The 288,358-nt window shown below is 40.1% G+C and overlaps 2 long non-coding RNA genes across 3 annotated transcripts; one reads left to right on the top strand and one right to left on the bottom strand.

Annotated features, from left to right (window-relative positions):
* Positions 1-101,932: 101,932 nt before the first annotated feature.
* Positions 101,933-156,628, bottom strand: LOC129460072 (uncharacterized). The gene is made up of 3 exons (XR_008650155.2): positions 155,289-156,628; positions 109,143-109,267; positions 101,933-102,566 (listed from the first exon to the last, which is right to left on the bottom strand). It is a non-coding gene; the product is annotated as an uncharacterized lncRNA (long non-coding RNA).
* Positions 156,556-220,280, top strand: LOC134732218 (uncharacterized). 2 transcript variants are annotated; one of them, XR_010115166.1, is made up of 4 exons: positions 156,556-156,728; positions 184,719-184,918; positions 209,196-209,290; positions 218,960-220,280. It is a non-coding gene; the product is annotated as an uncharacterized lncRNA (long non-coding RNA). The 2 variants fall into 2 exon arrangements; XR_010115167.1 differs by lacking the exon at positions 218,960-220,280 and adding an exon at positions 213,459-214,386 and having other exon boundaries at positions 156,594-156,728.
* Positions 220,281-288,358: the final 68,078 nt, after the last annotated feature.

The raw sequence follows: 288,358 nt of genomic DNA, 5'->3' as shown, positions 1-288,358 counted from the left end.
AGTGAAGCCGCAGACCTTCGCGGTGAGTGTTACAGCTCATAAAAGCAGTGCGGACCCAAAGAGTGAGCAGTAGCAAGATTTATTGCAAAGAGTGAAAGAACAAAGCTTCCACAGTGTGGAAGGGGACCCCAGCCGGTTGCCACTGCTGGCTCGGGCAGCCTGCTTTTATTCTCTTATCTGGCCCCACCCACGTCCTGCTGATTGGTAGAGCTGAGTGGTCTGTTTTGACAGGGCGCTGATTGGTGCGTTTACAATCCCTGAGCTAGACATAAAGGTTTTCCAAGGCCGCACCAGAGTAGCTAGATACAGAGTGTCAATTGGTGCATTCACAGACCCTGAGCTAGACACAGGGTGCTGATTGGTGTATTTACAATCCCTGAGCTAGACATAAAGGTTCTCCACATCTCCACCAGACTCAGGAGCCCAGCTGGCTTCATCCAGTGGATCCCGCACCTAGGCTGCAGGTGGAGCTGCCTGCCAGTCCCACGCTGTGTGCTCGCACTCCTCAGCCCTTGGGTGGTCCATGGGACTGGGCACCGTGGAGCAGGGGGTGGCGCTCGTCGGGGAGGCTCGGGCTGCACAGGAGCCCACGGAGGGGGTGGGAGGCTCAGGCAAGGCGGGTTGCAGGTCCCGAGCCCTGCCCAGCAGGAAGGCAGCTAAGGTCCAGTGAGAAATCGAGCACAGCGCCAGTGAGCTGGCACTGCTGGGGGACCCAGTACACCTTCCGCAGCCGCTGGCCTGGGTGCTAAGTCCCTCATTGCCCTGGGGCCGGCAGGGCCGGCCGGCTGCTCTGAGTGCAGGGCCCGCCAAGCCCACGCCCACCCGGAACTCCAGCTGGCCCACAAGCGCCGCACGCAGCCCCGGTTCTCACTCGCACCTCTCCCTCCACACCTCCCTGCAAGCTGAGGGAGTGGGCTCCGGCCATGGCCAGCCCAGAAAGGGGCTCCCACAGTGCAGCATTGGGCTGAAGGGCTCCTCAAGTGCCGCCAAAGTGGGAGCCCAGGCAGAGGAGGCGCTGAGAGCGAGCGAGGGCTGTGAGGACTGCCAGCACGCTGTCACCTCTCAATAGGTAGAATGGTCCCATCTCCTCCTCAAAGATGTCCACATCTTCATCTCTGGAACCTGTTGCACGTTACCTTACATGGTAAAAGGGATCTGTCTATGTGAGTAAAGTTAAGAACGTTCCTCACATCTGTAATCCCAGCACTCTGAGAGGCCAAGGAGGGTGGATCATTTGAGGTCAGGAGTTTGAGACCACCCAGGCCAACATGGTGAAACCCTATCTCTACTAAAAAAAAAAGTACCAAAAATTAGCCAGGCATAGGGGTGGGCACTGTAATCCCAACTACTGTGGAGGCTGAGGGAGGAGAATTGCTTGAACCCCAGGAGGTGGAGGTTGCAGTGAGCCCGGATTTTGCCACTGCACGTCAGCCTGGGTGACAGCAAGACTCTGTCTCCAAAAACAAACAAACAAAAAACTTCAAATTGAGAGGTTATCCCTGATTATCTGGGTGGGACAAATCTAATCAGATAAATCCCTAAAACTGGAGAAACTTTCTACAATGTAGACAAAGCCGTGACTATAGATGTAAGATAACAAGGAGATGCAGCACTGTTCCCTTAGAAGAGAGAAGAGGGCAATGAGCCAGGGAATGCATGTACCTCTGGAAGCTGAAGAAGGAAAAGAAAATGCGTCCACCCTGGAGCCTCCAAGAAAGAGTACAACCCTGACGACTCTTTGATTTCGGCCCTGTGAATAGATCCACAGTGGGCTTCTATTCTACAGAACTGCTTCCTTCTGTCTCCTGAGGTGGTGCTGACTTCAGGGGCCAGCTAAAATCCTGCAGATCCATCTCTCAGGACAGTTGATTGGGAAGGCGGTGCCCTCTCTTTCTGCACAGATAAGCCCAAAGCACCTTGACCACTCAAAAGCAGATTGGACAGAATTCTGCTTCTCAATCCCACAGCAATGAATGGAAGACACCCCATGATATGGTTTGGCCCTGTGTCCACACCCAAATCTCACCTTGAATTGTAATAATCTCCACTTGTCAAGGGGGAGACCAGATGGAGATAATTGAATCTTGGGGTGGTTTCCACCATGCTGTTCTCATGATAGTGAGTGAGTTCTCACCAGATCTGATGGTTTTATAAGGGACTTCCTCCTTCGCTGGGCACTCATTCTGCCTCCTGCCGCTCTGTAAAGAGGTGCCTTCTGCCATGAAATTGTAAGTTCCCTGAGGCATCCCCAATCATGCAGAACTGTGAGTCAATTAAACCTCTTTTCATTATGAATTACCCGTTCTTGGGTATTTCTTGATAGCAGCATGAGAATAGACTAATACACCCCACTCTAAGGGGGTAATTAAGCACAGCTGCACAGTCCTTGGGGCTGTTAAACTCAGAGATACCTGTGGACACTGGTCCAAAGACTCAGGCGGCCCTTCTCAGAGTCCACTGGTCCCCGTACCGTATTTACTCATTGATCCCTGTAACAGTACTCACTCAGAAACTAATATATTTTATGAACTCAATTTTCATTAGGCACAAACCCTTGTCTGTCTTGGAAATGCTGCCCATTTCAAATGAATAGACTATTGAACACCACAGCTTTTGAAAGTAAACATTTAGCCTGGTTGAGAATGAGCAGTTTGGAAAATTGCCTGCTGAGCGATGGTAATACTGCTATGTTTGTTTTCAATAAGGATATTATTTCCAAGGCCTGAAGAATTAATTGGGAATTTATCCAGTGGCTTCTGAACACGAAAAAGGATCTTAAAAGTGCAATGCTCTTTGATTCAGATATTGCCACTCTAAACTATTTTCTGCCTAGCACTATGGAGCTTTGAGTTACTGAATAACAATGTTTCTCCACAGAAAATATCCTAGCTGTCAACACTCCATCTTCTAAAGAGAATTGTTGGTTTTAGTGTCACTCTTTTAACAAGGAAGAACTTATTGTCGTCTCTGAGGCTTAAATAATTTGTTTTCCTTTGAGTTCACAAGACTGTCAAATATTTTTGAAGATATTTTCTCATCCCTTGGAAGAAGTTAAAAGCTCCACCTGGGGTGGCATATATGGCCTTCCTCACCATTGAGCACATCCCCAAATTCTCTACATACCATGCAGTGCTCAATTAATAACCTCTTGTGTTGTAAAGAAAGGACTGATGTCTACATATCCCTATTTATTCTAAACCCACACCAGAAATTTATGGTACCCAAAATTCCCAGAGCTTTCAATTTACCAAGCCAAACATCTGAAGTAAATTTTAATTTTTGACAAGAAAAGTTATTCTAGGTCACATACCACCAACAATCATAAAATGTAAGCTAACATCTTTTTGCTGAAATAAGCAATGGGAATTCTCCTGTTACTCAAACCCATATTGTTGTTTCTGTAAACGTTGCTTTTCTTTTCCCTAAAATACCTTTAAGGAGTTTCTGGCAATGCTTGCCTTTGGAGAACACCTGTTTTTAGAGGAAAGTGTGTGTGTGTATGTGTGTGTGTGTGTATGTGTGTATGTTTGTGTGGTCAACAAACTGCCATTTTACAAAATCAAATACCTGTCACATTTGAAGGACAGAGTAGTTATGAATTATGGATGATTTGCAAGAAAAGATACAAAATTGGCTCCTGGGCCTGTTTCCAAAGTTGGAGTGAATTTATAACTAAATATTGATCGATGATTTATGATGTCTTGAATTTGTCGGCACAGCCTATCAGTGAGGATTTGTTAGGTGAAATAAAGTAAGTTGTAATGAAATAGATTGTGTCTTTATGAAACATTAAAATGCATGAGATACGGTAATTGAAAGGCAAAATTTGAAATCTCCACTTTATGAATACTGTATTTCAAATTGTGCATGTAAACATGCCAAACCCCAAAGCTAAAAGGGCCACTAAACATGATCAGCACCAAACTCAGGATGGTGAGTATCTTAAAGTGAGAGGGAGACAAAAGTATCCCAGAGGCTTCAACTGTATTTGTAAGATTTTATTCCTGAAGTCACTCTGGCATACATGGGTGTTGCTACATTATTCTTGCATTTATAATAAAATATAATAAGGGGCCAAGTTGATGGTTCAACAAAACAATATTGAGGTTAAGAACCCTCGTTTTTCAACGTGAAGTGCTAAACTAACATTGTAAAGATGGTGACTACATATATTGAGGCCACAAGAAGAGTGAAGTTCCAAGAGGCTAAGCAGTGCATGGGGATTTCTTTGGAGAAAGATGTCAAAATGTTATAACCCCCATTCCTCCCTGAGCTAGCAAGGGGGGCACTTTACTTTTACCTTAAGCTTGGAGTGAGATGGGCTTTTCCTTAATTTCCATTCTTCAAAATAAAAATCTGAGACAAGAATTTAAATACAAGTTCTTTATGCAGAAAGTGTGTCCCAGAAATATTGGTGGAGACCAGTGAGACAGAAAAGAAAGAGAAGCCAATAAAGGGTGTTTTTTTTTTTTTTCTTTTTAAATTTGAGATAAAATCCACATATCGTGAAATTCGCTATTTAAAGCACACAATACACTTTTTAAAGTATAGTCATGGGTTTGTGTAACCATCACCGCTATTTAATTCCAGAACATTTCATCACCTTCAAAAGAAACCCTGTACCCATTAACAACCTCTCTCCCTTCTCCTCACCACTCCTGGTACCCACTAATCTGCTTTCTATACCTATGAATGTGCATATTCTGAAGATTTCATATAAATTGAATCACTTTTGTTACCAGCATCTTTGGCTTAACATATGGTTTTCAAGTTTCATCAATGTTATTAATTTTTATGGTTGAATCAGGTTCTACTGTATGGACATACGACCATTTTGTTCTCTGTAAGTTGATGGATATTTGGATTGCTTCCAATATTTGGACAATATGAGTAATGCTACCATGGACATTGTGTAACAGTATTGTTTAGACATACATTTTCTATTATCTTGGGTAAATACCTAAAGATTTCTGAGTCACCTGGTAACTCCATGTTTAACTTGTTGAGAATCTTCCATTTTATTCTGAAGTGGCTGTAGCATTTTGTATTTCCATCATCAGTTTTTCCACATTCTCACCAACACTTAATTTCCATCTTTTTAATTATAACCATCTTAATGAATGGGAAATTGTATCTTATTGTGGTTTTGATTTGCATTTCCCTAATGACTAATATTGTTGATCATTTTTCCGTGTGCTCATTGACTATTCGAATAGCTTCCTTAGACAAATGTCTATTCAAAGGATTTGCCTATTTTATAAATGGATCATTTTCTTTGTTTTCTTCAGTTGTCAGATTCCTTTATATATTCTGAATACTAGACTCTTATGAGCTAAATCATTTGCAAATATTTCTCCAATTCTATGAGTTTTCTTTTTATTTTCTGGATAGTGTCCTTTGATGCACTATTTAAAAATTTTTTGAGGTCTAATTTCCCTTTTTTTTTTCTTTTTTGCTTGTACTTTTGATAGCATAACTAAGAAACTATCAACTAATCCAACACCAGGAAGATTTATGACCATATTGCCTTGTAGAAATTTTATGTCTTGGCCGGGCGTGGTGGATCACGCTTGTATTCCCAGGACTTTGGGAAGCAGAAGCGGACAGATCACCTGAGGTCATGAGTTCGAGACCAGCCTGACCAATATGGAGAAACACTCTCTCCACTAGAAATACAAAATTAGCCGGGTGTGGTGGTGCATTCCTGTAATCACAGCTACTCAGGAGGCTGAGACAGGAGAATCGCTTGAATCCGGGAGGCAGAGGTTGAGGTGAGCCAAGATTGTACCATTGCACTACAGCCTGGGCAACAAGAGCGGAACTCCATCTCAAAAAAAAAAAAAAAAAAAAGAAAATTTATGTCTTACATTTAGGTCTTTCATCCATTTTGAGTTAATTTTTGCGTGGGTTGTGATGTAAGGTCCAATTTCATTCTTTTGTATTTGGATATCTATGCAACACCACATTTTGAAAAATAAAATTATTTTCTCCACTGACTGGTCTTGATAAAAGGATAAATTCCACAAGAAAACATCACAATCCTGAGATGTATTCACTCACAATATAGCTGTAAAATATATAAAGCAAAAATTGTGAGCACAGGAAACAAAAATGGAGAAATTCATAAATGAACTTAGAAGCTTCAACACCTCACTAAATAATTGACAAGTAATTACTATATTAGACAGGAAATCAGCAAGTATAAAGAAATCCAGAAAAACATAACCCAACCTGATCTATTTGAGATTTATAGAACATATCCCCTATCAGCAGAATATACATTATTTCTAGGCACACATGGGACATTTATCAATGTAGACTATATTCTAGGATATAAAACAAACCTTAAAAAACTAAAATAATTTAGATGATATAAGGTATAATTTCTTATAATTAAATAAGCAAATTAAAATTAGCAACACAATTTTTGGAAAATCACCAAGTATTTGAAAATTAAACAACACACTTCTAAATAACCCATGGATTATAAAAGAAGTCTAATGACACATCCAAAAATATTTTTACTTAAATTAAAATTAAAAGACAACATATCAAAATTTGTAGGAAAGGGATAACACCTTGATAGAAGTTTATATCATTAAATGTACACATTAGAAAAGAAACAATGTTCAAATTAATAATCTAACTTTTTCCCAAAAGAAACCAGAAAAATAAGAACAACTTAAACACATATCTAGGAGAAAAAAGACAATAATAAAGATAGAGACACAAATTAATGAAATTCAAAACAGAACTAAAGAACAAAGTGAACTAGGCAGTTTCCTTAATTGCAGAATGCTTGAACTGTTAGCTTATTAGATATTTTATCTTTATTTTATTTGTAATTTATAGATTATCTAAGGCATTTTATTTGACTTTTTCTTAATGTAAATCAATTTAGTCTCCAACTCCTAAAGTTAAAGTGTATTTAGTGCATATATGAGGGCATATGTGGGTATATAGATGTATATTGAGTCTATTTAACATTGCTGCAGACAGTACCAGTGGCTTTATGTTATCTGTTTGTCAGATCTCTTCCAATAACACATCAGATCAGCTTAGGTGTAAAAGGTAATTTAGTGCCTCGTGTATTGGAAAGTTCCAGGCAGGCTGGCTCAAACATGGCTTCATCAAGTTTTTTAGCAGTTATCATGAAGCGAACTAGCAATTAACACTCCAAGGTGAACCACTTTAAAAACATCATCTTCATAACAAGCAATCTTACAAAAAAAGAAAGTAAAATTCTCTCTCCCAGGATTCAGATCAATAATTGCCATAAACTGGGTTCACCGTGTAAGAATCCACATGACAACCCTGAACCACTCACTGATTCCAGAAAGTGGAGTCATCCGATGGGCCAGTCTGAGTCACATGTTCATCACACTATAGGATTTAAGACCAGAGACAGTCTAACAATCTCTATGTAAATTCCAACTCTGTCACTTACTAGCTGTATGATTTTCATTAAGACACTAAATTTACCCATGCCTCTATTTTCTCACCTGTTAAATGAGGTAAACAGTGGAATTCACCACATAAGCTTATTGTGTTAAATGAATTAATATTTTAAAAGAATTTAGAACAATCCCTCGAAGAAGTAAGAGCTATGTGGTTTTTACTAATTAAGGGAGCCACACATTTCACAACTTCATCAGAATCCCATGGAGTTGGTAGAAGCAGCACCTAAAAGGAAAAGGTACAGAAAATAATAATTATCCCAACTCTCCTGTTTTATTACTTAAGCATCATAGAAGTTCGATGATGTAAGTGCTTCATTTTAACAGTGGAAGAATGTGAGGTTCAGTAAGTTTAAGCTATTTGCCCAAAACCACAAATTTAACAAGCAGCAGAGCTTGAACCCAAGTAATAAATAAACCAAAATCTGTGTTCCATCTACACTAAACATCCCTAATGACACCTGTGCCCCACAAGACTTTCAGCATAATGGGATTAAGACAAAAGCCCTAATGAAAGCAGCAGCTTGAAATGTGTCTCAGATGTCAACAGAAATGACTCCCTCCCTCCAGAGATACAAGTAAATCTTGTACTACCTGTGAGCACAGATGGATCTTTCCTGTTCACATTGTCCAGGTACAGCAAAAATCCAGTAAGTCTCTGCAGAAGTTTCAGCTTGGAGAAAGCCAGCCTTCCCTGAAGATAGAGATAAACCAATGGAGTCCCAAGGAGTCCATCTTCATTTTGTATGTGGTCCAACATTCCTCTCTAATCCTTTATAAAAACATGGTGGAGGGGAAAGTGAGGGTTAATTTTAATAGTTAACATGACTGGATTAAGGAATATAGAGAGAACTGGTAAAGTATCACTGATGAGTGTGTCTGTGAGGGTGTTTCTGGAGGAGACTGGTTTGTGAGTCAGTGGATCATGTGGGGAATACCCACCCTCAATGTGGGAGAGCATCATTCAAGCAGCTGTGGACTAGGATAAAACAAAAATAGTGAGAAAAGGGTTCCCTCTTGTTCTCTCCTGAAGCTGGGACACTCTTCATCTCCTGAACTTTGGACATTAGAATTCCAGTCTCCCTGGCCTTGAGACTCTGAGACTTACACAAGCAGCCCCCCCAGGTTCTCAGGCCTTCGGACTCAGATTGAGAATTACACCATCAGCTTCCCTGGTTCTGAGTCTTTAGAACTTGGACTGAGCCACGCTACTGTCATCCCAGGGTCTCCAGCTTACAAGTGTCCCGCCACGGGACTTCTCAGCCTCCATAATCATGTAAGTCAATTTCCTTAATATGTCTCCTCATACATCTTTCTATATCTGTCTATGTATCTACCCTATTGGTTCTGTTTCTCCTTACTAATACAGACGGGCACACAAGGGACTAGAATATTCTTAAAATATCCTCATCTCTATTTTCTGCACTTCCACACAGAGCGTTGTTTTATTATGGAACTATCATGCAAGTAAAATAAACAGTCAAGGGTCAAAATGCTCTCAATTTATTTAAAATGTATTTAGAAGTATGCCTTTATAATACTGCTCAAAATGGAATTTCTGTAACCAACTGGTAAAATTCTCTTAGAATGAAATTTGAAATTAGCCGCTTCGTATTCTAAGTTTGAAAAATCTGAATCCCAGAGGATTCCATGCAAGGTACTAAATGTAGAAATATTTGAAAATTGTACTCAAAAAGAGGCAGGCAGATCACGAGGTCAGGAGTTTGAGACCAGCCCGGCCAACATGGTGAAACTCAGTCTCTACTAAAAATACAAAAATTAGCTGGGTGTGGCGGCAGGTGCCTATAATCTCAGCTACTCAGGAGGCTGTGGCAGGAGAATCATTTGAACCTGGGAGGCGGAGGTTGCAGTGAGCCGAGATCGCACCATTGCACTCCAGCCTGGGCTACAGGGTGAGACTCCATCTTAAAAAAAAAAAAAAGAAAAAAAACAGTATTATTACTCATGGCTTAATTATCTCTAATTTGGGTTTGTATGGTCCCAGTTGTGCATATATATGTATGTATATATAATTTCAAGTTGATAATAGTTGGTTAAGAGTTATTATTGTTTAGGATAAAGCACAGCCTGAACCCAAGTCCATACATAAACCAAAACCTGTGTTCCATCTACCACTAAACATCCCTAATGATGCCTGTGCCCCACGAGGTTTTCAGCATAATGGGATTAAGACAAAAGCCCTAATTAAAGCAACAGCTTTAAATGTGACTTAAATGTCAATAAAAACACCTCCCTTCCTCTATAGCTACAAGTAAATCGTGTACTGCCTGTGAGCACAGGTGGAACTTGCCCGTTCACAAGGTATAAAGTCAGAACCTGGTCTTCAGAAAATTAGCAGTGTTCTGTGTCTTCAATCTTGTACTTATTAATTTAGTTCTTTACCTGGCCCAATAGCCAGACGTTGATTACTGAGCTATTGATGTTTGCTGAGTTCATTTTATGAAAGACCAATGGAACCATCTTCTTGAATAATCAAAAAAAGGTACAAAATTCTCAATTTTAATGACCGAACTTTATCAGAAATCCCGTTTGTATGCTGTCTCTTCCGCTTCCCAGAATGCCACGTTTTAACCTGCATCAACAGCTGTCAGGGAAGGTTTAGAGAGCTCCGTGCAGTCAACATGAGGGTTTTTCTCCTGTTCGGCTCACTGTGTGTATATTGAGAACCAACAGCATGAGCTTCTGCCAATCCTGCCATGCTAGAACTCCTCCTCGTTCACTTAAAAAAATTACAAAAGGTAACTCAATTCATGGCAGACATAAAATCTAACCAAGAGACCCGGCTTCCAAGATGAGGCAGGGTCAGTGTTTTTCTCAGCTTCCCTATAGCTTGTTGAAGGGAAACGCATTTATTTTTTTTCTCAACTGTCACATTGAAGAAAAGTTGGGCTATGCCACAGCTGGATTGGGACCAAATGCATGTTGACAGAGATACAGTCCTTAACTATAAATAAAGCAAGTGCTTCACGATAAGGAAAGTTGAAGCCTTCCTATGTGGTTTCGGCTTGTGTCCCTGACCAAATCTCGTGTCGAACTGTAGTCCCCAGTGATGAAGGAGGGGCCTGGTGGGAGGTGACGGCATCCTGGGGGTAGATATTCCCCCTTGTTGCTGTTCTTGTGATAGATTTCTCACGAGATCTGGTTATTTAAAAGTGTTTAGCACTTTCCCCCACCCTCTCTCTCTCTTCCTCCTGCTCCAGCCATGTAAGATGTGCCTGCTTCCCCTTCACCTTCTGCCATGATTGAAAGTTTCCTGAGGTTTCCCAGCCATGCTTTCTGTACAGCCTGTGGAATAATGAACCAACTAAGCCTCTTTCCTTTATAAATTACCCAGTCTCAGGTAGTTATTTATAGCAGTGCGAAAACAGGCTAATATATCATCTGTGTGGTATTTCTCCAGTTGCAAGGGGTAAGCAATAGCAGTGCCTGTCTGTGCAGGAGGGATGGTGGGGAAGAATGCTTTATGACCAGCAATATTGCTTGAATCTGAGATTTTTACTTGCTACTCAGGAGTTTAAAGCCCTCTTCAACACTGACGGATTATCTCACCATCTCCTACCATTAAATCCCCTGCCAGCTAGAATGAAATACGGGTTCTCACAGGAAATGTGCCTTTGTTTGCTTTTAACACTATATTGTCTATCCCTGTCACCACCCTGTCAGGAATCTCCATTGGTAAATCCCACTTCCCATTCTGATGTCACCAGGAACTGTCTGTGTATTTCAGCCCCTTGACTGCCAGCCTCCATAGCTTTCACGAAGGGATAACGATGTTTGTTTTACCTGGTGTGTAAGTGATGGTTGTTTGTACTTATATCTGGAAACATGAGGCATTCAGGAAGAAATGGTCATAAGAGGGCATTTTCTGTTTTGTCATTTACCCATCCCTAGGATGTTTTTATTATCAAAATGTTTCAAGATGATGCATCTCCACATCCTATGACAGTGAGTGAGAAGAGGGGCATGAAGAAGAGACTCTGTTCTTTAAAAAAAAAATAGCTATGGCCCATAAGAGGCATACATTGTTTTTCCATATCCTACTTGCCAGAACTTAATCATGTGACTATATTTAGCTGCAAGAGAGGCAGGAAAATGCAGTGTTTATTCTGCATAGCTAGCTCAGACTGAGGACTTTGTTAGTGGAAAATAGAGAAAATGAAGTTGTATGTGCTGGGGTGGCAGTTGCAACTAGTGACTGTCACAGCTACAGACCATGGGGTGTAGGTGATTCCTTAATAAATATATGCTGAATGAGATTAATAATAATAATTATTATTATTAACATTAATATCTGACTCTGGTAGATATTCTCTGATCATAAATGAATAGAAAACATTTTTCAAACCACCCATTATGATTGCTCACATCTGCTGTACATACAAAAGTGAATTTCATTGCTTAAGAAGTTATTTTGTACATACCGAGAAAGCCAATTTCTGAAATATCTCTTTCAAACATAGCCAAAGGTTTCCAGAGATTAAAGATAGTTTTCCAGATCATAGTTAATAGAACTCAGAAAATTTAACTGTGAGCTTATATGATAGAAATTTCAAAACCATTTCCAATTGCCCTATTATTTTCATACACTATCAGCATGGGCACCACTGTGCCATTCAAGAAGGGATAGAATTTGGGGAACCAGGTGAATAACACTGAACCTCATGATTAGGGATGCTTTTATCAATGGTAAAATTGCAAGAAAGCAGGAAGCTAAACACGGGAGATTATGCGTAATGGAACAATTGGACCAAATGTGTGCTTTCTTAATGTATGTTTAGATACAAACTCTGTGTCAACTCTCCCATCTTAAAAAAGAACAGGCCAGGCGTGGTGGCTTATGCCTGTAATCCCAGCACTTTGGGAGGCCGAGGCAGGTGGATCACCTGAGGTCAGGAGTTCGAGACCAGCCTGACCAACATAGAGAAAACCCATCTCTACTAAAAATACAAAATTTAGCTGAGTGTGGTGGTGCATGCCCATAGTCCCAGCTACTGGGAGGCTGAGTCAGGAGACTTGCTTGAACCAGGGAGGCGGAGGTTGAGGTGAGCTGATATCACGCCATTGCACTCCAGCCTGGGCAACAAGAGTGAAACTTCGTCTCAAAAAAAAAAAAAAAGAACAAAAATATAAAGCCTATGTTTAGCCAATATTTACATTCTTGTAGAGAGTCCTCCTTTTCTCCTTTGAGTATAAATGCCAGTTTTAATTTGCATGCCAAATTAAAATTTATTTCTATGCATTTAGAAAATATCATTAAAATTTTTAAAAGATAAGTGTAAAGAGGATTTTAACATCATTAAACTGTGGAAATAAATTACTACATAGGAATTACTTCTCTGATAAGCACATGATGATATTTAAAATATAAAAATACAAAGTAGCTACTTTGCTTAATCTAATTTACTTTGTAGTTGATCAGATTAATATTTTGATAGTCTGCTTGTTGCTTAAAAGCAAAGCAAACTAATTTGTGCAATTGTTGCCTTGGCGTTGGATTGACAAGTTTTTCCTATTAGTTATCTAGAAATGTGGCTTTCATATATGAACAACTGTGAATAACATTGGTAATCTTGTTAGCATTAAAAATTGGTATAGAATAAGAAATATTTCATTAACTTCTCAAAATATGCATCATTCGGGAAGTAACAGTGATAACGTCAATGCTATTAGTTCTAGAAATGCCATCATAGTATTCTAAACTTGAGTTAAAATTTAATAATACAGTGCTCCTGTTTATCCAGCTGATGGCCCTGACAGGCACTCTGAAGCAATTGTACCACTGTTTGAGGTCAAATGTGCTCTCAGAATCCCTCTCCTTCTCTTGCCCCAGGATGCCACAACAAGGAGATAAGACTATGCAGGGAGCTCACCTGATATGTGCTTCTGATCTCAGACAGTCCTGCACAGATGGCTTGCTCTATGTTAGACAACTCGGTGTGAAAGCTATAAAATCTGGCCAGGCATAGTGTGGAGCTCACTTAGGCCTAGGAGGTCGAGGCTGCAGTGAGCCATGACCATGCCACTGTATTCCAGCCTGGCTGACAGACCCCATCTCTAAAAGACAAAATAAAAATTAAAAAGATGTAAAATTTCCCAAATAGGAGGCTCAGAACACGTTACGGTAAAACAGTTCCTTTAGTATAATTTCTCTTAAAAATGCAATAGTAATATATTGTTATTTAAAAATACCAACAAAAATTATTTGGTGCATTTAATCCCATAGTAAACCTACTGCTGCCAGCTTAGAGTCCTTTCTCCCAGTTGGGGTATAGGGGCTAACAAGGTGCAAGCTGTCTGCTGCTATGTAGCTGGTCCTCCTGTGGGAGGGGTCAGCCATGGCCAAGTAAATACATAAAAAGAATGGTACCAGAGAATATAAACACACACACACAAACACACATGCACACACATATGCCAATACATATGCCATGTGCATGTATATAAACTTTTATAAACTTGCTAATTTTCTCTGACGGTTGTAAACTTTTGGTATCTTATTACCTTCAGATACTTTCAGAAGTAAGGTTGAAGAGAACCTGGGTATCTTTCCAAGTCAAGGTTGATTTAAAAAGTTGTGTGTAAATTTTTCAAGTGCTGGACATTCGGCTGGCTAAAATTTTTCTTGCTGTTTTCTAATTTATATTCACGGATGAGGAAACTGAGTCTATGGGATGATAGCAGCTAAGGACACATTGGAGAGGGTTCTAGTGATTCTCATTCGAACAACTTCTGTGGTTGATGATGGTTATCATACAATATAAACATACAAAAAGATGAAATAGTTTTATAATGTATTGTATGGGAGGTGTTCAACAGCAATCCAATGCTGTGGAAAAGAAACATAAATGCTCACTTAGAGAAATGTATTTTGAGTATGGAGTGCAAGTGTGCTAAGTTATGCTGTTCATTGACTGCATCAATCATCTAGGCATCTCATTTAATTTCTATCAGTCGTTCTCACCAGTCTTAATTTCCTCGGAGGAAGAGGCTGTCTTGTTCTTTCTGTGTCAATCACATCTAAGATAGTGTCTAGTAGGTGGATATGCTACATTAGTAAGGATGGGCTAGGTTATGCCCTTGTAACAAACAGCTCCACAATCTCAGCACCATAAAATATAAACAACATCACAAGAGATTATTTCGTGTTTCTGCCACATATCCAACCTGGATTTTTTGTTATTTAGAGGGAGGCATCCTTACTGTAGGGACCCACATTGACCAGAGGCTCAATCTCACCATGAGATCCAGTGTGTACAGAGTTAGGGAAGAGTAGGGTAGAGAGTCAAGCCCCAGAACTGGTTTGTATGTGTGTTAATTCTCACATTTCATTGGCCAGAGACAGTTTCATGGCCATGAGTAAAGTGTTTTTAGGCAGCCAGCATTTGCCTCCACAAATAAGTGTGATATCAGCTGCTGCCCTGTTCTAGGAACCATGCTGGGTTCTGGGGAGGAAAGAGGGTGACATGAGCCCCACATAAGAGAAATTTACAGTAATTTGAGTAGTTAACAATCATTATTGGCCAGGCACAGTGGCTCACACCTATAATCCCAGTGCTTTGGGAGGCCGAGGCGGAAGGAGCACTTGAGCCCAGGAGTTCAACACCAGCCTGGGCAATATGGTGTCTCTGTCTCTACAAAAAATACAAAAAGTAATGAAATGGTTTGGCTGTGCCACCCATATCTCATCTTGAATCCCATAATCTGCATGTGTTGTAGGAGGGACCTGGTGGGAGATAATTGAATCCTGAGGGTGGGTTTTTTCTATGTCATTCTCATGATAGTGAATAAGTCTCATGAGATCTAATGGTTTCATAAAGGGCAGTTCCCCTATACACGGTCTCTTACTTGCCACCATGTAAGATGTAACTTTGCTCCTCCTTCACCTTCCACCGTGATAGTGAGGCCTCCCCTGCCATGTGGAACTGTGAGTCCATTAAACCTCTTTTTCTTTATAAATTACCCAGTCTTGAGTATGTTTTTATTAGCAGTATGAGAATGGACTAATACAATTATCCAGGTGTGGTGGGTACATTTGTACTCCCAGCTACTTGGGAGGCTGAAGCAGGAGAATCACTGCCAGAATTTTGAGGCTACAGTGAGCCATGATTGCAACACTACACTCAAGCCTGGGTGACAGAGCGAGACCCTGTCTCTTGAAAAACATAAAAAATAAAACAGTAATTCTTGAGACAACTTATAGTTACTGCAAAACATTCACCATCCCACAAATATTTGTGAGGTTCACTTTCTACTAATTAGTCATTGGGAATACAGTTGTGTATGAGGGGCAAGATCTCTGCTGATATGGAGCTGATATTCTGTGGGAGTGCTCAACTGGGCATGGGTAAATGAAAAAATAAGATGGCTTCAGAGGGTTAAAAAAAACCTAGGCAGGTGCAGTTGCTCACCCCTGTAATCCCAGCACCTTGGGAGGCCGAGGTGGGTGGATCACCTGAGGTCAGGTGTTCAAGACCAGCCTGGTCAATGTGGTGAAATCCTGTCTCTACTAAAAATATGAAAATCAGCCAGGTGTGGTGGCTGGCCCCTATAATCCCAGCTACTTGGGAGGCTGAAGCAGGAGAATCGCTTGAACTTGGGAGGCAGAGGTTGCAGTGAACCGAGATTGTGCCATTGCACTCCAGCCTGGGTGACAGAGTAAGACTCCATCTCAAAAACAAGCAAACAAACAAACAACAACAACAAAAAAACAGGAGACAATAATTGGAGAACTTTACTCCAATTATTTCCATCACTTTACTCCAATTATGAAGTATGAAGTAAAAAAATCACTTTTTACTTCATAACATCACTTTTGACTTCATAAAGTGAAGTTATGGTGCTGCTTTAATAGAAAGTCTTCCAAGAAGGGCTCTCTGAAGAATGGACATGTAACAGAGACCAGGAGGATGTAAAAGCCAGATGTGCTAACCTAAAGGAAAAATGATTCCAGAAACAGGGAACAGGAAATGCAAAGGCACTGCCTGGAGTGTTTCAGAAAGGTGAAGAAACCCATTTTTTGGAAGGTGAAAGAGATGAAGATGGATGGAGTAGATTGGAGAGGCTGACTATAGTTGATGGTGTTATATGCATTGAGAAACTCATGGGTAGGTTTGTATGCAAGAGAGTGAGGTAATGTAGTTTAAAAAGTCGCCATAAATCCTGTGTGGATAATGGATTGCCAGGACAAGGGTAGACTTGTGGTGAACTTGAGAAGCTACTGTAATAGTCCAAGCATAAGAATAGGTGAGCGAGGAGTAGGGTGATGGAAATTAGGTGGAGAGAGGAGGGCATTTTAGTGGCTGGAATAATAAAACTTGTTCCAGCATTGGATATGAGGGTAAGGAAATTGCAAGACTGAAGGATGACACACAGACAAACTAGCAAGTGGCAGAATAAAACCAAAGGGAACTTCAAGACGTGCTGTGGATGCACAGAGGAAGGGGTGTGGAGGAATTCCATGCCACAAAATTCTAAGGACTCCCAGACCTCAGGACTGTGACTGAAGTTGGAAGAATGGCCAGTAGAACGACTGACAAGCCCAGCACAACACAAATGATGTCCCCATTTTGCCCTCAGCAGGCACTAGTCAGAGAAGAGGACAAGGTAGGAAAATCCATGGAGAAAAGATAGAAAGACCCTTGTCCCCTTGGCCACATTGTCAGCTCCTCAGAGGTCCCCTGGCAGGCTGCCCTGTCCTCTCCTCTCTTCTTTGGGCCCCTGGCTCTTCTCGTTGTGCTTAGGATGGATGGCAGCTTGTTTGCAGGCACTAGCTGAGAATCTGCATTAAGAGTCTGGGAGAGATTGTGGGATGAGACTTTAGGAAGTAATGAAGCTCACAGGAGAGATATCAGGGCAGAAGAGTAGAACAAGTTCCAAATAAACACCAACAGCCACCAGAGAGGAGACTTAAATTACTTAGGTGAGACAGGTGGATGACAGGAGTAGCGACTGTGGTGTCAGCAGAGCAGATCCTTTGGCTGGCTGGAGCAGCTGCACACACAGCTCAGACTGCGAACATGAGCCTGGAGTTACTACATGTTTCTTCTTTTTAAGAGAAAGTGAAATATACTTTTTTTTTTTTTTTGAGACGGAGTCTCGCTCTGTCACCCAGGCTGGAGTGCAATGCTGCGATCTCGGCTCACTGCAATCTCTGCCTCTGGGGTTCAAGCTATTCTCCTGGCTCAGCCTCCTGGGTAGCTAGGACTACAGGCACGTGCCACCATGCCTGGCTAATGTTTTGTATTTTTAGTAGAGATGGGGTTTCACCATGTTAGCCAGGATGGTCTCCATCTCCTGACTTCATGATCCACCCGCCTCGGCCTCCCAAAATGCTAGGATTACAGGCGTGAGCCACCACGCCCAGCCTGCAATATACATTTTTAAATGTTAAATACAGGGGTTTTTAAAAAACATTTCTATTTTTATTTTTTAAACTTTTAATTTAGATTCAGATAGTATACATGCAGGTTTGTTACCTGGGTATATTGTGTGATGTCGAGGTCTGGGGTACAAATCTCATCACTTAGGTAGTGAGCATAGTACCCAATAATAAGTTTTTCAACCTCTACCCGTCTCCCTCCCTTCCCCCAATGTCTATTGTTGCCATCTTTATGTCTGTGTGTACCTAATGCTTAACTCCCACTTATCATTGAGAACATGTGGTATTTGGTTTTCTATTCTTGTGTTAATTTGCTTAGGATCATGGCTTCCAGCTACATCCATGTTGCCACAAGGGACATGATTTCATTCTTTTTTATGGCTGTTTAGTATTCCATGATGTATATGTACATTTTCTTTATCTAATCCACCAATTAGGGGCACATAGGTTGATTCCATGTCTTTGCTATTGTGAATAGTGCTGAGATGAACCTACAAATGCATGTGTCTTTTGATAAAATGATTTATATTATTTTGGGTATGTACCCAGTAATGGAATTGCTGAGTTGAATGGTAGTTCTGTTTTTAGTTATGTGAGAAATATCCAAACTGCTTTTCACAGTGGCTGAAGTCATTTACATTCCCACCAACAGTCTATAAGCATCCCCTTCCTTTTCTCTGGAGCCTTACCAGCATCAGTTGTTTTTTGACTTTTTAATAATCACCAGTTTGACTGGTGTGAGATGATATCTCATTGTGGTTTTGATTTGCATTTCTCTGATGACTAGTGATGTGGAGCATTTTTTCACATGTTTGTTATTCACTTGTATATCTTCTTTTGAGAAGTGTCTGTTCGTGTTCTTTGCCCATTTCTAAATGGGGTTATTTGTTTTTGGCTGTTGATTTTTTAAGTGCCCTCCAAATTCTGGGTATTAGACTTTTGTTGGATGTATAGTTTCAAATATCTTCTCCCAGTCTGCAAGTTCTCTCTTTGCTCCCTTGATGGTTTCTTTTGCGGCACAGAAGCTCATTAGTTTAATTAGGTTCCAGTTGTCAATTTCTGTTTTTGTTGCAATTGCTTTTGAAAGAGTTAGTCATAAATTCTTTCTTAAGGCCAATGCCCAGAATGTTGTTTCATATGTTTTCTTCTGGGATTCTTATAGCTTCAAGACTTACGTCTAAATATTTAATCCATCTTGAGTTAATTTTTGTATATGATGAAGGGTAGGGGTCCAGATTCATTCTTCTGCATATTGCTGGCCAGCTATCCCAGAACTATTTATTGAATAGGAGTCTTTTCCCCATTGCTTATTTTTGTTGGCTTTATCAAAGATCAGACGGCTCCAGGTGTGCAGATTTGTTTCTGGGTTCTCTATTCTATTCCATTGCTCTACGTGTCTATTTTTCTATGAGTACCATGCTGTTTTGACTACTGTAAACTTATAGTATGGTCAGGTAATGTGATGCCTTCAGTTTTGTTCTTTTCTCTTAGAATTGCTTTGGCTCTTCAGGCTCTTGTTTGGTTCCATATGAACTTTAGAATACTTTTTTTTAGTTCTGTGAAAAATGATGTTGGTAGTTTGATATGAATGGCATTGAATCTGTACATTGCTTTAAGCAGTATGGCCACTTTAAGGATGCTAATTCTTCCCATCCCTGAGCATGGAGGTTTTTCCATTTGTTTGTGTCATCTATAATTTCTTTTAGCAGTGTTTTGTAGTTCTCCCTGTAAAGATTTTTTGTCTTCTTGGTTAGATGTATTCCTAGGGATTTTTTTTTTTTTGGTGGCTATTGTAAATGAAACTGTGTTGTTGATTTGCCTCTCAGCTTGAATATTATTGGTGTGTAGAAATGCTACTGGCTTTTGTACATTGATTTTATATCCTAAAACTTTACTGAAGTTGTTTATCAGATCCAGGAGGCTTTTGGCAGGATCTCTAGAGTTTCTAGGTGTAGAATCATATTGTCCACAAAAAGAGATAATTTGACTTCTTCTTTTCCTTTTTGGATGCCTTTTGTTTCATTTTCTTCCCTTGTTGCTTTGGCTAGAGCTTCCAGTACTATATTGAATTGGAATAGTGAATGTCAGCATCCTTATCTTGTTCCAGTTCTAAAGGGGAATGCTTCCAGTTTTTGCCCATTCAGTACAATGTTGGTTGTGGATTTGTCATAGATGGCTCTTAATATTTTGAGGTGAATCTCTTTTAATGCCTAGTTTCTCAAGGGTTTTTATTATGAGATGATATTGGGTTATATCAAAAGCTTTTTATTCATTTATTGAGATGATCATATGGTTTTTGTTTTTAACTCTGTTTATGTGGTGAATCACATTTATTAATTTGCAAATATTGAACCAACCTTGCCTCCCAGGAATGGAGCCTACTTGATCATGGTGAATTAACTTTTTGCTGTGCTGTTGGATTCAGTTTGCTAGTATTTTGTTGAGGATTTTTGCATCTAGGTTCATCAGGGATATTGACCTGAAGTTTTCTTTTTTCATTATGTCTTTACCACGATTTGGTATCAAGATGATGCCAGCTTCACAGAAAGTTCGGGAGGAGTCCCTCTCCTCTTTTTTGGAATAATTTCAGAAGATTGGTAGCAGCGCTTTTTCATGTCCAGTAGAATTTGGCTGTGAATTCATCTATTGTGGGGCTTTCTTTTGGTTGATAGGGCTTTTTTAAAAATTACTGCTTCAATTTTGAAACTCGATATTGGTCTGTTCAGGGTTTCTATGTTTTCCTGATTCAATATTGGGAGTCTGCATGTTTCCAGGAATTTACCCATTTCCTCTAAATTTTCTATTTTGTATGCATAGAGATGTTCATAATAGTCTCTGAGGCTCTTTTGTATTTCTGTGGGATTGGTTGTAATTTCACCATTGTCATTTCTGATTGTGCTTACTTGGACCTTCTCTCAATTTTTCTTTGTTAATTTAGTTAGTGGTTTATCAATCTTGTTTATCTTCAAATTTTGGCTTTCTTGACTCTTTGTAAGGATTTTGGGGGAAATTGGTCCACCTCACTTTAGCACACACACTATTAACATCTGAGAATCCACAGAGTAGTCTCTTTTCTGCAGAAAATGTCATTGTCACCAGGGGATTCTATGGCCTGGCCAATTTGCAATCACTGTCTTGCTATAGTTATTAACTATAGTCCTTTCATTTTCAAAGGCATCCCAGTTTGAATGATAAAGTGTTTGGTCATCTTAATTTTAAAGTTCTTTTACAGTCCACCTTTCTCAATGGATTTAACATATCACTTGACTAACAGGCTATTCAGACACAGGTAGTCTAATGAATAAGGCTGGGGCAGCTGCCCTTAACTCATGGCCCAGGCTTTGACCTTGAGTAGGGTGGGGTGTGCAAAAGGAAGAGGCATTAGGGCCAGAATGCCTGAAAGCCCTGGGCAGCAGGAGTTTGCTTCTGCAGTGCTCAGAGGGGCTGAACTGCAGGCTTCGGGCTGGACAGGCCACTGGGCTTTAGGTCCGGGAGAGCTGTACAATACAAGGGCCAATATTCACCAAGAGGGTAATGTTTTTAAAAAGAGAACAAAGATCCAGCTTTTCCTTAAAACCTAGCCTGGCCTTCTATTCTCTCGACAAGGTAATTAGCAGTTTCAGGCATCCAGTGTGTGGTTTCTCCTAAGTGCTTAGCCAAGGGTACCTTAGCTGAGCTGGAGACAGGGGGAAGGAGGGAAGGTGGGGGGAGGGAGAGAGAGAATATGTGCGCATGCCCATAGAAGTCAGGCATGCAAGTGCCCTGAGCTCTTTCCGTTACTTGGGGGGTAAGAGCAGCCAATCAAAGCCACAAGCCGGAAATGGAAGTATGAAGCCTTTAATCACTTACTGCCAGGGTATAAGCAAAAGTCTAAAACCAAAGAAAATGCCTGCTCCCTCTGTGTCATTTTCCCCCATGGAACTCCAGAGTAGAGTGCAGGAAGACTACATATCCCTGTTGACGGAGCCCCCCACGAAAGGCTCCTGAAGTGTTATGGACCCTGGGGCCTGGAGAGGTGGAGGAGGTATAGGAGTGGGAAACTGCTGGGCACTGAGTCAGAATGGAAGCATCTCACCATTTCCCTGTCTCTCTGACCCTCATAAGGAGGACCAGGAAGAGGCCTCTGAAGAAGACCTGGGCCCAATGCCTCAGATCGAGACCTAAACATGGAGTCACTCGGGCTGGGAATGGAACCATGAAAGGGCATGGCGAGCCAGGGAGGTCTGAGGACTTGAATGCAGCTCCCTTCAGAGTCTGCAATGCACTAGCTATGCCCTAAAGCTGGTTTGAGGAGAGCAGCTTCCCTCACCCCAGTGAGGCCTAGCAGGGGAAGCCTTTATAATCGTCTTGTAATTGTCTGTGGTCAAGACTTAACTTACTGTTCCAAGTTGTTGTAACGTAAGGAATCACAACGCCCCCTGTTAAAACTCTCACTTGATAATGTGGTTATCTACAGCAGCAAGTCTCAACCTGAGGCCATTTGCTCCCCAGGGAACATTTGGCAATACCTGGCAACATTTTTTATTGTCCAAGCTTAGGAGAAGGCATGACTGTCATCTAGTTAGCAGAGGCCAGGGATGCTGTATTCTACAATGCACAGCACAGCTCCCTGCTATAAAGAATTATCCAACCCTAAATAGCAACAGTGCCAAGGTTGAGAAACCCCACCTGTAAGGTATGACCTTATTGAAATGACAAACAGGCATCTCCAGGTGGAAGGAACTGACAGATTAGCTACTCCAGAATCCTGAATACAGAGATGGAGGCACAAGGAGTGGGGTGACCTCCCTAATGCCCTGTAGACACTTGGTGGTAAGCAGGGTTCAGACCGAAAGGCAGGAGCAGAGAAGTCTTGCACGCAGCAGTTGAGACTCTTCTCCAACAGTAGAAGAACAGTGTGGCTAGATACAGCTGAGGGGAAGCACACTTGGAGGACTATATTCATGCTGGGGTCAGTGTTACCTCTGCAGATGTGCTGGCTTAGGCGGGCAGCTGCGTGAAATCTGAGAAAGGAGTGATGACTGTGCTGGGGTGCTGTAAATATTTTTTCAAGATTCTTCCTTGAAAATATAAGCTTCACAAAGATGTCCCACCTGCATGAGGGTGGGAGAGGTGTCCATTCCTGCTGTCCTCGGAAGTATAGGCAAAGCAGCTAATTCTGTTCTCATCTTGCCATTACTTTTGCGAACACTAACTTAGGTTCTTCAATATCTCCTGAAGAGGAGAAGATGTGATAAAGTTACTGGGCAATGGGAGATCACATCCTCTTTTCTCATTATTCAGTGTGATCTATGGATCTAAGTTTCCATTAACTTTTTGCATTAGCTACTATCTGCCACCATCTTGCACTGTTTAGAAATTTCGAAATTTCATTTTGGTTTTTCAAAAAAAAAAAAGAATTTTGATTATAATGATAGCTCAGGGCCTGGCAGGAAAACATTGCACAACTCCACAATGTGGAATCATAATCGGTCCTTATTCATAATTTTCCACAAGTGATCTATTTAGATATACATTTTAAAAGAGGAAATACATTGATTATTTTGCTCATTTGGTTTCTGGTAGATAGTGCTTACATTTTTGATTTAAACTTTCCATGATGAAAGCAGAGAAGGAAATGGACATAGAAGAAAAAAAAAAAACAAGAAGGATAAATACTTGTACATTAGAAGTTTTGTTAAAAAGCTGTCTGTAAGGATTAAAAAAAATAAAAGCAGCAGGGGAAAACTTAACAAATATAAATTGCAGCCACCTGCTTGCCTATTTCCAAAGGAAATGATTTTGTGAAGTATAAATCAATTTCTTCGAATAAGCATTGTTGCAGTCTTTGCTGCTCAAGTTTAGCTAGTGTTTCTTACCACTAGCCTTGCCCAGCCATGTTCTGTGTGAACAGCAGGAGGTCACCTGCAAGTGGTCAGCTTTCAGGGGCAAAATGTGTCCAGCTGAGACCATTTAAAGTAACAACACCATTGGCCAGATTTAGAGAAAGCTGGAGAATCCATTGTGCTAATGGATTATTGATTTCAATCCAGCGGCACATTTATAAGTTGTTGATTTGGCCTGTGACTAATTACAGAATAGTGTGTAGTGCTGAATTAGAGAGGAACAGAGCTATAGTGAGTCCTAAGCTTTAAAGTTATATCTATAGGGTTGTGGTTGAGCTCACATCAAAGGCATCAGTCTGTAAAATATATGTTTATCACATCAACTCAGGAGTAGGACCAATCATCAGGAAAGCAGAGAAACCACATGTGATTATTTTGTATTTTTTATATATTTTGGAAATGCTATTTGTAAAGAATATTATTTCCCTGGATGGTAGAAATTTCATCACTTTCCATTTTTAATCTCATCTGTATTTTCTACTTTTTATTTAAAAATATCTATGTATTAAAATATTTTCAAATGAATAAAAATGTTTTGCAAAAGAATAGTGCTCACTAATTTGCAGAGGAGAAGCTGAAATTCCACCAGCAAGTAACATAATTGCTCGCATATCAAACCTCTGGCTTATTGGAATGGAAGCTGATGGAAAAGCCTGCTCTTCACTGCTGTAATTAGTTTGTGTCCATTTCTATCCATCCTTATTGGCTCATGCCTCACATGACATCATATTTTTTATTCTCCTAAAAGTTGCAAATGCATGAATCATTGCTGAGCAGCTTCACATATGCAGCAGAAAAGTCTGAATGAGTTTGATTATTATTTCCTGATGTCTCTCATCAGAGATTCAGCTATTAATGTAAACAAAATGAGCTCATCTAGGCTTGATTGCACATGAGCAAATTCCACATCATGTCTGAGTCATCCATGATAAATGAATGCAGTTTTTGCAAAGTTAGTACCACTACAATGCATGGGTTTTGCATATCATTGTTAAGGATCTATTTGACTTGATTGTGAAATTTTTAATTGTGGCTGCACTTCAGTGAACCACCCCAATCAATTTAAATGACTACAAAAAATGATTTGTCACTAAATGATTGATTTAATCTGGAAAACTCAACAGAGATGGTAGAAAAATTACATTTGCTTTTGCTTTTTTTGTTTTCAATGTAAAAGAAAATTTCCTCCTTCTACCTAAAACTGCCTTCCAGGTTCTTGATTTGCTCAGGGGATCTTGAAAGAATTCTATTTGCCCATACTTTGAAATTAAAGTTTATTAAAAAATATTCTTATCATTTCACTTCTGAAAATCTCCCTTTGGCAGCTAACAGAGCAATGTGGCATTATGGTAGTCATGTTTAATACAAAGAGCCCATTTTTGGGTTAGAGGTGACCAGAAGGTGAATCTCTGGGAAATCTCAAGTTTAGATTAAGAAAGTAGCTAATTTTCACCTGTATTGCTTTTCTCTGTAAGGGAAAAAGGATAACCGCAGTAATTTTAAAAACAATTCATTGGTGCTCATTAATAGGACCTTTTCACAGTCAAAACTCCCAAACAAGCACTTTCTTCATTATCTCCCACCCAGCAGAAAACTAACTTTGTGCCCAAAGCTGTTATCCTCCTTTGGCCAACACCCAGCAGCCATTCTCACTGTCTCCCAGTTTCCTAAACCTGATGTTATTGGGCCAGTCGTGTTCCCAACCCAGAGGATCTAACAAGACTGGTCTCATCGTTACTGCAGTGCTGTTGCCAGTGACTGTGGGGCCACATCTGACTTATTTCTGGACAATGGGACATAAGTCAGAACTGGGAGCTCGGGAGGAAAATCCTTCACTTCTTTTTTTTAATGCATAGGCTGTCTTTTTCTCCTGTCTCACATTCAGTACTGCATTGTATGCTGTCTGTGATGATGTGATGCCTGGAACTGAGGCAACCCCTTTGGGACTGTGAGGCATTGAGCATTAGAGAGGAAATAACAAGGTGAGCATGTTAGAGTGAAACAGTGGAAGGAGCCTGCATTTCTAATAACATCTTTTAGTTATTACTAAGCCAACCATGAAGTTGCCACTACTGGACATTTCATTAAGTGAAGAACAGATGTCTTTTTGTTTTAAATCACTCTGACTTAGGTTTTCTGTTGTTTATAGTCAAACACAGCATAGAAGATATACCTCGTCTGTCATAGACGACATTCTACCAATTGCATTCCTCTTTTATCTGAATCCCCAGACAAAAGGGTGGCTGCTCCAGCCAGGAACTCATGAACCCAACTCAACCTGATGCTCATCCTTCACCACTCATTTTGTTCTTCCCCTAAATAAAGCAGGTCTGCTGTGGAATCTATGGGTCCATGGAACACAGTGTGACAACTACTTATCTATATTAAAATATAACAGAAGCATTGTGGTAAACTCTTCATACTGATGATTGCAGCCTGGGGCCTTATGAGGCTTCACATTTGAATAAAACCGATCCTAAAAACTATCTTTGCTATAATGACATTATCGTGCAGGCATAAAAAGTGTTAGAGCAGAAGTTCAAGCTGTGTCTGGTTCTATCAGTGTTACCAGTAATGTTTAATAGGATGGTGTGGCATTTTAAAACTCCACACCATTAATGGTTCATGATTAGTTTAGTGCACATAGTATTAAATTACGTTAAAATGTTGGTGACCCAAATTAATAAGATAGTTCCCTTATTATCTCATTTAATCTTTATAAGAAAACTATATTTTTAGGTATTTTAGTTGCCATTTAATGTTAACACATATGATGACTTATTTTTAATGATTATGTTTCCCAGATCTGGATATAAAAACTCATGCCATGGTAATGAATCCCCAGCTACCCGTAGCCCCTTATTAAATTTGATATGTATTTGGTATGAGCTAAGCTTGTCTTTGTGTGAGATACATATTTAATAGACAATAAATATTGACTAGGACCACAACATTAAGTTAAAGTGATGAGACAAGATAAAGAACAGAGATGGGTCATCTTCAAAAGAAGGCATATATTCAATGGTTTTCATGGTCTTACAAAACGCTGTTGGCTATCTAGTTCAAATAACCCTTTCCTTAAGATAACTTATAAAAATGTCTTTTATCTTTTTCTTTCATATATACATACATATATGAATGAATGTATGAATGGTGTATATATACGTAAATATAATTAGAAAATACATGTTTATATATTTTATGTGATATATGTATAATTAGAAAAAAGGGCACATTTTTCATTATTCTTTTATGATATTTAGCAACATATTCTAGAGCATAGATGCATCTCCTTAGGCATTGCATAAAATCAGGAATTATTTACTTTTTTAATTTGTTTCTAAAACTTTTTTAATGTATTCCACTAAAGGGTAATATTAAAGTAAAATATACTCATATGTGTTCTGGTGCTAATTAATTAACTAATGAAACCTTTTTTTTTAATATGTAATGGGCACAAGGGGGCACAGCGTGGAATAAGGAAGCTGGTCCCTGCCTCTGTGCGTGCACAGGCTAGGGGAGACAGAGAATCCCATAACCATAAGGAAAATTGCAGCATCTACAAGTCCATGCAGAAGAGGAACATGAAATGGTGGAATTGACACACTCCAGGATGTTGGGATGTGTCCTCAGGATGGCTTCTGAGGACTTCACATTTGACTTGAGCCTGAAGGATAAAGAAGCATTTACCAGGGGAAAGCAGGAGGCGAGGGTGCAGAGCAGAGGGAGCAGCTTATGCCAACGTCCTGGGAAAGGAAAGAGCATAGTGAGTATGAAAGAAAAGGCAAGGCCAGCAGTGCACAGCGGTGAGTGTGAATGGGAACTTGGGGACCTTAACCAGAGAGAAAAGTGGGAATTGGGCTGTATGGATTTTTGTCAGCTATATCAAAGAGCTTTGTCTTTTTCCTAAGTCAGCGGGAAGCCATGGAACCACTGCCTGTTTTGTTCAATGTTGGCTTTTGAAATAATCTCTCTAGAATTTGTCTGTACATTTTCTGAACTTAATTTGCCAAACTCTTGCTAAAGCTGCCAAATACAAGGTTCTGGGTAGGTATGGGAGAATGAGGTTTAGATCCTGTTTTCGAGAGCTTCCAGAATGCCCTCAGCGACAGATTCATAGACCAGTGACAATGAGGCTACAGGACAGTTGAACACACATTGCCATAGATGCCTTTTCAAATGATCAATAAATTAGAAAAGGCAGGTGATCACGGAAAGTAAAAGCTAGATATAAATCTGAACACTGTCTTGATGGATAACAACTAGAATTCGTAACACTCATTGGGATAGGATTACAGGAATTGACCATGAAGTGACTTCATTACTTCATCACTATAACAATCCTAGAAGGATGAAACAGCATTCATACCCATTTCATAGACGTCAGGAAAGAGGGCCCAGAGAAGAATAATGATCTGTCTAGATTCACTAAACCTGTAAGAGGCAGAACAAGGATTCACTCAAACCCAGGCCACTGCTGCCCCACACTGTCCACCCATGCCCAATGGAAGTGGTCAAGGGAAACCCCACGATATAATTGGGGTATGAAAGGTGTCATGCCTTGGATTGTATCTGGAAAAAAAAAAAAACTGTTAAAGTCCTAGATCCAGTACCCCAGAATGTGACTTTATTTGGAAATAGAGTCCTTTTACATATAATTGGTTCTGATGTCACACTGGAGGAGGAGGAGCCCTAATCCAATATGCCTGGTGTCCTTCATGAGAAGACAGTTGTGGGAAGACCCAGAGAGAAGGTCTGGTGAAGATGAAAGCAGAGATTGGAGTGACGCATCTCCAAGGCAAGGAAGGTCAAGGGTCTCCAGCACTCAGCGGAGGCTACAACAGACCTAGAGAAGGTTCCCAGCACAGCCTCAGCAGGAACAACACTGATTTCAGAGTTTTGGCCTCAAGAACTGTGAGAAAATGAAGATCTGTTCTTTTAAGCCACTTTATTTGTGGTATGTTGTTAAGGCAGCCCTTGGAGTCTAACGGAAGATGAAAGGGTATAGACCAGGAAGACCAGAGTGAGGCCTTCAGAGGCCCATTGGGGCTCATTTCTGGAAAGCCTTGATTAATTCTCAGGTTCCCAGGAGCAGGCAAGATCTGGAATCAGAGGAGGCAAGTGACAAGCTGTGTTCACTCTGGCAGGCGCCACAGAGGAGGCTGGTTCTGTGTGTGTTTCACGTGCTGTACAGAATTTATGCATCTTTTGTCAGGTTTATTCCTCTCTTACACATATTTTTATGCCATTTTAAATGCTATCCATTTCTTAACTTTGAATTTGAATTGTCTGTTGCTAATAGAAATACAATGGATTTTCAAAATATTGAATACGGCAACATTTTAAAACTCACTGAGGAGTTCCAGGATATCTTTCGTGAAATAAAGCCATATTTTCAAGTCTTTCACTTCTGTTTTCTTGCCTTATTTCTCTGAGTAGAATCTCCTGGACAATGTTGAATAAACTATTAGTCAGAGCTGGCATCATTGACTTGCTCACCACCTTGAGGGTCTTTTATCTCTGAGTAAAAACTACCGCTAAGTAAAACTGTCTTTTACCTCTAAGGATGATGTTAGCTGGAGTATTTCTGTAAATATTCTTTACCCACTTGGGAAATTATTTATTTCCTATTACAAGTTTACTGAGTATTTCTTGTTTGTTCATTTGTTTTTTAACAGAAATAGATGTTGGATTTTGCCAAATGCAATTCCTACTTTTTAAAAAAATACTTATATTTATTTCTCTTTTTCAGTCTGTTAATAAATTTATCCCTGATTGATATTCAGAAGTTAAAAAAAACCTTGTATTACTGGAGTAAACCATACTAGGCCATGATAAATTATATATTGCTTATATATATAATTGAATTACATTTTCTTCAGAACTTTTGCATCTATATTAAGGATATGAATCGACAGCTGTCATTCTTATTTTATCTATGGCAGATTTTGGTATAAAAATAATGCTGCTCTCATAGAATTTATTGGCCAGTAAATGTCCTCTCCTCTTCAGTTTTCTGGAAGACATTAAGTAGAATTGCTATTATTTATTTGTATATTTATTTATTCTTAACATTCTTAACATATGGTAGAATTCACCAGTGGAGCCATCTGGCTGTTTTGTGGGAAGGTTTATCTTAAATTTCTTTAATAAACTCAGATATTAATTTTATATATTTATTTCTTATTATTATTATCTGAGACAAAGTCTCACTCTGTCACCCAGGCTGGAGTGCAGTGGCACAATCTTAGCTCACTGCAAACTTCACCTCCCGAGTTCAAGTGATTCTCCTGCCTCAGCTTCCCAAGTAACTGGGATTACAGGCATGCACCACCATGGCCTGCTGATTTTTGTATTTTTATAGAGATGGGGTTTCACCATGTTGGCCAGGCTGGTCTTGAACTCCTGACCTCAGGTTATCCACCCTTCTCGGCCTCCCAAAGGGCTGGGATTACAGGCGTGAGCCACCACACCTGGCTTTATACATTTATTTTTGAGTGTGCTTTGGTAGTTTGTCTTTCAAAGAATTTATGTATTACAACTAAGTGGGTGCATTTATAGGCTTAGGGCTCATCATGTTTTGTTTTTATTATTTTACCGTTCTGTAGAATCTGCACTGAGATGACCTCTCTAGTCCTGCACATTGCCAATTTCTGTCTTTCTCTCTCTCTCTCTCTCTCTCTCTCTGTCTCCCTCTCTCTCTTTGCTTCTTGGTAAATCTGACTGAGGGCTTTCAATTTTTCTTAAAGAACTAGTTTTTTTTTCATTAATTTTTCTCTGTTGCTTTTCTCTTCAATTTTATTGGTTTTCACTCTGATCTTTTTTCTTTCTTTTATTCTGCTTACTTTGGGTTTTATTTGCCCTTCATTCTCATTTCCCTTTCTCTGTTTGGGATTGTTTCCGAAGGCAAAAGTTTAGGTTATTAATTTGCGGCCGGCCCTACTTCTTTTCTAACACAGACTTTTTTTTCCAGTAAACTGCCCAGGTACTGCAACAGCTCATGCCTATAATCCCAGCATTTTGGGAGACTGAGGCAGGAGAATCGCTTGAGGCCAAGAGTTGGAGATCAGCCTAGGCAACATATCAAGACCTTGTTCCTTCAGAAATAAAAATTCAAAAAATAGCTGTGCATGGTGGCACATGCTTGTGGTCCCAGCTACTCTGGAGGCTGAAGTGGGAGGATCACTTGAGCCCAGGAATTTGAGGCTGCAGTGAGCCGTGATCGTGCCACTGCATTCCAGCCTGGGAAGCAGACCAAGATCCTATCTCAAAAAAAAAAAAAAAAACTTTTCTTAAGTATTATTTTAGCAGCGTCACACAAATTTTCATGAAAATCTTTTCCCAAGTAATATTTTAGCCATGTCACACAAATATTGATATGTTGCATTCATTTCCATTTAATTGCATTTAATTCAAAATGCTTTCCAGTTTCTGGTTTAAGTTTCTTAAAATTGTGCTGTTTGATTTCCAAATATCTGGAAGTTTTTCGTAGGTCTTTCTGTTACTGATTTCTAATTTATGTCCATGTTGGTCAGATAATAAAATTTATATTATTCAAATCCTTTTAAATTTCTTGAAGCTTTATTACGGGCCAGAATATGTTCTATATTGGGAAATGATTCATGAGTACTTGAGAAGAATATGTACGCTGATCTTGTTAGGTGGAGGGTCCAATAAGGATCATTTGAGTCCAATTTAATTGAGTTGTTCAAGTTTTTTATACTTTTGTTTATTTTCTGTCTATTTGTATCAATAATTGAGAGAGTGTCATTAAACTAACTCTTCCCCTCTCCCTTCTGATGCTAATTCACAGATAGATGATACTAAAGTGACCAATGAGTTTAAAACTCTTTTTGTGCAGTAGGAATGACACCACAAAGATTTCTCATGATGGAGCCCAGACTAGATGGACCCAAATCTCCAGACTCCCAGCTCTTCTGTAAACCCCATCCTGATTCTCTGAGTCTCTGAATCTTTTCTCCTCATTTTCTTCCCAACTGTCCATAATGTAGAATTTAAATAAAAGATTAAATGTAATCTTTATAACTTATTATTATATTATTGAACAGTTTCAGGTTTCTTGTTCTTATTTACAAAAAACTAATAAGTAGAAATTTTATACTTCTCTGAGCATAAAAACTATACAAAATTAAAATTATATAAAATTAATTCAATTTTTACTTATGAGGTCTATAATTATTCCCTTCATGGTTAATTATCCTCAGTAGGAAACAAATGGTTTCCTACCTTCTTACTAAGTTGCAAAACTCTCATGTATTAATAATCATTTATATTAATAATAATTACTAAATTGAATATGCCAGCTCTTACCAGATTTATGCTAGACTTCAATAAGTCTATCTCTTCCCAGAAGCGGGAACAAAGTTGGGATGCATCAAATGAGATAAATGTAATCTAATTTTCCTTATTGAGACTGGTTCTTAGGACCCTTCTTTCATACTCTGGAAACTGGGACACACTTGTAAATATTAAGTGGTTGTAAACAGATGGCCTGTGACACGCCTGCAATCCCAGCACTTCGGGAGGCCAAGGCGGGCAGATCACCTGAGGTCAGGAATTAGAGACCAGCCTGGCCAACATGTTGAAACCATGTCTCTACTAAAAATACAAAAATTAGCCGGGCATGGTGGAGGGTACCTGTAATCCCAGCTACTCGGAAGCTGAGGCAGGAGAATCGCTTGAACCCAGGAGGCAGAGGTTGCAGTGAGCCGACATCACGCCACTGCACTCCAGCCTGATGACAGATGGCGACTCTGTCCCTCCCTCTTTCCCCCAAAAAAGAGATGGCTGTGAGTGGTGGGTCCTTGCATTTGCTCTTGTCCTCACTTTGAAGTGCCTACCTACACTCTTGATGCTCAGCTGAAGCTTCCATTTGTAGCACCCTGTATCATACATATCATTGTTTAGCGTCAGGCTCACTTTCCTTGAATAGAAAGACTCATAGGTGAAGTCTCCTTAACGTACTGAAGCCACTTCTGCACTTAGCAGATGGTGGGCTTGAGTTTGGTATATGTATCTCCTTCCCATGGGTGTGACATCTTTCACCAGATGTCAGCCTCCACATCAGAACTTAATTCAGCAGCCGAGTTCTGAAAAAGGCAGAGTGCCTTCTCTGAACCATCAAAGAATGAGTCTTCCCAATAGCTACAAATAACTACAAGTCACTGATAGCTTATATCTGTCTGCTCTTTCTTGAAGAATATTTATATTCAATTCTCAGATTAGAAATAAAAAATCGAATCAGATATTTCTGCCTCTATATACATACAGAGGTGCTAATCAGATATTAGCACCTCTGTATAGAGAGAGACAGAAAATATACAGTCCTCACAAAAGTTCCAGGCATTCCAAAAGCAAATGCCTACTGGTACCAAGCGCGTAACACAAGTGACTGCAAGTGCATGATGAGGTGGCAAGCTTTGCAGTGCCTGAAGAGCATGGGCTCTCTTCGTGAAGACATTAAACATGAATTGGGCCAGACAAAGCTCTCTGTGGTCACATTAGTCCAGGTTATGGTCCCTGTGTGCCATCGTAATGTGAAACTGTGATTAAGGCAAGAACACTTACCACAGTGTCTGATGGTGAATTGTGAGTGTGAACTTGATTGGACTGAAGGATGCAAAGTATTGTTCCTGGGTGTGTCTGTGAGGGTGTCACCAAAAGAGGCTGACATTTGAGTCAGTGGACTGGGAGAGGCAGACCCACCCTCAATCTGGATGGACACCATCCAATCAGCTGCCAGTGTGGCTAGAATACAGCAGGCGGAAAAAGTTGGAAGGACTTGACTTGCTGAGTCTTCCAGCCTCCATCTTTCTCCCATGCTGAATGCTTCCTGCCCTTGAACATCAGACTCCAAGTTCTTCAGCTTTTGGACTCTTGGACTTAACACCAGTGGTTTGCCAGGGGCTGTCAGGCCTTTGGCCACAGACTGAAGGCTGCACTGTCGGCTTCCCAGCTTTTGAGGTTTTGGGACTTGGACTGGCTTCCTGGCTTCTCAGCTTGCAGATGGCCTATGGTGGGACTTCACCTCGTGATCGTGTGAGTCAATATTCCTTAATAAACTCCCCTTCATATATACATCTATCCTATTAGGCAACCGTGATTAATACACAGTGTTTTCATGTGTGTTTTTTATCCTTCAATCAAGATTATTACCTTATCATGATACCTGATACCTTCCCTCATGAAGGATTGAGTTTAGGTTTAAAATTGGAAGGCAAAGCAGCATTTATGAGGATGCAGGTCTATAAGGCATTCTGAAATTCCAGAACTGCAAGCATCGCTATCTGCTTCTGTTTCCTTAGGGATGCTTGGTCTTGAGGAGTTAAAGAAAAGTAAGTATATTACTTGCCCATTAAAAGGCAGAATTGTAGCACAGAATCTTTCCAGTAAAGTGAGTAAAAGAAGGTACTTAATGGGCTGGGCGTGGTGGCTCACGCCTGCAATCCCAGCACTTTGAAAGGCCAAGGTGGATGGATCACCTGAGGTTGGGAGTCCGAGACCAGCCTGACTAACATGGAGAAACCCCGTCTCTACTAAAAATACAAAAACTAGCTGGGCATGGTGGTGGGTGCTTGTAATCCCAGCTACTCCGGAGGCTGAGACAGGGGAATCGCTTGAACCCGGGAGGTGGAGGTTGCTGTGAGCTGAGATGGCACCATTGCACTCCAGCCTGGGCAACAAGAGGGAAACTCCGTCTCAAAAAAACAAACAAACAAAAAAAAAAACAAAAAGAAGAAGACAGAAGAAGAAGAAGAAGAGGAAGAGGAAGAGGAGGAAGAAGAAGAAGGAGAAGGAGAAGGAGAAGGAGAAGGAGAAGGAGAAGGAGAAGGAGAAGGAGAAGAAGAAGAAGAAGAAGAAGAAGAAGAAGAAGAAGAAGAAGAAGAAGAAGAAGAAGAAGAAGAAACTTAACAAATAAGTGAAAAGAGCCAAGGATGTTCCTGAAAAGAGATGTTGGTATTGATTTAGCCTATAGGCACCATAAATATAGCTGAGGAAGGCTCACTGCAAGCCACTGGCTTCTCCCATTTCTAAATTCTGGGACATGTTCACGGTTTTTGGAGCCTTATGTTGGATCAGGGAAAGTCTCAGCACTCCGCAAGTTATCCTTTCACCCAAATGCTTCTTAAGGACATTTTTTTAGAATTTCCCCACATCCTAGATTTATACTCAAGCTCTGATATTCACTCCCTGTGTAGCCACTTGAGATTTCACTTCCCTTGGACTCAGTTTCCCCATAGAATAAGGATTCTAGTGGTAACTTCCTCCTGGGACTATGATGAGGTTGGATTAAGTGAAAAAGGAAGGAAAGCCCTTAGCTTAGGTCTTAACAGAAACACTCCTGATAATTATCTTCTCCAATTGTTCTGTTCAAATTAAACTCTATAGACAAAGCATGTTGTTTGGATATTATTTTTAAATCATCATAATCTTTTGAAACATGACATACATAACTAAATAAATGTATAAATATATATGAGGCAGTGTCTGTACAATGACTGATATGGATAGGTGCCATTCATGGTGATGAGAATCTGGGATAAATTCCCCATGACTGGTGCATGGGGTAGTTTGGAAAACAGGGGCAGTGGGGGTTCCCTGAGGGCTGAACTGGCTAGAGTGGGCTGGGCCAAGTTTTAATTGGGGGTTGGGCAGGAGCTGGATGTCGGGTAGGATGTCATGCAGACTGCTGTGAGCACAGGTGTGGGCTCGAGAGATTCAAAAATTGTGGGATTTCACTTTTAGGTTCCAGGATTTTCTCCAAAAGTGAGAAAATGTGGCTACGTCTTATCCATCTTTGGATGCAGTAAAAACTAGAGAGAGAAATGAATAGGCAGTGCACAGAGGATTTTTAGGACAGTGAAAGTAGTCTGTATGATACTACACTGGTGGATACACTATAAATTTCTCCAAACCCACAGAATGGACACCACCAGGAGTGAACCCTAATGGCAGTTATGGAGGTTGGGAAATAATGACTTGTTAATATAAGTTTATCCATTGTAACAAGTAGACTGCTGAGAGATGCTGAGAATGAGGGAGGCTGTGCCTGTGCGGGGAGAGGAGGGATATGGGAAATCTCTGTACCTTCCACTCAATTTTGCTGTGAATAGTTGGCCACGCACGGTGGCTCATGCCTGTGATCCCAGAACTTTGAGAGGCCATTGGGGGAGGATTGCTTGAGCCTAGGACTTTGAGACCAGCCTGGGCAACATGGTGAGACCACGTCTCTACAAAAACTTTTTTAAAATTACCCAGGTATGGGCTGGGAGTGGTGGCTCTTGCCTGTAATCCCAGCACTTTGGGAGGCTGAGACATGTGGATCTTGAGGTCAGGAGAGCAAGACTATCCTGGCCGACATGGCGAAACTCATCTCTACTAAAAAAAAAAAAAAAAAAAAATTAGCTGGGGATGGTGGCACATACCTGTAATCCCAGCTACTTGGGAGGCTGAGGCAGGAGAATCGCTTGAACCAGGGAGTTGGAGGTTGCAGTGAGGCAAGATCATGCCACTGCACTCCAGCCTGGTGACAGAGCAAGACTCCATCTCAAAAGAAAAAAAAAAATTACCCAAGTATGGTGGCACATGCCTGTAGTCCCAGCTACTCGGGAGGCGGCGGTAGGAGGATCACTTGATCCCAAGACGTTGAGGCTGCATTGAGCAATAATTGTGCCACTGGACTCCAGTCTGGGTGACAGAGGGATACCTTGTCTCAAAAAAAAGTTTTATTAAAATAAAAATAAAATAATTAAATACATGCATAAATTCATAATTGGTGAGCAAAAATAAATAAAGTTTATTTTTAAAAAATGAGTGTAGGTGAGTAGCAATTTGTGAATTTAAGTTGTCTTCATGGCCTGGAAGCCAAACGGATTTGTAACTCTTTGGCAAGAGACTATGGCATAGAGTGTGTCTATGTATGAGAGAGACTGGGAAGATGGGAGATGAGTAAAACGGCTTCAGGCTTGGGGATGAAGTCAATTCCCTAATGAAATGATCAGGCAGTGGAAACAGTTCATTTTCTGGTCTCACGTTGTCCATGTTTGTCTGTTTAATTTCCTCCACCTCTGTGTTCTCTATTGTGTTTTGTCAAAGCAGGAGCCTGCACCAGATACTCTCGTGAACTTTCTCCTAATAAAAGGAATCCCTTATCTTTGACAGGATATCATGGCAAACTTTTTTATTTTTATTTTTTTTTTGAGTCAGAGTTTTGCTCTTGTTGCCCAGGTTGGAGTGCAATGGCACAATCTCAGCTCACTGCAACCTCTGCCTCTCAGGTTGAAGTTATTCTCCTGCCTCAGCCTCCAGAGTAGCTGGGATTACTGGTGCGTGCCACCACACAAGGCTAATTTTGTGTTTTCAGTAGAGACAGGCTTTCTCCATGTTGGTCAGGCTGGTCTCGAACTCCTGACCTCAGGTGATCTGCCCTCATGGCAAACTTAAACAATCAAGTGAGGAGGGAAATAATCATTGTGAGACTACTGACTATTGTTACACTCCGTTAAATTTAGCAACACGGTCATTCCCATAAACGATTTAATACAAAGGGTCACGAAACGTGGATGTTTAGATCTCAATCTCCTCATCCCATAAGCTTTTTGCAGCTTCATTGCCTTGGCTGCTGTACAGGTTCCATTTTAATGCCCTGATAGAGGAGTATGGCACTTGACAGATAGCCAATGTGTTTCCTGAAGTTAGCGCACATTAAATGTCTTGTCACTCTGCAAAAAAAAATGATAGTTGTGCAGGCTTCACTTTGGCAGGGGTAACAGAGGCTTGCCATAGGATCGGATGTATGTCTGTTTTCAGTTACATTAGCTATATGCTGCTTTGCATGTTCTGTTTAGTCATTGATTAAAATTAGTACCTGTTTTCTGTCAGATACCATAAGATTCTCTCTCAATAGATGCCACATGTATAGCATATACACAGGGCATGCTTTAGACTAAAAATACATTCATTGTTTGTGTGAAATTCAGATTTAGGTGTCTATGTGAATCTGGCAGCCCTAGCCCTCAGTCGGTATGTAGTCTGGCGGAAACACCACCACATTCACAGACAGTCACAATGCAGTGCACTCAGGGCTGTGAGGGAGAGACAGCAGTGAGTGCTTGAGACACTACAGCAGTGGCAGCTAAGCCAGGATGCTGGAGGCCAGAGAAGTCTGCCCTCAGGAGTCAACACACAAAATGAGGCACAAAAGACAATAAAAAACAGGCCAGGCAAAGGAGCTGAAGATGGGTCTTGAGAGAGAGGGGACGGAAGGTATATCAGATATTCCCAGTGGGCCACCCTATCTATAGCTTTTGAAACATTCCATGTGAATATTCCACTTTACCATGAACTTATAACTTCTCATACATGTGCTTCTGTGCCTTACGTCTCCCCCTCCTACCCACAACTGTGAAAAAGTCAACTATCTGACTGTTGGGTGGGTGGGACATCTGAAGAATAATAGGAACCCGTCCCTAGGAGCAGCCCCTCATGAATCACTCTTAGTGGGTGGAGTATAAGTACCCCAGGTCCCTCACACCTCAGATGGGAAAATTCTGAGACAAGTCTGCAATTTTTCCCAACACTTCCTCACCCAAAGATCTGGTGATCCCTGTGGTTGCTGGCCAGAGAGAGCACCCTCTGGCATCTCTTTCTCTTATTCTGCCAGGTTCCCACTTCTTGTCCAGTCTTTCCTGAACTTCTCAAATAAACACTCTTCACTTGAACCTGTGCCTCAGGGTTTGTTTCTGGAAGAACCAAAGCTAAGAGGTGAACACTGAGATAAGTAGCAGACACTGCCTGTGTAAGAACAACAACATACCCGCTTACAGCTGGGATGTGGGGTGTGGACGGTGAGTGCCCAGAGGTCAGGCTGGGCTTCAGATACAGTAGGATATTTGGATTTATTCTTAAAATGGTAGGAAAATGTTTTATGGCAATAATCAGATGAGCAATATGATTAGATTAGTGTCTTACACGTGGTTTTCTGCTGGGGATTTGGTGGAGGAGTTGAAAGGAGGTAAAATGGAAGTCCAGGAAAGCAAGTAGGAGCTGCTTGCAGCAGCCATGCAAGGGGGCAGAGGAAGTTATGGGGTGCAGAAGTAGGCCCATGACACACCAGCAGCACCATGTGGACTAGGAGGATATGGAGACGATGGAGAGAAACAATGGAAACACTGGTTCCTGCTTGCATGCTTGAGGAGACAGCATCTCTTAAGCTAAACCAAAGGCCATGCAGGTCTCCATTTGATGGGAAAATGTTGGAATTAACTGCTTATTCTTTGGTGCCGCAAGGAAGAATGAGCATTCAGACAAAAAGTTTCCTCAGCAAGGCAATTTTACTTTTGGCAGAAAGGGTGCTACCATCTGCAATCCTGCTTCCTAACCACAGTGCAATTATCAAGATCAGGAAGCCGGACATTGATCAAATACTGTTAACAAATTATCAAGTGCTTTTTACACTAATGTAATGGTGTTATGGTGGAGAAGCATTTGTCATATACCTCACCTCACTTCTCTACCTGACCAATGGGGAGCCAGCTAGTGGGGGAGGGGTGGTTGACTCTCAGGGTCTCAGCTTCCACCTGCGTATCCTCTGCAGCCTGTGTCTTGTGCTCTATCACAGGCGATTACCCTCAAGAATGCATCTTTGCCCCATGAATTATCTCCCATTCCTTCGTTGGAGAAAGAAGGGACTCTGCAACCCAAAAGATAGAAGTATTTATTTATCTATTTATCTACTGAGACAAGGCCTTACTCTGTCACCCAGGCTGGAGTGCAGTGGTATAATCACAGCTTACTGCAGCCTTGAACTTCTAGGCTCAAGCGATCTTCCCACCTCAGTCTGCAGAGTAACTGAGGCTATAGGCATGAACCACCTTGTCCAGCTAATTTTGCTATTTTTTTTTTTTTTTTGAGATGGGGTCTTGTTATGTTGCCCATGCTGGTCTCAAATTCCTGGCCTCAAGTGATTCTCCTAACTTGGCCTCCCAAAATATTGGGAATACAGGTGTGAACTACTGCACTTGACCAGTAGAAACACTTACGTAAGTCTTGGGGTGGGTGCCACTTTGACCAAGAAATCTGTGATGATAGGTGCAATGTCCACTGACCTGAAGCAATGAGTTTTTACTCGTCCAATGAAATATACCCACTTAAATTCATATCTCTTCCTCTTTATGTTTTTTCTATATTCTATTCTAAAGTGTTCAGATTAAAATATAAAAAATATGGCCAGGTGCAGTGGGTCACGCCTGTAATCCCAGCACCTTGGGAGGCTGACGCAGGCAGATCACTTGAGCCTAGGAGTTCAAGACCAGTCTGGGCAACATGGTGAAACCACATCTCTATTAAAAACACAAAAAAATTATCTGGGCATGGTGGTGCACAACTATAGTCCCAGCTACTCTGGAGGCTGAGGCACATGAATCACTTGAACTCTGGAGACAGAGAGTGCAGTCAGCCAAAATTGCACCACTGCACTCCAGCCTGGGTGACGAGCAAGACTCTGTTTCAAAATTATATATATATATATATATATATATATATATAAATAATAATTCTCTTCATATGTTCCTCACAATAATTAAGCTCCATGAATGCAAGCACTACATTTGCTTTATTCTTAGTGTCTGTTAGCTAATCAATGCTTGTTAGATATTTGTCAATTGACAAAATCAATGAATAACTAATGCAAAACCAAGTACCTAAAGAGTTTCTTTAGATTCATGCCTTGGCAGAGGACAAAAGAGAAAAGGACGAGGCTGTTGCTGAACATTATTTGGTGCTTCTCATGTTAATAAACCCAGCAGATGGGAGGTGACAAGTGTTGGAAATTGTTCCTGGCCATGGTGTGAGTCACAGGGGGCCCTGTCTATGATCCTTTACACGATTAAGAGTTTACTAAGCAGAGGATAAATTGGGTTTTATAGCATAGGAGGAATAGGTGAAGAGGAAAAAAAAGAGAATTGGCCCATAAAGTGAGTTTCTTCATCTGTTTATAATTCATGTCTTGGCAGCAGATGCTCCCCTGCCCTGACGTTTGGAGAAAAGACAAACACCAAGACGAAGTGGCAAGAGTTTCTTTTATCCTTCCCCCGTGCCCACTGCTTAATCAATATCAAAGTCTTGCTGCCAAGAGTGATGAATGGCTCAGCAGCGTCACAGCTTGGTGGCTCCTAGTGCCATGTGAGCTGGCAGCTGCCACCACCGTCCCACCTGTGACCCACGTGTGTCTTTCTGAGATGGCCAAAAACTTTCTCTTCAAATGTTGCTTTTTACCCAATGTTGATCAACAAAGTTAATCAGCCATTAACCTCTGGGTATTCAGTTAGGTTTTTAGGCTTTATTAGATGGAGGTACCCTAAAACTAAATTCCCTTTTTTGAAAGATAAAAGTTGCTTTATAGCCAGTGATGGACACCAGGGTGGCTGGCGCACAGGGAGGAAGAGAAAGGACCATGAGAGGAAGGTGCATGAGCTGGGGTCATACCACGCAGACCCTCTTCAACCATTCTTGAGAGAGATGAGAGAGAGAGAGAGAGAGAGATTTAAATTCTAAGTGTAATGAGATGGAACTGAAAGCTCCGAAGAGACAGAGTGTCATGATACAGTTTAATCTTTAAAAGGATCTTTCTGGCCTAGGGCAGAAAGAACATCCTAGAGACATATTAGGAAATTGTGATAAACATCCAGGAAAGGGTAGATCATGGTATGTGATATGGTTTGGATATGTGTCCCTGCCCAAATCTCACGTTAAGTTGTAATCCTCAGTGTTGGAGGAGGGGCCTGGTGGGAGGTGATTGGGTCATGAGGGTGGATTTCCTTTTTGCTGTTCTCATGATAGTGAGTAAGTTCTCAGGAGATCTGGTTGTTTAAAAGTATGTAGCACATCCCCCTTCACTCTCTTCCTCCTTCTCTGACCATGTAAGACGTGCCTGCTTCCCCTTCACCTTCCACCATGATTGTAAGTTTCCTGAGGTCTCCCCAGTCATGCTTTCTGTACAGCCTGCAGAACTGCGAGTCAATTAAACTCCTTTAATTTATAAATTACCCAGTCTCGGGTAGTTCTTTATAGCAATATGAGAATGGACTAATTCAGTCAGGAATAGGAAGCCGGCAGTGGAAATAGAGATGTGTGGACTAATTTGCAATCTATCTTTGATGATTTTAATATCTTATTATATGTAAGGGAAGATTTAAAGCCTATTTATAGTTTACAAATTTAGATACAATTAATAACTTACTGCTTTGATATCACATGACATTATTGGGCTTTGGAACGTGAGCAGAGGCTGCCTGGTGACCTGCCTGCTGGGTAACCCATTGGTTTTGGTGGCACACAGCTGCAGAATGAAACCTGAACATCTGCAACCCTTAACAACCTCCATACTACCATCTCAGGTCCTGCAAAGTCTGCTCCTGGAGAGATTGCTGGGAGGAGCCCTCCTGAAGGTGTCAGCCACTTAAACACTAATGGTCATGCCAAAGATGTTTTCTTATGATGTTCCTCAGCCGTGGACCACTGGGGTGCCAGAGTAGAACTGGGGATCCCTGCAGAGACAGAGTTAGAAGCACTGGCCCCTCCCCACTCTAACCACAGTCACATCTGGGGTCCCTGGCAGCCAGTTCATCTCAGTTGATGGCATTTCTGTCCTTCCAGGTCAAAGCCTCTAACTCACTTTTGCCCCATTCATTTCTATCAAATCTGCCTATCCAATCTGTCAGGAAATCCTCTTGCCACCTCCTCCAAATATACACAGATTCTATCCACTTCTCACCACTGCCATGCTGCTCCCAGTTCTCATCCACCATGGCCTTTCCCCTGGATTCTGCAGTGCACCCATGATGGTCTCCCTGCTTCAACCCTTGACTTCTTGATGAGTCAGGGTACTCCAGAGAAGCAGCACATATAAGACAGGCCTAGATGCATCAAAGGAGATTTATTATGGGGATTAGCTCACAGTATTATGGAGGCTGAGAAGTCCCATGATCTGTGAGCTGAAGAATGAAGAAAGCAGATGCTGTGATTTAGTCTGAGAATGAAAGTCTGAGAACCAGGAGAGCTCTGTTGTATTCCAGAGGCCAGAAGTCTGAAAGCCCAAAAACCAGGAACTCTGACATCCCAGCACAGGAGAAGATGGATATCCCAGCTCAAAAAGAGAGAGAAGAGAACTCACTCTTCCTCTGCTATTTTGGTTTTCTTTAGGCTTTCAAAAGATTAGATGATGTTCACCCACATTGCTGAGGGTAAATCCTCTTAACTCAGCCTACCAACTCAAATACTAATGTCTTCCGGAAACATCCTCCAGACACATCCAGAAATAATGTTTACCAGCTATCTGGGCACCCCTGAGCCCAGTCAGGTTGACAGATATAAATAACATATCATCCCCCATCCCCCCATGCACACTCAAGGGTGTGGCAGCAGCCAGGGGGCCCCTCCTAGAAGATGAGGCAGTGCCATCCCATTACACTCAGAGCAAAACTCTGTCATTTTACAGTGAGCCCTCCATACCCACAGGTTTTGCATCTCAGATTCAAAAACGGTATTTGCTGGATGCAAAGATTGTAAATTTGGAGAGTGGATGTGAGCATCCCCAGATGTCAGTATCTGCTGGAGTTCCTGGAAGCAAGCTCTAGTAGATCCCAAGAGACTGTATCAATCTTTTTTTTTTTTTTTTGAGACGGAGTCTCACTCTGTCGCCGAGGCTGGAGTGCAGTGGTGCGATCTTGGCTCCATATCTCTTTTAATATATTTCAAAGCTACACATGATCTCCTCCCAGGCCTTTTTGAGCATCTCTCCTCCTACTCTCTTCCTGACTGTGTTCTGCCCACACTGAATTCCTGGCCTGGTCTTTCTGGGAACATACTGGGCCTGCTCCCCATTCAGGGCCTGGGCAGTGCCCATTCCCTCTGCCAGGCACATGGTCTAGCTCAACAAGTCATTGCTCAAAAGTCACATCTGGCTGGGCGCCATGGCTCACGCCTGTGATCCCAGCTCTTAGGGAGGCCAAGGTGGGTGGATCACCTGAGGTCAGGTGTCCAAGACCAGCCTGGCCAACATAGCGAAACCCCATCTCTCCTAAAAATACAAACATTAGCCAGGCATGGTGACGGGCACCTGTAATCCTAGCTACTCAGGAGGCTGAGGCAGGAGAATCGTTTGAATGCAGGAGGTGGAGGTTCAGTGAGCTGAGATTGCAACACTGCACTCCACTCTGGGTGACAAGAGTGAAACTCCGTCAAAAAAAAAAAAAAAGTCACATGTCCCATGGTTTACCCTCACAGCATGGTTTAAAATTGAAGCCACAGCCCTGCCCAGCCTGCATGCATTCTCAGTCGCCTTATTCTACTCTTTCCTTTGCTCCACAGTACGCATCTCTATAACAAGCCATATGATTATCTTCTCCTTTGTTTCTGTTCTCCCTTTCTCCAGTCCTCAGAATCGAAACCCTACAAGTAGAGGAACTTTTATGTGTTTGGTCCCTGCCCTCTCGGAACTAACATTGCTGGAGAGAGAGAGATCTCTCTCTCTCTCTCACACACACACACACACACATCTGTCACACGTGTATCACTTACAAGATGAGTAGAAAGGATGGGATGTTTTTCTGGGGTTTAAGGCATATTATTTTCAATAGGATGGTTAGAGAAGATGTCACTGGGAGGGGACATTTGAGCAGACACCTGCAGTTAAAGGGGAGGCTCTTTCAGATGTGAGGGAAGAACATTTCTGGCAGAGGCAATGGCAGGTGTGAGATGGGAACTTGTGCTGTCACAGTTATCGCTAGTGCCCTGCCCCACAGCTGCTGAGCCCACTTTCAAATCCATCCAGAGCTGTGGAGATTTGAATCCATCCATAGCCATGGAGGGCAGTTTCTTTGCACTCTGGAAGCTTCCTGGACCCTTGTACACCTTTGCCTGGGAGCTTTCTCCAGCCTTGCAGAAGATGCTCAGCCTGGTGTGAGATAGCCTGGAAATGCTGCCAAAAGCAACTCTCAGCCAAAGGGAGGGACGAGTCCTGGACAGACAGCCCAGTGTCCCTGTCCCACAGAGGGTCTTTTCTGAGGCACACCATGCATCATTCCTTAGAAGGTTCCCAGTGGAATGTGGGCCCCAGTGACATAGGAGCAAACACCCTTTGACACATGTCTATTGACTTTCTCTCTCCCCATCTCACTTCCCCCATTCTCTCACTTGTGATTTCTTGGATCCACTTTCACCTCAACCTAAGTCCCTGTGTCAGTGTCTGCTTTGGGGATAATTCCAACTAGGACATATGCTAAGAATGAAGTAGCAACAACTGACTGCTCACCACAGATTGGAAAACAAAATAGAGTTGCCTAATCTCTTTTCTGCTTGTCTTGGCTGGTGGTGGGGGGAGCTGCATTTGGGCAAAAAGGACCCAGAGACCAGACACCTGGGGACAGGACAGGAACCAAGGGAGTCCCAGCAGGAGGAATTGAGGGGCAGTGCCGGCCAGTGGGTGTCTGTGTGGTCCCTGCGTGGCATCACAGCCTTGATGTTCAGACTGAGGTTCAGACCTGGGAGGAGAGAATGAGGGGCTGAGAAGAAGCCTAGACCTAGGGAAGCTGAAAGGGCAGGCAAGGAGCCCCTGGTCGAAGATGGTCAGAGGACCAGGGGACGGGGCTTGGCTGCAGGAAACAAGGCAGACATTCATCACAGCAACCACGGGGCAAAGTCAGAGATTATCTCATGAACCTATTGATCTGATGCAAATGCATCCAACTCATCTAAGGCATGGGGCTAACAGTGTACTTTGCAAACTCTGGATACATGTTTGCTAGGTGAATACATAACTATAGAGCAACCAGGACAAGCCACATTCAATGCTTTGCAGTTGTTGAAAGCACAATTTATCATCTCATCACTCCACTCTTGTTATCTTTTTTTTTTTTTTTTCCAGAACTAGCAATAGCCAAGGCTCTGGTAATGCAAATTGGTATTAACTTTTTATTTCCTCAATATGTCAGACATTTAAGTAACTGCCATTCTTGTGTACTTATACAGGGGCTTAGGTGCATGTATTATTCATCAGGAGAAGATTTCTCTCTGTGTTCTGTGTCTACAGCTCCACATTCCTAAATGGAATTCAGTTGGAGACAACTTAAGATCCATGCCTGCCCACGGGAATTTCAATGTATTCCGCTAGAGTGTCAGTATTTTTTTTTTTTTTTTTTTTTTTTTGAGATGGAGTTTTGCTCTTGTTGCCCAGGCTGCAGTGTAATGGCACAATCTCAGCTCACCGCAACATCCACCTCCCGGGTTCAAGCAATTCTCCTGCCTCAGCCTCCCAAATAGCTGGGATTACAGGCGTGCACCACCACGCCCTGCTAATTTCGTATTTTTGGTACAGACGGGCTTTCTCCATGTTGGTCAGGCTAGTCTTGAACTCCCAACCTCAGGTGATCCGCCCGCCTCTGCCTCCCAAAGTTTTGGGGCGATTCAGCATTTTAAACATCCTCATTGGCTGATGTTTGGCTCTATGTGGAATAGTGTGCAAGTGTTTGTGCAGATGTGGGTGGAGTCTGAGTGTTACTCTGGCCTTCTCAGGCAGATATGCCTTTGTTCTCGGAGCAGGAAACGCCCATGGAAATTGAAGAAGCATTATCATCTCATGTGCTTTCCTCTCTCCCGCTCCCACTACTCACCAACTGAACATAGGATGAGGAAGGCGTGAAAGTGTTAGAAAAACACTGTTTGGTTAAAAAGATCTTGACGTCTGAAGGGGCATATCAACTTCAACTTCCATCTCCTGAGATGGTACCAAAAAAAAGATGAAACACAACTATTAAAACAAAGAACTTCAGATGGTCGCTTTTTACCGAAGTTGTCAGGAAATATAGCACTATCCGGACCATATTTCTCATTACCATATTTGTGACTGTTCCTAAAATTTCCACCAACACAGTCTCCCTTATGTTCCCAAAAAGCTCCCATTAAAATGGAAACTGACATCTGAATTTGGTAAATCTGCTAACAATTATTGAACATATTATTGCAAATCAGTTTTTCCATTATGGAGCTTTTATCTTGGAAATGGCAGAGAGGGGTATTGAGGAAGTGACACACTGAATGGATATGTTTTGAGGTGGAAACGGGTAAAAAAAAAAAAAAAAGAAATCCAAAGTATCTTAACTCGTTTCTTTTGAAGTTTTCATTATTTTGACTTTCTAGTAAAATTTTCCTTGGTTAATATTAAAGTATGCATGTTCATACACAGCATTTTAGAAATAAAGGGAGGCGGACTGGTACTGGAAGGACATTGCCTGAGATTTCTTCTGTTTAAAGCGATGAATCCTAACATATGACTGAAACTCAGAGTGTCTGCCATTGTGGTGGGCAGAACCTACCACTTCTGTTTCCACATTAGACTAAATATTGCACAGAACACAGTGGCAATGAGAGTGCTATCTTGCAAACATAGCTAAGATTGGAATTTTGGCTTTCCCTGTGGAAGAATTCTGTGTGTGACTATGTTTTTATATTTGAAAACGAGGAAAGAAATCTCTTTCATTTGATGATGAATTTTGTTTCTTACATGGGCCTTCAGCAAAGTTCAAAAATTACAAGATGCCCTTCATGGAGCAACTGCTGGAATGCACTTCATAGCAGCTGTTGAGATACGGAATTCACTGATAATAGGTTCCAGGAGCATTCCTGAAACTGCCCACCAAGTTGGATAATGGTATAATGGTGCAAAGCAAAGAGATAATATGATTATTTATTCCCATTCACCCTTGCTGGTTATAATAAAAACGAGACTCAGGATCTATTTCCTAATCTTTTGTGTGTGTGTGTGTGTTTTCTGTTTGTTTTTGTTTTTTTTTTTTTTAGATGGAGTCTCACTCTGTCACTCTGGCTACAGTTCAGTGGCATGATCTTGGCTCAGTGCAACCTCTGCCTCCCAGGGTCATGTGATTCTCATGCCTCAGCCTCCTGAGTAGCTGGGATTACAGGCACCCGCCACCACACCCAGCTAATTTTTTATTTTTAGTAGAGACAGGTTTTCACCATATTGGCCAGGCTGGTCTTGAACTCCTGACCTCATGTGATCTGCCTGGGATTACAGGCATGAGTCACCGCACCTGGCTCTATTTCCTAATCTATAAGTCAACCATGAACAACTGTACAGAGGAACAATGTATCTTTGTAGCTTTAATTCTTTGGTAGAAGTTAGTACCATTTTGGTTTTACAAGAAATTTATCCCTCTGTACTCAAGGTTCATTTCATTTTTAAAAATTGGCATCTGTACTGTAGAAATCACCCAATCTGAGGCTCAGTCATGCCATTTAAGATCCACAGCCAATTACGGAGTGGAGCAGAGAGAAAGCAGGAAGAAGACACATTAGATGCAGGTTTCTAACTGACCCACAGCCACAGATAAATGTATTTGGTAATATTTTGAAAGACAGTTATACTTGCATGCACCTATCAGAAATAAGAATCTTTTTGATGGAAGCATTTAAAGTATAACACATTGTACATTTTTTTTTTCCATTTCTCAATAAATTAAGATGGCTGAGCATGTGGGCTTGGACTGGGTCTCTCCCAGCCTCTGAGAGATGATGCCAAACTCCATCTCTGGATGTCTCTCCCCTTCCTTCTTCCACCCTATCCCACAGTGGGCTGCATAATTCTACAGGGGCCTCCACTGACATTATCTCACAACAGAGGTATTGCAAGGCCACTCATTTATTATAGGGTAACTCTTTGCTGCCTGTCACTTCCCTTAGGTTTCAACGTCAGTCAATGCAGGCACCATATCTGCTTTCCTGAGTGCCCTCCTGCTATGTAGCAAGTGTCTAACACTCACCATATATTTGCAAGTAAATTTATGAGGTCAAACCTAGTTATATTTGCCTGGCATTGTGGCTCACACCTGTAATCCCAGCCCTTTGGGAGGCCAAGCCAGGCGGATCACTTGAGGTCAGGAGTTCAAGACCAGCCTGACCAACATGGTGAAACCCTAGCTCTACTAAAAATACAAAAAATTAGTCAGGCTTGGTGGCGGGTGCCTGTAATCCCAGCTACTTGGGAGGCTGAGGCAGGAGAATCGCTTGAATCCAGGAGGCAGAGGTTGCAGTGAGCTGAGACTGTGCCACTGCACTCCTGCCTAGATAACAGAGTGAGATCCTGTCTCAAACCAAACAAATAACAAACAAAATTCTCCAGGTGTGGTGGTGGGTGCCTGTAGTCCCAGCTCTTCAGGAGGCTGAGGTGAGTGGATTGCTTAAGCCGGGGAGAAGGAGGTTACAGTGAGCCTAGATCACACTGCTGCACTCCAGCCTGGGTGACAGAGGGAGACTCCGTCTCAAAAAACAAAACTAAACAAAAAAAGATAATTGGAAGCTTTGACATGGTTGTATCTTAGAATATGTGCAAGTAAAAATGCAAATAAAAAATGTGTACCAACTCACTGAGGCATTTTGTTGAGGTGATTTATCATTTTCCTCATTGCCAGCAGGTGACACAAGAAGAGTTTAAAACAACAGTGGCCTTTAATTGCTTACAGAGCTTTCTCAATTAAAAGTCTAGTGTTGTGACTGCTTAAAAAATCAGATCCCCATGGCTGACAGATGCTTTAAGGTATTGACCCCATCCCTCCAGGCTCAGCTGCTTCCTCCATTTTCTCCTCCTCCAGGAAGCCTTCCCTGACCACGGCAGACCATGATGGTCCTTCCTTTCTCTCACTTCCACGTTCTGACCCCACAGTTGGGGTAAGCACTAGCTTATCCCAAAGCTAAGGAGCTCTGGGGCCTCTACAGAAAATAGAAAAATTTCTTAACATTACCCTAATAAGTTGTAACAAATGTAGTGGCTAAAAACAATATAAATTTATTATATTACAGTTCTTTTTTTTTTCTTTTCTTGATATAGAGTCTCACTCTGTTACCCAGACTGGACTGTAATGGGACGATCTCGGTTCACTGAAACCTCCGGCTCCCAGGTTCAGGCAATTCTCCCACCTCAGCCTCCCGAGTAGCTGGTATTACACGCACCTGCCATCATACCTGGCTAATTTTTGTATTTTTGTAGAAACGGGGTTTCACCATGTTGGCCAGGCTGATCCTGAACTCCTGACCTCAAGTGATCCGTCCGCCTTGGCTTCTCAAAGTGCTGAGATTACAGGTGTGAGCCATCACGCCTGGCCAATATTACAGTTCCGAAAGTCGGAATGGTAACATGGTAATCTAGTAAGCTCAAAACGTTACTCGTTTTGGCTGTTTTGTGTGTTACAAAGCATTGCCAATCTCTTTTTTTTTTTTTTTAATCCTCAGATTGTCACTCCTTTATCCAGAGGGATGGCCTTTGGTCAGATCCCTGTATCTTCTCTGACTAAATTGCATTAATAGTTGACAGTGTCCTTGCTTTCAATTATAACAAGATATACAGGTTCATTTTGTACCTTTTCAGACCAATATTTGGAATCAGCCATTTCCTTTTGGGGCGCTGGTTCTCTTTACCGGTCAATAGCATTTAGAGATCACAGTCTGGGTCCTGGGATTAGCCATCTCTTCCTTAGTGCAGCAATGTCTTGATTACTATCAATTAATAGTAAGTCTTAAAATTGAGTACTGCTTCTTCCAACCATGTTTTTGATTTTTGCCATTGTTTTGTTCTTCTAATTCATTTTCTTTTCCATAAATATTATAGAATTAGCATATCTATAACTATAAAAATCCTGGTGGGATTTTAACTAGTATTGCATTAAATTTAAAGATCCGTTTGGGGAAAAGTAACATCTTTACTATGTTGACATGAATTAGTTCTCATTTTATGTAGGTATTCACTGATTCTGTTATCAGCATTTGTAATTTCCAACATACCAACCTTTACATGTCTTGTTAAATCTATATCAATGTATTTCACTTTAGGGGAGCTATTCTACATAGCAATGGGGTGTGTGTGTGTTTTAATTTGGGTTTCTAATTGTACACTGGTAAGATATAGAAATATGATAGATTTGGGGGTGTTAACCTTGTATTCTGAGACCTTGCTAAATTCACCCATTAATTCTAGAAGGTTCTTGGAGATTACTTAGGATTTTCAGGCTACTCATTCACCTCAGAAGGCTGCTCCACAATCACACTGCTTGTCCTGACCTCTGAGCCAGACTTACTAGGCATTGCCTTTCTGGAAGAATGTCAGCTGTCATGGCAAAGAGAGACAAACAAGTAAGATGAAGCATGCAAGCCTCTTATATCTTATACCTGGAAGTGACCCACATGATTTCTGCTCACATTTAATTGGCCAAAAGAAGACACGTGGCCACTTCTCAGTCAATAATTTTGTGAAGTGCTTTCTTAGTGTATGCCTGGAGAGAGACAGAAAACAACATCTTTTCCAAGCACCCTACTATGGCACAACAGAAGATGTTCAAATCTGTTAGGATTCCTTTCTGTACATGGGCCAATCCTGGGAAATTAAAGGCCTTTGTGCTCTGGCTTTCTGTGAGGTGCAGAGAATATGTTAATATTGCATCTTTAATTGGCTGAAATGGTAGTGTGTGTTTTAAGGTAGTGGTTGTCAAACTTGCAGAGCTTTGTAAAAAAAAAAAAAAAAATGAATTCCCCAGGTGACTACTGCTAGATCTTCAGACCTCTAAATCTGGGATAGGACTTAGGAATCTTTGTTTTGGAACGTTCCTTAAGTGTTTTCATTATTAGAGCTGGGAACCACTCTATGAGGGATAGAAAGAGACCTGGGCCCCAGGTGGTAATGAAGTGAGCTGACCTGCTTGCCAGACCCCAGTGACTTCCTCTTCAGGAGAAGCCCTGTCTCTTCCTGTAGGTGACTCCCAGGCTGTCTCAGGGTCTCTCCCTGTTCCCCTCACTAACAGCAGCATTGGGGTAAACACAGAAGAGGTGGATGTGTGCAGGATTTCAATGCCAGGAAACATTTTCTGCTGGATGTCTGTATCTCAATATTTCCTTCAGACACAAGCACATTGAAGTAAAGGGCATACAAAACCTCTTCAAAATTATGGTATATTAAGGCAGAAAGAGACTAAAAGGTAGATTCATAACTATCTGCCTTCTTTTTTTGCAGCTACCTGGATGCTGAACATTCCCTGAAGCAACAGGACTGCATGAGCTTGGTGTGGCTGAGCCCATCTCCTAATGAAGATCCAGAAAAGAAAGACACTCAGAAAGCCAGGGAAGTGGAAGAATATTTGTTTTTTCAGCCAGCCAGGCACCTGACAGTAATCAAAATCTGTAAAGAACAGGATGTGGAGCCTCCTCTGCTTGTTCAGCACGAACATTCTGTGGTTGGTGCTGCAAACAAAGATCTCAGACACAGTCTCCACCCCAGGTCACCCGTAGTCCAGTGCAGTAGACCAAAGCTGTGAACGCTAAAGGGCACATCATTGGCCCATCCAGGGAGAGTGGTAGAAGAGGGAGCATTTATTTGAATAGCTGTGATGCTACCAGTCTGAAAAAAGGGGAAGGTATCTTGAGAATAAGAAACAATGTTTTCGAAACACAGAGGCAGAATGGATAGAATGGGGTGAACACAGTAAGGTGCAGAGTGTGTGATGAGCGTACTTGACAGGTCTCAGATGAAAGTGACCAAGACCTAGCTCCACTGTGATTAAGCCTGTAAAGAAAGACATACATGAACATACAAATAAGGCAATGCATTTTCTTATGCAGCTGAAAGGTACAAGAGAGGACCAGGTTATCAAAAATGTCTTCAGGTAATGGGATTTTCATATTTGGCTCTATTTTATTCTGTAATTTTCAGGTAGATGCTTCCCAAATAACACAAGATAAACACCTGCAGCTCCAAGCTATTCATCTATCAGCAGAGAAAACTGATGGAAGAAGGGGCAACTTCCCTCAGTATTCTCAGCAAAGCCCCAGGAAGAGATCTCATTGGCCATCAAGCCTGCCCTTTAAATACCCTCTAAGAGGTGTGACACCCTGATTGGTCAGGCCTGGGTTAGGTGACTTCCCTGCATCTTGAGGTTGAAGTCAGCCCCATATGAAGGAGACGCATGGAGCTGCAGGGATGGAGGGTGAGAAGGGAGAAGGCGAATCTACAAAAAAAAAAAAAAAAAAAAAAATCAAGTGCTAATTTCAAAAGGGGGATTAATTGTGGTAAGAGAGAAAATAGAAACAAAACAAAAACAAGCAAGTCACAGTTGCCTACAGCAAGCAGGCAGTCACTAAGTAATTTTTTGCTATCTTGTGTTTATATGCAATGAAATTTTTCCCAATTTGAGGCATTGAGTCAGATAGAAATCTGCAGAAATGCACGTTCTAGAGGGAAAATGTAGGATGAATGCAGGGCAGGTAAATAGTTCTGCACAGGGCATGTGTGTTTGTTTTCATTTTGTTTTATTTTACTCTGATTTGTTTTCTCTGTAATGCAAATAAAACATTGAAGCATTCACCGAAACGATGCCTTCTTGGAGGAGAACACTAGCTGGTTCAGAAAACTGTTTCATTGCCCACCCATTGTTTACAACATTGTAAGTGTAGAAGAGGTTCAGAAAATATAAGGGTGCTCTTAAAATAACATTTGAAATATTTTGTAATGTTTATAAATGGTATACAAATTTTTCACTGCTGAGGACTCAACTCCACATTTGAAGAGAAAAAAAAGATAAATACTGGATGTCTTGGCCTGTTGGTTTGTTTATCTGTTTGTGGAAAGGCTGATATAACCACCCAACCTGTTCTTCCTGCCTGCTGCACAAACAAAATCAATTCACAGAGAGCACGGCATTGCAGCAAAGAAAATGTAATTGACATGAGGCCAGCCACACCACATGGGAGAGAGTTATTACTTAAATCAATCTCATCAAAGGCTGGTAGACTGGGGGTTTTTCAAAGCTCATTTTGAGGCAGGAAAATAGGGTCTGGAGGCAGAGAACATAAGGCTGATTCACACTTCAGCTATAACAGGAAATATCCTCTCCATAGGGCGTATGCGGTAAATGACTTTGTAACTTTACTTCATCCTCCCCATTTATATAGGGCGTACCCAAAGCAACCAATGGAACAAAGAATTGGACAAAACGCACAAACAAAGCAAGGAAGAAATGAAGGGTTTTATTGAAAATGAAAGTACACTCCACAGTGTGGGAGTGGGCCTGAGCAGAGGGGCTCAAAGGCCCCATTATAGAATTTTTGGGACTTTAAATACCCCCAAGAACCTGGACACCCTCCACTGTTAACATATTTTGGTGACCCGGGAAGGAGGAAGAGGTAAGCCCAAAATTTGGGATTTATTCTTCTCCCTTCTCCTTTTCTTTTCTGCTCCATACAGGGCAATCTCTTTCTCTCTCCTTTCCTTTCCAACCCAGGACCCTTGGTGGGCAGCATCTAAACATGGAAGCAACTTCACGTTTCTGGCCATGGTCAGTGAAACTAAGGGGTTTCCATGTGGAGAAGCCTGACCCCCACCACCCGGTTCACTTAAGGAATGTGGATCTCTTTCATTTTTTTTCCTCTTTCATTTTCAGTCTTTCAATGGCTGTCTCCTAGTAGCTCCTTGGAAATTGAGGGCAATTGGCTGGGGTCACTCCCTGGTATTGCCTGAAGACCTAAGAATGAATGGGAATAATCGGCCTGCCCTGAAGGGGGAAGGATCTTTTTAATGTATTTTTGGTGTGTGGTCCCTGATCCCTATATGTGGCACAGCTCAGAGCAGACTCGCACATGTTTCAGGTGACTTAAACCTTCTTTTCCTATGCTAAATTCTTCCCTTCCCCTATTCAACTGGCTAAAGGTGAAGGAAACCCACCCAGCCTCCAGTTCCTATCATTAAAGTTCATGGAATGAGAAGCATGGAAAAGCATGACCTTATCAAATTATAAGGATGCTAAAAGTTGGGGATTACACCCAGGTACCAAAGGAAAGCTCATAGTAGGCTCTGGAGGGAATGCATGCAAAGCGGCACCAGTGCCCACCTAAGGCCAGAGACGTCTGGAGCTCTAAGATTAGACCCCACAAGTGGACACTTCTGGGGATCCTCCAGACCTCAAACTCTCCAAAGAGGATGCTCCTGGCACAGGTTCTGAGGTCTAGTAATAAGCCCTCTTTGGAATTTTCTCTCACAGTTGCAATGCTCCTTGGCCCCAAAATTGCTTAGAATCTGAAGTTTACTGTCGAATTGGAAAGTGGGATGGCATTGCATGTATTCAGGCTTTTGTGCTGCTGTTCTAAGCAGGGAGCCTGGTTAACGTGTGACGCCCTCCTTTGGTACTGTTTGGCCCCAGTGCTCCTTGGTCTGGGGAGGTTTAGCCTTTAAAAATCAAACTGCCATGGAGACTGATTTACCCAAAATTTTGGTTCACAGCCTTCCTTGGATTATCTATTGGGGCAAAGTAAAACTGGCAAGCTTGTATTGCTATCTCACGGCCAAGGTTCCAAGCTATTGGATCTTTGTTTATGTGTGTGTATACATGTCTAGATGTGGTTATTTGTATATACACTTATTGTTATATATTGTGTCTTCCAAATTGGTTATAAGTAAAAGAATGCTCATAAATTAAGTAAATAAGTCTGAGCAATTTTCAAGTTCACGACTTAAGTATAACTTTATTAAACAAGCTGGCTTTACAATTATTGGTGGAATAAAAAGAGAAATGCCATCAGGATTGTCAGCATACATTTTGTATAAATTTTATGTTTGCCTTTGCTAGATATTTAAAAATGTTAGTGTTAGTCCAAGCTGGGAGCTGCTAGGGGCGAGCCTGCCTCCCATTCTATTCAAAGTCTCACTGAGATAAATGCATATATGATGGCCTCCTTTGAAAAGGCTAATCAGAAAGTCAAAGGAATACAACCATTTGTCTCCCACCCATGATCTGAAAGCCCCAAGCCCCTCCTCTCCTTGAGTTGTCCCACCTTTCCAGACCAAACCAATGTTCATTTGACATATGTTGATTGATGTCTCCCTTGTTAAAAGTAAAAAATTGAGTATGGTGAAGAGGATAATTATTTTAAGTAAACTTTTTGTGTAAATTAAAATCTTAAAGTTATTTTTAATGCTCATTTGATATCTGGGTCATTTCCAATTAAAAACGGGTTGTAATATGGAGAAGCATGTTGCTAAAATTGTGAAATTATTCCTGTCTATAAATGCCCATATCTAATAGTTCAGGCTTTGCTTTTTAGGGTTTCACTAAAGTTTTAGGTTACTAAAAATAAAATTCTAGTTAGTACATAATTCTGTATACAAAATGTGCCAGAAAGGCTTATTGGTGGAAAAAAGAATAATTTTGTCTAATTCAGAAGTTGTATAAAAGTTAGTTCAAGTTACAGATTTGAAAAGGTTATTTATGAATCAGTGTAGTAAAGAATCATTAAGTAGGGGAGAAAGGAGTGGAAAAAGTTTAAATAATAAAATATTCCTCAAAACCTGATAAAGAATTGGAAACATTTGGCTAATTAACATTTTCATAGTTAAAACTCTTAGTGTTGATTAAGTTAAGAAGTATTGTAAAAATACATCGGCAGTTTCGCAATTCTTGTTTTACTATAGTTAAGCATGAAGCTGAATTTAGCGTAAAACCAATGCTCAAAAACATGCTTGCATCGCTTCACTCTGTTTACCATTTTCCGTGAATAGTGCTGGAGTACTTATTGGTCATGTGTCTAAAGTGGATTTCTTGATTGCACAGAACGTCTAATGATATTGGTGAACTTAAGGATATTGAATTGTATATCAGGAATAAAATGTTCATTATGTGGGTTTTGGGGGGCGCTAGGTAACATTGTAGTTTCCAGGGTAAGTTGAGTATGAAAATTTAGGTTTGTTTTTTGGTTTATTTGTTTTTGCTTCTAGTTTTCATTGGTTTGCTGTTATTCTCCTTCGGTTTGCTTGCGTGTCTCTCTATATAATATAAACCCATGCTAGTGGAAGGCTTTCATTTGGTTCTGTGAATAGTTATTTTGTTTCCTATGCATTTCTAGCAAGTCGTCATTCATTCCATTTATCTGGAATTCCTAAAGCTACCTTTGTTGGGCTACCGGAATTAATGGAGCACACCAGCTTTTTATCTTTAAACAAACTTTGGATTTTAGGCTTCCTGATACTTTGTGTTGAGTATACTCTCACAAATAGAATTTGAGTCATATTTATCTCTCTCTCTGCCTAATTTCTTCAAAATTTGTAAAGTGTTTGTGAATATTCTTGATTCATGGCAATGTGTTTGTTTGCATACGGTCAGGCGGGGTCACCAGGGCTTCTCGGACAGAGAGAACCCAGAAACCCGGCATGCAGGCAGAAGGGTAAGAATTTCTTACATCAGTCTCTGGCCTCTTTCTCCCTGTGCATACTGGTTAATCTCTGCTGTTAAGTTTTAAATTAATTGTGTCATGCGAGTCAGTGTTAAGAGAGTCCACACCAACAGGCTTTGTGTGAGCAACAAGGCTGTTTATTTCACTTGGGTGCAAGTGGGCTGAGTCTGAAAAGAGAGTCAGCAAAGGGAGATAGGAGAGGGGCCGCTTTATAGGACTGGGGCAAGCAGTGGAAAATTACAGTTAGAAGTGGTTATCTGTTGTCAGCAGAGGAGGGGGTCACAAGGTGCATGGTGGGGAGATCATAAGACTCATTGTCCAGAAGAAGAATGTCATGAGGTCGATCAATCAGTTGGGGCAGGGCAGGAACAAGTTATAATGGAATGTCATAAGGTTGGTCAATCAGTTAAGACAGGAGCTGGCTGTTTCACTTTTTTTGTAGTTTTGGGTTGCCCCAGACTTCTTGGCTCCTGCAGGCCATCTGCACGTCTATGTGCAGGTCACGGGGGTTACAATGGCTGAGCTTCAGCTCAGAGGCCTGAGATTCCTGTCTTTTTACTTATAAAATATAAAGTTATAAGAAAAGATAAAGCAAATATAAGTTTTACTGGGGATTATTAGGGTAGGGGTGATGTTTCTTGGGACTGCTTCAAGCGTGACCAGGGACTGCATGGACACCTTAAAGAAAATTTTATAATGAGTTACAAGGAACAAGAATTTAGGTTGTGGGGAGATCTTGGGACAGAGGATGGTACTGTGGGTTGTTAAAATTAGCATTTGTCGTGTAGAATGATTGGTGATGGTCTGAATGCGGTTTTGTATAAATCGAGAAACCAAACGGAAGACACAAGGCCCCAATAAGAGAAGGAAAAAAAACAGGTATTAAGGGACTAAGAATTAGGAGGACCCAGGACATCCGATTAAAGAGTGCCCGGAGGGGTTCAGCGTAATTATTTACTAGGTTGGCGAGTTTTTGGGCTCTATCCTTGAATTTTTTTATGTTATCATATACCAGGCCAGATTGATTTAGGTAAAAACAACACTCTTCATTTAAAAATATACAGAGTCCTCCTTTTTCAGCAGTGAGTAAGTCAAGGCCTATTCCTGTCTTCTTATATTAATAATAAGAAAAACAAAACAAAATAGTAGTGAAGTGTTGGTGTCATGAGGGGAACAGGAAGCTGTTCGGTCCTATATGCAAATTGATTTTTGGGGGTAAGGAAAACTAGTGCACATGTGCCTGTGCAATTGATAGGTAGACACATGTAGGTAGAGGAGCCACAGAGGAAGAAGAGACTTTTGTAAGGCAAAACTGGAAATGTAAAGTGAAAAGATGAGAGGGAGCAGCAAAAGAGGTGTCTTGCACCCAGACTCTTAGGGATTTAGCAAGGGCAGCAGCCATTAGAGGTTGTAATGGGGATTGATGGGGCAACTGGATAGAGGGGGACATTGGATTTTTATGGTGTACGAGAAAGCGCATAGTGTCTACAAGCAACCTTTCATTGCTATTTATGGGGTTGGATATAAGTAAACAAGAAAGGGGGCTGGGAGGACAGTCCGAAGAACAAGGGGAAGGTAGCCAAGGATGGAGTGAAATGCAGGGCAGATGTCTTAAAGGAAATGAGAGGTTCTAAGTGGTGGACTAGTGGCTTGTAACCCACATGGAAGAGGTTATGAAAGGAAGATAGAATGGAATAAGGCTGTCAGGCTGGAAGGAGGAATTTTCAGTTAGAGAGTAAGTAGGAGTGACTGATGAGAAGGTGAAAAACTGGCCATGAGGGACAGAAGTAGGAATACTGGCTGCTTCTTTAGCTGTCCTATCAGCATAATTGTTACCTTGAGCAATGGGGTCTGAGGCCCTTTGATTGCCTTTGCAGTGAAGGACTACGGCTTCCTTTGGAAGTAAAGCAGCCTTGCGAAGAGTTTTCATTAAAGAGGCATTAATGATGGAGGACCCTTGCGTAGTGAGGAAACCTCTTTCTGCCCACATAATAGCATGGTGGTGCAGGATATGGAAGGCATATTGAGAGTCAGTATAAATATTGACATGCAGTCCTTTTGCAAGAATGAGGGCTTGAGTTAAGGCAACGAGTTCGGCTTGCTGAGAGGTAGTGGAGGGGGGTAAGCCTCAATGGTAGATGTGGAAGATACTATAGCATAGCCTGCCTTTGCTGGTGAGTGACAATTAGGCCTGGTGGAACTGCCATCAATAAACCAAGTGTGATCAGGGTGAGGAACAGGAAAGAAGGAAATATGGGGAAATGGAGTGAATGTCAGGTGGATCAGAGACATACAGTCATGGGGGTCAGGTGTGGTATCAGGAATAATGGGGGGGCCAGCCTAAAACAGTAAGGTCAAGTTGTTTGGATAGAAAGGCTACAGGGCGTGGTCCCAGCTCTTGTGTAAGAATTCTGACCACACAGCCCTGCACTTCGGCTGCGTGTAATAAAAACTGTTGGGATGAGTTAGAGCTAATGTGGGAGTAGCTTCTAGCGCTGTTTTTAAGAAATAGACAGAGGAGTGGGGATAGGATTTAGGATCTATGGGGTCAGCTGGGTTTTCTTTTGTGAGTTTATATACTGGTTTAGTCAGGATGGCAAAACCAGATATCCAAAGGCAAAAGTACCTAAATGTGCCTAGGAAGGAAAGGAGTTGTTGCTTTGTAGAAGGGGTTGCGGTTTGGGAGATTAGCCAGACACAGTCAGCAGGGAGATCACTTGTGTTTTTATGAAGAATTATGCTGAAATATGTAATAGATGAGAAAGAAATTTGGGCTTTGGAGGGGGATACATGATATCCCTTTGTGAATAGATGTTGGAGGAGCAGGAGCGTGTCTTGTTGGGAAGATATGTAGGAGGGGCTATAAAGTAGAAGGTCGTGAAAATATCGAATAAGATGAGAAGCAGATGGGCGGAAAGAAAGTAAATCATGAGAAAGGGTTTGACTGAAGTAATGGGGGCTGCCCCTGAAGCCTTGTGGCAGTACAGCCCAGGTAAGTTGCTGAGACTGATGGGTGTCAGAGTCAGTCCAAGTGAAAGCAAAGAGAGCCTGGAATGAAGGGTGCAAAGGAATAGTAAAGGAAGTATGTTTGAGATCCGTAACAGAATAATGGGTTGTGGAGGGAGGCATTGAGAATAGGAGAGTATATGGGTTTGGCACCACTGGGTGGATGGGCAAGACAATTTGGTTAATAAGGCACAGATCCTGGACCAGCCGGTAAGACTTGTCCAGTGTTTGGACAAGTAGGATAAGACAGTTGTAAGGAGAGTTTGTAGGCTTTAAGAGGCCATGTTGTAACAGATGGGTGATAACAGGCTTTAACCTTTTTAAAGCCTGCTGTGGGATGGCATATTGGCACTGAGCGGGGTAAGGGTGATTAGGTTTTAGTGGGATGATAGGGGGTGCATGATCGGTTGCCAAGGAAGGAGTAGAAGTATCCCATACTTGTGGATTAAGGTAGGGAGGCACAAGGGGAGGATGTGAAGGAGGCTTTGAACTGGGGAAAAGGGCAGCAGAGAGGTTTGGCTGTAGCCCAGGAATAGTCAGGGAAGCGGATAATTTAGTTAAAATGTCTCGACCTAATAAGGGAACTGGACAGGTGGGCATAACTAAAAAGGAGTGTAAAAAAGAATGTTGTCCAAGTTGGCACAAAAGTTGGGGAGTTTTAAGCGGTTTTGAAGCTTCACTTCAATACCACAACAGTTATGGCGACAAGGGAAACAGGCCCTTGAAAAGAAGGTAATGTGGAGTGGGTAGCATCCATATCGATTAAACAGGGGATGGACTTACTCTCCACTGTGAGAGTTACCCGAATTCCGCACCTGTGATGGTCCAGGGGGCTTCCAAGGTGATTGGGCAGTGTCAGTCTTCAGCCGCTAAGCCAAGCAGATCTGGGAAGGAGCCAGTCAGAGAGCCTCGGGCCAGAGGTTTAGGGGCTCTAGGAGTGGCTGCCAGGTGAGCTGGGCAGTCGGATTTCCAGTGGGTCCCTGCACAGATGGGACATGGCTTGGGAGGAATCATGGGCGGCAGGCATTCCTTGGCCCAGTGGCCAGATTTCTGGCACTTGAAGCAAGATCCTGATGGAGGAGGTCCTGTAGGAATGCCTGACCATGCTGATTAGGTGTTTTGAAGTTCTTGGGTGCTGGAGGTCTGGCTGGGTTTTGTCTCAGAGCAGAGGCAAGTAACTGTAACTCAGAAATGTATTGTCGCTTGGCTGCCTCCTCTCTATTGTTGAACACCTTGAAGGTGAGGTTGATTAATTCCTGTTGTGGGGTTTGAGGGCCAGATTCCAATTTTTGAAGCTTTTTTCTAATGTCAAGAGCTGACTGGGTGATAAAATGCATACTGAGAATAAGATGGCCTTCTGGCCCTTCAGGGTCTAGGGCTGTAAAGTGCCCCAGGGTTGCTGCCAAATGAGCCATGAACTAGGCTGGGTTTTTACCTTTACCTTAGGTAGTTTATTTAAGTTTGTCATAATTAACAGCTCTGTAAGTTGCCTTTTTAAGACCTTCAACTAGGCAAGAGACCATGTAATCTCACCTAGCTATACCTAGGGAGCCTGTCTGGTATTTCCATCGGGGATCTTCTTAGGGAAACTGCCCTGATGCCTTCTTGAAGGTCTGGCTCATGATGCCAGTGGATGTCAGTGTGAGATTGGGCTAGGGTATAAACTCTTTCCCGCTCATCTGGGGAAAGGGTAGAAGTTAGGATGACATTTAAATCACTCCAGGTTAAATTGTAGGACTGGGTTAAATACTGGAATTCCTGTATATATTTAATGGGGTCTGATGAGAAGGAGCCTAAGCATTGATTAATTTGGGAAAGGTCTGATACAGAAAATAGTACATGCACTCTGATGATGCCCTCACCTCCAGCCACCTCACAAAGAGGAAACTGTTGGGCAGGTGGGGGAGTATTTGCCACAGAACAAAATTGTAACCCAGACCGAGTGTGGGGAGGGGAGGTGACAGAAGGGTTGTAAGGTGGAGGAGCGGGGGCTGAGGAAGAATTGGGACTTGATTCAGCCTGCTGAGGAGTGGCCTGGGGAGGGGGAGAGAGGTCAGAGGGGTCTGCAAAAAAGGAGGATTCAGAAGACTCAGCAGAACTTGGAGTTGGGACCAAAGGGACAGGCGGGAGGGAAAGAAGGAAGATTTGGGACAAGTCACATTGGAAACAAAGATTAGGGAGGGAATGAAGTGTAAAAAATGCCTGAACATAGGGCACCTCAGACCGTTTGCCCATTTTATGACAAAAATTATTTAGATCTTGTAGGATGGGGAAATCAAAAGTGCCAATGTCTGGCCATTTAGAGCCATTATCAAGTTTGTATTGGGGCCAAGTGGTGTTGCAGAAGAAAATATGACGCTTAGGTTTTAGATCAGGTGAGAGTTGAAGAGGTTTCAAATTTTTAAGAACACAGGCTAAAGGGGAAGAAGGAGGAATGTTGAGTGGAAGGTTGCCCATAGTAAAAAGGTAAGTTTAGAGAAAAGAGGGGTAGAGACATGGAGGGGGTGGGGGTGATACTTGCCACCCAGAGGAGGCGGTACTTGCCACCAAGGTGGAGGATCAAGGCAGGCATCCCTGCGGTGATCGAACACCACTGGAATGTGAGTGAATAATCAGGCAGGCATCCCTGCAGTGATTAGACACCAAGGGAAGACTGTCTTCCCGAGTCAGTGACTGGTGCTGGAGTTTTGGGTTCACGGATAAAACACGTCTCCTCTGTCTCTACCAGCAAAGGAATGGATCTGAAATTAAGGGAAGGGAGAGATTGAAGGGTGGCACCGAAATTGAAAGGAGAAAGAGGTTGAGGGATACTGAGAGAGGTTGGAGAAGAGAGTAAAAAGAGGCCGCTTACCCAATTTAAAATTAGTGAGGTGTTTCTTGGGCTGGTCTGAGGACCCGAGGTCATAGGTGGATCTTCTCATGGAGGAAAGAGCAGGGGGACAGGTGACTGATCTCCCAAGGGAGGTCCCCAGGTCTGAGTCACAGCACCAAATGTCACATGATTCTGTGTGAAGAGAGTCCACCAACAGGCTTTGTGTGAGCAACAAGGCTGTTTATTTCACTTGGGTGCAAGTGGGCTGAGTCCAAAAAGAGAGTTAGCAAAGGGAGATGGGGTGGGGCAGTTTTATAGGACGGGGGTAAGCAGCGGAAAGTTACAGTTAAAGGTGGTTATCTATTGTCAGCAGAGGAGGGGGTCACAAGATACATGGTGGGGACATCATAAGACTCATTGTCCAGAAGAAAAATGTCATGAGGTCGATCGATCAGTTGGGGAAGGGCAGGAACAAGTTATAATGGAATGTCATAAGGTTGGTCAATCAGTTTCACTTTTTTTTTTTGTAGTTTTAGGTTGCCCCAGACTTATTGGCTCCTGCAGGCCATCTGGACATATATGTGCAGGTCACAGGGGTTACAATGGCTGAGCTTCAGCTCAGAGGCCTGACAAATTAGATTAATAATAAGAACTTAAACATTTTGTCAGAAAAATAGAAAGTGTAATGCCTTTTAGTTCACATGACTTTAGCGATCTTTGGGAAATAAAGACAGTTTTAAAGATTATTGATAAAATACAATTGTCTTCAAAATGTAAACATGTTCTAAATTATGTTCAAATATTAGATTTTCTAAATGCTTTATGGTCATAAACTGCTTCTTTGGCTTTTGAAAATTGTTTAACTTGCCTGCCTTCTAGCCACGTAAGTCCTGAGGATCTGTGGAGTTGGCCATGACCTAGCTATGCTGGAAACAGTCAAACTTTATCAGAACATAACGTACCAGGCATTAAAGTTAAAATTGCTAAGAGTTGCCATTGTAACATGCAATTAAGACTATTAGAAACAGTTTTACATGCAAGGTGTGTACAAATAATATAATGTGTTTTTAATTTTTTTAAGGTTATAAAAAATTTTTGCTTCTTTAAAATTTCTGAGTCATCATTTTGGCAAAATAAATAATTTATGATAATCTGGAATTCCAAAACCAAACTTCAGTTTCAAAATTGTCTTTCCTAATGCCTGGCTTTCTGGATGGATCACAGGGCCCATGAAAACATCGAGAAAAGAAGTAAACAGGATTATTTGATGTATTTAGGTACATGGGATTGCCAAAATGATGTTCAATATTCTTTAGGTTATATTGTTGTGAATAGTACTTACATATATTTTGAAATTATATGGGATTTCTAAAATTCTAATGTCTAATATATGCTACCAATCACAATTATAGTTATTATATTAAGTTATTGTAAACCACAGAAACAACCAAATTTCCTTGTATAACACTACTAACCCAAGTAAAACCAAAAATTAATTAAATATCAAGAAAATACTGTTAAACCAGCTAATACCAAAATTGTTTAAAATGGTTTATAACCAATGCTTGACCCCATATTCCTGGGAAAACAATTAAAGCTTTAGGTGCATTTGGTCACCGGGTGGCCATTAAACATTTTATAAAGATATTTCATTCAATTATAATTTTCAGTGCATGTTTTCTGGTTGTATAATAGATTTCTCGTGCAAGAGGGCTGGTGTTATAATGGTAGATTATTATGCTACAGTGTATTTTCACCAGGTAAAGAAAGCCTTCTATGGTTTGAATCTTCTGGAAACATCAGAGAAAGACTGTCCTTGCCATCCATACTATAACAAAACTTCAGGACTTTGGGCTTCGGGTTCATGGTTTCACAACTGAGAAGGGTTCGTCCACCGTTTTGGAACTGTGTACCCACTGGAACCCTTGAGGTAAAGCTGACCAGGGAAATTTCTCCCAAGAGGAAGATGGCATCCTTGATGTGAACAGCTTTTCCCAAGTTCACAGATTAAGACTTCTACTGTCACAAAACTCTGATCTTTGAATGTTTTTTCTTGTTTATGCCTCTATGAACAATACAAGTGGAAAGGGGGTCTGTTACGTTCACTAATGGGGTGTACTTTTGTGAAGGAGTTTGCAGCCATCTTTATACATGGATAACCTTGTACTTTGATAGATAAATGATGAAGGCACAATGTAGATAAGAAACTTTAATGTTGCCTCATATGTACATATGTTGCCTCATAATCAGTCAAAACCAAAACATTGATTCACTCCTCTTAACCCACATCATGGGTTAAAGAGAACATTAACAGAAGGCCTTCACTCTTCTAAAAGGGCATCATTTTTTAGGTCCTTTTTCCATGGTTCAAAGTAAAAGAAGCAATGATTAGAAATGTATCCGTCATGGTAGGCTCTATAGAAAATTCTACCGTAAAGGCTACAGTTACACAACAAACTCTAAATTCTCCTGTGAAAGTTGTGATAGAATTGTCTGAACAAAGAGTACGTGTGCAGCTGCTGGCACTTGTGGCCTATGGAGAAATACGTTAAATGAAGATTATAGAAATTCAGTGGTAGGGGATTAACAAAGAGACTGCTTAGTTAAGTGAGTAAACTCTTTATCTAGTTAATTCTTTGATCCATTTGATTTTAGGAGGTTCAATTTATGGGTGTGGGATATGATGAGGTTTCTCTTCAAATAACCCGATCAATCTTTTATTCTTTAATTCATAGTTACCCCCCTTTTACCTTTTTGTCCTTTTTTTTTTCCTTTTTGCCTTTGTTAGATGCCCAGGCACACCACAGTAACAGGCATTATCAGTACCAGCTCACATTCCTTTCCTTATTTGGAAAGAGGACTAACTTCCTAGCTCATTACAGACACCCCTTCCCCTTTCCTCTCTGCTTTCTTTTACGTGCCCACCTTATCTAAAAAAAAATCAAATATTTACCCAACCGGGATTAGTTTAGATTATACAAACCAACCCTAGCCAATGGGGAAAGGGTACAGGGGCAGGAATTGTGTTAGGAATAAAGGCTCTCGTGCCCCTTTGTTCAGGTGTGTTCTCATGGCGACTGACCAAGGGGGCACCCCTCTGTGCAGAAGTAAAATTGCTTTGCTAAGAATCCTTTGTGTGAGTGTTCAATTTCCTTAGGGTTTTGAGGGTTATTTCTGAAATGGAGACCTTGGATAAGGAGCATACTCCAAACTCTTGCTATTATCCTCCTAGTATTCATAACAATAGTCTCCAAGGTGCATTATACTCTCTCAAAGGTTTTAAATGTTTGCATGCAGCTATCTCTAGAATGTCATATGGTTTCTCTTCACCTGTAATAACAAGAGCTGAAAGAAATGTGCAACCATGAGGACACCATAACCTATAAATGACGTGCTGAGACCGGAAACCAAAAATGATGGTAATTGAGAGTGGCGCTAAGGCCCTAAGTATTGGTTACACTCTCACCTAAGTGAGAGCCTGATCAAAAAGAAGAGATTTTTTTTTAAACGAAATTATGGGAGGCCATTGTTTTGGACTGAGCTCATGAACTAGGCCCCCAACAAACCAAGCCAAACAAAATGGAGTCACTCGTGCTAAGATTTTAAGGAAACATATAGATTCTAGAACAGACCAGGTTTTGTTTTTTCTCCTGCAAATCTCCATAACAAACATTTCTGACAGTATAGGTATCCATCCCCTGAAGTTCCCATTAAATATTTTAACCAAATTCATTCCCTCTTGCCTAGAGACCATCAAGCTTCAGGTGATCATGCAACAAAGGCTCTAAGCAGTTCCAGTTGAAGACATCACCCCTGGCCATCAAGAAGCTACCCTGCCTCCACTAGACAGAGCACAGCAAGTGTTCCATGGTCCCCAATAGGTAGGGACTACACCCCAAGTCAGCATGAAGCAGTTACAAAAAAGACCATAGGTCCCTCTGCCTCCTGTAAAGATTTGTGGAGATCACATCTCTCAGGGGGAAATGAGGCAGGAAAATAGGGTCTGGAGCCAGGGAACATAAGGCTGATTCACACTTCAGCTGAAACAGGAAATGCCCTCTCCATAGCATATACACAGTAAATGTCTTTGTTACTTTACTTCATCCTCTCCATTTACATAGGGAGTACCCAAAGTAACCAGTGGAATCCTCTAGGGGGTAGTTAAACTCCCCAAAATTCTGTAATGGGACCTTTGAGCCCCTATTCTCAGGCTGCTCCCACACTGTGTAGTGTACTTTCATTTTCAAGAAAACCCTTCATTCCTTCCTTGCTTTGTTTTGGTGTTTTGTCCAACTCTTTGTTCAAGATGCCAAGAACCTCACAGCCTCCACCACTAACAGTTTGGGGAAGGGGTAGGAGTGGCTAGGCAGTGGGTGCTTACTGCTGATTGACTGTGGTGCAATCACCCTATAATTGCACCCCCAAGCAATCAGCAGCAGGGACTCATTGATCCCCCTGTGGCTGAATCACTTCTAGGTGGGGCTACAGGAGTGGTTGGTGGGTCCAGGTGGAGCCATCATCAGTGTCAGAAATGCAAAAAAATCTGCAAAGATATGTCAAAAGGCCAATCTTAGCTTCTGTGGTAGGGATGTTATCTGTAGGAGTAATTGGAGAGGTTGCATATCTTGTGCCCTCTGGAATAATGTCTGGCAATCATTTATGTCTACACTTAGCAGAATTCAGTCCCCTCTATTCTCCTAGACTGGTGGTTTCTCATTAGCTTTCCAAAGGCAGTTGAGTTTTAGGGAAAGGCTATTATCATTTAAACTATAAACTAAATGTCTACCAAAGCTAGCCCAGCCTAAACCCAGGAATAATTAAGGCAGCTTGAAGGCCAAAAGCAAGAGGGAGTTTGGTTGATCAGATCTGCCCCACTGTTAAAATTTTCTCTCTGTTATAATTATTGCAAAGGCAGTTTCACTGATTTTTAGAGCATTGATGGTAAAATTATCATCAATCAGAGGATCAATTCTCAATGAGTCGGCCCTGGACCTGGTGCTTTTGTCAAACTCCAGGAACTGATTTCAGGTTTATTTAGTGGAGTAAAGGTCCAAAGTTTAAGCTGGTAAGTCATTAATTTAAGATATATTAGAAGGTTCTTTGGCTGCATCTCCCCCTTCTTTCCCTGGATAGGAAGGGGATACAGAAGATCTGGCTCCTATTTAGTTGTGTCTTTGGTATTAGAAACCTCAGAGAAAACAGACTGACTGCCTGCTGATGTGAGCTGTCTGATGCCACATTTTACATAAGGCTAGTTAATACATTCATTATGGTGAAATGGGATACTGACAGGTCACTTTTTCATTAAACAACCTTGCAGTCACTTTATTCTGGTTAATATTGTTTTTAAAAGTCTACATATTAGTTTTATCAGAAGTTCAACTCCTCCATCCTGGCCAGTCTTCAATAGCCTACTACGTCTCTGTTTAGGCCAAGTGAATACGGTTTCCACTGCCCAGTTGTTTCCCCTGAACAAATAAAAATACCTAGCACGGTGGAAAACTCAGTTGCATAAAAACATCTTCTGGAGAGCTTTATCCATCACTATCTGCTATTATTTGATAAATTATCTTTGGGGATAAATGGCTCTATTAAATATATCATCTATTGGTAACACTGAAGACTATTAAATGTAAAAACTACTCACACTTTATTGTAGGTTTCTCAATCAACAGTTATTTAAATTATGTAATCAATTTGATGACATAAAACATTACATAAAAAACAAAAACAATATATTCATTATAGCCATATTGATAGCAACAAGAGGGAGCCAAATGCCTACACAGATGGGGTGGATCCCTGGTGAAACCCCACCCTCAGGCCAACAACAGCATGAAGGCTAAAGGACCAGATTTGGATGAAACCTGTAACCCAGAGTGAGAACTTCTGTTCCTATCTGCCTGCCCTTGCCCAGTTGATTCTTTCTGATTAATGCCTTTTAACCCATTGAATATTGCCTCTTCCAATACTACCTATGGCCTGCCCCTTCCCCTTTCTGAGTCCATAAAAAGCCCTGGATTCAGCCATATTGGGTAGACTTTCCCGCCTTCGGGTAGGGGGACCACCCCTGCATTCCCTCTCCACTGAAAGCTGTTTTATCACTCAATAAAACTCCCTGCCTTGTTCACTCTTTGATTGTCAGTGCATCCTCATTTGTCTTGGGCATGGGACAAGAACTCAGTTACTGTTGCACAAGCCACACTCAGCAGGGCAGGCTGAGTGGGCAGGCTATCTCCTACAGCAGGTAGCTTGATCAAGTGAGGCCTGGGGCAGAGCATAGCCAGCCAGAGGTCCTTGGCTTGCTAAACGACTGAGAAGAAAATCCTGCATCAATATGTATATGTCCACCCTCATCAAATTGTACACTTTATTTTAAGTATTTGCATTTTTAATGTCAATTGTACTTCAACAAAGCTTTAAATAATTAAAGATTAAAAAACTTGAAGGATACTAGGAACATAGTGTAGTAAATGTGAATACATTTCTCCTTAATCATGCCTGTCCTCGCTCCAGATTGCCAGGAGCATGTTGGGGTCTGAGTGGATTGCTGAAGATGACCCACATGGCTTATATAACTCCCAAGACAGTGGCAGCCAGGGATATTTCTGTGGCGACCTCCAGACCACAGAGGGCTTGTAGATTGCCTTGGAGTTGTGTTTCAGGCTTCTGTTAGAGAAGCTATATGAGAAATTGTAGCAGCTGAAACCATAAGACAAGGTTTTCATTATTACAGATTTTCTTTGGAGATAATGATGTGGGCAATAATTATTGTATTTGAATAGATCCCTTTTTGAGGCAAATTTTTTCACTCATTTAAAAAAAGGTACAATCTTAAAAGACAGTACAAAAATCTACACCTGTGACAAAATTTTACAGAATTACACATAGACACACATGTGAAAGTAAACCTGATGAAATCTGCATAATTTTGAGAAATAGTATCAATGACAATTTCTGGTTGTGTTATTAATTGTAGTATAGTTAGGAAAGATATTATCACTGGAGAAAGTTGGGTGAAAAGGTAGATGGGATCTTTCTGTATTATTTCTCACAACTGCACATTAACTTACAATTGTATCCAAAAGTTTATTTTTCTGTTGTTTTTTTTTTCTTTAGACGGAGTCTTGCTCTGTCACCCAGGCTGGAGTGTAGTGGTACGATCTCGGCTCACTGCAACCTCTGCCTCATGGGTTCAAGTGATTCTCCTGCCTCAGCCTCCTGAGTAGCTGGGATTACAGGTGCATGCCACCACGCCTGGCTAATTTTTGTGTTTTTAGAGAGACGGGGTTTCACCATGTTGGTCAGGCTGGTCTAGAACTCCTGACCTCGTGATCTGCCCACCTCAACCTCCCAAAGTGCTGGGATTAAAGGCGTGAGCTACCACGCCCGGCCTTTGGTTTGTTTTTTAAAGAATATACAATGACCTTGAGTCATCCCTAAAAGATGCCAGCCTTAATCAGAAGCCATTAGGAACAGCAAGAGAAGAGACCTGAGAAAAATGAAAAGAAATCACCTCTACACATTACGGTCAAATTTATTTTGTAGCAAAGAACTCAACGAAAAGAAATCTAAGCACTCAGACCTAGATAAATTGATGGCTGTATTATGGACAAGATGAAATCACTAGACCCAAAAAGCAAAGTCTGTCTAGTCATTGGTAGCTTTTCCAATTAGAACAGGCAGCAAAGGGCACTCCTCCCATGGCCCCTTCATCAGAGGAGCTTTCCTTCACTTCTTACCTGGACATCAAGGCTCTGTTTCTCCACCTCTAACTTCAGTTCAGCTGCCTGGGTTGCTGGAGGATCAATCGTGTTCCAGCCTGAACATCCCTGCTGTCAGGGGTGTTTCTGATCTATGACATCTTTCAGTCAAAACAAGCAATTTTTATCCACCAAATGGGCAGTCTTTGGAGGATTCACTATGTTCCAGGCATTCTAAGAAGCACTTTACACTCACTTCCCAATTTAACCACTGCACCAATCTTATGAGGTACTTACAAGTTACAGCTCAGGAAGGTGAGGCCCAGACTGGTTACATAGCACACTGGATGACACAGGTCACAGGGCAGTGCTGGCGCCAGAGCCCAGGCCTGTCTGTCTTTGGAGCAGGGGCTCATCACCACTGCACCCTGCTGCCTTGTCCTGATGCCAGCCAGTTAGTACCAAACCCTGATTCAGTTTTACTGAGTCCTGAGCAAAGACAATCCACAAAGCTCACGACAGCTCCATCCCAGGGGCACATGAAATCCATTGGTTTAAAAAGCTATGGTGAGCTTTTTTTTCCTGTAACACCGCTGCCCCCACCCCACCTCAACCAGAACACTGCAGAATATGTATTTCCCCAGGCCAGCCTCTGTCTAGAATGCCTGCTGTCCTCCACGAGGCGGTGCTGACTTCAGAGAATTTTCCTATTCCTCTCACCTGGGCTCATCCCTGTGTGCCCTGATCTGCCTGTCCATGTGCAGCTGCAGCACATGCTTGATGCCTGTCTAACCAGAGCATTCTCAGCCATTACAGTGACTCAGTGTCACTGTGGGTGGAATGAGATGACAGACATCCTGCAGGTCACAGAAGCACCATTGGGTAAAATGAAAGCAGCTTCTGCTCTTCCTCTTCCAGTAGCTCACATTTGACTCCCAAATCCTTTTCAAATTGAGAAATATATGGGTGTTTTATTTCATATTTCACATTTTTCTTGTGATTTGAAATCTCCTACCTAATAGTTACTCAATTTTAAAAAAAGCAAAATACAAAACTGCCCCCAAATCTCTGTGCTGCTGTTAATGATCTTCCCTTAGGGTATGGTGCTCAGAAAAGCAATGGCTAATAATCAGACCAGTTCCTATCCTATCTTCAGGAACCATCTACATAGTTTCCATTTCGTGAGAAGCACCAAAAACCCATCTGTAATTCTGCTATGAGCTGCCTGGCGCTGATTCTTAATTTTGCAACCCCTCAGCTCACCACAAGAGACAGCGTCCTATAGTTCACTGCTGCCACTTGGGTAGGGAATAAAAATAATAACAGGTCTTCCAGACTCCAGTGTCCAACCCGACACATTTTTAACACCCCTTGCAGGGAATCCATCTCTCTCTCTCTCCTTTCTGTCCCTCCATCAGGTCAAACTTTTGCACATGTGTTGGCATATTTCATGCTTCTGTTAAATCAGAGTATTGTCTTTCTTATCCAGAGGTTTAGAAACAAAGCAATTTGAGCTGCTAGAAGATAAGGTTATGACTTCCTGTTAGAGTTTATCCATTCTGAGGTTCATTTTTACAATTCTGTGAAAGTGCTTCGATTGATTGCCAGAGCAGACACAGCAGTTCCTAATCTGAATGTTTCAGAACCGATTGAGAGCCCTGATTCAGCCACTGGGATAAAGGCCAAGCTGTCAGAACTTGTTTTGCTTTATTACAGGAGAAGGCTAACGTAGGTGGGTGAGGAGGCTGCAAGGCAGGGATTACACTTTCTGAAACTGCAGCCTTCCGGGAGGGGGTGTGAAAGCAATCACAACAATGAACATGAAAAGTTTAATGGTGTTGTTTGATTGAGACTTCGAAAGGTGAGACTGAAACACAGCACAATGAGTTCATAGGTTGCCTTTTTTTTTTCATTATTTCTTTTTTCCTTCAACAGGTTTTCTTTTCTGTAGCAAAGTGACTGAAGTAAAGTGGATGTTAGGAGTTGTCAAAATATTAGAAGAGCTGGAAGTAAAGTAATAAAGAGGGACAGTCGTTCAAACATTATAAGCAGGATTTTCCATGAAAGAAAAGAAAGAGGATAGATATATTGATTTGTATTTTCATTGATTATTATAGTACAGTAGGTATCCATGGGTTTCTCTGATGGCCAAGAATATAAAACTAGGCCAAATAGCATGGTTTCTTCCACTTAAAGCCAGAAAACACCTTTGGCAGAAACAAAATTCGAAGGTGGAAAGTCACTGTTGAATTGAGATATAATTAGCTTGGATGTCCAACAACTTGTAGCAATATCATCTAGTAAATCTAAGTCAACACCAATCTATTGACTCAGAAGTCTCCCTTCTAGGTATACCCCCAAGATAAATTTGTTCTTCAAAAAAAAATGTGATTTCTTCATAAGAGCCACATCTGAAAACAACAAAAATGCCCACAAATAAGAAAACAAATTAACACAACACAGAGTGTTCATACTCTTGAATATTGCAATATAGCAAAAACTGAATATAGCAATAGAAATGAAGTATTTCTACAAAGAGCAATACGCATAAATCTCCCAAACATTAAAAAAAAGAGCGGGCCGGGCGCGGTGGCTCACGCTTGTAATCCCAGCACTTTGGGAGGCCGAGGCGGGCGGATCACGAGGTCAGGAGATCGAGACCACGGTGAAACCCCGTCTCTACTAAAAAATACAAAAAATTAGCCGGGCGTGGTGGCGGGCGCCTGTAGTCCCAGCTACTCGGAGGCTGAGGCAGGAGAATGGCGTGAACCCGGGAGGCGGAGCTTGCAGTGAGCCACTGCACTCCAGCCCGGGCGACAGAGCGAGACTCTGTCTCAAAAAAAAAAAAAAAAAAAAAAAAAGCAGGAGAAGCCAAACACAAAATAATCTATAGTGAATTATTCCCTCCATATGAATTCCAAAAATACCTAAAATTATTGGAGATTAATTATCCTCACCCCTTCTCTGAAGGGAGAGGTAGAAGTTGGGAATTCATGGGGAAGGCATGGGGAAACATTCTGATATTCTGTTCATATTCTATATTCTGAATAATTAAGTATTCTGGAAGGGGTTACATAGGTGCACAGCATTATGCAAATCTTCGTCTAGGTATAGTCTCAAGATTTGGGCATGTTAATATATGAATGTTACACTTCAGTTAAAACAGTTCAGTTTCTTTTGAATTCCCCTCAAATAACAATATAAATGATAATAGTTAGCAATTACTGAAACTTTATTATGATGAGTTTTGCATAAATCTCATCACTTTCTCCCTAGAATGAAGTCTATTGCATAGAAATTTTTAATTCCCAATTCACAGATTTAAAAAACTAAGGTTTAGAGAGGCTGACCATTTACCCAAGATTCCACAGCAGGTTAAGTAGCAAAGCCAGGACTGGAACCTAGTTTGCAGTGAGCTGATCTAAAGAGAAGCAACTGGAAGCAAAGAAGATGCAACTGGTTGGTGTTACTTTACCTTCCTCCAGAAATGATGCAAATGTGTTTTCAGGAAGGCAGTATGTTTTGTGTGTGTGTGTGTGTGTGTGTGTATGCACGCCTGCCTGTGTGTAAGCCTTCTATTGACAACACTTTCTGCCTTGACTGTAGTCAAAAAAATGAAAACACATGTTCAACTTGACAAAGTCTATTTTGTGATACATCTCCTTTTTCTTGGAGCTGAGGACACAGGTAAGCCATGTGACCAATACGTTCCCAGCAAGTTTTCCATGCAGAGATGAGTGATGGCCAGGAGCAGGAGACACACACACTGACCATGACCTTGACTGACTACCAGACCTCAGTCTAAGCAGGGTAAGTCTTGATCACCCAAGAGTTTGACAAATGTAGCTCTTTAAGCACATCTGCCCCATAGGTTAGGTAAATAGGGATTATGTGGAGATGAATTATAGCAAGATGATTTTCAAATACTCAGATAAACATAAAGTTAGATAAACATACGTTTCACTCCAAAAGTCAGTTATATATTGGATTCTTAGGACATGTTTAAAGTAAATTATTAAATTGCCTTTATTGGTTCTCATCCCCATGGTAGTATTTCAACTCCCAGAAAGTTTTGGAAGTCCTTGGGGAAATTTGTGATTTTTACACTAACCCAAGAGCACTTTTGGCACTTCATGAATGGGGATAGGGGATTTTGAATACACTAAAGTGAATGAACAGTCCCAGACAGTAGAGTCATGTCAGCCCATATATCTATAATGCCTCCTCGGAGGATCTCTGCAACAGAGATCAACAGAGGCAATGAGGCACTCTGTTCTAGTTGGAAATTCCTTACTCCTACAGGTGAAACCACTTAACCATCTCGTTACAATGGTAGAATTGCATCCATCTATACGCAGATCATATATATATATATTTTTTTACTATATGAATGTTTCCAGTCTTCCTCCTACCCCTAACTCAACATTCCCGAATGCCTTGCCAAGTTTCCAATGTTTCTAACATTCCTGAGTGTTCCTGCCTCAACAGATGTTCTTCGTTGTACTTTCTCAGAAGAGAATCAGGAGGACAGAAGCTAAAATGGTAATGAAAAGAGGCATATATGCAGAAGATAATTTTTCAAAAAGTTGGGAGCAGAAGTGGAACAGCTGTGGAAGAAGGGTCAAAGTTAATCCCCTCTTCCAAAGAGCCAGCATATCAAGTCTTTTTCAGGAACCATGAGTATTAGCAGATGCATGAAGAGAACCGATTCCCAGCTATGCATGTAGCCAATCCAACCAACTTTTTCACACCTTTTGTTAGGGTAGATTCCTTAACATGCTGATCAGAGAGGGCACCCATCCTATCCAGGGAGACATGGTACAAAGAAGCTTCTTGAAGCACATAGTCATCAATCAGTCTTACACATATTTGCAGGAGAACACAGGTGCTATCTCACATTTTTAGCTCTATGAATGAGTAAAGCAACAAGTGATTTATGTGTCCTGTCAAACAAGAACCTCCCCCCAAAATGCATAATCTTCTAGTATCTCCTATAATTCTAGGCATATATTTTATGTATGATACTGGTGATATTCCTTCTTTTGATTCTTTTATCTCTTTATAGCACTGGTTACCATAGAGACAAAGATAACACTGCCCTGGGCAATGCTTATGGAAATTTATCAGTAAAAGTGAACATCAATTTATTAGGTAGTGACTTTTCCTGTTCACACAATTAACTCTCAGAAGGTAGCCTGTTTATGAAACATAGATAAATAAGCTACATGGGTGAAGTCACTGTTCACGTGCTCAAGCATTCAGATGGCTAGACAATTAAAAGTAAACGTCCTATGCTATTATTCAATATTGACTCTTCTAAAAATTCAGTATCTAGTTTGATGTATTTCTAGATCCCAATTACTCAGCAGCTAAATGTTTAAATTGCTTCACACCTTAGCTTTCAATAACTGTGAAATATTTTCAGCCTCTAGTGTTTAAAACAGGCTACGAATTCTTGTTTTTGTTGCTACGGTGATCTATAGTGTCACCATTGTAATAACCACATCAAATGCAGGCATTAAGTAGCAATGTAATACCTCTATATAATTTAACACCAACTATTTATAACAATCTGTGATATAATTGAAAATATTTCATAAGGAAATTTAAAGTAAATAAATTACCCCAAGACTGAAACATATCCTAATGCTGTCCCTCCCCCCTCCCCCCACCCCACAACAGTCCCCGGAGCGTGATGTTCCCCTTCCTGTGTCCATGAGTTCTCATTGTTCAATTCCCACCTATGAGTGAGAACATGCGGTGTTTGGTTTTTTGTCCTTGCGATAGTTTACTGAGAATGATGTTTTCCAGTTTCATCCATGTCCCTACAAAGGACACGAACTCATCATTTTTTATGGCTGCATAGTATTCCATGGTGTATATGTGCCACATTTTCTTAATCCAGTCTATCGTTGTTGGACATTTGGGTTGGTTCCAACTCTTTGCTATTGTGAATAGTGCCGCAATAAACATACGTGTGCATGTGTCTTTATAGCAGCATGATTTATAGTCCTTTGGGTATATACCCAGTAATGGGATGGCTGGGTCAAATGGTATTTCTAGTTCTAGATCCCTGAGGAATCGCCACACTGACTTCCACAATGGTTGAACTAGTTTACAGTCCCACCAACAGTGTAAAAGTGTTCCTATTTCTCCACATCCTCTCCAGCACCTGTTGTTTCCTGATTTTTTAATGATGGCCATTCTAACTGGTGTGAGATGGTATCTCACTGTGGTTTTGATTTGCATTTCTCTGATGGCCAGTGATGATGAGCATTTCTTCATGTGTTTTTTGGCTGCATAAATGTCTTCTTTTGAGAAGTGTCTGTTCATGTCCTCTGCCCACTTTTTGATGGGGTTGTTGGTTTTTTTCTTGTAAATTTGTTTGAGTTCATTGTAGATTCTGGATATTAGCCCTTTGTCAGATGAGTAGGTTGCAAAAATTTTCTGCCATTGTGTAGGTTGCCTGTTCACTCTGATGATAGTTTCTTTTGCTGTGCAGAAGCTCTTTAGTTTAATGAGATCCCATTTGTCGATTTTGGCTTTTGTTGCCATTGCTTTTGGTGTTTTAGACATGAAGTCCTTGCCCATGCCTATGTCCTGAATGGTATTGCCTAGGTTTTCTTGTAGGATTTTAATGGTTTTAGGTCTAACATATAAGTCTTTAATCCATCTTGAATTAATTTTTGTATAAGGTGTAAGGAAGGGATCCAGTTGCAGCTTTCTACATATGGCTAGCCAGTTTTCCCAGCACCATTTATTAAATAGGGAATCCTTTCCCCATTTCTTGTTTTTGTCAGGTTTGTCAAAGATCAGATAGTTGTAGCTATGCGGCATCATTTCTGAGGGCTCTGTTCTGTTCCATTGATCTATGTCTCTGTTGTGGTACCAGTACCATGCTGTTTTGGTTACTGTAGCCTTGTAGTATAGTTTAAAGTCAGGTAGCGTGATGCCTCCAGCTTTGTTCTTTTGGCTTAGGATTGACTTGGCGATGCGGGCTCTTTTTTGGTTCCATATGAACTTTAAAGTAGTTTTTTCCAATTCTGTGAAGAAAGTCATTGGTAGCTTGATGGGGATGGCATTGAATCTATAAATTACCTTGGGCAGTATGGCCATTTTCACAATATTGATTCTTCCAACCCATGAGCATGGAATGTTCTTCCATTTGTTTGTATCCTCTTTTATTTCATTGAGCAGTGGTTTGTAGTTCTCCTTGAAGAGGTCCTTCACATCCCTTGTAAGTTGGATTCCTAGGTATTTTATTCTCTTTGAAGCAATTGTGAATGGGAGTTCACTCATGATTTGGCTCTCTGTTTGTATGTTATTGGTGTACAAGAATGCTTGTGATTTTTGTACATTAATTTTGTATCCTGAGACTTTGCTGAAGTTGCTAATCAGCTTAAGGAGATTTTGGGCTGAGACAATGGGGTTTTCTAGATATACAATCATGTCATCTGCAAACTGGGACAATTTGACTTCCTCTTTTCCTAATTGAATACCCTTTATTTCCTTCTCCTGCCTGATTGCTCTGGCCAGAACTTCCAGCACTATGTTGAATAGGAGCGGTGAGAGAGGGCATCCCTGTCTTGTGCCAGTTTTCAGAGGGAATGCTTCCAGTTTTTGCCCATTCAGTATGATATTGGCTGTGGGTTTGTTGTAGATAGCTCTTATTATTTTGAGATACGTCCCATCAATACCTAATTTATTGAGAGTTTTTAGCATGAAGGGTTGTTGAATTTTGTCAAAGGCCTTTTCTGCATCTATTGAGATAATCATGTGGTTTTTGTCTTTGGTTCTGTTTATATGCTGGATTACATTTATTGATTTGCGTATGTTGAACCAGCCTTGCATCCCAGGGATGAAGCCCACTTGATCATGGTGGATAAGCTTTTTGATGTGCTGCTGGATTCGGTTTGCCAGTATTTTATTGAGGATTTTTGCATCAATGTTCATCAAGGATATTGGTCTGAAATTCTCTTTTTTGGTTATGTCTCTGCCAGGTTTTGGTATCAGGACGATGCTGGCTTCGTAAAATGTGTTAGGGAGGATTCCCTCTTTTTCTATCGATTGGAATAGTTTCAGAAGGAATGGTACCAGTTCCTCCTTGTACCTCTGGTAGAATTCAGCTGTGAATCCATCAGGTCCTGGACTGTTTTTGGTTGGTAAGCTATTGATTATTGCCACAATTTCATAACCTGTTATTGGTCTATTCAGAGATTCAACTTCTTCCTGGTTTAGTCTTGGGAGGGTGTATTTGTCGAGGAATTTATCCATTTCTTCTAGATTTTCTAGTTTATTTGCATAGAGGTGTTTGTAGTATTCTCTGATGGTAGATTGTATTTCTGAGATACACCTAATGCTAAATGACGAGTTAATGGGTGCAGGAAATCAACATGGCACATGGATACATATGTAACAAACCTGCACATTGTGCACATGTACCCTAAAACCCTAAAGTATAATAAAAAAAAAAATAAAATAAAAAATAAATAAATAAATAGAAAAAAAAAAAAAGAAAAAAAAAGAAAATAAAATAAAAGCCTTTTTCACTGGGGTAAAATGAAAAAAAAAAAAAAAAAAAGACTGAAACATATAAATATCTGAGGGATGAGCATGAACACAGCAAGAAAAAAAATGATGATAAAAAAATCCATTTCTAATAGTTGGTGCAAATCTATGGTTAGTTGTAACCATACCAGTTTTTGTTTTCTATCTTGCAAATAGAAAAAATTAAACACATACAAATTATTAGGGCAGGAGGCATCAGGGCCTTTTTCTACAGGCTTCAGTGATGCATTGATAGTCATTAACTCTTGGAGCATGGGTTACTAGTCTTTGGCAATACTGAAGACTGAAGTTGTATGGTAGATTCCTTAATGTGCTGATGAGAGGGAGACTCTTCTCATCCAAGGAGACGTGGTACAAAGGAGATCCAAAGGGTTAAACTAGAAATAAGGTCGTTTCATATTTCCTTCCCGCTGTATGTTTTCATCCTGCTCGATGAAGAGACTTGCCTGTCTCTTCACAGCCAACTCCCAAGTGAAGATGAGTTGGAAACTGGTCAGATGCGGGGCCCTGAAACATGGACCACAGAGTGGGAGAGCCAGGGTAGGAGAGACAGAAGGTGAAGCAAGATGCTGAGAAGAAAAAGAATAAAATAATGTCCTGGAAAGCAAACATACAAATCCCTTTCTCATTCCCAAGAGAACATTAATTTGATTTAAGATTTCTTCTCTTTTTCCTTGTACTTCAGAAAAGCTGACCTAATTGCCAGCTCCAAGATGCATAAACTCAGGATCCTGTTGAAGACAATGTTTGATCCAAGGGTAAACACATGTCCTGAATTGCCTCAATCAGACTAAAGGAAGGGACCTTATAGTTTTGATTAGGGAAATGATTATTTCTCTCTCTTTTTGACTCTCTGTGATCAAGTGAGCACATAGATCAAATGAAACTTCTAGTGCAGGGCTCCCCAACCCTGGTCTGTGGCCTATTAGGAACCGGGCCACACACAGCAGGAGGTAAGCAGCAGATGAGCCAGTGAAGCTTTATCTGTATTTACAGCCACTCCCCATCACTTGCATTACCATCTGAGCTCCACCTCCTGTCAGAGCAGTGTAGGCATGAACCTGAATGTTAACTGCATATGCGAGGGATCTAGGTTGCATGCTCCTTATGAGAATTTAACGCATGATGACCTACCATGGTATCCCATCTCTCCCCAATGGGACCATCTAGGTGCAGGAAAACAAGCTCAGGGCTCCCACTGATTCTATATTATGGTGGGTGGTATACTTATTTCATATTACAATATAATAATAATAATAGAAATAAAGTGCGCAATAAATGTAATTTACTTGAATCATCCTGAACCCATCCCCCCAACCTGCCCCAGTCTGTGGAAAAATTATCTTCCATGAAACCAGTCCCTGGTACCAAATGGCTGGGGACTGCTGTTCTAGTGGACAGCTGAACAGAGAGATGAAAAGAGCCCTATGTATTAAGGATTTGGTTGAACAGCTGAAGTGACTGAAGTTGGAGGATTTCCTTCTTTGGGCTTTGCAATGTAAGCTACTGATTTTCGTGTTATTTTAAATAGGTGCGAGGCAGCCTTCTCAAGATCTATAGCTGGAAGCAGCATCTTGTCTGCTACAAGGCTAGAGCAGTTGAGTAAAATATCCATGTTCCCTTGATTCAAGGACCTTTCAGTTCTAGGGAAAATATGACATCTTTATGGTCTGGCCTTGAGCCTGAGGAGAACTGAGAAGTCACTCTAAGGAAGATGCTGTTCTGGAAGGGAAGCAGGACCCTAAAACACTTCAGTGCACGCTATAAAATGCTTGGGGCAAGTCAGATATGCGGAGTTGACTTGGAGGTCCTCTCTGGAGGACAACAAATGTGTTTCCTACTTTATCATGCCCCTAAAAGAAAGGCATGTAGTGGCGATGTCAGTCAGTGTGCTTTTTGTGGTTTCCAGTAAACAGCTGGAATAATTTGCGAAATCTTAAGGCTAGTACTAATACAGAACATTATTGCCACCCACAGCCCTGAAAGATAAGACAGTGGTTCTTACAACCTGGAGACCGAGAAGGCTGCCAGGCAGGGGCTGTGATTGCAGCTGAAAGATGCAGCCGGTCTTTAGCAACTCCACATGGAGGAAGCCAGGAAAATAAATACTCCAATCAATCACAATTTCTTTCTCTGCTATTTCTTGCCCATGCTCTGAATTTTTCAAAATCAACTGGAAGCTAGAAAGCAAGGGAGACCTTTGGTGAGTCTACTCTGAATATGGGGCACAGAGCAATGGGGAGAAAGGTTATCAGGAGACACACAGTTCAGGCACCTGCCTCTTCCACAATAACGACTTCCGTTTTACTCAGCGTTACTTTGTGCCCAGCTGAAAAACTGCATTCTCCATTCTCTTACATTTGCATGACTGTGATGTGGAACTGGAACTAACAAAAAGGAAGAACAACAGAGGAGGTGCAAGAAGCAAGAGAGGGAAAGCACCCTGGTGGAACCGTGGCTGATAGTTTTCTGGTAGAGCGTGAGAAAAACATTTAATAATGAGCATGTTCCATATCCAGTGATTTTACTTATTTTTTTATTTTGATAGTTAAGTATTTAAGTGTTCCCTTTGTGCCAGGGAATGTATTATGGACCAGAGAGTAATGAAATAAAGATGCCATTTCACTTCCTGCACTCATGGAATATGTTAATGTGGAGAAAGGGAAGACAAACGATATCCATATATCTATATTTATATATCCTTCTGATAAAGATGATGCCAGTATGAAGTAAAGCAAAGCAGAATGAAATGCATGAAAATTGCCAATCTGTAAGTGACAGATCTGTAAATAGTCAGAAAGAGCCTCTTTTGAGGACAAATTGTTGGCAGGTAGCTGGAGAAGAGCAGAAATAGCAGCTTTCCTGGGGCTAGAGTTCCTTTTTGGAATGCTATCCACACATAAAAACTTTTTTCCCCTTCTTTACGTGGATCAAATACAAATAGAAAAAAATGCAATACATCTTTAGGCTTGAGAAACACAAGTTCTCTTAAAGAAGTTTAGGTCCACACTCACAACATACATAGAAATAAAATTCACATGTTTTAGTGCAAAGGGCTGGCTACTGGGAAAAGACTTGGCTGCCCTATCAGGAGAGCCTGTGGACTTTATCAAAGAGCCCTGTTGCTTATCCTGTGGTTTCTTGTATTCACCAAAGCAATGTATCACCAGATGACAGAAGTAAAACTCTTCTTTTTTCTCTGTGGTTCACTTAATGGAGATAAAGCCTACCAGTAGAGCAGCCAGTGAAGTGTACTCTTTCCTAATAACCTGATGAAAGATGCGTGGAAAGATGGAACAGAATTGGACCAATCCCTCATCCTGGAGCAAAGTCTAGCTGATTTCAGCAGGATTCACAGATTATGGACAAGAAAAATAAGTACTTGAATTATAAGCAACTAAGATTCTGGTAGTGCTATGCAGCATTATGACAACAATGGCTGCCTTATAGAATACATCACCATTGCAAGCCAGTTTATTGCTGCATTAATTCACAAAACAGAAGCAATATTAAATACACTTAATATTAAATAAAAATAATATTAAATACATATTTATTAGAAATTTTTCAGGATTAAAAAAGGTACAAAGGTGTGTTTATCATAGTGCCTGGCATAGCAAGAGTTTTCTAATTGTGGTAATGTTCTTGTTGTTAACATAACTTATTTAACCAACACACATTTTTTTTCCTGCCAAATCTAAGATCTTGGCAATTTTTTCATCAGAAGAGGTGAATTTTCAGAATATCAAACTTGTTCAGACCTTTGTAAATCAGTCTCTGCTTAAGGATTATTTACATTATCATAGTCAATATTTGGGTATCTGAATCCAAATTGTGCTACTAATGTTTTACATACAGTTTAATACAAAACTTTAGAGAAGTTAAATTTAACCAACTTTATGTGACCAAAGAACAATTCTATATAAGGCAGCACTCCAAACCAGAAGAGGTTTAGACAGCTCTGCTCAGCAGTCGTAAGCAGCAAATTTGTACAGGCTGAACAATTAAGCAAAGTAGAAAAGTTACCTGATTGGCCTCGCCTAGGTGGCTGCCTTATTTGAGCATCATGTGATGAGGCATTTGCCTTATTTGGGCACAGTCTCGTTAGCTGGAAGCCTGTGATTGGCTGAAATCTGGCTATCTGCTACAAAAAATTTACTCCTAAATTAGGTTTGGGTTTACGTACTAAATTAGGCTGCAATTTATTATGTAGGAACTCAAAGTAAAGAGACAACCTCAGGTTGTCTTCCTGCTTACTTAACAGTGCTGATGGGTATGAAAGAAAATAGAATCTCAAGACCTCAAACTCACCATGCCAAAGGGAAAGTAAAGCTGGGAAACTAAGTCATGCAATACTGCCTTCCTTTTGTTCCCAAAAAGCTGTAATTTCACAATCCTGTGTCGTAGATTCATCCATAAGCCAGGTTCCCACAACAAAAGAAAGCTACATATCTCCTCAGATGGCCTCCCTCACACATTGTTCCCAAGGAAATTCCTTGCCAGTTGTTGAATCTTCAGGAGACACATCTCCTCTGTAAGTTAGTCCTAAAACTGAGTTCTGCTGAATCTCACCCTGACAATGTCAGTTACCAGCTTATCTTCACAGGACAAGGACAAGATTAAAAATCCACGTGGGCCTATCCTGAGAGGAATGCATTATTGACTATTTCCTTTACTCCCTCTTTTCACATGTAAAATGCAGATTTACTAGGGTAAACAGAGCTTCACAATAATATAAGCATCTATCACTGCCTACCCTCCCTGGCTTTTTTTCCTCTCCTGCTTGCTGTTTCCCCTTTAAATACTGAAGTTCCAAAAACCCTCTTTGGAAAAAGTACAAGGCTCAGATGCTCCTGTGATCCTGTATTTTTTCCTAGATGTGTCCTTGGTCCTTGGCTAAGTAAATCTCTATGGATTGAGGTCTGTCTCAGCCATGTTTTGAACATAGGCTTGGTCCAACACTAACTGAGAAGTTGGTGACTGAGGATACAGAAGACAGGACTAGTCATTCCCTTGAATAGGCAGGAGATGATGGCCTGCCCCGTGCACAAATGACTGGGGAACAGAAGGGCTTTCATTTCTAATTAATGGAGAATTCTAAAGAGGGAAAGCTGTGAGCTGGAAGCATTCCCTGAATAGCAAGTGCATAAGAAATGTTTTTATTGCATGTAACTTGTATGAAGGTGCCTAAAGTAAGGCTTCATCAAGTTTTAGTTGAAAGTTTTAGTTTATTTGTGAAAACTGATTTCCAGTTTAAGCCATTTATTAATTCCGTTTTTCAGAGAAACTTGACCGAGCACTTGCCATGCTTCAGGCATCGTTCAAGGCAACAGGGTTATGGTCTTGAATAAGAGAGACAGAGTTCTCATCTCTAGACAGACTGGCAGTAAGCCTGAAAATAGATCAATACACAGTATAATTTCAGATAGAGACTTTTTGCTGCAAAGCCAAAAGTAAATTAAGGTAAGCAGATAGCATATTTTTAGAGGGGGTGCTACTTGAGATACAGACGTGAGGCTTATATCTTACTCATGCAACCTGCCTTTCGAATGGAGCTGGAGTGCTGTACTTTGCATTGTTCTCATCTCAGAACTGTCAGACATTATAGAACAAAGGAGAGAATTGGCAGTACTTGCACTGTCTCTTAAAGCTTCAGTCCAGAAATGATACTCACCACTCTTGCACATATTTCACTGGTCAAAACACGTTACAAATCTAAACTGAACTTCAAATGGGAGAGAATGTAGAATCCCCACCATGTGCCCCAAATAAGAGAAAACCAGAATATGTATGAGCAGTCCTAATGATTATAACACATGAAAACATCTCCCCAAAATCGCTGCCTGGAGAGGACAATATACTCTTCTCATTTACCCTAAATTGAATGGTGAACTGGTTATAAATACAGAATATTTTAGGATGGTGCAGCCACAGTGAAAAATGTAACTCGAAGGAGAGGGGCTGGAATAGCGATGGTGGTGGTGATTCTGCACATTGAGTATTTATTTTCAAACTGCCACGACCTTTCTACCCCATGCTACTATAATTTGCATGTATAGTTATTCATGATCCTGTATGCTGTGGAGGGCACCAAGATAGCATCCTAAGCAGTGGTTTACAGAGGTAGCAACTGTGAATTCCAGATGCAAAGTTTGGCATGAAGCTGGGGTTGGGAAATATAATCAAAGCTCTCACAGTGATAAATGAGGCACATAATTTTATGTCTGTCACTGGGTAGCTTTGAAATATTAACCATCAAAAACCTCTCTGAACTGTAAACTTTTGCAAGCAGATATCTCTTCTGTGTAATGAAGGTGGCAATTAAACAGTTACATCTAGAACAAAAGCATTGCTCATGAAGTGGAAGTGTAATTTTGTCTTGTGACAGTAATGCAATAGTGTCAAAAACTCAGATCTACATAAGGAAGAAAAGATCATCAGAAAAAGATAAAACTATTGTTCTTTCTTGTAATTGGACTAAATGGTAACTGTTAAAGTAACGATATTAACAATACATTGGGTGATTATAGTTTTTGGATAAGTGAAGTCAGTAACAGCAATGTTATATGAATCAGTCATTGTATTGAAAGATTTCTGTACTACATGTGAAATAGTATAATGCTATTTGAAGGTGGACTTCAATTATTTGTGAATGTATATTGCAAACTCTAGGGCAAGCACACACAAAAATTAAAAGTTACTAAAATTCACGTACTAAGACCAAATAAAATATGGAATCAAATAAAATGCCCAGTTAACACCAGAAAAGGGGAGGGGCGGGGCCAAGATGGCCGGCTAGAAGCAGATCCACTCAGAGCCTCCAAAAAAAAAAAAAAAAGAGACAAACATAATAAGCGTGTGAATCCTTCACTGGCAACCAAGGTATCCAGATTCTCTCATCAAAACTGACTAGAAGGGTGGCGTGATTCACGGAGAGAAGGAAGATCAATGTGGTGTGGCAGCCCACCTGAGAGCCACCGCAACCCGCTACCCGCAGCCAAGGGAGGCAGTGAGTGAGCACACCACCCAGCCTAGGAAACTGTGCTTATCCCATGGAAGTGTGCAACCTACGGATCGGAGGATCCCAGTCGCGAACTCACCCCATCAGGGCCTAGTCTCCCAACCCTGGAACACGCAGATTCTTACATCCTCTCAGCTGGAATCTGCTTAAGCCTGAGGAACTCCTAAGGGGAGGGGCGACCAGCACCTGCTTCAGCTGCCTGATCTCTAAGCCTTTTAGCTTCTTGGGGGAGGGGCAGCAGCCAGCACTGGGACTTGCAACTGCCTAACAAGCTAAGCTCCATGGGCAGGGGAAGGGCGGCACCCATTTCTATAGCTCCAGGCTGCGTTTTTCTCCTGGTGGAGCCAAGGAGGCTGGACAGCTTGGTCCCAAGACTTGTCCCACAGCTGAACACATGGGCTGTGCCAGTCTGTGGCCAGAGTGCCTCTTCAGGTCTAACCCTGACCCATCCTTCTTCAGTGGGTGGGGCTTCCCTGCAGGATCTCCAACAACTCCAGCCAGAGGATCTCCCTGGGCCTGAGCCCCTAGGGGGAGGGGTGGCCACAGTCTCTGCAGATCAGCAGACTTAGCCTCTCCTCTTGGTAGTTCTGAGGAATCTGGGCAGCCCAGACAAGTGGGCTTCCCCCAGTGAAACACACCCTCTCCATCAAGGGACAAAGTGCTTTGTTAAATGGGTCTTGCTCCCTGTGTCACCCAACTGGGTGAGACCCTCCAGCAGGGGTTATTAGACACCCCATACAGGAGCAATCCTACTGGCATCAGGTTGGTGCCCCTTGAGGTCAGAGGTCCCAGAAGAAGGATGAGGAAAACATCTTGGCTGCTCTCCAGCCTTGTTGAGTGGTATCTCCAGGCACAGGACCGAATCAGATGAATAAGACCTGAAATGAACCCCCAGCAAATTGCAGCCACCCTACAGAAGAGGGACCTGACTATTGAAAGAAAGTAAACAAGCAGAAAGGAACAACAACAGCATCAACAACAACAACAACAACAAAAAGGCCCCCATAAAAACCCTATCCAAGGGTCAGCAGCCTCAAAAACCAAAACTAGACAAACTCATGAAGATGAGAAAGAATCAATGAAAAAATGCTGAAAACCCAAAAAGCCAGAGTGCCTCCTCTTCTCCAAATGATCCCAACATCTCTCCATCAAGGGCACAGAACTGGACAGAGAATCAGATGGACGAATTGACAGAAGTAGGATTCAGAAGATGGGTAATAAAAAACTATGATGAGCTTTTTTTTTTTTTTTTTATGAGCTAAACAAGCATGTTCTAACCCAATGCAAAGAAGCTAAGAACCTTGATAAGAACGTTAGAGGAATTGCTAACTAGAATAACCAGTTTAGAAAGGAACACAAATGACCTAATGAAGCTGAAAAACACAGCACGAGAACTTTGTGAAGCATACACAAGTATCAACAGCTGAATTGGCCAAGTAGATAAAAGAATATCAGAGTTTGAAGACCACGTTTACTGAAATAAGACATGCAGACAAGAATAGAGAAAAAAAGAATGAAAAGGAATGAACAAAGCCTCCAAGAAATATGGGACTTCATAAAAAGACCAAACCTACAATTGATTAGAGTACCAGAAGGAGACAGGGAGAATGGAAACAAGCTGGAAAACACACTTCAGGATATTATCCAGGAGAACTTCCCCAGCCTAGCAGGACAGGCCAACATGCAAATTCAGGAAATACAGAGAACACCATTAAGCCTCTCCATGAGAAGATCAACCCTAAGACATATTATCATCAGATTTTTTCAAGATCAAAATGAAGGAAAAACTCTTAAAGGCAGCCAGAGAGAAAGGTCAGGTCACCCACAAAGGGAAGCCCATCAGACTAACAATGGACCTCTCTGCAGAAACTCTACAAGCCAGAAGAGATTGGGGGCCAATATTCAACATTCTTAAAGGAAAGAGTTTTCAACCCAGAATTTCATATCTAGGCAAAGTCAGCTTCATAAGTGAAGGAGAAATAAAATCCTTTCCAGACAAGAAAATCCTGAAGGATTTTGTTACCACCAGGCCTGCCCTGCAAGAGCTCCTGAAAGAAGCACTAAACCTGGAAAGGAAAAACTGATACCAGCCACTGCAAAAACACACAAAAATATAAAGACCAATGACACTGAAGAAACTACATCAGCTAGTGTGCAAAATAACCAGCTAGCATCATGATGACAGGATCAGATTCACACATTACGATGCTAACCTTAAATGTAAATGGGCTAAATGCCCCAATTAAGACACAGACTGGCAAATTGGATAAGGAGTCAAGACCCATTGGTGTGCTGCATTCAGAAGACCCATCTTACATGCAAAGACACACACAGGCTCAAAATAAAGGGATGGAAGGAAAATTTAACAAGCAAATAGAAAGCAAAAAAAAGCAGGGGTTGCAATCCTAGTCTCTGACAAAACAGACTTTAAACCAATGAAGATCAAAAAAGACAAAGAAGGGCATTACATAATAGTAAAGGGAACAATTCAATAAGAAGAGCTAACTATTCTGAATATATATGCATCCAATACCAGAGCACCCAGATCCATAAAACAAGTTCTTAGAGACCTACAGAGACTTAGACTCCCACACAATAATGGGAGATCTTAACACCCCACTGTCAATATTAGATAGATCAATGAGGCAGAAAATTAACAAGGATATTCAGGACTTGAACTCAGCTCTGGATCAAGTGGACCTAGTAGATGTCTACAGAACTATGTACCCCAAATCAACAGAATATATGTTCTTCTCAGTACCACATAGAACTTATTCTAAAATTGACCACATAACTGGAAGTAAAACAGTCCTCAGCAAATGCAAAAGACCTGAAATCATAACAAACAGTCTCTCAGATCACAGTGCAATCAAATTAGAACTCAGGATTAAGAAACTCACTCAAAACAACACAATTTCAGGGAAACTGAACAACCCGCTCCTGAATGACTCCTGGGTAAATAATGAAATTAAGGCAAAAATCAACAAGTTCTTTGAAACCAATGAGAACAAAGAGACAATGTACCAGAATCTCTGGGACACAGCTAAAGCAGTGTTAAGAAGGAAATTTCTAGCACTAAATGCCCACATTAGAAAGCTAGAAACTTCTCAAATCGACACCCTAACATCACAGTTAAAAGAGCTAGAGAGCCAAGAACAAACGAATCCAAAAACTAGCAGAAGACAAGAAATACCTAAGATCAGAGAAGAATTGAAGGAGATAGAGACATGAAAAACCCTCCAAAAATTAACGAATCCAGGAGCTGGGTTTTTGAAAAAGTTAGCATAATAGATAGACTACTAGCTAGACTAATGAAGAAGAGAGAAAAGAATCAAATAGACACAATAAAAAATGATAAAGGGGATATCACCACTGGCCCCACAGAAACACAAACTACTATCAGAGAATAATACAAACACCTCTATGCAAATAAACTAGAAAATCTAGAAGAAATGGATAAATTCCTGGACACATACATCCTACCAAGACTAAACCAGGAAGAAATGGAGTCCCTGAAGAGGCCAATAACAAGGTCTGAAATTGACGCAGTAATTAATAGCCTACCAACCAGAAAAAGCTCAGGACCAGACGGATTCACAGCCGAATTTTACCAGAAATACAAAAAGCAGCTGGTACCATTTCTTCTGAAACTATTTCAAACAATTGAAAAGGAGGGACTCCTCCCAACTCATTTTATGAAGCAAGCAACATCCTGATACCAAAACCTGGCAGAAACACAACAGAAAAAGAAAACTTCAGGCCAATATCCCTGATGAACATCCATGCGAAAGTCCTCAATAAAATACTGGCAAACTGAATCCAGCCGCACATCAAAAAACTTATCCCCCATGATCAAGTCAGCTTCATCCCTGGGATACAAGGCTGTTCAACATAAACAAATCAATAAACATAACATAAACAAATCAATAAACGTAATCTATCATATAAGCAGAACCAAAGACAAAAATCACAAGATTATCCCAATAGATGCAGAAAAGGCCTTTGATAAAATTCAACATCCCTTCATGTTTAATACTCTCAATAAACTAGGTAGTGATGGAACATATTTCCAAATAATAAGAGCCATTTATGACAAACCCACAGCAAATATCAAATGGAATGGGCAAAAGCTGGAAGCATTCTCTTTGAAAACCAGTACAAGACAAGGATGCCCTCTCTCGCCACTCCTATTCAACATAGTATTGGAAGTTCTGGCCAGGGCAATCAGGTAAGAGACAGAAATAAAGGGTATTCAAACAGAAAGAGAGAAAGTCAATTTGTCTTTTGTGCAGATGATGTGATTTTATATTTAGAAAACTCCATCATCTCAGCCCAAAAACTTCTTGAACTGATAAACAACTTCAGCAAAATCTCAGGATACAAAATCAATGTGTAAAAATCACAAGCATTCCTTTACACCAACAATAGGCAAGGAGAGAGCCAAGTCATGAATGAACTCCCATTCACAATTGCTAAAAATAGAATAAAACACCTAGGAATACAGCTAACAGGGGATGTGAAAGACCTCTTCAAAGAGAACTACAAACCACTGCTCAAGGAAATAAGACAGGACACAAATAAATGGAAAACCATTCCATCCTCAAGGATGGGAAGAATCAATATTGTGAAAATGGCCATACTGGCCAAAATAATTTATAGATTCAAAGCTTTTCTTATCAAACTACCATTGACATTCTTCAGAGAATTAGAAACAAACTATTTTAAAATTCACATGGAATCAAAGAAGACCTCGTATAGCCAAGACAATCTGAAGCAAAAAAAACAAAGGTGGAGGCATCATGCTACCTGACTTCAAACTATACTACAAGGCTACAGTAAGCAAAACAGCATGATACTGGTACCAAAATAGACACGTAGAGCAATGGAGCAGAACAGAGACTTCAGAAATAACACCACACATCTAAAACCATCTGATCTTTAACAAACTGGACAAAAACAAGCAATGGGGAAAGGATCTCCTATTCAGTAAATGGTGCTGGGAAAACAGGCTAGTCATATGCAGAAAACAGAAACTGGAACCCTTCCTTACACCTTATACAAAAATTTACTCAAGATGGATTAGAGACTTAAATGTTAAACCTCAAACCATAAAAACCCTAGAAGAAAACCTAGGCAATATCATTCAGGACATAGGCATGGGCAAAGGCTTCAAGACAAAAATGCCAAAAGCATTTGCAACAAAAGTCAAAATTGACAAATGGAATATAATTAAACTAAAGAGCTTCTTCACAGCAAGAGAAATTATCATCAGAGTGAACAAGCAACCTACAGATTGGGAGAAAATTTTTGCAATCTAACCATCTGACCAAAATCTAATATCCAGAATTTACAAGGAACTTAAACATATTTACAGGAAAAAAACAACCCCATCAAAGGATATGAACAGACACTTCTCAAAAGAAGACATTTATGCGGCCAAAAAACTTATTAAAAAAGTTAAACATTGCTGATCATCAGGGAAATTCAAATCAAAACCTCAATGAGATACCATCTCATGCCAGTCAGAACGGCGATTATTAAGAAGTCAGGAAAAAATAGAAGCTGGTGAAGCTGTGGAGAAATAGGAATGCTTTTATACTTTTGGTGGGAATGTAAATTAGTTCAACCATTGTGGAAGACAGGATGGCGATTCCTCAAAGATCTAGAACCAGAAATATCATTTGACCCAGCAATCCCATTACTGGGTATATGCCCAATGGAATATAAATCATTCTGCTATAAAGACACATGCACACGTATGTTTACTGCAGCACTATTTACAATAGCAAAGACATGGAACCAACCCAAATGCCCATCAATGATAGACTGGATAAAGAAAATGTGGTAAATATACACCATGAAATAGTATGCAGTCATAAAAAGGAATGAGATCGTGTCCTTTGAAGGGACATGGATGAAGCTGGAACCCATCATCCTCAGCAAACTAACACAGGAACAGAAAACCAAATACCGCATGTTCTTATTCATAAGTGGGAGTTGAACATTGAGAACACATGGACACAGAGAGGGTAATAACACACACCAGGGCCTGTTGCGGGGGTGAGGGGTGAGGGGAGGGAACTTAGAGGACAGGTCAATAGGTGCAGCAAACCACCATGGCACACCTATACCTATGTAACAAACCTGCACGATCTGTACATGTATCCCATTTTTTTAGAAGAAACAAAGAAAAAGAACATTAATTAGCATATAGAATTAAAAAATAAAAATAAAAACAAAACCAGAAAAGGCAGAAGGAAACGGAAAAGAAAAAAAGAACAAAGGAATAGTAAACAGTAACAAACATGAAATATTTATATATATATGAGTGTGAATGGTCAAAATATACCAATTAAAAGACAGAGACTGTTATAAACGGTCTATAAACAAACAAGATTTGACTATATATTACCTATAAGAAATCTACTTTAAATATGGAGAATCAGAAAAGTAAAGAGATGGAGAAAGGTATACCATGATAACAACAATCAAAAGAAAGCTGTAGTATCTATATTAATTTCAGGAAAAGCAGACTTCAGAACAAGAAATATTGTCATTGCTAAAAAGCAACATTACATACTGGTAAAAGCACAAGGAGTGAATGTATACAAATCAGAAAATATTAGGAGTGCAGGAAATCACAGGATGAAATGTAGAACGTGCCAAAAAATTGAACCATATTACAAATATATGAAACAACCTCTCTGAAGCTTCAGGGATGGGGATTACTGACCTAAATTACTTTGGAATTTAGTGGAGTCTGTAAAACTCAACAACAGGTACTGCACAGAAACATTGTACTTTATTTGATAGAACGGTTTTTCACATGGGTTTATGTTGACAATTGTAAAACCACTCTAACATGTATTCTGGAAATAAATATGTAAATGGACTGTATACAGTGGGGTCCAGGTTTTCCACATTAAGAACTTACAGCTGAACAAGGAAGGAGGCTGTAATGATCTATATGATAATAGATTAGAGCTGAGAGCATCCATATGAAATAATATTTACTTTAACATAGATATATCTGTGTAAGGCAGCATGTGGATATATTTATAGATGCATGCATATGGGTTAGTATATGCATATGTATTTCTTTGCTCTGTCAGCTCAGAGGAAATAGAAACAACACCTCAATATGAATGAGCACACTACAGCCCCAGTGTTGGTTTCTTACATCATATAAATAATGGAACCTAGTATCTTTGGAGAAATGTCTGACTTTATGACCAGAGTAGGAAATACATAAGATGATTCTGGAGCATCTCATAGTACAAGTAAGTAACGAAGAGCTTAAAAAAAATAATTGTGATGTCAACATGCTGGAGAGCCAGCTGAGAGCTCCGAAGGGCCAAGCCTGGGATAATGTGAGCAAAGAAATAAATGAAATAGTATTATAACCCAAATGTGAAATTAACATCCAGGAGTGAACACTGGTAGAAGTGACTGAATACATAACTGGGAGAGAATGGACAAATCTGTGCAGAGGCATTCCATGTCATTTATGTAGATAGCCAATCTTCAAGAATTGAGTATAACTTACTGCTCCTTAAGCTTTGGACTGTGCGTAGTAACCTCCTTCCAAAGAGAAAAATATGGAAATCAGAGAGAAAGTAATTGTATGGTGGAGAATCACAACAAGCACTACTTTAGCCAAAGGATCAAGTTTAATAACATCAGTAGTGATAAAGTCACATTGATGATATATACCCTTGATATGATATGACAAGAATGGCACTTTACTGTGTGGTCTTTCTCCCCCAAACACATCACTCCTGTCTAATCACAAGAAAAACACCAGGTGTATCTCAATGGAGGGACATTTCACAGACTACCTGACCATTTAAGGAATACCAGAATTTCTTTTTTGTTGGTTAACTTGTATTTTAAGTTCAGGGGTACATTGTGCAGGTTTGATACGTAGGTAAACATGTGTCCTGGGGGTTTGTTCTACAGATTATATTATCACCCAGGCATTAAGCCTAGTACCCATTAGTTATTTTTCCTTATCCTCCTCGTCCTCCCACCTTCCACCCTCTGATAGGCCCCAGCGTGTGTTGTTTCCCTCTATATGTCTATGTGTTCTAATCATTTAGCTCTCACTTATAAGTGAGAGCATGCAGGATTTGGTGTTCTGTTCCTGTGTTAGTCTGCTAAGGATAATGGCCTCCATCTCCATCCATGTCCCTGCAAAGGACATGATCTCGTTCTTGTTTATGGCTGCATAGTATTCCATGGTGTATACGTACCACATTTTCTTTATCCAGCCTGTCATTGATGGGCATTTAGGTTGATTCCATGTCTTTGCTATTGTGAATAGTGCTGCAATGAACATAAATGTGCAGGTGTCTTTATAATATAATGACTTAGAACTAGAGAAAAGTATTTTAAAATTCATGATGAACTATAAAAGAGCCCAAATAGCCAATGCAATCCTAAGCAAAAAGAACAAAGCTGGAGGCATCATGCTAACCAACTTCAAACTATACTACAGGGCTACAGTAACCAAAACAGTATGGTACTGGTATCAGAATTTCTTAAAAGTGTAAAGGTTATCAAATAAAAAAGAAAAGTCTGAGAAATTGTTATAGGCAAGAGAAGCCTAAGGAAACATAACTAATATGATATTCTGGATAGAATAATGGAACATGAAAAGGATATTAGGGAAAAACTGAGGAAATCTGAAGAGAGAATGGACTTTATTTAATGACAATGTACTTGTATTTTGTCATTCATTGTGGTAAGCATATCATGATAATGGAAGATGTAGTAGAGTAAGAGTGTTCGGGAAAACTGTATCATCCAAACAATTTTCTGTAAATCAAAAACAGTTTGAAATTAAAAGGTTTATAGAAAGAACAATAAACTTTAAACTATCAAAAAAAGAAAAGAAAATCAGAATCATAATTCGAAAATAGGTTCAGGAAATGAAAGCCACTTGCTATATCTGACTCTATTTTCTCACAAAGCTTTTTGTTTGTTCATTTGTTTTTCTTAACTTACCATGTTTAAAATAATTATAGTGATATAATGTGAAGGTCAGGAGATTCTGTGCTGCAGCCTGAATGTGCTATAGAAGTAAGAAAATTGCAAGGTATCAGACCCTTTTCAGCCAGAAATTTGTTTCTATCTAGGTGTTAAAATGAGTTTTGATAATAGTAGAAAGCTTGATGCTGTGTAACAAAGACTGGACGTGTCCTACATATACCCAGGCATTCCCCTACACTTCCTGGGGTCCTCTGATGGTAAGTTGGGGCCATCTGGCTATTCCTCACCTGTGGACTCAGCATGATTGATTTGCGGCAATCCTGGCTGAGGCAGGTAAGGGCGGGTGCACCTCCTGTGGATCACTGTTTCACTTGCTGCAATGAAAAGAGTGGCCTGGCCATGCTGGACTTACAGGAGAAGTAAAATTTCACTGCCTTAAGGCAATACGGTGTCAGCAGTTCCCTGTTGCAGCAACTGGCATTAATTACTCTAATGAAGAATGCCTCATAATGACTTTTCCCAAGTCACTGAGCGCATTCTATCCAATACAGGCATGAAAAGTGTGCAGGCAGCGGGAGCCAAAAATAGGATTTCTGAGCCAGAGCCTGTGACTGAGGTGAGAAAAGTAAAGGTCCCAGTCTTAAAATAGCCTGCACATTTCAGAATGGCATTACTCCCAGCCCCAAGGAGGAACACAGCTCCCTCCGTGAGGAGTGATGAATTATGACCACGTGGGAGACGCATATTTCATAAATCCTTCTACTTTTATGAATGGTGGCTGAACTGTAAATATAGCTGGAGCCAGAGTCTGACATTTCACAAGTCTTAAATTAAAAAAAAAATGACTCCGTCTTTAGCCTTTCACTTCTAAGTAAAATAAAATATCCTGTAATCCCAGCACTTTGGGAGGCCGAGGCCAGCCGATCACCTGAAGTCAGGAGTTTGAGACCAGCCTGACCAACACGGTGAAACCCCATCTCTAGTAAAATACAAAATTAGCTGGGCGTGATGGTGCATGCCTGTAATCCCGGCTGCTTGGGAAGCTGAGGCTGGAGAATAGCTTGAACTCAGCCTCAGCTTCCCAAGCAGCTGGGATTGGGAAGGCTGCAGTGAGCTGAGATCGCGCCAATGCACTGCAGCCTGGGCGAAGACTGAGCGAAACTCCGCCTCAAAAAATAAAATGAAATAAAATATCAGGGATTTTAGAACAGTTGTTTTCTTATTCTTTCAGGTAAGGCACATATTTAGTTGCTACTGTGTGACAGAGACTGTAAAACGCTGAAAATTCAGGTTTAAGTAAGAGACATTCCCCTTCCTCAAGGAGTTCATATTTTAAGAGACTGAGTAATACATAAGTAATTTAGATATACGATGTCCAGTGCTACAATAGAGGTCTGCATAGGGTACTAGGAAACACAGAAGAGGTGGACTTAGCCAGCAAAGAGGTTCAGAAAAAGTGTTCAGAAGAGATAATGACACTGGCAAAAAGAATGGAAGAGGAATTTCAGGTTGAAGATGTGTGAGCAAGAACAAACGTTTGAAAAATTATAGTATGTAGGGACATGATTATCACATAAGTCACTTATGTAAGTGTTACTGTATGTGATAGACTATTTTAACTTTTCTTCCACGTGTTAAGCTGTTTAATTACATTTCGTTTGGTATCATGAGACTACAAAGTACAAGGATAGGAACAGCATGAGGTCAGATTTAGTGGTACTAATCACAGGTAAAATTACACTTTATTGATGGGAAATATATGTGAAGTTAAACTTAGAAAACAATAAGCATTTGATTAAAGGGCTTCTAAGACCACACTTTTGTGGTATGTATATTGGGAAACAGGCTGTTATTTAAGTAGGATGTATTATACCTGGAATTTTAATCACATACCTCTTATCAAAGAGCGTACTTTCATTTTAGACTGGGATGACATAAATTTTAAAGCTCAGAATCATTTTAAGAAATATTATGGCTCATGTGATTAAAACCTAAACTTGTATTAAAATATTTTTTAGCTTTTTAAAAAATAAGGTGTAGAATTAGAACCTTTGATAATACCTTTGACATATAAAGAATCCAAACAAATGAAAAAGAGACAAATGAACAAGTAACAAGAATGGATAATTGTCTAAAGAAGAAACATAAACAAGCACTACAGAAATGAAAGATGTTCAAGCTTACCAAAAATCAAATATGTGCGAATTTTAATGACAAAATTACTATACATTAGTTACATGTATTTCTAATACACATGTAGAAATAAAATAATAGTCAAAAGTGTGAAATATATCAAGAGACCAACACCCATATATGCTGCTAGTGAGCTCCTGAGTTATTTCAAATGTTTTCTAAGACATTTTTACAACACATATCAAAAACTTCGGAAAATAGATTACCTTTAACAGAAGTCTCTGTTATTGACATTTGCTCCAAGGAATTAATCACATATTGTTTTCAAGAACTTAAGTTCAAATATTTTCACATCCACATTGTTTATAATAGTGTAAAATTGGGGATAACCTAAAGATCTAACAATAAATGGTATTTTAGTCACATGCTGCAAATTAGAAGGCCAAAAGATAATTATAGCCTGCAGACACTGTTTGTTTATACGATTCAGTGATTTAAATTAAATTCGACTGGTTGCAAATACTTATATTTGCAAACACCCAACCCTCTACATTTTGTGTGTGTGGTAAGAGGCACCCGATTTTATGGAGTGAAGACTTCTCCCCTATTCTCAGTCCATGTGATTCAGGTGGTCTCTACGTCCAGACTCAGGGATGGATCATGGAACCCAGATATGACTAGTCAGATGGTTCCCACGGTCACAGATATTATCGCTGGATGGGCCCAGACTGGTCTAAGCAGAGTGAATCTGGGTATTTTTTTCTGGAGCCACGAGAGAGAGAGATGATTTCTTTTCTGTTTAAAATGTTAAAAGTGGATGGTATGTCCTGAATCTGTAAGGCTACATCACATGGACTCATCCAGCCCAGCAGAAGATGGAATGAAGAGAGGGAGTAAAACTGAGTCACGAAGCCCAGGTTCTAGGCAAGCCTGAGGTCAGCCAGTTCAGACCCTAGTCTTTTCAGTGATGAGTCAACAAACAACAACCTCTAGCAGGTGTTTTTCCTTTTTCAGTTAAAACATGTGGAACTGGAATTTATGTTACTTGTGTCTGTAGAATGTTCGAACTGAGAAAGAAAAAACAAAACAAAACAAAAACATCCACCAGGGATGTCCCCCTCCCTCTATCCCCCACCCTCTATCCCCCTCCCTCTATGCCCCACCCTCTATCCCCCTCCCTCTATCCCCCACCCTCTATCCCCCTCCCTCTATCCCCCACCCTCTATCCCCCTCCCTCTATCCCTCTCCCTCTATCCCCCTCCCTCTATCCCCCTCCCTCTATCCCCCTCCCTCTATCCCTCTCCCTCTATCCCCCACCCTCTAGCCCCCTCCCTCTGCTCTACTCAAGCCATGGGCTCCATTGGTACCAGGAACAATCCTGCTGTCCCCAAAAAGTCCCAGTTGCGACTAATAAACCGTTACATACATTTTAGGTGCATTTTTGGATCAACAATCTCAACACTGGTCTCAGCATCCTAATCAATGTGTGGAGGGATTGGGGACAGGTAGGTCTTCCCTCCACCAGAAAACCACAAATCAACTACTTAATATCTGAGTTACCTTGCAACGAGTGTCTCTAACCACACCTTACTTTCCTGGATTGTAAAATGGTGAGAATGAAATTCCCTAAAACAGAAGCTCCCAGGGAAAAACGCTCTTTGAAGCATTGCATATAGGGTATGTACTAGTGATGCTAATAGTGATGGCAGAGAAGAAACATATTTACAATTTTATTTTTTTACTCCATAAAGCCATGGAGATAAAGAACAATTTGGGCTCTTGCAAATGAGGCTGAAAAATAACTAACTGTCCTGACATGTCACCATGGCTATGGTTATTTAGTTCCAGTCCTCACTGAAGGACTGATGAGTTATGCTGAACCTCCTTGAGGGCAGAAAATCTACATCTAATTACTTGGAATTATTCTGCACAAGAGTCTTGTTTCTTCTCTTCTATTGACTGAGTTAAGCATTTATGTCAAGAGGTCTCATGAACATTTTCTTTGTACTTTGGGTTACCCAAAAGTATTTTATTTATCTTGTTGCATGAATTTGTCTAGCATTGGCCACTGAAAACGCTTTCAGTTTGTACCTTTGCATACCCCCAACAATGATTTTTTTTTTTCTTTTGAGCACTTTCTTACTTTCTGGCACAACAAGACGCTCCAGCCTCATTTTATGTATTCTCTGTCTCAGTCCTAGAATCAGTCATTTTCCCAGGAAACTGTGGTTCTTTTCATAGGAGAATGGTATTAAAAATCAACATCTGGTTTCTGGGTGGGCTTGCTTCTAAATAGGTAGACCTTCTTTTTCTATAATGGAGTTACATCACACACGCATTGCATTAATTATGTGTGTGTGTGTTACAAAAAGAGAAAGAGAGAGAGAGATCAGACAGTGCTGTGTATTGCTCTACTAAAGTAGCTCATGTGAGATGTACAGCAAATGCTTCCTCAACTTGTCAAGCCATTATGAAATAACTTACATATTAGTTTTCTGTACTGCCTAAAATCTTACCATAAATTTAGAGGCTTACAATTTATGAACTCATGGTTCTGGTGGCCAGAAGTCCAGGCAGACATGACCAGGTTCTCTGTTCAGTCTCACAAGGCTGACATCTAGGTGTTGACCTGATAGGGCTCTTTTAATCTTTTTTTTTTATTGTAAGTTTTCTCAGTCATCTCTGTGTCTTTCTCTGGTAATGGTCCAGGACTTATGTCTATATATTATGTGACAGCTTAGACAGTGGTAAGGATTCAGTCTTTGCCTTGATGAGAAAGCATCTACCTCCTGGGCTTTCTTGCAGTCATTTCTTCCCCATTTTTCTTATGAAAAATATTTGGCTGCTCCAGTCACTGCACTTGATGCGATTAAAATCTGTAGCTGTCTCCGGTGCAACTAGCTAAAAACACATCATGACGTCTTTCTCCAAAGCCATTTTTAGAACAAATTATTGAAGGCTTGGAACCCCTCCATGACATTCCCTGGGAAAGACAGCAAGACTCTGTTTCTGTCCTGGGACATACCAGGTAAAGGCTGAGGATTGTTGAGGGAAGATAGAAGGCTGAAAGCGGGACCCTTCTCAGCGACACACACTCCCTTATTTCCTTGTCTTATTTCCCTTTTAACTGCCCTTCCTTTGTGAAGCAATAAAGACCCCCTGGTCTTATTGGAATGGAGAAGGATAACGCTATGGGCTTTAGTGCCACAAAATGCATTAGTTGTCATGTCAAAATGAAATCCCCTGTAATGAGCAGAGAAAAACAGGGAAGTGAATATTGATATGATGTATAGGCAAGGAAGGCTTTTGTATCATACAAGCTAAAGAATAAACCATAAAAAATAACTTAGCTACAAAACAGTTTAAAATACCTGTTTATCACATTAGACCAAAATCAAAACTAAAATTTAAGTGACATGTTGGGAAAACTATTTTCAAACTTTTTAACAAAGAATGAGTATGCTTAAGGCAGGGAATTTATAAATTAATCAAGGTAAAAGCAAATGCATCAAATAAATAGATAAAGGACATTAACAGGCAAGTCAAAATGAAAAAGTAAGGCAGTAAACATTTGAGAAAAAATACTCAGTTTCATTAGTTCTATAATGAATATAAAATAGGAAGGAAGAATAGTTATTGTTCTGTTGATCAAACTGGAAAGTGGCTTTTAATACAACTCTCCTTGCTTCAGGTTGTGTTGAATTGGACACTTTATGAGTAGTACTGTATATGAATATCACCTTTCTTAAGGACACATCGGGAATTAGAATTGAAAGTCTTGTAAGTGAATATGCCATCTGACTCAGCAACTTCAGTGTTGGACACTTACTTGAAGCAAATTATCAGAGCCCCACAACAAGGATAGTGGCTACCAGGGAGATAGTGAGTTCCCATTTCAGAAAATGTGCAAGCATGAGGGGCAATTGATGAGGTTACTGATGACACCGGGAGAGGGTTGGGTTAGATTAATCAATAGTAAGGTCATTCCAAATTTTAAATTTTATGACTCCACCAGTCTGTTGTCAGAACAAAGTGTTTGGAGGACCATAAAGATATTGAAAGCTTTAAATTATTGTTATAGTCAAAATAGCAGCACAATTGCTATGTGCCAGGCATTGTTTGAAGCACTTCACAGGTATTTGCTTATGTAAGTTTTATGGCACTATGAAAGGTGGGTATTATCATCCTTATTTTATAGATAAGCAAAGTAAGGTACAGAAAAATAAGGTACATTCTTCAGGCCACGCAGGAAATAAATAGAAGAGCCAAGGTGTCAGCCCAGACAGTTGCTCTGTGCCACACACAATCTTAGGTCTTATGCCAGCCTACCTCCTATTTGTTAGTTCTGCTGTAATTCAAGGTCTGAATAATCGTTTTTTCTTCAAAATAGGATCTAGAAAGTCAGCAGGTCTGTACCACACTTTACAGTGTATAAAACACTTTCACCCACAGTTATCTTATTTGATGCTTTCAATAAGACAGTGGAGTTGTCCTAGGATAAGAGTGTCTCCATACTAGGGGAAAATGAAGTTCCAAGGAGTTGTGGTTTGTCTTTCTTTAGTTCACAGTGAGGTAGAGGAGATGGTCACTTGTTAAAACCTTCCGTGTCACTCAGTGGCATACAGGGTGATCAATACATTTGCTTTATTCGCTTTGAGGCTGGTGCTTCCAACAAGGGAAACGTAATGCATTCAAAGCCTGGACTTGGACCTACATGAGCTGTTTATCCACGGGGCTTTTTAAATTGCACCTGCAATACTTTTCAGCCACAAAGGTGACAGAAATACTTGTGCTTGCTTCTCATCCACACAAACCCTCCACTGTCCTTCTCCATTTCTGGAAAGTAAGGTTCTGCATGCTTGCTTCAGTTGTCTATTGTAATGGAACAAACCACCTCTAAACATAGTAACATGAAAGAACAATCATTTTAGTTCCTCATGATTCTTTGGGTGAGAATTTGCTCAGGGGAGAGGAGATATGGATCATCTCTGAGCCATAATAATGGGAGCTGTGGCTGCAATCATACGAAGGACTGGGATGACTCACCTGGATTCATGTCTGGGGTCTCAATTTGCCCACTGGGTTCCTCAGTTGTCCACCATGTGGCCTCCCCACTGGGCTGGCTTAGGCTTCCTCCCTGCATGGCGGCCTCAGTGTGAGTTGACTTCTTACCTAGTGGCTGACTTCTCCTCCAGAGGAACCAGAAGCTGCAGGTATCAGAAAAGCTGGCTTGGAGCTGGTACAGTCTCCCTCCTATCGTATTCTACAGTCATGGCACGTTCCAGGCCAGCCAGACTCTAGGAAAGAGAAAGACACTGTCTGTTTATAAGTGGAAGAAATGTCATGAATATCAAAGCCCTGAAAAATAGATTTTTCATTAAAACTTTCATATGTGCATGTAACAGACATTTAAAAAAATTGTAAAATGTAAACAGCTAAAATTATTTTTTTCTTATTCCATTTCTTTTTTTTTTTTTTTTTTTTTTTTTTTGAGATGGAGTTTCGCTCTGTCACCCAGGCTGGAGTGCAGTGGCGCAATCTCGGCTCACTGCAAGCTCCGCCTCCCGGGTTCATGCCATTCTCCTGCCTCAGCCTCTCTGAGTAGCTGGGACTACAGGCTCCCGCCACCATGCCCGGCTAATTTTTTGTATTTTTAGTAGAGACGGGGTTTCACCGTGGTCTCGATCTCCTGACCTCGTGATCCGCCCACCTCGGCCTCCCAAAGTGCGGGGATTACAAGCGTGAGCCACTGCGCCCAGCCTATTCCATTCCTTTATGTCCTTCTAAATAGGAAGTATATCTACAAACCCACATATATTTACATTTTTCCTCTTTCACACAAATTGGAACCTATCTTATCTGTTCTTCCACACTTTCCTTTTCTTCTATTACCATAGTGTTTCAGAATGCACACACTTGCAACTACTTATACTGATACAGGTGACCCTTGACCAATGCAGGGGTCAGATGTACCAACTCCCCACATGGCAGTAAATCTGCACATGATTTTCAACTCTTTCAAAATCTAACTACCAACAGCCTTCTGTTGACCTTACTGATAACATCAACAGTTGATTAACACATAAATAGACCAATATCTATGTATATTTTATGCATTCATGACGTACTTAACTTTTTCTTATTTTGTTTTGCTATTTATTGGTGATGTGGTTTGTGAGTTTTTCCAGATTGCTGAAAATCTCCAGATCATTTTGTAACATATTTATTGAAAAACACTCACTTGTAAATGGACCTGCACAGTGCATCGCCATGTGTTGTTTTAAGGTCACCTCTCTACATAAATATAATTTTATAACATACAAATACACATACATATATAAATGTATGTACCCATAAATACACCGTATATAAATCTATCTGCTTATGTAAACACATTGTTAGGACACACAAAAAAAGGAAACAATTGTTTGGGTGAGGAACTAAGGAGCCGAATGACAGGAATGGTAGAACAATGTTCATTGTAAATCCTTTTCAACATTTTAACTTTGAGCCTTGTGATGGATTATTACATATATTTTCATATTTATCAGCATTTTAAGTATAAAATATAGCTCAGAAACATTTTCTGGTAAGCTTTGGGAAGTGGCTTTTTAACTGCTGAATAATATGTCATTTAATGGGCACACCATTGTTGACCTAACCACGTCCTCACATCCTTAGCAGCAACATTACAATTTTTTTATGACCGAATGTATCTTATGAACCAACTACTAAGTCACTAAATATAATTTAGAGGAAGAAATCTATTTGTATACATTATTGATATAAGTATGTATTTGTTTGTGTATGAATAATGTAGCTCCTGGCCAACATTATCAAACATTTTTAACGTCAAATCAATGTTTATGGACCTGTCTGGTGATACAGCGTAATGGCAATGACAGAAGAGCAGGATCATTTTTTAATATAATCCCAGGTCTCTTTGAAAATTGAAAACACTTTTTCAATTAAAGAGTTGTCAGCAGGCCTTGCGGCTTGGTTGGAATGAAAGTGCTCGTTGTAAATTTATTTTAAACTCCTGCCGAAAGCATATGAACTGAGATAATTAAATAGGCTAACAGGAAACTGTAATCCCAAACAAGGCAGTGGGATGCAGGCACAAGACCACCTGATGTGCCTGAGGCTCCCCTCTCTATTTAGGCACAGACAGGTGGAAAAGAATTAGAATTCAGCACCCAGAAAAGAATGCTTGGGAAGGGCTTTATCTTGTTTTGTTTCTTCTGTTGTCCAGTAAGTAGATATCTGCTGTTTATGGCTTCCTTTCCTTTCCTCTTCTGATGACTCCACCATAATGTTCTACTAAGCGTCTTTCCTCCTCTAAGTTGTGTCTGTAAATAGTGGGTGATTCTTTCCCACCTCCCTGCTTCAGGAGTGAGCTTGTGACAGACCTGACCAGTCAGTAAATTCTCTCCTGCTGATAAGACTGATTAGGTCAGAGATGGGCACGTGTCCTAAGTTTATCCAATGAGGCTCAGCAGGAGCCTTCTATTGGGATTGTTGGGAAGAATGTGGCACGTCTCTATTGGGGGGGTAGAGCTGTGTCAGTGTAGATATGGAGCTCCTAAACATCACCAATGGAGAGGGTTTGCTTGAGAATGAAGCCCATACAAGGAAAGACACACTGAGATAGGAGACAAGCTCACTGATAATCTAATTGAGGAACCAAGGGATGTGCTAACCCTGGTCTTCCCAGTGACAACTGATTCATTCTGATTAATTCATTAATCAACAGTGAGCTGATTAATAGTGGATTAATTACCACTTTTTGCTGAAGGCATCGAGTGGTGTTCCTGCTATTTTTAACAAGAGTCCTGTTGGATACAGTACACACAACTGTGAGCCCTCATCTCCTCTGTCTACCCCTAGGTACAGAACAGAGGGAAAGGAGGCAGTGAGGCTGAGCCCCATCCCTGTGTGTACTGTTTTTGCCTTACTGCAGATAGCACTGCCTCCTTCTGGTCTGTGGCTTTTGTCTCTGGTAGACAGAATCCTTGGCTCCCAACAGTATCTACATCCTAATCCATGGGACCTGTCTCCTGGCACAAGAGACTTTGCAGGTGTGCTGAAGGTAAGGATTTCGAGATGGGGAAATTATTATGGATTATCCAAGCAAGTACTAAATATAATCAAAAGAAGGAGACAGGAGTATGAGAAACAAGACAAATATGTGACAGTGGATGCAGAGGTGAAAGGAAGGGAGAGGGAGAAAGAGGAAGAGAGGGAGACATTTGACTCTTCTGGCCTTGAAGATGGAGGACTCTACTCCGAGCCAAGGAGTGGAGGCAGCCTCTAGAAGTTGGAAGAGGTAGGAAAAGGATTTCTCTCCTAGAGCCCTGGTGGGGATGCTGCCCTGCTGACACCTTCATTTTGAGAATTCTGACCTCCAGCATGATAGAGCAATAAATGTGTTTTAAGCCACTGTGGTTGTGGTCATTTGTATAGCAGTGATAAGAAACTAATATCATCTCCTAATCATTCTGGGCCCTCTGTGTCTCCCTTTAAATTACTCTCCTCTCTGCCACAAAATCCTTTCTAAGACAGAGCTCAGATCATGTCACACCCAGCTCAAGGTTCCCCCAATGCACATGGAATAAGATTGGACCTACTGGCTTGGCATTTCACAATCTTCACCATCAGTTCCAACTCAGCTTCCCCCTCTTGCCTTCCTTCAATCTCTCCCATATACTGTGTCTCTGAAAGCTGCAGCATCTCAGTATTTCCTGAGCAACCCTCGTCATTGTTTCCATGATTGCTTCCTCCAGTCTGTGCATCTATTCTCTCTCCCTGCATCTCCAAATTTGTGTCTCTTTCAGAGCCCGACTTGCATGGCACTGCGTGCATGAATCTTTTCCCAATATTCCTCTCTAGTGAAAAAAATGTTTTCCGATAATTTTGTGTCTCTCTTGCCATTCTTTTTGACTTTTATCTTCTATTGCTGTAATTTATATATGTCACCTTTCTTTCCTGTTACATAGGAGCAGGGTCTTTTTTATTATTTCTCAGAATGCCTAGCAAATACTATGTGCTAAATATGTGTTTCTGGAATCTGTTTGTTGATCAGTTTTGTAAGGCATTGAAATATAGGTCAAATGCCCCCATGAGCCAGGAAGGTGACACACAACGAGTGAAGTGAGCTTGTGTGAGACAACACTGAGTGGTGACTACTGGTCAACTGGAAAACCAGGGTCCCTTTCCAAGAGAAGCAGCTGCTCCTCTGCTCTATTAGAGATACACGACACCATTGGTACATTTTCTAACTGTTCAGTGCAAGCCTAGCATCCAGAATTCTAAGTAAAACGTGCTCGTGGCTGAGCAGCCTAGCCTGTGGAATGCTCTGAGTGACTTATTCCCCTGTGGAGATCCATGGATGCATGGATTCACAGCTTGGCTGGCCTTTTAAAACCACATCCCAGCACTTTGGGAGGCCGAGGCAGGCGGATCACGAGGTCAGAAGATCCAGACCATCCTGGCTAACATGGTGAAATCCTGTCTCTACTAAAAGTACAAAAAATTAGCCGGGCATGGTGGCGGGTGCCTGTAGTCCCAGCTACTTGGGAGGCTGAGGCAGGAGAATGGCGTGAACCCGGGAGGCGGAGCTTGCAGTGAGCCCAGATCGCGCCACTGCACTCTAGTCTGGGCCACTGAGCGAGACTCCGCCTAAAAAAAAAAAAAAAAAAAAGGAGTCTAAATGACATTGGGCCAAGCCATGGGTCAATTGTGTGTGTGTGTGTGTGTGTGTGTGTGTGTGCGTGTCCACACACGCATTGGCAGAAAGAAAGAAGTAGAAAATAGAAGTCTACAATAATAAACATTGTTTTCTCCATTGGTGAAATTCTATACCCACTTTAATCTCACTCTGTTTAACTAAACAATATTAATATTTTAAAATTTTATATGGGAGCAATTCTGTGAACCAAAATCTAGATAAAAATGCAGAATGTCACAAATCAAAAGAACTAGAATGTTCCATAGAAGTGGAAACTGGTTTGAGTTAGTGAGACATTGCTCTTTTCTTTTAACTAAAGTGGTTGGAAGGGAAAATGGTGCAGTAGATGAAGGTGTAGTCTTCCAAACGAGACACTCCTGGTTTTGCTTTTGACCTTGAACAAGTAGTTGGTATATTTTAGCTTCCGTTTCTTTATCTATAAAATGGGATAACAATACTAATATGTAACGTATAGGGTGATTCTGAAGATTAAGTGACATAAAGTCTTCAAAGTAGGTGCTCAAAATGTACGTATTAAGACAGATTGCAATATTACTATAATGCATTGTGAAACAAAGTGAAAACAAGACATATTTTGGAAAAGCATTGCTTTGTTTCTTTCCATATGCAAAAAAATCATCAATCACTCACTGATTTCTTTTGAGTTAAAGTAACTTTGATTTGGACATGGGAATGATGTAATCTATGCAGAGAACTGGAACAAAAGCTCAAGAAAGTATCTGGATTGTTTTTTCTTGCTTTCTTTTTATTTTCTTTGTTTCTTAATCTTTGCCTCACTTGTTCTTAGAGTGAGAGCTGAGTTGTCGAAAGACAACAAAATTTCTAGAAGTCTAAATGTCTCCAGGCATTTTTCTGTAATAACAGTCATTGCTAAAAGTGGAGGTCTCCTGCAGTAGCAATGTGGGCGGGTCTCATCAGATAAGCCTGGCTAGGATTTCAAACACAAAAGCAGCCCTGTTGCCAGGCGAAACCCCAGGCTGAGAGCAAGAGCAGAAGCCAGGTCTCCGCAGCATTGTTTTGTTTTAGTTGTTAGTCTTTTAAGTTTTTTTTCTTTTTTACCTTTCTAATTGGGAAAATACTTTGGATTAATAAAAATATTCAAAAGGCAATGATATACAAAAATCCTAACTGTACACTTTTGCCCAGATTCACCTATCATTAATATTTTGCTTAATTTGATTCCTATGTCTCCTTCCTCTCCTCTTCCTTCCCTCCCTTTCCCCCAGTTTCCCTGTAATGACAGTATTCTTTTAAAGTGTAATTAGGTTCATTTGTTTTAGCCTGCTTGAAATGTTGTTTTTCCCTTTATCATTCCTATAGATTTAATTTTACTTTTGAATACATATAACATTAATTTTTGAATATGTATGATGTTACTTCTACCTTATTCTCCCCAGTTCTCTTAGGTAATCAGCTCGTTTTCTGGTTTATTCTTTCTCATGATGGTTAATTTTATGTGTCAACTTGACTATGCTAAGGGATCCCAGATAGCTGGTAAAACATTATGCTGGGTACATGTGTGAAGATATTTCCAGAAGAAATTTGCATTTGAATCAGCAGACTAAGAAAAGTTGCCCTCATCAGTGGGGGTGATACTACACAATCCACTGAGGGCCTAGATAGAACAAAAAGGTGCAGGAAGCATGAATTCAGTCTTCTTGAGTCGTAAGATCTTTATTCTATTCTTGGACATTGGAACTCCTAGTATTGGCCCTTCAGACTCAGACAAGAGTCTCTCATCAGCAGATATGTGTCGCACCTGCACCCCAACCTCCTCCTGCCTCCCAGCCCTTTGGCCTCGATTGAAAGTTACACTATCTTCTCCCCTAGTTCCCAGGCCTTCAGCCCCACTCAGACTTAACTACACCTCTGCCTTTCCTGATTCTCCAGCTTTCAGACACATATTATGGGACTTAACTTCAAAACTGCATGAGCCAATTCCCATAATAAATCTCCTCTTAAATATCCAGATATAGGCTGGGCACGGTGGCTCACACCTGTAATCCCAGCATTTTGGGAGACCCAGGTGGGTGGATCACCTGAGGCCTGGAGTTTGAGCCTGACCAAAATGGAGAAACCCCATCTCTACTAAAATACAAAGTTAGCCTGGTGTAGTGGTGCATACCTGTAATCCCAGCTACTCGGGAGGCTGAGGCAGGAGAATCGCTTGAACCCAGGAGGTGGAGGTGGAGATGGAGGTGAGCTGAGATCATGCCATTGCACTCCAGCTTGGACAACAAGAGTGTAACTCTGTCTCAAAAAAAAAATATATATATATATATACATATATATACATATATATACATATATATACATATATATGTATATATATATTTCCAGATATATTCTGTTGATTCTGCTTCTCTGGAGAGCCCTAATACATTTCTGTAATTATTTCTGTAAATATGTGCAGATATATGCGTATTCTCCTATTTTTTTCTTTTATCTTACATAAAATGTAGCATGCTATATATGTTCTTTTTATTATTTTTTAAATGTGGTACAATGCATAACAAAGTTATCATTTTAATTATTTTTAAGTGTACAGTTCTGTGGCATTAACTACATTCACATTGTTTGCAACCATCGCCACCATCCATTTTCAGAACCTTTTCATCATTCCAGATTGAAACGCTGTACTCATTAAACAATAGCGCCCCATTCCTCCCTTCTCCCCAGCCCCTGACAAACGCCATTCTATGTTCTGTCTCCAAGAATTTGCTTATTCTAGGTACCTCATATGCGCATAATCATACGATATGTGTCCTTTTGTGTCTGGCTTATGTCAATTAACATAATGTCCTTAAGCTACCGCCATGTTGCGGCATTTCTCATAATGCTGTTTCCTTTTAAAGCTGAATAATTTATAACCTCTTTTGCACTTACCTTTTAAATTTTTTTTAAATAACATCTCCTGGAGAGCATTCTATATCAGTTCATTAAAAAATAAAAAGTCTGCATGTTTTTTACAGCTGCAGAATGCCCAACTGCAGTAGATAGCCCAGTTTATTCAACTGCTGTCCCGTACTTGAATATTTAAGCAGTTTCTAATATCTTGCAATCACAAATCATGCTGCAATGCATAATCTGTGCAGATGTATTTTTTGTAGGATTAGATGCATGTATTTCGGATGAATTCCTAGAAGTGGCATTTCTAGGCCAAAATATAAATTTATACATAGCTCTATTAGAAATTGCCAATTACTCTTTCTCTGCAGTTAAGTAATTTGCATTCTTGATACCAGTGTTGGAGAGTTTTTTTTCCCCTGACAGCCTTGTCAAAAGAGTCTGTTTTCAAGCTTTTGGCTTTTTGTCAATATGATGGGTAGAATATATCTCAGAATAATTTTTTTTAACTTTTCCTAGTATGTGTGAAATTAAACACTTTACATACATTTAAGAGGTATGTTTATAACTTTTTGAGTTGTCCAGTCATCATTTTTGCAAAACTTTCTACAGTATTTTACATTTTTTTCTCATTATTTAAAATGTCTTTATGATTTTGGAGTTTGTAATATATATCAGCAATATTTTTTCCTGTTTATTATTTGTCTTATGTTCCTTATACTGGATTATTTTTGCCATGAAAGTAAAATGTATATATGTATATATGTATATATGTGTGTGTATATATGTAGTCAAGTTTTTAATTTTTCAGTTACATATGGAACTTCGTCATAGTTGAAAAGATTTTACCTAAACTCGGATGATATAGGAATTCACCCTTTTTTTCTTTCCATTTCAGTCTAACCCATTTGGAGGATCATCTAGTGCATGGTGTAAGGAATGGATATAATTATAACTCTTCGAACAAATAACTGTAATTTATTCCAACACCACTTATTAAAAAGTCTCTATTTTGCCCCCATTAATTGAATACCGTGATAAGCATATACTAGATATTTATATGCAGTTATGGCTATTTTGAGACTCCCTGTCCTGTCCCATTGATCAGACTGTTCCTGCGCCAGCTCCTCACTGCCCCCTTTGATTTAGTACCTGGCGTGACTGGTTCCCTTCCAGACTTGCATTTCAGGACTTTTCTGGTTATTCTGGTTTATTTCTTTTGCTATATAAATTTTAATATCAGCTTGTATAGCTCCAAGAAAATGTTCATTACAATTTTTATTGGGGTTGCATAAAAGTTATACATTAAGTCAGAGAGAATTGAAATATCAATGATGTAAAGATGCCCTACCTAGAACAAGGAAGAACATAGCTATTCAAACCTCCTCTTATCTTCAGGAGAGTTTTATAATTTTCTGCTTGTTGGCTTCAAACATTTCTGGTGTATTTATCTTTAAATGTATTGTTTGTTTCTTGTTGCTGTAATAAATGAGATCCATGGATTCACTTTATCTTCTAACTGGTGAATATTTGTGTCTACAAATGCTATTGATTTTTGTATGTTAATGTTGTACATTGCTCTCTTGCTGAAATCCTTTAGTGTTTTTGTTAGTTTTATCACTGATCCTCTAGATGTATGATCAGGTTCTCTGCTTATGGAGTTTTATATCTTCATCTCAGTCTTTATGTCCAAATAGTTTCCTTTTGTCTAATTGCCCTAACTAGTTCCTCAAGAACATCGTGAAATAATAGTGAAATTTGTTCATATTCTTGCTTTGTTAACGATCTTGGTGGAGGTCCTTCTAGGGTCCCCTCATTACGTAAACTATTGGCTTTTAATATTAAAGTCTATGGCTGGGCGCGGTGGCTCACATCTGTAATCACAGCACTTCGGTAGGCCAAGGCGGGTGGATCACGAAGTCAGGAGTTCAAGACCAGCCAGGCCAACATGGTGAAACCCTGTCTCTACTAAAAATACAAAAATTAGCCAGGTGTGATGGCGTGCGCCTGTAGTCCCAGCTACTCGGGAGGCTGAGGCAGGAGAATTGCTTGAACCTGGGAGACAGAGATTGCAGTGAGCCAAGATCACACCACTGCACTCCAGCCTGCATGACAGAGCGAGACTCCATCTCAAAAAAAAAAAAAAAAAAAAAAAAATTAAAGTCTGTACCCACCGTTTTTATTTTCTCAACATTTTTTTGGACAATGATGTGTGTTTTTCACCATGTATTAAGATAACCATTCTCTCTTTCTTCTACTCTTCCTACTCTTCCCACACCCACCCTTCCATCAGGGTGGGTGAAACTGTCCATCAGTTTCATACTTTCCAGGGGTTGAATAAGAGAGAAAAGGGGGAGAGGACAGTAAAGATCCTAGAGGTATCACTAACTTCCCAAGCAGGCTTTAGTCTCTGGCCTTAGTAGAGGTTGCCGCTTTCTCTTATGGGTACTTTCACATATTTCCCAATGGTTCCCTGCTGGACCCCAGTGATAATTCCTGTGGTTCAGGAATACTTTGCTTTTACTGCCCCCTAATTCTTTGCCTGCTTCTATTCATCCTGCCAACCATCCCACATAGATGCTCGCTCACAAAGGCTCCAGGTTGGTTTTCCATGCTGCATGCGTAGGGTGACATCCATTCCAGTTTTCCCAAAACCGTCTCAGGCAATTTCTGGTGTCTTGGCATAATTATTAATATTCTCCTGTTCACTTTCAAAAGTCTCCCTATTTGGGCAATAAGAGACTTGGCTTCCTTAGACCTGGGCGCACCTGGAGCGCAGGTACACACGGCCTTCTTAGTTTTGGGGCACTCTGAGCACCCAGGTCTCTCCTCACAGGGCAGCCCCCAGACAGCTCTGCCACCAGACAGGTAACGAGGCCTCCTTAGACCTGCATATTTCTGGGGCAGGGCTCATATCACAATCCATAGTGTCTTCCTGTTTCGAGCTCTTCAAGGGTCCACCAAGCAGTAAATAAAGCAAGTAGCATCTCCTCTTTCTCCCCACCTTAGGAACTACAGATCTCATCGAAGAGTTGTTTGTTTTTTTCTTTACAATCTCCTCCATTTTTTTTACAATGGTCTCTGGATATTGGCCCCTAGGTTGTGCCCATCTTCACAGCAGGCTGGGACACATTAGCATTTAAAAGCATACCAGAGCCAGATTCAAATTTTTACACATCCAACTGTTTCCAGCATAGCTAGTATTTAACCATTTAGAGCTGTCCTGCTTTGTATACTTTGCAAACTGCATCCAATATCTGCTAGCCATAGTAAGACAAACTTAGGAGCGCTAAAGGCCCCCAGATGGCTCTTGCCCTTTGGAGGTCTCTGACCCAGAGACTCCCTACTGGGCTGCAGGACAACATCACCTGGACAGATGAGTCTCACCTAACCCAGGAGTTCCCTTCTCCTCGTTTTTATCTGGGTGATGGGCCACACACCACAGCCTCTGGACCAGCTGGTGCTGTGAGGGACTTCCTCTGTCTGTAGCTATGCTAGAGAGTTCGGCAGATAACAACGGGTGCGCTCCTGCCACCTGGTGGTAATAGCTCCTCTCTTTTGAAACCCATAGTTTCCCCATCTGCTCCCTCCTCCTCTTTTTATGTTTTTAAAAAGGTTGAAGGGCATTAGGCATTATTGAACAAATTTTCAGACGTTCCTTTGAAAATTTGCATTTTGGTCTGTTACTTTATTTTGAAAATCCTGATGTTTGGCCAAAACTTCCTGCTCCACCTGTGTTGAGCATCTTCTATAGAGCGTATTGCAACATCACAAGTACATTTATTAGCTGGAATGAATACTTAATCCGTGGGTGAGGTGTTACCTTGGGATCTCATTTAATACTAACAACAAGGAAATCTATGAACATGTACTTAGGCTTTAAAAGTGTTAAAGGAAAAGAAGTAAATCCTGAAAGCAGGCTGGACCCCTGGGGATTTCTACCATCACTCATTGACAGCTAAAGATTTGATAGTGATGTGAAAGGAAGAATGGTTTGATTTTTACAAATGTCTGCTTATAGTTTTTCTGTTTTCTTTGTTGTATCTTGGTAACTTTCATCCCTTATGAGGCATAGTTATTACAGGGAACATCTTATGTATGCAACAAAACCCTGTGGACCATATACTTTAGAGTTATTCTAAGAGGTTTTCAAGGGCAATTTTGCTACATGCTGTATTCCACCTGTATTCTGAATTTAAAAAACTGGTGTAAGGTGCAAGACTAGGAAACATGCCAGAAAAGAGAAAAAAGAAAGTAAAATTTTACACCTGTGCCCAGAGGACTTCTGTGCTGAGAGGGGAGCTGGGCCGTCATTGCAGTTTTATTCTAATCCCAGTCTAAAATGACTCATCGTGTTTGGACATATGAAGTTGCCAGTGTGCTGAGAGGTAAGGAGCAAAGGGGAAGACGGTGATACAAGACGAAAGAACAAGTCAGCTCATGCCCCGAGGCCTGGGAGGTTGTGGCTGGTGTTTGAATTTTGTTCTAATCAAAAGGAGAAGGTTCTGGAGGGTTTTAGATGGAGGAGAGATGATGCTTGATTTATTTTTCTAAGGGATCCCTCCAGCAACTCCACAGAGAATGTATTGTGGGACTTAAATATCAGTGAACAGACGGATGTACTGAAAACCATGGAAAGGCCAGGTGCGGTGGCTCATGCCTGTAATCCCAGCACTTTGGGAGGCTGAGGCGGGCGGATCACGGGGTCAGGAGATCGAGACCATCCTGGCTAACACGGTGAAACCCCGTCTCTACTAAAAATACAAAAACTAGCCTGGCGTCGGGGCAGGCGCCTGTAGTCCCAGTTACTCGGGAGGCTGAGGCAGGAGAATGGCATGAACCCGGAAGGCGGAGCTTGCAGTGAGCTGAGATCCGGCCACTGCACTCCAGCCTGGGCGACAGAGCGAGACTCCGTCTCAAAAAAAAAAAAACACACATGGAAGACAGTTGAAGAGATGTGGATTCAAGTAAAGTCAAGATAAGTGTTTCTTTCTAAGCTTTTTTTTTTTTTTTTTGAGACGGAGTCTTGCTCTGTCCCCCAGGCTGGAGTGCAGTGGCGCGATCTCGGCTCACTGCAAGCTCCGCCTCCCGGGTTCACGCCATTCTCCTGCCTCAGCCTCTCCGAGTAGCTGGGACTACAGGCGCCCGCCACCACGCCCAGCTGATTTTTTTGTATTTTTAGTAGAGACGGGGTTTCACCGTGTTAGCCAGGATGGTCTCGATCTCCTGACCTCGTGATCCACCCGCCTCGGCCTCCCAAAGTGCTGGGATTACAGGCTTGAGCCACTGTGCCCGGCCTCTAAGCTTTGTCTTCTGTTCGCCTTCTTAACCTGTGGACAGCCGGGCACTGCTGTGATGAATGTGAATTTTAAGCACTAATGTTCTAATAAGATACATAAACTAATCAGCACTGTAGAATTGAAGATCAGGTCTTCGGGTAGAAGTAACTGAAGGCTGCATTCAACCCCCAAGCTATCGATCTGACCGCCAGGCAAACTACACTATCAGATTGGAAGAAATATCCAGAAGCTAATTGCTGGAGTCGTGAATCTCTACACAGTTATTAGACTCACAATGAAACCTCATGAGAAAAAATATATTAATGTGGCTCCAAAAAAGTTGCCTGGTTTCTATTTACTTTTCATTGTTCAAATAAAAGACTGTCTCTGAAATGGATGAAGAAACTGAAATAAATATGTTGGTTTAGCCCTGGCTGCCCATCTACCACACTATCACACACACAAATGCAACATGCGCATAAAAGGATTCTGGAAACAGCATAGACAAAACTCAGCAATGCCAAAGTCTCAGTAACATACCCCAATCCCCAGAGATACCTCAGCATGGGAGAAGGCACAGAAAAGAAGGCAATGTTTATTGTTAAGCAAGTGCTGCAAATGAGTCCCAAAAATTCAGACATTTCTCCAAACTTCCTGGAAATTCCTGCTATAAACAGTTCTTTTAGAAAAGCAAGCCTGCAACCTCAGTCAGTTTCCTACTCTCAGAACTTTTCCTTCTGGTATGTTCTTGTTTCCTTTATTCATGCAGCAGCATAGAGAGAATTTTTCCCCCTTAGAACTTGAGCCCCTTGGACCATGCCTTTCAGAGAGCGAAGCCTGTATCTCCTATTCACAGCATGCTATTTTAATGTGTCTGGCATTTCACATTACAGCGTCTTGTTAATGTTCTTCTGGATGTGTTCTTCTAGGTGTGGCTGTCACCTGCTAAATAGTTTGAAAGCTATTAGCAGAAATAATATGCAATTCTAACAGGTGCACAAGTGGTGAGCCTGGGGGTTAAATGTGTTAGAGTTGGAATCTCATGCTGTTCACGAAGCACATTTGCGCTTTCTCAGGCAATGCATATTGGTGGCTGGCTGGCAAATTGGAAGTTGGATAAGGGTATTTAGAACAAAACATGTGATAGTTAAGCTGTCTCTGAAATTCAACCTGTGAAAATATCCACTGGGGGCCATTAGAATTTCTAAATTGGGAACTGTGGCAATGTAATTGCATGGAAGCTTTGAATTAGGCGAATTCTGAGACGATCCCAAAGGTAAAAGTGCTGCTATAGTGATGATCAGGAGACTCACAAAAGTGTTTTCTCCCTAAGCAAAAATCGTGTTATTGGGACCGAGGGGTATATCAAAACATTAAAAAATTCATTTAGATATGTTAACATAGATATTAAAAAAATCATTTCGACATGTTAATATAGATATGAGTTGTATTTGCTGACTATAGATAGATAAGATTATTTCCATAGGTTTGCTAAGATCACTCAGTAATAATTATCTGATTTTATAAAATTTATAGTTTTCGTACAATATTATCTCATATTCTGCTCTAATTTAGTAGCATTTCAATTTCTTCAAAGACTTGAAATGCTAAGATTCTCCAACTCAGATTAAGAATATCTTGTTTCAGCCTGGTGTGGTGGCTCATGCTTGCAATCCCAGCACCCTGGGAGACTCAGGCGGGTGGATCGCCTGAGCTCAGGAGTTCAAGACTAGCCTGGATAACACGGCAAAACCTTGTCTCTACAAATAATACAAAAATTAGCTGGGCATGATGGTATGTGCCTGTAGTCTCCGCCACTCAGGAAGCTGAGGTGGGAGGATTGCTTGAGCCTGGGAAATCAAGGCTGCAGTGAGGCATGATCACAGCTCCTGCACTCCAGCCTGGGAGACCCTGTCTCAAATAAATAAATAAATAAATAAATAATCCCCATTTCATTGTGGATTTTCAGTAGAACCTTAACAGTGAAATGGGCTAGGCATGGTGGCTCACGCCTGTAATCCCAGCATTTTGGGAGGCCAAGGCAGGCAGATCACCTGGGGTTCGGAGTTCGAGACCAGCCTGACCAACATGGAGAAATTCCATCTCTACTAAAAATACAAAATTAGCCGGGTGTGGTGGCCCGTGCCTGTAATCCCAGCTACTCGGGGGAGGCTGAGGCAGGAGAATCACTTGAACCCAGGAGGTGGAGGTTGCAGTGAGCCAAGATCGTGCCATTGCACTCCAGTCTGGGCAAAATGAGTGAAACTCCGTCTCAAAACAAATCAAAACAAAAATAGCGAAATGGTTTTCTTCACTCCCATTCCATCATCATCCTCCTCTTTCCCTCCCGGCACTACAATTTTTTCCACCTTAAATAAGGAAAAAGACTTTCTAATATTAAGCTCCTTTCTCTGCAAAGAACCAACACTTCAGAGTGATGCACTATATACCCCCATCTCATTTTCTTGTCAAAATAATTCAGTCACTGCTGCTGATTTTTTTTTTTCTATTTCGTTGATGATCCAAGGCCTAGAGGAATCAGGACCTGGCTCGAGGTCATTTTTATGGGTTGAATTGTCTCCCCAAAAAGACATGTTGAGGTCCTAACCTCTAGTATCTGTGACTATCACCTTATTTAGAAATAGGATGTTTACAGATGTCAAGTTAGGATGAGGTCATGAGGATGAGCCTTAATCCAATATGACAGGTGTCCTTATAAAAAGGGGGAATTTGGAAACAGAGACAGAAATAACACAGAGGGAAGACAATGTAAGGACACTGAGAGAAAACAGCCATATGCCGATGATGAAGGCAGGATGACAGCGATGCAGCCACAAGTGAAGGCTCCTTGAGCTACCCTAAGGTGGGAGAAGTGAAGAGGAACCCTCCCTAGAGGAACCCTCCCTAGAGGAACCCTCCCTAGAGGCTTTGATGGAAGCATGACGACTGCCTACACTTCAATTTTGCACTTCCAGACTCTAGAACTTCTGTAGTTTAAGCCACCCAGTTTGTGACTCTTGGTTATGGCAGGTCTAGGGAACTAGTACAGGCATAAAACCAGTAAGTAGTCGAGAAGTAAATAACACGTGGATTCATATAACCCCAAAGCCTGAGTCTCATCTGCTGAACAACTCTGCCTTTTTGTTGAACGTGCTCCCATCAAGACTTGCTATATGCATTCACTGTGATGGTTAGATGTGGGGCCTTTAAAACAAGCCAAAATGTGATGTCTGTACTCCAGTGTCTTATAGGCAGGTTAGAAAATGAATAGTAAATCCAGAATACTATAAAATACTATTTTTGAATACTATAAAAGTTATGTCAATGCCTATATAGAATTTTTGCAAGTATATTTTAAAATTCCTTTGAAATTTTCAGCAGCTGGAGATCCTAAGTACATGCAAAGGGAAATCTGTTTTTTTATTTGTTTTTTGTGGGGCGGTGGGGAGCGGGGGACAGGGTCTCACTCTGTCGCCTAGGCTGGAGCTCTCACTGCAACCTCTGCCTCCCAGGTTCAAAGGATTCTTATGCCTCAGCCTCTAGAGTAGCTGGGATTATCGGCATGCGCCACCACGCCTGGCTAATTTTTGTTTTCTTAGTAGAGACGGGGTTTTGCCATGTTGGCCAAGCTGGTCTCAAACTCCTGACCTTAAGCGATCCACCCACTTTGGCCTCCCAAAGTGCTAGGATCACAGGAGTGAGCCACCACAGTTGGCCTGGAAATCATTCTAAATATAGCTTTTCCTTAAACCAAGAACAATTTTAAAAGTCCTAACTAAGTTCATCAGTACATATTAATTCTTATATCTTAGTAGATTGGGAAGTCACTGAAGCATTCAGTTTGCTGTAATACACAGTGATTATAAATTAGTACTGGTTAATAACTTGAAATTTGGTTATTTATAATTGTATTTCCAATAAAACAAGTTGTAAAGAACATACATTGCATATTATTTTAGAATACAGCGTTTACATAGTTCCTTCAAGGTATTTTCACACAGCTGTTTGATGTAGTATCCCAACAGCCACCTAAAGTGCCGTGATCTAATAGGTGCTTAAGAAGTATTTGCTCCATGAGTTAATTCTGGTTCATCATCTTTTAGGGTGATTGAAATAATAAGGTAATACTCACAGATTTACCAAAGTGATTACCATTTCAAGTCCTCTTTATTTTTTTGATTAGGTCCATGTTTTCATCTTGTATTATTTTTTCTTCTATTGAATTATCATTTCTTGTAGTGAAGTCTTCCAGTAATAAATTCCTCCAGCTTTTGGCTTTTGTAAATCTGAAAACATCCTTCTGTATTAAAAAATAAGTATATATGTGTGCACACAGAATTCTAGCTTGGCTATTTTTTTTTCTTTCATGTGAAAATGGTGTCTTTCTATCTTCTTATTTGCATTGCTTTTGACAAGAAATATATTGCAACTCTTAGAATTCTTCCTCTCTATGTAACATTTATTTTTACTTTGTTTTTCAGATTTTTTTCTTTGTAAACTGTTTTGGACAATTTGGTTATAATATTTCTTTATGTATTTGTTATGGTTCTTGGGCTTGGGTTTTATTAAGCTTCTTAGATCTGTGTGTTTATCATTTCATTATTCATTCAAATGTTTCTTGTACCTCCTTATTTGGGGAACTACAGTTACACAATTATTAGGCTACTTCTAAGCACAGTAAATCTCTCTTCTTTTTTGTTTTTGTTTTCATCTCTCTCCCTCTCTCTCTCTGGTTCAGCATGGCTAGTTTTTTATTAATTTGTCATATTCACTAATATCTTCTTCTGCATTGTCTAATCTGTTGCCTACCATACCCAACAAAATTGTTCACTTTACACAATCTATACAATTTTTTTTTTTTTTTGAGATGTAGTCTCATTCTGTCACCAGGTCTCAGCTCACTGCAACCTCCGCCTCCCGGGTTCAAGCGATTCTCCTGCCTCAGCCTCTTGAGTAGCTTGGACTACAGGTGCCTGGCTAATTTTTGTATTTTTAGTAGAGACGGGGTTTCACCATATTGATTAGGATGGTCTCGATCTCTTGACCTCGTGATCCTCCTGCCTCGGCCTCCCAAAGTGCTGGGATTACAGGTGTGAGCCACTGCATCCAGCGTCATCCATACAATTTTAACTTGTATCCTTTTTTTTTCTTTCTTTTTTTTTTTTGAGATGGAGTCTTTCTCTGTCTCCAGGCTGGAGTGCAGTGGCGTGATCTCAGCTCACTGCAAGCTCCAGCTCCCAGGTTCAAGTGATTCCTCTGCCTCAGCCTCCCAAGTAGCTGGGACCACAGGCACGTGCCACCACGTCTGGCTAATTTTTTGTGTTTTAGTAGTGAAGGAGTTTCGCCAAGATGGTCTTGATCTCCTGACCTCGTGATCCTCCCACCTCGACCTCCCAAAGTGCTGGGATTACAGGTGTGGGCCACCAGGCCCGGCCAACTTGTGTCCTTTTTATGTTTTGTCTCCATGCCACATTTTAACGCTTCTCTCCACTTTCTGCACACACTGAATGACTGTTACAATGTCCCTTTCTTCTAATCATAACATATGTGTCAGTTTTAGATGTTTCGATTGAAGTTTATTCTCATTATAGGCATGCCTGGTAATTTTTGATTGGATGCAAGATATTTTGGAATGTATCCTTTTGGGGGATATATACATATATATATGCTATATAAAATTACGTAATTTATATAGATATTGAGTTTTGTTGTGGAACACAAGTTATTTGAAATAATTTAATCCGTTTGTGTAAGGCTTTTAAGATTTATTAGACAGAAATAGAGCAGCATTAATTTAAAGCTAAGAGTTCATCGTAATTCAGTAGGGAGTGAAGACCTTTTCAGAGAATCCTACTTTATTTCTCATTGAATTATGAGGTCTCTGTGTTTAGGTGACGGGCCAACCATGCTAAGCTTGCATGTGGTATCATGGTGCTGTCCCCTCGAATTCTTCCACATAATGTATCCCCTGGCCACAGTCAGTTTCTGCATCACTGTGCTGATTAACAGCTGGCTGAACAGCCGGAGGGGCCTCCGGAGATTTCTCTCTGGATCTCTCTCCTCTCCAGCTCTCTGCGGTCAGATGGCTCCTCTCTGAGTTCCCCCCCTCCTCACCCCACCCCTTTCTGTGGCCTGAAAACTTTCTCAGGGAGTTTACTTCATTATTTTCCCTTCTCTCATAAATCACTACTTTTTGCCTATATCTATGTATTTAAAACTGTTTTATATATTTGTGCAGTTTTTTTTTTTTTTCCTGAAGGAGGGTGAACCATTTCCTACTACTTCCTCAAGAGAAACTCCTGCCTATATTTTACTTGGAAAAAAAAATTACGTTGCATCTCACTATAGCACACACACATAGACACACACACACACTCACATACACATACACACATACATACTTTTTTTTCTCATTTAGTTTCCTAGTTAATAACTCCAGATGCATTCTTTCGGTTTGGTCTTTCAACATGTTATTACGACCATTAATTTTGCTTCGTATGTTACATAGCACCAGTTTGGAAAGATGAAAATTACATATTTTATCTGCCCTTTGAAAATTCTTTAACTAGTTGTAAAAGTCTTTTTTATATGTTTAATACCTAAGATTAAAAGGACTACATATGCAAAACAAGTAAGGTGAAATAAAATATTTAAATGCATTCTTAAAATACCAGGGTGAAAATGCAGGCTATAAAATAGACAGTTTTTCAAGTAAAATTCTGACACTATAAAGAGGGCATCTGGCATACATTTTGATGTGAGTTAGGATAACCCCTTAATTCTTCTTTGTATCAACTGCAACAGTTGTAATAAATTGATGATCTTACATTCCTATTCATTTCTTTTTATTTTTTAATGCTTTTCCTTTTATTAATAATTGAAAAAATTGCATCACTGGATAGATTACATGAAACATTCCCATTTATTTCTAAGTTTTTTAAAAGGAGGAACTGGTTTTTCTAATTTATCTCTTTAACCTTATTGCCTAGGTCAGGATGTAGACCATAAAAGTCATCAATAATATTTGTTGACCGGATATATCAATGAGTAAATTCAGGGGCAGTCTATTCAAATATGTTGTTTTAAGCATCCCCTCCAAAACACTAACCACTAGTTAACAGAGAAATCTGTCATTAACATCACCAGTTGAAGGCAGCTTTTTCAACTAATTTGAGCAGGAAGACACTCCTTTTTCCTATATTACCTCTTAATTGATTCAAAAGCAGCATCCTAGGAAACAATTATTTATAAATCAATATTAGTATGTGACACACAAATATAAGGAGGAATTATAATATAGCATTACTTAAAAAAGAGTACCAAGTTGGAAACAAACAATTCCAAGTATTCTTTTTTTTTTTTTTTTTGAGAGGAGTCTTGCTCTGTCACCCAGGCTGGAGTGCAGTGGCGCAATCTCAGCTCACTGCAAGCTCTGCCTCCCGGGTTCACGCCATTCTCCTGCCTCAGCCTCCTGAGTAGCTGGGACTACAGGCGCCCGCCACCACGCCCGGCTAATTTTTTTTGTACTTTTAGTAGAGACGAGGTTTCACCGTGTTAGCCAGGATGGTCTCGATCTCCTGACCTTGTGATCCACCTGCCTAGGCCTCCCAAAGTGCTGGGATTACAGGCGTGAGCCACCGCGCCCAGCCCCAAGTATTCTAATAAGAAATTCACAGATAGCAGAAGAGGATGTTCAGAGTTAGATAAGAAACACTACCTGTAAGACAATTCTTGGAATTTGGTTACAAGAAAAAAATGCATTCACTCTGTCTCTAGGCAAGTAATTGATTTTTTGGCAAATCTATTGTAGAACTAATTTTTAAAGACATAGCTTGACAAGAATGACTTCTATTTGAAACAAATCCCTTATGAATCCTTTTTTCTTCCTCACCCCCAAAAAACAAAAGGCAATTCAGAAGTCTGATCTAATCTCCAATAAATGCATTTTGTGTTTAGTAAAGTTGTAAGTATAGTAACAATGAGCTCGACTTTAGACTAGTGTAACACGCTCTGAGTGACAAGAAGTGGCCAATTTGGGGAATAAATGCTATGGGCAGAGACAGGAGTCTGTACACTTTCCAGCACTTCCAGAGAAATTTAATCAGTGTTCAGTGTCCTTGCTAAGGTAGAAATGAGAATTCTTGAAAGGAGCTTATTCTAAATTCCCATTCCCATTATCCAATAAAATATACTTATTCTCTTAATATTCCTAGTTTGTCATTTATTGATAGCCAGTGGTTAAGACGGCAGAGAGTACAGAAAATGAATTAAATTCCCTAGTACATAAGATTAAGTCACTCCCCTGCTCAAAAGCAACCCAATGGCCTCCTATTGACCTTATCATAGAAGCCCCACTTTTCACCATGACCATCGGGAATCTTCCTCATTTAGCCCCAATTAAATCACCTCGTTCCCCATTCTCTCCCCATTCTCATTTTGTTCCAGTCACACTGGCCTTTGCTCTGTTCCTCACGCAGGCTGGGTTTCTTCTTAACTCAGGCCCTTTGGGGTGATCATTCATTTTCTTGGCATGATCTTCCATTCCACCTTTGCTTGCCTCTTGGTCTTCATCTGGGTGTCAGCTCGAATACTCCCTCTCTGGAAAAATTTACCATGACCACTCATATTCCCTACCCACCATGTTGCATTCCTCCATACCCAGCTGCACTATTGTCACATAGTATTTGTCTTTTCCCAAAATTATTATAACACTTGTGTCTGTCTCTTCCAGCAAAACTGAGTTTAATCTGTCTTGGTCAGCACAGAAGTTTCAGAACCTAGAATACTGCTGGCCCATAGTAGACCCTCCAGTAGCATTTGTGAGAATGATATGAAGGAAAGGAAAATAACCACTAAGAGCAGAATGGATGGATAAATTGTAGTATAATCATACACAAAAACACTCTACAAAAACAAGAATAAATTATCCACAACTACATGTACCACAATGCTATGCAAAGGAAGTCAGGCACAAAGCAATATATGCTGCAAGTCTTTTGCATGTCACAAAATGGTGAAGAAATAAATATATAGTATATACTGTATGACTCCACTTACATAAAACGCAAACACAGGCAAAATTAATTCGTGGTGTTTGCAGTCAGGATGGTGAGTCCCTTTGAGAGGATAAGAACAGGAAGGAACATGGGTCAGCCCGGTCCTCAGTTGCCTCCTGAACTGGAGCTGGCGGACCAGGCGTGATCGCTTTGTGAGTAAGCATCAAGCTTTCTACACGTGTTATACTTTAATTAATTTGGCCTGAATTCAATATTGCATTTGCTACTTAAGCTTTAGATATTTTTTTCCATTTGGCACATCTGTGATGTCCAAGTTTTTCATATATATATATATATATATATATATAAATAATTGTATATACACACACATTTTATATGTGTATATATAAATATAAAATATATAAAAATTTATGTAAGTATATAATTTTATATGTAATGTATGAAATGTTTATATGAATGCATATATGCATACAAATAACATATAAGTAAAATCCATAGTAAATGTATATTTATTTAATAATGACATTAATTCATTTATATGTAAAACAAAAATATATAGGCTGGGTGTGGTGGTGGCTCATGCTTATAATCCCAGCACTTTGGGAGGCTGAGGTGGGAGGATCACTTGAGGCCAGGAGTTTGAGACTAGCCTTGGCAATAGTAAGATCTCATCTCTACAAAAAAATTTAAAAATTAGCTCGGTGTGGTGGCGAATGCCTATAGTCTCAGCTACCAGGGAGGCTGAAGTGGGAGGATGGCTAGAGCTCAGGGGATGGAGGCTGCAGAGAGCCGTGATTGCAACACTGCAGTCCTGCCTGGGCGACAGAACAATGCTCTGTTTCAAAATAGAAACAGATGATAGATGGAAGGATAGATAGATAGACAGACAGACAGATACATAGATACAGACAAACAATAGATGGCTGGCTAGCTAGCTAGATACAGACAGATGAGAATTCTATCCCCTCAGGAAAACATGTTTTTTGTTTTTATTTCACGATGATAGAGTAATTATTCTCTTCGAATTATGTTTGTGCTTTTATTGAGGTAAACTCAGGTGTGTCGGGTGATGGGTTGGAAGAAATTGGAATGGTTTCTCCTTCTCTCCAGGCCTCTGGAGGATAGGCCATCCTAGTGGTGCTGCTCCATTCTGTTAGGAGCCCTCAGTGTCCTGCAAAGACTGACTCTGAGCCAATCTTCAGAAGAGGGTGGGAGGCCCCTCCCCATGGAGCCATCAGCCATAAAGCCACAGGCTGCAAAAAGCCTGTGGGGTTAATCTGGAACCAAGTGAACAATTAGAGAAGGAAATTTCTGCCCAGGGCAATATGGGTGGGTGTGGAGAAATGGACCACTCTTAACATACAATTATGTGAGCAAATGTGTGAAACCCCAGCAATGCTATTTCTCCAAATTATCCTAGGGTGTATGTGGATTTAAATATTCAAAAAATATTCAAAGGCTACAAACAATGCAATTATCAAATACATATATACAATAGCAAGAATAGTAATTAGTCTAAATGTATGCAATAGGAAACTAGATACACAAAATAGAATCGATTCATATGATGAAATTCAATAAATGCATTAAAACAGATGTGTAGAAAAGTATTTAATACACAGGAGGGTTCATGAGTTATTGTTGAATGGAAACAGGCTGCAGTGCGCCCTGTCCAGCCTGATAATTACAGGTACATATTTATAAGAAGTAACATAAGCATAAAGGAATATATAGTAAAAATGGTTCTTCTTGGTGAGTGTATAATTGATACTGAAATATTTACTTCCCTTTTTATTTTGTAAATTTTTGACAATGATGGTATCTTTTATATTCACAAAAGAGTATATGAAAGTTATTATTTTTGTAATAAAGTATTTGCAACTATTGATCTGAGACCACAATTGTTTTGGGGGTGGTAATTTAAAAAACACTTTAGGTTGAAATGTCTTTTTTTTTTAATTTATTCTTTTTGCATTTATGCAAGCATGCTTCCCTTTATGATCTATTTGAAAAACAGAATCTTGACTCTACGCCATGTTAGTTATATTTCTATTTTATTAGTTTGTGTGTGTGTGTGTGTGTTTTTTGAGACGGAGTTTCACTTTTGTTGTCCAGGATGGAGTGCAATGGCATGATCTCGGCCCACTGCAACCTCCACCTCCCGGGTTCAAGCGATTCTCCTGCCTCAGCCTCCCAAGCAGCTCAGATTACAGGTGCATGCCACCAGGTCCCGCTAATTTTTTGTATTTTTAGTAGAGGCAGGGTTTCACCATGTTGGCCAGGCTGGTCTCGAACTCCTGACCTCAGGTGATCCAGCCGCCTCAGCCTCCCAAAGTGCTGGGATTACAGACGTGAGCCACCACGCCCGGCCTTCTGTTATTGCTATGCATAAATAACTTATACATTTGACAGTAAAATATACCAGTGGTTGACTTACCATGGCACTGATCAATCATTTAAAACAATAATAAAAACTAAAATTTCCTGATCCCAGTGAAGGGAAAGTCACTAGCTGCTGGAGAACTGGATAAAAGCCTACTGAAGCATGTAATTAAGGGATATTCCAAAATTCAGAAACACATCTAGATTTATCAGCCCATCCAGAAACCAATTTGGTCCCAGTGAGTCTGTCTTAATTTTGGTCTTGCAACCAAACCCGAAGGTTACAGGTAGGTAGGCCTGAGCTGGGCAGGAGAAGGCTCTCCCCCGACCCACTAGAAATGTCAGGGGATGGTTGGGCAGTTTTCGAATTGGCTTTCTAAAAATGGTAATTCCGGCCGGTCGCCGTGGCTCACAACTGTAATCCCAGCACTTTGGAAGGCTGAGGCAGGCAGATCGCCTGAGGTCAGAAGTTCAAGACCAGCCTGGCCAACATGATGAAACCCCGTCTCTATTAAAAATACAAAAATTAGCTGGGCGTGGTGGTGCATGCCTGTAATCCCAGTTACTTGGAAGGCTGAGGCAGGAGAATCGCTTGAATGTGGGAGGCGGAGGTTGCAGTGAGCCGAGATCGTACCATTGCACTCCAGCCGGGGCGACAAGAGTAAAACTCTGTCTCAAAATAAATAAATAAATAAAATAAATAAATAAATAAAGATAATCCGGGAGCCAGGGAGAGATAATGTCCTGATGGTCCACACCTGTTAACATTTAAAGTGTTAATTGAATGCACGCCCCAGGGAGAAACAGCTTCCTGGGCATGCATATCAGAGACAAAAATGGCGGAGTATGCTCTCCCGGGTACAATCCACTGGAAAAAAGAAAACCACCTACGGGCACGCATGTAACTCCCTACACACACTGCGCATGCTCAGTTCCAAAGGGTCAGGAGGGCTCTGCGCATGCGGGCAGCCCACCCTATGGGAGGAATCATGGGAAAGAGGCCCACTTATGAAAGTCCTAGGATCTCAATTAAATGGGGCACTTGACCTTCTCTTTTAAACCTTCCCGTGCCCATTTGGGTCTCTTCCAAGGGCACTGTCCTTTCTTCCTTTTCCAAAGCCTTTAAAATAAACTTCCATTCCTGCTCTGGAACTTGCCTCGGTCTCTTTCCCAGCTTTATGCCCCTCAGTCAAATTCTTTCTTCTGAGGAGGCAAGGACCGAAGTTGCCGTGGACCCATAAGGATAGGCTGCCAGTAACTTGGGGTGACTCGGATCTTTGCCACTAGTAACACTATTGCAATTTATTTCCTCCCTGAAGAAAAGATATAATTCACACTGTTCATGATGTTGCATTCTCCCTAATGGAAATTATTTGAAACCTAAGTACGTATTTTTCATTGCTAGAAAGAGGTTAATTAATACAGTGGCTGGATCACGGTTATCAATATCACGTTTCAAGAATCCTGGGAAGTCTGTTGTAGTTGAGTGTACTTTTATAAAACCCCAAGTCAAGCTTTGAAACTGAGTCCCACTATCTGGTCAGTGGAAAATAAAGTCTCATTTGTGGCTTTTGGCTTTTCTTCCTGTTATCTGTGGTCCCTGAAACCAGTCTAGCAAAAGGCACCTGAGTGGAGGAGGCTCATGGGTTAGCAGCATTGATAAGAATGGAGCAAAACGGATTGACATGCATCACCCAAAATTCTTACCTTCAGCTGTCAGATGACAGAGAAAGAACCCTGAACACAATAATTGCCTTTTTCCGCTCAGAGCTTCAGTAACATTTTTTCTAAGGTAGAAAGTAGAAATCGGCATGCTAGTTTGAGATTTTTACATAAAAGGTCATCTGTCCACAGCAAAGCAAACCTGGGTGCCTGGAGGTGATAATTACCTTCTGGCACCACGGCCTTCTGAGAGTGGCTCAGGCAGCGTTTTATTTTCACTTCCTTGAAATTCAAGGCACAGTGACACGTGGGGCCTCTGAACTTAAACACCCGGTTTCCTAATCTAGGTTATAACCCAGGCAGGGGAAATGGTTACTTACTGTTAAATGTGGAATTTTTATCTCAGACACGGAGCCGGCAAAATGTTATTTATATTTTTCAACTTGGGATGCTCCATGATTGAGTCAGGAAAATGCCTTATTATAGAAGAGGGAATAAAGTACACAAGTCATTATGTCTCCTATTGATAAAAGGACTTCAGATGACTTTCCTTCAGCAAAGTCGTTTAAATCTAAACATGGACAAGATTTCACAAAAAAGTGACATTTTCTTCCTCCTTGCTCCTGACCTTAATAAAAATAATTTCTTATGCGCATTTATTTCTGCAAATAAGTAACGAGTTATGGAGAAGTCCCTAGGCACAAGGTATCTGTAGGATCCTGTCTATAGGAAGCATCTTACAAGGAAGCCTGAGACACAAGCATTGCCCTGAATAGACAACCTGTCTGAGCCTCCTTTTCATCATCTCCAAAGAGGATAATGATGGAATCCCCTGACTCTGGCATGTGTGAGGATGCACACAAAGTGCAAGGCAGTTATAAAGACACAATAGAGCAGGCTTAGTTTTGTTTTTTCACTGATTGTGGCTCTTGTCCCAACCGCCTTCCCCACCCAGCACTAATTGTAATGAATGAGAAACATCTTGCATTTGTTGAAAATATTGCAACCCTTACATGGTGCCTTTAAATTTTGCAGGTGTGAATTATTCTTTCACAGAAGAAAGTCTAAGGGCAATCTGGACAGCATCTGTGTTTTGATGCAGGTTTGTACCCATATGGTGTAATACAGAGTTGCAGAGAAGACGCCCGTGGACCTACGGTGGCAGTTTCACCTGGGTCAGGAGTTGCTGTGTTAAATTCTCTCCTAGGGAGAGTCTAAAATGAAGCTATTGGGTTGTCCAGCATCTGGCACCAGGCCCAGCCCAGTCGATGGAGTATTAATTAAGCATTCATAGAAGAAACAAACACACTGCCCATGATTTTCTAGGATTTTGAAAATGTTAAAAGTCTGATGAACAGTGAAAATAATATGGAAAATAATAATAAGATAGGTGGTAGACTTTCAGTAAATATGAGCAATAGACTTTTGACAATTAAGGATACCTAAAACTTCTCTAATCTTCTATAAAAATTATTTTTAAATCTTTCGAGCTGTGTGTGTGTGTTGGTGGAGAGTTTGTGGCAGGGATTGACGATAACTCATCAGTACCCTTAGTGAATCATGACTCTGACTTTGATCATCCTAGTTTAGAGTGTAGAGGAGATAAACCCAAGGTTGTGCTGCTTGTTTCAGAAGCTGAACTACCAGGAAAATAGAATTTATCTGTCTTGGTCTTTACTATGTGCCCATGATAGTGCCTTTCATGTAATATGTGCTTAATAAACATTCAGTGACTTAAATAACTGAAAGTTTTTTAAACCCATTATTATGAGTACATCTATTGATTGGGTTGTTTCCGTGGCATTTCCATCTTTGTCTTCTGGGCACCCTCACATCAATTTCATATGGGCCTGAGTCTCATTTATTTTTTGTGACAAAAGTTGCTTTAAAAAATAATTGAATATGCCAGAGAAAGATGAGTGTTTAGGAAGTGGAGGAGGTTGTGTGACTGGATGTCAGTGGCCATCCAGGGAAGGGCATGTCTCACCAAGTTGGCGAGCTCTGTGGGAATTACCTGTGGACCAGAAGTGAGTGTGGATGGATCTGTTACATTTTATCCCATGGAATGGGGAGGACTGTAAAATAATTCATAGGTTGCCTTCTGCTGAGGGAACACAGACATCTGCCTTTGTCTAGATTGAGAAGGGTGTGAATAACCAGATCTTGGTGGAAAGCTCCTATTTTCTTTAGAATCTAAACTTGAGATAAAATGGATCTGTTCTCAATAATAATTATTACTTAGACTGTGTCTGGAGTTTTCCACCCTGCCTTCTACTGGATGGAATCCATTTTCATGTATTCTTCAAACTGTGACCCAGGATTCTCACTACCTCTTTCCTTCCTTTCCTTGTTTCCTCTTCTTTCTTCTTTTCCATCTTTCTCTAATCCTTCTCCTCCTATTCTTTACCCAATTATGTTATGTGATGTCTAAGCATCCCAAACTGCATTGATTTAGGTCATCGCAGGTTTAATGTGTCTTCTTCAAACAATATTTTTTTTTCATTGTCACTCAAAGCAAGTCTCTGTGAGCTCAGTAACACAAAAGACTTTGTAAGAACTCTCATGTAAAATACCTCCCTTTTATCAGACAGAAATACGGTGTTGGTGAAAATCGCTCAGCATATGTGTTGGCTTATATTATAGCTACCACATGCCAACAAGGTTGGACCAATAAAGTTACAGGGCTTATTGAGAGCTCACATATCCATCCAGTGGCTCCCAAAGCTTCGTGATTTGAGTTACCTGGGAAGTGTGTGCAGCACACAGATTTATACCTACTGCATCAGAATCCCCCAGAAGTTGATAACTGCAAAAAGTTCTCCACAGATGATGCCAATGCTTAGCCAGAGTTAGGGATCACTGTCTGTGCTACAAGGGACTGAATTTTCCCAGAAGAGGATGTTATTTTCCCTCATTGATAGATATTGCTACTTCCGACCTTGCAGCTCACCACAAGGTTTTCCTGCTGGTGGTCAGGTCAGCTCTCTGCTTCAGATAAATTATACTTCCCTGGAAATAGATGCTAGAACAATCACTTCAAGCATGCTACTCATCATGTGAAAAATGGCGGAGCTCTACTCTAAGAATGAACCAATGGAGGCAAGGTATTTATATCAAAAAGAAGCAATTAATTGCTCAGGGTAATCCCAGCAATCAAAACTAGGTTCCAATAAAGCTGCAGATAATTGAGGATGCCTGTGAAAATCATTTTATTCCATCTCTTCCATCTCAAGTGGTTTCCTGATATATCTTGATTGACATCCCAGGAGTGTTTAATACATGCAGATGTGCTCTTTTACCTAAAATACCAGGATGTGTTTCATTGTTTGCCTAGCTAATGCTGTTGTAAAAAAAAATAGAAAAAAAAAACCACTTTGAGTGGCATAATACAAACCTAACAGATAAATCCAGAGGAATTTTATAAAATGCCAAGCTTGAAAAGATTTAATTATATCATTATGACTAATTGCACAGTGCAATACTTTGAGTATAGTACTTATTGTTTTGGGGAGTTTTTTTCTTCCTTTCTAAACATATTATTTTAAGAGCAGTTATAGGTTTATAGAAAAGTTGAGTAGAATATAAAGTTTCCATAGACTCCCTCACCCCTCCCAGATCCCCCTGTTATAAATGTCTTGCATTGATGTGGTACATTTGTTAACAATGGGTGAGCCAATAATCATACATTATTATCAATTAAAGTCCGTCATTACGGTAGGGTTCCCACTTTGTGTTGTACATTCTACAGGTTTTGACAACTACATAATGTCATGTATCCACCACTATAGCATGATACAGAATAGTTTCACTGCCCTAAAAATTCCCTGTGTTCCATTTGTTTATCCCTCCCCACCCCCAACCCTGGGAACCATTAGTCATTTTGCCTTCAGTTTTGTCTTTTGAAGAATGCCATATAGTTGGAATCGGACAGTATACAGCCTTTCAGATTGACTCATTTTACTTAGCAACATGCATCTAAGTTTCCTCTATATCTTTTTTGTGGCCTGAAAACTCATTCTTATTGCTAAATAATATTCAATTGTGTGGATGCGACATAGTTTGTTTCTATGGAATGGCGTAGGTCTTTGAACTTAGTATGGAATAATGCAGAGCATATGAGTAAGCTTTCTTTCCCAAAATAGAATTGAAAAATGCTTTTTGGTGTCCTTTGTACTCTCGCTTTATCCTCTCAACTGTGAGCTGTCCCTTACGCCCAAATAAGTTCAGATTAATTTTAATTAAACTCATTGGAGGTTTCTAGCTCCATAATTGAACACAAAGAAGACAAAATAATGCAGAGAAGCATTCAAATAAGGGAATTTTTATTTGTGGAGATTTAGAAAATTAAAGTTCTCAGAAAACATAAGTTTTGCTATGATGGGTCAGTTTATAGTAGATCAACCCTCCCATTTAGAACTAAATTAATTAACTGATAAAATACCAAAGGAAATAACGTTTGTTTAAAGCATTGCAAAGCTATCTGTTTCATCAGGTTTTGAGAAACATTGTCCCTAGGAGAGAAAGGAAGCACTTCAAGGTGAGCCCAGCCTTTAATTCTGCCTTATCATTGAGATATTTGCTGACTCATAAGCAGTGAAGAGTAGAAACCTGAGATGCTAAATAGAAAGTGATACTAAAATGCAGCAAATGCCAGGCAGAGCTTTTACTGATCTTACAGTTCGGGGAAGGCTGAATGTACAGTTAAGGGGAGCCAACCTATCAGTTAGGGAAGGAAAAGTGAACCTGGAAATCTCTAAACTCCTTTGGCTCTCAAGATACTTCCTTATATATAATAAATAAATAAAATATAAAATTTATATAAATAAATAAAGACCAAGAGGCAAAAGAATCAAGTAGGAAGCAGCAGTTAGGAGGCTGAGGAGTCAGCAGAGCCTCTGTAATCCCTAAATGTGGAAGGAAAAACAGCTGGGTTCAGAACTCAGCAAGAAACATAGCCCCGGTAAATGACTCAAGCTTTATACTAAAAGATTGCATCCTATAAGCAAAAAATAAAAATCCCTCAAGACTCACAAAAACTGAACACAAGCCTCAAGTCTTCTTAATCAGATAACAGAAAACAAATACAGCCTGCATACATACATACACACTGCTTCCCAGAAGCTAAGCTCATGCAAAGCCGTTACAAAAAAAAAATGTCTTATTAAAGATTTGTTTTAAAAACTATGAGGTTTACCAAAGGAAATTACCAAACACAAGAAAAATAAAATATTATTTAAAAACCCTCATAAACATATTCAGTAAAATATATAAGATGAAAAATTTTAACAGAAAAGAGCACTCTGTACAATTATTCAAATGAAATTCTATCACTAAAATCTATAAGATTTGAATTAATAAACAAATATGTGGGCTTAACAGCGTATTTGGCAAAACCGAGATGATGATTCATGATTAGAAATACAGGCCAGTAGAAAATGGTCAGATGGAAATATAAACAGAGAGGAATCAAACATAAAAACATAGGTTAAATGGACATTAAACATATAAAAACATTTTTGGAATGGAGAAATGGCCTGACAAATGTGTGTAATCAGTGTCAAAATTAGAAAAGAGAACAGAGAAGAATATTAGAGGAGATCCTGAGAGTCTCCCCAAACTTATTAAATAAATTTTGCTTCAGTTTTAATAAATCCTACAATGGCAAGGAAAATAAATACAAATAACTTGGCAGCTAGGCTAATCAGAATAAAAATGTGGAAAGAAAAAAACAGAAGAAAGAAAAATAAACATTATATTAAAAAACGAGAGTGTCTTATGACACACTTCCACAAATATACCCAGGCTTAGAAAGCTTCCAGATAGTAGAAAAAAAAAATACATCAATGTCACATCAACTCTTCCACAGTAAAAGAGGAAAAACGTACACAGTTTCTCTACTGTCCAGCATAATCTTGGTCCCAAAACATGGCAAAAACACTATAAAAAGAGTTACAGGGCCAGGTGCAGTGGCTCATGCCTGTAATCCCTGCACTTTGGGAGGCCGAGGCGGCAAATCACTTGAGCTCAGGAGTTCGAGACCAGCCTGGCCAACATGGTAAAACCCCATCTCTACTAAAGGCACAAATAAAAAATTGGCCAGGCATGGGGGCGCACACCTGTAATCCCAGCTCCTCGGGAGGGGAGGCTGAGGCATGAGAACCGCTTGAGCCTGGGAGAGGGAGGTCTCAGTAAGCTGAGATTGCGCCATTGCACTTTAGTCTGGGCAACAGAATAGGTTGGCTTTATTATATAAATGGTAGGTTAGTTTATGTTTAAAAAGCCTGTCAATATAATCACTACAGTAACAGAATTAAGCAAACAAATAGAACATGATTCTTTCACTGAAGGAGAAAAAAAATTTAATAAAATTTAACCCAGTATGATCAGTTACTCAGAGCTATCTGGGAACAGAAGGAAATTTCCTTAAATGTATAAAAAACTTGTTCAAAACGTATGAAACAGGATCTTACTCAATTGAGGAAATATTGACATTGTTCTGCATGTTATGAGGAATGAGAGAAGGATGCCTGATATCATGACTTTACTCAGTATTTTCCCAGAGTTATCTTATAACAGATACAACAGTTGGAAAGAAAGAGATAACTCTGCCACCGTTTGCAGATTGCAGGAGAGACTATATCCGAAATGTCAATAATGTTTGATAAAAACCTCAGTGAGGGGGTGGTGCCAATGTGCATCCCACCAGAGTTGCTAAAACGAAGAGATTACAAATGCCAAGTGTTGGTGATGACATAGAGCCACTGGAACTCTCATAGATGGCTGGTGTGTTTTGGAAAGCTCTCTGTCAGCATCTACTATGGCCAAAAATTAGCATGCACCATGACTCAGAAAGTCAACTCTTTAGTGGAATTTGACTCCACTTTACAAAAATGCTTACACATGTGAATCAAAAGACAGGTGCCATTCATAAGTGAATGCTTTGACTACATGCACAAAACCATGTACAAAAGACATGTACAAAAACATTCATAGTGAATATTGTGACTACATGTACAAAACCATTCCTTTGCAACATTCACTAGAGCCCCAAACAAGAAACAACCCAATGTCCAATGATGATAGGGAGCATTCATAATATGAGATGTGGTTCTATCACGAGAATTACTGAACTACTGTCACCTGCAATACTTAGAAGAATTTTGAAAAATTAACGTTGAACAAAAGAGGCCTGGTAACAATGAGTGCACACTGCGTGTTACTGTTTGCATAAAGCTAATGGCAAGCCAAGTCACTTGGTGCTAGAAGTCAGAATAGTCGTTACTCTTTTGGAGATACTCACTGGGGGACTTGGTTAGTTCTTATGATGTTTCCTGGTCTTGGTGGTGGATATAAGGTTGGGTTTGCTTGTATAAATTTATCATAGTACGTATATAATTTGATTTATGTACCTGTCTGAAAAACGTATCTTGTTTCAATAGAAAAGATGATACTTAAATATTCCTGGGCTCCATCCTGCTCAATTAAATTAGAATCCTCCAGGACGGGAGATGACTCTATTTCAAAATCTCCACAGTTGGCTCTGATGTGAATCCAGGTTTTGATCACTTGTGACGACGGCCCTCAAACTTGGTATGTATCAAATCATCCGGGAACTTGGTGAGACTGTGGGACCCTGAGCCTCAACCTGCTTCAAAGAGGGGGAGGCATGCATATTTTCTGGTAGCTTTCAAGGTGATTCTGACACTATATACAAAAGTTGGAGAAGCACTTCTCCAGAGCCTCACATCCAGGACTCTGATTCTCAAATAGGTTGCACACTGGCATTACCTGGGAGGCTTTTAAAAAACAGAAAACAAAAACCACTGTTGCCTCTTCCCACCCCTAGAGATTCTGACAATTGTTGCGGAGTTTGGTCTGGGAACCAGAATTTGCAGCCTCTCCACAAGGTGTTTCTAATATGTAGCAAAGTTTGAGAATCACTGATCCAGGAGAAATGTCTCTTTTCTGTATGTGTCTGCGTTTCTGTTTTAACATCATAGAACATTAAAAAAAGAATAAAATTTGTATTAAAAAATCAAATAAAAAACACTGTATACACTCTTCAGTTGATAAATATCTTTGATTGACTGAATTTTTTTCCCAAGATCTGCTGAGTTGCTGATAGTTTCTCAAAAAAGTGCATACATAATAAAAAAATTTAAATAGGAATAAAAATTCCTATCTTATTAGGAAACCTAATATATGTATTAAGATAGAGCAGAATTGGAAAATGAATTTTATTCCAGCCTGTCTTCCTAGTAGTTTTCAAATACCTTTTGTTTCAAGTGCCATCACCTGTATTTTTCCAGAACACAAACACATGTGTTCTAGCGCTCAGTTTTCCAGCTGAGTGTGGTTTACAGTGATGAAGCAGTGACTCCCCGTGTGCTCCCTGTTAATCCTAAAGACATCCAGGAAACAACCATGGTCATACTGAGGTTGGAGGCAGGACTGGACTCAGGAGGCGGGGCTTGGACACTGGACCAAATTGAGGACTAACTCAAACAGGTCGAGGCAGAGGCACCTTTCCATAAGACACACCCACCAGTGTGCCTATGTCAGTTTACCATTGCCATGGCAACACCCTGAAATTACAGTCCCTTTCTATGGCAATGACCCACCCAGAAGTTACCACCTGTTTTCTAGAAATTTCTGCATAATCTATCCCTTAATTTGCATTTAATTAAAATGGGTACATATACGACTGCAGAGCTGCCCCTGAGCTGATATTCTGGGCACACTGCCTATGGGGGAGCCCTGCTCTGCAAGGAGCAACACCTCTGCTACTTCAATAAATGTTGCTGTCTCACACCACTGGCTCACCCATGAATTATTTCTGGGTGAAGCCAATAACCTTCCTCGGCTAAGCCCCAATTTTGGGGCTTGCCTGCCTGCATCAATTCTCTCCATTATTTTCTTATTTCTCCCATTGCCTGGGCTCCAAATCAGCTAATTGTGAAAGCAAAATATGATTTCCTTCCCCAGGAAATGCTCCAGTGCCAGAGTACACTCCAGCGCCAGAGGAGTAATAGGCTGAGAGCATTGTTAGCTGAGTAAATCATGCATCTCTGAGGCTAAAGGTAAATCTTTCAGCTTGGAATTCATCATGAATTTCTTTGCCCTAAAATCAAAGTGTCAGACGGCCTGTGAAACTTATGGAGGATTCAAGGGAGAATGCTTTTCTTGTGTGTTTTTCAGCTTCTACAAGCTGCCTGCATTTCGTGGCTTGTGGTCCTGTCCACTTTCAAAGCCAGCCACAGGCACTCAAAGCCTTCTTATATTTCCTCACTCTGACCCAACTCTGCACCCTCTCCTGTCCACATTATTTTAATTTTCTTTCAAAGAGTTATTTGACCATGGTCATTATGCTAAGTTCACCCAGATAATTCAGGATAATCTTTCTGTTTTAGTATCAGCTGATTAGCAGGTGTTAGAAATACGAAAATTGTTAGAAATAGATAATTGGTGCCACGAAGAAAAGTCAGCACGGAGACAAAAGATCTCTCAGCAAGGCCATCTTTACTTTCTACAGAAAGGGTGCTCATTCGCAGATGGAACCATGGCGAGAACACACCTGAACAAAGGAAAAGCAGACATATTTATCCCTTATGCATTTGGGTCGTCCTTACTGCTGTGTCCTGCATCCATTGGCTGGAGCGGGACTTCACAGTCTTAAACTGATACCCGATTTCCTAATAGCCTAAAACTTTCCTACATAGGTAAGTGCAAGAAAGAACAAAAGAGAGGAAGTTGCTTACTACAGTTTTAAGGAAGCAATAACATTTTGAAGTAGGGAAGGGGCACAGGATGTGAGCTGGAACGTGCCTGTGAGCATGTCCAACAGTTACATAGGATAGGGCTTAACAAAGAGCTAGTAGCACAAAGCAAGGAGGCTTGAAGAAAGTTAGACTTTAAAAGAAACGTTCTAACAATTATGATTTATTCTTTAACAAGAAGGGGAACATTGAAGAGGAAACTTTTTACTTTCTACAGCAGGCTTAATTCCATCTCCCTTAATTTCCCCCTTGACATGTAACACGATATATTAGTATATTCTGGGGATTAAAACTTGGACAAATACAGAGTACATTATTCTGCTAACATACTTCCCTAATGCATTTCCATTGCAATACCCACAACTTGTCACCCTTTCCGCTGAGCATTTGATCTCAGCCCAAATACTAGGGAGTCTTCCTGGATTTAAACCAATGCCTCTTCTCACTTGGAAGAGAACGCTAGAGTCAAAGTGGAGCAGAAGTCATTGTCGAAGTGAAACACAGTGAAGGCTTTTCTACGACTATTTTAAAATAAATTTTTGTTTGTGACCTTCAGCAGCAAAACAATCCCCTGACCTTTATGACTAGTCATAGAATTTTCACCATTGGAAATTAATGTTCTTAGAGTTCTGCCGCTCAAAAAATAATTGCTTTTAAATTGCTCCAGGGAAATGTCTTTCTTTTGTGGATGCCTCATTAAGATTTTATCAATTCTGCTTTTATTTTTTTTTCTTTTTACATTTAAATATAAGGACTCCTTAGGCATTTTCAATAAAAGTTAATGAGTTATACGAAATCTGGTTGTAAAGTGAAATTTCTTATGTTGAATGCTGTTTCCTAATGGAGTTCTCCTTCATGAAGGTAGAATTACAATGTGGTTCTTCTCCTTAGTACCAAAAATATAGAAATATAAAGGACAGCCTCAGTGAAACGTTATTCTTGGAGCCCAAGTTATGGTGCATCAGTATAAGTTTCTTTCAATACTAAATGAATAGGTCTCTTTACTGATACAACCTGTCCTCATATTCTAAATTGTACTTGACAGAGAATAACTCGTAGTAAAAGCTAATATATTTCTGAAACAACCTAATTGTTACGTTTTATTCAATAATAATAATGTAATAATTTACATAAAAACCAGGTGAAAGTGAGATCTATTTTTTTATTGTATAAAATGACCAAATTGATATTAAAAGTCTAAAATTTTCGGAGGGCAGATGCTTTGTTTAACAATTCATCTTGTAAACTACTTAGCATGGCTCAAAACTTGAAGTCCTAGATAAACACTTTTGTGGAAATAAAATATTTCAGGCCCTTTAGTTTTAAAAAACTAATTAGATGATTCATGAAGGTTTTATGTGAATGTCTTCTTTCTCCCAAGAACACTATGTTTCTCTGCAATATAGCCAATAAAATTATATTGTTATAATAACTTTAGTAGAAATCACATCTTTATTTTGAATATCATGATTCTGAGATAATGAAAGCTTCAAAGACTTGTCCAAAATCATTCAATTGCATATGCAGAACTGGATTTAAACAGGAATCATTTTAATTGTGTGAATTAGTTTCCATATATTAATATATCTTGCATATTTTATGTCTTTTAATGCATTTCTCAAATAAAAAACAATAACCACAACTATTATTTTTGCCTAACCTTAGAAATGTTTGAAATAAATTGTATTTGTCATGTCTAATATGCTTCCCTGGTGGAAAGTTCTAATGACCATTTGTTCTATCCATTTTTTTTCAGAAAACATTATCTAAGTCCGAGAATTGAGGGTTTTTTTTTTTTCTGTAAGAGTGATTCTAAAAGACACTTTGAATATCAGAATTTATCAATAAGAACATATCCTGAAACCAGAAAACAAATTAAAAATACATATATGCATTTTATGCACAAAATTTTCTAGGATAAACCTAAGAATCTGTTAGAATTTTAAAATTAACCAATAAGTTTATAGAAATATAACATAATAATCTGAAATCAGAGGGGAAAAATAAAAATTGAATATAGGAAGTTTGATGAAGGCTTTAGAAAGCAGGGAAGGCGGACCAGGTAAACATCTAATCAGTGTTTCCTCTCTAAAAGTCCAGGTCTGCTTTTAAAGTAGCATCTTTCAAACTACAGGTCACAGCACAGCAGTGGTGTGAAATAAAGTTAATGGGTTGAAACCAACATTTATTTTGTAAATCAGATGGAATATGCTATGTCAGAATAAAAGATAACAGAGCCAAACAGAATAGAATGGAATGGAAAATATTTGACAACATTGCAGCAGGTAAGGAGGGTAAATGTAGATTTGAGAAATTTTGCTTTAATATATGTGTGTGTACACATGGCTATGTGCACATATGTATTGGTCAAGGTATAAAATGTATTTCTCTATGTGAGTTGTGGTCAAAACATTTGAAATCTACTTCTTTAGAACTTACAACTGTAACACTTGATGTTCATATTAACAACAGAGAAAAGCTATGTATTGGGTGATGTGGATGAAGAAATAATACGGATCCTTGTTACCGAACATTAAAACACAATAAAAATAGCAACACCGACAACATCAATAATAATAATAATAGGACCGGTGCAGTGGCTCACACCTGTAATCCTAGGACTTTGGGAGGCCAAGGCCGGCAGATCGCCAGAGTTCAGGAGTTCGAGACCAGCCTGGCCAACATGGCGAAACCCCATCTCTACTAAAAATACAAAAATTAGTCGGGTGTGGTGACAGGTGCCTATAATCCCAGCTACTTGGGAGGCTGAGGCAGGAAAATTGCTTGAACCTGGTGGGCAGAGGTTGCACTGAGCAGAGATCGCCCCACTGCACTCCAGCCTGGGCAAAAGAGCAAAACCCTGTCTCAAAATAATAATAATAATAAACATATAAAATTACCATGTGACAGACTTCCAAGTGCTTTACATTTATTAACATTAAATTCTCACAACTCAACTGTATGAAGTTCTATCATCCCAATTTTAGAGTAAACTTAAGCAAAAAGATGCTAGCAAGTTGGGGAACCAGATTCTAAAACTGGCAACGGGTCCATTATCACCCCATGCACCTTTGCACTGTTCCTTCTTGATCTCATGGAGACTGAAGGTGAGTCTGCTTTGGAAAGCAATGAAAGAAAATAGAAATTGCTTTAACAATATTATTAGCATGTGATCTATTGATATCAAGGATCTGTAGTTTGCAAAGTTAGGCCACAGATCAGGAGAACAGGTGTTTTCTTATAGGGCAGCAGTTCCAATACCTGCCAGTAGCTTCTTGGAGTAATAGGTAGAGAAGAGTTCCCAAATGCTGGGCTGACCAAGTGGGAAAAGCAAAATGCTGCAAGTGATTGGAAATGTCTGCTGTAATGTAAGCACAGGATATGAGAGAAGAGACTCACTTAGCAGGTGATTACCATTTATCCATCTATTCATTCATTTAATAAATGTATTTTGAGGTCCTAGTCTGTGACTGATATAGTGGCATTGTGATATATCTCTGACCCCAAGGGGCAAAGTCTCTGTTCTTCTGAAGCTTATATTCAATTAGGGAAAGCTGGTTAATGAAACAAATACATAAACAATGATGTAATAACTTTTTCAGAAATGATCGTGCTCTAAAGGAATAAGAAACAGAAAAAAAAACATACAAATTAACTAGAGGGCGAAGAGTTGCTGTTTTAGTTAGGACGGTCAGGAAAGTTCTTTCTGTGAAAACAATATTTTAGCAGAGATTTCAGTGAAGCAAAGGCATGAGAGAATATGTTTCAGGCAGAGGGAAAACTGACTGCAGATGTCTTCAGTGTCTTTAGTGTGACGCTTTGCAAGTGCTCCTTTCTTGGACCTGTTCACTATATGCTTCAAGTTTTAACTGTTAATTTGGGTCTGGAAGGCTGGGCACTGACACTGACATGCTAGCAGTAGTCATCCTGAGGGAGTGGGATAGTGGAAAAAGAGGAACCCCTTTCATTTTGTGGTTGTGTTATTGGTGAATAATACTACATACACATTTTTATTATATTTAATTATTTTCCAACAATCACATCATGCTTGTATATTAGATGCATTAAATTACTTATTTTTTCTGTTCATCACATACACACTACCTTAGACTCAATGCAATGAGTCATGGGACTGGCTGAGTAGACACTTACCAGTCTTGTTTTCCTGTGACCAACAGGAAACATTTTTGGGCAGTATTTTTTAAAAGGAAAAAAAGCTATTGTTTTTTTGCAAACAAACACTTGTATTTCCACGTTTCAGTGAGTTAGGTAAAATCATCATAAACAAATGGACCCTGAATCCCTTGCTCCTGCCCTGATTTTCTGTTGTGGTTGCCATGGAAACACAGGCACATTCAGGAGCTATGCAGAGGTTCCAAGTTAAGGGATAAGATAAATATGACTAATAGTGGATGGGCTGGTGCAGGTGACACCTGCAAACTGGGTCTTGCAGGATGGTAAGTGCCATCCATCACTTTGGAGGAGGCACTGGAGTACCAGCAATCCTGCATCAGTTGCAAGGCAGAGGCTGAGAATCCTTCCAGGAGGAGAACCCATGCTTTTCCCTTTGCACCCAAGTTCAAAGAGGACACAGTGAATGAGAGTGCTGCCCCAGAGACACCACCTAGTGACCAGTTTCATAAACCGGGATATTACAAAGCACAGATAGCTCTGGGATGGAACAGTGCTTTTGGAAGCTCATAAAAATGGAATAGTTTGAAAACCTGATATACGAATGTTCTATCATGTATCACTTTGGTAAATTTTTCATCAAAACAATCTCTGCTTTTTTTCCTGTCTGCTTCTAGTATTATTTTCCAATTTGAACCCATGATGTCTTTTATTTATTGACCTCTATAATTTTGATAAGGCATTTTAAAAAATTGACTAAAAGGATGGAGGAAGATCTACCAAGCAAATGGAAAATAAAAAAAGGCAGGGGTTGCAATCCCAGTCTTTGATAAAACAGACTTTAAACCAACAAAGATCAAAAGAGACAAAGAAGGCCATTATGTAATGGTAAAGGGATCAACTCAACAAGAAGAGCTAACTATCCTAAATATATATGCACCCAATACAAGAGCACCCAGATTCATAAAGCAAGTCTTGAGTGACCTACAAAGAGACTTAGACTCCGACACAATAATAATGGGAGACTTTAACACCCCACTGTCAACATTAGACAGATCAACGAGACAGAAAGTTAACAAGGATATCCAGGAATTGAACTCAGCTCTGCACCAAGCGGACCTAATAGACATCTACAGAACTCTCCACCCAAAATCAACAGAATATATATTTTTTTCAGCACCACACCACACCTATTCCAAAATTGACCACATACTTGGAAGTAAAGCTTTCCTCAGCAAATGTAAAAGAACAGAAATTATAACAAACTGTCTCTCAGACCACAGTGCAATCAAACTAGAACTCAGGATTAAGAAACTCACTCAAAACCGCTCAACTACATGGAAACTGAACAACCTGCTCCTGAATGACTACTGGGTACATAACGAAATGAAGGCAGAAATAAAGATGTTCTTTGAAACCAATGAGAACAAAGACACAACATACCAGAATCTCTGGGACACCTTCAAAGCAGTGTGTAGAGGGAAATTTATAGCACTAAATGCCCACAAGAGAAAGCAGGACAAATCCAAAATTGACACCCTAACATCACAATTAAAAGAACTAGAAAAGCAAGAGCAAACACATTCAAAAGCTAGCAGAAGGCAAGAAATAACTAAAATCAGAGAAGAACTGAAGGAAATAGAGACACAAAAAACCCTTCAAAAAATTAATGAATCCAGGAGCTGGTTTTTTGAAAAGATCAACAAAATTGATAGACTGCTAGCAAGACTAATAAAGAAGAAAAGAGAGAAGAATCAAATAGACGCAATAAAAAATGATAAAGGGGATATCACCACCAATCCCACAGAAATACAAACTACCATCAGAAAATACTACAAACACCTCTACGCAAATAAACTAGAAAATCTAGAAGAAATGGATAAATTCCTCGACACATACACCCTCCCAAGACTAAACCAGGAAGAAGTTGAATCTCTGAATAGACCAATAACAGGCTCTGAAATTGTGGCAATAATCAATAGCTTACCAACCAAAAAGAGTCCAGGACCTGATGGATTCACAGCTGAATTCTACCAGAGGCACAAGGAGGAACTGGTACCATTCCTTCTGAAACTATTCCAATCAATAGAAAAAGAGGAAATCCTCCCTAACTCATTTTATGAGGCCAGCATCATCCTGACACAAAAGCCAGGCAGAGACACAACCAAAAAAGAGAATTTTAGACCAATATCCTTGATGAACATTGATGCAAAAATCCTCAATAAAATACTGGCAAACCGAATCCAGCAGCACATCAAAAAGCTTATCCAACATGATCAAGTGGGCTTCATCCCTGGGATGCAAGGCTGGTTCAACATACACAAATCAATAAATGTAATCCAGCATATAAACAGAACCAAGGACAAAAACCACATGATTATCTCAATAGATGCAGAAAAGGCCTTTGACAAAATTCAACAACCCTTCATGCTAAAAACTCTCAATAAATTAGGTATTGATGGGACGTATCTCAAAATAATACGAGCTATCTATGACAAACCCACAGCCAATATCATACTGAATGGGCAAAAACTGGAAGCATTCCCTTTGAAAACTGGCACAAGACAAGGATGCCCTCTCTCACCACTCCTATTCAACATAGTGCTGGAAGTTCTGGCCAGGGCAATCAGGCAGGAGAAGGAAATAAAGGGTATTCAATTAGGAAAAGAGGAAGTCAAATTGTCCCTGTTTGCAGATGACATGATTGTATATCTAGAAAACCCCATTGTCTCAGCCCAAAATCTCCTTAAGCTGATAAGCAACTTCAGCAAAGTCTCAGGATACAAAATCAATGTACAAAAATCACAAGCATTCTTATACACCAATAACAGACAAATGGAGAGCCAAATCATGAGTGAACTCCCATTCACAATTGCTTCAAAGAGAATAAAATACCTAGGAATCCAACTTACAAGGGATGTGAAAGACCTCTTCAAGGAGAACTACAAACCACTGCTCAATGAAATAAAAGAGGATACAAACAAATGGAAGAACATTCCATGCTCATGGGTTGAAAGAATCAATATCATGAAAATGGCCATACTGCCCAAGGTAATTTATAGATTCAATGCCATCCCCATCAAGCTACCAATGACTTTCTTCACAGAATTGGATAAAACTACTTTAAAGTTCATATGGAACCAAAAAAGAGCCCGCATCGCCAAGTCAATCCTAAACCAAAAGAACAAAGCTGGAGGCATCATGCTACCTGACTTCAAACTATACTACAAGGCCACAGTAACCAAAACAGCATGGTACTGGTACCAAAACAGAGATATAGATCAATGGAACAGAACAGAGCCCTCAGAAATGACGCCGCGTATCTACAACTATCTGATCTTTGACAAACCTGACAAAAACAAGAAATGGGGAAAGGATTCCCTATTTAATAAATGGTGCTGGGAAAACTGGCTAGCCATATGTAGAAAGCTGAAACTGGATCCTTTCCTTACATCTTATACAAAAATTAATTCAAGATGGATTAAAGACTTACATGTTAGACCTAAAACCATAAAAACCCTAGAAGAAAACCTAGGCATTACCATTCAGGACATAGGCATGGGCAAGGACTTCATGTCTAAAACACCAAAAGCAATGGCAACAAAAGCCAAAATTGACAAATAGGATCTAATTAAACTAAAGGGCTTCTGCACAGCAAAAGAAACTACCATCAGAGTGAACAGGCCACCTACAGAATGGGAGAAAATTTTTGCAACCTACTCATCTGACAAAGGGCTAATACCCAGAATCTACAATGAACTCCAACAAATTTACAAGAAAAAAGCAAACAACCCCATTAAAAAGTGGACGAAGGACATGAACAGACACTTCTCAAAAGAAGACATTTATGCAGCCAAAAAACACATGAAAAAATGCTCATCATCACTGGCCATCAGAGAAATGCAAATCAAAACCACAATGAGATACCATCTCACACCAGTTAGAATGGCCATCATTAAAAAGTCAGGAAACAACAGGTGCTGGAGAGGATGTGGAGAAATAGGAACACTTTTACACTGTTGGTAGGACTGTAAACTAGTTCAACCATTGTGGAAGACAGTGCGGCGATTCCTCAGGGATCTAGAACTAGAAATACCATTTGACCCAGCCATCCCATTACTGGGTATATACCAAAGGACTATAAATCATGCTGCTATAAAGACACATGCACATGTATGTTTACTGTGGCACTATTCACAATAGCAAAGACTTGGAACCAACCCAAATGTCCAACGATAGACTGGATTAAGAAAATGTGGCACATATACACCATGGAATACTATGCAGCCATAAAAAATGATGAGTTCATGTCCTTTGTAGGGACATGGATGAAACTGGAAATTATCATTCTCAGTAAACTGTCACAAGGACAAAAAACCAAACACCTCATGTTCTCACTCATAGGTGGAAATTGAACAATGAGAACACATGGACACAGGAAGTGGAACATCACACTCCGGGGACTGTTGTGGGGTGGGGGTAGGGGGGACGGATAGCATTAGGAGATATACCTAATGCTAAATGACGAGTTAATGGGTGCAGCACACCAACATGGCACATGTATACATATGTAACAAACCTGCACATTGTGTACATGTACCCTAAAACTTAAAGTATAATAATAATAAAATAAAAAAATTGACATTGATCTTTCTACCAGCAAAAAAGAAGGACTGCGGTCATTTTCGGGGAGAGTTAATAATGCTTCAAAGTGCTGGAATGAGAGAATGAAGCAATCATTTCTCTCATCAGGCAGCTCCAAAGCATTAAATCTACTCCAAAAGAGAACTAATGCCCAGTTATAATTTTAGTGATGACTGAAACCTGAACTAATTGACAGTTTCTGTTTAATTTATATAATAAAAGGTTTTTAAGTATCGAGAACTCAAATATTCATTAGACATTTTATATTTCAATTCCAGTTTTTATCATTTTAAAATATTTTATTTCCTCCACTTGAAAAAAATGATACAGGGGCAGAAGTACAATCAGATGTCATCAGTTAAAAAGGCAATTAGAATAGCGGAAACCAGGTCAGGTGCGGTGGCTCATGCCTTTAATCCTGGAATTTTGGGAGGCCAAGATGGGTGAATCGCTTGAGCTCAGGAGTTTGAGACCAGCCTGGGCAACATGACAAACCCTGTCTCTACAAAAGAATACAAAAATTAGCTGGGCATTGTGGTGCATGCCTATAGTCCCAGATACTCAGGGGGTTGAGATGGGAGAAAAACCAGAGCCTGGGAGGTCCAGTCTACAGTGAGCCATGATCACACCACTGCACAGAAGCCTGGGCAACAGAGCAAGACCCAGTTTGGTGACAGAGCAAGACAAGACCCTGCCTCAAAAATGATAAATGAATAGGGGAAACTGGATGCAGGGAATATGGAAATTATCTGCGCCAAAATCCAACTCAGTGTACCAAATCTAGCTCTTTAACATCAAGTGTTCCAACTGGATATAAATGCATTCACAACTGTAGTTTGCAAACAGCGTCTCTGAATGGAAAACAAAATTGATGCCTCTACTTGACTTTATTTGACTCTAGATTCTGGGTTTTGAAAAGATAAACCGAACGTAATGGGGAATCAGCATTTTTGGCTCCTTTTATGAAGTCATGGGCACAGCTACTTGAAGAGGGTGACTGCTGTGACATGAATTAGAAAACATGCGGCATTGCAGGTTTTGAGTTGCTGTTCCTGCACCACTTTATCAGAAACAAACCCTTAAAATTTAAATGGCATTTTCTCCAATTCCAGGAGTGTTTCAGTTGAGAAAAAAATGCTAATGTTAATCACTGAAGAATTTTCCTGCCTTTCACTAGGCCCTGGTTTAAGGACCACTTTAGATGCCAATGAAATGTTTCTTGCAGATGTTAATGAAAAACCTTCTGTTGAAGATGGAAAAGTTACTTGATGTGTTTTATTGCCCTAAAATCAAAGTGAAAATTAGCTTCTTATAGACTCATTGAAGGAGCTGAAATAAACATGTAGTTCCAAACGCTATGACTGTATTTGGAATGAGATGATTGAGAAAGCATTTTTTTCTTTTTCAGATGTGCGTCCAATACTGATTCTGAGTCTCTCTGCTCAGAATTAACCTTTGAGAGGCTGGGAGGCATATGCATCAGTCTAACTAAACCAGAGAAATGTGAAAAACAAACAAATAAATAAAAATAAAAGAATAAATGAGCTAGGTATTGGATGAGAGAAAACGTTTACTGCAATTGTAGGGAGAGAAGTTTTCTTTTTCAGTTTGATGGATTTATTTGCAGAGAACCAAATCTGCCACTGGGAACAACTACAAAAGCTGAATTTAAAAATAATGATGTTTTGGCCAGGCACGGTGGCTCATGCCTGTAATCCCAGCACTTTGGGAGGTCAAGGCAGGTGGATCACGAGGTCAAGATATTGAGATCAGCCTGGCCAACATGGTGAAACCCCATCTCTACTAAAAATACAAAAATTAGCCAGGCATGGTGGTGTGTGCCTGTAGTCCCAGCTACTTGGGAGGCTGAGGCAGGAGAATTGCTAGAACCCAGGAGATAGAGGTTGCAGTGAGCTGAGATCGTACCACTGCACTCAGGCCTGGCAACAGAGCAAGACTCCGTCTCAAATAATCACAACAACAACAATAATAATAATAATAATAATAATAATAATAATAGTGTTTCAAGGTGTCAGGAAGATATCAAGGTAGCTAAGATTTAGACAAGATCTTTTGGAAAAGAAAAACTCATTGATATGAAGCCCAAACTCTTCTCCTTGAAGCATTTTCTCACTGTGACTGCAAGAGGGAAGGACCCTGAGGCTGAGCAGAAGCTCAGCCTAAAGTGACAGCTCAGCAGAGCTTCTGGAAGCCTCAGAGGATTGAGAGACAGGAATTGGTGTTCTGACCTTCCAAGGCAACCAACTCTTGACAGACAGTGATCCCAGAGACAAGGAGAATATAGGGAATAAGTTAAAACTGAGCCTCTGTTTGCCTGTAAGACATCTACCATCTCTTAAACTCATCAGGGTAAGGTGGTAAGAACACAACCAGAAAGCAGCCTCTATAAGGCTGAGAAGCTGAGCTTAGGTTGTGCTTATAACATGGTCAAACATTAGTGTAGAGGCCTACCCAGAAGTTGGGCCTTTATACAAATAACCGTGGCTCTCTATTGGGAGCAATGAATGGCTATGGCCTAGGGTTAACAGTCAACCAGAAACAATAAAGACAAAAATGAATATTGGGTTCAAGCTCAGATTCCATCACCTACTGGATGTAAGACCCCAAATCAACTCAATCCATGGTTGGATGAAGGTTAACTGCACCTAATCTAACTGCAGGTCAAAGCTAAAATAAAATCTCTCTGGAAAAATATGACACCCAGAGTCTCAATTTTTTTATATAAATGTTCAAAATTTTATTAAAGGATATAAGAACACCAAAGTAATTCTGATATACTAGACTAAGAGAAAAAACAATCAATAGAAGTAGACTCATTAAATTTTATTTTGTAAATATTGATTAGGAAACATGATTAATATATTTGACAAAATATGAATTATAGAGTAAAAATAAAATGGAAATTGTAGAACTGAGAACGTAACTGCCAAGTACTCCATAATCTTTCTAATTATCTTTTACCTTGATTTAGACTTTTTCCAAAGGATTAAAGTGAGATTAGTAAACCACGAAACCTCTAAGATCATTAAACCCCAGGATCTTTGACATTTGCCAGTCACTGGGTCTTTGAGATAGACACGTTAGTCTATGTAAAGTGTTATCCAGAATCCATTTCTCTTCCAGTCTAGTTCTGGCCTCTGGTTGCAGACCAATTAGTAAATTCACATACATGTCAATAACTCAGTCATGCCTTAGTGAAATCAATGAGGTTAATAAAAATTCTGCACATACTACACTGTGGTGAGCACTGCTTAATACCATCCAAATTACAGCAAGCGATCAGGATAGGGGCTCAGAAAGAGAATGACGATACAGGTTAGTGCGGTGAGACTTGAGCTTTCTTGGCTAGCATCGTGGACAATCGCTCTGTGAAGGAATCATTAATTTGAGTGTTCCTATTTCCCATCACATGCAGATTCAGGGGGAAATTCTTTCAAATCTCCTCTCCTGCCTCTTCTTTTACAGTGTGGAAATACCTGCCCAAATAAAACAAAACTAACAAAAGTAGCCAATCTCATGAAGCTCATGTTCCATACATATAGGAAGGCCCCTTAGCACCTTACTAACTTAGAAGTTATTTTGCACATTAATATTAATATTGTGCGATTGGCTATTTGGTGTCTAAACCCACAGAAGATAAGTTAACAGCAAATCAAGAAACAGGAATGAGCAACAGGTAGGTGATGTGACAGCAAATAAAAATAAACACTATAATAAAATGAAATATATATACACACACACAGCAAAAACAAGAGCTTACAAAAGCATCCATTTTAGCCTCTAATTATAGAAACAAATAGCTCGAATGACTTCAATCACCCCGACATTTGCCTCCATATGTCTACACAATATCAAAATGCCTATCTATAATTATTATATTGAGTCATGATTAGAAATTTTAAAAATAATCAGTAGAGCTAGGGAACAAAATAATATCGTAAAAATAACCCCTTCCCATCTAAAGTACCAAACACCTACATGTGACTTGCCACATGTTAAGCAGTATTCTAAATGCTATCTGTCTAAATTCAATTAATTCTCATAATGACCTTATGGGCTGGGTACTATTTACTGCACTCCTTTTCTAGATGAACAAAGATAAAAAGAGACTAAGTAAGCTGCTCACAGTCTCATATCCAATAGGTGACAGAATCTGGGTTTGAGCCCAAGCAGTCTTATCACAACTCTTGCTCTTAATCTATCTGCACAATGAATTCAAGTAGCTTAAGATTTTTACTTTTTCAGAAGAGTATTTAAATGCTATAAAGATTAAAACCACTGAAAGCACATATATGTCTTCAAATATAATAAATACAGTTGGTGAAGCCCCATGGAGGCTAATGTTGCGTCAGCCATTGTGAGCTGGTTTAAAATGTCTAAAATGAACAAATGTGGTAAAAAAAACCTTATTGTAAAAGAAATTCTACAAATATTTTTAAATGATAGAAATGTTGGTCAAAAATAATAGTGTGTTTGCATTACCCAACACTTGACTATATTTCTACTGGATGCCCATTCACCTCCTGTGTTTGATGACTGATGATTTCTCAGGAACGGAAACCAGTTTGAAACGGAATATAAACATGCATTTCATGGAGAACTGAGGCACTGAATAAACTGTGTGGGCTGCAGGTTACTGATGTATATGGGGGAGGTAAGGGAGATCTGTGTTGTTCTGGTGCTACCATTTATAAGCTCTTTTTTCATGGGCAAACAATTGTTTTATAGCTAGCCTCAGTTCTAACCTTGTTAGAACTGGAAGACTAATGGTGCATTGGCAGCATACTGGGGGCCAAAGATGTCCAGGTCCTAATCCCCAGGATCTGTGACACCACTAAGAAGACTTTGGGGATGTGATTAAGGTTACGGAACTTGAAACGGAAGGATTATCTTGGATTATCTGGGTAGTCCCAACATAATCGATGAGCTCTTACAAGCAAGGAACTTCCTCTGGTTGTAAGTCAAAGATATGTAGCAGAAGAGGAAAGCAGAGTTCAAATGAGACAGATGAGAAAGTGGAGATTTTACAAGTGTGAGAAGGTCTGGACTTGCCATGGAGATGGAGGAAGGAGGCCATGCTATGAACCGAGGAATATGGGTGGCCTCTAAATGCTCAGAAAGACTCCCAGAAGGCAGCCAGCAAGAAAACGGAACCTCGACCCTACAGTCTCAAGGAACTCAATGATGCCAAAAGCCTAAATTAAGTTCAAAGCTGATTCATCCCAGAGCTTCAGAAGCTCAAGACTGCCAAGGTCTTGGTTTCAGTTTGGGGAGGCCTGTGTTGGACTTCTAGCCTATAAAACTGTGAGAGGATATATTTGTGTTCTCTTAAGCATCTATGTTTATAGTAATTTTTAAAGCAACAATAGGAAACCAAAATGTGTCATCTACTTCACAAGATTAAAAAATGAATCACATATATTTATTTTTCTTTTTCCTCCCCACCCCCTTTTTTTTTTCTTGAGACAGTGTCTCTCTCTGTTGCCCAGGCTGGTGTGCAGTGGTATGACCTCAGCTCACTGCAACCTTCGCCTGCCAGGTTCAAGCAATTCTCCTGCCTCAGCCTCCCAAGTAGCTGGAATTACAGGCACACATCACCACGCCAGGCTAATTTTTGTATTTTTAGTAAAGAAAGGGTTTCTCTGTATTGACCAGACTGGTTTCAAATTCGTAAACTCAAGTGATCTACCAAACTTGGCCTCCCAAAGTACTGGAATTACAGGCATAAACCACAGCACCAGCCAAGTCACGTGTCTTAGAAGCGTGCCTGGCAGATAATAAATTCTCCATCAACGTTAGCTATATAATTCATTACAAAGTTGAGAAGTAAATGAGACAAAATCCCTAAAGCACTTGGTATACAGCCTAGAGCCTAGCACACAGAAGGTAGGTGCCTAATCAACAGTGTTTATTGTTGTTTAAAAAGAGATCTTACTTGTGAGCTCTAACAGAGCATGTGGCTTTATGCAGAGAAACCGTAGGACCCTCTCTGCCTTGTTTCTTTGCTTTCATAAAAATACTGAGATATCTAACTTAGCTGAGAAGCAACTATAGACTTAAAGAAGCATACTAAAAATGAAGTAATTTTTTGGAATTAAAAAAAATAAAAAAGGATGAAAGAGAGGTCAGATTGCTCTGAATACAAACTTCCTTGACCTTGGAGTATGTTTCCTGAAAGCTTCAGGAGCTTTTTCTTCGTGAAACATTTAAAGTGTCCCTTTTATATCAGTAATAAGGGCATTAATGGAGGAGGTCAGCGCAGGCAGGAGCAGGCTGGGTGACGTGAGTCCTGGCCTTGTCAAATGGTGTCACTCTATGGAAAGGCAGTATTAAATTTCTGAATGTCAAGTCAAGCAGTATGTCCGACCTGGAAACGTTTTGCCTTACCACAGCTAAATAATTAAATACTGTCACGGCTCAGCGTGTTGCTTAAAGTTAACACATCAGGATTTACATTATTCTTAGCCACAGGCACATTTTTTACCAGTTTTAAAACCCTCACAATAAGTAGAATGTCCTGTCCAGCCCTTGTGCACACAATTTCCGAAGCATATCAGCTCCTCGAAACAAATGTATTTAGTCAGAATAATATGTCCATCACCAAGCAAAGATGAATCATGATTTAATGGAGCTTGAAATTACTTTAGTCGGTAAAGCTCAGCGGGAAGATGGGTTTCACCTGCCTGCCCTATCCATTGTTTACGCCTCCAACCTGACTCGGAGACACGTCCAAGGCTGAAACTAGGAAACCAGGTAACACTCATCTGTTACATAACAGGCCTTCCCTTTTTCCCCCCTTTGTAGCACTGATCATGGGTTCAATTAAAACAGAATTTGTGCAATTTTCCAGGGGCCGCATCAACAGAGAAGTGACAAAAACAAATGAGTAAATCAGGTCGACTGCAGCACGGGAGGGTTTGTGCAAACCAGAACATGGTGATTTATAAATACCACTTGGAAATGTGATGTGTACCCATTTTATAGATAAATAGAGATACCTGAAAGAACAACTGCTACTGACAGAATATTAGGACCATAATTCACACCTACGGTAATTTCCTAAAGTAGAAAATGTCTTTCACGGTCTAAAATATTCACGGCATACCACACCTATAACTCCTGGGACAGTGTAAGACTTTGCCAAGCTGATTCCAATTTAGCAATACTTCATACTTTTTAAATATGATATAAAAAGGAAAGGGAAATGGGGAGCCTACTTAATAGAGCCGGCTTTCTGATGACACCTAGGAGCACTAGTTCCCGTAGGAATGGGACATTTTATTTTTGTGTTTGTTTTGTTATCGTAAAGCATCATTTTTGTCCTACTTCCATATGTTGTGGGAAGATTTCCATTCATCTTAGACTTTCCGAACTCTCTTATTTAGGGAACCACTTGAATATACGTTGTTGAAAAACATATAAAGCTTTGGGTATGGTGAAAAGTGGTTTAGCAAAACAGTTAATTTGTATCTTGAAAGAAATAAAGGAGAAATGGTGGATTTGAAGTTGCAGCTTCTAGGAACAGAGATGAGAGATGGAGTAGCAGGGAAGAGAGAGGAAGGGGAGGGGATGGATGGAAGGAGGGAGTGGGGAGAAAGAGCCTTTCTTAGAGTCTGCACCCTTAACTTTCTGTCTCTGAGTTACCTCCCGCTCCCCCCCCACCTTGCCCTCTAATAAAGGAAATACAGTTATACCCTATTATCAAGATTTTTATTGTATTTGCTCTTCTTGTTTTAGTCCCTTTCTTTACCCTTGCATCCTTAAAGTAAATCTGTGACACCTGCATTGCTTAAGGATCTCCTTTAGGTGATTAAATGAGATCAGGGTGGTGTCTATTATGACACAAACAAAACAAAACAATACTATGATGGGAGGTACAAGAACCCAGAGATGGAGGGAGAGGCAGGGATAGGAACAAGAGCAGGCAGCTTCCCTCCTCCCAGGCACAGAAGCAAAGGGAGTCTGTGGTGCTGACATCCCCACTGTGTAAAGAGGGGGAGGGCTGGAGCCCTGTGTTTGGACACAGAAGAGAAAGAGAATCTGAGGGATACCAGAGGCAGGGCATCTGGTTTACGCACAACATTGGTTAAATAAACATCATACTGATTTTACCATTAAAACTGGGTCCCCAAAGAGCCATTTATTGGAAACTGTTTATCTGTTTACAATGCCTGTGTGTATGTCCTCGAAAATAATGTGATTTTTTCCTTAAAAACCTGGTTGAAGAATGTCCCCAAACGTACCATCCTGTATCTCCATGGCCTGATTAGAGGCCTTTAGTTCCAGGTGTCCTTTAATTCCACTGCTCTGCGTTTTGCTCTCATGACCAAGGGGAACTGTCACCGTAATCCTATCACTATGTATTTTCTGAGATGATATGAAGGAGGAATACTTTAGTAAAAACTAAGTCGAGGAGGACGTAATACCATTGGTTCACTGTCATCTTACACATCTTCTGAAACATCTAGAGAACAAACAAGTATAAATAAAAAGACTCCTTTTCCCCACTTACCCATGAGGTGTGCTCGCTTCTTCAGTGCCCCGTTGCTCAAACCTCTAGCGGGGCATACAGATGGGCAGGTTGTGGGGCTCCGACCCCATGGCAGTGTCTAGGGGTGGATGTTTACAGCTGAAGTCCCAGAGGGCGTGTGTTCCAGAGTGCGCTCTTAGTTCATCGTCTATAGCTCAATGAGACCCTCTACCCTGTCATAAGGCCAGAGGGCTTTCTGTATCCCGGGTTCTTGCCCTGGTGTACCGGAAGACTCGGATCACACGTGGGCTTGGAGAATGACTGCAAAATTGTCTTGAGTGGAAGTAACTCTCCACCGATAGGGGCGTCAGAAAGGAGATGGTTTTCCCCTGGAGCTGGGCAGCTCCAGAAGGGAGATGGCTTTCCCCTGGAGTTGGGCTGCTGGGTGCCCGGGCTGTCCTCCTACTGCCCGGGCCTAACTCCACCTCGTCCCACCGGTCGATGGCCTGCCGGGGAGCCGGCGGGCGAGCCGGCGTCTGTAGGTGTGTTCTTCTGCTGACGTGCTCTCCGTGACCAGCCGCTTGTCTTCTTCCACTGAGGCGTTCCTCTGGCCCTCCAGCAGCTTCTGTCTCTGCCTTGCTAGGGTCTTGGGTTTTTTATAGGCCCAGGGTGGGGGCGTGGCGGGCCAGGGTGTCTGGGAAAAGCAGGAGTGCCGGTCCTCACCTAGGTCCCTGGGGCTAGAGGCCTAGCCAGGGACCCTGCCCTCCTCTACCCAGCACTTTCCTTCCCCGCTTCCGTATCATTTAAAGGGACCGTGCTCTTCCTTTCCCAGTACTCCCGCTTGAGCGTTAAATGGCCGGCAGGAATTATCCACCAGAGAAGCAGAAGGAAGAGAATGGAAATGGCCGCTTGCAGCTCCTCTCCCCCAGACAGCCCAGGGGTGCAGAGGAATGAGCACAGTCTGCAGGACAAGTGCGGAGGCCGTCAGTCCCCTCTAAAGTATATTCGCTTTAGGACTCAAGTTGTCCATCCTGAAATAGAGGTAGGTGTTTTCTAGGGTAGTGGTAATTATCACAGTCAAAAAAGTAGGCGAGAGTGTTAGGTAACATGGGGTACCTTAAAATGGCGCGGTACCTTAAGATGGGGCCGGTTCCGGGTTCTTCTCCCCTCCTTGACCGGGCACTGTCTGAACCCGCCAAAGGAGGGCCAATCAGAAAGAAGCATCTCCCGCCTTCCCTTGGGCCCGCCCCTAGCCCAATCCACCTAGGCCCAAGGGATATAAAACCCAGCACAGCAGCAGCCCTCTCTCTCTCTTCTCTTCCTTCTCCTTGTGTGGTGCTGCTCGATACCTCCAATAAAGATCTCTTGACGGCGACCAGTGTAGTTTGGTCTCCGCCCGGCCCCTTTCAGAGAGAGCACTTAGGAAAACTGTGCGGAGATCAGCTGCTGATATGTAAATACTGCTGAAGCTGCTTATTCAAGGTAATCTGAACTTCCTTTTTTTTTTTTGAGACAGAATCTCGCCCTTTTGCCCAGGCCGGAGTGCAGTGGCGCGATCTCGGCTCACTGCAAGCTCCGCCTCCCGGGCTCACGCCATTTTCCTGCCTCAGGCTCCCGAGTAGCTGGGACTACAGGCGCCCGCCACCTCGCCCGGCTAAATTTTTGTATTTTTGTAGTAGAGCCGGGGTTTCACCGTGTTAGCCAGGATGGTCTTGATCTCCTGACCTCGTGATCCGCCCGCCTCGGCCTCCCAAAGTGCTGGGATTACAGGCGTGAGCCACCGCGCCCGGCCCTGAATTTCCTTTTCTAAAAGTGGACTCAAACTCTGCTTTCTCATCACAAGACTTTTTTTTTTTTTTTTAAGATTCTACTCCTTTTGTCTGCTCTGTCACTTATCTGAGCTTTAAAATCTGTCAACTTTTAAGGAGGAAACAAAACCCGAAACATGAAATACTGGTGATTGTTAGTAACTCTTTCAGTGGTTGATGGCAAAAAAAAAAAAGGCAGTGGCTTTTTAATCTATAGATTTTATTAATCTTCCCTACATCAGTGCCCCAACAACTGCAGTGACTGAAAAATATCTGTTCTGTTCTGAACTGGCCAGTCTACTTTGGAAATAGGTGGCATCCTCAGGACCTGGGGAAAATGTTTGAGACAGGACGGGCTGGCCTTATTATTATTTGTATCATTGTGAAAATGAGCTTCAATTTGTATTTCACACTCACCCATTACTCTCATGGCCCAGATATGTATTTGTACTGACTCAGAGATGTTAAAGAGGTAAGAGGTAGTTGGAATATGCTACTGGATTTATTAATTTCAACTTGAAGGCATATTCAAAAATTTAATTATCAGGAAATAGATGAAATAGCTAATAAGCATATGAGTAACTGAATATTCTTTTTTAAATTGTAATTCTCAGAAAACCAAAACTCCTACTGAACACAACTGGAAATAAGATGGACAAAAATTAATGAAATAAAAAATAACATATAAAACAAACCCCCATGACATAAGTTTACTTATAGGACAAACCTGCACATGACCTGTGAACTTAAAATAAAAGCTAAATTTTAAAAAAAGCAGGGGCGGGACTGGGCATGCTGGCTCACACCTGTAATCCTAGCACTTTGAGAGGCTGAGGGGTGGGCAGATCACTTGAGGTCAGGAGTTCCAGACCAGCCTGGCCAACATGGTGAAACCCCATCTCTACCAAAAATACGAAAATTAGCCAGGCAGAGTGGCAGCGCATGCCTGTAGTCTCAGCTACTCAGGAGGCTGAGGCAGGAGAATCCTCTGCTGGAGATAGAGGTTGCAGTGAGCCGAGATCTTGCCACTGCACTCCAGCCTGGGTGACAGAGTGAGATCTTGTTTTGGAAAAAAAAAAAAAAAAAAAAGATAAAAACAAAACTAAAATATTTTATAAGTCCAAACAAGATCTAAGACATTAAGAGGAACTCCACGTCAGGCTCCAGAGGATTAAGGAGACCCTACTAGAGCATCACAGGTTGTTTTGCTTTATTTATTTATTTATTTATTTATTTATTTGAGATGGAGTCTTGCTCTGTTGCCCAGGCTGGAGTGCAGTGGCACAATCTTGGCTCACTGCACCCTCCACCTCCCAGGCTCGAGCAATTTTCCTGCCTCAGCCTCTTGAGTAGCTGGAACTATAGGCACCTGCCACCACACCCAGCTAATTTTTGTATTTTTAGTAGAGAAGGGGTTTCAACATGTTGGCTAGGCTGGTCTCGAACTCCTAAGTTCAATTTATCCGCCCTCTTCGGCCTCCCAAAGTGTTAGGTTTACAGGCGTGAGCCACCAAGCCTGGCCAATCATCACAGATTTTTAGGCTTCTGTGCCTTGAAAGACAATTCCAGAAAACGTGCGTGGGAAGCTCAGAGACTGAAGATGCCTTTCTCAACTGTGCAAGACAACAGAACAAAGGTTGTAGGCTAGGAACGGACTTGACTGGGGTCTAGGATGTGTACCCCACACTTTTTTATCCAGACCATGAAAGCCTGCCTTTTTGGGACTAAGTAAGCAAGAATTAGATCATTTTGTTAGACTGTCCTGACTAAGCTTCTCCTGGGTGCTGCTTCTACTTTCTGAAATAAGGACGACCTCTGTCTGGTGACTTTTCCTATCAAAATGTCAACAGTAGTATTTATTATACTATTTAGTTTCATTAGTCACCATTAATTGTTTCAAGTGCTTTTTCAAAGTCATTAGCTGAAATCCTCCAGCTCATTCTGCGACGCTTTCAATTAATCCACTTAAAGAGCTCTTTGTATCACAACCCATATGTGCTTGTTAATGGGCAATTAGTGGGTAGTATCCAATATTTTCTTCTTGAGACAATTCACAACTAAGCAGGGGTGGAGATCATGTATACACATGCATGGATTATGCAAGCTCCTCTTCCAAGTAGTAGAAATAATAAAGATTTAATGGCTATTTTTACATCTAAGGCTTCCCATGTTTTAAGGGAAAAAGAAGTTTGTATAGCTATGGCATATTTAGGCTTTATAAAAGCTAACTACAGTCTTCATGCGCAGAGTGGGGGAAACAGCATGAACGCTGAACAGAAAAAAAAAAAAAATAGAAATAGCCCCCGTGTACCTCTTTGGAATATTCTTGCACAAACATGAGATCCATCTTTTATTGAAGTCTGCGTTCAGCATGGTTTCATTCTCCAGTAGCAGTCCCTTTGCTGTCCAAGGTTATTTGAACAGAAATCAGAACTGGTGAGTTTTATGGGGGTCACCAGACATGGAGCAATTGGAACTGAGGTGGACAGGGAAAGGGCTGAGCTGATGGTGGGTCAGTCAGGTGGGGATGCTAGGCTCACAGAAGCCCAGCAGGAAGCTGAATACGAAGCTGACCTGCAGAGCTGAGTAACTGAACATCCCGCTTCTGAAAGGAAGAACACACTACCTAAGTTGAATTTCTCTTTCCCTCACTTACAGGGGAACTATTAACCTCCCCATACCTCCGTTTCTTCATCCTCAAAATGGGGATAATAGTTTATCCATCTCACTGGGTTGTTGGAACAATTGCATGAGATAATGTGTGCTTGGCATCTTCCATGCAGGCCCATCTGATCAGTGAACATGGGACCTGGTGCCAACCCCAGGGCCTCTGCACTGGGTCACCTGCTTAGAGTCTCATCTTCCAGGTCTTTCCATGGCTGACTAACTCTTCATTCAGATTTCCCTCCTTAGGGAGACCTTCCCCAAGAATCTTTAAAAACTATTGTCTGGAGTTTATTTTTGTAATAATATTCACCAGTATCTGAAATATCATTAGTTTATTTGCTTATTGCAGTCTCCTTGCCCCTAGAATGACCTCCCCTGAGCATCAGTGGTGTGATCTCAGCTCACTGCAACCTCCGCCTCCCAGTTTCAAGCAAGGTCAGGAGTTTGAGACCGGCCTGGCCAACATGATGAAACCCCATCTCTACTCAAAAGACAAAAAGTAGCTGGGTGTGGTGGTGCATGCCTATAATCCCAGCTACTCAGGAGGTGGAGGCAGGAGAATGGCTTGAATCCGGGAGGCAAGGTTGCAGTGAACCAAGATAGCGCCACCCAACTCCAGCCTGGGGGACAGAGGGAGACTCTGTCTCTAAATAAATAGGCCAGGCATAGTGGCTCACGCCTGTAATCCCAGGACTTTGGGAGGCCGAAGTAGGTGGATCACCTGAGGTCAGGAGTTCGAGACCAGCCTGGACAACATGGTGAAACCCCGTCTCTGCTAAAAATACAAAAAAATAGCCAGGCGTGGTAGTGGGCGCCTGCAGTCCCAGCTACTCGGGAGGCTGAGGCACGAGAATCGCTTGAAACTGGGAGGCGGCGGTTGCAGTGAGCCGAGATCACACCACTGCACTCCAGCCTGGGCAACAAGAGCAAAACTCCCTCTCAAAAAATAATAATAACAATAAAATAAATAATGGCAAAAACCACAATTACCTTCGTACTAACCTAATACAGAATCTCTCCTTTTCTCCATCATAATTTTTGAGAAACCTTATTTTTAGGCGGCTGTGTTAAAACCCTTTTGCCTGGCAGGCCTGCCCCATCTTCCCCACAAGAAAACACTGCTGGTTTCCTCCGGCTTAGAGCCCAAGGCTGCGGGGAAGACTGTCAGGATGGTAAACATAAGGTGTGGCTGTCGGTCTCCCTCTGTTTCTGTGCTTGATGAAGGCAGAGGGAAGGACAATAGTGCATTTGAGCCTTCCTTTTGAAACCGACTTTATGAGAGAATGAATGGCAACAGGGACAGTAGCCACATCAGCAGCAGCAGCAGACACTGCAGGATTTCCCCGGGCCTGGTGCTGTTTCCTACACAGTATCTCATTGCTTCTCACAGTGGCCCAAAGAGGTAGCTACTATTATTATCCCCATGTTACCGTTCAAGAAATAGGCTCCCCACACTTCTGGACCTTCCCCAAGGTCATGCCGTAGATACAAATCCAGGTCAGGACTCAAACCCAGGCCACTGAACTGTAGAGCTTCCATGCTTAACCATGAAGAGCGTTCCAAGGAGACAGCTCAAATTGAATAAATAAAATAAATGGGATAAGTAGAAGGACTTATGTAGTCACGTAAGAAGGAAGTATATGAAAAATATGCATGTTTGTGATCTTCTGATTGATTGATCAATTGATTTAAAGGAATCATGGAGACTGGAGACAGTAGGGATAGGAACAGTCTAAGCCCTGTGCAAAGGTAATAAATACTCTTTTTTTTTCTTAGTAGTTTCCAGGCAGCAATGTAGTATCATGAGCAAATATTATGTTTTTGTTTTTATTTCACAAGAGAAGGCAGAAACCTAGAATTTGATACGATGTTTTCACCCCACTCCTCATTTTAAATAGGTAATTAAGTTTTTTTAAACTTTGAACAGGCCAACACAAAAGGATTGAGACACCAATCATGGGGGGCTAATATGGCCTCAAGCTATCAGTTTAAACCTCTAGTTTCGGGGATTGGTTTAGGATTTGGGCTATACCGAATTATCCCAGGAGAGCTGTCTGTTTTCTGTGTGTACAGTGAGGATTGTGGGGGTGGGGCCTTGCTTATAAGTATGTTTAGAAACCCATCTCGTGAAGGTCATAGGGGTCTGCTTTTACATTCACAACACGGACTTCACGTCTGAACCTAGAGGCGGGCGTGGAAGAATGAACTTGTATAATTGGCCGTGAGGCACAGCACACAAAGCCTCCTGGCACATTAAGGACATTAACAGTCTAAGAGGATGGATGTTTTTCCACACTCCACTAATGTCTCAGCATTGTGAGGAATGTAAACCTCGGCTTTGACTTACGAATTCAAGAATGAAGACTAATGATAGGGAAAACATAATTGTAACCCTTCCTCCTACCTTCCTCCTTCCTGCAGGCAGCTCCCTCACTGTTGCAGGGGCATCTTTCCCATTAAGCAAATGAGAGTTCCATGTGCAAATGGTGTCCTGGGATCTGGGCGAGATGATCCCTGTCTGGATACATTTTAATATTGCGTGTGTTGTTACAGATCCTTACTCTTGGAAATGTGTTTAGCAATCTAACAGAATCGAAATCAAGTTTAATGTAAAATTACATTGATTTTCTATAGGTCAAAAGGGGGCAATTAAATGTGTTTTTACTATATTGTTAAAAATCAAGTACTACTATCCTCTGCCTGTTCAATTAAATGATGACATACTCAACATATGTAAATGATGCAGTTTCATCATGAAGGGATTGAGTCAAATTGAGGGACCGTGTGTTTTCAGTGAATGAGATCTATGAATTGATGAAGGCAAGAACTGTTCTCAGTAGCAAATTGAGTCTTACTGTATTTGAAGAAAATTGCATGCTTTTGCTTTGCCTTCAAATTGGGCTTTGTTGTTGTTGCTGTTGTTTTCTGTTTAATCAAACACAAAGTTTAAAACTCCAAAACTGCAGGTATCATACTTATTCTATAAACCAATATCTCCCCTGAATCTTGAGCTCATAGCTAGCACTCAAATGCGTATGTCGTTGCATACTCCAAGTAGTTGGTATTCTGGGTACTAATACTTAAAATTCCTAAATGTCTTGGTGTTTTTAAAGATGATTAATATGGCAGAACCACCATCAACTTGGAGATTAGCGTCGTGTGTTCTCATCTTCCGTATATCTTGGATAAATCACTTCTCTTAGATGGTAAAATGAAGCCATTAGAGCTTGCTTGTGCCCCTAGGTAGGCAGTGTGTGCCTCAGCTGCAATGAGAGGTGATTTTAGGTGGCACCAGCCTCCATATTAAATGATACTAAACCATACGGTGAAAAACCATTTCCCATTATAAGTCTCCTTTAGCCTGCCTGGTTGCATGAAGCAGAAAATCTGTTTGGTGAAGGTGTGTTTTTTTAACTTTTTAATCCCTCTCTCTAACAAATGGAGAACCCATTCTGGCTCAGGGATGAGCATCTAGCTGGAATTTTTATTATATTTATTCATTTCTATTGAATTTGCTTTTGTGGCCAGACATCATAACTTTTCTATTTGCACTGCAAAAAGGACATGAGTCTTTAAAATCTAGTGACCTTCCTGTCCGTCCTTCCTCTCTTGCTGTAGTTCTAGGCTGTCTCAGCATGCAAACAATTATAGCCTGTAGGCTAGGCAAGAAATTATAGTTGAAGATGGAAACTGAAAAGCTGAGATAGTAGTTGAATAAGGAAACTTACATGACCAAATGACTTTTCACCTATGGTGGAAATCATGTTTGTGATGGGAGGTTGTTTATACCCTCAACTTCGTGATAACTAACTTGCATCTTGTGGCCTCAATGACTTTATTCTGTATCCTCAATGCCATATAAGTGACCTGACTTCACTTGTTAGCAACCAAGCAGCTCACACCTTGTCTTGGCTTTATACCTACAGGCCTTTGTGTAATTTCCTGGTGACTCAGGTAGATCTATACCGAGAAGGCAATAAAAACGTGTGTTTTTCCCATTATTCTCTTTACATGAGAGAAAAACTCAGTCCTTTGTCTATAATTCTTATTAGTCATTGATTACTCACAAGGGGGGCGGGAAGGAACAGAGACCCAATAACAGTAGGGAGAAAACTCCTAAGCATGTTCCCTGGGGAAATACAGTAAGAGAAAATTCACTGGTGAGCCTTTTGCACAAAGCATTGCACTGAGAATTATAAAGCTAGAGAGAATATTTCGATGGAATTAATTGCACATGATTTTTTAACTAGATGGAAATTGACTAGCATATTATAGCTCCCTTGCTACATTTAAGTGCACTTAGTGTATACTGTACAAATGCCACAGATAAACCATCTGCCTCTGCTAGGGCTTTTATTCATTATAAATAATCTTTGCACAACCTGCACTGTCCTCTACCCAGGGGCTTCCCACATGCTTCCTTATACTGAGTTCCCTGCGAGGATTCAGTGCTGGTGGGTATTTAAGAACTTTGCATCTGGCCAAGCAAATGCAGTGTTTAAAAAAAAACAAGAAAAGAGAGGAAAAACAAACACAATCCCTAAATCTCTACAAAGACTGTTTTCAATGCATTGTGGCTGCTTTCATTATGTTTCCAGTGCATATCAAAAAGTTGACAAAGCCGTTAAGAAAATAGCGTGTATTTCTTCTTTCCTGATGTTGTTTCTATATTCACATCATGCAGACCTAGCTTCCTAATCATAGAGGAAGTAATGATATTTTGCAGAAACAATGGTTGGTATTGTGGAAATAGACTTAACAAGTATGTGATGAGCAGATGGTGCTTTTTTTGACTCTGGTAAAAAATTTTATTTTAATAATAAATTTATTTTAATAAGAAGCTGTGCAAACCAAAACTGAAGACATGTGATCATTCTCATTCAACAATGGGTTATGAGCCTTGAGACTTCTGAAAGAGTTGTTTTTTTTATAGCTTTGTCTGTCTTTTCTTTCCTGTTTTGGAGAGAGGATTTCTTCCTTCTACCATTCCAGAAGTCCCAACAAATCATGATTATAATTTTTAAACTGGAATAAAAACTTTCATTTGAATAAAAGGAATACATATTATTAGGATTTGAAAGAACCAGTATAGCTGAAGAAGAAGGCTCATCTTTTATTCATTACATATATCTTGCATGAGACTACTTTACTAGTTTGAGTTAACATACTTATTTTATGTAATTGTGGGAATGTTTGGGCTATGGTAATTTAGTGACATTTTGCGAAAACATAATTTTCCAGGGACTTGGACAAACTGACTGTTCTGGTTCCTTTCTTAATTTCCCAGTCTCAGATGAGCTCTAAGTCCCGTTGCCACAGGCCTGTGGTCCTCATATGAGTCCAGCATATTTCCAGCTGCTGCTCAACACAATCCCACTCAGCAGTGTGCACTAAGGCACCTCAGTGGGCAAAGGGAACACAGGTTACTGTTGTGCTTTTGACCCTGTGCATCTGTTCACCTCTCCTCCGAGTGCATATCTCCTAACCAGGATCACAGGATGAAAATGTTTTTCTTACTCAGATGCCTGAAAACTAGAAGGCAACAAATGAATTCTTAGTACTGTAGGTTAGCAGTCCACACCTTTTTGGCACCAGGGACCAGTTTCATGGAAGACGATTTTTCCGTGGACAGGGAATGGTTTGGGGATGATTCAAGTGCATTTACATTTATTGTGCTCTTTATTTCTACTATGATTACATACTCAGCATAATGCAGGATCAGTGTGAGCCCTGAGCTCATTTTCCTGCAGCTAAATAGTCCCATATGGGGGTGATGGAAGACAGTGACAGATCATCAGGCATTTGATTCTCATAAGAAGCACACAATCTGGATCTCTCATATGCAAGCACAGTTCACAGTAGGGTTCGCACTCCTATGAGAATCTATTGCCACTGCTGATCTGACAGGAGGCAGAGCTCAGGTGGTAATGAGAGCAATGGGGAGTGGCTGTAAATACAGATAAAGCTTTGTGTCATGCTTGCCTGTCACTAACCTTCTGCTGTGAGGCCCAGCTCCTAACAGGCCACGGACTGGTATTGGTCCATGGCCTAGGGGTTGGGGACCCCTGCTCTAGGTTTTTCAATAATTCTTGATTTATACACTGAGCATGGCTTCACAGACATAGAAAAACATAGAAATCATGCAACCATTGAAGTTTCTCTGATCCACAGAAAAGGAAATAAGCATCAACTATAGGCTGGTAGAATTCAACTACTGTTTATCTTGATTGAGGAATTCAGGTCTCCAGATTGGAAGGAGGATACATTTCTGTTGTTTTAACTGCCAAATTTAGCTATGTGCATGGCATCGCTTGGAAAGGCATTCAACAGCTGGTGCTGGTACAAATGTTTACAAATCAATGGAAACCTAAGATGTGTTGCAATATTTGACTTAAATCTGTTTTCTGAGAGAGTCATTATATATATATAAAATGTATATATACACATTTTATATATATTACAGTATATAAATATACAGTGTAGTATATAGTTATATTACATACACAATATATAAATATTATTATATATAACATATATATAATGTCTACCTTTGAATTGTATTGTTTAAGAACAATAACATCCTATAATATCTTTTTTGTCAAGTTCAGGGACCAATGATTTATACAACCAAAGACAATGAATATACAAACTTAAGGTAAAAGTTCTCCCTCACTCCATGGCTGCTTTAACTTGCTCTGAAATCATGCCTTTGGGGTTTTTATTGTTTAAATTGCTTTCTAAATAGCATTTTAGCCTTTATCTGGACACAATTAATCATTAAAAATTCAAAGACACATTCATGGTATCTTTATTGTGATAAAAGTAAATTAGATGAAATAACTTATTAACTCCTCTTTTTAGGAAAAGGTGGCCACTTTATATTTTGTTCCTTTTTCATACTCCCTATTTCTCTAAAATTTACCCAGATGCTCACTGCATTTCCAGGTAGGCAAGATAGTTAAGGAAGTTCAGAAGGAATAGTTTGTTCATAACGGCTTTATTGAGATATAATTCACACACCATAATATTCGTCATTTAAAAGTATATAGTTATTATCCTTAGCCCAATTTTTAATGGGGTTGATTTTGTAAATTTGTTTGAGTTCTTTGTAGATTCTGGATATTAGCCCTTTGTCAGATGGGTAGATTGCAAAAATTTTCTCCCATTCTGTGGTTGCCTGTTCACTCTGATGGTAGTTTCTTTTGCTGTGCAGAAGCTCTTTAGTTTAATTAGATCCCATTTGTCAGTTTTGGCTTTTGTTGCCATTGCTTTTGGTGTTTTAGACATGAAGTCCTTGCCCATGCCTATGTCCTGAATAGTATTTCCTAGGCTTTCTTCTAGGGTTTTTATGGTTTTAGGTCTAACATTTAAGTCTTTAATCCATCTCGAATTAATTTTTGTATAAGGTGTAAGGAAGGGAGCCAGTTTCAGCTTTCTACATATGGCTAGCCAGTTTTCCCAGCACCATTTATTAAATAGGGAATCCTTTCCCCATTTCTTGTTTTTGTCAGGTTTGTCAAAGATCAGATGGTTGTAGATGTGTGGTGAGGGCTCTGTTCTGTTCCATTGGTCTATATCTCTGTTTTGGTACCAGTACCATGCTGTTTTGGTTACTGTAGCCTTGTAGTATAGTTTGAAGTCAGGTAGCGTGATGCCTCCAGCTTTGTTCTTTTGGCTTAGGATTGTCTTGGCAATGTGGGCTCTTTTTTGGCTCCATATGAAGTTTAAAGTAGTTTTTTCCAATTCTGTGAAGAAAGTCATTGGTAGCTTGATGGGGATAGCATTGAATCTATAAATTACCTTGGGCAGTATGGCCATTTTCACAATATTGATTCTTCCTATCCATGAGCAAGAAGACATTTATGCAGCCAACAGACACATGAAAAAATGCTCATCATCACTGGCCATCATAGAAATGCAAATCAAAACCACAATGAGATACCATCTCACACCAGTTAGAATGGCGATCATTAAAAAGTCAGGAAACAACAGGTGCTGGAGAGGATGTGGAGAAATAGGAACACTTTTGCACTGTTGGTGGGACTGTAAACTAGTTCCACCATGTGAAAGACAGTGTGGCAATTCCTCAGGGATCTAGAACTATAAATACCATTTGACCCAGCCATCCCATTACTGGGTATATACCCAAAGGACTATAAATCATGCTGCTATAAAGACACATGCACACGTATGTTTATTGTGGCACTATTCACAATAGCAAAGACTAGGAACCAAGCCAAATGTCCATTAATGATAGACTGGATTAAGAAAATGTGGCACATACACACCATGGAATACTATGCAGCCATAAAAAGTGATGAGTTCCTGTCCTTTGCAGGGACATGGATAAAGCTGGAAATCATCATTCTGAGCAAACTATCGCAAGGACAGAAAACGAAACACCGCATGTTCTCACTCTTAGGTGAGAATTGAACAATGAGAACACTTGGACACGGGATGGGGAACATCATACACCGGGGCCTGTCATGGGGTGGGGGGACGGGGGAGGGATAGCATTAGGAGATATACCTAATGTAAATTATGAGTTAATGGGTGCAGCACACCAACATGGCACATGTATGCATATGCAACAAACCTGCATATTGTGCACATGTACCCTGGAACTTAAAGTATAATTTAAAAAAATGTATAGTTCTGTGGTCTTTATTATGTTCAAAGAGTTGGGCAACCCATCACATCTATCTAATTCCAGATGATTTCATCACTCCAAAGGGAACTCTGTACCTGTGAGCAACTCATTCCCCATTCTTTCCTTTTCTCACTCCTGGCATTGCTAATCTGCTTTTTGTCTCTATGGATTTGCCTATTCTGGACATTGTGCATACGTAGCATTGTACAATGTGTGACCTTTTTATCTGGTTTCTTTTACTTAGCACAATGTTTTCAAGGTACATCCATGTGCTCTCCTGTAGGAGTCTTTCTTAGCCTCATACAAATTATATTTGTTAAATCGAAACTTCTTATAGTATCGATACTATGCAAATGCTACGACTATGGCTGACTTTAAACTACTAACTTGACATCACGGAATATGGGACTGGGAAGAGAATGCGCTTCACATTAGCACATGGTTTTACAGGATTCTCAGTGTACAGATACATTAGTCACAAACAACCTCTAGACCTGGCAGTAATTCAATGTACTAAAAATAATTAGACTGTGAGGAGTTTTGAGCGTTTCTTATTTTTTAAATGTGATTTATATAATTATAAGTTGATAACCATTAATTTCTAATAATTGTTGGCTTTAATGACTGGCTCACAAATTCCCTGAAAATTTAACAATTGACAGTCATGTGCTGGAAGGAGCTGCCTCCTCATACCATTAGTAGAGCCATTGGAGTGCTGAACATCTTCCTTCAGACGCTGAGCATGCAACCTCTGGCCACCTACCTTCCAGAGCTGTCTACTATGGTTTCACACTTGCATCCATGACTATAACATATGGTTGGTTCCCTCCTCCTGGAAATCTCCTCTCCTGCCCACTACAGTAGGTGGATCCTTCTCCAACAGATCTTCTCTGACCATCCCCGCCTTGCCAAGTGCTGCCAAACGCACATGGCAACTGCCATTTCTGGAGAAGATGATTTGTCTATAATCCAAGACATTCCATTTCCATGAGGTTTTTCTTTATGTGACTTCAGGACAAGGAAAATTTTGATAATTTCATTTAATATTTTAATACTATTTTCATTTAATATTTCAGTACTATTTAATAATATTTTAATACTATTTAATTACTGTATAAAATCCTACTTATAAATTATATATTACATGTATTGCCCAGTAATAAAAGCCATTACTTTCAATGGCAAAAACCACAATTACTTTTGCACCAACCGAATACTTATAAAACATACAGTGTAAAATATTTTATATAAATGCATATCATATTTCATATTATAATATAGTATATACTTAATCTTATAGTAAATCCCACACATTAAATAATAAGGTCCTTACTATAGTCCAAACATTATAATTTAGAGCATATAATTTAACATATAAGATTTAATGTATGGGATTTAATATACCATATTGGCTTATGTAATCAACATTAGAATTCTGTTGGAAAGATATTTTTCCTTCATTTTGCATATGAGGAAACTGAGGCTGAGAGAGTTACAGAGCATGTACAAGGTCCCCCCAATATAAGGTTTGGAATCTACATTAAAGGTAAGAACTCTCTGAGTCTCCTATGTGCAATGATCAAGCTGGTGGGAGGGCAAGGTGCATCCTAGAAATGTCACTATTTTGTCTGGTTTAATGCATCCTTGAAGTATTACCGTATTATCTGGTTTAATGCACCCTAGAATCGTTACCATATTACCTGGTTTAATGCATCCTCAAAGTGTTACCATACTATCTGATTTAATGCACCCTAGAAATGTTGCCATATTATCTGATTTAATGCATGCCAGAAATGTCACTACATTATCTGGTTTAGTGGTAAGTTATGTGGCTGCAATGTATGTCAGTGGGTGAATTTTCTTAGGGGCTGTGCTAATTTATTTTTGTAACCTTGAGTTTATGGCCATGAATAGAATTGCTTTTTGTCTCTGAAGTATACCATATAAAAAATATATTGGAACATATTTTGATTTTGTTTTAGTTAGATCTTGGATTTTAATAATTCTCATCTAAGATTTTTACATAAATTTTTATTATAGATTTTAGCAAAGATGGGTTTTATTTTCTGTGTCTTTTTCTCAAACTACTTTATCTTTTCGTTTTTTTTCCCTTGTTGCCCTATTCATCTTTTTTTAGCCTTTTAGTTTCGTTTTCTTTTCTTTTCTTTTTTTTTTGAGACAAAGTCTTGCTCTCGTCCCCCAGGCTGGAGTGCGATGGCACAATCTCAGCTCACTGCAACCTCCGCCTCCCAGGTTCAAGCGATTCTCCTGCCTCAGCACCCCCTGAGTATCTGGGATTACAGGTGCCTGCCACCACGGCTGGCTAATTTTTGTATTTTTAGTATGGATGGGGTTTCACCATATTGTCCAGGCTGGTCTAGAACTCCTGACCTCAGGTGATCCACCCGCCTCGGCCTCCCAAAGTGCTGGGATTACAGGCGTGAGTCACTGAGTCCTACCTTAGTTTCATTTTCTTTCCACTATGGTAAAGGATATATGTTGGCTGATGGCCTGGGTATTTTAAAAATCATACGTATCTATAATCCCCAAAGCATTAACTCTGCCTAATATTTATGTGCAAATCTCTACCAGTTTAAGTATTCATTTCAGAATAGAATTCCATTTGCTATAGAGCTCTCTGCCCTGCCAGCCTATGTCTGTACATTTATAATTATGACAAATTATGTAGCTGTCTGAGGGCCAGCACAATATCCTCATTCCAGATAACATCTGTCACTCTTGTTGTTAAAGAAAATCACTCTCCAAGAAATTTACAAATCTTTTCTTACTGTGGAATTCTTAAAATACCATTTGTAAGTACTTAAAAAGGTTGATTTTGAAGATTCAGAGACATGTGAATATCTCTGTAACACAGCAATTAAAACCTAGGCCATAAAGGTAAATCCTGGCATATCACATTGTGTCCATCTGACTGTGGGTCTCCTTGCAGTGAGGATAATAATAGCACCCACTTCTTAGGGAAGTTGTGAAGAATAAATAGATTCAAACACGTAAATTAATCAGAACAGCATTTGCCACACTGCAAATTATTGGTACCATTATTACTTTCTGTCGGATAACTGTGCCTAGTTATAAATTTGCTAAGAGGTTTGCAAGAGATAAATGAATGGTATAAATCACCAAAAGATAGGATTGCTTATTATAACTAACAATCAGCATAGATATTCCTTGTCTAATGTACAAATAAAGGGAAATAAAATGGTCTCCCTGACCCTGGTGTAATCACTTCCAAGAAGTGATAATTCTGGAAGTAACTAAGAGTTCATGAGGCTAACTACCGGTCAGTGAAGTGTACTTTCCCATCAGGAAACATGATAAACATGTAGTCATTTTTATTCCATAGTTCTGGCTCCTCCAAAGGCAAAGGAGATGGCATTTCTCCAGCTTAAGTTTCACTATGTGGTTTTAGGAAGTTAACATTAGCTGATATTACTACTATCCTTATCAGAAAATTGCTCTTTTGGAATTTTAAGAAAATCTCTATGAAGAGGTACAAAAATTAGCAGCAGATGATGAGAACTGACTCCAGTCTGGGTCAGAGACCAAGGAGGGTATCAATGTTCCTTTACTTTAATGCTATAATCTGATCCCAAGCAGTAAAGCAAACTCAAGCGATTTTCTGAGAACCATGATAGGACAGTTTTAACTCCATGGAGTTAATCTGTCAGATTATATTACATATTTTAGAATGTATTTGATATCATTCCAGATGTTTCCTTGGCTAAACATTCTTAAATTACTGTGACAACAATCTATAAGTTAATTATTTGCTAATATTGTCCTATTAGTTTGGAACTTCAAGGCTCCTGACCAGCTGAAGTAAAGGTGATCATCAAAAACATGAACCATGAGAGAGTGGCAAGAAGTTAGAAACGTACTATTGGTAATGAGATTATCAAGCAGGCTTTGTTGTACCAAAGGTTTATCTCACCTGAGGTTATGCCTTTCCAACTAAGTTCATGACAGGAGAACATATTGCTAATAACAATGGTTTATATAAATTGACCAATACACATATCAGGTTCTAATCATTGCATTTTAAATACATTATCGCTGCATCACTAGAACACTCCAAAAGGTAAATTCATCTATTATTCCCATTTTAAGAAGTTGAGGCTTAGTAAAGCCAAGAAACTCTCCCAGGATTATACCATTAAGAATTGGTTATAGACTAGATTCAAGTAAAGAGACTGAATTCTTAGCCATTGTGTATTATTGACTCTCCTACTTTTACTGGCAAAAACTAAAGTGTTGTTACTGTGTCGTTTTGTTTTAACCAAACATTTGGCGTAATTATTTTCATATTCAGACAAGCTACAGACTCCTTCAGGGGATAGCAAACTATGACCCTCAGGACCAATTCAGTCCAATGCATGTTTTGTAAGAAAGAATTTAAAGCTACATCTGATTGTTTATACATGTTTATGCTGCACTTGACACATACGGCCTGTGGCTGCTTTTGTTCTTGTGCTCATGACAGAGACCATATGGTCTGCAAAGCTACTATCTGTCTGCCCCTGGTGATACAGCCAGGCTTGAGCTTGAGGTTTGATGATTACAGATATTAACAGAACCACACCAAGAAGCATGGATCTCCTGTGGTGCATGATCACATAAGTGATGGGTTCCTAGCCGCCAAGGGTGACAAGCCTAACTCCTCTAAGAACCCAATCCCAGAGCTGATCCCAGATCGGCTCTTCCTGCCTCTTTTCCCAATGCTCACCTGCTGAGTTCCTTCCCTGTGGCTCAGCCCAGAGTCATTCTCATGTCTGGTATGATCTCACTAATACCTTGGCTCCAAATCCCCTTTATGGATGACTTCATTTCACAATACTCTCCTCTCCCTACCTCTCAGGATGGCCTTCATAGGACCTTTCTCCAAATGAGGCATTTTATTGTTTGTCTTCACCAAGGCTAAGCCCCGCAGTGAACATGTCTGATTGGTTTCTTGTCTTTTTCCCTGCAGAATGCAGTCATGAGGTCCTCAAGGGTCCACACCTGGCATGTCCCAGGTGCATCCCATGGGTTGACTTCTCTGCCCGGATCTGCACGTGCCACAACCTAGGCCTTCATTTAAGACAAACTTGGCCATCCTCTGTCAAAAAACAGAGCCTAGCTGGAGTCTCCTAGAATGAGTCATGTTGTGAGCCTGGAATACCTGATGCTCCAACCTTTTACCTGAATATCCAGGCTGAGTTGTGACCCCTCTCTAAGCAAAAACTTCACCAGGTACATCAAGTCTGTTAAAGGGAGTCCCCTGAGAGTTCTCCCAGGATGGTAGCGTGTTGAAAGGCTCAAGAGCTGTGGGGGCTATAGTCTAAAACGAAGGACCCAAAGGATCATGGTTGTAATTATGGGACCCTATTGCCCTATGGAGTTATAACTGCATCTTGAAATTATAAAGTATCTCGAAAAGAAAAGTATCAGTTTTCATTTGTGTAACTATGACTGTCTTTCAGATGGAGCACGTGCTTTCAACCCTCCGTTTATACAATATTATCCATCTTACATTCATCCATGTGCACTTCTCACACGTACTGCTACAATATTCAGCCTGTGTTGTGAGTGCTAGAGAGAGAGGGGGAGAAGCAAATACAACAGACTGGAATGTTTGCCCGTTGGGGGCTACAACACCCAGCACAGGCCAGGTCAGAGCAGACAGTCATTAAATATTTTTAAAATTAATAAACAAGCATGGTCACTGTGGCCAATTAAAGATCTAGTAGCATAAGGAAAGAGTGTGGTAGGGATGTTGGAAGACAGTGGGGTTGACTAAGCAAATAAACAGGTATATCAAGTATGAACAGAGTGTCAAACTGCAAAGAAATAGAGATCTTGTTGTTCAGAAAGTTGGAAGCTCATAGCCTGACGTGTAGAAAGGGCTGTGTGTGTGAGCCAGGGTGAAAAGAGTGTGTTGTGGTCCATGCTGCATGGAAGTGTCAAGTGAATGATATTGACAGGTCTCAACCTAATAATTAAGAAAATAAATAGAAACAAGAAAACAGCCCAATTTCCCTGAGTTTCAGCTCAACATATAAAATACACAATCACACATATACATAAATACACCCATCTGCACACTTTCTCTTTTTGTGAGAGCAGCTGCAATTTACTGTAGGTGAAACAAATGTGAAGGAGATTGGGAAACATACAGGATTCTCAGTTCTATTTGAGACTTATTGATCTGAGTCAGTCTTATAAAATAGTATCTGATTGTTTTTAGTTTAAAGGGAAGCCTCAATTGGGCGCTTCAGCCGGATTATCATTGACGCTGGCATACATTAGACCAGACTACATGTTGAAGCATGTCTTAAAATCCACCTTGTGTCTGCTTAATTGCTGATATGGTTTGGATCTGTGTCCCCAGCAAATCTCATGTTGAATGGTCATCCCCAGTGTTGAGGTGGGGCCTGGTGGGAGGTGAATGGATCATGGGGGCAGAGTTCTCATAAATGGTTTAGCACCATCCACCTTGGTACTGTATAATGATAGAGTTCTCACAGTATCTGGTTGTTTAAAATTGTGTGGCACCTCCCCACTTTCTCTCCCTCCTTCCCCGGCCATGTAAGACGTGCCTGCTTCCCCTTTGCCTTCCACCATGATTGGAAGTTTCCTGAGGCTTCCCCAGAACCCAGAAGCAGAAGCTAGTATACTTCCTGTAGGGCCTGTGGAAACATGAGCCAATTAAACCTCTTTTCTTTTTTTTCTTTTTTTTTTTTTGAGAACGAGTCTTAAAAAAAAAAGCACTCAGGCTGGAGTGCAGTGGTACGATCTTGGCTCACGGCAACCTCCGCCTCCCAGATTCAAGTGATTCTTCTGCCTCAGCCTCTCGAGTAGCTGGGATTACCGGCATGTGCCACCACACCCACCTAATTTTTGTATTTTTAGTAGAGATGGGTTTTCACCATGTTGGCCAGGCTAGCTTCGAACTCCTGACCTCAAGTGATCTGCCCACCTTGGCCTCCTAAAGTGCTGGGATGACAGGCGTGAGCCACCATGCGTGGCCCCTCTTTTCTGTATAAATTACCAAGTCTCAGGTATTTCTTTATAGCAATGTGAGAACTGCCTGATATAGTCACTCACATTTGCTGAGTGCTTATTTTATGCCAGATATGATCCAGAGCACCATGCAGTCATGAATGCACGAAGCTGTCACAGTGATCCTGTGGCATTGTAGCCATTTCACATACAAGAAATGGAGGTTCAGTGAGAATAAGGGTATAAACATATAAGCAGATAGATATTAATAGATAGGTGAGTAGATACAATTTTTCTGAACAAACACGTTGAAAAATAGCATTAAAAATATTATCAAGCATGTTTTTTATTCCAAAGCTTCTAAGGGCCTTCAATGTGCATTTTTACCTCTCAAGATCAATATATGCCACATAACACACAATAAACTTAACCAGAGATGCCTTTCCTCCACTAGCATCTAGCAGCTCTAGAATTTCTAGAAATACTTTGAGAATCACTGATGATATAACAGATCTCAAAATGCCTTGAAATTTGGATTCAAAATAATGTTTAAATATAAAATGGACTTTTGTGCTTTGTTTCCAACAAATAGAAAGGAAAATTTACTCATGAAATTTAGGCAGCCCATCATACAGAACTAGGTGTTTTGTAATTTTTTTGACTCAAAATTGGTAAGCCAGCATTAGAAAGAGTGAGAGTATTGTGTATCTTAAGCTATGTATAGGGATGATTGCAGCATATAGCCCCAAGGCCATACTGACAGCAAGGTCTTATCTCAGATGGGGAGCTCTATTCTCTCCCTGTGTTAGTCTGTTCTCAGGCTGCTGATAAAGACGTACCTGAAACTTGGTAATTTATAAAGGAAAGGGGTTTAATGGACTCACAGTTCCACATGGCTGGGGAGACCTCACAATCACGGTGGAAGGTGAAAGGCACACCTTACATAGTGGCAGGCAAGAGAGAAAGAACCAAATGAAAGGGGAAACCCCTTGTAAACCCATCAGATCTTTTGAGACTTATTCACTAAGACAAGAACAGGGTAGGGGAAACCGCCCCCATGATTCAATTATCTCCCACCAGGTCCCTCCCACACGTGGGAGATTATGGGAGCTACAATTCACGATGAGATTTGGGTGGGGACACAGCTAAACCATGTAACTCCCCCATTGTGTATCTTAATTTACTGGCCCAACATCATCCTTCAAGAATTGCCCACTTCTTCATTTCTGTACCTTTTCCACACACACATAGACAAATACTTAGATACACACACACACACCCCACCCTTATAAAATTAATGTCTTTCTGAACATATGGCCATAGCTTTGTATCCCACTAACATTATCGAAATTTTCCTCTCTCTCTCTCTCTCTCGCTCTCACTCTCTCTCTGTCTCACTGTGTGTGTGTAAATTCCAAGAAATGTAATGGGGAAATATATTTAAAACCATTAACATTTTTAATATCTGCAAGGTTGAGATTCAGGACAGTTAGGCAGATATGATATGGAAAGGAGATTTCCATTTGTAATTTAACCTGTACATTCTGTGCTTTGTTGCAAACATATATTGTTTTGGTAGTTTAAATAAATGCTTCTAATAACTAAAATAACACGTGTCCTAAGTCAAAGAATTTCTTGGTCCCACTTTACCTCCATGAATTTGAAACAAAGAAGCTAAATTTGAAATCTATTAGGCAATTGGCAACATAGAACACTGAATAATGCTGCGTCCTGAAGCATCTTTGCAGAGTTTGAAGTGCTTTCTCCTTTATAAATGATTTTGTGCTGCACAACTGGGTGCTCATGGATACTTGACAGAAATGTCCAGGCCTCTGCAGCACATCGTGTATAAAATGGGTAAGGGAGGCTGAGGCGGGCAGATCACCTGAGGTCAGGAGTTTGAGACCAGCCTGGCTAACGTGGTGAAAACCTGTTTCTACTTAAAAAAAAAAAATTAGCCAGGCGTGGTGATGCACGCCTGTAATCCTAGCTTCTCAGGAGGCTGAGGCAGGAGAATTGCTTGAACCTGGAAGGCGGAGGTTGCAGTGAGCTGAGATTGCACCATTGCACTCCAGCTTGGGCAACAAGAGTGAAACTCCATCTCAAAAAAAAAAAAAAAAAAAAAAAAAAAAAAAAAAAAAAAGGGATAAAAGGCTGTGCTCCAGTTTCCTCTAGGAGTTAAACACAGGAAATGATCCGCTTGCCTGCTGCTTTCAGGCAGAGCCCACCTGCTTGGGGACTATAAGTCATATTGTGTGAGGCTCCTGGTGAGCACATGGGATGCCCAGGGACCTTCAGAAGCAATTCATGTTTCTAACTAACTCTTTTAGCAACTCATTCCATGAGACATTTATTGGCAACAAGAACTTGTTCAGAGACATTCACGGAAGCAGAGATAGGGAAGTGCATAAGCATGAATAATTATCTGCAAGAGATAATTGACGATGTAGATCCCATGGGTGGAAAAGGACAAGCCTTTTCCCCGTGTTTGATCCCCTCTCTTCGTGATGAAAGTGACTTGTTTCATGCAGTTGATGACATACCTCAGATTCATCTTCATTAGTGTTCCGTTTAGCAGGATCTACCAGCTCCACATGTGACAGTTTTTATTCTGGTAGGCTTTCAATTAAACTCCATAGATAAAAGGTATTTTTACTTCAAAGGCATGTAAAACCATCTTTCACTAATGAGTAGATTTGAATGACATAGTTTCACAAGACTGTATCCGACTACAATGAAAACCGTTAGAAGTTTCTTCTTTTCAGTCACTGATTGCTGTGTTCCATAAACAGAATGATTTTTATTTTTAATATGTAGTGGTAAACACAGTCTGCAAATTCAGGGCCTGAAAAAAAAAAATAAGCCAAACTTTGAAAAGTGTTCACAGAAGTGTAAAAGAATGAATAAAAGCAGAAAGTCAAGTTCTTTCCATGTTTGTAGCTCATGGAAACTTTGTCCTGGTCACATGTACTGCCACAGTGTGTTTTGTAGTAACTGTTTCCAAGGCTCCCCCAGGACTGCAGCAGACACAGCTTGGGGAGGAGGGAGTGGGGCGGAAGGGAGGGTGGGGCTGGCTTTGCCCTTGAAACATTGGCCCCTTGGTCATTCTGATGGTGTGGGAACCCAGTAGGCCTCAGTTTTCTTGGCTGAATTAAATTTTTCCTGAACTAAAATAGAATAAGAGTCCTGTACAACATGCTTTCAGACCACGCTTTCATTTAAAATAAGTCAGGATGGATACATACATACATACATACACACATACATACATACACACATATATACAATTTTGTAAATACTTATGTTTCACATATATGCCTATATTTATATAACTATATATTGTATATACCTATATTTCATATATATAAAGGGAGATAGATATAGATATACACACATTTGTGTGGCAGGATAAATACAAAGAGAAACAGCATGATGGAAATATTTTGTAGATATAGTCATAGATACAGATAGCTCCTGGTCCTGGCCCTCTCCTCTTCCCTGCACTCTCCTGCCCAGCATATATATATATATATATATACACACACATATATATATGTACACATATATATGTACACATATATGTACACATATATATGTACACATATATATATACGTATATATACACACACACACATATATGTATTTATACACATATATACATGCACACGTGTATACAGTACGTCCTCACTGAAAGTCATTAATATGTTAATAGGTTCTTAGAAGCTACAACTTTAAGTGAAAAGATGTATGGTAGGTCCTCAAACAACGTCGTTTCCTTCAACATTATCTGGTTATAATGTTGATGAGAAAAAAAAAATTGGTTCTGACGTATGTCTTTCTCTTAAAGTCGCAGTTTCCAAGAGCCTATTAATGACATTAAGTGAGAAATTATACATCCTGCCACTCTTTCTTTTTTACTTCTCATATTTACACCATTTACATTTAAAGTAATTACTGATATGTCAGAGTTTAATTCCGCTGTTTTTATTTGTTTTTTTCTCTCTGCTTCTTGTTCCTCTGTGTCTTTTCTTGTCCTCATGTGGGATGCATGAAAAGGTTTTAGAATTCCATCTTTTATTATCTTATTGAGCACATTGCATTGTATGGTTTTCTTAGTAAATGCTCTAGTTATTGTATATGTGTGTGCGTGTGTGTGTGTGTGTGTGTATAAAAACAAAGTCTGGTTTCCTCAATGTTTGTAACTCATGAAAGTTCAGTCCTGGTCACGTGCATTGTCACTGTGCTTTGTGGGGTCTGTTTTCAAGGTACGATGTTGCCACACGGTCACACACACACACACACACTAGGTATCACAGGATGCAAGTATAGACATGGTATCCCTTTGAATGAAGCATAGAAACCTTACTTCCATTTCTGTCCCTTTGCTCTCCTCACTTTTCAAATATAATTTTCCTACATAATCTCCCCTGCATACATTGATCACCACAATAGATAATAAGTTTGCTTCAATCCTAAAATACAATTAAAGACACCCAGGAGGTAAAAGATAGTCTATTTTATTTGCTTCTATTTTTATACATAATTCTGTTTGCTTTCTTTCTGAGGGTAAACATTTTCTTCTGCTACCATTTTACTTTGTTTGGAGAGGTCCCTATTACTATTCTTTCAGGGTGTATCTTGTAGTAACATATTCTCTTTGTTACATTTTAACAGAAAATGCTTTTTTTGTCTCATTTCTGAAGGATTGTTTCACCAGATATAGGATTTTGATTTTATGTGTTTTTTTCTTTAAGTATTTGAACAATGTTGCCCCACTTCTCATTTCTGTCATTTCAGATGAGAAATTCATTGTCCTTCAAATTGGTATTCCTTAATAAATAATGTATTTTTTTCTCTCTGTTTTTAATCTTGTTGCTTTCAGTTTTTGGAAGTTTAATTATGGCATGTCTTGGTGTGGCTTTCTTTGGGTTTATCTCATTTGAAATATTCTCAGCTTCTTGAATCTGTAGGTTGATGTCTTTTTGCCAAATTTGGGAAGTGTCTAGACGTTATTTCATTGAAAAGCAGTTCAGTCCTACACTTTCTTTTATCTCTTTCTGTGACTCTAATGATATAAAACTTAGGCCTTTTTTTATTGACCCACAGATCCTGAATGCTCTGTTCATTTTTTTCCATCACCTTCTCTTTCATTCAAATCAAGTAAATTTTATCCATCTTCCTTCTGTTCCACTGAATCTCTTCTATCTCCACTCTACTATTGAGGCTATCCAGCTAGTTTTTTTTTTCTTTCTTTTGTATTTTTCAGTTCTATAATTCCCATTTGGTCTTTTAAAATAAATTCTACTTCGTTACTGAGATTTTGTAATTTTTTCATTTTTCTCAAGAGAATTGTAGTTTCTTGTCAAAGTATTTTTTATGATGGCTGCTTTCAAATCCTTGTCAAATAATTCTAACATCTGATTCATCTCAGTATTTGTATCTGTGCTTATTTTTTCCTCAAACTGCGGATTCCCTGGTTCTTGGTATGTTGACTGATTTTCAGCTGTATCCTGAAAATGGTTATTGTTCTTTAAAAGACATTGAGTCCTATTTAAGTCTTTTCTTTTAACAGGCATTAGGCTTATTTAGGTTTGGTGTATGTCTAGTGTATATTTTCGGTATGTGGTTTGAGTGACAGTTTAGTTTTCAGAGCCCTTTTAGTGCTTCTCTGTTCTGCTTTATTCTTCTGGTGCTGCCGGGCTCCCACCCAATCCTGGCTGGTGCCGCCTGCAGCTACAGAAAGTGCTTTCCTGGGCCACCTTCCATGGGGTGGCAGATGATGCTGGTCCTTGGTCTCCTGATGCCATTGAATACAGCACCATGTGTGGATCAGCCTATGTGGGCTTCATTGTTGCCACTGTGGGTGGGTCAGCTCGCTGGTGCTATAGATGTGTAGCAATGGTTGAGTTGGTTCCTGGTGCTCTGATATGCTGCAGGCAGATTAGCCAGCAAATGCCCCAGGTGTGCAGCAGCTGTCTGCTGGCTGCCCCTTACCCCAGTTCTATAACCAGAGAGAGCCGCTTTTCTTGGAGTATTTTGCCGATGCCTACTGGGGGAGTCCAGATTGTAATCCTCTCTGGTGCCAGCCTGGGAGATGTGTGGGAAATAAAAGTAAAACCAAGAGACTTCACCGCTTTGTTGTTCAAGTCTTGAGGTCCCCAGCTAGTCTGCCTTCTTTCTTCCACATTCAGAGTCCTTCCATTGCTCTCTGTTGAGTTATATCTAGGATTGTTCGTTGTATTTATGAGTGAAGAGTAGGAGAAAGTGCGTATACACCACCTTGTCTTGGTACCAGAAGTTTATATGAGTGCATCTCTTTTTATTTATTTATTTATTTATTTTTTTGAGACAGAGTCTCGCTGTGTTGTCCAGGCTGGAGTGCAACAGTGTGGTCTTGGCTCACTGCAACCTCCACCTCCTGGGTTCAACCGATTCTCCTGCCTCAGCCTCCCGAGTAGCTGGGATTACAGGCACCCGCCACCATGCCCGGCTATTTTTTTTTTGTGTGTGTGTGTGTGTGTGTATGTGTGTGTTTAGTAGAGATGGTGTTTCACCATGTTGGCCAGGCTGGTCTCAAATACCTGACCTCGTGATCCACCCGCCTCAGCCTCCCAAAGTGCTGGGATTATAGGCATGAGCCACCATGCCTGACAGTAGCACATCTCTTAAAAGGCTACAGTGTGTCATCTCTTTTTTTCTATTAACACACTTCATTTTTAATATTAACACAAGGTGACACAACTAGCAAAAGAGACGGGGTCTCCACACCTGTGCCTCCTGACTGCTGTCATTCATTGTGGATTGACATATGTGTTCCATTACCCTGGAACAAAACTAGCAGAGCTTCTCAATTCTTGTTAAAGAATGATAGCTTGCTTTTCAGAGAGAAAAGGATGACATTTATACAAAAACTGACAGGCTTTAGAATAAATATTTATCTGGCAGGAGAAGAAACTTAGACATATCAGATTATCTTAAGAAAATCATACATAGCTGTTAGAATCAACTTTGGCTAAACGGGGAATAATATGATGAATAGCAAACATTATATATGCAAATAATTTCACATTAGAGATACGTATTGTTTTCACTTTCCATAAACTGTGGCAATCAAAATAAAAATGATAAACTGGTGGGGGGAAACATGGCGATTGGGAAGCTGAGGGAGAGCATTTGTGTTTGGATCCATCAAATTACATACCTTTTTATTATCCAAGTTCATGGTATTGTGTTTATAAGCGTTTGTGCCCTAATTTATTTCCCCAGGCTGCAAACAATTTCCTTGTGCTCAACCAAATTCATAAGTCCTCCTGGTAGATAATTCTTCTTCACAGTTTGTTCCCCAAATGAGTTTAGTATGAATGGAGCTTCCAGTCTGAAACCGTACACATCTTCCTCATTCTTCCGTCTCTGCCGAAGCCCTGTCCTGCAGACTCCGACTCTCTCAGTCCATCTCACAGTGGATACTCCCTGCAACACGGGACATTCCAGGCAGTTCACATAGCTTCATTTATGGGATGTACCATAGTTGGACTTACCAGATGAAGTACAGGAAACCGCAGTTAAATTTGAGTATAAGATAAATAGTGAATAATTTTATAGTAGAGTATGTCTCAAGTATTGTATGGAACATACTTCTGCTAAAATATATGCATTATTTATCTGCAATTCAAATTTAACACCATGCACTTTTATTTGCGAAGTCTGACAATCCTCTACTGAGGTCATCATGTTTCCACCTTCCAAAACATATCTGTCAGAAAATACGCATTTTTACTCTAGTTCAAGATGACTAGTTTAAAGAAAGCTGCGGTAAAACTTAAATGCTATCTTCCTTAATTCCTTTACTTTGTACTGACCAAATCAAAAACACACTCTAATGTGGCCACTAAATCAATGCAATAAGAAAACTCGAAGCATTATTGTCACATTTACTGTCCAATGCTATTTATGTGAATTAAGAAAATGCACAAAATATTACAACGTATTTTGCAATAAGATGTGTCAGGGTCAAGCACATGTCACAAATATATCTGAGTGGTGTTTGTACAGGAGAAGGAGATGAAGAAGACATTCGTATCGGGGGAAAATGAAATACAACCATAACAGGGACACATACAAACCCCTGATGTTTCTGTGCCATGAGATATGGAGTACAATTAAATCAAATCTCTTCATTTATATACAGACAAGAAAAGAAGACAAAAATAAAGAAACAAGTTCTTGAAAAGAACACAGCATTTCTGTCCAACGAAGAATATTAAGATATCCTGGAATACATTTACGGCCCTCAGCAATGCTGGTCTGAGAAGCACTGCCATCCTGTTCACAAACTTTGGAATACATTCATTTGAGCTTCCCTAGTTCTGCCACATACTCTCCAGACAATCTGGGACAAGTTTCTGAGCCTCAGTTTCCATATCTGTAAAAGGGAAATAAGAATACTCACCCCCAGGATTTCTGTGAGAGTTAAATGAGATAATGTATTGAAATTGTCTTGATACAAGACCTGACAAATTCATGAATGTATGATAAATGGCTTACTATTATTGTTATAGAATGGGATATGATATTATTATCTATATTTCTAATGTGTCTTCCAAACTACAATCTAAATTTTACAAGTAAATCAAGTATGTTTTAGGTTTTTCTCTGCCTCTCTTTACTCCCCAGCTCTCAATAAACACTTATTCGTGATTAATTGTAATTGAGTAAGGAGAATAAATTTAGATGAGAAACTTGAAGAATAGTTTTTAAAAAGACAGAGAGACTCTAGGAAGTGGTGTCATGGGGTTTTAAGTTTAGAGTCAAGAAGCCCTGACTGATATGAGTGACAAATTCAGGAACCTACAGGAGCCAGATTCTTCAAAATTATCCACTTTTTGATCCATCTTTTATCTTCTCTTTTTTATTATGACGTAGATATAGAAACTATTTGTTTTCTTTTTTGTCTATAAAAACATCAGGGGTCCAACCACAGCAATATATAGAAACTAACACTGAAGCTAGCTTCAGGGAGGCAAAAGGGAGTGATGGGGATTGTGGTAGCATGGTGTGGATATCAGCACACACCCTGTTGAAAGGGAGCAGCTGGCTTCCTCAGGCGGGAAGGCAGGGCTGGTGTTGCCTGAGCTTCCTGTTTTTGATAAACTGGTAAGAATACATATATTTGTGTCAAATCTCCCAATTTTAAAATAGTGACTCAAAAATATCTAAAGCAGTATGTGAGTAAAGTAAAAAAGAGTCCCATGCCTGCAGGACAAAATTGGGCACGTCAGGCTGTTGGGGCATATAATTTTTCTTTAAGTCACAAAGGAATGATTATCTTGTCGGCTACTTTTGTTTCAGATTAGAAAACCTGAGACCAAGACGGGGGAAACTGCTTTCCACGGTTAATCGTGAACAACTGGCCAGGATGGGACAGAAGCCCGTACATAGCCTTCATTCCAGGGCTCAGAACAAAAAGAAGGCAGTGGCCTGGGCTGCACCTGAGCTTGGCTTCACATAGGAGGGATTCTGGAATGCAGGATCCTGACAACGACCTCAAGGTTAGAATGAATGCCAAAGATGGCTTTTTTGTGTGTGCTTTTCTTTTTTAAATAAAATACAAATTGCTTATTTCATCTGTAAAATGGGGAGTATCTCACAAACTCACAAGTGTGGTATGAGGATTGAAACGATCACCTGGAGTGGTGATACTAACCTCCAACTTTCCCTAAGAAAGAATTCCATTTTGTGCATAAAAATTCATGCTTGTAACTAGTGTGTTTATCCAAAATGAGACCAACAGACGATTATTTTCCTCCAACAGTGCAAGCTAATAAATAAGACACATTTTAAAGCTGTTTCTAATTAATAAAAGCATTATATCCATTAAAGAGTCGTAACTTAATTCTATCTTCTTAAAAGAAGTAGCTTACGTTGTTCATAATTGTGTTAAATGTTAACACTTGCATCATGAGTTACTTCGGAGAAAGGGTAATAAGCCCCACGTGGCTCTCTGCTTCTCTTTGTTAAAAAGCGATCACAGAAACATGCACACATGCGTTTAAAAAGAGGCCTCAGAAAAACATCTTTCTTGTAGAATTAACATTGATCTTCAATAGCTTGTCCCACTTTTGCATTCTTTTTCACAGATGAAATAGTTGTTCTCCATTGTAAGGCAAAACCGCTTTAAGAACTCAGGGTTCAATCCTGTTTCTATTCTCAGGATTTACCTCTGGTGTTATGGTGTTTTTTCTTTGTAATTTCATCACAAAAAATGTTTATAGGCTACTTCTGAGCCATAAGCTTTGATTACTTTAATGATCACACAACACATATTCTGTAAGCATGCTTTCTATGTGCATCCTGGTGTGTGAGTATTTAATTATATTACATGAAACAATTCATAGCTGAGAAGAAGACAAGGTTAACTTTGGTAAGGGAAAATGTGAAAATTGCCCTCCAATTCTTTTCTAATGAAACTGTATTTGTGTCTGTGTGTGTGTGTTTTATATATATATAAGATACATATATCTATACATATATGATGCATATATAAGATACATATATCTTATATATGTATCATCTATCTATCTATATAGATATAGATAGATAGATAAACATATAAAATATATATAACACAACAAAATATTCCCTAAATATTTTGTGTCAATACTATGTTAGGCAGTGAACTCCAAATTTGACCAAGACGCAGCCTTTGTCCTGATATTTTTATCATCTCCAAGGGAGGACATGGCACCTGTGGAAGTCATCATTTTGATCATTTTGCAAGGTAGACGCTGGTCAGGATGATGACGGAGATGTAGATCTGATGCCCAGAATCTCAGAAGCGTGAACGTCTTGTTTCTCCATCATAAAACAGGAAACGTCATTCCTGGGGAAGAACACCCAGTGAAGAGGCACCTCCTTAGAGAGATGGTGCATTTATAACTAGGAGGAAAGGAAACATATGTTCAATATAAGAACAACCTTTACAAATGGGAAGAAGAGCGATCTTGGCTGATTTTATCTCTGTAATTATGGCAAAGGGACAATTGAATGGGTGGAAAGTGAACATGCAGTCCTTCCTTTGGAATAAGGTTATTAATTTTGGTTTTACCTCTGTATCTCATTTACAGAAGGTTCAGGAAAATTTTGTGATGATAGCTGTATTAGATTCCTAGGGGCTACCTAATAAAGTACCATCAACTACTTGGCTTAACACAAAAGAAATTCTTGTCTCACAGTTCTGGAGCCTGCAAATCTAGAATCAAGGCACAACAGGGTTGCTCTTTACTGGAGACCCTGAGGGAAAGTCTATTCCATGCCTCTCTCTGAGATTCTGATAGTTTCCCACACTCTTTGGTGACCCTTGGCTTGTGGACACATCACTCTAGTCACTGCTTCAGTCTTCACACGATGGTATCCCTGTGAGTTTATCTCTCTTTTCTCTCATTTTACAAACACCAGTCATATTGGACAAGGGGCCCATCCTACTCCAGCATGACTTCATCTCAACCCAATTACATCTGCAGAGACCCTATTTCCAAATAAGGTTGCACTTCACATGTATCAAGATTTAGGACTTCAACATATCTCTTAGGGAGACACAATTCAGCGCATAAAATGGTACTTACTATAAATATTTTTATGTGGGCTCAAGTATATATAAGTAGCCTGAAGAGTTCCATAGACAACCATATAAACATGAGTGGATTTCCAAAATACAGGGTTAAGGAGAAAATGTTAAAACAAAAAAGACCAAGAATAAGAGCACAATACTATTTATTTATATGGAAACTGTGTCACCAGCTAATTACTATATATCTTTCAGGAATAAATATTTTTAAGCACAAATATCAAATATATTAGCACAGTACCTATGGAGAAAAAAGAATGATGGGCGGGGATAGGGATGAGATGAGTGGTTTAAAACAATGGCCCCAGATTACTTGAAATTTGTCCCATTAAGATGTAGATTCTATATCTCTTCCCTTGAGTTTAAGTGGGTTTTTGACAGTTTCAACCATTAACGTATGGCAGAAGTGATGCCTTCAGCATATTTGGTTCTCTTGGGACACTTTCTCTGGAGGAAACCAGCTGACACATGAGAAGAAACCACGTGCAAGTACACAGTCAACAGCCCCAGCTGAGCTACAAGTTGACAGGTGGTATCAGCTGCAGCCATGTGAGTGCACCATCTTAGACTTGCAGCTCAGTTGAGCCTTCGGATGATGGCAGCCCCAGCTGATAGCTTATTTTATTTGCAGGAGATCCCATACAAAACTACTGAGCTGATCCCTTGCTCTACAAAATTAAGAGTAAAATCACAGTTATAGGCCAGGCACCGTGGCTCATGCCTGTAATCCCAGCACTTTGCGAGGCCGAGGTGGGCAGATCACGAGGTCAGATGTTCAAGACCAGCCCAACCAACATGGTGAAATCCTGCCTCTACTAGAAATAGAAAAATTAGTCGGGCATGGTGGTGGGTACCTGTAATCCCAGCTACTCGGGAAGAAATTGCTTGAACCCTGGAGGTGGAGGTTGTTGTGAGCTGAGATTGTACCACTGCACTCCAGCCTGGGCGACAGAGCAAGACTCCATTTAAAGAAAAAAAAAATTCACAGTTGTGTTAAGTTGCTAAGTATTGGACTCATTTGTTATACAGCAATTCTTAATGAGAACATAAATAGAAACAATGAAATTAAATAAAAAGGGAGGCCTTGATGGGTGAATGTTGATGATGTCCTATTATACAGCGGGCAGTATATTGGAGTGAAGGGGACTGAGACAGACAGGGAGTGACAGGGAATGTGTTGACAAAGAGAGCACAGGATTGTCCAGAGAGTGCAACTCATTCAAACTCCAAAGAACAATGAGCACATCAAAGGAAACCTGTGAGCTAAATTCAGCTTCCAAGGCCCAGGGTTTGTTCTCAAACTCTGACCTAGGTACATATTTATCCAGCTCCCCCATCCCTAAATCAAACCAGACGCACAAGTACTTGGCACATTCCAATTGGTGAACACAGATTTTAAGATAATCCCCATCTTGAAGCACCCAAAAATATCAGGCAAGCAGCCCCCTATTTCCAATGAAAAGATTAATAAAATAAAATTGCCAATGCACATATTTAGATCTTAGAGATCTAGGTATGATAATAAAATATTGATTTTATAGTTTTAGCTCTATATAGTTTTAAGACACATATTATAAAAAATAACACAGGAATGTAGATACAGTTTTCCACTTAATTAAAGAAACAATTTTATTAATATTGTTTTGGCTCACGTATTAGACTTCAGTGCTTCTTCACTCACGGAGTTATCTGACTGGGTGCTCAGAATCCATCATATTCACTTCTGTCTATGTGTTTTAAGAGAAAAATACATATATATGTTATTTTCAATACAAGCACAGTGTATATATATATATACACACACACATATACACCCATACATATACACACGTATATACGTATATGCATATACACACGTATATACGTATATGCATATACACACGTATATACGTATATGCAGATACACATGTATATACGTATATGCATATATACATATATGTATGCATCATGTAGAAATACATATACATGTGTATACTTATATGTATGTATTGAAATTACATACATATACAAATATGTATATATGTATGTATATGTATATGTGTGTGTATGTGTGTGTGTGTGTGTGTATATATATATATATATATATATATATATATATATACTGTGCTTGTTTTGAAAATAAACCAAACTACTTGTATCCATTTGCATTGCATTAAGGTCTTTTTGGTTGTTGTTGTGTAATGTTATATTGGCAGCTACTTACCACATTGTGTTTTCATAGGATCTTAAACTGCAGGTAGGAAACTAAAATTCCAGGTCTACCAGCCTATAAGAATAATTACAAAATCGTTACTACATGCCTTCATCCCTTTTCTCGCTAGTTGCATGAATAGACTTCTTTTAGAATCTAAAATTAGCGCCAATAGAGGTTGTTTCTGGTTGATTGGTCTCCCCCAGATGTACTTTGTGTTACAAAATAATGTGATTGGGAGGCCAGCACATAACATGCACTATCTTTCTCAGTGTTAATGTGAGAGAAAGCTTTATTTTGTATTTAGGCATATAGAGGAATTGTCACCCTCCCTTACGATAAACATTAGCATGCCCTGTGTGTCTTTACATTGCACAGAGAACCTTGGACTCAGCAAACTCTCTTCTGTTATGATGCCAACCCACCATGTTTATGTCCTGTGAGTCCACAGATCTCTAAAGGCATCAGTCATCCAAGGCAGAGGGTGAAAAGGTGATGCTGAGGAGACCCCTGATTGTCAGCGGTCTACCTCTGCTTTCACTAAAGGGCCACTCACTAAGTTTCTTGTGATGAGATTATTCAGTGGAGAAAGAGGGAGAATCCCCCTCAACCAGTTAACAACAAATCTTGCTTCTGATGATGCCCAGCACTTTTGATACCCCTCAAAGAGAAATTGTTACCATGAAACAATGGTACTTTTTTTTTTTTTTGAGACAGGGTCTGACTCTGTCACCCAGCCTGGAGTGCAGTGGCATGATCATGGCTCAGTGCAGCCTCCCCAGCTCAGCAATCCTCCCACCTCAGCCTCCTGAGTCCCTGGGACCAGAGGTGCATGCCACCATGCCAAGCTAATTTTTATATTTTTAGTAGAGACAGGGTCTCACTATTTTGCTTAGGCTGGTCTGGAACTCCTGAGCTCAAGCAATCCTGTCTCAGTCTCCCAAAGTGCTGGGATTATAAGCATGAGCCACTGTGCCCAGCCAGTGGTACCTGTTCTAAACAAGGAAGATGCTCCATGGTTCAGTTTACTAGCCTCTTCTCTCTCTACCTATACTTGCTCTCTGGGCCAACTCATTCTGGAGATGGTTTAGATATAATTGTAGATATAACTAAATAAATTAATAAATAACACTGAGCTTCCACTTTTGGACAGATGGAATGGACTTACTTTATTCTTCTCTACAAGTACAACTAAAAACCCTAGACATATCTATTAAAAAAAATACAAATAAACAACGTGAGAAGGCTGTGAAAAGTGGAGAGAAGATAGACTGGCCAAGAACCACAGGACCCAAGAAACAACATGGTTTTCAGTCTCCTGGGTTTTATTGTTGCTTCATTGATCCCAGATTTGGAGCTGAAGAAGTAAGCAGCAGCCCACACCTGCTTCTGTGGCAAGATTTCACTCTCAGATGCTCATGTTACAATTCACCACTTCCTGGGCCTCTTTCTTGTCAGGAGCAGCTTACTTTTAATAGGAAAGAAAGAGCAAATCCATGCTCCGCAAATCTCAGTGACAACTGACTATTACTCTTGAAGATGCAGGCTTTTCTTATATTTGGGTGATAAATGCAGCTCCAGAAGCAATTTAATGTCCCTAAACTTGGGATTCACAGATGGGATAAAAGGGTGGGAGGTATGGAAGCTTCTATGCTCACAGGTTTTTTTTTATTTACTATATGTCATAAACCACAAATGCAGAGTGGAGAAGTGTATATTGCTGTGCTGTTATATGTGTGCCTTGATATGCATGTGTGTGTAATTGTGTGCAGAGCTCAGTGATTAGGATGGAACTCTGGAGTTCGATTCCCTGGGTGCAAATCTCAGTTGTATCACTGTCTTAGTCTGTTTTGTGTTGCCACAGAAGAATACCTGAGACTCTGTAATTTATTTTAAAAGTACATTTTTTCAGCTCATGGTTCTGCAGGCTGGGTCATTCAAGGGCATGGCCCTGGCTCTGGTGAGGGCTTTCTTGCTGCCTCACAGCTTGGTACAGAAGAGGGTCAAAGGTGAAGCAGGCCACCTGGCTTTATAACAACTCTTTCTCCTGGGAACTAGTCCGCTCCCACAATAACTAATCCAGACTCAAAAGAGCTGGGACTCACCACTGGGAGGACAGCACCACGGCATTCATGCGGGATCTGCTCTCATAACCCAAACACTTCCCATCACCCTGTGTCCCAACCCTTACCACCATTGCACCCTTCCCTGCACAGGTCTGTTCCCAGTGCATTTGGCATATACTCTTGAATGGCATCAATACAGACTATGAAGTGATATATTATAGATGTACATGCTCAAAATTTACAAAACTCTATTCTGCCATGTACTGATGCTTGTTGATCCACCAGCTGTCTGAGAGAGGTGGGAAAACAGCCTTGATTTGTGGTGTTCGTCAATTTCTTTGGTGTAAATTCTCCCACAATGGATCATTTTACGCTGCTAATGCTTTACACTTTACTCAGAAATTTAACAATCTGTTCCTTTGAGCAAACACTGGTGGCGTTAGCACACAACTGATGTTTTTGCAGTAGAGGTCTTGTGCTTCTCTGTTTTTTCCCACCAGGGACGGTGCTTTTAAGAGCACTCCTGATGGTCTCAGCTCCTTCACTGACTACTTCTGACATTTCAACTGAGGAGAGGGCTGTCTCAATGACCTACTCCCATCCAACAACCTCAGGGTTAGGATTTGTTTGTGTCCATTGCCCTTCATAAATTTTATAGTCAATGTTGAGTTCGGGTTATTTTATGGGTAGTTTTTGTGCACAGAAAAAACTGTTTGAGACTGTGTGTTCATTAAAATTACTTCATTAAAGTAAAGCAATCAGGATTTAAGTTATATTTAAACATTTGATTTTGACTTAAAAGTCTTATTACTCTGTTTACAAAGCTATTGATAAACATACACATTCTATATAAAAATGTTAAGAAGGGTTTAAATAATTTGATTGCATATCTTTTTTTTTTTTTTTCAAAACGGAGTCTTGCTCTGTTGCCCAGGCTAGAGTGCAATGACACAATCTCAGCTCACTGCAACCTCTGCCTCCCAGGTTCAAGCGATTCTCCTCCCTCAGCTTCCTGAGTAACTGGAATTACAGGCGTGAGCCACCACACCCGGCTAATTTTTGTGTTTTTAGTAGAGAGAGGATTTCACCATGTTGGCCAGGCTGGTCTTGAACCCCTGACCTCAAGTGATCCACCTGCCTTGGCCTCCCAAAGTGCTGGGATTACAGGCATAAGCCACTGTGCCTGGCCATATCTTTAAATATTTTAACAATTTTTTAAAATTTCATGTATGTAACTCTCATCTTAAGCAGTTCATATGCCTTATTTGAAAACTATCCCAAGTAATTTAATAATCTCAGCTAATAGAACATATTAAACTTCTAAATATAGAAACCTCAATTTCTCATAATTAATTAAATGGTTTTTAAACATATATTTTCAAATTAAAAGGCACACATTTTTTTTTTGTTGTTGTTGTTTTTGTTTTTGAGACGGAGTCTTGCTTTGTCACCCAGGCTGGAGTGCAGTGGCACAATCTCGGCTCACTGCAACCTCCGCCTCCCGGGTTCACGCCATTCTCCTGCCTCAGCCTCCCAGGTAGCTGGGACTACAGGCGCCCGCTACCACACCCGGCTAATTCTTTTGTATTTTTTAGCAGAGACGGGTTTCACCGTGTTAGCCAGGATGGTCTCGATCTCCTGACCTCATGATCTGCCCGCCTCGGCCTCCCAAAGTGCTGGGATTGCAGGCTTGAGCCACTGCGCCCAGCCAAAAGGCACACATTCTAAAATTTATTTTTTAATTCCCAGTTAATTTGGCATTGGAAGACAAATCTGTCATATAATATGTGAAATTACCTTAATTATTGCATTTCACAATCCCACTACTATCAAATTATTCCTAAACGTAACACAAAAATATTCTTAAAAATAAAAATTAAATGATTTATAAATTAACATTAATAAATGTAGTATTAATAAAATCATTGTAGGATTTCAAGACCCATTAAGAAAATTATATCATGTTCAACAAATTGCAGTTATAATTCTAGGCAAATTTGTTTGTTGAGAAGAGATTTTTGGCTAGCAGTGGATTTGGAGATATAAGAAACGTGGCTGTTTTCACCAAATATGCCTATGCAGCATTTTTCTAGTTTCTATATTAGGGAGATACTAAGTCCATTCTCTTCCTATGAAGTAAGCTTCCTACCCATGCTCCTCACATACAAGTCACATATTAGCTAATTTTAGCAACCACTCACATTGTTCTAAACTGATAATATTCAGATTGTTTTTACTACTCGAGTCTCTCCTATCATGGGCTGGTTTTTCTTCTACCTTCCCTGCCTGGCTGTGCCACTTCTTTTGCGGGATCTGAACAGCATAGGATTGAGGTCTTTTTTTTTTTTTTTGAGACGGAGTCTCGCCCTGTCGCCCAGGCTGGAGTGCAGTGGCGCGATCTCGGCTCACTGCAAGCTCCGCCTCCCGGGTTCACGCCATTCTCCTGCCTCAGCCTCCCGAGTAGCTGGGACTACAGGCGCCCACCACCACATCCGGCTAATTTTTTTGTATTTTTAGTAGAGACAGAGTTTCACCGTGTTAGCCAGGACGGTCTCGATCTCCTGACCTCGTGATCAGCCCACCTCGGCCTCCCAAAGTGCTGGGATTACAGGCGTGAGCCACCACACCCGGCCCAGATTGAGGTTTTTATATTCCCCATGTTTCTATTTGTTGCTGTATTCTTGGTGTGAGTCACTGTGGTGACAGCAGCATCCAGGACTTTGATGCCCACCTGTTAGCCACCTGAAGCTGCCCTCCCTAAGAACAGAAACATCCTCCTTGTTGAAAATGAAATGGACACTGTTTAGTCTCACATTGACTCTGTTGTTGATTGTCTCTACTTGAAAGTAGGATCTGTTGCAGTGCATTCTCCTGGTTTTCATTCATTCTTTTCTGAATATGCACCTTGCACATGTGTGGTGTTTCTTGTACCTGTGTGGGGTTTTATTACTTTATTATCATTTTTTCTTTAAAGTTCAGTCTCCATGGAGACTGTCAAAGATTGCCAATGTTGACTCTATTTCAAGTCATCATGACTGAGTATTGGGAAAAATCTTCATGCAATAATTTTACCTCAGATAGGGAGGGATAGCATTAGGAGATATACCTAATGTTGAATGACGAGTTAATGGGTGCAGCACACCAACATGGCACATGTATACATATGTAACTTACCTACACGTTGTGCACATGTACCCTAAAACTTAAAGTATAAAAAAAATTACACCTCAGATAAACCTCATTGGCTACGGTACTGCCACTGTGCAAAGCTTGTATAAGTTTTAAAAAAATGTTCAAATGGGCATTTTAGAGCATAAAGAGGAAGGCCACAATAATTTCTACCTGACTTAATTTGGTATATTTAGATATTTAAAGGACGAAATTTTAAAACCATTTTAAAATTTTAAATATTCAGTATAATTCCACAAATTTCATTTAACAAAGTGAGTGACCTTAAAAAACTAGCCAAGGATGTCTATGATTAATAGATATTAAACAATAGATTGAGTACCCAAAACTTCTCATAAGTTCTTGTTGTTAAATTTGTACCATGGGAATCTGGCTCTTGATGGAGGAAGAGGCACAAGGGCACAGATAAAGATGCTTCACCTCCTCCCTGTTCTTCTGAATCCATCTACTTTCCTTTGGTGATCCCAAACAATCCTTATCTTTGTAATGATGAGTGTCAAATAACTACTCTCAGGCTTAACTTATCCCTCTTTGTAAATGTATGTCACCAGATACATCCTAGACATCTCCATTTGAATATATGTAGGTGACTCGAACTTTACAAAAACACCAAAGGTCTCATCACTTTCCTCCTGAATTTGCTTGTATTTATGTGTCTTTGTCTTGGACAGAAGTATAACCCACCATTCACCTTCCACCCCAGTGAGAGTTCTGAAGTCATCCTTTTTTCTTTCCAACTCTGAAGCTAGTCAATCAAGGCATGCCTACCAGTCTCTAGAACATTTCTCCAATTGATCCTATTTATTCCCCTGTCAGCAAAACTATCCCATTTTTCTCCTTAATCAACTCTTCCTCAACTAGAGGAATAAACACACAACACTTTGACTTGCCTCAAATATTGTCTCAATCCCATTCATTCTCCATAGTGCAGCCACAATGCTCTTACAAAACATCCATCAGTGCATTTCACTCTCTTTGTTGAGTATCCCGCTATTCTGACAAAACATCCCAGAGTCTAAATATGTTAGCCAAGGGTCTCCATACAGGTAGTTAGGGCAATGTAAGGCTTAAGAATGCAACCTTCAATTGCTGAGGCCCTACTTCCAGGATTTCTGACTTAGTTGGTCTGGAAGGGGCTGAAGCACATATATACTCTTTTATATGGTAGTAATGAACAGTCAGGTTGAGAAAATTAATCAGGTGTCAGGCTGCTTGGATATGATGATAATATTTAGCTGGATGTATTCTAACACTTAGCACATTTCACAGCTGTGTGAAATTACCTATATCCCTGTTTCTTCAATTGAATGGGCATGTAATAACTGTACCTTCATTGTATAATTTCTTTGCAAATAGAATGAATCCCAAGCCCTGAAACCTAGTAAGTGCTAATTAAGTGAAAACCAGTGATATTATACAACTTTATTTGCAGTTACTGTGTTATATTTTATGTGCCAGAAACTTGTAGTTTCACACAGAATGTTATTTCTTCCTCATTCTATTAATTGTGTCTGGGATTAGAAACTCTGGATTTATGTATTAGCGTTCTCCAGAGGGACAGAACTAATAGGATACATGTTTATAAAAAAGGGAGCTTATTAGGGAGAATTGGCTAACATGATCACAAGGCCAAGTCCCATGACAGGTTGCCTGTAGGCTCAGAAAGAAGGAAGCCAGTAGTGGCTCAGTCCCAGTGCAAAACCCTCAAAAGCAAGGAAGCCAAAAAAAAAAAAAAAAAAAAAAAGCAAGGAAGCCAACAGTGCAGCTTTCAGTCTGTGGTGGAAGGCCTGAGAGCCCCCAGCAAACCACTGGTGTAAGTCCAAGAACACAAAGGCTGAAGAACCTGGAGTCTGATGTCCAAGAGCAGGAGGAGCGGAAGGAAGCAACCAGCATGGGAGAAAGACGAAAGGCAGAAAACCCAGCAAGCAACGTCCTCACATCTTCTTCGTCCTGCTTTGTTCCAGCTGCGCAGCATGGATGGTGCCCACTCACATTGAGGGAGGGTCTTCCTCTCCCAGTCCACTGATTCAAATGTCAGTCTCCTCTGGCAACACCCTCCCAGACACACCCAGGCACTTTACCAGCCATCCAGGCATCCTTCAATCCAACTAAGTTGACACCTAATATTCAATCATCACAGCTTCCTTCCTTTCACTTATCAATCATCTCCCTCCCAATCTGTACCTGGGATCCTTCCTTATGTCTATCCTGACTGACTTTTGTGGCTGATACTGATCTTTCCACACAGCTTAATAATGATATGTCTAGATGTGTATTTGTCTCTCTAAAATGTTAGCCTATTTACAATTAAAAAGTAAATACTGGATTGTGCCTTATGCATGTCTGTGTCTCCATCCCTTACCTATGGTAATGTAAGATGCAAAATACACACTCATTAACTCTTACGATTTTCCTGGGCTTTTAAATGAAACCATGTAAGTCAATATGTCACCTTACCAGAGGATAAAACAGGCTTAAAATGGCATACATATTATATCATTAATGTTCATTAGAAATAGGACCAGAGAAGAAAGCTGTGTTTCAGAATAAAATCTCTCATAAAATATTAACTATAAATAATTGGTAAACTAAGTCAATAAATCAGGAGAACAAAAGCAACAAACAATTGCACAATTTACAAAAATGGTTCTGTGTCTATAATGACAGCAGGCTTTCAGAATTCAGAACTAATTCAACAAAGCAGATGAGGCTCTTTTAAAAAGTGATCAGTCATTATGCCAACTAGTATTTAAATCCCAGCTACTCAGAATTTTGTGATGAAATTTTTAAGAAAAAAGAATCATGTTTTGCCTCAAAGTAGGCAAAATAATAATTTGAAAGTAAACCTTTTATTCTAGGTCTCACCAAAAGAGAAGTAAAAAAAGAAAAGAATCTTGCAAAGTTGATTGTAGCCTGACTTTGAGGAGTTCCCTATTTTGTAGATACTTAAGCAAAAAAATAAATAAATACTAAAAGAAAGAAGGGAAGTAGGAAATGCTATTGGAAATTTATCAAGACCCTGCTTTAATACAACTGGCAAATGAGCAAAGATAAACCAACATTTTAGGCATTTTTTAGTATAGCGTAGCATCTTATGTGACAAAACCCATATCCAATCCTTATTAGCCATGTGGCCTTGGGCAACTTTCCTAGAGGTTATAAATTTTAAAATTCTTCTTTAAAATGGTGATGGTAATAACTATTTTCTAAGGTTGATAGGAAAACAAATTAGATACTATTTAGGAAAAAAAAAAAACTTTGCCAAGTCCATGACATATGGAGAGAACTGAATCAACCTTTTTCAAATGAAAGCTCACATATACCTGAAAACTGTATTCATGGATCAAACTTTCTTCTTTATAACTGGTGTCATAATAGCTATTTCTATGCCTTCACCTTCTTTAAAGTAATATTGGGATTGATATCTGAATAAATGTGAATGACAATTTTTTGATCAAAAAAGGATGATTACATAGTCTATGATTAAATCATACTAAATATTTAAAAGCACTTATCTCCCCAATGGGTAGCTTCCTACATTATGAATGAAAAGGATTTCTCTTTTTCTGACTCACAGTGTTTTAAAGTTGAACCTTCACAAAACCAAGGTATTTTTACATGTGACTTTGTACCCACACAAATATTCCTCCAAGTGTTAAATGGAGTATTAAGATTAGAAATACACAATTCCAATTATTGAAATTTTCATTTCTCTTTCCCTATATCCAAGCTTAAAGGTTATAGTTTTAAAATAAACAATGAGAGGAACTGCCTTCCCTTAGTAGACACAGGGAATGCATCACCTTTAAAGTCTGTGCTGCTAAGATTAGAAATAGGCGTGGACAAATCTAAACAAAGTGCTGCTGTCTGCATATTGCTTCAGATCAGCTGTCGAAGATTTTTGTTTGTTGCATTTTGTTTGTGCTTGAAGGTCCACAGTCCCTTTGAGTAACCAGCTCCTAAGGCTCTGGCTGACACGCTCAGGTTGTGAAAGTTGGTGGAAAACTGAAGCAGTGTTAGAATGACTGATGAGGAGGCTGTTGTATTTAAGGATGATTTGCATTTCTCTGATAGCCAGTGATGATGAGGATTTTTTCATGTGTTTTTTGGCTGCATAAATGTCTTCTTTTGAGAAGTGTCTGTTCATGTCCTTCGCCCACTTTTTGATGAGGTTGTTTGTTTTTTTCTTGTAAATTTGTTTGAGTTCATTGTAGATTCTGGATATTAGCCCTTTGTCAGATGAGCAGGTTGCAAAAATTTTCTCCCATTCTGTAGGTTGCTTGTTCACTCTGATGGTAGTTTCTTTTGCTGTGCAGAAGCTCTTTAATTAGATCCCATTTGTCAATTTTGGCTTTTGTTGCCATTGCTTTTGGTGTTTTAGACATGAAGTCCTTGCCCACGCCTATGTCCTGAATGGTATTGCCTAGGTTTTCTTGTAGGATTTTAATGGTTCTAGGTCTAACATTTAAGTCTTTAATCCATCTTGAATTAATTTTTGTGTAAGGTGTAAGGAAGGGATCCAGTTTCAGCTTTCTACATATGGCTAGCCAGTTTTCCCAGCACCATTTATTAAATAGGGAATCCTTTCCCCATTTCTTGTTTTTGTCAGGTTTGTCAAAGATCAGATAGTTGTAGCTATGCGGCATCATTTCTGAGGGCTCTGTTCTGTTCCATTGATCTATGTCTCTGTTGTGGTACCAGTACCATGCTGTTTTAGTTACTGTAGCCTTGTAGTATAGTTTGAAGTCAGGTAGCGTGATGCCTCCAGCTTTGTTCTTTTGGCTTAGGATTGACTTGGCGATGCGGGCTCTTTTTTGGTTCCATATGAACTTTAAAGTAGTTTTTTCCAATTCTGTGAAGAAAGTCATTGGTAGCTTGAGGGGGATGGCATTGAATCTATAAATTACCTTGGGCAGTATGGCCATTTTCGTGATATTGATTCTTCCAACCCATGAGCATGGAATGTTCTTCCATTTGTTTGTATCCTCTTTTATTTCATTGAGCAGTGGTTTGTAGTTCTCCTTGAAGAGGTCCTTCACATCCCTTGTAAGTTGGATTCCTAGGTATTTTATTCTCTTTGAAGCAATTGTGAATGGGAGTTCACTCATGATTTGGCTCTCCATTTGTCTGTGATTGGTGTACAAGAATGCTTGTGATTTTTGTACATTGATTTTGTATCCTGAGACTTTGCTGAAGTTGCTAATCACCTTAAGGAGATTTTGGGCTGAGACAATGGGGTTTTCTAGATATACAATCATGTCATCTGCAAACAGGGACAATTTGACTTCCTCTTTTCCTAATTGAATACCCTTTATTTCCTTCTCCTGCCTGATTGCTCTGGCCAGAACTTCCAGCACTATGTTGAATAGGAGTGGTGAGAGAGGGCATCTCTGTCTTGTGCCAGTTTTCAAAGGGAATGCTTCCAGTTTTTGCCCATTCAGTATGATATTGGCTGTGGGTTTGTCATAGATAGCTCTTATTATTTTGAGATACGTCCCATCAATACCTAATTTATTGAGAGTTTTTAGCATGAAGGTTGTTGAATTTTGTCAAAGGCCTTTTCTGCATCTATTGAGATAATCATGTGGTTTTTGTCTTTGGTTCTGTTTATATGCTGGATTACATTTATTGATTTGCGTATGTTGAACCAGCCTTGCATCCCTGGGATGAAGCCCACTTGATCATGGTGTATAAGCTTTTTGATGTGCTGCTGGATTCGGTTTGCCAGTATTTTATTGAGGATTTTTGCTCAATGTTCATCAAGGATATTGGTCTGAAATTCTCTTTTTTGTTATGTCTCTGCCAGGCTTTGGTATCAGGACGATGCTGGCTTCATAAAATGTGTTAGGGAGGATTCCCTCTTTTTCTATCGATTGGAATAGTTTCAGAAGGAATGGTACCAGTTCCTCCTTGTACCTTTGGTAGAATTCGGCTGTGAATCCATCAGGTCCTGGACTCTTTTTGGTTGGTAAGCTATTGATTATTGCCACAATTTCAGAACCTGTTATTGGTCTATTCAGAGATTCAACTTCTTACTGGTTTAGTCTTGGGAGGGTGTATGTGTCGAGGAATTTATCCATTTCTTGTCGATTTTCTAGTTTATTTGCATAGAGGTGTTTGTAGTATTCTCTGATGGTAGATTGTATTTCTGTGGGATCGGTGGTGATATCCCCTTTTTCATTTTTTATTGCATCTATTTGATTCTTCTCTCTTTTCTTCTTTATTAGTCTTGCTAGCGGTCTATCAATTTTGTTGATCTTTTCAAAAAACCAGCTCCTGGATTCATTAATTTTTTGAAGGGTTTTTTGTGTCTCTATTTCCTTCAGTTCTTCTCTGATTTTAGTTATTTCTAGCCTTCTGCTAGCTTTTGAATGTGTTTGCTCTTGCACAGGCATCCATGGACACCTCCTAAGGGAAGAAAGTGGCTTTGCTCAGTGGAGGAGGATAGCAGCAGGGCCTAGGAAAGGGGAGTTTGCCTCCGCTTCCTCCTGGGAGGTTCCTCAATCACTCCGTAAATACAGGGCTGTGGCGTGCAAACACTAATGCAGGTGTGGTTCCATTTCTACCAGCTTAGAAAGCACCACATGAAACAAAACAAAACATAAAAACAGAACAAAATGAGAAAACCAAGGACAACCAATCAGAGGTCTGGGACCCAAAAGATGTGGCATGGTTGGATGTTTAAATGATGTCGCACAGTGTGGACAGAAAAAGATCACCCCTGGGGTGGAGAAAGGGGGTGGTCAGTGTCAAAATTAGGGGTGAAAAGATTGAAAAATATTTTCTTCTCTTTTTGAAGCCATAACAGAGAATGAACAAAAGAATTAGTGATAGAGATACCAAACTCTACATGGTGTTTTCTTTCTTTCTTTTCTCTTCTTTTCTTTTCTCTTCTCTTTTCCTTCCTTCCTTCCTTTTTCTTTCTCTCTCTTTCTTTCTTTCCCTCCCTCCCTCCCTCCCTCCCTCCCTTCCTTCCATCCTTCTTCCCTCCCTCCCTTCTTTCTTTCTTTCTTTCTTTCTTTCTTTCTTTCTTTCTTTCTTTCTTTCTTTCTTTCTTTCTTTCTCTCTCTCTCTCTCTCTCTCTTCTTTCTTTCTTCTTTTTTATTTTTGCCAATCCCATTCTCCATACAATTTTATCAGTTATTTCAAAGCCATAAGTCCTGCAGCTCAGACCTGAAATTGTTCAACTTCTGCGTGGTTGCTCACTAGCTGCCTCAACCCACCCTCTCTCTGCCTACAGAAGTGGGCCTAGAAATCACAGCCAGCCAGTGAGAGCCTCACTTTATTTTCAGGCCCTATGATTGCCTCTGGGCTGGATATATTCTCCATCAGCACAAATGAATCTAGATTTGAGAGGTTTTGTGGAACTGCAGTAAAAAGAAAGAGAAAACACCTTACTGCTGGTACCACTGATGGTGTCGGCGTGAGGATTTCATGGGTAATCTCAAAGGTCATTCCCGGGCTTAGAAGGGAACCCACAGTAAAAGAGCAGATAAGAAATTTAGGCTGGGCACGGTGGCGTGCACCTGTAATCCCAGCTACTTGGGAGGCTGAGGCAGGAGAATCGCTTGAGCCCAGGAGGTGTAGGTTGCAATGAGCCAAGATCACATCACTGCACTCTGGCCTGGGTTACAGACTCCGTCTCAAAAAAAAAAAAGGAAATGGAGAAATGATTATATAAACCAATACCTTTCTTGATGTGTTTGAGTTAAATTTTCATCATTGCTGGAAACCAAAAGAGCCTCCCGTGATACTGTTTATTTTCTTTCATCTCCCAAACTGCATGTCTTAATGATTTGAACATAAATGCCTCTTCTAATGGTTTATTCAGTTAAATAAAACTTTCCTTGCATATGAACTCATACAGCTCAGAAATAATGTAGCATATTACAAATATTTTAAGGGTGAATCAAAAGTATTTCATGTATGCTAACAGAGCCACGGGACAGCTAAGAGTCTGAATTCCATGAGAGAGCCAGGCGCAAAGTGAAGTCCAAGCCAGGGAGCTCCCTGGAAGCCGCTGGGCCTGCCTCGAGGTCACAAGCACATTTCTGGGAATTCAAATTAATTACCTGATGTTTCTTTTCCGGGAGCAGCATGCTAAGTGAGGGGCAAATGCTCGAAGCTGCAGGCCTAGAAGCAAAGGAAGATAAACCTGGACTTTTTCTCTCCTCATATGTTGAGCAACAGGACCTGGAGATCACTGATGATTTTCATTAGGCCAAAGGTGTTGTGAAATCTTCACAGTATAACCCGAACAGTCACTCCTGTGATGAGGAAATGAAAATCTTGTGTTTTTCCTCTTTACCTCATGGCCTAACTCCTTCACCTTTGTTGCCAGCACTTGCCACGTATGTGTCTGCATAAATGTGTGCACGTGCATATATGCGTGCGTTTCAATGCACGTATGTGTGTACATATGTGTATGTGTTTCTGTGTGAATATGTTTGTAGGTGTGTGTATGTGTGTGTAGATGTTTGTAGGCGTGTATATGTGTGTGCGTTTCTGTGTCTGTGTGTTTGTGTGTGTGTGTCTCTGTGTATATGTTTGTAGGTGTGTGCATAGGGGTGTGTGCCTGTGTATATGTGTATGTGTGTATATATGTGTTAATATGTGTGTGTCTGTGTATTTGCATAGGTGCATATATGTCTGTGTGTGTGTTTGCATGTGTGTGAGTGTGTTTGTGTGAGTGTTTGTGTGAATGCATGTTTATCTTTCTGGTTTGAAGAATCAAAAGAAGCTGTTCCTCCCCTGCCATACTGGGCATTTTGGTGTTACTGAACCAAAAGCATTTGAGCCATTTAACCACCATAGCACTTTACCCCATCAATCAGTGGAATATGGCAGTTCTTTGATGAAGAGATGAAAGAAAGCAAAGAAGAAAGAGACAGAGAGAGAGAGAGAGAGAGAGAGAGCAAGGCAAGCCAGCAACCTTTCCTGAAGCAAGAGCATTTCCTCAGTGAGAAGATAGAAGAAAGGCAAACGCCTGTCAGTTGGCACATCACTCACCCAGAATTGAGGCAGGACAAGGAAACGAGAAAAAAAGAGAAACATGCAGGATATTGAAAAGCTTTTCTAAGTTGGATATTCCTTCCTGTTCAGAAATTAGCTTTTGAGAAGGAAGGAGGCGAATCCATGCTGAAAAGAATGGTTACGGAGCGCAGCAGGGTGCTTCTACCTCGGATCCTATTGGGATGGATTCTGAAGGCACTGGGGAGGTGCCAGGCTGCCTCTGCTGCGATGCTCCTTCAGGTCCTGCTGTCTCTGTTTGAACCAGGAACTAATTCAGCCGATTTATTTATTTAGGCAATGTTCTGTCTTCATTGCCCACAAGATCCTCGAGTCAAGCCATACCCAGAATCCCCTTATGGACACAAGAGAGTCTCAGCTCAGGCCAATTTCTCAGTTTTTTCTATGTACATTTAGCAGGTCTATCTTCTGGGACTCGATCTGTAGGACTTTACCACTCTCATTAACCATAACAAACCTGATTAAGTTCCTACAACTTGTGAGGTCTACAGGGGGCACACAGAGGAACGAAGCACAGAGGCCCTAATGGAGAATTCGGGCCACCATATTCTGGCTGCCACCACTGTTGGGATTTCTGAGACGGTCCCTCCTAAATCTCACCCATCTTCTCCGTCGGGTCCTAAACAAATGGAGACATGAGAGATGACAGTTAAAGGTCAAATTATCAGCTTTATTATTGTTAGAGAACAAATTGCATGTCATGGCTGTGGGTGTGTTAGCCAAGTGGACTTTCTCATTCTGAACTGCAGAGTCTGGCTAACCCTCTCACCTGGGCACAGGGATTGCTAAACCAGAGGAAGCCTGCCAGGTGTGGCACAGCGTATTAGATCCCTATTACTTCTATAGGAGATTAACATGAATGTAGTGGCTACAAACACACAAATTTATCTGAAAGGACATTAGTGACAGAAGTAGGCAGATGGCAAGAGAAATGGTAGAGAAATGGCAAGCTCAACAATTAAAAGTTGAAGTCCTGTTCTCGGAGTTACAGTCTGTTTATGGCCCCAGGACACTGTATACTGCAATGATCAGTTCTGTGTCACAATGATAGCTGTCTGCCTTATGTTCAGAGTCTACTTGCCCAGTAAGACCACCACGGAATATTACTAGGTTGGTGCAAAAGCAATTGCAGTTTTTGCCACAAACCTAATATATTCCTAATATACTGCTCAACCAAAGATGAATGGATTAAACTTAAACTTACTGTATCAAGGAGGCCTTGAGAGAATCTTAGCAATGTTTCAAAAGGGGGCAGGCAAAATAGAGTATTTATATCACGTGGGTGCCTGGGTTCAATTTCTCTAAGATGGGGCTTTTGAAGTCAGAACTGGTTGAATTTTGTATCATTTTTGACATAATAATTTAGGACTGGTGGACACAGCCAGGTAAGAGTATTCATTAGTAAACTATTGACTGATAAAAGAACTGTTTACTCAGGTGAGTAAACTAATGTCCTGAGTGAATTGATTTACAAAATATTCTGACATATTCAATGGTCATTTATTGGTTATACGGTCTTATTTTCTGGGACAAGAAATTTCTAAAAAAAAGTGGTTACATCATATTGATACAGGTGGTTTCATTTCCTACCTAGAATAAATCCTGATTCATATTCTTACTGGCTAAGAGGCCTTAAGCAAGTCCTGTCATCTTTCTAAGATTCAGTTTCTTCAGATATAAAATGGGGATTAGAAAACTATCTATCTTATGAGGCAATTCTGAGGATCAAATGAGATAATCTATATAAAACCCTCAGAAGAGTTTCTGCAAAAATATAATTCAATACATAATAACAATACTGATAACACTCAAGAGTCAGGGAATGATTTGAGAATATCTTGAATGCAGAAGCAACAGGCACCAATCAACAGATGCTCCCTCTGTGAATAGGTGTCAGTCTGCATAAGAAAAAAATACTGCAGCATATGTTTAGAATCTGTAGAGAGAAAATAATCTTTCAGCCATCTTGAACTAGACTAACGCTTTTCAATCACATTACTGTCGGATACCAATGAGCCACAAGCCCTTTAAGAAGGATGATATCCAATTTTGATTATACAATTTATATCACATCGTATCTTTATGTCGTCGGCAAGAATTGCAAACTCATGTGCCCAAAATGATCTGTCTATAAGTCAGACTTAGCCAGTTGCTGATATGTTGCAATGCAAAGCTAATATTGTCAGAATTCTAATTATCAACAATAAGCAAAATCCACATTGTATTATTAAATCACTCAATGGAAAAGGAGTTTAATGCTATGCAGGGCAAACACAATATTATGGAAGGATTATCTAGTCATCGGTATGGCAATGTGTGAGACTCTCTGCATGCTAATGTCCATCAGCAAGACTAAACATTGAGCTCAATGGATTTTGGGATATAGTTTAAAGAATGTTACAATTGACCCAGAAGGAGTGATAAAGGGCATTGATGAAAATTAAGCTACTGCCATAGTGAAGTGTGTCTCTACTGAGGAATTGGAATCTTTTGCTCCTAGATACTATGACAACAAATTCAGGGCAATAATATGATATAGTCAAACAGAAACTCAGGGATGAAGAGGGGCTAAGCCAAGCAGGTATAAATATTTCTATAGATTCTGTAAGACATGGTTTTCCTGTGGTAAGGTTCCAGGTGTAATTGTTGTTGCTTTGTTTTACATTCTTTCTAATTTTCCATGGCTACTCAAGGGTAAGCATGAGATTAGTTAAATTTCAACACACACATTGAAGTATAATACAATATGGTTTACTTTCTGCAACGTAATTGTAGGTATACAAATACTGTCAACTCCTTGAGTCTAGTCATAAGATATTAGTTTTATGTTTTCTAGTGAAAAAAAATTGTGTGTGTAATTTCATTTGGAAAAAAATACCCTTATAAACAGAATTGTAAGTGTGAGGCCCTCTTTGATGAGAGGCATGGACAAAATGGGCTTGATCCTCACTTTGATAAAGTCAAGTTCGTTCATAAGCTTAAATCGCAAGAAATCCAAACCCAACATTGATAGAAAAACAAGACCTCTAAAGTCCACTTAGACCTTTCTTCCACTTATTAAGGGTGCCTTCTCCAAACAAGCTGCTTGGCCAAATTCACCCTCCCTGTACCCATGAACCCACAAAACACCCTTTATTCTGTGTCCTCTTCTAGCTGAGAATAATACTTTTTCCTGGGAAGAACAAAAAACAAAATCACATCCCAATAGCCATATCCTTTTCAGAAGACATGTGATTAGCCAAAAAATAAAAATACAAGGTTTTGGCCATGGCCAGGCACAATGGCTCACACCTGTAATCCCAGCACTTTGGGAGGCCAAGGTGGGTGAATTATTTGAGGTCAGGAGTTTGAGACCAGCCTGACCAGCATGGTGAAACCCCATCTCTACTAAAATAAAATAAAATAAATTAACTGGACATGGTGGCTCATGCCTGTAATCCCAGCTACTTAGGGGGCTGAGGCAGAAGAATTGCTTGAACCCAGGAGGTGGAGGTTGCAGTGAGCCTAGATCACGCCACTGCACACCAGCCTGAGCAACAAGAGCAAAACTCCATCAAAAAAAAAAAAAAAAGGTTTTTATTTGACCAGAAAAGCATTCATTCCTGACTTTTGTTTTTTTCTTCCCAGAATAAAAAAAAGTATTCTAAGACATTCTGGTTGGGGTTCTTGGCTTTTGAAACTACACTTGGCCTGTTTTTGACCAATTCTTTTTCTCAGAGCAGTAGAATCACACCACACACCTTCTGAGTTAACACTAACTCAACTACATGCATGGCTAGCTAGAGAGACAGAATAACCTCATAACATTACTGGAGTCTAGGATTCTGTTTCTATTCTTGTCCACTTGAATTTGTCCCTGTGAGAAGCTAAGGCATGAGATGGGAGAAGTCAATAAGTGGTTTCCTTCATTGCTCTCAGTTCCCCAGGATTCTCCTGGTGGGAGCATTGTCTACACTACCCGTAGTGCCAATGTTTGAAGATACACATCTCCCACCTTAGAAAGGGCATGTTGTCTAGACACATCAATGACATCAACTGAAATGGAAGCAACTAACAGTCATCTGCTTCTATCCCTGCTTAGCTGGTTTACTGAGCAATTCTGAGGTTGCTTCTTCTGTGAACTTCTTATTTTTATTGTATTTTTAAATTTTTTTTTCCATAGGTTTTTGGTGAACAGGTGGTGTTTGGTTTCATGAGTAAGCTCTTTAGTGGTGATTTGTGAGATTTTGGTGCACCCATCGCCCAAGCAGTATACACTGCACCCAGTTTGTAGTCTTTTATCTCTCACCCCTGCCAACCCTTTCGCCCTAAGTCCCCAAAGTCCATTGTGTCATTCTTATGCCTTTGCATCCTCATAGCTCATAGCTTGGCTCCCACTTATGAGTGAGAACATACGGTGTTTGGTTTTCCATTCCTGAGTTACTTCACTTAGAATAATAGCCTCCAATCCCATCCAGGTTGCTGCGAATGCCATTAATTCATTCATTTTTATGGCTGAGTAGTATTCCATAGTGTGTATATATTTTATATATATATATATATATAATATATACACACATATATTTATGTGTATGTAGATATATATATGTGTGTGTATATATATATATATATATATATATATTTATCCCCTCATTGATTGATGGGCATTTGGGTTGGTTTTACGTTTTTGCAATTGTGAATTGTGCTTCACATGTATCTTTTTCATATAATGACTTCTTTTCCTCTGGGTAGATGTCCAGTAGTGGGATTGCTTTATCAGATGGTAGTTCTACTTTTAGTTCTTTTTTTTTGTTTTTTGAGATGGAGTCTCACTCTGTCACCCAGGCTGGAGGGCAGTGGTGTGATCTCGGCTCACTGCAACATCCACCTCCCGGGTTCAAGCGATTCTCCTGCCTCAGCCCCCCGAGTAGTTGGGACTATAGGCGCCTGCCACCACGCCTGACTAATTTTTTGTATTTTTAGTAGAGATAGGATTTCACCGTGTTAGCCAGGATGGTCTCAATCTCCTGACCTCGTGATCGGCCCGCCTCGGCCCCTCAAAGTGCTGGGATTACAGGCGTGAGCCACCACGCCCAGCTCTACTTTTAGTTCTTTAAGGAATCTCCCCACTGTTTTCCATAATGGTTGGATAAGTTTGCATTCCCACCAGCAGTGTGGAAGTGTTCCCTTTCATCACATCCATGCCGACATCTATTTTTTTATTTTTTTTATTATGGCCACTCTTGCAAGAGTAAGGTGGATCACATCAATGGCATCAATTGAAATGAAAGCAACCAACAGTCCTGCACTCAGCTGCTTTACTGAGCAATTTCGAATATGGTTCTTTTGTGAGCTTTTAAATCCAAACTCAGAAAAATATGTGACTTTTCTGATTCTTCTGCTGTGCCCAGGACTCATTTGGTACATTTCTTCCATGAGGAATAAAACATCTTTAAACAGATTTCTCAGAATTATATTAGGGTTCTTTTAATGATCTGTCCTGCAGAAGAGCTATAGTTACTTCTAAAAAGGAAGACCAGAAAGAGTGATGCTAAGCCTAAAGGGATCGTTGGTTGTGTCATTTTAGGAATCTTAAGAAGTTACCTCTCTGTTTGCAATAGACCCAGGACATCAGCATGAGGCTGAGGCTGCCTGAATTAGACGGCCAGTCCTGACACACAGACATAACCCACAATGGCTGTTTTGAGCTAATATTTCCTGGTTTTTTTTTTTTTTTTCTCCTGCAGCCCCTGTAAAGCAACACATTTTTTGGCAAGAATGCCTGGGACAGAGAAAGAAGTTCTTCTCCCTTATTATTGAGAATGTTCTCATATCTTACAAGGTAAGTCTTGTGATTATCCTAGGAAGAATGCCTTGGGGGAGGGAGAAGGCTTGTCTAAGCACTGTACATTCACTGAAGAGTTTTTTGTTTTTCTGGAAGTATCAGACAAAATGCTCAGCATAATACAGCTTTGTGGTTGACATTCGATTGTCTACCTGCCCAAGTAAGTGGAACTTTGATTTTGTGGCATTTGTGTTGAATCTCAAAAGCTGAGGCCATGGAATCAGAATTTTAAAGTCCTCATGGTTTAATTTCAGGGTCCCTTAATGGTTGGGGCAGAATGTAGGGGCCAGAGCCCCAGAGTAGAGTCAGAACTCTGGATAAGGTAGGCCGGGTGTGGTGACTCACACCTGTAATCCCAGCAGTTTGGGAGGCCGAGGTGGGCAGATCACCTGAGGTCGGGAGTTTGAGACCAGCCTGACCAACATGGAGAAACCCTGTCTCTACTAAAAATACAAAATTAGCCTGGCGTGATGGCACATGCCTGTAATCCCAGCTACTAGGGAGGCTGAGGCAGGAGAATCGCTTGAACCAGGGAGGCAAAGGTTGCGGTGAGCCGAGATCGCACCATTGCACTCCAGCTTGGGCAACAAGAGCAAAACTCCACCTCAAAAAAAAAAAAAAAGAAATCTGGATAAGGTAAACACTAGGGTCATGACCAACACAGCAGATTTTCCTCCTGTTCCTCAACTGCTCCTTCCTTGCAGAACCATGCCTGGTTTCATTCAGGGCATCCGTGTACCCAGCCCCAGGGTTCCAACTGGTCGTGGATAATCATAACTTCTGCATTTACCAGCTTTCTTTGCAGTTCCTGATGTCCATGTGACCCAACAGAGTACAGGGGCTTTCCAGGAATGACTGGCTGTCTGGATCAAATAAAAATCTTTTTTCTTTTCCCTTTATGGCTAATCGCATGTATTCTCATAAGAATACAGCATTAGAATGTGATTCTTAGCACCTCTGTGGCATCTGTGACAATGACATTATAATCATGAATCTGAAACCCAACATGCAGTAGATGACATGAAGAGACAGCAGTGAGAGATGGTACAAACAAGATATTCTTTCATTTTATAAGCCATGGAAACTATGAGTGTTTGTTACTGAAAACACTGGGTAAAGCTAAGAAGGAGAAAAAAATAAGCCATCCCATGAAATCCCATGTTAAGCTTTTTTTTTTTTAATCACTTGGTAATTTAAATTTCACCTCTCAGTAATTCTCTACTTCAGCATACATAAAGGAAAAAAAAAGAACATATATAGTCTTTAATTTTTCTACTCTGTTCTCTTCTAATTACCAAGTTAAAAAAACATAGGCAAAAAAACCAGAAAACACAAAGGCATCCATTGTAAGCTTGGGAGTGTAATTTCCACATGGGACATGGCTGGCCTTCCTGCTCAGTGCTACTGTTCTGGAAGTTACATAGAAGGAGTGGGCCCAGTAATCGCTCACAGAATGAATAAGCAGCACCTCTCAGTGTTCGTGTTTTTCAGGAGCATTGATGAGGATGACTCATATGCACTCACATAAGGTGCCTTATTTATTTTTACACTCTCACACATCATCTCTATGGAGGATTGGTGGGCTGAGGAAGAGCCCTTTAAGGCCATGATAAGCCAGACACAACGACAAGCAAACCTTCAAAGGGACATAAACCCAGTGTGTCTTAAGAATTGTGTCTGAATAGTAACGAAGGTAGGCGCAGCAGACTTTTCGGGGACCTCCCAGGCCACACAAAGAAAGCAGGCACTGATAAAGGAGCGTTTCCAGTCAGTGCAGCTGATAATTAAGTGGCCTTGTCAGAAGGCTTCGATGTTACTGATGCAGTGGGAAGATGTGATTGAAAAACTAAGTAAATAGGAGAATAAAAGAGTATTAAGAATCTCCTTTAAAATGACTTTAATGTCAATGAACTTAAAAACATGCTAATAAAATAACTCAATTGTTTCTTGAAGACACCACTATGAAAGTGTGACTGAGCTTCACAGAATCTAAACCTATTATTTTGTGCATTTTTACAAGTTATGTATGAACATTGTTGAATGTTTATGTTATTTAATTCTGAGCCTAGTAAGGATGGATGTGGCTTATTTAACTGAACCATTGAGGCATTAAAGCAGTTAGAATAGAAAGAGTCACGTTTTGGCCAGAACACATTTTTGTTCATAGTGGTAACTGCTTGGACACCAGATTAAATTGGAGAAGGGGCAGGCAAAGTTAATACAAACACATCACCCGCTTAAAACAAGTGGATCTTTCGAGGTCTGCAATTAGCTCCTGACTTTATTGGAAGCAAAACAGCTTTAATCAGGATCCCTGTTCTTGTGCACCCTAATTATTGGGTAACAGGCAATATTATACTCTGGCTAATTGCAGAGAAATTGCTTGAATCTAGGCACCTGCAATGGTGGATTGTGCTTACTTCATCTGGTTGAATTTGGGCACAGTATTAGACAGGAGAGCCCAGGTTATCTTGAAGCTGTGCAGAGCAGGGGCTACAAATTTAGACATGGGACTGACTGTTTTTCAGGATTCTGTAGAGGGACAGAACTAGTAGGATAGATGTATATATGAAAGCGAGTTTATTCAGAAGAATTGACTCACACTATTGCAAGTTAAAGTCCCACGATAGGTCATTGGCAAGTTAAGGAGCCATGAAGCCAGTGATGGATCAGCCCCAGTCCCAAAATCTCAAAAATAGGGAAGCCGATAATGCAGCCTTCAGTCTGTGGGCGAAGGCCCGAGAGCCCCTGCTAAACCACTGGTGTAAGTCCAAGGGTCAAAAAGCTGAAGAACTTGGAATCTGATGTTCAAGGGCAGGAATCATCCAGCACGGGAGAAAGATGAAGGCCAGAAGACTCAGCAAGTCTGCTCTTCCACCTTCTCCTGCCTGCTTTATTCTAGCCGAGCTGGCAGCTGATTACATGCTGCCCACTCAGATTGAGGGGAGGGTCTGCCTCTCCCAGTCCACTGACTCAAATGTTAATCTCCTTTGGCAGCACCCTCACAGACACACCAGGAACAGTATTTTGCCTCCTTCAATCCAATCAAGTTGATACTCAGTATTCACCATCACAGGAACCAACCTGCCTGTATTCAGCTCCTGGCTTTGCTACTCCTTGGCTGTGCAAACACGAATGTGTAACTTTGCCTTGTTGTGCTTTGCTTTCATCTTGTGTAGAGTGGGGATGATAATGGCACTTACATCAAAGCACGGTTGCAGACTGGGCTAGTGAACTTCCTCTGCTAGGGCTCACCCCAGGACCCCGTACCTTCAAGCACTGGCTGTACTGACTACCAGCTCCTGAATCGCAGGCCTCTTTTCCATAACCAGAAAGACTTGTAAGTGCTTCTGTTTTCTTTCCCATAAACTCCTGGAAAAAGAACAGAAACTGGAGTCTATGATTTATAAGGGAGAGAAAAGAAAAGGAAAAAAAAAAAAGAAGAGAAAAGAAATTGGTTAATATCTCAAAACATTATTTTAGTCATGTATGTGAAAACAGTCTGAGGGCATTTCACTGTTCTGTGAATACATTATCACCCTCAAAACCTGACTGAACATGAAAACAACTCATGTGATCTGCTTTTATTTATATGTAAAAAAAGGAGGAAACAATAGACTTTCTCATTGATTGGGGGTATACAGAGGGGATCTTCAGCTTTTAGGAGAGCACTTTTGGTGTGGTTTTGTTTTCCTCTCAAATACGCCGTGCAGAAAATAGACTTTTGAATTGTAAACTACAGACAAAATCTTAAGCCTCACAGCCCACTGAATGGACTCTGTCTTGGTTATGGGGACTCCAGAGAATCTTTAAAAAAACTGAGTTCCCAGCCACGATGGCGAGGAAGATTGGACACACCTTGTCTCATCCCCTTCCTTTTGCAAATTAGATACAACAACGGACCAGTATTACTGTTAAAATAGAGGTCATAAGACTGGCAGAACAGACTCTTTGTAGCAATAAGATACCAAATTATAAATAAGACCTAAGGCCATGCCAGGCAAGGGATATGTCTATGTAAAGAGTAAACTATTTTCTAACTGCCACAAGAATTTTCTTTTTTTTAGCAGCTAAACAAGTGCTGGCTTTGAGATAAGCAACATTAAAACAATTTTCAACTCATCTACGACCAGACATTGACTAACTGGCCCTCCTCTTCCCTAAGCAGACAGCTTTCACTGAACAAGAGACTGATTTCAGTAACTCTCTCCTGATAAGAAGACCGTTGACCATGGACTGGTTCTGGCTGGTTTACAGAGGCTGGACACTGAGTGTCTTCATGTTCTTGCTTCATCTTTCGACATATAAAGTCTAATTGTAATACATTTAAATGTTAAGTCTCCATCCCAAAGTGAACATGGCTTACGGGTAACATGCACGTTTGTTCAGTATGCATGCATCAGGATCGCCTGTTGCATATGTATCCTTGGCCAATGCATTCAGCTTCAACTTCTGTTCAACCACTCCTCCTTCAAAGTGCTTGCTTTTGGTTTTTGGCCAGAGGCTGTGCTTCCCTCCTACAGGTTGTAATCCCCCTTGTCAGGTATAAAGCTCTCCTTTCTAAATGTATAAATTGTGTGATATTTAAGTTAGCAGAATGCACAAAAATAATTTTCCCAAAGAGCTTATTTTTCTTTCAAGAAGTGAAAGGTTATGTTTTTTTCCTCAGTGCAAAGCAGATTTTAAAAGACATGAATATTCCTTCAGCAATGTCAGGGAAAGGAGTCTGAAGTTTTTGTGGAATGATTGTCTCTGGACATGTTGAGAGATGGGAGGGGAGGAATTGTCCTTGGTTCACAATAAAGAGTTAGGGGCTAGGGACCAGGTCTCCCCAGTTATTTAGCAGAAATTGGGTATTTTCTCCTAACATAATTCTAGCTCCCCAATCCTATATATATTTTTATTTTACTGATTTTCATCTTCTCTGATAATATTGGCTGCTTGACTTTTTGGGATTTAAATCAAGTCAACTGAAAGAGTTCAGAAAGGACCCTGAAGAGTCAGGGAGGAAAAATCATCCCTACTTTCAGAGATAAAAACTCATAAGTAATTAGATTATTTTCTGGAAACTCATGGAAAATTGCTTGTGCAAAATCACTTTTATTGGATTAATTTGTAAGTATATACTATGCCTTCAGGCTGGTTTTAGGTACATTGAACCGAGCACAAATAAAATTGTCCATCATAAGATAAAATCTGTTCAGCCACACTGGACTGCCTATTTTCTCTATTGGCAACATTAATAAGTAATGACTATAGACATTTTTTTCACTAACCAAGGCATCTATTTAGACATAGAGTGGTCAACACTTTCAATGGTTATTTACTTCTTAGAATTGGTGGTATGAAAATGTAATAAACAATTAATATGCTAGCCACAAAATTTCAAATCAGTTAACTAAACTAAAACACTGCTTGGTGATTAGAACTCAGGCTTGGATCCCATCGCTTCCATTTTTTGTCTTTATGTTAGTTAAGATAAAGTTAAATGCTGTAACAAAGAAAACCCAAAGTGTCTAACAGTTTAAACAAAATAAAAGTTCATTTCCCACTCATAATTTTCAAAGGAAATGCCCTGGTTTGATGGTTAATATGAAGTGTCAACTTGATTGAATTGAAGGATGCAAAGTTCATCCTTTCTGGGTGTGTCTGTGAGGGTGTTGCCAGAGGAGATTAACATTTGAGTCAGTGGACTGGGAGAGGTGGACCCACCCTCAGTCTGGGTGGGCTCCATCCAATTAATTGACTGCCAGCACGGCTAGAAAAAGCAGGTGGCAGAAGGTGGAAGGAGCTGACTTGCTAAGCCTTCTTGCCTTCATCTTTCTGCCATGCTGGATGCTTCCTGCCCTGAACATCACATTCCAGGTTCTTCAGCTTTTGGACTCGTGAGCTTACAACAGCAACTTGCCAGGGGTCCCTGGTCCTTCAGCCACCAGCTGAAGGCTGTACTGTCGGCTTCCCTATATTTTTTTACTTATTCATTTGAGACGGAGTTTTGTTCTTTCGCCCAGGCTGGAGTAAAGTGGTGCGATCTCACCTCACTGCAACTTCCGCGCCCTGGGTTCAAGCAATCCTCCTGCCTCAGACTCCTGAGTAGCTGGGATTATAGGCACCCACCACCACACCCGGCTAAATTCAGTATTTTTAGTACAGATGGGGTTTCGCCATGTTGGCCAGGCTGGTCTCGAACTCCTGACCTCAGGTGATCCGCCCGCCTTGGCCTCCCAAAGTGCTAGGATTATAGGCATGAGCTGCCGCGCCCACCTGGCTTCCCCATTTTTAAGGTGTCGGGACTCCAGCTGAGCTACTGCTGGCTTCCTTGCTCCTCAGCTTGCAGATGGCCTATCGTGGGACTTCACCTAGTGACTGTGTGAGTCAGTCCTCCTTCGTAAACTCCCTTTCATGTATACATAGATTCCGTTAGTTCTGTCCCTCTAGAGAGCCCTGACTAATACACCCAATCAGTGAGTGGCTCTCCTCCAGGGGATGTTTGGGGGTCAGGCTCTCCCATCTTTGACTCCTCCTTCTCTAACCTGTGGCTTCTAAGCTTTCGGTGCTGCTGGGCACGGAGCTGATGGAAGAGGACAGAACCTGCAGGATCACCTATGGGAGTGTCACCCAGGCCAGGTGAGGAAGGCGGTGCCGCATATCTGCGCCCCTGCCACTGGCTGGGAACCAGTCCCATGACCACAGCAAGCTACAAGGAGGCTGGAAATAAAACATCACCAGGAAGGAGAGAGAGTGGGTTTGGTGAACAAGGATCCAGTCTCTGCTTCCATCTTTAAGAATCCATGCTAAAAGGCTTCCAGCATAATTCAGGGAGAGTTTTTAAATTTTGAAGAAGCAAAGGAATAAATAAAGTTCCCATCATCCATTCCTATGTCTCCATGTGTAACATGGTTTAAAACCAGAGTGGAAAGTCTTTATTTAACCATAATTTAAAGTAATAAGCTGCCTTGCAACAAAAGATGTAAATGCCACAAATAGATATCATTACGTAGTGTTACTCCAGCCTGGGCAAAAGAGTAAAACTCCATCTCAAAATAATAATAAATAAATAAAAATAAGGAAGCCGACAGTGCAGCCTTCAGTCTGTGGCCCAAGGACCAGGGGCCCCTGGCAAGTCACCCTTTTAAGTCCAAGAGTCCAAAAGCTGAAGAATCTGGAGTCTGATGTTCGGGGCAGGAAGCATCCAGCACGGGAGAAAGATGAAGGCAGGAAGGCTCAGCAAGTCAGCTCCTTCCACCTTCTGCAACCTGCTTTTTTTAACCTTGCTGGCAGTCATTTGGATGGAGCCTACCCAGATTGAGGGTGGGTCCGCCTCTCCCAGTCCACTGACTCAAACATTAATTTCCTCTGGCAACACCCTCACAGACACACCCAGAAAGGATGAACCTTGCTTCCTTCAATTCAATCAAATTGACACTTCATGTGAGTAAGTGTAAAAAATAACCACCCTTTTATCACAAGAAGAGAGAAAAAATATATATGTAAAAAATAACTTACTACATAAAATACATCTCTGTGATAAATCCCTGCTCCTCTTTTTCTCTATGCTGTGATTACGGAGACCAGCAGTCTTTGGGTCACGGACAATCTCCACATCATCCCACTCCATTTCTTTGACCACAGAAACAAGAATCTGTGAGAACAGCAGTCATTACAATTGGAAGCACATTAGTGTTGTGTCACAAAGAGTTCGTTTTTATTTGCATGGCTAGATAATAATATACTACACAACTGCACAGTAATAAATGCAAAGAATTTGATAAATACTCTGCCAGGAACTTCTGGAAAAACACATTAGTCTAGGCAATTCAACAATAAAAATGTTCTTATTTTCCCCACTTACATAGACACATATGTATTTGAAATTCAGAACTTATTCATCCATCCATTTGTTAGACAGTGAGCATCTGCTGCATGTCCAAGCACTAGGAGATGCTGAGGGTGTATTTCTAAGTGACTTATACAGGGTTCTTGTCCTCGGAGTTTTCAGTATCATGGAGGAGACAGGAATTCATGGCATAATCATATAAACAAATATGCCATTGAAGCTCAACATCACTGATTACTAGAGAAATGTGTATCAAAACTGCAATGAGATACCATCTCACACCAGTCAGAATGGCTACTATTGAGGAGTCAAAAAATAACAGACCCTGGTGTGGTTGTGAAGAGAACACTTTTACACTGTTGATGGGAGTGTAAATTAGTTCAACCATTGTGGAAGACAGTGTGGCAATTCATCAAAGACCTCAAGACAGAAATACCATTCGACCTAGCAATCCCATTACTGGGTATGTACCGAAAGGAATATAAATATTCTATTATAAAGACACATGCATGCATATGTTCATTGCAGCACTATTTACATAGCAAAGACATGGTATCAACCTAAATGTTCATCAGTGATAGACTGCTTAAAGAAAATGTGGTACATATACACCATGGAATACTATGCAGCCATTAAAATGGATGAGAACGTGTTGTTTACAGGGACATGGATGGAGCTGGAGGCCATTATCCACGGCAAAATAACACAGGAACAGAAAACCAAACACTGCATGTTCTCACTTATAAGTGGGAACTAAATGATCAGAACACATGGACACATAGAGGGGAACAACACACACTGGGGCATATCAGAGGGAGGAGGGAGAGGATCAGGAAAAATAACTAATGGGTACTATGCTTAATATCTGGATGATAGAATAATCTGTAGAACAAACCCCCATGACAAAAGCTTACCTATGCAACAAAAGTTTACCTACATAACAAACCTGCACATGTACCCCCGAACTTTTTTTGAGATGGAGTCATGCTCTGTCACCCAGGCTGGAGTGCAGTGGCGCGATCTCGGCTCCCTTCAACCTCCGCCTCCTGGGTTCAAGCGATTCTCCTGCCTCAGCCTCCCAAGTAGCTGGTATTACAAGCACATACCACCATGCCCAGCTAATTTTTGTATTTTTAGTAGAGAGGGGGGTTTCACCATGTTGGCCAGGCTGGTCTCGAACTCCTGACTTCAAGTGATCTGCCTGTCTCAGCCTCCCAAATTGCTAGAATTACAGGCGTAAGCCACAGTGCCCAGCCAATAAAAGTATTTTTTAAAAGAAGGAAAAGCTACAGTGTAAAGAAAGTCTAAGAGGCTGAAATTTGATTGAGTATGAGAGGACAACAAATACAACCCACTGAAAGAAAAGTATATTTGATCTAAGATCTCACGGATAAGTAGGAGTCAGTGGAGCAAAAGAACAGCATTCCAGGCAGAGGCAACAGCATATGCGTAGGCTCTGAGGCTGTAGAATACTGAAAAGGAACCAGACCCAGCAGGAATTATCATCACCATCATTTTATAAATGGGAAAAACCAAGGCCCAGAGACATTCACCCACATGTCTAAGATCACATGGCTTGTAATTGATAGAGCCGGAGTTTGAATTCGGATGTTTTGAGTTCAAATCTTTTATTTTTCTACCCATATATCATTATGGCATCAGTTATCATGTTTTGTTTTTAGGTGATTTAATATTTAAAATCATATTTGGCTGCAAAAAATAGAAATACAACCAAAATGGTTCAAGTAAATATTTGGTTTGCCTTACTCATGTTATACATGTGATAAGACAAAGCTCTTTCCGGTTTTTTGCTTCACTGTCTATTTTAGCTCATGGACCCTGGGTTACAAATAGCTGCTGTACCTGTAGGCATTAAGGTCGTGTTTCTGAAAAGAAGACAGAAAAAAAGAAGGAAAAGGAAGGGAAGGCAAAAAATTCATGGAAATCGAATCTGTTCCTCTTCATCCTCAGAGACACTGGAATGTTTCCAAAGAGGCATATCATTGGTTTCCACTTACAGTGGCTATGTTCTACAGCCTCTCCTGACTACAAGGGAGATGGAGAAATTGCATAGTATTGTCACCACCTTGCAAAACGTCAGCACTTTGGAATAAGGAAGAATGTAGAACGATGTTTCGTGGGTGATAAAGGCATCTTCCGGGAAGGAACAAGTTGCAACTGGACACAGCAGGCATCTTCTTTGGAGGTGCTTCTAAGACATTTACACCAGGTTCCACTCTCCTAGGAGGCAGTTAAGAAGGAGTTTGCAGGATAACACAAGTGACTTGCTGTGTTTGGTGTGGAAAAGCAGCTCAGAGGAACTTCCCCTAGGTCATCACCTTTGGGACCTGCCAACATGTTTAGTGGATGCTATCTCGGTTGGGTGACCCTCATATCCTTTGCCTCTTTTTTCTGGTATCACTCTGCATTGTATGGGGTGATGCCCAATTCCAGATTGAATTTCCCAGGTAATCCAGAGATTATCAGGGAGGAGATAGGGAAAAGCCAGGACCTTCATCTTCCACCCTCTCTGCCTTATGGGACATCTTTGTCAAAATGCTCCCAGCATCTCCTACCTGGCTCCAGCTCCCTGAAAGAGGCTCACTTCCATTCCAACTTCTGAAGGCCGGCCCTGCTCCTGGCTCTAGTAACATTGCATCTTCCCTCTGTTTCTCCAGCTGAGAGGTGGCAGTGGCTTCCTCTGATTGCTGGCAGAGTTGATTGGATCTTCCTTCACAAGTTTCCAAGGCTTAATACACTTTTCAAAATCCATCAGAGTGAATGTCTTTCTTTAACCCTCATTGGAGAGGTGTTTCAACCATAAATTGCCCATAGGAGCAATGTGATACTGCTTGATTCCACAACCATTTTTGTGATTTGGGAGCATGGTTTTGCTTGACGTGTACATTCTTAACATGATGAATAGAATTGCAGAGGTGACAGAATAGAGAGAAATTGTATAGCTACTTGAAAGCCTGCCCATGCATTTATTTCCCCAGACAGACTAGCTTCATGCCTCCTGACTGATGCATCTATTACAAATGGGAGGCAGGATGAAGGATACAGAGGGTGGAAAAAAGAGAGCAGTGAAATGTTGATTCAAAAAGACAAAAAACATAAAATAAAAGGATTTTGCATTCTAAAAATCCATGTGAGGCTTCTAGGGCAAATCCACTAGGGGAATTTTCTCAGTATGCACTGCCAGAAATTCTGTTTTAACTTGCCTCTCAAGTGAACATTTTGCTTAAAAGGCAGAAAATACATTTCTAATCAAAGGGAAACCTTATATTCATGTCTGCTTTTAAATGAGAGCCTCAAAATCGAAATTGTTTGCCTGTACTGTAGGTCTGAATGACACTTCAGCTGGGGTATGCTGACAAGTGTTTAATAATTGGCTCTCCAGTGAGAAAAACCTCTAGTTTACAATTTGCCATTTTCTTTGTTGTAAATACTTTCACACTGGCCAATTTCAGACAACTGCCATGACAGTGCTGAGCATAGAGTTGGGAAGAGATGTACAGCAGCCTAGCATTATATAAGATCACCACCCTTCATACACAATAGATGCAGACCAAATAGAAACAACCTCGATATCACAGACATTAAGAAAAGTTAGTAAAAAGTCTTGAAATTTTATTTAAAAATAAGTAATAAAAATTGTTAGTTTTGTTTTTAATGCACTTTATTTTGTTGTAAGTTTATATTGCTGTCAAGAATTGATTACTTCCTAGAAAAGTCAGTCACTAAAAGTTATTAAAGCAAAGGACTTCTTCAGGTTTCTGCTTAGTTAGTTCAACCTGATAGTAATGATATTAATCTTACCTTCTGTATTAGTCCCTTTTCACACTGCTGTAAAGAACTACCTGAGACTTGGTAATTTATAAAGAAAGGAGGTTTAATTGACTCACAGTTCCGCATGGCTGGGGAGGCCTCAGGAAACTTACAATCATGATGGAAGGTGAAGGGAGAGCAAGGCATGTCTTACATGCATCAGGAGAGGAGAGAGAGAGAGACAGCAGGAGAAATGCCAGACACTTATCAAACAGTGGGCTCTCGTGAGAACTCACTATTATGAGAACAGCATGGGGCAACCTGCCCCCATGATCCAATCACCTCCCATGAGATTTGGGTGCGGATGCAAAGCCAAACTATATCACTTTCTTCATTTTTTAAATTGAATTTTGCTTCAAATTGTATAGCTATGTTTGGTTTCATATCCCATTGGCATGTTCTCATACCCTCCTGGGAACTCAAATAATTGACTCTCCCTCTTCCCTCTATGGGTTTGCTGCTTGGTGTCATTCCTCAACAGCTTGGAAAACCTCTGGAAAACTCCAGGCTCCTCACTATGTCTGAAAACAGACCTGGAGGGAAGTGCAACATGAAATATTTCACAAAACTTTTTCTTAGACAGTGACTAGGAGATGGTGAGAGCTATCCTTCCTCTTTAAATATACTAAGTGTGGTACAGAGTGGAAAACGTTCCTAGCCGGTAATGGAGTAAAGGTCGAGTTATGACTTGGGTGTCAATCATATTAAATTAATGTAGCCTCATAAGATTCTCTCTCCTAATTATGGCCCTTTCTGGCATCTCAGTTAAATGTGGTCCACGGTGAAGAGACGGTTTCTCGGCAACAATGTTGTGCTTTTATTTCCCAAATACCTATTGATTTGAAGACTACAGACCATGTCTTCCTCAATTTTTCAACCAAATGAACTCAATGATTTCTTAATCCTAATTTTACACTATGGCCAGAGACCAAAGGTTGTGTCTTTCCTTTGAATATCTCCATTGTGAAAGGAGCAGAACTCCAATTTCATGGTCTGCAAAACCGTCAGAGAGAGAATTGTAAACAGGGAGCAACACCATGATCTCCCTTGAAAAATCTGAAGCAGAATATTCAAATTGGTTTCACACATTCTCTTTTCATATTTCACTCAGTTCTTGCTATTGCAGGTCGAAGAGTAGAAATGTTAAGGACGATGCAGAAAACATTGCAATCCTCTTTTCAATTGAGGTCTTACTTCAGGCAAAATTTTAAAGAAGCTACAGACTACTTCTGGTACCTCATTTTGCTTTTATAATATTCTAAGTTTATCTCCTCTCCTCAGAATCTTGTGAAATAAGAGTTTATTATGTGTCACCTCTGAGGCATGCTTATCACTGATGCTGTAGAAACAAATAAACAAAGGTAAATATAATCCTTTCCCTCAAGGAACCCATAGTCTATTGGAAAGACAATCAAGTAACCATTCTATGACGATGCAACCTCTCTGATAGAAGCCTACCTCTAAAGCAGAGGTCAGAAAACAGGAGCCAGTGGGCCCAATCAAGACTGGCTACCTGCTCTTGTAAATACCTGCTGTTTGCAAATGTTTTACTGAGACACAGCCATGTTCTGTATGCACTGCCTATGTCCACTCTGCACTGCAAATGCAGAATTAAGTTGTTGCAACAGAGACACATTGCTCCTGACGCCAGAAATATTTACTGGTCCTTCCTTTTTTTTTTAACTTTTATTTTAGGTTCAGGGATATATGTGAAGGTTTTTTACACAGATAAACTTGTGTCGGGGGGTGCTGTACAGATTATGTCATCACCCAGGTATTAAGCACAGTACCCAATAGTTATCTTTTCTGCCCCTCTCCCTCCTCCCAACCTCCACCCTCAAGTCGACACCGGTGTATGTTGTTTCCTTCTTTGTGTTCATAAGTTCTTATAACTTGGCTCCCACTTATAAGTGAAAACATATGACATTTGGTTTTCTGTTCCTGTGTTAGTTTGCTAAGGATAATAGCCTCCAGCTCCATCCATGTCCCTGCAAAAAAAATTTTATTTTTTGTTATGGCTGCATAGTATTCCATGGTGTATATGTGCCACATTTTCTTTATCCAATCACTGATGGGCATTTAAGTTGATTCCTTGTCTTTGCTATTGTGAATAGTGCTGTAATGAACATATATGTGCATGTATCTTTTTAACAGAATGATTTATATTCCTCTGGATATACATCCAGTAATGGGATTGCTAGATCAAATGGTAGTTCTGCGTTCAGCTCTTTGAGGGATAACCAAACTGCTTTCTGCAGTCTACCTGGTTTTTTAAAGAAAATTTGCAAACTCATACTCTTAAAGCATTGGCTCTTAAACTTCAGCATATATCAGAATCACCTGGAGAGCTTGGTGAAATGCTAATTAGTGGGTTCCATGGCACTTTTGATTCTGTAGATTTGGGGTAGAGCCCAATGATTCACATTTCTAGTGTGGGCCCAGGTAATGGCTATGCTGTTAATGAGGGAACTACATTGAAAAACACTAATGTTAAAATTTAACATATTTTTGGATATTGTAAGTAAATCTAACTGGCAAATGTGTGAAGCACACAGCTTGTTTTTTCTGTACCACTTCATTGTTCCAATCAGAAACGTTTCTCTGTAGCCCCAATAAATATAGCTTGTTTACATGCTCAAGAATGTGGTAGGATGAAGGAGGGAGGAACACTAGGCTGGATACTTGATATGGTTTTGCTGTGTCCCCACCCGAATCTCATCTTGAATTGTAGCTCCCACAATTCCCATGTGTTGTGGAAGGGATCCAGTGGGAGGTAATTGAATCATGGGGGTGGGTCTTTCCCATGCTGGTCTTGTGATAGTGAAGAAATCTCATGAGATCTGATGGTTTTATAAGGGGGAGTTTCCCTGCACAAGCTCTCTTTTTGCCTGCTGCCATCCATGGAGGACATGACTTGCCCCTCCTTGCCTTCCACCATGATTGTGAGGCCTCTCCAGCCATGCAGCCATGTGGAACTGTGAGTCCATTACTCCTCTTTCCTGTATAAATTACCCAGTCATGGGTATGTCTTTATTAGCAATGTGAAAATGGACTAATACAGTAAATTGGTACTGGTAGAGTGGGGTGCTGCTGTAAAGATACCTGAAAATGTGGAAGTGACTTTGGAAATGTGTAACAGACAGGAGTTAAAACAGTTTGGAGGGCTCAGAAGAATACAGGAAAATATGGGAAAGTTTGGACTTCCTAGAGACTTGTTGAATGGCTTTTCCCAAAATACTGATAATGAGATGGACAATAAAGTCCAGTCTGAGGTGGTCTTAGATGGAAATGAGGATCTTGTTGGGAACTGGAGTAAAAGTGAGTCTTGTTATGTTTTAGCAAAGAGACTGGCAGCATTTTGCCCCTGCCCTAGAGATTTGTGGAACTTTGAACTTGAGACAGATGATTTAGGGTATCTGGCAGAAGAAATTTCAAAGCAGCAAAGCATTTAAGATATGACTCGGGTGTGTTAAAGGGATTCAGTTTGATAAGGGAAGCAGAGCATAAAAGTTTGAAAAAATTTGTAGCCTGATGATCTGATAGAAAAGAAAAACCTATTTTCTGAGAATAAATTCAATCTGGCTCCAGAAATTTGCATAAGTAATGAGGAGCCAAATGTTAATCCCCAAGACAATGGTGACAATGTTTTCAGGGCATGTCAGAGGTCTTCAAGGCAGCCCCTCCCATCACAGGCCTGGAGGCCTATGAGCTAAAAATGGTTTCATGGGCTGGGCCCAGGGTCCCCGTGCTGTGTGCAGCCTAGGGACTCGGTGCCCTGCATCCCAGGCACTCTAGCCATGGCTGAAAGGGGCCAATATAGAGCTAAGACCATGGCTTCAGATGATGCAAGACCCAAGCCTTGGTAGCTTCCATATGGTGTTGAGCCTGCAAGTGCACAGAAGTCAAGAATTGGGGTTTGGGAACCTCCGCCTAGATTTCAGAGGATGTATGGAAATGCCTGGATGCCCAGGCAGAAGTTTGCTGCAGGGGTGGGCCCTTATGGAGAATCTCTGCTAGGGCAGTGAAGAAGGAAAACATGGGGTCAGAGCTCCCACACAGAGTCCCTACTGGGGCACTGCCTAGTGGGCTGTGATAAGAGGGTCACCATCCTTCAGACCCCAGAATGTTAGATCCACCAACAGCTTGCACCGTGTACCTTGAAAATCCACAGACACTCAACACCACCCTGTGAAAGCAGTTGGGAGGGAGGCTGTACCCTGCAAAGCCACAGGGGTGGAGCTGCCCAAGTCCATGGGAACCCACATTTTGTATCAGCGTGACCTGGTTGTGAGACATGGAGTCAAAGGAGAACATTTTGGAGATTTAAGATTTGCCTTCCCTGCTGGATTTCAGACTTGTATGGGGCCTGTAGCCCCTTTGTTTTGGCCAATTTTTCCCATTCAGAATGGCTGTATTTACCCATTGCCTGTACCCCCATTGTATCTAGTAAGTAACTAACTTGCTTTCGATTTTATAGGATCATATGCAGAAGGTGCTTACCTTGTCTCAGATGAGACATTGGACTGTGGACTTTTGAGTTAATGCTGAAATGAGATAAGACTTTGGGGGACTGTTGGGAAGGCATAATTGTTTTTGAAATGTGAAGACATGAAATTTGGAGGGCCAGGGAAGGAATGATATGGTTCGACTGTGTCCCCACCCAAATCTCATCTTAAATTGTAGCTCCCACAATTCTTATGTGTTGTTGGGGAGACCTGGTGGGAGGTAACTGAATCTTGGGGGCAGGGTTTTCCCGTACTGTTCTTGTGATAGTGAATAAGTCTCATGAGATCTAACAGTTTTATAAGGGGGAGTTTCCCTGCACAAGCTCTCTCTTTGCCTGCTGCCATCCATGTAAGATGTGACTTGCTCCTCCTTGCCTTCCACCATGATTGTGAGGCCTCCCCAGCCATGTAGAACTGCGAGTCCATCAAACTCTTTCCTGCATAAATTACCCAGTCTCAGGTATGTCTTTATTAGCAGTGTGGAAACAAACTAATACCTTACTTTTGCTTATTTTTTGTTTGTTTGTTTTTATAGGCTTTTAAGTTCAAGGAAGTAAAGGAATGTAAAGGTAGATAGGGGTCCTTTGTTTACAAAGACAAAAATGATGAGAAGTCTTCCAATGTGATTCTTAATCAGATGTTTGGCTTGTCAATGACTTACAGTTAGTCTAGGTCTTAGAGGAGCCAGATAACTCTACTTCTGAAGTTTAGGCATCATCACTCTGTCTAAGTGCCACCTCTCCAGCACTAGATCATGGTTAGGTTTATTCCAATCACTGTGTCAGGTACTCACTCTCTCATCCTCTCTGTAGCTATAGGTGACCATATGACCCAATCCAGCCAATGAGGAGCAAAATGAATTTATCTAGCAGTGTTTTGGGTTAAGATTATTCATTTAAGAAAATACAGATATGAGAATTAGCTCCATCTTCTCTTCTTTAGATGCTGCTATAGGAGAATATAGTTACAATCTTCTTGCAAACATTAGGTGGGATCCTAGAGAACCCAGATGTTTATCCAAGGTCCTGTCACCATTTGACTGATGACATACATAAAACATGTGCCTCCACATTTTTTATAACATAAAAAATTAAACACCTTTCTTGTAAGACACCGTTAGTAGTAGGTTTTTTTTTTTTCAGTCAAAATAGCCGTGGCTATACATTTGCTTACCTTTATTGAGCTGAAAAGAAATTATAATCTAACTTCATCTGAGTATTATTCAATGTGGTACACAGAAAATAAAACTAAAAAGAGAAACTAAAACATGATTATTAACACATAATTGGTTTCAACATTTACCAACAAACACCAGTACAGGAGGATACGTTTGCCCCTTAAATGATGGATCAACGCATTTTCCCTGAGTTTCTTGTCCTCAGATTATATCAAGGCTTTGGTGAAATCCATCTGTCCTGCTACTTTGGTGGTTGGTGTTCTTGGCAGCTGAAATAATTTGCAAGCTGGTGTCCATTTTTATCGTAGACTTAAGTAGATATAACCAATCTTTGGTTTGCTGTTTCACGTTGAGAGTACATTCTTGATTCATGCCTTATTTGGAGAAGCTGCCAACATCCACTTATCACACATAAAATTATGGGAGAAGAGAGGAAACAACATCATCAAATCTCTGGAAGTCACAGTATCCATTCTCAGCAGGATTGTTAGATTCACAATCTATGATTCTGAAGAATGAGTGTACTTTATTTGATAGAAAGTGCAATCCTGAAAATTCAAAATTATGTGGACTTTGGGGTTATTTTGTATGGGTTCTGATTTTATTTTCGTTATCTAATAGTGTAATGACTTTAGGCAAGTCAGAATTGGTCTATATTTTCGTTTCATCAGTAAAACTGGAAATTTGTATTGCGGAATTTAAGTGAAATAATGCGGATAAATCACAGGAACCTAAAACCGATTTTCTTAATAGAGAGATAGATATACATATATATATATTCTTAATAGAATCTATATATTATTATATATAGATTCTATATATAGAATATATATATTTTTATATATAGAATCTATATATTTTTATATATAGATTCTATATATAGAATATATATTATATATAATAATATATATATTCTTAATAGAGAGATATATATGTAATATGTACATATGCAATAGTATATATGTTACATACACATATGTAATAGTATACATATTACACATATGTATATTTAATATGTATACTATAGCTCAGCTACAATATAAATTATTACTAGAGAGAGCTAGAAATCCTGCTGATCAAGTAACAAGAGTGAAGAGGCTAAAGGTGGTTCTTTTGATATTAGTAGCCACATCCAGGTGGGATACTAAATTTGCATCATCATCATCTGACTTCAAGTTTTTATCTTTATCTTTGATTTTCAGTAGTTTGAATATGGTTTGTCTAAATAAAATATAAATTACTAAATGTTTAAAATAATGATGAAAAGGAATTTAAAGTAGTTTGTCTAGTTGAAGTAAAATTTACCAAAACTGAACCACAGAGAGAAAAGAGAACGAACACACAGAACATACTTTTCATATCCAGTGGGGTGATTTCAGTCTAATACGCATATAATTGGAAATCAAAAAGAAGGCAGCAAAAAAGATGGAGGGGAAAAATTACTCAAGGATGGAACAGCTGCGAATTTTCCAAAAAGAATCAAACCATTAATCCAGAAACCTCAGAGAAGATCAAGGGGTTTTTGTTTTGTTTTGTTTTTAAGCTAAATAAATTATATTTGAGTTCTGAAAATCAACAATAAAGACAAAAACTTGAAGGCAGGTAGCAAATGGAAAGACATTTCAGGGGAAAGGACTTTGAGTCAGGATGCAATTAGTGAAGAATGAGTCCACCTGTGACTGATTTACCTGTTGAATTTTCTCCAGAGCATCGAATCGGATAAAGAAAAAAAACGCTTGCGCTCTCGGAAGCTTTCTTGTTCTTGTCACTCCTTCTCTGTGTCTTGTTCTTCTGACTGCAGCTTCGGTGGATCTGGGGCTGGTTCAAATTGCTGACCTGAGGATCCCCAGCATGGATCTAATGTCTAATGAGGATGAGCTGGTGTCCCTAACACTCATGGAAACATCCACCTTTATGGCTGCAGAATCTCTTCAGCACTGATGTGAACTTTACATGGAGGAGAACTCATTAAAAACATGCGCTTCTGGACCACCACAAAGATTCTGATTGGAAGTTCTAGAGTCAGGCCCTGGAAGGTATATTATTCACACACCATTCTTCAAGATTCTGATATATTTGTCATATTACTGAACCCTCATGGCACCATATTGAGTTAGATGCTATGACTATCCCCACTATACAGAACAGGAATGTTAAGCTCACAGGCCCAATATTCAAAACTAGTAAGTAACAGAAATTGAGCTCAATTCCACACCTATCTGAGACCCAAAACCAGGTCTCCAAGTTGCTCTTAATCTTTTCCCCACACTGCCCATCCCTTCTTTCTGTCTCCTACCCTTGTGACATTGAGACAGGAAGTGGCTCTACCAGGGGAACTAGAGCATATTTCTTCCCCGGTCTGGAGATGCAGAACACTAAGCATAATCAGTGCTTCTCAAGCTTTAATATTCACTTGAATTACCTGGAGATCTTGTTAAATATGTAGATTTTGATCCAGTAGTTTTGGGATGGAACCCAAGATTTGGTGCTCTTAAAAAGCTCCCAGGTATGGATAGTTGCAAGTTGATGTACGAGTTTGTCTGTCAAGAGTTAAACATTGTCTTCTCCTGAAAATCTTTCAGTTTTATCAGATTCAATAATGCGTGATTCAAGTAAATGCAAACATTTAAATGCCAAGCCCTTCAGCAAGCCTGGGACACAAGAAGGGAAAAACTTGTTCTTCAGAAGCTCGGTCAGTGTCTACTGGGAAGGCAGATGTGTTCAGCACTGTAATATAAACAGGAATCTTACATGAGTGTGTTAATTTTGGTCTTAAAAAAATAAACCTTTGATTAGAGCACAAGAAAGTGAAAGAGAGTAGGGGGAGTAGAATATTAAGACTTGGACAGGGAAAGAAGGGATTTTGAAAAGAGTAATATTGGAATGAGTTTTTTAATTACTAGAAATTCAAAAAATAACAGAAACAGGCCGAGTGCAGGCCTGTAATCCCAGCACTTTGAGAGGCCGAGGTGGGTGGATCAGGAGGTCAGGAGTTCAAGACCAGCCTGGCCAAGATGGTGAAACCCCCCCCTGCCCCCTGTCTCTACTAAAAATGCAAAAATTAGCCAGGCGTGGTGGCAGGTGCCTGTAATCCCAGCTACTCAGGAGGCTGAGGCAAAGAATTGCTTGAACCCAGGAGGTGGAGGTTGCAGTGAGCCAATATCGTGGCCATTGTACTCCAGCCTGGGAGACAGAGGGAGACTGTCTTAAAAAATAAATGAATAAAAATAAAAATAAATAACAGAAACAAAATGCCACTCACTGACATATGTGCTTGGAATTTTGCATTGTCTTATTAGCTCCATAGCAACCCTGTGATATCTGTATTAATATTATCCCCATTTATCAGATGAAGAACTTGAGGCTGAAACCGATTAAGTAAACTCACCAAAGGAAACCCAGCCAGCATGAGGTGCAGCTCAAGTTTAAACCCACTGTCTGGCTCGCTGTCTGGCTCGAGAGTGACCTATGGAAAGAAGGGCATGAAGAAGGACCATGCTGCTGCACAGGGTCCCCAGGGAACCTCAGGCCATTTCACAAGGACAAGCTCGGGCAAAGTGAGTCCACCTCCAAGAAGAGAGACTGGGGAGGTGGAAGCAAGTTGCTTTGGTGGATTGGACAGCCATGCTGATGAGTCAGGGCTCTTGTTTGTGAGCAATCAGGGGCATTTCATGGTTCTTGATGAAGAGAGCAAAGATCAGCTGGTGGCCATCAAGCAGACCAAGAGTTCTTTCCCAAGAATTTATAATAACTGGAATTTCTATACATCTCCAGAATGCATGCATGTCGAAACCCATTATACAACCTTTGCTGATATCAAGGCACCAAAACATCTACAAATGTAATCATTTACCATGACCTACATAACTAATACAGTCCAGGTCCAAATTAACCTTAAGCTCCTGAAAAAACAATCCTGTCACTTTCTAGATGCATCTGGAGAACCCAGAGAAACCTAGCGTAACCCTCCCATCTCAATCAGACTTAAAGGTCCATTAATACCGCAAAGGACAATCCACCGCAGTGCACTCAGCCCTCTCTTGCTGAGATGCCCCTCTGCACTCGGCTGCAGCGTTCTTTCCATCTAATAAGACATTCCATTTCAAGCCTATGCTGTTGTTGGTAAATTCTTCTTGCTACCCATGAGCGAACCACTCTCTACTGCCAGGGCTGTGACACCTCGCTGGACACCTCGCCCAGCACTTGAGAAGGAAACAGCAAAATGATCAGAACTTTCAGAAAATTAGGCTCAGTATCCCCCTATCAATCAAAGAGTGGATACAGAAAATGTATACATGTACTATGCGATACTACTCAGCCATAAACAGGAACAAAATAATGGCATTTGCAGCAACCTGGATGGAGTTGGATATCATTATTCTAAGTGAAGCAACTCAGGAATGGAAAACCAAACATCATATGTTCTCACTTACAAGTGGGAGCCAAGCTATGAAGATGCAAAGGCATAAGAATGATACAATGGACTCTGAGGACTCAGGGGGAAGGGTGGTAGGGGATGAAGGATAAAAGACTACACATTGGGTACAGTGTACACTGCTTGGCTGATGGGTGCACTAAAAATCTCAGAAATCACTACCAAAGAACTTATTCATGTAACCAAACACCAACTGTTCCCCAAAAACCTATTGAATTTTTTTAAACAATGGAATGGATTGACACAAGGAAGTGGAAGCCATAGGTTGGCATTCCCCCTAACTAAGAAGTTAACTATGAAATAATCAATGTAGTGAAACAGTGCGATTCTATCTCTAAGAGACGTGGGTGAGGATGGGGCACAATGGCCAGGAGAAAAGCTCAGGGCTTCAAGTGAGGAAGGAATGCTGAGAGGGATACGGTGGAAGCTGAATTAACGAGTTCTTTTCTAAATTTGTTTTTTTATTTTATTTTGCTGTACATTGACAATTCATACTTGCATACGTTTAAGGGGTACAAAGTGATATTATGATCCATGAATACAGCGTGGAATAATTAAATCAAGCTAATTAGTATATCTATCATCTCAAATATTTAAATAGTTTTTGTGATGAGAACATTTAACATTTACTCTTTTAGTAATGTTTCAATGTACAATACCCTATTATTGACTATGTTCACTATGTTGTGCAATACGTCTCAAAAAAATAAAAAGATTCCTCTTGTCTAACTGAGATTTTGTACCCTTTTACCCCATTACTATCTCCACTCCAGCATCTGGAACCACCATTTTACTCTCTGCTTCTATAACTTGATTGTTTTGGATTCCACATATAAGTGAGAACTGCAATATTTATCTTCTGTGCCTGGATCATTTCATTTATCATAATGTCCTCTAGTTTCACACCTGTTGTGGCAAATGGCAGAAATCCCTTCTGTTTTAAGGCTGCATAGTATTCCATTGTGTATACACACACACATAAGACACAAACACACATTTAAATTTTTAGATTTTTCACATTTTAAAAAATCCCTCCATCTGTTGACGGACACTCAGTTTGGTTCTGCATCTCAGCTGTTGTGACCAGTGCTACAATGATCGTGGAAGTACAGAGATCTCATCGATAAACTAATTTCAAATCTTTTGGGTAAATATCCAGAAGTAGGATCGCTGGACAGTATGATAATGCTATTTCTAGTTTTTCGGAGAACCGCCATACCATGATCCTTAATAACTTTGTTAATTTGCATTTTCATCCACAGCACACAAGTGTTCTCTTTTCTCTACATCCTCGCTGCCTGGTGCTTCCTATTTTTTGGCTTTTTGATAATAACCTGAATTAACAAGTTTTAAAGATCCATTGCCCGTGGAACAAGAAAGGCAGGAAAAAATGTCAAATGACTAGAATGCTTTTAGTCCCTGATCCTGGGAAGGCGGTTATTGATTACCACAACCAGATTCCCTAAATTGAGAAGAGCTTTGTGAGAGAAATCAAGCTCCCCTGAGGTCTGTGACTTTTGAAATGTCTTTAGGACATTGAAAACATAGATCTAGAGCCCCGAGGAGCAGCCTCCTCTCAGCTCCAACATCCTTTCTATCTCACGTCCCACCTCTTCCATGAAGCGTGCACTGACCCCTCAGTCTGCACTGTGTTGTCCATCGCTGACCCATTGTTGTGGGTGGACACGGTGCCCTAGTGTTCTGTGATGTAGTCTCCTATCATCTCATATGTTGGGTTCTGCTGAGCTGAGCTCTCCCTCACGTTAGTGATGACATCTGTATTATTTATGTCTGAGGAGGTTATGAACTCCTGAGGCTTCAGCTGAGTTCCAGTCCCTGGGGATTTGGGGGAATTTAACTCCATTGAGGATTAGAAGGTCATTGCTTCTCTATGATTTTTGGCTATACCTTTGATGTCTCTAAGATGAAGAAGCAACAACAATGACAATCACAGCAACGATAAAAATCAATACTGGCTGCTAAATTTTCTCTGAAAATATTTATTGAGCTGTGCATGGTTTAAAGAAAATATATGGGTTTATATGATTTTTAGAGAGGGTAAAATTCTCCAGTTGAAGAAAACTCCCACCATTCCTTATTGCCTTAATCCTTTCCAGTTCATCCACCCATCTGACTTCTGAAAGCACACATGTCTTCAGCCCCTGACCTGAGATCTGTCCTCTGTCCTGTGGTGATCTACCTGGCTCCACTCACTAGTACCACACTCGCTGCCTTCACACCAACTGGAGCTCTTAACAAGAATGGATCATATTCTTTTCTTTCTTCACCTTCTTTTTTAAATTGTCAGCAGCGAGGCATCATAATGAGTGTGTCTGTCACCAACACTCCATAGGTTAGCAGTTCCCCTTACTAAGAAGTTAACTATGAAATAATCAATATGGTAAAATAGTGTAATTCTATCTCTAAACTACTAAACTTGCAAAAACACCAGATTCAATGGCATCTCATGCTAATCTGCCTGTGGAACAAAACCCCTGGATCCACAAGTTAAGACCCTCACACCATGCATTAATATGCATTTAGTGATGTCTCTACAGACCCTGCTTACCTCCCTTTTCCTGGCTGACTCATTCCCATTCATTTTCTCTTGTTACATTTGCAGGCTCACTGCCCAGTAGAAGCTGAAAAGATTCAGTACGAGTGAAGGAAGAGATCAGAATTTGCAGCTTGTCATAGAAAGGCGTTTGTTTTCTTTTTATTTGTTTTGAACTTTGATTTTAGGTTCAAGGGTTACATGTGCAGGTGTGTTAATACAGTCAAACTCGTGTCATAGGGGTTTGGGGTACAGACCATCTCATCTCTCAGGTAATAAGCATGGTACCCAACAGTTATTTTTCTTGATCCTCTCTCTCCTTCCATCTTCCTCCTTTAAGTAGGTCCCAGTGTTGGCTGTTCCCCTCTTTGTGTCTATCGGTTCTCATTATTTAGCTCCCACATATAGGTGAGAACATGCAGAATTTGGTTTTCTATTTCTGCATTCTTTCGCTAAGGATAATGGCCTGCAGCTCCATCCATGTTCCTGCAAAGGACATGATCTCATTCATTTCACTGCTGCATAATATTCCGTGGTATAAATGTACCATGGAATATTATGATATTTTCCTTATCTAGTCTATTGTTGATGGGCATTGAGGTTGATTCCATGTCTTTGCTATTGTGAATAGTACTTCAGTGAACCTACGTGTACATGTTTCTTTATGGTAGAACAATTTATATTCCTTACTACCCAATAATTGGATTGCTGGGTCAAATGGTAGTTCTGTTTTTAATTCTTTGAGGAATCACCACACTGCTTTCCACAATTATGCAAAAAAGTTCAATAACACTCATCATCAGAGGCTTCTGTTTTCTAAAACAAGTATGTTGGTCTTTGAGTTATGCCTGGATATTGTCCGCTGGCCCCTCAAAGATGTATTTTTTTGTTAATCCTACTTCCTGCTCTGCACCCTGGGAGATGGAGGGCTGCAGTTTGCTACCAGTTGTGGTCAGGCCATGAGAGAAACTCCCAGAAGGTCAGAGGGTGGCAGGAGAGAGCTCAGAGTGTTGATCCTCCTGGCTCTGCCCCAGTGGTGTCGCTGCTCAGCATTGCTGTTTATGCTCCTCAACATGAGGACGCAGCCTTGTCCTTGAGGGAGGCTGTCTCCTGGATTTCTCCAGGACCTAGAACCAGCTCTCTTCCATTTCCCACCTCAGGACAAAGAACAGTAGGGGCTTCTCCTGGGTGCTTCCCAATCTTGTCTTTGTTCCTGTTACACTAACAGGATCACTGTTAATTTTCCCAATCTCCTTAGTCACTCATTTGAATGAACTATTTCTCACAGCTATTCTAACTGATACAGGTTACTTTATTTATATTTTTGAAAATGACTCCCAAGGTGCTTCAGGATTTTTTACTTTATTTCATCTTAGCCTGTGCCTGGTGGCCGGTTTTGATGAATCTTGGATCCCTATTTCAGCATGAGGCTTTAGCGTCTCTGGCTGCAATGAATGAAATGCAGCCATTCCGAGAAATATATGCACACAATTTAGAAGTACCCACTGTCCTATAGCTCCCATTTACTAAATGAAAAGAGAATAACACTGGAGGCTACAAACCATCCCCAGCCTTCTGTCTGGATAGAGTGGTTATAAACAAAACGAAACAAAACAAAAAACAAATTTCTGTCCTGCACCTCAGAGACTCACACATCTTTGGAAATAAGTCTAGGTGTTTTCTGATGTTTTAAAATCCAATACACAGTATTCCAAATGCAAGGAGACATATTGGATGGGGTGAGCTTAGTATGCGCGCCTTAAGATGAACGTTTATGCAAATTAGCAGGTCCACTTGAAGGAATCCCTTCCAGAGAATCTGTTGAGTGAGCTCCCAGCTTTGTGGATGCCATCAACACTTGAAAACTACCAAAGTCTCTGCAGGCATCGGCTGGGTCAGCTAGTTAGGAAGAAGCAGTAAAACAATCTACCTCTTCTCTATGGCACATATTTCCACTTGTGTAATTAAAGAGGTGTAGGCCTGTTTCTGAGTTAGAAGAAAAGGCATTTCCAAAGAAGCAATAGAAACAACTCAGATGCCTGCTGGTCCTATGTCTATGCAAGCGGAAGTTGTGTGGTTCCCACTCAGTGAATAACAGAGTTTATACCATACTTGCACTGTGTGATAGCAGGCTGTTTGCTTCCTAACTCCCCCTTCCCTCAACTCTCTCTTCCATAGATTGCTCTTTCTTCTGCTTGTGCACAGGATAGCATTGCTCTCATGGGTGCTGCTCACCAAACTCATGGACTCTTCACCTCATGGGCTGAGGATTGCTGGTACCAGCTGGGTGAGGTCATGTGACTATTTCTGGTCAATGAATTTTTCAGCAGAGTTTTTAAAATAAGGTTTTCTTATTGATGTATATTTTTACGTTTTTTCCTTCCTTCCCTTCCCTTTCTCCTTCCTTCCTTCCCTCCCTCTCTCCCTCTCTCCCTCCCTCCCTCCTTTCTCTCTCTCTTTCTTTTTTTCTTTCTTTCTTTCTTTCTTTCTTTCTTTCTTTCTTTCTTTCTCTCTTTGTTTCTTTTAATTTCTTTCTTTCTTTCATGGAGAGTCTTGTTCTGTCTTCCACGTTGGAATGCAGTGGCACAATCTTAACTCACTGCAGCCTCAAACTCCTGGGCTCAGGCAGTTCTCTCACCTTGGCCTCCCAAAGTGCTGGGATTATAGAAATTATAGTGAGCCATTGTACTCAGCTATTGTACATTTTTTTGAGATACATGTAATATTTTGATACATGTATACGATGTGTAATAGTCAAATCAGGGTAAGTGGAATATCCATAACTTCAAATATGTATATTTTCTTTGTGTCGAAAACATTCCAATTCTTATCTTCTAGCTATTTTGAGATATAGAATAAATTGTTATTAGCTATGGTTATGCTACTGACCTATCAAACACTGGGTCTTGCTTCTTCTGTCTGACTATGTATTCTATCCATTGATCAACCTCTCTTCAATATCCCTTTTCCTTACCCTTCTCTGCATCTGGTTTTATAATCACTGAGAAGCTTTTTAAAAGGTACTGATGTCTAGAACATTTAATTAGTGTCTCTCAGGATGGGATCTAAGAAACAGTGATATTTTAAATCTCTTGAGTTGATTTTACTATACAACTGATGTTGAGAACAGTTAGTTAGACCACAATAAAGAAAACAAAGAGAATATTCCTGGGCTTGGGTAGACTATGTTAATGGGTGTAGTGCATATGTCACATTTATGTTTTTTATTTTAACGTTGGTGTCAATCACTGATGTCATTTCTATGAATAAAAGTTACTACATTTCACAAGCAACATCCAAGAGCCCCTTTGGTCTATGGCACCTCCAAGAGTTATAAAGAAAGCCAAAGGCAGCCAGATGCAGGCATGCCCAGTCTCTCCTCCTTTCTGTCATGTTTTCTGTGATGCCATCATTGTGTAGGACACCACTGCACACATGGTCTTCTGATTCAGCTCTGTTGTTTCTCAAGTGCTATCCCTTAACAAAGACAAGCACTGAAAGTGATTTATTTGAATTCAACATGGTGGTGGGAGGGGTGCCCTCCTTACTTACCAATAGCTTCTCTCCTTTCAGGTGCAGTCCAAAGATCCTTTGTCCCACCACACAGGAAACCAAAGATGCAACCTGGAGATTTAGCAAAGCTTAGCTTCATATTACCTGAATATCTTTGCTTGAGACAGAATGAAGTGGCCATCTGTCCATTTCCCCTCAAGACTGAAAGCCCTGGCTTGTAGATCAACCTCCTCCTCATGTAAAGATTCCTGTGGTCCCAAACTTTGGTCCTTTGTTGAGCAACAATGGCTGAAATCTTCATTCTTTGTATTATCTCTAAGAGCTTTCTTTCTCCTAATGGTTTTAAGGATGGCATTTCTCATTTTCAAACAAAAAAGTATCTTTCATTCTTTAGTGAATAAATAAAATGACCATCCTCATACCTTGAGATTCTGCTCTGCCTCCCCTAGATACACTAGGGTAGGGATGTCCACTATTTCTAAGCTCTCTTCACGGAGAATTATTACTCTATCTTCAGATAGCCACCAGACTTGAATACTATATCGAAAAGGGGTCAGCAAACTCTGCCCACAAACAAATTCAGTTTGGAGGTCAATTCCAGCTGATAGCCTGTTTTTGTTCAGCCTTTGACCTAAGAATTGGTTTTACATTTTAAAAAAGTTGTATAGGAGAAGAAAAGGAAGGAGAAAGAAAGGGAGGAGGAGATGAAGAGGATGAAAAGAAAGAGGAGGAGGAGCAAAAGAAGGGGAGAAAGCGAAGGAGGAAGGAGGAAGAGGAGGAATATGAGGAGGAGAAGAAGAGGAAGAAGAAGAAGAGGAGGAGGAAGAAGAAGAAGAAGAAGAAGAAGAAGAAGAAGAAGAAGAAGAAGAAGAAGAAGAAGAAGAAGAAGAAGAGGAGGAAGAAGAAGAAGAAGAAGAAGAAGAAGAAGAAGAAGAAGAAGAAGAAGAAGAAGCAGCAGCTGTAAAACCCAAGAAACTTAAACTATTTGCTATTCAACTCTACAGCAAAAGTTTACCCTTTGTTTGAGTCTGCATTCTTTAGTTTGCATATGAAAAATAAGGTCTATCTAATCTTATCCCAGTATTCAATTATTTTTAGTAGTGAAATGCTTTACCAAAATAAAAATACACCCCCCTCCAGAGTATATCACCTGCTGTACCCCCTTAAGAATCACCGATCAATTTTTACTGCCTGAATCCCCAGGTAGGACTCAACCTAATAACCCCTATTGACCCCCACTGAATATGTACTAGACTCTGCTTTACATAAATTGCATCATTAACCCAAAGAGGTAAACTACTGCTTACATACTTATTTTACAAGTAAGGAAATTGATGCACAGAGAGGGTGGTGACTTGCCCCAGGTCCCAGAGTTACTCCATGCTGGAGCTGGGGCTTGGCTGCAGAGCCTGGGCTTGTATCACCCAACCAGCTAGTGTTTCTCAAGGTCCATTGCTCTTTCCCCTGGATCCACTGCCCCTCTGTTTTCACACTGAGCATAGTGCAAGTAATTGCATCACACATACTGTGTAGTACTATAACTTTCTCTGTCTTAAGCTGTCTTACCAACAGACTGTGAGGTTGCTGAGGATGAGCCAGTGTCTCAGTCATCTCTCTTCACTACCTGAAACAAAACCTAAATGTATTCAGTGCTCAGCAATGCTGCTTAGAATGAATGGATAGACAGGTGCATCAATGAACGGCAGGGAGTCGTTTCTCTGATTGTGATTGCCCACTGTCTTCTGTGCCGAATGGGCTGAGGGTAGACAGCCCACAGCCCCTGAATCACAAAGAAACAGACTCACTCACTATGAAGATTATTGGGAGATGATAATTTTCAGAGAAGGAATCATTGATATCTTCTGCCTGGAATCCCATGGCTTTGGAGACATGCATTTTTGAGGAGAGATGTTCACAGATTCTCTTCTTCACTATTTACAAACAACTGAGCAAACTACTGGGGTTGATGAGTGTGTAGATTTTCCAAGGTCATAGTAGGTAACATTTGCATGTCATAATATGTAACATTTGTAGGTCATAGTGTGTAACACTTGTATGTTATAGTATATAACATTTGTAAGTCATAGCATATAATATTTGTAGGTTATAACGTGTGACATTTGCATGTCATGGTATATAATATTTGTAGGTCATAGCATGTAACATTTGTAGGTCATATTATGTAACACTTGTAGGTCATAATAGGTAACATTTGCTAAGTAAGTTGGTCCACAGTCTGGTTCTCCCATCTACTCACCTCCCTGTAACAATGTGCAGGCTGTTTTACTTGTTGCTCATATTTCAACCTATTAATTAATTATTAATATTTATAGGAGCCATCGTGAATTCCCCAAGATAAAGTTGATTTCAGTAATAATCACAACTAATGTATAAAACATAACATGCTCATTCTTTTTTTTTTTTTTTTTTTTTATACAGAGTCTCACTCTGTCACCCAGGCTGGAGTGCAGAGCGCAGTGGTGCAATCTCAGCTCACTGCCACCTTCTCCTCCTGGGTTCAAGCGATTCTCCTGTGTCTTGGCAATTGCTCAACATGGCTTTGCTTCTTCCAGACATTAGAATTTAAATGTTATTCAATACAACATTCAGCAGCAGTGGGTTTTTCATGCAGCTCCTTCAACTGACATTCCTGAACTCTCAGGAAGCGTTCCCCTTTTATTTCATTTCTTTATACAATGGGAATTCCCTGAGCAGACATGTTCAACTGCACTCCTATTGGGAGCAGTACTGGCTTTTCATTGTTTCTTTCCCCCGGAAAACTGACACCCCCATTAAATATGCCCTCTGCCACCAGGCCTGCGAGAGCAACAAAACAATTGCTTCCTTTGAACATAAAAATCAGGACTTCCAGCTTCAGGGGGAAAAAGTGATCATGTTCTTTCTTCTTTGTCTATTACATGTAATACAGGACTTGCAATGAAAAGTTTATAACATCTCTAAAGGATTTATAGATGTGATGCAAATAACATATATGATCAATTGTCTTTTTGGTTGCCCGTTGTTTGTTCCAGCATTGAGTGACTGGTTGTGTTTGAGCAGGCTCTGCATTTATCAGGGTCTGCTTTTAGTTTGAGCAATTATAACATAGTCTGTGCAGGGAAACGAGATTGGGTATTAGCTTCCTCAGTTTATCTTTAAACATCTGTGTTCACAGCCTTTCATATCTTTTTGTTTCCTCTCCTCCTCTTTTATTTGTATTTCTTTTTATGTTTGTATATGTATGCATATGTGTGTTTAAAAAGAGATAGACATAGATTTATGCACCAAACCCTTAAGAATATACTATAAAGAAAATTTGTAAAAATTTTCAGACCATGAATTCAAATGTACAAAGCATGTAGCTCATGTAATTTTCTACAAATGAACTTAATTTCAAATATAAGGTCCCACTTGTCCTACATCTCTGATGCTTTGGGATACTTTCATTTCTCTAAATTCTGAGGAAAGGGTTGATGCGCGATCAGGGCGTTGGGATGGAGAAACACCGCTGCAGAAAAAACAGTTGGTGAAAAGTGAATTTTGCAGCAGATGTAGATTGGTCCGAGAAGAGTCAGCAACTTGTTCACTTTAAAAAACAAATGTATCTACTGCAAATCATGGAACAATTAGAGAAATACTTCTCACTTGAATCTAGTTCTGATTTAATGGACTGGAAGCATTCTAAATGTTAGTCTGGAACAGGTCTTGTTAGGAAGTTGGGGGTTTAGGCAGGGCACGGTGGCTCACGCCTGTAATCCCAGCACTTTGGGAGGCTGAGGCAGGTGGATCATGAGGTCAGGAGTTCAAGACCAGCCTGGCCAAGATGGTGAAACCCCGTCTCTACTAAAAAATACAAAAATTAGCTGGGCGTGGTGGCAGATGCCTGTAATCCCAGCTACTTGGGAGGCTGAGGCAGGAGAATTGCTTGAACCCAGGAGGCGGAGTTTGCAGTGAGCCAAGATTATGCCACTGCACTCTAGCCTGGGTGACAGAGCAAGACTTTGCCTCAAAAAAAGAAAAAAAAAAGTTGGGGATTTAAATATTGTTTTTAGAAACTGTTTGGTGCTGTACCACAGACCTTGCTCTAGAATTACCCCAACATCCTCCATATCTTGTATGCTTTGACTTTAATCTATGGAGGTAATAACCTTTGACTCAATAACTTAGATGAAAGCTTTTTATAGCTTGAAAATATTCTTTAACCTCTTACAAATGGTGACTTTTCCAACTGCAAAGATGTCCAAAATGATTGCGAAATGTGGAATTCTTTGACACAGAACCTTTAAAATAACCTGAATGCACATTTCTCATCTTTATAAAACTGATTTGTTGACAGGGGCAGGAAGATTTAGAGTTTCTAGGATGATGTGGAAATAAGAAATTGCACGGGGCTTTCTCAAGGTTATATCAAGAGTGAAGAGAAATGCCAGTGTGCTTCTCAATGGAATTTTTACAGAGCTCCTTTAATAAAGACAAGTGAGCCTGAAAACTAAAGCTGCAATACGGTCTTCTTAGAAAATTGAACCAAATACACAGTGTCCATGTTCCTCAGCCAATTTTCAAAGTCTTTATTATTGTTTAAATAATAGCAAATTACTTGAACATAAAAAGGCAAGAAAATTCTGTTATTAATCCTATAATTCAGGGGCTCAGCAGGAAACACCTGGCACATGCAAATGAAGATAATTGAAAGATAGATTAATAAAGGGACCATCTACAAAGATGTTGACAGATTGTTAAGCAAACCGCACAGGGTATTACAGTTGCTTAAATCCAAGTGTGGTGGGAGTTCTTACCACACCCAGGCATCAGGGCAGGAGGCAGCCAAGAAGGGTGCATGGAGAGGCGCATTGCTGCTGTAAGGTTCCATCAGTTGTAATAATCCAGCAATGAGATGTCTGAAGCACAAACGCGTGGATCTTGCTCTCCTACCTCCTCCTGGTTTCCTGCAAGTGATTCCTTTCTAATCTAAAGACAAAGAAGAGGTAAATTGATTATGATGCATCTCCACAGAGTAGCCTGCTGGGATTCAAAAGAGAATAAAGAAGGACTGAGGGCAGATACGTGACTCTGTAAGGACAAAAAAAAAAAAGAAAATATAGATATGTATTATAATAAAGCAAAAATATATTAATTTGTACACATGCATTATAATGTATTGATATAAAATACTATTTATAAATAATAAAATTATCTATCTATCATCTATCATCTATCTCCCCTTAAGGACCCTAAACACCTAAATACCTGGCTCCATCTTAAAAATTAGCGACATACCCTATTTGTATTTTTGTTGTAGTAATACTTAGGAGTATCTTAATCCTCAAATAGAAATTCAGCTACTAATACTACAACAGGTAAAAGAGAGTAGCAAAGTAACATCTACATTTAGATATGACGCGTTTTTCTCTTAATATCTTTCATTTAATGGGATCCAAAGGCACACTTACCAGAACAACTAAAGTTACTTTTATCCTCTATTCAAGAAATTGCGTGAGAATTTTTAGAATCTCTTATTTGTTTCTCATATTAGATTATGGGCTGGGCCACATGGGTTTAGATCCTTAGTATAACTCATTCAGTTTTTTTGGGTCAAGTGTGTGTATTCTTTGAAGGAGAACAGATAACCTTCCTACAAATTGGCTTACATAAATAAATAAGAAATTCATAATTGAAGTGAAAGATCATTTAAATTCAGAGAGAGCAGGCTATCAAAACAGGAAGGCAGCCAACTCCATTGATGTGAAGCTGTGTTTGTGAGGCTGCTTTTAGATGCAAGTTTCAGGATATTCAACTAGATCGACTTCAACTATAGGCTTTTATCCTAATAGACAGAATATTTGGAATCAGTCAATCTGGAGTTGATTCAATGTGTAAATGGTGTGATCTCATTTTTCTCTTCTGGCATGCTAAGTTTGTCCACTGTATCTTCCCTGTTAATAACAGGGAAGATATAGATATTGGTAATAGAGAAATAATAGTTTTACCAAATCATTTTCTAGCACATGGCAGGATTGAACTTTCTAGTGCCTTCATGGTCAGGTGGTTCCACATGAGTAATTTGTTCCAGAGAACTCAGAATAGAAGTGACAAATGCCACTTATGGGCAAGACCAGTTAAATGTAAGGTTGAGACCCTCAGAGTTTCCTTCCCTTTGTTAAAGCAACAAACAGCATTCAAAATAGCACTACTCTGTTGGCCCATATTTGTGTTTGCCTAAAATAAGTACAAGTTCTAGTTGTCCCACAATGAATGTAACAGGAAAAAAAATGCAACCTTGTATGTTGCTTACAATTAGATTAGGTGTAGAATTGCTTGAAACTGAGAAGCAGAGGTTGCAGTGAGCCGAGATCGTGCCACTGCACTCCAGCCTGGAGACAGAGCAAGACTCCATCTCAAAAAAAAAAAAAAAAAAAAAAAATTAGATTAGGTGTTATTTGTTACTGCAGCACTGCATAACATATTCTGATGAAAGGATGCCTTCAAGAGTTTGATCGTCACATCTTCACTCAACAGCGTCAAAAATCATGAAAACAATGGGTGACTAGAGACATTTGTCCTCTATCTCTGCATCTTTACACAGAAGAGAAAGAAATTCTCTGAGACTCTCTGAAACAGTTTTCTTAGATCACATTGGCTAAGAATTTATAACATAGTTTTGCTTCAGGAAAAAGGAACGTGTTTAATGTAGGAATCTTTAGACTCTGTAGTATGAAGAGTTCTCACAGGGGGAAAGAAAATTGGGAGTGTTGAATAGCTTTTGTGTAAACAAGCCACAGAGACTAGCTAAAAATAAAATATGAAAGTTGAAAACAAATATGTAAAGCTTAGTGGTTTAGAGCATGCAGTTTTGAGACAGACTCCTGTGATTTAACATTATGATAATTCAGTTGTGCTAGAACCTTAGAAAATTTATTCTGTCCTTTAGTCTTCTCATTTATAACATTGGAATAAGACTAGGAAAGTACTTCATAGGGTTGCTGTGAGAATTAAATGAGTTAAGCACACATATTTCACAAGTTATTTCTTCTTATCTGCACAATAATCCTTTGTGTGTTGCACTATTACTCCTACTATACAAATAATAAAACATACTTGAAAAAGTAAAGTGATCTTCCAGAGTAACATATCTGGAAAAATTACAAAGCAAGGTGTTAAAAAATAGCACAGCACGTGGAGTAGATTCCAGACATGAGGTTGTCGGATAATATGGTAATTGTATGTTTTTATTTTTTGAGGAGTTTCCAAACCATTTTCCATAATGGTCATAGCAATTTACATTCTCAACAACAGTGCATAGGGTTCCCTCACCCCCATTCCCTTTGGTTACATTTTATTTAACCAATATTGTGGTTATTTTATTTAACCAATATTTGTTATCTCTTGTCTTTTTGATAATAGCCATTCTAGCCGATGTGAGGTGGTATCTCACTGTGGTTTTGATTTGCATTTCCCTGATGGTTAACGATGTTGATGTTGACTACCTTTGCAAATACCTGTTGTCCATTTATATGTCTTCTGTGAAAATATGTTATCTGGGCCCTTTGTCCCATGCCATAGTTTTTTTTTTTTCTTCACTCTATTCATTGTATTCGTATCCTTTGACAAAGATTTTAGCTTAATGCAATCCTATTTGTCTATTTTTACTTTTGTTGCCTTTGTCTGGGGTCTTGCCCCAAAAATTATTGCCCAGACCAATATAATGAAGCTTTTCCCATATGTTTTCTTCTAGGAGTTTTATGGCTCCAGATCTTACATTTTAGTCTTTAATTCATTTTGAGTTAATTTTTGCATGTGATATAAGATGGAATCCAATTCCTTCCTTTCTTTTTTCCTCTCTTCCTCCCTGTTTTCCTCTTTCTTCTTCCTTCCTTCCTCCTTTCTTTCTGCAGTACTGCCTTCCTTCCTCTCTTCCCTCCCTTTCTGCCTTCCTTCCTTGCTTCCCTCCCTCCCTTCTTTCTTTCCCTCCTCCCTCACTCTCCTTTCCTTCTTTCTTTCCTTCCTTCCCTTCCTTTTCTTTCCTTCCTTTCTCCTTTCATTCTGCCTTCCTTCCTTCCTTCCTCTCTTCCCTCGCTTTCTGCCTTCCTTCCTTCCTTCCTCACTCCCTTCCTCTCTCTCTCTCCTTTCCTTCCTTCCTTCCTTCCTTCCTCTCTCCTTTCATTCTGCCTTCCTGCTTTCCTTCCTCTCTTCCCTCCCTTTCTGCCTGCCTGCCTGCCTTCCTTCCTTCCTTCCTTCCTGCTTCCCTCTCTCCCTCTCTCTCGTTTCTTTCTCTTTCTTTCTTTCTTTCTTTCTTTCTTTCTTTCTTTCTTCCTTCCTTCCTTCCTTCCTTCCTTCCTTCCTTCCTTCCTTCTCTCTTCCTTTCTGTCTCTTTCTTTTTTATCCAGTTTACTCATCACTATTTATCAAAGAGACTTTTTTTCTCCACTGTGTATTCATGTTACCCTTGTCAATAATTAGTTCATTCTATATGCTTGGTTTATTTCTGGGTATTCTATTCTGTTCCATTCATCTATGTATCTGTTTTAATGCCAGTACCATACTGTTATGATTCGTATAGCCTTGTAATATAGTTATAAATTATGAAGCGTAATGCCTTTAGATTCATTTTTCTTTCTAAAGATTGCTTTGGCTATTTGGGATATTTTGTGGCTCCATGAAAATTTTAAGATTTTTTTTGTCTGTAAAAAAAAGCCTGTAATTTTGGTAGGCATTACATTGAGTCTGTAGTTTTGGTAGTATGAACATTTTAACAATATTATTCATTCCTATCCATGAATGTAGTATGTCTTTTTATTTATTTGTGTCTTCTTCTATTTCTTTCATCAATATCTTAGAGTTTTAAGTGTACACATATTTCAGTTGGTTGATTAAATTTAATCTTAAGCATTTTACTATTTTTGATATTATAAATAAAATTATTTTATTTATTTTTGGATAGTTTGTTGCTAGCATCTAGAAATGCAAATAATTTTAGGTATTAATTTTGTATCCTGGTACCTTACTAAGTTTGTTTATTACTTGTAACAGTTTTTTAGTGGAATCTTCAGAATTTTCTATGTATAAGATTATGTCACCTGCAGAGACAATTTAATTTCTCTATTTTCAATTTTGATGCCTATTCTCTTCTCTTCTTTTCCTTTTTATTTTTATTTTTCTTGCCTAATTGCTCTGGCCAAAACTTCCAGGACTATGTTTTGAAGTTCTTAAATGGGGATGATTTTGCCCCGGGATTGTTTACCATGTCTGGAGGCATTTTTGATAGTCATGACTAAGGGTGTGCTATGAACATCTAGTGAATAGAGGGCAGGGATAATGCTAAACATCTTATGATGCACAGAAAAGCCTCTGCCACCACAAAAAGCATCTTTTCCAAAATGCCTACAGTGTTGAAGTTGAGAGGCCCTAACATAGTTACTCTTTCCTAACCCTTGTACAATTTATAGATGGCCAAGTCAGTGTGAAAGGAAAAGCAATCCCTAAACATGTCCTGTGCTTATCGTGGTGACACCTCAGTGTTGACTCTCTAGACAGCACAAGCATCTACCCAGACCCAGGAATTTTCCTTCTTCTTTATTTTATATAGATAAGTAACTATGCTCATTGGAATTCTGGGTATCAATCGAGTCAAAGCAAGAAAAGTGCAGGCCAGATATTTCACTCTCTAGTCTGTTAGACAGTAAGAACCTCACAATAGACTTGGCATTTTCATCAAGACAAACCTTCTCAAACAGATAAAATAAAATCATGAAGAATAAAATAGTTACTGGCATTATTAATGACAAGAGCAAGTAAGCCTTACTTGAGCATAAATAGGAAGATAACCATGAATAAGAAGAGAAACACCTGATGAGATTTATTTATCACAAGAGATAAAAAGCACATTTTTTTCTAAGGGGGATAAAAATTATATTAACTTTCATTTGATTTTTAAGCCATTTCTCCCCATCTGCTGATGGAAGTATTTCACGTTTCTCTTAGAAAGTTAATATTTTCTTACTTGGGAGCTTTTATAATTTAATAATTGTAATCGTCAGCAATGCAAGTTTATTATTCTCAGTAACTAGGTCTTTTTAGAATTGCATCAGTATAGTTTGATATTCTCAACTGATACTGTTTTAATAAAATTATTTTGATAATTTAATGTCTTCTAATTACTTGTCTGACACATAAATAATAATAACAGCAGCTTGAATTCCATGTCCAGTTTGCCCCAGTGACATGTCCACTCAGTTTTATGTATTTGCATGACTCATCCTGTCCAACACTAAATTATATCTAAAATCAAGACAATGGAAGCAATAGGCCAAAAGACAAATAAGATTCCCTAAACAATTTTGTTAGTAATCCCTTATGAATACTCCCTAATCTGCTTCCCCATCATCAAAAGGAATGGGGAGAGAGAAGTTTTCTACAGTGAGGCTGGGATGGTGAAATCAGTCATCCGATACTGAGGATTAAAGGATGGAACACTTTGGGTATCCTTGTATCCTGTGGGTATCAGGAATGTTTAATAAAAACAGAGGTGGCTTCTTGTGTGCCCATGAACTCTGGCCCTCTTGATATGGGAGGGGGACAGGGAAGTGCTGGGTAGAGAAGGGTCCCTGGTGAGGGCTCTGCTCTCAGGCCTATGCCCATGGACCTTGATGAGGACAAGTATTTCTGTTTTCACACCCAAAATATTGTGTTTTGGCCCACCATGCCCCCATCTTGTGCCCATAAAAACCCAGGATCATAGCAGGCACACACACAAGCGACTGGACATCAACAGAAACAGATGAACACACTGGCAGACACCAGCCGACTCCTACAGACACCAGCAGACACCAGCAATGGCAGAATGACGTGGAGGCTGGAGGGAATTTGGCTGGGGGCGGTTGGAAGAGAGTCCAGCCTCTAGGTGGCCCAACTTCAGGGGAAGACCACCTTCCCACTCCATCTCCCTTCTGGCTCCCCATCCATCTCACTGAGAGCTACTTCCACCACTCGGTAAAACCTTGCACTCATTCTCCAAGCCCACATGTGATCTGATTTTTCTGGTACACTAGGGCAAGAACCTGGGATACAGAAAGGCTTCTGTCGTCGCGATAAGGCAGAAAGTCTAACTGAGCTGATTAAAAGAGGCCTTTTGCAGACAGCAAAGCTGAAAGAGCGCACTGTAACACACACCCACCGGGGCTTCTGGAGCTGTAAACACTCAACCCTAGACGTTGCCGTGGGGTTGGAGCCCAAAAACGCTCCCAAGGACCTGCCCATCTGCATGCTCTCCCAGGGGTTTGAGCAGCAGGTCACTGAAGAAGTGAGCCACCCACACCCCTGTCACATGTCCTGCAAGGGGGATAAGAGAACCTCCGGTTTCACTTTGGCATGTGACAGCGTAGCAACTTGTGTAAGGGATGTTAAATTGAAATGTACTCTTATCCCTTGGTGATTTGGGCCAGAAAGATGGCAACCCTATTTTCAAAGATTGTTGGTTCAGAAATGCATTCAAGTTGTGTTCCCTCTCTCTAGCAGTAACTCTTGAATTATTTTCTGTACTCTGAACAAAGACAACCTCTGTCCCTCATTTGTTATCTTCTAGAATGCAAATGAGTCTTTTTTCCTTCATCCCAATTAATTTAGCTCGAGGCACTTATATTTTATTTGAAGTGGCAGTTTTCATAAATATTCATCAATCACAAATAAATTTTTAGGGTCAGCAGGCCTTGTGTCAGGAAGGAAGTACATGGATGTTTTCCTTCCCCTGGAGCAAGTCCACACTCATGAATGCAAAAGCAGCCCTCCCTGCTTATTTAAATTCATAAGAATTTACTGAAGGCCAAGAGGTGTGAGGTGTGTGAGTGGGGCCTGGGAATACAGAAATGAGCATAGCATCGTTCTATGTGCACATCTCTTTATATATCTACTCCTCTGTGTGTGACCCATCTTCACCTATAATCATACTTTTGATATAATTTTATTTTAAGAAAAAAATCATAAATGTATACAGTTATGAATAAAGTGTCAGAGAGAGGAAAAGCAGAAGGTTCAGGGAGTTAAAAGGGCTTTAGAAATATACAAGACGCAATGCAAACTGTGTTCTCTTATGGATGACAGAATTTTGGTTATCTTCTTTTTTAATTCATCTATTGTGTCAGTCAGGATATGCTAGGTTATGCTGTAGAAACCAATAACTTAAGATATCAGTGGCTGCTTTCAGAATGTTGAATTCTTTCTCATTCTGGTTGTCCATTCTTTGTAAGTTGGCTGTGGTTCACTCTATATCTTCTCACTGGGACACAGCTGATGAAGTGTCACCTGTCTAGAACCTTGCCGGTCATCCTAGCAGTGGGAAAGAGAACTTGGCAAACACATGCTGGCCAGTAAAACTTCTTCATGCAAGTGGCACATGACATTTAGGCTCATGTTACATTGCCCAAGGCAAGTCATATGTTCAGTCATTGCTGAGTTCAGAAGTTTGTGATCTTTTCACAGGTAGTGGCAACAAAAGGAGGAGTATAAAATATACATGAAAGCTGTATAATTATTGACATAGGTGTAGGGAAAAGAAAGAGAGATCAGACTGTTACTGTGTCTATGTGGAAAGGGAAGACATAAGAAACTCCATTTTGACCTGTACCCTGAACAATTGCTTTGCCCTGAGATGCTGTTAATCTGTAACTTTGCCCCAACCTTCCATACAACATGTGTTGTATAGAATCAAGGTTTAAGGAATCTAGGGCTGTGCAAGATGTGCCTTGTTAACAAAATGTTTACAGGCAGTATGCCTTGTAACAGTCTTCGCCATTCTCCAGTCTCGATAAACCAGGAGCACAATGCACTGTGGAAAGCCACAGGGACCTCTGCCCTGGAAAGCTGGGTATTGTCCAAGGTTTCTCCCCATGTGATAGTCTGAAATATGGCCTCATGGGATGGGAAAGACCTGACCGTCCCTCAGTCCGACACCCGTGAAGGGTCTGTGCTGAGGAGGATTAGTAAAAGAGGAAGGCCTCTTACAGTTGAGATAGAGGAAGGCCACTGTCTCTTGCCTGCCCCTGGGAACTGAACGTCTCGATATAAAACCTGATTGTACATTTGCTCAGTTCTGAGATAAGAGAAAAGCTGCCCTGTGGTGGGAGACAAGACATGTTGGCAGCAATGCTGCTCTGTTACTCTTTACTCCAATGAGATGTTTGGGTGGAGAAAAGCATAAATCTGGCCTACGTGCACATCCAGGCATAGTACTTTCCGTTGAACTTATTTGTGACACGGATTCCTTTGCTCACGTGTTTTCTTGCTGGCCTTCTCCCCACTATCACCCTGCTCTGCTACCGCATTCCTCTTGCCGAAATAGTGAAAATAGTAATTAATAAATATTAAGAGAACTCAGAGACTGGTGCCGGTGCAGGTCCTCCGTATGCTGAGCACCGGTCCCCTGGGCCCGCTTTTCTTTCTCTATACTTTGTCTCTGTGTCTTATTTCTTTTCTCAGTCTCTTGTCCCGACTGATGCGAAATACCCACAGGTGTGGAGGGGCTGGCCCCCTTCCACAGGAATTATCTACTTTCCTGATGAAATATGGATGTTCTCATGCATTTTAAGAAAATTCCAGGAAACTCAACATCATAAATAGAACACACACAAGCCTTATAGCTCCTTTGAGAAGAGGCTACACCCCATTTCTGTCTTCTGATTCCAGTGCCCAGCAGAGGGTTTTGCATGAAATAGAGAAATAAAGCTCTGTTAAAAGAGAGAAAACATTGATGTTAATGAAAATGTTAATGACAAACTCAGATGTATCCTAATGGAAGAGATTCTGCATATATAAATTTCAAATGAAACACTTCTTTATTCTGGGATGAATGATCAATGTTGATAGCTTTATTTTCTTCAAGAGCAATTATGGAACAAGGCAGATTTTTCTTTTTCTCCGTGAACCTCCTATAGAATCAACTGCCAGTTTGTCCACCTCTGGGACCTCTGTAGACAATCAAATAGAAATCAAAGTCAAACCAGATGGTGTTTATGGCCCACCCACTCAAGTCCCTTGGCATCGGACATTGGTGAACATTAGGGCCTCACCTGGTCTCATTTCTGGACTCACTGAAAAGTCCATATTGAAACCATCTCCAGCTTCTTTATTGCTCTTAAAAAGTATTCCTCAGTCACTCAAATGGGATCATCAAGCAGGATACACTTGCAACAACTGATTAAAATGAACTGGGTATTTAGTGAGAGTCAGCTGTTCCATTGTTTATAATCCAGGGAAACTCAGTTTCTTCTTTGATCTGGAATGAAACCAAAAGGAAAAAAATAAGATCCAAACAGTAGTTCAGGAAGAAACCTGAATTTCACCCATGGCACTAGCTTCAAAGGTGCAGTGAAATGTAAAACAGGAGTGAGATTTTACAGTCTGGGTTCAGATTTTCTCTGGATGGATGCAGATATAAATCAATATCGTTTACTGATAAATTCTAGCCACTTAATTTGTTCCAGTGGGTGATAAACATCCCTAGGGTTAGGGTTCTGTGCTATCAACTGAGCTACCAGGAAAAATAATAGTTATTTAAATGTTAGGGAGGTTCAACAATGGAGAGTTTAATTGTGGCCAATGAAGCAAAGTCTGAAATGTTGAACACTTGTTTAGAAAAAAATTTAAGAATTATGGATATATGTGTTGTTATGACAAAGCATGATGCCTACATATAGTTGCCTTTAATAAACAGACAGGAATCTTTAAGATGGGGGTATTACATGTTATAAGTATTGCAGTGCATTCTTCTACCTGTCTTTAACATACTGCCTGTAATATTTGGAGTGAAGGTTTTTTTTCTCCCCAAGAAAGTGAAGGTCCACTTTTGCTAAACAGATACAGAAGACACATATGTGGTTAATAATTAAAGAGATAATTAATCCTACTGTAATTTTCCAAATACTTTTCCCTGTTGACTAAAGAAAGAATAGAATATTATTTATAGAGAGAGGAAAAAGAGGAGGGAGTGAGCTATGAGGGATGAAAAATACCAGAAAAATAGTGAAAAACTATACAAAATACAATAAAATGACTTCTAATCATCAAGTCTTCAGTTGGGCCAATGAGAACCATGATGTGGTTTGTATCAGTTAGCTATTGCCATAATAATGCTGTATAACAAACAACCCCAGCATTCAATAAACTGTGAACAATGATTATTTATTATTATTCATCATAATTAAATATTATTGTTTAATTTGTTATTGCTTGTAATCACAAGAATATGGGTTAACTGGGAAGTTTTTCTTACTGGGGTTGGCTAAATGTTTCTCACCTTAGTGTATTTTGTGTTTTTTTCTTTTGCTCTAATTTTGTCTGTGGCATTCCCACCTGCCTGGCTTGCTGTGGGCTAATTTAGGATGAATTCTGTTGGAAAGATGGGCTGTTCTCCATGTGGTCTCTCATCCTAAGCAGGCCAGCCAAGCCATATTCTCATGCTGAGGCAGGTGTTCAAGAAGGAAAACAAAAGCACACAAAGCCTTTGGAAGCTGGACTCATAAATGGCACACTGGTATGACTGCCACCTTGACTAGTCATAAGGCCACACTTGATTCAAGATTGAAGGGGTTGGAAAATATTCATGTGTTGAGTGCTACCTGAAGGGAGGAGTGTGACTTCCACTGTCTTGTTCTTAGGGCTGCCTTGCAGCTTTCAGAAAATAGAGAGGGAAGGCCATCTTCAAACACTGAGGTGCAGGTGCTACTAGCTGGAAGTTGGTAGAAGCAATGTAAGAGGTGAACGGTTGTCATACAAGCCATGTCTACTACATCTACTATTCTCTCTGCCTAAAGACTTCTCTTTACTTCCTTTACTGGATCTACTTCCTATGGACTTTAGGCTTCAGCTTAGACATAAATTTCTAAAGAAGTCTTCTCTAACCTCAGACATCTTGACTTACATCCCTGATACAATGTCTCAGGATTGCTTGTACATCTTATGATAATATTCACCACTCAATTGTTGAATTGTATTCCCACCCAGATGTAAGGTGCATGAACACTGGGGTTCTGCCTATGTTTTTAACCACTGAGTTCCACAGTGCCTAACACATGGCACATATTCAATAAATAGTATGTACTCTGAACAGAATTTTTTTTTTTTTTGAGACAGAGTCTCACTCTGTTGCCCAAGCTGGAGTGCAGTGGCGTGATCTCAGCTCACTATAAGCTCCACCTCCTGGGTTCACGCCATTCTCCTGCCTCAGCCTCCCAAGTAGCTGGGACTACAGGCCCCTGCCACCACACCCAGCTAAGTTTTTGTATTTTTAGTAGAGTTGGGGTTTCACCATGTTAACCAGGATAGTCTCGATCTCCTGACCTCATGATCCACCTGCCTCAGCCTCCCAGACTGCTGGGATTACAGGCGTGAACCACCACACCTGGCCTTCTGAACAGAATTTAACCATGCCTTGGAACACAGCTTTAAGCATGATTTTATGATAATCCTGAGTTAAATTTCCCACGAGACCCTGAATAAAGAGTCCACTTCTTCTCAGCATTACAAGGCATTTGACACACATGAATTTTGTAAAGAGTATCCACCTCTTGTCAGGTACAAAAATCACTTTTCGGGACATTCAAATGGTGAGTGTGGAGCAGGCAAGGAAATGAAGCCATAATAAGAATTTTTCAGCTGAGTAATTGGGTTTCTAAACACATGCATATTTTATGTCTCCTTGTATTAAATCATTCATGGAAAATGTTTCTGTTAAATAAAATAGTATATGACAACAATCAGTAGACATGTAATGATTTTCTTTTTCACACTTGGTTAGGTAAAAAGTTTCCCATAATGTGCTGCCAAGGATAAGTGATTACTGTTATTAGGAACAAGATCGTGTGAGAACTTGTTGTGTGATGCTGCTTTGGAATAATCCTGACACAAACTCCAGGGTTGAAATAAGTCATGGAGATCAGCCTCAGACCCTGAACCTAAACAAGCTGATTACAGCTACTCTTAGCTATTGCCCCACCCCTAATTTAGTTAAAAGCCCTGCTGAGAAGTTTAGGAAGCTCTTAAGCAAGACATTGCTCTCCTTCAGCTAGGTGACCTGGCCTGCTTTCTGATTTTACCTTCTGCTGTCGTCCATATAAACACACATCCTCTCCATGCCTAAAAGTATTACCCAGGTGCAAAAGCAAACCTATTCCTGCATCAGACAGTTGACCTCAGTGCAGGGTTGGTTTTTAAGGTAAGTCAGTTGTCACCACTTTGGGATGAAGATTAAAATGAAAGCAGACATTCTCATTTGAAAGAGTCATCATAAATCTGGATACCAAATCTATTAACTTTAAAATTATGATGACATGACGTGAGAAGTTCTTGTTCCTAGTGGTCCTCCTGAATTCCAACTGTCACTCCAACTCCTATTCCAGTTGGCCAGTTTTATGTGTCTAATTGGCTAAGCTATTGTCTTAGTTTGGCTGCTATAAAAATTATCATAGACTGTGTGGTTTCTAAACAATACAAGTTTATTTCACACAGTTCTGGAGGCTGGAAGTCCAAGATGAGGGTGCCAGCATGGCCAGATTCTAATAAGCACCCTATTCTGAATTCTGTTGCTGACTTCTCCTGGAATTGTAACATGGTGAAAAGAGAGCTAGTTAGATCTCTGGCCTCTTCCTGCAAGGGATCTAATCTCATGAATGAAGGCTCCATCCTTGTGACCTAATTACCTCCCAAAGCCACCACCTCTAACAACTATCACATTGGGATTAGGATTTCAACATATGAATTTGGGGGTAAACACATTTAGTCCATATACGGTCCCTGTCATTCAAATGTTAACCTTGCTTTTGCTGCTAAGGTATATTGTACATGTGATGAACATCCACAGGTAGTGGATTTGAAGTACAGAAGGTTACCCTTGAGAATCTGAGTGGGCTCAATCAGTTGAAAGGTCTTAAGATCAAAACTCAAGTTACCCTGAAGAAGGATTTCTGCCTGTGCCTGTGGACAGTTCCTGCCCAAGAGCTGCCAGCCTGCCCTTCCTAATAGTCTCTCTACAGATTTTGACTTTCCTAGTCCCCGTAATTGTGTAAGTTAGTTCTTTGCAATATATAAATCTATCTATCTATCTACCCATCATCCATGAATCATGTATCTTACGAATTCTATTTCTTTCTCTGACTGATATAAAACCTTAACCAGAAAGGGATCCCGACCCTGAACCCAAGAGAGAGTTCTTGGATCTTGTGCAAGAAAGAATTCAAGGAAGTCCATAAAGTGAAAGCAAGTTTACTAAGAAAGTAAAGGAATAAAAGAATGGCTACTCCATAGACAGAGCAGCAGCACGAGCCATTGGTTGCCTAGTTTTATGGTTATTTCTTGATAATACACTAAAAAAGAGGTGGATTATTCATTAGTTTTCCGGGAAAGGGGCAGGCAATTCCTGGAACTGAGGGTTCCTCTCCTTCTTTGACCATATAGCGTAACATCCTGATGTTGCCATGGCATTTGTAAACTGTCATGGTGCTGGCGGGAGTGTAGCAATGAGGACAACCAGAAGTCACTCTTATCGCCATCTTGGTTTTGGTGGGTTTCAGCTGGCTTGTTCACTGCGAACTGTTTTATCAGCCAGGTCTTTATGACCTGTGTCTTGTGCCAACTTCCTGTCTCATCTTGTGACTTGTCCTGGGAATGCAGCCCAGTAGGTCACAGCATTATTTTACCAAGCGCTTATTCAAGATGAAGTTGCTCTAGTTCAAATGCCTCTGACAAAACCATCTTTGCAAAATTATGACAGTAAGGGAAATCTGACCTTACTAACTTCATCTTGCTTCTAGTCTGACAGGCTGACTGTCTTTTCTCATTTCTGGGCATGGGCCAAGCTAATTTTGGGAGAAATTTAGTTTACAGTTTAAATTATAATAGGCCTTCTAAAAAAACTAAACTGTTCCTATAAAACTAATGGACAGCCACCAAGTTACGACGGTGAGAGGGGCTTGAATTCTAAATAATTACTAGCCATTACTCTGGAGGTCATAAGATTTGCAACTTTCCCAGTTACTCTTGGAGATAACACCACTATTATAGAACCTAAGATGGGCCTTTTGAACTGTCTTTTCAGGTTTTTGCATTCCTAACAACTGGATGGCCTGGACTTGTAACTCAGCCAGTCCTGTGGCCCTTCACCCAGAAGCAGACTCAATACATGGGGACTATTTTCCACACTCCTATGATTACATCCCCAACCTATCAGCATGGCACCTCCCCTAACCTCTGAGCCTTTGGGGAGTATGATTTTGGGGGAGAATAATAGGAAAAAATCAGTTAGGTAGTCAGCTAAGGCTCGTCCTCAGAGAAGCAGCCTGCCTGAAAAATCACAGCTACAGGCAAAAATAGAGCAGCCTGGGGAAAACTCAGGCTGCATCTGCACAGATAAGCAGGCAGGGTCTAGCATAGAAGCTTTTGTTCCCTATAGGATTAACAGGCTCCCATGAAAAAGTTTCCTCCCCATCTCAGGCATATACACAATGGGCTCTGCGGGAATTTGCGCAGAGAAGAGGGGGACTTACCTAAAACAAACCCACAGTTATACAGACAAGAGAGGCTGTGCTTTGTGCTTGCCGAGAGACATACCCACAACTACAATAAGGGGGAGTTATGCAGACAGCTTTACAGATAAGTTACTCAAATAGCTACAGAGATGAGAGGAGTTTCTTATAAAAGCTTTTGAATTCAACTGTAAAACAGCAACCTACTTGGGCTCCCGTCTATGCTGTGGAGAGCTTTCTTTCTTCATTTATTAAACTTTTACTCCAACCTCACCCTTTGTGTCCACGCTCCTTAATTCTCTTGGCCATGAGATGACAAGCTCAGATAACACCTTAGACAACAAGACCAGTGAACTTTGACCTATTTCATTTAGATTAATCACTTTGTCTCCCACGTGGCACAGTCAGCCTCATGTCAAACTCTTTCTTTACTGCAATGCCGTGGTCTCAGTGAGCTGATTTGTTTTTGTGCAGCTGGCAGGAAAAACCCATTCAGTGGTTACAGATACAGAATCTTCTTTGGCCCAGTCTACTGTAAAATGGCCCAGGAAAGATGATGGTGCAAAGGTTTTTAATGTACTTGTCACTATAGATATAGATTTAAATATGAATATAGATATGAGCATACCCATAGATCTGTCTCGTCAATGTCTATCTATCATCTATCTGTCTATCCATCTATCATCAATCTATCATCTATCTATCTATCCATCTATCATCAATCTATCATCTTTGTCCTTGTTATGCTAGTGCCCTAAGCACAAGTTTAGGCTGCCTATGGGATGATCAATTGTCTTTCACTCACCTCCACACTGGCATTCCTCTATGAAAAAAACCTTGACTATTGTTTGCACAGTCATTATGTAGCATGCTTTATTCCTTTTACTGACTTAGAATTTTGATTTTTATCATGAAATTATTTATTTAGTTCTTTAAAATTTTTCTTCTCATTACTCCACCAACTTCCCAACAAGCTTATGCTTGTACTTGCAGTTTTGTTATTTTTTAAAATGCATCTCTTACATTTTATTTTTTTTAAATATACAGACAGGGCCTCACTCTGTTACCCAGGTTGGAGTGTGTCACATGATCACAGCTCACTGCAATCTGGAACTTCTGGGCTCCGGTGATCCTCCCACCTCAGCTTCCTGAGTAGCTGGGACCACAGATGTGTGTTATGCCCTACTAATTTTTTATATTTTTTTACATTTTTAGTTTTATGTAAAGGTCAGGTGTCACTGTGTTGCCCAGCCTGGTCTTGAACTCCTCACCTCAAACCACCCTTCTGCCTTGGCCTCAAAAAATGCTGGAATTACAGGCATGAACACTGAGTCCAGGCATCTTTTAAAATATTTTTTATATTTTATTATATTACAAATGCATCATTTTGAATATTATGTGCTCCAATTGTAAGCCTAAATTCAATCATTAATTTTTAAAACGTGGCAGCGATAATTTCACAATTTAATAAAAAATCAAAGTCCCAGCATTGAGTTTGTTTCCACTAGCACCTGCTGGCTTTAGATCACGTTGGAGGCCACTGTGCAGCCCAGGTGAGCGGGCTGAGCAAGAGCTGTGACTTGCTCAGTATTCACATTTTTGGAGATGATGGCTGCTTGCCCTTTCCCTATGGCCCCCCTTTCCCCATCACATCCCACCCTCTCTCTCTGTGCACCTCCTTTGGGCTCTGCTTGTTCCCCACAATCTATAGGCTCAGAAGATGAACAGACCTCCCACGCCCCCTGAAGTGTGCCCAGTCTGCAGCGTGCAAGCAAAAAGCATGTGCAATGTTGATGCAGGACTTGGCTATGAGGCCTGCCTGGCTGGACCAATGTCAGCCCTGAAATTCCTGGATTCCCAGGGATGGGAGAAGGAGCCTGAAACAGTCATCCAGAGAGATCCATCATCCTGATGGGAGATTGCGATGAGAGACCCTTAGAAAACAAAAGGGGTTGTCTACACAGACTCAAGAAAGAAGACCTACAAAGACTCAGAAAAGGGGCCCTCATCTGTGACAACCAAAAAATTCTCCAGACATTGCTAACTGTCCCCTTCAGAATGTGGTCAGCCCTAGTACAGAATCACTTCTCAACGTCTGGGAAACACATGTCAAGGCCAGGCATAGGACTCAGTACTTAATCAGTTTTCTGTAAAGTCAGTCTTTTCCTTCCCTCTTTCACAGGGCCCCACTGTGCAGCTCCTCTCCCTGGAGTATTGATCCATGCTCTTTCTCAAACCCCACCTGACCCAGCTGCACCTGTGAACACCAGCTGTGGGCACCAGCTGTGTGGTCTTGTCTCCTGGGCTCTGCAGTGCAAACGGTGCCCTCTCTGTCAGCTTCACATCCCTGGTGCCAGCCTGGGGAATCCTCCTTCTTCGTGAAATTGCTGAGTGTTTCACCCAGGATGTTGACTAAGCTGGGTAGAGGGAGAGCAATGTGAACTTTGTTTAACTTTCCCTGTGGCTTATTGGTAAAAGTTCAGCTCTGGAGCAAGAATCACTTCCAAGGACGGACAGAGTTTATTTCACAAACTTCTAGAAATTGCCAAAACAGTTTCACATCCCTTTCGAGTTGGACTGGGGGCTAACAGAACCTTGACAGGAAAAATCCATGAATGTTATCCTTAAAATAATGCTCCATATGCCATTAAAATCCATCTTGCTACAAATGCAGACTGTTTTTAACGGTATCTCAATGTTTAAAAGAATCTTAAAATAAGGTTTTTAAGAATGAAAAACAAAAAAAGAAAATGAGATGCTGCCCATCAGTAGCACAGACTTAAGGTCTGGCTGTGGCTCTGTGATGTTAACACACTTGTCTCCTGGGACCACTCATGGTGATAACTTTGGTTTCAGTCTCTTCCAGTATCTCTCACTGTATCCCACATTTGAATCCCCAGAAAAGACATAGGAAGAGGCACCGCCCCCACCCACACACACATATTCAAATTGTTGAGATGCTGGAAGAATAACCTATTGGCTAAACTGAAACTAGGATAAATTAGCAAACAGAGGGGTGTGAGGAGTTCCAAAACCAAAAACAGTCATTTAAAAGCATCTGCAAAGAGATACATTAACATGAGCCCTTCACTGTAAAATAGCACCAAAATTCAGAGATTCCAGTGTCCAGAATTGGAACTGATAATTACAAGTTAATGTATCATCATCTTAGCCAAGTATAGAGGTTTTAAGGACAAGTGTAAGAGCTGGTTAGACATGGGTTTATCTGCTCGTACATCACAGTGATGCTTGAGTCTGGGGATCTTACAGACAGCAGCCACATTTCTTTTTCGCTGCCTCTAGGAAAATGCATGACAGAGAAGATTATATGATAGGTAAACTTACTACCAAAAAAATTCACTGTGACTAGCTGGCTTGTTGGTCTGTATTCTAAGCTCTAAAAACTGCAAGGTCTCAAAAATTGAATTGTACACCCCACGTTGTTAAAAAGTAAAAGGAGCTTTGAACATAGACTTTGTAGATCTTTGTTTGAAATATGTGCTGTTTCTGTTGAATCTGAAGCCATTGGCTGCCTTCTTTATCTAGTCTTAGTAGCTAGGACAGCTGTGAAGAATGATATTCTGATTGTCAAAAATGCCTTATCTTTCTGTGTTCTTGTACACTGTTGTAGTTAACAGAATGAACAGCAGTGTCAAAGTGGAAATGGTGTTTCCTTTAACCTAAAGGAAAACGTGATGAGTACAATTCAGAATACAAGTAGCATAAGTAGACCTTTACGTGTTGGTATAGAACAATATTTAAGATTTACTGGATTTTTGTTTTCTTGAGATGGAGTCTCATTCTTTCGCTAGGCTGGAGTGCAACTGTGAGATCTCAGCTTACTGCAGCCCCCGCCTCCTGGGTTCAAGCGATTCTCCTGCCTCAGCCTCTGGAGTAGCTGGGATTACAGGCACCCGCCATCATGCCCAGCTAATTTTTATGTATTTTTTGTAGAGATAGGGTTTCGCCGTGTTGGCCAGGCTGGTCTTGAACTCCTGACCTCAGGTGATCCGCTCCCCCCTTGGCCTCCCAAAGTGCGGGGATTACAGGCATGAGCCACCACACCTGGCCAAGATTTACTGTTACAGAATTCAAGAAATTCAAACATAGGTGACATGTATATATAAATAGAGGTGTATATCCACATGACATTGCTGAAACGATACACACGCTCTCATGCACACACACACAGAGAGAACTTGTAACCGAACAGCAGGTTAGTTACTCACCACGTGGTGTCCAATTAACAAGAGCAAGATCTGGTTTAAAGAAAGTGACTTATTCTGAGCCAGCTTAGGGGAAGAGGCACAGATGTCCTCCTTTAAATGTGCTGTTTTGCTTTTGGAGCAGAAAGTGGGCACTTTTAAAAGGTTTTGCAGAGGAGGAAGCAAGCAAAGTGGGGGTCTGCATGTCAGCTCCGGTGCAGTGCCTTGAGTTAACATGGCTGCTAACTTACATGTTAATTTAATAAATTCATCTAACTTTTAAGGAGTGAGATGAACTTGCCCTGTAGGAAGTGTCTGGCGAAGGGGGTGGAGGTGGGCATAAAGGCTGTATTTGGCCTAGTGTGATGGCTAATAGCTGTAATCCCAGCACTTCTGGAGGCTGAGGCAAGCAGATTGCTTGAGCCCAGGAGTTGGAGACCAGCTTGGGGAACATAGCAAGACCCCATCTCTACACAAATCACACAAATTAGCCGGGTGTGGTGGTGCAGGCCTGTGGTCCAAGCTACTCAGGAAGCTGAAGCAGAAGGATCGCTTGAGCCCAGGAGGTCAAGGTTGCAGTGAGATGAGATTTGAACACTACACTTCAGTCTGGGTGATAGACTGAGACCATCTCAAAAAAAAAAAATTGCTATATTTGCATTTCTAAAGGGGTAAGTAAGTAAGAATGGAGAACTGGAGCAACAAGAAAAGAAGAAAGTTGACAGAAAAGGAAGAAGGAAGCTGGGAGGCTGAGAGATAGAGCAGAAGGAAACTTACTTTCTCACTGGGTACCTCTTTATTCCGCCAGAAATATTTGTACTATTAATTGAAAAGGAATTCATTGGAAAACTAGTTAGAAATTGCCGTTGATTTCTTTCAGTATGTCATCCTCAACATTGGTGATTCCAGACATTGCAGCTTTACTGGGAGGCAGGCATTCTGCTAAGTGCTTTAAATACGTCACTTTCTCCTCACGACAACCCACGAGGAAGATAATGTTAAACAGCCTAATATTACAGATTAAAATGATGAGCCACAGAGAGTTAAGTTCCTTGTTTAAGGCACACACCTGATTAATTGTGCCTCAGATCCAATTGTGTCTGTGTGCAAAGTCTACAGCTTAATCACGACACTGTTTCCTGTGTAGTTCAGAAAGAGTAGGAACTCAAGTATCATAGATTGATCACTTATGTCTTATTTGATCAACCTTCTTATGTGCTAAAAGTTATACCGAAGAAAATTACCTGTTAGTATAAGGTAATTTGGAAGAGGAAAGTGTTAATTAGAACTTGTGGGTCTTAGAATGACTTCAGTTTGTAGTATTCTTAATTTTAATAATAAAAAAGACATTCTAATTTCACTCCCAAATTATTGAAATTCTTTTTTAAATGTTGTTGTATTATTGGCAGCAACTGCACTGCAGAGTGCTATATTTCTTGATCTCTAGGCTTGCTATTGAATTCCTGGTGGCCATTGGCACAGTTGCATAGTTGCAAATTTCACTAATAATGTCCATATTGGCAATGTGACATGGTCCCCAAATATGTGGTTTGATGAAGCTAAACTGTATTGATTTAATATTAGATAAGCATTTGATAGGCTCTTAATGTTTGCCAGCTGCTGAAAACACTGTTTTTTGTTTTTTGTTTTTTGTTTTTTAGACAGAGTTTCATTCTTATTGCCCGGGCTGGAGTGAAATTGTGCGATCTCTGCTCACTGCAACCTCCTCCTCCCGGGTTCAAGTGATTCTCCGCGATTCTCCTGCCTCAGCCTTCTTGAGTAGCTGGGATTACAGGCATGCGCCACCACAGCCAACTAATTTTGTATTTTTAGTAGAGACAGGGTTTCTCCATGTTGGTCAGGCTGGTCTCGACCTCCCGACTTCAGGTGATCCACCCCCCTCGGCCTCCCAATAAGAAAGAAAGAAATGTCGTGGAGCTTTGAGTTTCTGTGGAGCTTGGAGTCAATCTGATCAGAGCTCATATCAAATTCTTCTTAAATCATTTGGTTTAAGGACAATAGTAAGTAAGATTTTTGCAAGAAGGTACTTGGAAAAAATAATTCGTGAAGTGGTGGGAAATATCCCCCACATAGCCTATTATTCATAAATATGAGCATTATAAACTTCCTAAATAAGATAAAATTAATTTGGAATTATATTTTTAGAGAAATATAATGGGTTTGACTCATCTACCTTTATAATGAAAAAAACATAAAACTATTCAAAATCAGAATGATTAATAACTTAATATTTTATTTTAGTTTCATATTGTGATTGATTAAGAAAGAAAAAGAAGATAGAAGAGAAAACATGAAATACAAGAGAATGGAACTATTTTTGCAGAATTAGCAAGGGTCAGAGGAGCTGAGAATCCATTCTGGATTTTCTCTTGAGAGATCTTTGTAGAATGGTTCTAGTTACACAGCAGCAATATCGAGCTAATGGTCCCTGTGCTCTCCTCTTAAGACATGTGTCATACAGAACCAGGAAGGAGGAATATAAAGAAAGATAAACCTGGAGAGAAAAGAATAGTCAGACAAATAAATTTGGGATTTCTGGTTTTATGAAAATTAAAGCCCATTTTTCACTTGTCAAGGTACTTAACATAAAGATTTTTGATCAAAAACACTTCCACTCACATACTTAGGTATTAAGTCTTCTCACTTGTTCTAGGAGCTGGAGAAGAATAAAGCTAATACATTCGCATAGTCCGCAAAGCTGTCTTGCACAACTCCTGTGTACCAGCTAACAGTCAAGGTACAGTGAGCAAGAGAGATAACGTCTCTATCTGATGGAGCTGCTGTTTTAGAGAAGAAGGAGAGACACTGGACAAATAAGTCAAATGTATTTTATGCCTGATGGGAAAAAGTTCTAGGCTAAGAGGTGGAGTGGGGTGGGGGGGGTGGGGCTGTGTTTCAGAGGCTGGTGTAAATTCATGTCATTTCTGAGTCCAATTCTGTTGATAGTTTGATTCTGGACCAAGTTGTTTCTTCTCAATTTTTAAAAATTTCATGACTTATAATCTGTCCTTGAAATCTGCACATTTACATGCATTACATGTGGCTATTGAGAGACTGAGATAAATGGTATGCAAGTAGGGCTAGGAGCTTGCATCTTCTTTTGGGGCATTTGTATGGGATATGGGTCAATGTGGGCAGACATTGCTCTGAGCTGGGTTTTGTTGTTGCTGTGGTTACCATCTGTGAGTCACAGGCTTCAAACTCATCTAACCACGATGCCATGCGCTTATGGCATCCAAAGTGTGTCTTTACTGTTTGTGATCCATCTTGTTTTGAGTCGTCTCTCCATCACTCATTGCTGTTTGTTACTTCTTGTTTGCCGAACTGGTGAGGTGGCGGCGTGGTTGAGTCTTCTCTGTTGTTCTGGTTCAGCCTTAGTCCTAGGTGGGGCTGGTGGGCCTGGATATTCGTGCTGGGATTTTCTCAGCTTTCCTGCCCCTCTCTCTAGCATCTACATCTGCCTGTTAACAATGGGTCTTGTAGAAGAGTTGAGAACTCCTTTCCCAATGGAGGGAGACTTGTAGTGGTACTAGAATAGAGTCCTGATCCCAAGACTGTCATCAGCCGCCACTCTGTGAGTGTACAGATATTTTCTTCCTTCATTTGTCCTGAAATAACAAGAGGCCTTTACCTGTATCCTGGGAGTGGCAGGGTTTGCTGCTCTTTTTTTCAGGGTAATAGGCATTTGCTTTCTATGTTACAAAGGGTGGGGCAGAGGATCAGGCATATAGCTTCATGCCTTTCCGGCAGCATCACCCATCACTCACCTCCTACACAACCAAAAGAGCCTTTCTCCATTTCACCTCTTGCCTTCAACCTTTCACATAGCATTAAGTGGAAAGTCTATAAAAAAGGATTCTGCAAGTGCATGCAAACCCGGCCTCCCACACAGCCGGCTCTGTGTGAATTACTCTGTCCCCATTGCAATTTCTCTGTCTTGATAAATTGGCTCTGTCTTGATAAATTGGCTCTGTCTAGGCAGCAGGCAAGGGGAATCCATTGGGCAGTTACAAGGGGTTCTGTAACCTCATACTAGTCTACTCCCAGTCTTTAACGAGCGGTTAAAATATTGGCATTTGACCTGGTTCTATGGCCAGAATCCTTTCCTCCCAGGCTCTGCCACGATTGGGGCAGTCCACAGGATCTATCCTTCTTAGTCAAAGAGCTGTCCCTGAGTGGATTTCAGAATATTTAACTACCTAGCAATCTCTGCTTTCTGATAGGCTAAAAAATATAATTTTTAGCTTACATGCCTTTTCTCATCGGTAGTTTCTGAGTGTTGTGGCGGGGGATGGGGACGACTGGAAAACAACAACTTTCTCACTGCCTTCTTAGTTCTGTGCCTGGGGCCTGTTAATTAATTTGACAGATGGCGGATTAACAGGAGAAAATGCATAGGTTTTCTTATTGATGTTCATAATTTTATGTGTCTGGAGGCTTCGTGGGAAAGAAGCGAAGACCCAAAAAGATGTCTGCTAGACCCATGGGCTTATATACCCCTTTCAGAAAGGGTGATACATGGTGGAGACGTGACTGCAGAAAGGAAAAGGGGTTGGGGCACTCAGGGTGGGTAAATTGTGGGAAGGTGACTAGGAAATTGTGGCAAATAGGATTGTTTAGTCAGTGTTGTGATGCAGGTATGAATCCTTCTTCTCCTCCTGGTACAGAATGGGGAGGCCCCTGTATAAATGGAAAGTAATGTCACCTTCACAAAGAAAAATGTACACTCTACTTTTAGGCAGGAAGGGAGAGGATAGAGTGTTTTTCCTGCATCTGCTGGTTCTCAGTAGGCTGCAGCTCAAAATATCCCACCAGCCAGAGTGGAGTATTTTGGGTGACATATTGTCATCCCCTCATGAGCAATGCTCTTTTCAACTCTGTGTTCAAGGCAAAGCCAGATGTTTTTAATGCTTTGAAAGGAATTAAAAATGTTAGTTATGAGCCCCAGCCATGGTGAATATAAGCTGTTGGGAACTAATTGTAACAAAGAAAACAATCATTTCAATCAAACTGAATGGCAGAAAAAGATAAGTGAATATGTTATTGCTATTTTTCATGTTAATTAGATCGTTAGTCATTAAATATTGTATACATATATCAAAATGTCACATTGTGTATCATAAATATATACATTTTGGTCAACTAAACCTTGAGCTGAAAAGAAGATGGAATAGTTCAAAAACAACGATAGAATTTCCAAGTTAATTCATTGATTCCATATAATCTCTCTTAATTTCCTTTCTTGTTTTTTAAGGGAAAAATTTTAATGTCTTTCTGTTTATATGTTTTAATTTTACTTATCACAATTTGGGAAAGCTTCAAAAGTTGAAGACTTTTGGTGTTCTATTTGTTACGTTCTTTTATTGAAAGATTTTAAAACTAACTTTGACAAAATACATATAAAATATACAGGAAAATTCTTTTACAAAATGATCAGTACCACTGTCATATACATAGGTTGAATTACAAAATGCTGTCACAGAAGACCAAAGTTTTCCAAAATCCAGTTTATGGTAAGCAGGAAAAAAATGTATATCAACATACTAAAATTTGTTTTATTTTTATTCAACATTACTTTAATCACAAAATTTTTGTAATTCAGTTACTTTCTGTTTTTAAACATGAGGCAATTCAGTTTCTATTATTGGTGAAATCTGTATCTTCTCTTCTCCAAATCAATGAAGACTTTCTTCTGAAAAACATAATATTATTTTAAATTTAAAAGTATTTTAATTATATAACACTTTTTACTAAAATTTAAAAATTAGAAAAATGAAGATTAGAAAACAGAAACTAAAATTAAAATGATAAAAATCTTACCTCTCAAAGGAAAAAATCTAATAATAATGAGTGAATTTTCTTATACATTAGTAAACCTATATATAAATAGTTATCTAGGTTTTTTTAAAAAAAAGTTGTCTTAAACTTTTTAATATATGTGAATTAAAGTAGCATTTCCAAAATGATGTCATACATACAAAAAGGTACAACTTTACACAAAAGATAACCTGAGGAAACAGGAAAGAAAAAGAAATCAACTGACATTCCTCTGATTTACTCCTGATGAGTCCTGGGCCTAAGTTTATATGATGAACATTGTTATATTTTGAATGTTTATGTCCCCCCAAAAGTCATATGTTGAAATTTTAACCCCCAACCCCACCAAAGCAATGAAATTAAGAGATGGGGCCTTTGGGAAGTGATTGGGCCATGAGGGTGGAACACTAATGAGTGGGATTAATGTCCTTATAAAAGAGGCCCCAGGGAGCTGCCTTACCCCCTCCACCATGTGAGGACACAGTAAGAAGGTGCCATCTATATGCCAGGAAGTGAGCCCTCACCAGACACCAAATCTTCTGTCATCTCACTCTTGGACTTCCCAGCCCCCAGAGCTTTGAGAAATGCATTTCTGTTTATAAACTAACAATTTATGGCATTTCGTTATAGCAGCCCAAATAAACCAAAACAATATACACTTATAGCATGACCTACAATATGGCTTGCTATCCCCTCTTTATCTGAATGAAACCTTATCCAGATTTAAAATTTGTAATTCACTGTGCTATGTTCTGTCTCTAACTCAGCTTTATAAGCCATTATGCCATTTTTCACAGGCCAATCCAAGACCTTTCAACTATGTCTTATTTGAAAGCAACTGTGGATTTCCAGATCCTCTAATTCTGGGAAGTGTGTGATTCTTCTTCCATGGTAGCCATAGATGTCCACTTGCTGATTAGCTGGTGACATGAGCTGGGCAGGCCAGATTGGGGAGACTTAAATAATGCTTAAGTAATGAAGACTGCAGAGCAAATTTTCTTTCTCCAAAAAAAGTTACTTCATTGCATGCATAAAATCCTTTCTCCTGGAAATGAGAAAAACAGGTGGCTGCAATTTATATGAGTTACATTGTGACCTCGTTTTTATAATTTACACTTTTTCTTCCTTAGTGATAGCTTTTTAAAAAAAAAAAAAACTGCTGATGGGTACTTATGTGGCATGATGGGTATTTATATGGCACGATTTTTCTGTGTCCATCTTCTTTTTTGCATTACTTTGAAAAGTTTTAATAAGAAATGTAAGCACTATCTACTGGAACCATAATGAACAAAGAACGAATGCATTTATTTTTGCTTAAAAAATGTAAATCCAAGTAGAGCCCTTGTGGAAATCATGAACAAGAACCTTGTGATTCTACATTTTGTTTTTTACAGTTTTTGTCTGTCAAGTCCTGAGTTCTCATTACAGTTTAAGATTCCTCTGCCCCATCAAAGGAAATGAAATTCAGAAACTCTAAATAAAGACAAGTTAGATGGTTGCTACTGCAAGCAGTTAATGCAGAATTAGATAAGCTGATAAAACTGAGTAATTATAATGAAGAGAGTTTATTTGTTTAATTTACTTTATTTTTTTTTAGTAGTTTTAAGTTCATAGAAAAATTGAGAGGAAGATACACAGCTGTTTTGTATGACCCTACCCCCAACACATGCACAGATTACCCCATTTCCAACATCCCTCACCAGAGTGGTTCATTTGTTAGAGTTGACAAACCTACACTGACACATCATTATCACCCAGTGTGCACAGCTGACGTTAGAGTTCACTCTTGGTGTTGCACATTTTGTGAGTTTGGACAAATTTAAAATGACATGCCTTCATAGTGTCATGCACAGTAGTTTTACTGCCCTAAAATTATCTATATTCTGCTTATTCAACCCTGTCACCCCAAATTCCTGGAAACCACTGAAATTTTTACTGTCTTCACAGTTTTACCTTCTCCAGAACGTCGTATAATTGAAGTCACACAGTATGTAGCCACCTTTTCAGACTGGCTTCCTTAATAGTATGTTTATGAGGCTCTTCCAGGTATTTTCATGGTCTAATAGCTCATTTCTTTTCAGCACTGATTAATATTGCCTGGTCAGGCTATACCACAGTTTATCCATTCACTCACTAAATGGCATCTGGATTGATTCTAAATATTGACAATTATGAATAAAGCTGCTATAAACATCCATATGCAGGTTTTTATGCGGAAATAAGTTTCCAGCTTTTTTGGGTAAATACCAAGGGGCATGATTACTGGATTGTATAGTAAGAGTATGCTTAGTTTTGTAAGAGGCCCCAAACTCTCTTTCAAATAGAGCATACCATTTTGCATTACCATGAATAACGAGAGGATTTGTTGCTTTACCCTCTCACTAGCATTTGGTGTTATCGGTGTTCTGGATATTGACAGTTCTAATAGGTGTGTAATAGATCTCTTTGTTGTTTTAATTTGCATTTCCCTGATGATATATGATGTAAAGGGTCTTTTCTTATGCTCATTCGCCATCCATATGTTTTCTTTGGTGAGGTGTCTGTTATAGTCTTTGTCCCATTATTATTGGATAAAATTGCTTTTTTTTTTGGTAACTTAATTTTCCATTATTCTATTTTATCATACCTTTTCTTCTCTAGTTTTATTGATGTGCCTAAGTATCCTTGGCAACAAGTGTTCTGTAAAGGTCATCAGGACAAGATAAGGGTAAAATGAGAGCTTTCTTAGCAGTTTTGTACTCATCAGTGGCTTATGCCTCCCTTCTCAGCACGTAACTCTTCATTTTGCACTGAGCAGTTTTGCGCAGTTGTCGGTTTTAAGGTAGGTACATGAGCCAACACAGACATAACCAGCTTCACCACCATTGTCACTGATAGCAATTCTTTATTTTTATTTTCCAACATTTATTTTAAGTTCAGGGGTACATGTGCAGGATATGCAGGTTTGTTACATGGAGGTGTGCCATGGTGGTTTACTGCAGAGATCATTGCATCACCTAGGTATTAAGCCCAGCAACCATTCCTTCCTTATGAACTCTTTTTCTTCTGAGTTCTAACAGCCATCCTGGCTAAGACATCATAAAACATCAGACAAAGGAGGCGCTGACTCCAGCAATAAAACGCTTCCTGAAAGTATTGAACACATTAATACACAACCAAACACACACACACAAACACATACACAGAGACACACACAAATACACATACATATATACATACACACAAATATATGTATATGCATCTACACACACGTACTTATATAAACACAGAGATATATACACATGCATGCACATGTGCATTCACATGCATATATACACACATGCATACATATATAAACATAATTATATATGTGCATACATATATACACATAAATAAATATACACATGCATACATACACACATACAAAAGTGTACATACATATACATGTACACATATACACACATACATATATACACACATATATATACGCAGATATACACAATACACATACCTATATACACACAGTGCACATACCTATATACAGACACGTATGTGTACGAATGTTTACACACATACATGTGTATACACATACCCATGCCTATATATAAACACACATGTATACATACATATATACACACTATATATAAATATAAACATACATACACAATGTATACATACAAGTGTATATACACGTACATATATGCATATACATTTATGTAAGCATACAATACATACATATATATGTTATTTCTATACACATGCTATATGTACTCAATTATATAATTACACAAATATGTATTTTCTGTACTTCCTTTGGATATTCTAAGAACAATGTTGATCCACTCATCCATCACACATTTCCTGGGGGCTATCTGTAAGCTGGCCATTTTGACAGATTGCATCATATGTTAGAAAAATGGCAAAAACCTGCTCCTTCTGCCCCTTGTATTCACTAGTGATTTGGTGCCACTGAACCTGAGTGGACATGAGAGGAGCATGAAGCAGATGATGAGGGCTGTGAGATGGAAAGGAGAGATGCTCTTATTAATGATTGTGGTTAATAATCGTGACAGATAATGACAGTCATCATTATAATAATGATGATTATTATCACGTGGAAGATTATTCAGCAAATAGTCCTCCTCTCTGCTATTACAGGGGACAAAAGTGCTTTCTTTCCTAGTGATGTTGGGCGTGGCCATAGACTGACTTTTAGCAATGGGATGTGGGCAGAGGCAGCAGAGTGCCTCCTAAAAAAACATGTGACATGTCTGCCAGCCTCTTATGCTCCAGTGCTCCAGAAGGGACTTGAATGCAGGCTGTCATGGGCACCATCTTAGTATGTTTATTAAGCCCTTCCATGTGGGTCAGGAGGCTTAATAAACATACTAAGATGGTTGTTTTGTAGGTTCTTGTGGTCAGAGAGCAACATTTCATAAGGCCTCTTATTCTTCCAACCTGCCCTTCTCCATCTGCATGGAGACTGGGGAGAAGAACCCAGGAAATTTCCTTTTCTGACATCCCTGCAGCTCAGCAATCTCCTTGATGACATGGCATTTGCTTACAATCTTGGGGGCATTCCATTCATCAGAGGTTATTAACCAGGAGTGCACTTTAATCAATCACAAATATTTATCTGCCACACACACAGGACAGAGAAGCAAATTGACAGAAGAGTGTCTTGTCTCTATGGCACTTTTAATCTATAGGAGAGCATTTTCAAAACCCAAATGCCTGACTGTAGACTTTCTGTTTTGGTGGGTATGAATTCGACACTGTGCTTTTAAAAAATGACAACTCCCACAAAGTTTCTCATCACATTTTGATGTGCAGAAAACTGCTGAGCCCAAGTTGTAAGTAACAGGTTTGCTTATTGGTAATAATAAAAATTATACATATTAAAAAATGTTGTCCTGCATATAATTCCTTCTTTTCAAATTATTCATAGAGGCAGGAGGCAGAGAAATTCTAGGCAAACAGGGGTGGATCCCCAGTGAAACCACACCTTCAAGCCAAAAAAAAAAAAAAATCAGCCTGGAACCTCTGGCCCAACGTGAGATCTTCTATTCCTGTTTGCCCACTCTCTCCCGATTGGTTCTTTCTGAATCACGCCTTTTTACCGATCCAATGTTGCCTTTTCCAAAATTACCTACAGCCTGCCCCAACCCCATCCTGTGCCTGTGAAGACCCCAGACTCAGTCAGTAGTGGGAGAGACGGCTGGACCTCGAGAGAGATGGCCGGACCTTGAAGGAGATGTCGGGATATCGGGGAAGAGAACCTGCCCTTCACATCCTCTCTCCAGCTCTCTCACTGCTGAGAGCAGTTTTCATTGCTCAGTTAAATTCTCCACTTTCACTAACCTTCAATTGTCTGTGTGACCTCATTCTTCTTGAACGCAGGACAAGAGTTTGGGACTCACCAAGTGCAGGTACCCAAAAAGGCTGTCACACTGGCCCATTGCCCTCACTGGCAGAGGACAGCTGACTCATGCAATGAGGCGAGGTACCAACTGAGCTGCTAACACGCTGCCGTCCAGAGACGGCAGAGCTAAAAGAGCACCGTAACACCTCCTCTTGGGCTTCAGGGCCACAGACACCCCCACCTAGGTGCCACCGCAGGCCCTGCAGGACCAGCCAGCTGGACCCTGCACTTGCTCGCTCACGTGCTCCCTCCTGCGAGGGGGTGAGTGTGGCATGCCAAGTAAACCAGGCATCCCTGTCACAGGTCCAGCAAGAAGGCCGAAGATATTTTTGTATTATTATGGCCACCTGCTAAAACTGAAAGTTGCATAATTCACTATGAAATGGTGAGTGATAAGGTTCACATTTATGTGGATATCTTTTTTTGTTTTGTTTTTAATGAGACAGTCTCACTCTACCACCAAGGCTGCAGGGCAGTGGCACCACCATAGCTCACTGTAGCTTTGACTTCCCTGGGCTCAGGTGATCCTCCTGCCTCAGCCTCCTTAGTGACCAGGATCACAGGTGTGCACCACCTCACTCACCTAATTTTTGCATTTTTCATAAAGACAGGAGTCTCTCTGTGTTGTCCAGGCTAGTCTCAAACTCCTGGGCTCAAGTGATCCATCCACCTTGGCCTCCCAGAGTGCTGACATTATAGGCATGAGTCAGTACATCCAGCCTAGGTGGAATCATAATAATAGTTTTCTCCTACTAGGACATTTGATTATTTGGTTTAATATTCATTACCTAATGCCTACTAGACTTTCTGGTACAGAGTAAATAGTTAATATATATTTTTAAATAATTAAATTTGAAGTTAGCACCTACTCTAATTATTAGGATGGTGCAAAAGTAATTGTGGTTTTTGCAGTAATCTATAATTCTTTCATTCAGCAAGTATTTGTTGAGCACCGAAGCCCACTTAATACCGTGCACAAATACACAGTTCTCCTCTTCTTGTGAGAACAGGAGATTGTCTGATTGGACTCCTTAGGTGCGAGCATGTGAATGTTTGAGATGGTAAAACCGGAAGCATTCTTTGCTTGCCCCTGGCTTTTTACCTTTCTTCTCTGCACTGTGGCTCTGACAGCTTGTCTTAAGATTCACTCTTTATCATCCTGATTCCCTGAGTATCTCTGAGAACAGAGTTTCCTAACCCCATTAGTTCATGTTCGTCATTGAACATGATTGAAAATACTCTTTTGTTATTACAAGCCACTGATAATTTGATTTTGTTTAGCGTGACCTGATCCATCCTGGCTGATACAAGCCCCACTCTCTGTTAAATGCTGTATTAGAAGCACTAAACACACAAAGAACAAAACCGTCTCTACACTCAACGTGCAGAAAAACCTAGTAAGTTGGCAGATGGATGGAGTGGCTACCCTCTTGCAAATATGAAATATGCAACACAGTATTGTTACCTATCGTCACATCGTTTTACATTAGATGTCCAGAACCTATTCATCTTTCAGGAGTGAAACTTTGTACCCCATGATTGACCCCTTACTGTCCCCTTCTCCCCAGATCCTAGCAACCATCATTCTACTCTTTGCTTTTATGGTCTCCACTATTTAAATTCCACAGAGGAGTGAGTTCATGCACGATTTGTCTTTCTGTGTCTGGTTAATTTCACTCAGCATACATCCTCCTGGTTCATCCATGTTGTTACAAGTGGCAGAATTTCCTTCTTTTTATAGGTTAATAGTATTCCCCTGTGTGGACACACCCACACAGACACACAGACACACACACAATGTTTTATTCATTCATCCATTGACGGAAATTTATATTGTTTATATTATAAAGATAATTATATTATATTTCTATATGTTTATATTATCTATATTATATTGTTCATATATCTTGGCTATTTGTAAACAATGCAGAAGTAAAAGTGGAAGTGCAGCTGCATCTTCAACATGCTAATTTCATTTCCTTTGGATACACACTTAGAGGTGGGATTGCTGGATCATCATGTGCTTTTTATACAGTGGATACTACCAGGTGCTTGAGCTAACTCTTTTGAGTGCATGTTTTTTTTAAACAGGGTCTTTCTTTGTCACCCAGGCTCTAGTTCAGTGGTACAATCATAGCCTCAATCTCCCAGGATCAAGCAGTTCTCCCACCTTAGCCTCTCAAGTAACTGGAACTAAAGGTATCAGCCATCATGCCTGGCTAATTTTTGTACTTTTTGTAGAGGCAGGATCCCCTTATGTTGCCCAGGCTAGTCTTGAACTCCTGGCCTCAAGAGATTCTCCTTTCTCAGCTTCCTAAAGTGCTGGGATTACAGACATGAGCCTCCTTACCTGGCCTTTGAATGTATTTTTAAGGAGTGAATAATACATTTGTTATTTAATATCAACTTGTAATTCTAAAGACAATTTTGTAAGTGGAACAGATTATTGATTTGTATTTGCAAATTTTGTTTTTGGGTAAGAAATTGGGATATTAAACTTGACAACTTGACTCTAATGTAGGTATTACACAAATACTTCTGACTTTGTTTTTCCTTTAGGGAATATAGAGCTTTAAGTAAAATACTTATCTGAAAGTTATCACATGGTTTTAGTTAAGCAAATAGCTGTTTTTGTTCTTATTTTTAACAAAATAATTACATGTGGTAGCAGATAGGCAATTCCATTTCCTAGTTACACATTCTTTTATAGAGAATAATTTCCCCCATTTAAAGATGCTATATTGTCTTCAAAATAGCCTCTGAATTCCGAGAACATCTTCCTGAATTTAGAGAAACAATCATCGTTAATTTAGAAAACAAATTAAATTTTGCATTAACAATCACAATTTTTAAAAAAGCTGTGGAGTATATAAGAGTGTGTGTTTAGATGTAAAATGCAGATTTTATTCATGAAATAGCTTCTTTGCATCTTTTAAAATAGAACATTTGACATGGGTGTCTGACTTTTGAGAATAAACTCAGAAAACACATCAGCTGCTCTTCTGCTCACGCATTTAATGTGTAAATTTCAAAAGCATTGCCAATTATGAGGTTGAGTTGTACTCAGCTGATTTCCTAGTTTCCATAATTTAAAAATCATAGAATAAAGCATAGTGGTACCTATGTCAATTGTATGTGAAAAGGACACATGATGAAAATAATTATTGAATGATTATAATAAGTTAACTCATTTGTAAAGGTTCTGAGTTTTGTGAACCATAGTTTGGAATAATATTGATTAGCTCTACCATTACCCTAGCAGCTCCTAATGGGACACCCCAGAAATTGCAGCAGCACCATTTGAGATCATAGGTTTTCCATAATTATGAAATAAATCTTATATGATTAAATTTAGTGAAATATGTTCATCCTAGGAAATTCCTGTCAGATGGTAATGCAGGTTTTTATTTGTTTAACACAGAAAATACTATTTTAATATCAAATGTTAAACATAATTTTAGCAGTGGTATAATAATTAATTCAACATATATACATTAACCATGTACTCGACACTGGTGTACAATTGTAACAGAGATGAGATTTTCCCTTATAGTTATTCTTTTCTTCTTACTTGAATAGAATGTCCAATGTTTTGTCTGGCGTCTCTCAGAAATAGATATTTCTGAGCCTCCATTGGAGCTGGATGTGATCATTTGACTCAGTTGTGGCCAATGAGACGTGAATAAGAAATGATGTGTGTATCTCCTGGGACCTGGACCTAAGAGGAAGGAAAAAGTCTTCTTGAACTAGGTAGATAATGGCAACAAACAAGGGATAGCTGAGTAACAAGTCACAAACAGCCTAGAACCCTGACAGTCACACAGAGGACAGTCTCCATACGTATTCAGATGGATACTTGATAGAGAAATATATTATCATTTATAAATAAATAAGACATTAAGTGTTCTCTTTCTATACTCAAATCTACATGCAAACAGTGGGGAAAAAGTACAGTTTAATGTTAATGTTAATAGAAACAGCCTCTGTTAATTGAACAGTGCCATTCTTTTTAGTGTATTTCACTCTCTTAACTACCTTATAAAGTAGTTGCTGCTATCTTTCATCTATAGACAGTGTGAATGATATCACTAACAAATATATCCCAGAGTCAAGCCCAGGTTCATTTTCCTTTTCAGCTTTCTGTATTACAAAAGTGATTGTAAGTTTGATGTCAGAGGTCAGTTCTAACAGATTAATGGTAACTCCCCAAAGTCTTATGTTGAGAAGTCTTCTTTGGACACAAATGCTCTCAGGTTGGCAAGAAATTAATATGCTATGTTTTATTGGGTGAGATTTCAATAGAATCTTGGCCCTTTTACAGCCATGTGCCATTTTCCGAAGAATACCTCTCTTTAAAAATAGAAAATCAGAAGACATTCCAGGGTGATATGTTGAAACATGCACGTAGCAGTTTTCTTTTCTTTTTTAAAATTTTTCTTTTTTTTTATTTTTGAGACAGGGTCTAGCTCTGTCACTCAGGCTGGAATGCAGTGGCATGATCTCAGCTCACCGCAACCTCAGCCTTGTGGGTTCAAGAGATTCTCCCACCTCAGCTTCCTGAGTAGCTGGGACTACAGGCATGCACCACCACACCCAGCAAATTTTTGTATTTTTAGTAGAGACTGGGTTTTGCCATATAGGCCAGGGTCGTCTCGAATTGTTGACCTCAAGTGATCTGCCTGACTCTGCCTCCCAAAATGTGGAATTACAGGCATAAGCCATGGCACCCAGCCTGCAATTTTCATTTCTTAACGTGTCTTCACATACTCATGTCTTAATTAATGTCTAGTGCATCTGGACACTCCACAAAATATGACTTTCTTATTAATCTACATAACAAGCAATACATATATTAATATCCCTATTTTAAAACTGTAGAGACTGAAAATTATAAAGGCTGAATTACCCAGTGAATGGGCGGTGACATCTGAAATGGAACTCAGATTTTGCAACTAGGGTTTTAGACATGGCAGGGCCAAGGGAACACAGTAGAGCTTTAGGAACCAGATGGGTCGATGTTCCTATGAGATACAAGATAGCAGCTTTTCTCACTGCCAAGAGATTCAACGTAGAAAGAGATGAGGCAAGTAGTGCCAAAGATGACCCTCAACCTGGGAGCTGCAAAAAAGGAGTGCAGAGTCAAACAATAGTTCTGGCAGGAAAATGCCTTCTCTCTTCTCATTTATCCTCAAAAGGCCACCTGAGCAGACAGGCAGCATGATTGCTCTCCTTTTGCAAGTAGGAAGAGTAAAGCACATAAAGATGGAAGAATCTTCCTGAGTGCCTGCGTGATGAAGGTCAAAGGAGAAAGATGCTAGTGTCCTTGTTCGGCGTTTACCCCAGGAGTGCTGGATAACTTCTCTACACCACAAAGAATCAACTTTATTCACGAGTAGAGGCTATCCTTTAAACAAATATGTTTGGTTTCATTTCGATTTTGTGCATGCCCTGTACTTTATTTTCTCTGGATGAGAAGGAAACAGCTAAGCGTTTCTTTACATCCACAAGAAAGCCGAGAACATCATCCTGTGCCATGTGATGTGCCGTCCCCTCCATCATCTTGTCTATGAGGTTCTTGATTAGACATTCCATCTGCTGTGAGCTGAGCTAAATGAATCAATAAATAGTGGCAAGAAAGGTATTTTCAGAAAAATTAAGGCTGGTTGCTGCAAAATTCGTGGGTCCTGGTATGTAGTGCAGGCTGAACAGTGTAGAAAAGTCTACATTCTGGATGCAGAACAAATCCCTAAATCTGTCTGATAGTTGTTGATTCAGGCTAAGAGGGGCATTCTTGGAATTTACAAAAGATAATCATGTAACCGGGATTTGGTTATGCACATCACAAACTCGACCCCTATAAACCCACAGTTTAGAAGATTTTTAGGAAAGGAGAGGAATGGAGGTAACACAGAAAGACACCCCTGGGATGTCTGAAGGTGATGTTATCGGATGATGTTACCGGATGGTGTTACCGGATGATGTTACCGGGTGATGTTACCAGATGGCTGCCTCAGCCGGCCCTTCACAGAACAAATTCTGCAGCCATTTCTAGCCCGGTCGTGAATATCTAGCTACAGAAACAAGAAACACCTGTAATAACTAATATAGAGTGAAACACAGAATGTTAATTATTCTTGAAAAAAAGCCCCCCTCCTCCTACCTTTGGACACCTCCCAGAAACTAGGTTCTTAAGACAAAAAGAGAGAGAGAAATTTTTTTCATAAACTATTCTTTATCTAAAAGACAAAACTATATAACTTAAATAAGTTGAATCTGGGATTATTCATACATTATTTTCATAACCTTTTTAAATACAAATGTTTAAAAACTATTTCTACTTCCTTGTGAGAAAATCTGTTTTAAATCAGTACATTGGTTAAAAATAATAATTAGGAAATTGTGATTCTTAAAAATTAAAATTATCCAAAGAATAAATTACAGATTTTCTTCTAAGTATTTTGAGAATTAGAGGGGTAAGAAGTTGATCTCAAACATAGTTTAGAATATTTTCCTAAATGGCTTATAGCTATATTCATTTTTGTATAATGCGGGGCCATTTGGACCTATAGTTAATGATATTACTTCAGTTTATTATTATCTCACATATATAAAATATGTTATGCTTGACAATGCCAAGAGTCTGAACTCATGGACATTTAAAGACTCCTCCAATATTCAAATTTGATGATAAAAGATTTCTATTAAAATATTCCATAGAATTGAGTCTTTTAATGAATATTTTCTTACCCTCATGTTAATAAGCATTAAAAAAAATGGGAAATTAGAATCCAGTATGTGGGATCTCACCGATTTCTCCATTTGCTATGACACTTGATGTTCTCCAAGCCGAATCGTCTCTAAGAATTTGAACTGAAATTGTCAGCAAAGCAAAGAGCAGTTTGTGAGACTGTCCTCACCTGGCTCTGTGGAGCTGAGAACCCAGCTCTGTTTGCAGTGATACTTGTGCTATCAATGTATTCTTAGAAAGAGGGGAAGATTGCTTATATTGAGGTTTTGACTATGTTTTTAGTTGTTGCTTTAATAAGGACATGTATTTTCCTTACAGAAATTGCTTCCAAGATTTGGGCATCAGGAGGCTCAGGCAGTTTAAGGTGGTATTTTGTGCATAAAATTAGATTTCATGTAACCTAGGTTTGTGTCTCAGCTCTGCTCATGGCTGGTTATGTGTCTTTGTGCAACTAGCCTGTAGTTAGGAAGCCTCTGCTTCCTCATCTGTTAAATGGATATAATGATAAGTCAAACTCACACAAGTGTTTTGATGACATAATCAATGACAGCATTGAGAGAACAATACTTTAATTACTTCGCATCATGAACATTTTATTTTTAGATTCCAATTCCATGTCATTCTAATGTGGTTGTGAAATATGTGCTTTCATTCATTAGTAACATTTTCCCTAGCCCTACCTATGTGCTCTATATTATTCTAAGTGCTTTTTCAAATATTAACCCAAATTATTCTCACAACAACCTTGTAAAGTAAGTCTCCCCATTTTACCAACAGAGAAACTGAGGCACAGAGAGATTTGCTGGCTTGCCTCAGATTATACAGCTAGATCTGAGTCCCAAAAGGCCAGTTCCAGAATCTATGACGTCAACTCTGAGACTGTCCTGCAGCTCCACACCCTGACTCCACACATCAACTCTGTGGAGCCATGAGACTGCTCCAGCTGCTGGTACCAGTGGCGCAACAGGACGGGCATGTGACCTGGGAGGCCAGTCAGAATCCACATCTAAGACACTCAGTGCTGTGGATGAGGATGTCTGGGTCTGATCGCTGTAAATTCATTTAGCCTGGATCTATGGGAAGCAATCTTTGCAGGCCATGGAGAAAACCTTCCCGAAAAGGGAGTCAACATGGAAAAATTGACCTAAGCAAGTGACAAAGATTAGAGGCCCCATAGCGATAGCTGAGCCCGTGGATCCACCAGGCTGATCTAAGTGTCTTTCGGGCTTTTCAAACGCGCAAGCCAAGGAATTCTCTTTTATATTTAAGTTGGACCGATGTGGTCTTCTGGGGCTTGCAACTGTAAAAGCCACAAAATCAGAAAATCATAAAAAGTCACACAAAAGTCACACAAAGTCAGAGATGCAAGATTTCTGATATGTATTTGAGCACTCAGTAACTGATAAACATCTAAACATATACATATACACATATACACAAATACATATATATAACAAAACAAATAAGAAAATATATACATATATAAACATATATAAATACACAGACATATACATATATAACAAAATATATAAATAACATAAAATATATAAGTAGATATATAACAAAATATATAAAGCATATATAAAAATACATATATATAATATATTACATCATACCTTCAGATAACATCATTTCCTTCAACATCTTTTCATTATAACATTGGTAAAAAAAGATTGCCTGTATTAGATGTAATTTCACTTAAAGTCACAGTTTGCAATAACCTATTGACGATGTTACGTGAAGGTTTACTGTACGTGAGAGAGAGCGAGCGAGAGAGAGAGAGAGTGAGACAGAGAAAAGACAGTCCAATCCTGAGAGATGAAACTCTACTGATTTGAACAACAAAAAATGTCCAACCTAGATATGTTTCCATAATAAATTGCTAGTGAGGTAAACCTGGCCAAACCTCATGAGTATATATCGGCCAAACCTCATAAGTATGTATCTTGATGATTTAATAATTAATATGCGCTGCCTAATATGTGCCTGTTTATAATAGGTAATAATTTGTGTTACAAAAGTACAAAAGTGTTCAATTAAAACAGCATCTGTTGTTTAATACACAAGATCAATGCGATTTCTAGAATGTGAAGACCATGGCTACCAAATGGCTAGCAGTCACCTGGCCACATTATGTAAGATGCATGTGCACACTACAATGTTCAATTCTGAGTTAACTGGTCTGAAAACTGATTCATGTATTAATTCCAGGCTACCTATGACAGGAAAACTATCAATACTGGAAGAGGCACTTGGTTCTGGTTTGAGATTGAATTTCCCCTAATTAATTACACTGTGGGTGCATTCTTTCAGTTCTGTGATCTGTGTTTACAGGATTATACAAAGGTAATACCATGTGATAGATGCAAGCTAATGCATGCACCCCTTTTAGTATACATAGGGCTGTATATTCAATTTTTCTTTTTCTTTTTTTTTTGAGACAGAGTCTCACTCTGTTGCCCAGGTTGGAGTGCAATGACACAATCTTGGCTCACTGCAATCCCATCTCCACCTCCCAGGTTAAAAAAATTCTTCTGCCTCAGCTTCCCAAGTAGCTGGGATTACAGGTGTGCACCACCACACCCGGCTAATTTTTGTAATTTTAGTAGAGATGGGGTTTTGCCATGCTGGCCAGGCTAGTCTCAAACTCCTGGCCTCAAGTGATCTACCTGTCTTGGCCTCCCAAACGGCTGGGATTACAAGCATGAGCCACTGTGCCTGGTCCACGTATTCAGTTTTTAACTACTGTTTCTCTTTCTCACAAACTAAGCCAAACATTTGGTTCCGACTGATTTCTTTCTCTTCTTTCTGACATAGTCAATGAATTTCTAAAGTAAAAGAATGGAATTTCAGCTACAAAACAACATAAGAATGGTTTTCTTTAAAAAGTGCACCGGTTATCACTGTTTTGGATTTTTTTCCTAGTACTACTTATTTATCTGGCCATCAGAAACAGTGGCTGATGCTTACATTTTGATAAAACATTTTAGAAAATATGCCAGAGACTGACAGCAGGAAAAACTGCTGAAGGGGAACATCATGTTCATATTTATCTAAATGTGTTTATTTACATTTGTGTTTTTCTTGGTAGCAGAATATTGTGACATGCAGACTTTTCCAAAATGTAATATGTAATGCTTCGTTCAGGGTGCAAAATTTTCCTTACCATTTCTACCTTATATATGATTGAGTGACACTTTGGAAAGATCACTGCTATCCAAACTTTGTTAGTGAGGTAAACCTGGCCAAACCTCATAAGTATATATTTCTTTCTTTTTTTAATCCAATTTTTTTAAATCACTAACTTTCTTTTTTTAATCCAATTTCTATTTTAATCCAATAGAAATATACTGTATTACTTTAAAACTTTTTTCCCCAAAATTGTATCCATTATGATCATGAGCAAGGATGACGTCTAGGATATGATTCTGAGATCGTATAAGTGATACAAGATGGAGGAAAACATTGTTTAAAGAGAGGTAAATAAACTGAAAACACATGCATGTAAAAGGATTATTCATGTGAAAACTGGAACCACAAAGAATGATGATGGAAGAGTGTTGAGGAGGAGGAGGGGGAGCCAAGAACTGAAAGCTTTATGGCATGAGGAAGGATGACATTTGTGTCATCTACCAATAACTAAGACAAAGATAGATGGTAATGGTGAAATTTGTGTTTCGAAACACAGTGATTAGTGATATTTTAGAAGAAACAATGAGAAACAAGCAGGATGCCTACTTTATGCCTAGAGTCAAGAGTCACCACGAATTGGTGGATGAATACATTCCTTTCATTTCTCTATTGTCAAGGGAAGATAAGTCTCAGGTGTGTATTCTATGCTCCTTCCAAATGTTCCTCACTGAGTCTAAGCTCTGATTGCCCCACAGTGGTGACCAGCTTGATAGCACTCCTTTTAAAAGCTTCTTCCCTTTTCTTTCTCACTACTTCACAATCCTACAGTGTTTTCTGATAATACTGACCAAAGAAATTATTTGCACTTGAATCCTCTTCTCAGTGTCATCCTCTAGCTGATGACATCATGAGAAAACTGCATCCTCCACTTTGCTGATTATGAGAAAAGAACCCACCAAGCTACCCCTAGGGAGGGTAACACTGGCACTGACGAACACACATGACTTTCTAAAGAAATGTGCAAATGCTTGGACTCTTCTATCAACATTTCTATGCTCTCATAATTTTCACTAACAGTCTTTGCAAGTGGTTGCCTATCACCTCATTTTGGAAAATGGGTGTCCTTATTACCCATTGTTTGTCTAAGCCAGAAAGAGTCCTTTATACAATCTCTTTTGAGGAATGAGAATAAATAGAAACACCGACAGGCCAAAATGATTTTAGTAATAGGGCAAGTAGAGTTCAAACCTATTGAGCTCTCTTCCCAAACTGTGCTATTTCGCTATGAGAGAATCCTTATTCTGAATTTGATGTTTATTATTCACAGCTCTTTTCATTTTGTGCTTTCGACGCTCCTGGTCATGAGAGCTGAAACCCCTATCAACCAACCACTTGAATTAAGAGTATCCACAAACAAAATTGCAAATACTGGCTTATGATTACCAGATTTCATGGATATTAATATTTCATAAGGAGACTTAAGCTATTTCATTGCATTTTACCTTAGTTGTTTTAACAAATCTTTTCCTACCAGTAGCACTGACAAATTTAATAGGCTTTATAAATAATTGGTCAATACCGAATGCGTCATAAATTTACTCCATCTTTGGAAAGAGTCCCAGTTGCTACTTTTGTGTTATGCTCTTGCAAACGATCTGTAAGTCACAATTAATGCTGGTTAAAACTGTGACAGGTATTTGACTTTGTCAAATGACAAGTTTTGTTTGAATGCCAAAGAAGTTTAACTCCCTATAATTACAGATTATGACACTGCAAATTTCCCTGAGCTCTAACCTAGTGCTATTGGTAAGAACACTTTTAATGAAAGACACTCAATGGAGGAAGAAAATCCAAGTTAAGTGAAACGAGAAATGTAAATCAGAGTCACAGAAAGCTACAAAAAAATCCTATTATTTAATTTGAAAATAAACACACCAATCTTTCAGTTTGATTGTTATGACTCTTTGTGGTATATGCTTTATAATTATAGTGCTTTCGTCAAAAGTTTAAAATTGTATAATGTCTCCACGTAGGTAAAGTAGAAACACTGGGGATTTGTTTTAATGCTTTGAGTTTCTGGGTGTAACTTTGGGGCAAATAGTTTGTATTGTGTTCTAGTCTTTCGCTTTTATCTCAATGGTTATTCAAGCTATTTGCCAAGCAGGCAGTAGCATTCAAGATATTTTCAACTCTGAGAAAGGTTGCACATAACCTTCACTAGAGCAGACTGAACTTTCTTTTTTTTTTCGTTTGAGACGGAGTCTCACTCTGTTGCCCAGGCTGGAGTGCAGAGGCGCGATCTCGGCTCACTGCAAGCTCCGCCTCCTGGGTTCATGCCATTCTCCTGCCTCAGCCTCCCAAGTAGCTGGGACTACAAGCATGTGCCACCACGCCTGGCTAATTTTTTGTATTTTTAGTAGAGACGGGGTTTCACTGTGCTAGCCAGGATGGTCTCGATCTCCTGACCTCGTGATCCGCCTGCCTTGGCCTCCCAAAGTGCTGGGATTACAGGCCTGAGACACTGCGCCCGACAGAGAAGACTGAACTTTCTTAAAGGCATTTGAAGCCACGGCCTAGTATCTACAAAAAAGAAATTAAACAAATAGCTGGGTGTAGTGGTGTATGTCTATAGTCCTGGCTACTCAGGAGGTTGAGGTGGGAGGATCACTGGAGACTAGGAGTTCCAGGCTGCATCAAGCTATGATCGTGCCACTACACTCCATCCTGAGCAACAGAGTGAGGCCCTGAATTTTAAAATATAAATTAAAAGAGATATGAGGCTATCATTAAATTATTTGACCTTCTCATTAGTTTTAAAAACACGACAACACACAAACACAAATTTAAGTCTCAGATAATGTGAACTATTTTTTTTCTTTGGGAAATATTAGATATAAAGTGAATATCTGTCTTTGAAACATGGAATGCTGATTGTCAAAATATTAAGTTTATAGAAACACTAGGTTGGAGTTCAGGGAAATGAGCATTGTTATTTAGAATTGAGAGCTACATAGTAGTTGACAGCAAACGCTTTAATGTGTTGTTAAATCAAATAGCACTAAAATTTATAATAATTTTCATGACTAGAAGTTATTGCATATTCTGTTCAATGAATTATTTAGAGCCTAGAAATAATATCCTTTCCACAAACATAAAAGTAGTACCACCACTCAAATCAATGCTTCAATGAGTTCTCTTTTAACTGGACTAAATGCTTGCATTTGAAGACTGCCCTGGTCAGTATTTTACTTATTTTGAAAGAGCTGGAATTTCCTTTAAAGACACTGGCCTCTTTCTAATCAAAGTGGAGCACACAAGGTATACTGAGTTTGAGTTATAGATATCATAATGTTCAATGAAATCACGGGGCAGGATTAGTCATCTCTGCCATTGGCTGAGGGTTATTGTGAGCTGTGCTTGCGGGTTGGTGTCTGGCAGATGTTTCTAAACTTGGGGGCCATGAGGGCTCTCTAGCTGAGCCTTTACCTGTCCCGCGGTGTGTGACATCCCCATGCAATTCCACAGCGTGGAGAGTCCAGCCCTCAGCCACTCCAATGCCGGTTCACTGGAGAGTGTCCCGTGGTCTTGGCTCACTTGTGTGGACAGAGGTGTGTGCTGCTTTCCCACTCTCTGATGGGGACAAGGAGATTTTCCTTTGTCACCTGAGCTCAGCCTAGCCTCAGGATGGAAAAGGAATCTTTTTTTCAGGGGATGAGACTGACAAGGGCTCCAGGCTCAGTGAGTTCTCCTTGTTGTGTGTATTTGTGTATGACCGTAACTATGGATCTTATTGGGGTGAACAAGCACACTGTATTTCCAGATTCACCCCACTCCATGAGGACTTTTACTTTAACTGACATCTGTCATAATTTACATTCACAGAACTTACAGAACTGAGACTACCATACACCTACGAAAGTCAAAGTTGCTATTCAAGGGGAAGTGCAAACACAAGATGACACAACTGATGTATTTAGTGTCTACATTTTACAAATGGATGCTTTTCATAATATGAAAATACTGCACCATAAGATTGCCAGTCACAACATCATGGCTATAGTGAAAATGTGAGTTCACAACAGAGTACAGATTTTGCAGTGCAGTTGGCTAATAGAACGTGAAAAAGCTGTTTAATAAGTGTCAGTCTTATTTTTGTCCAGGATCCCAGTGGATTTGTTATGGTGTGAAAGCTTCACTTGGAGACAAAGCCAAAACCTTCCTCCTAGGCTCCCTTGGATGTAGGGGGAAGCAAGCTGGCTGTCCAGGCATCTGAGCCGCATCTACACACCTCACGAGAGGGCCTGCGCAGCATTGCCTTAGAGATGGAGAGCATCGCTTCAGAATCAGGGAAGCCTGAATTTCACCCCTGGGGCTGCCCCTTGTGATCTTGAGTAAGTTACATTCTACAAGTCTCCATTTCATTTTCTGTAATTTGGGATTAATAATAGAATCTATTTCCTAGGACAGTTGGGTGGATCAATTAATGTATGTAAAGTAGTTAGCACTAAGTTCTGGATTGAACGTAGATATTGTTCAATTAATGGTGACTATTTGGCCAGGTGCAGTGGCTCACGCCTGTAATCTCAGCACTTTGGGAGGCTGAGGTGGGCAGATCACTTGAGGTCAGGAGTCTGAGACCAGCCTGGCAAATGTGGTGAAACCCCATCTCTACTAAAAATACAAAACTTAGCTGGGCATGGTGGTGCACGCCTGTAATCCCAGCTACTTAGGAGGCTGAGGCAGGAGAATCGCTTGAACTCTGTAGGCGAAGGTTGCAGTGAGCCGAGATCACACTACTGCACTCTAGCCTGGGTGATAAAGCAAGACTCCATCTCAACAAAAAAAAAAGTGGTGACTACTGTTATTAGTAAAATAATATAAAATTATGCAAACAATACTGTTATTAATAATGATATTGTTATAATAATTACTATTATTATTAAAGGTTGGCTTTATTGCAGCAAACTTGCTGAGGATCTCTGAATGACAAAACTTTTTTAGAATCATTTAAAGGTGCTTAAAGGTGCTAGCCACCTTACTCTTCCTGGATATAGATTTTAGCGCCAACTTGTAATATGGGCTTATAGAATTAAAAATAGCAGCTTATCATTCATATTATGCTTTAAAAGTGTTTTAGATGAATCAACATCATATTGTAATTATCTACTTAAAATACATCCAAACTTTTATACATATTATTACCCAACACTAAACTAAATGAGCAATTCGCATGATTGCAGAAGTGGAAAACAAACATTCCGATCAAAATCAGAACATAATGTTTGCATATATATATTTAAACAGCTTTATTGAAATATGATTAACATACTACACAATTCACAATTTAGTGTTTATAAGTATATTCACAGATTCATGCAACCATCACCACAATTTTAGAACATTTTTATTGCTCAGAAACGAAATCCTGTACCCATTATCATTCACTGCCCCTTACTCCCTCCGCCCAGGCTCTGACAACCACTAAGCTTCATTCTGCCTCTGGACTTACCTATTCTGGACTTTTCATATACATAGAGTCATAGGCCAGGTGTGATGGCTCACGCATGTAATCCGAGTACTGTGGGAGGCTGAGGCAGGAGGATAGCTTGAGCCCAGGAGCTTGAGACCATCCTGGGCAATATAGTAAGGCCACGTCTCTACCAAAAAAAAAAAAAAAAATTAGCCAGCTGTGGTGGTGAACACCTATAGTCCCAGCTACTCAGGAGGCAGAGGTGGGAGGATCACTTGAGCCCAGGAAGTGGAGGTTGTGGTGAACCCTGATCCTGCCACTGCACTCCAGCCTGGATGACAAAGTGAGACCTTGTCTCAAAAAGAGAAATAAAACAAAAACAAAAAGAATCGTATAATGTGTAATGTGACAGAAGAGTAATGGACCCCAGAGATGCCCACAGCTGAATCTCTGGAATTTGTAAATGCGTGTTACTTTACATTGCAAGAATGGATTTTGTAGTTGTGATTAAGTATCTTGAGCTTGGGAGATGATCCTAGATCACCCAGGCACATCCTATGTAATCATAAAGGACCTTATAAAAGAGAGGCAAGAGGGTCAAAGTCAAAGAGGAAGAAGGTGGGATGAAGGAAGCAGGGATTAGAGCAATGTGGCCACAAGCCTGGGATTGCCCACAGCCTCTGGAAACTGGGAGAGGCAATCCACAGAGTCTGCCTTGGGATCCTTGAAAAATAACTGATCCTGACAAATGTTTGATTTTAGCTCCTTAAAACTGAATTCTGAATTCTAGAAATGAAAGAGAATAATTTTGTGTTGTTTAAACCATGACATTTGTGATAATATATTACAAAAGGAAACTAATACATGTGGTCATTCGACTGATTTCTTTCTTTTTTTTTTTTTTTTTTTTTTTA

This window comes from Symphalangus syndactylus, chromosome 13 (genome assembly GCF_028878055.3).
Source record: "Symphalangus syndactylus isolate Jambi chromosome 13, NHGRI_mSymSyn1-v2.1_pri, whole genome shotgun sequence".
Classification (NCBI taxonomy): domain Eukaryota; kingdom Metazoa; phylum Chordata; class Mammalia; order Primates; family Hylobatidae; genus Symphalangus; species Symphalangus syndactylus.
The sequence above is the reverse complement of the archived record's forward strand: the minus strand, read 5'-3'. Positions and strand labels throughout refer to the sequence as shown.